Below are 270,022 nucleotides of genomic sequence, written 5' to 3' on the forward strand. Positions count from 1 at the left end.
ACGTATGTCATTCGATGATTGGAGTGTCCAATCGAAATCGATCACCACTTACCATCTTTTTATCGAATTTCCCTATAGGGAAGTAGCTATTACCGTAGGTGGCACGGAAATTCGCTTAGTCTGCAGGTTTGCTGTGGTGGGGGTATTTGTATATTTACCGTCTTGTGAGTAACAGTATAAGCGTCAATATATATTTTAAGTGTTATAAGACGTTTCTTTGATTTACTTTCCGTAAATTTAATAACACGTACAATACTAATCATGAAGTTATCCTCTTAATGCAATTCAGAAATCAATCATGAAGGCAGCTTTTCGGAAATCCCGTACATATCCCTCAAACCTTATTTTTGACGAATTTAAAGTTTTTAAAATCTCACAATTATTTGTTAGATACCTCATTTTATACCTATTCAAAAAGCTGAAATTTTTTCCCAACACCGACTATAACCTTTTCATCCGGTATGCTCTTAATACTGGTATTGCCGTTCCCAGATTGAACAAAACTATAAACTGTACTTTTGCTTTTTATATTGCTAACTACATATTTCCAAAATTACCTGATGTGTACGTGCGAGTATGTGTGTGTGTGCGTGCGTGAACGCCAGTTTTCTGTGCTGATTATTTCAATAGCATATTTAATCTACATACCTTCCCAAGGCTCGATTTTTTTTACGTCCAGTATTGTCCTTTTGATAAAAGTTTGAATATTGTTTCCTATTATTACTATTTAGATTAAAAGTTGTACATAGTTCATCATGATAATTGTATCTCGGATTTACATTACCGCACCATTATATTACAAATATGTAGTAATTAGCTATTAGAATAATTATAATAGGGATTACGCAAAAAATAATACAGGTAATAGTAATATATTTTTGTCACAATTTAATGTAATTGATATTCTATGTATTTGTTATTATATAGTTATTTCACTTGATGTTTGCGACTCGGTCCCTGCACTCTGGCTTTGCTTCGCATGAACCTAATTTCAGATTATTTAATGTTAAAGTGATATGTAATGTTTATTTTTTCTGAATAAATAAATTGAATTGAAAAACATCGATGTTTTTATGCCATCGATTCCTCTTGATCGAAACATCGATGTTTTGAGGAAACTTGACAACTAGATTAATTTAATTCTAATTCTGAGAGTTATAAGCCAATCATCGTAAGATCATTACGACTCTCGGCTTTTTAAAAATTCTGAATAATGAATCCACAGAAGATGATGTAGCAACGTAGTAGTCACTGCGAAGGCGTAGCGAATTGGTTGGAGCAAATTTGGGAAGTCGTCTATCAGCTACCACAAATTCCCGACGAGAGTCTGCAACTAAAATCGCCTATTCAGTATACTAACATAGGTTTAAATTTAAAAATCGTGTTATTTTTAGAATCTATGCTGGGTTTAATTGTCAGGATAACGTTCAGTTTATTATTGCACTTAATAGAATTAAAAATATAGATAAATAAGATAGATAGATAAACGATGGTGGGAATTCCATCGCTAGAGACACCTAGCGGCAATATGACGTACTGTTGCGACGGTGGGAATTTCATCACTAGAGGCATCTAGCGGCAATATGACGTACTGTTGTGACGGTGGGAATCCCATCGCTAGAGGCACCTAGCGGCAATATGACGTACTTTTTTTTTTTTTTTTAGGTTGAGGAGGGAAAATGCTTTTACGCACACAGGTAGCTAGCCTGTAGTGTGAGACTCCTGAGTTTATCACAGACTACTCACTAAAAAACCCCCTCTACTCTGTTGGACACAGACCTGGAATTGTTTGTCACATTACTTCAAGTCAGGCCAACATGTGACCTAAGCCCACAGGGCTCGCACCGTTTCTGGCATTATTTATTTTTTGACCTACACCGCATCCCGGTCGAGGTCAAGCTTCTTGGCGCGGAGAACACCCTGGATGTTAAGTGACACACAGGTCCAATTGTCCTCACCCTCCATCATCATCGGTATGACCGTGTCCACCGACAGCAGTCCTACGAACTGTTGAGCCTCTAGGCGGGGCCTTTCCCAATGCTGGCAGTGGAAGAAAGTGTGTTCCACGTCATCGGGAATGCCTGGGCAGTATATGCAATCGGGTGACACGGCTTTGCCCATCCTGAACAAGTACGACCGGAAAAAGCCGTGACCCGTCAGAAATTGGGTGAGGTAGAAGTTCACCTCTCCGCACCGCCGATTAACCCAAGGTTGGACCTGTTGTATCAGTCGCCTGGTCCAGAGCCCCCTTGTCTCCTGTTCCCAGCTCTCCTGCCACAGCTGGAAGGTCCGGGTGCGTTCCTCAATACTTGCCTGGTCCTCCCCACGGCGCTGATAAATTGCCTTCCTCTCCGCCGCCAAAAGTTTGACGGGGATGACTCCAGCAACCACCAGGACGGCGGGTTCGGACACTGTTCGATAGGCAGATGCTACCCTTAGTGCTGCCTGACGCTGCACTCGGGCGAGCCGCATCCTATATACCTCCTTATTGAGAGCGTCTGCCCAGACCTCCGCACCGTACAGGAGCACTGACTGGACCGCAGACATCAACAGCCTTCTGCGGCTGGACCGTGGACCTCCGACATTGGCCATTTATATGACAATATGACGTACTGTTGCGACCGTCAATGCTAGTGATTCCTAGCGCTCCTAGCCGTGAATAGACGAACTGTTGCGAAAGCCAATGCTAGTTTGTATCTTTTATTACATTCGTATACGGCTACGGCATTATTGTTATTATTATTGCATCAATGTGTTATTACTGTTGTTAGATTAAAGTATTCATTACCTGTATTAATAATATAGCTATGTATTTTAGACGGTTGTTAGTGTATTGTAAAATATCTACAACAAAAATGATGTTGATGTGGTTTAAACGACATCTAGCTGTGAGACGAATTGTTGTGAACGGCAATGATAGTGAAAATAGTGATAGCCTAACTACAAGCAATTTCTTCAATGCATTTTTTGTTAAATTATTTAAATATTTACTTCCCCATTGTGAAGGAACTTCTACTGATTTGGCTCACTCAGTCCTTGATAAATTATAACTTAATAGTTTAATTTGTGTAACAAATTGATAAGAGCCCCCACGCTTCTTGGTTTGGCGATTATATAGAGATTAAAGGGGTAGTAAAAAAACGAAAGCCAATAATTTGTATAACTCAATTCACAAATCCCATTATTGCCATTTCCAACAGTAAACACCTTTTATAAATAAACAAATAATCAGCCACTACCCACTACCCAAAGAGTGATTAACACTTTTTAGCGAATTTCCCTATAAGGAAGTAGCTATTAACCATAGGTGGAACTGTAAGACCTAGACCCGGGACCGATTTACTTTTTCATTTTGATGTCCCCAGAGGCCAAAAACACCGTGAACGCGTTAACTTGAGTAATTTTAAGGCGGGATAAACTTGAAAAGTTCGCGAACCAGCATGATCGGAACTGGGAACGGGGTTTTATGAGGTAAAAAATCGTTTTTCTCATTTTTAACCCTCAAAACACACAATTTCCCAATTTCTCTCTAGACCTTTTTAAAAGAGCTTAAAAAACAAATAATTTAGTAGGCCCTCAGTTTTTGTACGGTTATGGTAAACAGTTGTAAATTTAAAATTCCCATGTTATTCTTATTAAGAATATTGTAAAATGTAGTTTCCTTGTTTATGGACAAATTTTGATCAAACTTGGCAAATTTATTTATTTTATACTAAGCTATTAATATTTTACAAAAAATACACTTTATTAGTTATCTTGTACGTGCGAGTATGTGTATGTGTATGCGTGAGCAGTTTCCTGTGCTGATTATTTCAATAGTATATTTAATCTACATACCTTCCCAAGGCTTGATTTTTTTTTACGTGCAGCTTTTGATAAAAGTTTGAATATTGTTTCCTATTATTACTATTTAGATTCAAAGTTGTATATAGTTCATCATGATAATTGTATCTCGGATTTACATTACCTCACCATTCTATTACATACATATATGTAGTAATTATCTATTAGATTCATAAAAGCGATTACGCAAAAAATAATACATTTTTTTTACGTCCAGTATTGTCCTTTTGATAAAAGTTTGAATATTGTTTCCTATTATTACTATTTAGATTAAAAGTTGTACATAGTTCATCATGATAATTGTATCTCGGATTTACATTACCGCACCATTATATTACAAATATGTAGTAATTAGCTATTAGAATAATTATAATAGGGATTACGCAAAAAATAATACAGGTAATAGTAATATATTTTTGTCACAATTTAATGTAATTGATATTCTATGTATTTGTTATTATATAGTTATTTCACTTGATGTTTGCGACTCGGTCCCTGCACTCTGGCTTTGCTTCGCATGAACCTAATTTCAGATTATTTAATGTTAAAGTGATATGTAATGTTTATTTATTCTGAATAAATTAATTGAATTGAAATCATCGATGTTTTTATGCCATCGATTCCTCTTGATCGAAACATCGATGTTTTGAGAAAACTCGACAACTAGATTAATTTAATTCTAATTCTGAGAGTTATAAGCCAATCATCGTAAGATCATTACGACTCTCGGCTTTTTAAAAATTGTGAATAACGAATTCTCAGAAGATGGTGTAGCAACGTTGTAGTCACTGCGAAGAGTGGTGAACTCGACTCGAAGTCGAACTGGCGCTGGGGCGCTATCTACCAGGTGTCACTAACATTCGCGTTCGTAACAGTTTGTTTAACTGCCGCTAGGTGTCTCCTAAGTTGAATGTCCAGCTCTCGCTGTGATTTTGTACATGCAGTATATGACCACCCCAATTTGCTCTAACATCATTGCGATTGCGAAGAAGATAGATGATGTAACATAATTTTTCTTCACAATCGCTCTCAATTATAGCACCTCCCGTTCCTCATCACTAGTGGCGAGAACCTCTTGTGCGAAGGAGTGGGAGGCGTGACGTCACTCTACTCTTGAGGGAACACCATTACGTTTAGATATAAAGTCAATGCCATTACCGTAACGAGACACATAAATTCCATCAATATTCGTGGCGTTGTTGCTAGCGTCTCAGACTGGTAATCGAAGGGACGAAGGGTCTCCGGTTCGAAACTCTCCGGCATCATCAACTTTCTGTCCAAGATTATGCTAATTTTTTAATTTTAACTTTATTTTTTAAGAACTATTTTTTTATTAATAAACCTTAATTTGGTTTTTATTTTATATTTTTTATTTTTTAAGAACTATTTTTTTATTAATAAACCTTAATTTGGTTTTTATTTTATATTTTTTATATTATCAGCAAGTTTGGTTAGGTTATGACGGTAATTTTTTTTTATAAAAAAAAATTAAAATTTATTTTATACAGTAATTAAAAATTATAAGTAAACCGTCATTTGATTTTTACCTTAACTTATATCTTTTTTTATATTATCAGCAAGTTTGGTTGGTTAGGTTAGGTTATGACAGTTAAATTTTATAATAAAAAAATTTAAGTTAAAATTAATTTTATAGTTAAAAATTTTTTAAATAAAATTATTTTATAATTAAAAAGTTAATTTTTCTAACTACAAAGTTATAAAATAAATTTAAAGATTTTCTTAAATTGGCGTGAGAAGCTCTCCCACAATTACCCACCCCTTCGCACAAGAGGTTCTTGCCACTAGTGATGAGGAACGTGAGATGCTAGTGCACGCAATCTGCAGTTTTATCCATTGTTTGAAAACAATCTGCAGTTTTATCCATTGTTTGAAAAGCCGAGAGTCGTGCCTCTTACCTGAGGCCGATGATTGGCTTATAACTCTCACTAGATGTTCCCTGGAGGACCAAAACTCCAGAGACATGGCCGCACTAGAAATGAAATGAAATGACTTATTTGCCGTTGATCATGTATGAAATGGGCATTATCATATGACTAATACAGTTAATTAAAACAGATTGTCACACATCTATATAACTAAAATCTAATTTCTATACATGTATTAAGATATTCATATGTATCGTAAAAGGGATTGTCTAAGAGGCAAGCAGTTACCTACCTTTTTTTGAAGATTTTGGGTGTGCAGGTCCTTGCCGATTCGATATAGAGACCTTCCCTGGAGAACAAAAACCCCCCACACTGCGCCGTGACGGATAGAGCTGGGTTCACAACGATATGGTAGGCATACGGTTATCGATCGTCGTAGTATGAAAAGAACTACTATCGAATATCGTAAATCGATTGGCTTCCATAGCGCCAACCAACCACCCAAAACGTAAAAAACAAGTTTAGCTGCTTGATGTTTTCCAATTTGTATTTTATTTATATAAATGCCATCATATTTACTTATTGTTTGTAAAACAGATTGTAAATAAAACTTTGTTAAAAAAACCAAACCAACTAACACCGACAGGCAGAAGAAGAGAGAAGACAGAGACAACAGACAACAAAAACTACAGAATAGGAAAACATTTTATTTAATTATGTTATTTAATTTATTCCAACTTTGTTCCTTTTGATCAGTTTCATGGTGCATGGTGCATTATTATGGAGGAAATACTTATGCAAAGGACATCTAAACGCTTTTAAAAGTAAGGGGGGCGGTAATTATTTATCTGGCGTTAATTTCGTAAGTTACTGGAATATTAATTTTAAAATTCCTCCGTAATTTAAGTTCTTAGGCTATATATTCATCATGCTGGTTATCAGCCTTACTGTAATTGGATAGTACACATTTTTATTGGCAAATTTTATGCCAGGTTCAGATATTATGTTGTCATAACAACTCATAACAATCAGTAAAATTTACTGCACTCGCTTCTGGCTTATGATCAAAAACCTTCTAAAAGTACATTCTCACTCACAGCCCCTTATTTTCTGTGTTCAAACTCATCAATCGCCTTTTGCTGTTGTATAAGCTTCAAAAAATCTATACTATCTATCTATATCTCTATCAAAAAGCTCAAATCAGAGATTAAAATGAAAGGACAGAATTTCACACATGGAATAACACATTAGTGTTATATGAAATCTGCAGATTCTACTTTTTATCAGACGTTACACAAAAACTTATTTTAACTTGATTTTACATTAACTACCTAAGACTAACTTCCTAAGATTTGGTTGTTCTATTTTATAGAGATTACATTTCAGGAAGATTTGTCAAGCTGGTACTGAATATTGGACTTTACAATTTATATGCATCAGTTTGTGTTATTATAAAAGACATTAGTGAATGCAAGTTATTGGAACTAGGAAGGAAATAAAGAGTACAGTAATACATGGAAATTTAATCACTTAAAAATCTTAAATTTACAATGACTCAAATCAACATTAACAATAACTATAAATATGATAAAACAACACGATTATAGAAAGACATTGCACTGAAAAAGTATTCAACAGACTTCTTAAAAAACTTTTCAGGAAAAAAGGATCATGTGTTCTTACACACTTCCAATTTTATTCTTGCATAAAAGGTTACAGTACACTCTTGATTACCCGAGCCCTAGTTATCTGAGCTAAGATTATATTCCGATCGGGCATTGCCTGCTTGCATCGCCTATTGCCAGTCTTTGTCATATAACAATGTTTGGATAATGACGATTGTGTCAAGTAATTCAGGCCAAACTCAAAGAAAAAGTAGTTTTATACTTTTATAAACTAGAAAGATTTACCACATTGTGTTTTATTGACAAGTTTTTTATAAACTAGAAAGATCTACTGTACTGTGTTTTTGTTAATACGAGGAGTTTGAATTAGAGTTTTTCAAGACAATTTAAGAAGTGTTGAGCATGTTTGGATTATTGTTTATTTAATAAAACTGCCTTATTAAAAAAAATGTTTCCATGAAAAAATCGATTTATCATCTTTGATTCACTGTGAATTATTAAAACAAACATTTTACAAGTCTATGACTTCTTAATGTGGTACCGTAACCGCTAACCTCAAAATCTAAAAGACCACGTTATCTGAGATTCTCAGTAACCGATGTAGTCTCGGTCCTAACAACCTCGGTTAATCGGGAGTGTACTGTAAAAATATTAAAATTAAATTCAACATTAATTCAAAGAGATACTTCTATGTAAAAATAAATATGGCTATCTTAAATACTTTATACAATATCTTAACTAAATGAGAACATAATAATGCTACTCAAGTTACTACATATATACAGTAAACACTCAATAAATGATTTAATGGTAACGAGTTACATGATAAAAATTTGTTAACGTAGATGATTAGTAACGGATGAGAGAATATTTAATAGCACATAGTAAATTAAAAATGTTGAAGTGCTAAAGGACAACGTTACTATAGAATCTATAAGGGGTGAATATTGCATTATAAGGCTACGAAATATCGCAAAAGAATATGTTCCAAAAAGTACATTGTTAATTTGCATTGTATAAAATCTGGTCCTGGTAAAAATAGTTCACAAAAAGGAAATTGGTTGTATAATTAATTGAGTTGTTCTATTTGGATTTTTCACACTTAACATTTAGACAATGACAAAATGCTAGTCAGTCACGGATGTCATTTGACTAGTGACTTGGTAAAAATTCCATTTAAAAAAAAGTCTTAAAATTTTGGGGGTAAAATATAGTAGAATGGTTTTGAACTGCTTCTTAACAAAATTATACATTGAAACTACCCAAACAATGACCCCCAGTTTGTTCTGAACTCAAAGGCATGAATTGTTATTTTTTGGATGGTACAAATAATTTGACATGATATACAAATTGACCGCTTATCACTTAAAAAATAAACAGTTTTCCTGAAATTCGAAATTTGTTTAAAAGTACATTTAAAATTGAAGCCAAGTGTTCCAAAAATGTAATTTTTTGGGGTTTGGGTTTGGTACTCTTTTGTACAGAGATAATAATTTTCTAAAGTACATTATTTTTTTATAAACAGTAATAATCAATATACTGGCTAAGGATACGTATAAAGTTATGGTCCTCAAGTAATTATTTATTTATAATTTCCACCTCTCTATCAAACCTACTAAACTAAGGCTTCAAAATGAAAATTCACTATTTTATTATATATTATTGGATAAACAGTAGTACTCAATAATATACTTGTTGAACATACATATAATGTTAGGTACTTGAGATATAATTTAATTAACATATTTGAATAACAATTGATTTTTGCGGACCAATACAAAATTCTATATGATTTGTAAACACTACATTGAATTTTCATCAACTAAAATACATCGTATAAATATTTAGATAAGTGGTTATATTAGCTTATTGTAAATTACCACAATATTTCATAAAGAACCATAATCTAAAAGCACTCATACAACTAACTGAATAGACTCGTTTGAAATTTCCATCGCTCTACCAAACCTACTAACAAAATGACTTGAAATCTACGGTAAAATCATATGGCACTAGTATGGCAATAAATAGAATACAATAAGTTAAAGCTTAAAATGGTTATTTTATAAGGGATAGGTAGTAAGTTTTGTATGTAAAAGTCTTTGTAAAAAAACTGATCACATCCGTTTTAGTACCTTTTTGAACTCAGTAGATAAAGAGGAGCTAGCTGGAACATCACATTACAGGTTACACTGAAAAACCCTGTGTTTCCAGTGATCCGCTGTAATCATAAGAAATATATTCATTTAAGAAATTTTGAAAAAGTTTTAAAGTTATCATAGCATAATTTTGGAAAATCACAACTAATAACAATGAAATAATTTCACTATATTGGAAAATGTATAGGTACATTTATGCCACTTTTTAAGCGTTGTGTTAAATCTACTCTAACTTCTACATATTTAATAGTTCTTTTTAAGATATTAGCACTATTAGCAGCATCTAACCTTTCACATGGGCATCTGTCCACATGGGCTTCAAAGACAGTGAATCATATACAAAAGAAGAAACTAAAAACAAACAAAGAAGAAGAAAAGAAGACATGTTCATTCAGAAGAAGAATGAACAGGAATAAATTTTAAGGAATGGTATTCTGACTTTAACCTACATAGCTGCCTTAGTTTCGCAGACTTCTGCGCAAACAAGTGAGCTACTACCTATCAAGGTGTATTTTTGAATAGTTAAACTAATAATTGAGATTTATGGATTAGAAATTGTTAGTAAAATTATTTACAGTAGGTACCATCTATACAGATAGAAAATCAATAGTTTACCAAAAGAGTGCTTTATATCTGTGAAGAAAAAATGTATTATAACGTCAAAGCATTATGGTGTGCAGTGGCCTTTCTTAAAAAGTGGTACAAATATAGAATTTCCAAGTGATATACAAATCTTACGATACGATAAGTAGACCAGTCAGTTAGGTTGAAATTTGTATTGAATATTAAAGCAGAATATAGTTTTCAGTTATGAATGGGTAAAGTTAGTGATAATCGTAATTATTTAAAGCCCCTCTGTTAAATGATTTCTAATTTCAAGTTTGATTGTTAAAAGGGAATTTATACATGCTGTGATCAGCAATATTAGTCTTGCAATATTAGTTGCTGATTTAGAGGTACCTGAAATCAGGGCCGGTTCTAGGAATTTTTCAGAGTTAAGCGAACACCCAAATCAGCACCACCTAGAATTCCCCCCCCCCACCTCAACCCCCATGAACATAAGTTAACCCGATTTGTGAAATTTTTTTGGGAAGAACTTTTTTATAAGTTTAGGTTAGAAGAATACTTGCAATAAAAGACTTTTTTCGGGAAGTTTCTTGTTGTGACAAGTGGCGCTGAGCGCTTATCTTGACCATGAGTCATGAAATGAAACCCACAGGCGCCACGCTGTACGCTGCCGAACATCTGCTTACTACAAATCGAAACTGCAATTTAATGCCTTGAGTTGAAGTGCTGTACAAGTATACACATTTTTCATGTGCTGTTGGTACAAACAGAATAAATGCTTTGGATTGAACTCTGAACAAATAAAAATTAAGTTGTTCACTTGTCAGTAAAGATGTTTCCAATTTTGTCTTCTGGAAAAAAATTGTGTCCTGTTGGCGCCACTTTTTTGTGACGCCATATGCGACCGCGTAGTTCGCGTATGGGTTAAACCGGCCCTGCCTGAAATTTAGAGGATAGTAAATTAATATCTAGTTGAAAGTGTATTAAAATTCAAATGGTTAAAGAGGAGAATATCCTGGTGTATACAGATAGTCTGGAAAGACCAGGGGGCTGCTCATGCTCATGCAATGTATGTTTTGTGGTCATACCTGCCATTGCATACAGTTCACTTGTGTGGTCTGAGATGGCCCAATTCGGGAGCTTTGCTGGACCATCTTCACAGCCTGAGAGTGATTTATCTTTACCAGGTAATTATGAGCAAGGCTGTATACCAATTTCAAGGTGAAAACCTTTGGGTGAACACATATGAACTGTGAGTATTATGCCGCTGGAGGTTTTTAGACAAGCCGATCTGCTTCTGCTTCGGAAACTCATTCAATGTTCTTCCATCTTGGAAAGAGTGGAGAGTGTCTGGAGGAAAGCCTCTTCCACACTTGGACTTGGAATGGTACACCAAAGCCTGCAATTTAATTGGATGGACTTATGTCTCCATATGGAAATACATCCAAAGGTCTTCAAAGCCAAGATCACAACGATCTTAGAATGTACCAAGGAAGAACTTGAAGCAGAGTTTCAAGGAGATGAGCATTTCCATCTTAGCAGATAGCCAGACAGTTTTGAAGGCATTGGAAATTTGCGAGTGCAATTCAAGATGGTCTGGGTCCTCCTCACAACCATATGTGCGCTGTCCAGGTGCAAAAGGTGACGCTCCATTGACACTTAGGGATAGAAGTGCATGAGGATGCTAACAAGCTGGCAAATTCAATTTCAGCTTCATACCTCATAGCCAACAGCATTTCTGTGGAATTTCTCATGGGCATGTAAGTCATATCATGGACTCAGTCCTTTCAACTAATTTTTTACAGTGGCAGTTTAATCTCCTCCATAATTGGGATTAATCTGATGATATTTGCATCTTTTTCAGCTTTTGCAGATCTTTAACAATTGCAAAAACTTGGATTATATTGCTGCAGATGTCACTAAAGGAGCTTAGACTATCAAAGAAGCTTTTGTATTGAGAATTGAATCATCCTGTTCCTTGTTATATGTAAAGATGCAAAAGTCTGTTTGAAGTTTGAATGATAATGGCCTGTCATTAGTCCTGCTTTGATTTATACAAAATCAGCTTTTCAGATATACAACTATTGTGCCTTAATTATATCAATTCAACAATGACTTTAGGATAGCTAAACTGGCTGGAATCATGGAAAAGCACATAGTAAAGTAACAAAGAAAACAACAAAAAGACATAAACTAAAACTAAATCTTGAAAAAAATATTCATGTTAAAATTAAAATAACAGAAGTATACATACAATAGAACAATCATACAAGAGAACAAACATACAAAAGAACAACCATTCAAAATGAGCTTAAAAATGTAATGAGATATGAATGAAAAACATATGGTGAGTTTTACATCTTGATCAATGAAAGAAGTTTTCAGCGGTGAAACATTTTCAATGAATTCCTTTTGAAGACAGACACTAGTCTTGAATTATACGGACCTCCCCTCAGCCGATGCTATGTGGAACCATAGCAGATTTTCTCCACAATGGTGAAGATTCTGTCGAAGTGTGGACGGTTTTCAGGCTGGTACTCCCAACAGCACAGCATGAGCTGGTAAATTTCATCTGGGGTTCCTTCAGGGGCTGGCATTCGATAACCTGGGGAGCAAAAAGGATTCATTATGAGAGGATGTGTCAACAATTATTGCTAGAAAGACATTTATATTTAATTGATAGTTAAGAAATATGGCTTTGAAAATTAGTACAGACTGAACTGTAGTGAAGGCTCATAAGGTTTGATATGCAGAAATTACAATACCAATAATATAAAATTATGGTAAACAACCAAGAAATAGTTACTCATTAATGTCATGACAGGGGTTTGCCCGATACTTAATTTTATGAAATATCCACAAACAAGCATTCATTGGTTTATTCTACATGACGACAAATGTTTTTGTTTAGGACTCTGAATATCATGATAGCTAATAATAATTTACATATTATTCCTTGAAACAAAATATTCCTTTGGCATCAAGAAAATTTACACATGAAGGAGTAAATTCATATTTTTTGCCATATGTCCTTGTTCTGTCTAGAAAAAAAGACAGCTGAAGTCTGATTGTTTGATGATTCCTAGTTTACCTTGATCGATTTTCTCTCTGGCTTTGGAGTTGGAGTATCCTGGATATGGAGTTCCTCCCTTGGCGAAAATCTCCCACATTAAAACTCCATAACTCCATACGTCGCACAAACTGGTGTATTTACCTGAGGAAAATCATTATGAAATAAAAAAATAACTGTGATTATTGCAAGTCACAAGAAATGGAGTAACTATTTTGTTCCTAGACAAATTAGTTAGAGTCATAGCTAACAGTTGGCGTGATAAAATAAAGAATATAGCAAACCCTGATGAGGAAGTTTGTTTTTTGTTGCATTCTCTTTGTAACAATATGTCGGAAATTTGTGTGACTGGGTAATACTAATTGAATTGGTTGAGCATGTCTGTGGAATAAGTTAATGGAAGAGTGGTATGGATGCGTGAGGATTGGGACCTGGAAATATATATTAACAAATTACTATAAAGTTGAGAAATTAGGAAGGGCTGTTAACTGTCTATTTTAAAAGAAAGGTTTTTACCCTGAGGTTGATCGTGCCCATTGCCGTTAACACCTTAAGCCAGCTTTGATGAGCTGTGATTTGAGTAATTTATAACATGAAAATCTTATAACTAACCCACTACCTGAATATGTAAGAATTGCATTTACAAGATTACTGATTGATGAACTAATCGTGTAAAATGGAACCTGATAGAAGTAAGGTAATTTGGCAATTAATTAATCGAATTGACAGCACATAATTATTGAACAATTTAGAAACATGTGAATTTAGACCTTGTTTCGACAAGCTGATGTCGGCTTCTCTTAAGGAGAAGACAATTACTTATGCAATTAATTATTAATTAATTATGCAAATTACTTAGATACTTAATACTTATGTTTATTTTGGAGCTGTCAGCAAAAGATTCCGGCGATGTCCAAGAGCCAAGGCGAACGAGAGAGATTTCTCGTATGGTCGTTGTTTTTAGTTCTATTGCCGTTGACAGCTGATACGCTTAGGCCAGTAAGTTGTTGCTCGCGCGCTGAGAATATATATATAAAAGTGACGTGCACGGCACATCTTTGTACAAAGCTTTGCCAGAACACATCTCTTGTATATGGTTAAAACCACTTGTGTGTCATTTTGTCAGCAGATTTTATATTAAGGAATGACAATGGGGGTATGGGAAACACTATCTAAAGAATAGTAGAAAACAAACTCTATTTCTTTGAACGTTCGTTCCACTTCGCCTTTGTTTTGCAGCATCGCCACCCAAAACTTAACACATGTTCTTATAGAAAAATAACGAATCTTCCACAATTTCCCCCCTGCCTTTAGTAACAGATATGAGTGTGTAGCCTGCCAGAAAACTGAAAAGTACATCGGAGACATTTTGTGAGCAGAAATCGGATAGTCTATGGCTGCATTCTAGAACAACACTTTTCTCAACCTTCCTTTCCATTACCTTTACAAATCTTGATCTTGAGTCTTGACCTAAATGGTTACATGAAAAATTGCTGTTTGATATTTGTATCTACATATTTTTATTGTGTATAATTCCTGCTGGATAAAAAATTTCAAATTGGTTAACATGTTTACCAAACTGAATATATTATGATAATACATTTCAAACAAAATGTTACAGGAAATGTCTCTTTTAAGAGCAGTAACCAAAATGGGTTTGTTTAGTTTTTGGTGCTATTTTTACTGGTCAGATAGGATCTGATAGGTACACAATTTAAAGGCATTTTTTTCCTAGAACCATGATCTTTTTGAAGGGAGTCGGTTTTTATCTAACTTTACTATATACAAGAATTGTGCTATTTCTGAAACCAAGAATTATTCTCAGTTTGTTGGATAAAGATTGTATCAGGTGTTGACATTTAATATCCTAAAATAATCTTTAACAAATCATTGAAGAGACTTTGTCAACTGATAGTTTGTATACCTACCAAAATTCAATGCTTCTGGTGCCGTCCATTTTATAGGTATCTGCTTCATTCCATCAGACACGATATATTCTTCTTCCTCTCTTGACATTCCGAAGTCTGAGATCTTGACGACATTATCAGCTCCTAAAACCAATATCTAAATAACTATTGTGGTGCTGGCATGACAAAAAGCCTCACAACAGTTTTCAAAACTTTGTTAAGAGGTGGTGGGTAAGCAGGTTTAAAATAGTTTCGGTAAAATGAGAAAAATATAACAACAAATTGAATCATATTACATTATTTAAATAAACAAGTTATCCAACTATATACCACAGTAAATTAATTTATTCTTGTATGGCTTAAGGTGACAAAGCTGAAAACTTTATAAAAGAATGTAAGAGCTAAATGAAGAAAAAAACTAAAACCATCCACTATGGTAGAAAAACGCTTACATCAGAGATATAGAAAGTTAACTAGCAAATGCCAATACGAGCTTAAGGGCCTGTACAAAACTTCATTCAAACTTGTATCAAGATGTTCAAAACTAAGATTGTACAAGACCACTATTATACTATAATATAGCTAGTGTTATTGCATGGAAGTGATACATGGGTCCTTTCCAAGAAAAACTTAAGACCGTTTGTAGCTTTTGAAAATAAAATTCCTCAGAAAATATCTCACCCCGTTTTTGGAGGAGTTTGGTGGATATGAAAAAAATAGAGAGTTACGTGACCTATACAAAGAGACTGAGGAGAAATCCGGATGGCGGAGGATAGAGAAGAGCGGAAGGAGACTAATCTACGAGACCAAAAATCAACTGAGATTTGAAAATGTTTTATACTAATGTAAAAATTATAGCTGGCTATCTGAGTGGTTATAGTGCTTGCCTGGTAATCAAAAAGTTGCCAGTTTGATTCTGAGAAAAGTGAGTAGCTTTTTGATGGTTCGAAACTGGGCCCAGCTGTTCCTGATCATTGGTCTTTTAATAAATTATCCTTACTAGTGTAACAGCTGATCTTAGTCAGCAATGAAGCCACACAGATCACCTCACTCCGTTCTACAATCACCTTGCATTCATATTTATCTTAAGTTCATAAATTACACACCCAAGTATGTGCCACTGTCTTAAAGCATTGATACTTTATATTAATTTAAACTTTACCATATAAAAATTTGGTTTTATGGAACCAGAGGTAGTTACTAACCAACTAAACAGTTCCGAGCAGCTAGGTCTCGATGGATGCAGTTCTTGCTCTCCAAGTATCGCATGCCAGCTGCTGTATCCCTGCACATGAAGAGTAACTGCTTCTGCGTAAGACTAGAGGAATTGTTGCGCAGAAAAGTCAGTAGAGATCCACCTAGACAATAGATGAAGGTTAGTGAGCTTCCTCGAAGGGTTTCTAATTTCTTAAGTACATTTGGAACTAAGGATGGACGGGTCACGAAATTTTGAGAAATTTTAAATCTCGTTCTACAAGACAAGATTTTATTTTGATCGAGATTTTTTCGAGAGAAGTTTTTTTAAAAAATAACTGCTAAAAACGCCTGCAGAAAGTCAATGCAGCACCCGCAACACAGGAACGCGTTGTTGTTGCGTTTTCTTAGTGAAGGCGTTCTTATTCAAATAATTCTTTACATGTAAATATTGCTTTGTATTTTATTTTTTTTTTTTACATGACAAATGATGATAAGTTTTGTGAAGTCAATTGTAAGCAGTGTGAGACATGTTTTACTACTGTAAACGTAGCCAAAACAAGTCACTTCCAAATCATTCTAAAAATAACAGAGACTGACAAATTGTTTCTTGATACTTAATTAGTAAGACTGATAAATTTGGTATTTTCAAAGTTGAACTACATCCTAACTATCACCATTCCTATGCGTAAGAGTTATTTTAGATAAGGTAAACCTAATCAATATTTGTTTTTTTCATACTAAAATTTTTATTGATGTTATTCAATAAATGATTTTAAATATTCTTGCCTATTATTATTATTTTTGTATTCAACCAGTCATCTGTCATAAATATTTAAGTATTTTAAAATGTTACAAAATAAGGTTAAAATGTCAAACGTGCATTTCCCGTTATGTATGAGAAGGCGAAATCCTGTCTCGAAATTTTATGAGAAATGAAAAAATCCCGTCTCGTCTCAAACTAAAAATCTAATCTCGTCCATCCCTATTTCGAACTATTCTAAAGATTATATTAGATCAGATTATTATGAGTTCAATACCCCAGACATATTTCTAGGCGATGATAAGTGAACGATGAATCTTGAATGAATTAGAAAACAGCTTTGTTTCTGACTTCCATCAGCTGATTCTTTCATTCACCCAGAATGGTCAAGGGCATCTGGATTTAGTTTAGAACCTTGTTACTCGAAGGAAGGAGGAATGTATACACAATCAATTCACATTGGTAGCAAAGAAAGTTAACACTAATACCTAAACCCTACCCAGGCTGACGCTAACCGAAACCCCCAGTCTGTGAGACCCCATTTGAAAATAATGGAACCCACTTAGAAACACACAAACCGAAACCCTGGGCCTGTGAGACCCCGCTTTAAAACACACTAACGCTGGGCTTCTGAGACGGGCATGTTATGAACAGGCAACCTGTCTAGGTCACGGCACCCACGCAAAATGAACAAATAATATATCACAGGTAGGGGAGGAAAAGGGGGAAGGTATTGGGGGAATGGAATCCCCCTAGTAAACTGTGTTGCCAACATGTGTTTGTGAAAATTCCCGTGGGCCTGTCCGACCGGGGATCCGGTATAAGTGTTAATCTACTATTTCCCTTCCAAAGGGGGCTCCTTCAGAGGGAAGTAGTAGAATAGTACTACACCAAGCTACTATTAATCAAACAACTACTACTAATCACTACTAATAAAACTACTACTAATCAAATTCAAATCACTGTTTTGTGAACCCTCCTGTACCGTTAACTGTATGGAACTCTTTTCTTAGGTGAATTAGTTGTGAAATTCTATCTTTGTAAATGGATTATTATGTACAAGGATAGGGATCAGCTAGCTTACCTGGTAGATAGAGTCCAGATTAGCCTTGATTACACATAAAACACATGACACAACACAGAAAAACTTTTTTTTTTTATTTTAAAGTTTTTCTGTGTTGTGTCATGTGTTTTATGTGTAATCAAGGCTAATCTGGACTCTATCTACCAGGTAAGCTAGCTGATCCCTATCCTTGTACATAATAATCCTAATCAGCCAATTGGCCTTTCCTTAACTCCTATCTTTGTAAATGTACTCCTAAGCAAAACAGGGTGCATCCCTGTCTCTTGTATTTCAAAATCTGTGAGTTTTCAGTGATTTTTGCTATAATATGAGTAGTTTATCTTTTATAAGAAGACACAATTCCAATAAAAAAGATTAATAAATAAATTATGAGAGTATTCAAATGCACTACATATATACTACAGATGATTTCTCTTTTGTTTTGATGAAAACACAACCTATGACAAGAAATATACAAATATTTCATCGTTGCTTCAAATTTTGGTAGATAAAAAATAAAATGAACCGTTTTTACCCCTTTATTTTGGAAAACGGTTGCAATTATGATACTTGAAACTCCATTAGAATAATATCAGTGACTTCTGTATCATTAGACACCCTTTAGGAACAAGTGTTTTCATAATGATCAGTTTGAATAATTTTAGTTAATCTTACCTACAACCAACTCCATGACTATCATTATAGGCTGTTTCTGGACACAGATGCCTATCAGTTTTACGATGTTTGGGTGGTCGTATTGCTTCAGTATTCGACCTTCCTGAAGGAACTTGCGTTTGTGTTCGTCTGGAACCGTGACTCTACACGTTTTGACCGCAACCTCTTGCCCTGTGGTGCGCAGCCTTGCCTTATATACATCACCAAAGTTTCCCTGTAATCATAAATATAGCTCAATCATCAAACAATTTAAACAGAATAAATTCTTTCCACAAACAAAACGATTTAGAGGATTGTCCTATTTATAGGGGCGTATGTTTTTCTTCACATTGCTATCGGCTAAGACTAGAATAATTGTCACATAGGGGTTGGGACTTACTAAATTAGTAGCGGAGAAAGTAAAGAATACAGCGCTTTTGTTAGATTTTAACTAGCTTGCTTAGTTGTGACTAGAGCTCATAGAAGACCTTACTTTATTAAAAACTCTCGTAATAGTCATATTACGATGGTTTACATGAAATATACATAAAAGCTTAATATACACATCCCTTTTCCAAAATCTTTCCAGCACAATTGGGGCATTCACATTAGATGATAATTTTTTGTGCTGCACTCAGACGGAAATGATTATCATGGGTGGAAACAACATTTTAAGAAATCTTTCCTGTTTTACAGTAAAAGCCTGCTAATCCGCCATCTGATGATTCGGCAATTTCAAAAACTCAGCATTGGTCTAATAAAGGAAAAAAAAATCTTTGAACACTGTTCTAAGACATATTAGCACGTTTGGCAGAGCCAAGAGTGATCGACAGTGTTGGTAGTGATCGGAGGAGTCAGCAGCTAGTCTAGTAGAGCTGGGAGTGAACAGCAGACGTTCAATCAATCAATCAATCAATCAATTGTTGAGATGGGGACGCCACCTAGGTGCGTATTTTAACCCAAATATGAGTGAAGGATGAGTGTAGAATGGTGTGTGACGACCTGTGTAGCTTTGTTACTGACTAAGATCAGCGGTTTCATTAGTCAGGATCATTTATTTAAAGCCCAATGATCAGGAACAGCTGGGTCCAGTTTCGAACCATCAAAAAGCTACTAACTTTTCTCAGGATCGAACCGGCGAACTTTTGATTACTAGGCGAGCACTATAACCACTCAGCTACCCAGCCAGTTATTGAGAGTGATCGGCAGAATCAAAGGCTCTAATATAGCGGTACTTTGGTTAGTCTCACAGTATCAGCTGTTTTTAGAAAACATTCAGTAATCCAGCATTTTCAATAACCCCGTACTAGTATTAAGTCCTGAATGTGCCTACTGTATCTGCCTAGAATTTGTATCTATATTCTTATCTCTCATTTGTTTTGCCCAAAGAAATTAGATAAAAAGATCCAACTCCACAGTTGAACAACGAACAAACAAGTTTTTGGAGCAGCGCTGACACCTGGAGGTTTTTTTTACTTATTTTAGCAGTAAAATCTGCTCTAACCTGTCCCCCCCCCTTGAAGCAGCTAATTTTGAGCCCTTAGCAGAACTTACTTTCTTAATATAGTTCTTTTCTTGCCTTTATTGGCCTTATCCTTTACCATGAAATTTGTTTTCCATTCTAACCCTTTTTCTTTGTAATATCTCGACTATTACTACCATTTTTGTATTGAATATATTAATGGAAAATAAAAGCCTTATTTCATTTGTTTAATTCACTATTTTTATTCATTCATTAATAAGATGCGGAAGCAACTTGGGAGTATTTTAACACAAATATAAATGAATGAAGGGTGAGTGTATGATAGTGTGAGATATGTTTGTTAGCTTTGTTACTGACTACAAACAGCTGTTTTTTTTTAGCCAGGACCGTAAAAGCATAATAATAAAGTACATATGGGGCTTTCATGGGGCCATCAAAAAGCTACTACCAGTCAAGTACTATAATTACTAAGCTACAAGCTAACTCTTAATAAAACTTACTTCTTCAACTCTTGTACTTACCCTGCCAATCTTGTCCAGCAAAAGTACATCGTCGTTGTTGAGTTCCCACAACTCTCGAGCTATAGGTTGACGAAGGATAGCCCCAGATCGACTGGTAACCGGCAGACCACTCTGCCACTGGTACATGATAAGCTCTTGGACCGTAGCAAACGCTGGGCCTTCAAACCGATAGTGGCCCTGGAAAAGTGAATTAGTTTTAGATCAGCAAAATAATAATTAAATACAAAGTAACGCCTTGAATACTCAGGAATTTATTTTTGTAAACACACAGTGTTATTAGTGCGACTATCAAATGAAAGTAACTAAATTCCTTTTTTAAGGATTGTTTAATTGTTTGCGTACTTAGGCACAGCGTTGTCAAGTGGTGGGTGCATGAGCCGAGGGATAAACTGATGGATAGAGCAAGGCCAAATTATGAAGAGGATAAAGACCATCATAGGATAAGGATAAAAAAATACTTATGTATACTATAGTTATGGAGCGAGAGTATGGGGTGTACAGGAAAGTAATGGAGCAGAATACAAGAGTAGAAATACGATTTTTAAGGGCTACTAAGAGTAAAACGATGTGGTATAAAGTTACGTTAACATGGAATGACGCGATCAGGAAGTAATGATAGCAGGAAGAAGGCCAAGGAAAAGACCTAAAAGAAGGTGATTAGGTGAGATGAAGGATGTGGAGAAGACAGAAGTGAGATGGAGGATGGTGGAGGAAGAGGAACAGTGGAGGGATAGAAGAAGACGAAGTTAATTTGACACCCTAACAGACCCCGGAGTAGCAAGGAAGAGGATATGTATGTAAATAAGCTGTTAATCAAGTAATTTTGGATCTAATCATCTGTAACACTGTCTCCTCTTGGGGAGCTGCTAGTGGTCTAGGGTCTAGTGTAGAGCAGTCCCTGAGGTTTCAGGTTATAATCCCTATCACCAATAGACTTTATCTGTGATAATACTGTGACCCTCTTTTTTTTCCTAGGATGCTAGGCACGAGCCTGGGATTGTTTTTCACATTACTTCAGGCTAGACCTAGGGGTTGCGGCATTATCACTTAGATAAAATCCATTGGTGACTTGGTGGGGATCGAACCCGAGACGTCAGGGACTGAAGTCTTGCACTCTAACCACGACGCCAGCTCGCTCCCCTTCTAGGCTGTGACCCTCTAGGCCTAGCCAGAAGTAAAGGTAAAATGAAAACTATTCCGGGCTAAAGCATAGCATCCTAGAATGAACACTGTCCTAGAACACTGTCTCACCTCCTGCGTTGTTTGGACGATAAAATGTCGGCTAAACCCTCCCCAGCAAACACTCAACACCATCTCGTGTTCAGCGTTGCGTGTCGTCTCTCGTACAAGGAAATCCCCCTCCCTTGTCAGCAGCCGTACGACTTCCTCTCTCGGCAAAACTCCGTGGAACCATTCCTCTTCAACCAGCGACCGTGTTGAGCCTATCTACACAATACCACACATTGACTGACGTTGTATATGCCTTGCAATCACCATAGACAACCAACAATTGATTCAAATGCAGAACACAATATAAAAAGTAAACAAATCTTGTCCACAGTCACATGAAACAAATATATGAATGAGGACGGACAAGGTACCTTCTAAATATTTCAAACTATCAGTCTTGGTGGCGAAAATGTTTAAAATATAGAGACACATACGCACTACGCTTACACACCCAAACAAGTTCAAATAAACAATATGTGTTCAAGTAATCACATTTTTTCCCTGCATTAGTACTACTTATGTTTCAACTGTAAAAGTAAAATCTAAAAAGATCCTGAAATATAACTGTACTAGTTTTGTCTTATTCTGTGAAGCCATACCATTGACTATTGGATAATGAAGTAGACATCCCATCTTTATGGACTAGCTGTCGCCAATTTTTTTTTTTTATGAACATAGTTGTGTGAGTCAGTGACAGAATGTGCTAGTGACTAAAATTTCATTTCCTACCTTTTATTGTTGCTGACCAGGTTGATGGGTCTTAATAGTTGCTATAGCTCACCATATGTCATACCATTAGTTTGACTGTTAACAAGTCTGAATACAACAGAAATTAGTGATTTGGATCAGGGCAATCTGTCGGTGGCTCACATTAACTACGACGATTTTGAAAAAAAAAAAAACTGGATACAACTTTAATATGTGAATGGAATGTCTAGATGTATTAATAGTTAAAGGCCATAACTAAATGTGTGGTTTAGCTGTTAATTTCCCAAAGAGGGAATGCTAACAATTATCTCAGAAAAAAATAGGTATAAAGAGTTTTCTATAGTTTTTAAAAGAGCAGAGAGGGATACCCGTTCAAGCCCCACTACACCACTTATTTAATCAAATATAAAGTCTTTTTTGTCTTTTTCAGTGGTCCACATGTTATTATTATCATTATTATACAGGGTGAATAAAAAGTCAAGACCCCCCCCCCTCTAATATTTTTCCAAGTAAATATACAGAGATATCCTTTTGGTGGTCGTGCAAGCATAGCAGGAAGTTACATTTTATAATTTTGAAATTTTTGGGTGTCCCCCCTAAAGGGGGGATTTGGGGGGTAACTCAAATATTTTAAACGTAAACCCCCTTCAAGTGACACCTCATTTTGAAGTATTTACAAAAACTTAAGGAATGGTGAAAACTAGAGGTCGCTATCTCTTTTCTATCCAAAATGGTAGCCCGTCAAATGTTGTAGAAAATCAATGGTAAAATTGGTTCGTAATGGTAATATTGGCTACCATTTTGGATAGAGAAGAGATAGCGGACTCTGGTTTTCACCATTATTTAGGTTTTTCTAACCTCTTCAAAATGAGGTGTCACTTGATGGGGGTTTACGATGAAACAATTTAAGTTGCCCCCCAAATCCCCTCTTTTGGGGGGACACTCAAAAATTTTAAACTTAAGCCCCCATTTTATGATACTTTGTTTTGAAGTGTTTACAAAAACTTAAAGAATGGTGAAAACTAGAGGTCGCTATCTCTTTTCTAACCAAAATGGTAGCCAATATTACTATTACGAACCAATTTTACCATTGATTTTCTACAACATTTGACGGGCTACCATTTTGGATAGAAAAGAGATAGCGACCTCTAGTTTTCACCATTCTTTAAGTTTTTGTAAACACTTCAAAATGAGGTGTCACTTGAAGGGGGTTTACATTTAAAATATTTGAGTTACCCCCTAAATCCCCCCTTTTGGGGGGACACTCAAAAATTTCAAAATCATAAAATGAAACTTCCTGCCAAGATTGCACGACCACCAAAAGGATGTCTCTGTATTATTAATGGGAAAAATATTAAAGGGGGGGGTCTTGACTTTTTATTCACCCTGTATATCTTAAAAAGATATTCTGTTTGTTTCTCATGGGCAAAATTATCAAAACCTGAACAATACGGGATGTTTGGCACACAGAGACATCGCTCTTTGAGGGAAAATATTTCAATTTGGAAAACTGTTTTAGTGACTGACAAGATCTGAACTCCTTTCTCTAGTGTGTAAGCCCTACGCCTTAATCACAGACCAACAAAACTTTTTGACAAGTAGATTAATCAGTCACAGAAAAAAAAACATAAAAGAGGAACTTAGTTGAATTTTACAACTGTGATTTCCAAAATTCTCGCACTCCTGACAAAGGTAAACATAGCTCTTACAGCCAGTAACTTAAAATTAAAATAGTTTTTTCTGTTGCTATATTTTAAGTTATAGATATAAGACTGGTTAGTTATTAGAAAACAACAGAAATTAAATCCATAACAAGACAAAACAAATTACATATTCAACGTTTAAAGTTAGACTTAGACTGCACACAAAATATAGCTTACCAAATTTGAAACTCTAATTTTGTTAGATAATCATTCAGTTTTTGAAGCAATTATTTTTAATGAAAAACAACTAGTAACAGCATAACACTATAAACAGGGAATAAGCAGAATGCATAAGGCTATAGATTATGTTTACGTGAACATAGAATTTTACAAAAAAAGGTTTACTCACAATTTTGTAAGTTATTTTAAACTTTGATATTTATTTTTGCTCCAGAGTTATCCTTCAAAGTTTCCTGATAAATAATTTTAAAATAGTACTTCTCGCACACTTTAAAGCATTCACACAGATTTACTCACTTCTGTGTCGATAATAAGGTACTTTACCCACACTTTTATCCCTTTTTCTTCTAGGTAACTCTTGATGTAAAAGGACATCACCTTTATTCTCAAACAAAACCCTCAGCAATTAAGTTATTTATATTCATAACAGAACCTATATTTATCGAATGACCCTCAAAAGGGATTTTTAATTTTGTAGCAGCTGACATATCTGGGAGATCATAAAAGTATTGCTCCAGATTGTTACGTGAAAGATTATTGTATTTTAAGAATCACTTAGTGAACACATGTGCTTAAGGATTTTTTATGTAGTAGCAACATTGTTTAAAAAGTAAAAAATACATTCATATATGAAACTATGAAACTAAGAGCTATATTCTTATAGTCACATCATTCATAACTTATTACCAGCGAATTACATTAAGATGTTTATCATTACTGTTGTAAATTCAGCAAAGAAAACTCAACAACTATATTATTGTTTGTATATGATAAGGCCTGATTTAATTGGGCTAAATTAAAAAGTAACAGCTGTTTGTTATTATTTTAGTCTTTCCATATGATTCATGAAATTACTTTCATTGTTACTTATCCTTGAAATTTGTTTTATTAGGTTCTAAACTTTCCATTGACTAAGGATGATATTAAAACCTTTCAGCAGTGCTAAAGGGCCCTCCCTCATAGAATGTCACGCAAAGAATATTTTTAAATGTAATAATTTCATAAGAATGTACTAGACCCCAGTAATATTTCTAAAACTAAACATCTTAAATCTTTTAATGATACCACACTGAGTACGATCAAAAATCAAGACAAACCAAAGATAAATATTTCAAAATAATAATATAACTGTTTGTGTGAATTTGTTTTAGAATTGCTGTAAAATTTATTCTATTCTTACTTTATTCTTGTATTGTAAAATTTATTATATACTTTTTATAACCTATCAAGTGTTAATGAGGCAGCTTACCATGTTAAGCGAATGCAGGCTAACAGAATGGGTAAGAGACAAATCAGGTACAATTAGTGAGGTAGGTTGAGGTTCAAGGTTACTGATAACGAGATCATTATCACAACCTACACCGGAGATCGGAACGGAAGGACGACGGGCCGTCGGGGAGCTCGGGACGGACTTGCGACGGAACGGCTTACGCAACATGTCCACAAGCGAGTTGGTGGAAGATTGTGTCTGGTGGGGTAAGGAGCTGCGCTTCATTGGACTCACATCATTCAGCTACAACACAACACAACACAGAATATACAGGGTGATCAGTAGTGACGTGTCGGTACCAAGAACATGAAGTCACAGTTCCAAGAACTGACGCTAAAATGTTATTGGTACTTCGGTAACAACAGGGCACAAACCTATTGGCATCCCGATCTGACGAAGACTACTACATGGCAGGCTGGGTGAATGGAAATCAGTTCCTACAGATACTTTTATTGTCAATTTACTTACATTAATGATTGGTCTACACTGAAACTTGAAACCGCAAACAAAATTGGAAAAGCGATCACGGTAACAGCCGTGATGTCATAATCATCTCCTGCCATCTCAAAAACATTCGTAGCATACATTGTAATCACGGTAACGTCGTCATCGTTTACTACCATTGTGACGAAGTGAAAACAGAACCAACGTAACGGTAGTATTGCATAAATATCCGATCATTGGCTATTGGCGGCAACCAATACACTTAATACAGCTTTTAATTTAATTTTGTTAGTCAAGAATGCTAGAAGAAGCTTGGCATGTTATTTATTATTTATTGCATTGTTGACGTAGCCTATTGTCTTGTAAGAACAGAATGGCCTAATAAATCATTTGAATCATTTGAATCATTTGAACCATAAAAAAGTAAAATTTCCCCAGTCCTGAAAAAATTCTTGTACAATTCACTGAATTTTGCCATTCATCAAAATAGTTCATACCAGTTTTTCTCTATTTATCAGGCTGGATATTGACTAGTTTATTTTATTTGCAATCAAACAACATAATACTTGAAGTTCTTCATTTGACATATTGGATTTGCTTTTACAATTTGTGTATCTATCATATCATACACACTCACAGAGCATGAACTTTTGTATGATAAGTACTTAATGAGGTACCGATCGTTCCGAGAATTGATATTGGTTAGGAATTGGCTTTGAAAAAGTGGTAGGTATCGACACATCACTAATGATCAGTAAATTAGTAAAACATTACAGAGGTTTGGGATATGGTTGAATTAATTATATTTTCGTGTGTACAGTAGTTAAAATATGGCTTGGCAACCACAAACTAGAGTGGGACTAATTTCACACCAAATAAACAAATAATACAAAGGACATAAACATGCTTTGTACATAAACTCTCTTTGTGAATTCCTGAATTACTCCAAGTTATCTAGCCACGAACCAGCCTCCTTGACCCCCGCCACAGCTAATAAATGAATACATTTTTTTTGTTACTAACAATAGATAGTTAGATACAGACAAAATATAAATAAACTGATTCAGAAAAAATACAACCCTTCAAATATCTTTAAAAAGAAATAAAATGTGAACATTGAAATGGAAAAGTAAATAGGAATGATTAGACTTTCATACATTAAACTGATCTTTTTTCTGCTCTCAATGAAAATAAATATTAGTGGTAAAAAGCAAACTGTGAGAGTATTAACATAATAATAAGCTGATATGTCCAGAAGTACTGATTTGATAGAGGAAGAAAGAACACTAAGATTATACATAACACGGACCAAAGTTTTAGTTTCAAAGTTGTATTATATGACGTACAGCATGTTGAATAATTTCTTGTGTAACCATACAAAATATCAACAACCTTCACGTAAAAAATTCACAAGTAGTAACAACTGATTTAACCATACAATTACCTCACGTACTACAATTAGCCCAAAATATTGACCAAAGCCAAATCATAAAATACGTAACAGTTTCAAATAGATACAATTTGGAATTGATTATCTTTTGCAGAAATCACTTCAGAAAATCACTGCAGAAATCAGAAGACTTAACATTTTCATATTCAAAGTAGAAGAGGTATGGTACAGGAAATGAAAATGTTATAACGTCAAAGCGGAAATATCAAATCTTGGTCTTCAGGGGATGGCCACAAAAATTAAGCCAAACTGTCAATCAGGGTCGTATTTTCCTAACGGTGTTTGCTGGGAGACTCGGCCTCGGAGGGGGCCTCTAAGGATTTTCTTCTCTCAAAAATGAGTTTCACTAATAATCTGTTAGGGGATTCGATTTGTGAGCTGAGCTTTTATTCTTGCGATTGCCAAAACTGTCAGAGTGATCGAAAACCATAATTTCACTTTGATTGCAGGAGTTACCGCCAACGTGAAATATACTCTCAATTTTCTACTTGACCACAGGAGACATTCATGAATTCACTGTGAATGAGCCATATGTTCACAATTTTGCCTTGAGCGTAGAAGACTTAAACGATTGTGGAAGATGTCACGAGCACAGCGCTAACAGATTTGTCATGACGATTCTGTTAATTTTAAATTTTTTTACTAGTTCACGATTTTGCCCCATTGCAATAGTTGTCAAAATTGATTAAGATAGGTACAACAATTAAGATTTGTTTTTCTAAGTAACCCTTTGCTTTTGACCTGACTCCTAATATATAAAAAACAAATTAAAATTATTAATAAGCTAGTCTTTTGGCCTTCCAGGAGTATTCACCACTCGAATAGTCAAAAATGAGGGTCAAGTTCATCAAGTTTAAGCAATACAACATGTACTTTAAAACCCCTTAAGCTCCAGCAAGAAGAATCAAAATACAGGGGCCTCTCTGGAGTGAGCCGCTGAGGACGTCGAAGGTTTTAAATACGACCCTTCTGTAGATTGCTTGATTGATAGCTCGTTGTAACGCATAGAAACATTAGCCAGTATTCACGCCAAATCAAAGACGTGATCACCTTTCGAAGACCAAGAATCGAGTCTACTTTGACCATAAAAGCCTACCTTCTACTTAAAAACAGTTTTTATCAAAACAAAAACGCTGATTACAAATGACTATTCACTACCAGAACTAACGTAGCCAATTACCTGATTATCCGCGATGTTTCCGTTCTCAAAGCTATGGTCGAGGGGCAAATCACAGCCGACCGGAGGTTCCTCACAGCCTAACTCGTTGAAGGCCTTGTGTATCACGTCCAGTTGTCTACTCAGCAAACATTCCTCACACATAAGACCGTTTATTGTCAACTCACTGCAAACAGCAACAGAATACTAACTAAGATTGTATGCAGCATAAGTCAAAGCTGTTAAATAGTTTATTTACTGTGAAAGGTAAAGCCAAACCAATTTTTGCAAGCAAGGAATAGTCCATGTAAGGAAATAATTGAATAATAGCACTCTTGGTACAAATAATAAATAATACTTTAAGTTTACATGGTGCAAAAAACTAAACTACATTACGTCAGTTTCTGTTTTTATTTACAGTATAATGTGATATTATTATTGTGAAATTATAGAGCTTGGGGATTGATAGTTTTCTTTGGCATAAGCTGTCATTGGAAATGGCTAGTTGAAAAAAGTTCCTCCTTTAGATTTTTATCAATTCAAATTGTTTTTGTGTATCAGTATTTAGTGTTCTTTAGACATTTCTATTGTGCTGATAATCAGCTGGTAAATTTTTTTCAGCAACACCAGAAATTGTTGCAGGTGTATAAGCAAGACTCTTAAACTTATTTATTTATTTAAATTTATTTATTTATTTATTTAAATGCTACAATACAGACGTCCAATTACATTGCAGCATAGTACAAATACTCATAATACAGTACATACTTTGTGTGAACACGTGTCAAAATGTCTTTTTTTCATCATGTAGGCAACAACACAATATTAAATAAATAACACTTTACATAAACAATAGTACAACAACAACAGAAAATGAGAAACTTAAATTCAATTGAAACACAACAAATTGAATTGAGACAATAGCCATGGTACCATGAAATTATTCTTAAAATAAATTATCATTCAACTGATTTCTGTAAGAGGCTAGGGTTGAGTTGAATAAATCAATACCCTGGGGTAATGTATTATAAAGCCTCATTAAAACATTGGCAGGAGACTGGGCACCCAGGCAAGTCTGGGCGAATGTAGGAGCGAACAAAACACGGACTTTGGACGATGGACGAGGCACGAGGAAAGATAACAGCGATAAGATCTCGCTATCATCAACTTTTCCATTGACCAATTTGTGGAGAAATGTCAGCATTAGTACATCCCGTCGACTCTTTAAGCTCTTCATTTCGAACAGATCCAGTAATATAGGATATGATATGTCATATGTGAAATCTTTTGAAAAATAGATACCGTAGGAATTTTATTTGGATTTGTTCTATCATCTCAATGAGATAAGCATGATGTGGATACCACACTATTGAACCAAATTCAAGTCTAGACCTAACCAGGGAGAAATATAGTAGCTTGAGTCCATATATGCCTTTCAGGAAATTCCCAGATCTGAATATGAAACCCAAGTTACGATAAGCCATCTTACAGGATTCAGCAATATGGTCTGCTTACGAAAACTTGTCATCAATTGTAATTCTAAGATCTTTGGTTTCATAAAGAGATTGAAGGACAGTACCATTCATTGAGTAGCGAAAATTAATGATCTTCTGCGTACGTCTTGTGTACCTCACGACAGCACATTTATCTGGATGAAATTTTAAGCCCTCATTACTCCAGCCTTCTAAACGATATAGGTCTTCCTGAAGAAGTATACAGTCATTAAAAGTGTTTATTTCTTTGAAGACTTTTAAATCATCAGCATACAGAAGAACTTTACTATGATGAATACATTCAACAATGTCATTAAATGAACTGGAATAGTGATGAGAAGGGTGGATAAAGCTATCACAAAGTTATAAAAGGGAAAGACATTGCCTTAACAAATAATAGGTGGAAAGATGAAATAGTCAAAGAAATAAGAATTTTACGAGCTAATGAAGTACAATAGGTGAGGCCAAATACCTTCTTAGGTATGAATGGCTACAGAAATAAGAGCAGAGTAAGGTTTTAGATTTCCAACTACGTAAGAATACAATACTGCTAAATTAACGAGGTACATACTATAGTCTCAGAGTATAAATTACGCTGTAAATTTTATGACAAAACCGTAAACCATAACAAGTAAAGCAACGGGACAGCTTTAAGTACCTAGACTCTTGGTTGCATAATGCCTTTCGCTCCTTTACTTCCTTCAACCTGGATTCAAGGTCGGCCATTTTGGCTTGGACGGATTCTATTGTTAGGTTGTCCACTGTCAGTTGGTTCGGCTGCAATTTCCCGCTGGTGTCTTCTACGAGAGTACTGTCAAAAGTGAATCTGACTGCTTCAGTAGGTAGAGATCTGCAAAAGATTTGTCAATCATGATCCCACGTATAAAACTACCGTTTAAGAGAGTAAAGGTTGATTATAAACTTAAAATGAATGTTTTACTGCTGCAACCGCATAATATCTGTTTTATCGCAAGAGCCACAAAAAAACTTTCTGTGAGTTGGTACGATAGTGCAATACCCATGAGTTGTTTGCTCTAAAAGAAATCACATGTGAGTGTTCTTACATCAAAAACCAAAACTGTTAAATGCTGTTACATCTAACTATCTCTAAACCAAAAATATAATTTATTATGATTCTTCTGTTACTACATTAGACAAAGGGGTCGGGCATATATAACTCGATATACGGATTACCGCCCAGATCCAACATTTGCAGACACCCAAAAATAAACATTTGCCCAATACGTAATTGACAGTAGTCATGGTATTAATGACATTAACACCGGTCTACATGTTCTGCATTAATGTTATAAGGGACATAAAATAGACGTTTTAGAGATTTTGAAATATAAAAGTCAATAACAAACATATATGTTTGAACAGTCATCCTTCATAAACTCCAATTGAAGTCCAATATTATTTTTAACACCCTACTGGAATGAGGGAATATATCTGAACCAGCTAATCAACACTAAAAACAAAACCAGAGAGCGCTGACTTGAACCCTCCAACCCTTCCTGCTTGCCTACAGGCAATGTTGTGTTTCTGGGATAGGCCTATCTCTTTACAAACATTATTTATTTTTATGTTGTTTCTATATGTGCCGTGTGTCAAATGTGTGTCCATATTTTAACACCAAGGAAGTTAATCAAGCAGATTCAATGTATTCTCTGGACTGAAGTGTTTGACGATGGTATATTCCTGAAACATGTATAGTCCTCGCCATCCTAAGTTGAGGCAGCCAAAGGCCGCACTAGATATACGCCGTGCGGCCTTGGGCTGCCTCAACTTAGGGTGGCGAGGACTATAACACGATTGTTACTTTTAGAACTGCATGACAGGTAATAAAAACCCATTATTGCAGTTTCAGGGCAATCACAATGAATTATAATAAAAGGATTTTGAGACTACAGGCAAACTTACTTATGCCTCTCAGAAAAGTCTTTGTATTCTTCTGCTGGTTTGATGGACTCGACATGTGCCTCTACTCTGCTGTTGATTTCAGCAAATTCCCGGGACGCAAAGTTCCACAGTCGTGAAATCTCCCTCATTATATTTCTCCTGAAATAACATCAGACTTGTGATAAACATAATGTGTTTCATCATATAATACAACAATTTTTTTTCATACTTTGCAACTTATAGACAAATTCATAGATAGTGAGTGATTTGGAGATCTATGATTTGAACAATTTACGCTCGAGTTCCACAGAGAAGTAAGGATCAGAGGAAACACTCAATGGTTCACTTAAGTGGTGTCTAGCACTATCTAGTGCTGGTGTCGTATCAAGTTCAATTTCACCATGATATTTTTCTAGCGCAAATAGCCGATTTAGCTCCAATGCAATGATACAAATAATGTAAATTTGAAAATCGCGCCAACGTTTGAGTCGGCAGCTTCCATTAGCCAGGCGCTCTGCGCATGCCGGACTGGACTTGGGCATAAGCGCTGTCCCTGACCGTTGTACTATCCGCAGCTCCTCAAGACAGTCGAGTTCACGCCATGACACCGGACAGTCGAGTTCAGGACACGAGACAGTTGAGTATACGACAACCAAAATTCGAGTCAGGGAGTCGGTCGGAAGCGTCGATCAGCTACGAGTGCACGAGACAGAGGACTGTCAACCACGCACAGTTTCACGAGGACTAAGGACCACGTTTCTGTATAAGGTAGTCATCACCTTGCTTTGAATTAGACATTTGTCGTACCATCCATTCTCTTTTCAGAATATTAGTTCGCCCTTTACTGTCGATTTGTTAAACATTTCGACCCCTGGAACCACAACCCAGGGCGTTCGGGCTCTCCGGCAACCGGGTCAACACCGGGCTTGCGTATTTTCCAACACCTTTCGGGAAAATACGTCTTAGTGTCTAGGCCAAAGTCCAACACCGCCCCCCTCGCCCTCATGTACTACAACACTCACGGTGGAGGAAGACCCTGGGCCCTGTGCGGTAGAAATTTCCACATAGTGCTCATTGCTCGGGCTTCTCTTTGCTCATCAGAAGGAAATTTCCAGCAAAACATACAAGAACTGAAAGCGTATTTTCGTCCCAGCGTGTTTTCTCTGTACCTTACTTCTCTGTGTTTGTTCCTAGCTTTTGGGAGATAGGTTTGTGACTTTATTGTGCATAAGTTATGTTTTGTGATGGCGAGATAGCCTCTAAATTACTGAAAAATGTTTTACTGTCCGCGAGAGTAAAGAAGTCCCTTGAGCCAGAGCGATACGCAGCTATGTTTGGAGGGTATCGCGCACTATTTGCAGGCGCTAAGCATCTGGGCGCCTCGCCTTGATGTCTGTCTGTAAACAACTGTTGTAAACATAATTACTCATATCTTTGTTTTGGTAAGTGTTTTATCATCATGTGGTCACGTAATTTGATTCATTGCAGTCTCGTGTGTTCGCGTTTTGTTTTGGACGGTTCTTGTAGCTATTGATTATGTATATAATTGAAATTGAAATGCAGCTATTGAAATTTAGTAGAAATAATAAGTTTTCTATTGCGATGAATGCTATTGAAACTGCTGTACTTGTGTATTACCGGTAATATGCATTCACCATAAGTATATTCATGGATCAACTAATTATTTGGGTTTAATGCTTTCAAACTCGGATTTAAAAAAGATTTTATTGTATTGTATTTTATTGGTATTTACATTTAACTAAACAAAAATCATAAAGTAGAAAGGTTATTAATTTGCCTTAGTAACACTAGAAAGAATTTCCTTCGATTGTATGACTATGCAAAGAAATATTATGACATAGATTTATAAAAATCATACAGATATTAAATACAAAAATTAAGCCTTAAAACTAGCAGAGCAGCGTCAAGACGGCTCTACAGTGATTGTCGCGCGAAACGTTCAAGCGTAACGCCTTTAAACTACGAATAGGCCGGAGCTCAGGGGACTTCTTTACTCTCGCGGACAGTAAATGGTGTAAATAACAACTTAAGGTAACAAACTGCTCTCAGTAGCTACCTTTGACACCAAAGTGGTGACATCAAGCTGTTACTAGGACATATGTTAACTTTCAGAATGTCCCAGTACAACCAGAAGATCTCTTTGGCGTTAAAACCAGTTACCAAGTGCAATCTGCGGACTGTCAAAAACTTGAATTTTATTTCCAACATTTAGACGCAGAGAATTAAAATTCCAATGTTTTAGGAGTAAAGGCATTGCAGATTGTGCATGGAATTCGCTGATGTGAAGACGTTGATCAGCAGCCAGCTCCAATGATCAAATTTTTGCAAGTTGCAAAAACATGAAATTCTATTCCAGTCTGATTGTTCAATTAAAACTAAACATGAAGGTTGTCCATAAAATTAGATCTCAATTAAGCTCTGATTACATCCAAGCAACCTAGTTTGAATCTCAAACCAATGACATGTTCCTTACTTCTTCCAAGCTAATTTCAACCTGTAGACAATCATTCTTATCAGGAAACAGTATGAAAGAAACTTGACTATCCTGGCAAGTATGAATAGCGTTCTGCAATTAGGTTTCTGTAGGAAGGGAATCAATCCCTGTTGGCAGATACGGTTGTGGATGCTAAAAAAGTATTTTGAAATAGAAAATGTGCACAAGTGGCTTAAGGAGATCCCAGAAGGCCATACACGTTTCCATAACGGAGCCTACAACGGTTATTGATCAGTTTCCATACAGTGATTGAATTTGATAAAACACTTGCTGATCAGTGTGCTTAAGACTTCCAGGGCTTGATAGTCTTATGAAGATTTCTTCTATCAGTTTGGCAATATCTGCTGTTCATTCACTCTTAGATTCACATGCTAAATAGGTACTCCTGGCTTTGGTCACTTCCTTGAGACTGATGAACTTCACCAGTCAGCCTACCCCAAGGAAAACATTATGCACAACCTTTGAACTCCCTGAACTCCTTACGCATATTTTTAGTGCAAAAACATTAATAAATTGGCGATGAACTTTAATAGCAGTTTACAAGTGAGACAACAGAAATCTAATCACAGAATATGATTTATACTTGGTTTGAGCTTCAACTTCTTTGACAATGTTTCAAAATAATATGACAAGACTAAGTCCCATAGGGACAGGAACTGTCTGGAATGGTCGTAGACGAAGTAAGGAAAAAGACAGTGTCTCAGATTTGATCAAGGTCTTTTGGCCATAACAAAGAGCTCAAAGGAGACCTTAATTTACATACAATCCTCGTAGCATCCATTTTTTGTAAGTGTAAACGGACGGAAACAAAAATTCAGAATGAAAGGGGCCAAGACCTTACCAAGACTTGACGAAGAGCTCTTGATTGGCTTGATGCTGATGCAGCAACGCAGGCAACAGACTCGTACGGAAGTGTTTCTCATTCTCTTCAGCCTCCACTAGGAGCAGCACGTACTCATTGTGAACTAGATGCAGTTTGCGGCACGCCCTCTGGTACTTGTCTCTCACATCGTCTAGTTTGCGCCCTCCTCTTCCAGCTGGAACCCCACAAGGAGACAAAATTAGTTTAATGTTCTTTGGGCAGTTTTCTATGTTTTCAACAATCTTATTCTTATGGTACGGTATTTAAAAAGTAATTTGTTGTGAAATTTGACACAAATTTTGCCTTGTTTAAAGAGGTTGATTGACTCATTTATCTTTGAATTTGCCTGTCCACAGAGATATAGGGCCTTTGCGTAGAACATATCCAGCAAAACTAGGGGTGAGCCGGTACAGAGCAAGAGTGAACTGTTCTGATGAAATTTAGTGGTAAGGACCAGCACAAGAACATCGCTACCTAGCTTGGATTCGTAGTCCATCGCACTACCGACTGAGCCACTAACTCAATTGGTTTAAAATTTGGCACAAAACAACTGTTGGCGTAAAAGCATGAAATTACATTACATAAGAACATTAATGCACAGAATACTGTTGAATCGAATTATTTGATATAAGTAATTTAGATGTCTTTCAAGTCTCTCAAAATGAACTAAGAGTTATAACGTCACAATTCTGAGTTATGAGGATTGATCATTTGAAAAAACGCATAAACCACATACGCAAAGGGTAGGAATATTTTGTGGTGGTAAATAAACAAATCAAAAATTATGGTTGAGACCTAGATAAATTGAGGAAAAAAATCTGAAGCTTCAAAAAGCTAGTATTACTCACACCATAAAATATTTTCAAAATAGTAATTCTACTCATATGTAGCGTATTACTGACTTCACTGGACATGCAGACGCCAAAAACAGCAATCCTTTGTTTCACTTGAACACTTTTGACTGGTGCTAACATTTAATGCTTACTGACAGGGACAACAATTTGGCAGAACACTACCATAGCCAAAACAACAGAAAAGACAGGTGTTGCTTACTTTGTGTTCAATTCAAAACGCAAAGGAATTTCAAAACACAAAAAATCACGAGCTACTTACAAATACCACAAAATGCTGCTCTGTGGGAAGATATTCTATCTTCATCTTTAGAACTAGCTGTTAAAGTGATGTCATTGAATTAAAGGTGTAAAAGCACATTACTAATAGTAAAAGTATTGAGAGTAAACTAATAGTAATGAATATCTGATTGAATGTATCATAAACAGGATGGAAAATAAGTTAAGTAGGCTTGAATGAGAATGGGTTTTATCTCTGTAATTGGCAAATGTTTGGTTAGGTGAATAGTGAGGGGCTGGCATGCCATGGTTATTGTTATAATATTAGTAAGACTGGATAGAGTAACTTATCTAGTAGTAATTGCCTCGTCTACACAGAAATAAGGTACAGAGGAAACATTCAATGGTACACTTTAGTGGTGTCTAGCATTAGTCTCTGGTGTCTAGGGAAAAGTCCAACACCGCCCCCTCACTATCATGTACTACAACGCTCACCCTGTGTCCTGTCGATAGGAATTCCCCCGTAGGTCTCACTGCTTCTTGTGGCATCCTTGCTCGTCACAAATATATTTCCGGCACAGAATACTATTTTTTTTTTTTTTTTTTTTTTTATAGCTGAAAGCGCATGTACCAAGCAAGTTCCCTCTCTACCTTACTACTCTGTGCCTGTACCGAATGCTCTAATTTAATTTCCTGATTCCTAATTTTGTGAGTGTTGGTTAAAATTTCTCGATCTTTGTTTTTTTCTGGACATTTGTGAAGTTTTAATTTCCACTAAAACAACTTCCACACAAGAAAAACTTAGGCTAAGTATTTTTTATGCAATAACACAATTTTTTAGGGGAGGAAATAGTTTGAAGGGTATACCTCAAGTTAGGTTTCTGTTCTAACATCTAAGATTCTAGGAACAAAAACTGGTTTAACTAAAGTATTGTTACAGTAAGAACGAACGCTTGAATAATCAAATACAGTACTTAAATAGAAAGAAATTAAGTATAATTTTAATTTTAAATACGAAAAATGTAAATGGAGCAGAATTGTATGACTATTTTAACAGTACAGTATAATAATTTGTTACAAAATGAAACAAATGAAAATATAAATACAAACAGTAAAAAAATAAAAACGAAAAAAATACTGTATAAAAATGAAACAAGGATGATGACGGTATTCATATTAAATATTTTGTAGAAGCTATAAATATTTAAATATTTTTAAGAACTTACATTTGACATAGTGTTCCTCAAACCTAGAGCGCATCAGTCTATAATTCTCCAATTGTTTCTGGTACTCAGCCTTCTTTTTGGTTACATCTTCAGCTATCTGGAAAATAAAACAATTTGCCGTTATAACAAATTTTAGAAATGAAACTATAATCTATAAAACTTTATTATTTTCATGATGATTCGAATGTACATCCACTAAAATGCAACACTAAGAAAATGGCCAAATCAAAATCGTAAAAGATGTATAAACAAACTATTAATGGATTTTTGGAAATATTGCTTAAAGTCAATGAATAGTTTTACACACTAGTTAATAAGTTTAATATGCAGCATAATTAATTTTGTTCCAATGCATTTTTTAGGGTGTGTATATTTTATTGCACTAGCCGTTAATATGTTGTCGTTAAGCACTATTTTACACAAAATCAAAAGGGAGGGAGAGGAGATCTTTGACACCTGTTACCATCACAAAATAAATATAATCTATTTCCAATAGAGCGCTATGGAGGTAAAAAACGTAAGTGCTATTAGAATTCTTTGAAGATCGAAATGCTGTCAATGCTTAAATTATATTTTCTTCAACCTTACCCTTCCAAATAATTTTATACAAAATTTTCTTAAGGACAGAATATTAAGGCAGGCAATTGCCATAAAGTCTAAGTTTGCAATAATAGAAGGGGGGGGGGGTGGACAAGAGGAACAGCCTGTAGAATGGCAATTGAACTTTGCCTTCATCAGTTAGTCTAGAGCCTAGATTACATTCAATAAGGTAAAGAGGAATGTACTCTTCAATAGATACTGACCTCCATTTACCAAAAAAATTTACAAAATTCGTGAAATATGTCATTAATATTAATTTGTACATTCTTATCAAATTTCAACCCTCAAATACATATTTGATTCCAAAGAGTTCAAAAGTCTAAAATTGTTTATTAAGTTTTAAAAGATAATGAGTGAAACAAGTAATATTTTTAGTACATTTCAATTAAATTCATGGGCGTCCCTAACTGTTCCATAAGGGGGGCTGGGGGTCTGGAATAACCCCCAGTAAAAAGTTGATGTACAAAGTGGTTGGTTTTACAAACTTTTGTAACTCAATTTGCTTTATGTAAATTTATTATTTTTTGCATACTTTTTTAAATTTGGTCAAAAAAGGGTGTTATACCCCCATGGGCAAGGGTCTTGTCCATGTTGATGGACATCCATGGTTAAATTATATTTGGAAACCCCTTAAAATTTATGGGCAACTATGAAAAATGCATCAGTGTCTAATAAACCAAAAAGCCACATATACTACATAAACCAAAATATCACTGTACTATAAGAAAAATCATCTTTTGCAAATCTCAGCATCTTACCCGCTTTTAAGGGACACTATCCCTCCCCTAAACAAAATTGACTTATTCAGAATCTTTATTATTTCATAGATGTAACATTATATGTAAATAACCAACAGTATGACAGCAATGACACAATTTATTTAAAACTTCCACGTCATTTTTGGCTTTAATTTAACTAATTGATTTCATAAATACCATTTGGATACTATTTCAACAGTTTTTAAAATATATTTGTCCTTTACTATGCCAGTGGCCTTTTGTAATGAAGGAATCACAAACATTTTTGGATAAAGTGGACTAAATTCTTTAAATTTTTGTGGATAATTTAAAGGATCGACCCTTCCTGCTTGCACCAAAGTTCTAGGTGTCCTAGGCTATAACAAACCCTATCCATTTGCCTATTATAGTTATTTACTTATCATTTATTTTCACCAATAATTTAAGACCATTTCATTTAACAAGCAATAGGAAATATTAACAATGCACGTAACCGGAAGTGCAATAAGAGTGAGGGACAGCATGAAACCTTGTGGGACCCCATGGTGCTGGGACTGCCAGCTACGGAATATAACGTGAATTGTTGGCACAAAAGAACATTGCAAATGTTTGTCATTACTTTTCCAAATTCTTCCTTGATCAAATGTTATCAGTCCAGTAGTTTAGATGAAATATTCAAATAATTAGAAATAATATAAAATCACACATAATACACTAAGAACAGGTATAGCAAATAAATATTATTTCATCACTACGAAAAGTAGCTGTTTCGAAAACAGCTGATCGAAGAAAGTAGTTAATTGTTTCCCAAGCTTTGATTTAAAACAAGGGTAACCCGATCAGCTGATTTTCCCTTTCTCTCAATCAGTTCTTCATTTGCCCACCACGCGCTAGTGTTTGTTTACAATTTATTTCTATTATTGAAATCAGCTGTATTTACTGTCTAACACTACGTGAACAGGAATATGCATGAGCTAGTTTTGCTGTGTGTTTAACTTGTAGTGCTGGTTTACTAATTTAGTAAAGTTTTAAGTTATAATTTGTGCATTTTTATGTAGGTTACCTATATCCTTAGCGTTTATTTTTATATTAACATGATGTTAATAAGGAAATACAAAAGTTTTCATCTTACTGAGGGATGTTATGCTGTGAGTACGCCTACTCTTGCGTCGTGATGAAAAGTATCGTTCATAAATTTGACCGAAATTGATAATTGCTTAGAATAATTGTTCCCGTCCTCGACTTCGTCGCGCAAGTGAAATTGGTGGACAGCATTGAGTCAAAGTAACATAAACCAAAAGACACAAATACGGATACCAAAAATAAACATTTACCGATCGGTATTTAGACAAAGATGCATACATGAGAGTTCACCCAACCGGTGATTCTGTCTGCGTTATCATCGTCTCCTATCTATTCATCCAAGAGGCATGCATATTTTAATAGTTGTATTTACAATTTGTTATATATTTTCCATAAATACACATAAGGATACAGGCTCGCCATTATGCAACAACAGCTTATGCAGCCGACGGTTTTGCCTAATACGAAATACCCTCCTACCAGTTCCTTGTATCCATTACAATCCCACTGAGCTCTGAAGATGGGCAAAATGTTTGTCCCTGCGACCCACACGCCATTGTTAACTGTCCAATTCATTTCTTTTGTAGCTCATTTGTGTTTCTATGCAGCACTAACGTAAGCAAAACAATGAAGATGCTTTGGGAAACATTTGTGTACAATTTTAGGTTAGAATTCGACAAGTGAGGTTTATGCAATATAAAAAATATATTAAATGATTATAATACTAAACCATAAATAATGGTCTTCTGGGCAAGCAATTGCGTTTAAATAACCTACATTTCCAGGATTGCTAGATGAGTTTCAATATGACCAATCTCGTAAGTTTGAATAAGTCTAATTTTTGATTTTCAAACATACGGATAAGGCATTCAATCATCAGGGTTGCCCTTTCTTTGTAAGTCAAGCATGTCTATTCGGATAAGCACAGAGAAGTAAGGCAGTTCTTCGTGGGTTGAGTCATACTTTTGATCTTTTGTACTGTGCATAACGGATGAGTTATTCCATTATTTGGATGACTATTGTTGAATAATCAATTTAGTACAATTAAGTACTGTAAAACCCTTGATCTTTTGAATTGCGTATAAGTCATTCCATCGATTAGTGTAACTTATTTTTGATCAACCATGTATGGATATTCAAGCCCTTGATCTACATTTTTGTTGATAAGTCATTCCATTATGTGGACGAATTACTGTTGATCAATCAATGTAGGCTAGTACAAGTTAAAACTTTGATCTTTTGTATTGTTGATAAGTCATTTCATTGATCTGTGTAACTTATTATTGATCAAACATGTATGGATAAGTCAAGCCCTTGATCTTCCCTTTTGTTGATAAGTCATTTAATTATGTGAATTACTTATTTTTGATCAATCTTATTCCATTATTGTTGCTTATTGTTGATAAAACATGTATAGATAAGTCATGCCCTTGATCTTCCTGGGGGAAAAGTCTTGACACCGATCTTCAGGATAACCAGTTGTGAAAAATTCACATTAATCTCCTTAGCAACCGGCTCCAACTTGGAAACAATGTGAAAGCAAACTAGACAAATGAACGATTAAAATGCGAAACGTATAAATGACGATTGTTGGAGAAATTACCAACTATTCCATCGACTCTGCTATCGCCAAAGAAATGCATTGGACCTTACCCTAGTGTGTCAGAGATAAGCAGCACGTCAACTAACATTTCGTTCGTATAAGGCATTCTACAAAGGTTGTATGAATGCCATTTGAATCAATATTATTCTTAATTCTTACGTTTGTATTTTTAACATTGATTTACAACATTGATTTGTAGTTCAATGAAGCATATTTAATTTGATGATTTGTAACCAACAGTTTTGTAAAGTATAAAATTATTTTCATAAAGTTAAATCTCAATCAGGTGTTCCGAGCTAAAAGTAATAATTTATAAAACATTATTTTCTGCTACAGTAAAGTATGAAATGTTATAGTAAACATTCAACAATTCTAACACTTAAAAAAATACATAAATAGGTCACCTAAGTTTGCAATGGTAAGACTCCTCACTGGAAAACTAACGGCCCATATCATTAGTAACCCCTCTGTTCAAAAAAACTGAAACCTATTTCATTGTAAAAAATTATTGAGGAAAATAGTAACTCACTACGACCTTAGCTAATCTACAGGGTGTTACAATGATAACTTATTGCTAATGACAAGATTAATATTGTAACTCCGAACGAAAGTGTTGTTTGTAAACAAGGGATTAGAACGGACGAACAGTGGCCTTTCTCACTGCGTATCTTACCAATCATCAAACTTTTACTTTATTTACTCATTTTAAAGAGTTGAGCCACATTTTCGAGTTTGCAACGGATTTAGATAGAAATAGAGCACGATTTTATGTCCATAAGTAGTATAGGATGTGAACAGATACGTGGAACCTCGATAACAAGTCGCCCTTGATAACAAGTGCCGTTTCCAAATCCCCTAGATTTCATTTTAAACATTATGTTATCGCAAATCTTAATAACAAGTCAACCTTGATAACAAATCTAATTTTATAATATCCAAGGCAGTCTTGTTATCGAGGTTCTCCTGTTCCAATAAAAACTATTTGTAGTCATCTACAAAAATGTCATTCATAAACAAGTACTAGAGTGTGGTTCGTGATGAAAATAATGTAAAATGTCAAAATGCAGAAAAAACTATGAAAATACTTTTTATCTAGTTCAAAGCAGCAACAAATTCGTTTTATGTTGACTTTTTTATCATAATTTACCGTTGATAGTAGGAACTTGTTAGGAGGATTTAGAGGAGTGATGATTTTAGACTGTTAAGAATGATTCCTTATCGAGGTTTGTTCTCAAGTGGAGTGATTGTAAAAGTATTCTAATTTTTATGAAACTTTTCCTAACAAGGGAAATGTTGTAAGATTGCATCGTAGCTACATCACGAACAACATTTTGTAAATACTTTTAAAAATTAAATTTAAAGCTAATTTCATTTTACTCTGTACATGCTGTAGCCTCGAACCCGCCACCTCTGGACGGATAATGATTTGGCCGAATAAACCTACGTGCTATACAAATAATTATGTATACTACAAGAAGTAAAAAATAATTCAATTTGAACATAAAAGTAAAAGGATACCCGTGGGAACGAGCGAGTATGAGTCATACGTGTAGTTCACAGACATATCTTCAGCTTTCATTTCCGGCCGATCACGACCGGTTTAAACAATGACTTATTAACTGACCGGTTAGAAGTGTGTCAATGTTTCGATAACAAGATGTTCGGGTGTTAAAACGATGTTCGGCCGTAAAGAGGAAGACATTGAACTAGTATTTGTGTTTCAATTACTCTGTAATCTTAATTGTAATTAAAATTCCATTATTCATACATAACTGGATTAACCTTTTTATGTGTGTAAAATAGCGTTAGATTAAGTTGGAAATATAGTAAAATGGGTGTTACATAAAACAGAAGACTTATCTGACCTGAGAAGACTGTGTTACCGGTAGACAGCTGTTTGTTTGACAGCTAGGTACGTAAGTAGAAGATACAACCGGTAAGTAGACAGATAGGTACCTAAAAGATGGCACCAGTAAGTAAGCAGAGGTACGAGCAGAGGCGAAGTAGAGGAAGACACCAGTAAGAATACGGCTAGGCACCTTAGAAGATAGTACCGGTATAGGCAGCCACGCACTTGGAAAGCTATGGTACCAGTTAAGCACTAAGCAGCAAGATACTTTTGTTGAAGATGCCACTATATTGTTGGCAGAAGGTGGGCAGATAGGCAGTTAGGCAGGTACGATTCTAAGGCTAAGTAGATGCTAAGTAACACCAATAAGCAACACCAGTAAGTAGACAACTATAGGTACCTGAGCAGAAGACGATAATTGGTTTCAGGGAGTTCAGGCAGGTAGGTGCCTAAGCTAAGTAGAAGATGATACCAGTAAGTAGGCAGCTAGGTAGTCTGAACAGACGACGATAGGGGTTTCAGGTAGTTCAGGCAGGTAGGTGTCTAAGCTAAATAGAAGATTATGCCAGTTAGTAGACAACTATAGGTACCTGAGCAGAAGACGATAAGGGGGTTTCAGGTAGTTTAGGCAGGTAGGTTCCTAAGCTAAATAGAAGATGATGCCAGTAAGTAGACAGCTATAGGTACCTGAGCAGAAGACGATAATTGGTTTCAGGTAGTTCAGGCAGGTAGGCGCCTAAGCTAAATAGAAGACGATGCCAGTAAGTAGACAACGATAGGTACCTGAGCAGAAGACGATAAGGGGGTTCAGGGAGTTCAGGTAGGTAGGTGCCTAAGCTAAATAGAAGATGATACCAGTAAGTAGGCAGCTTGGTAGTCTGAGCAGAAGACGATAGGGGGTTTCAGGTAGTTCAGGCAGGTAGGTGCCTAAGCTAAATAGAAGATGATACCAGTAAGTAGGCAGCTTGGTAGTCTGAACAGACGACGATAGTGGTTTCAGGTAGTTCAGGCAGGTAGGTGTCAAGGCTAAATAGAAGATGATACCAGTAAGTAGGCAGCTAGGTAGTCTGAGCAGAAGACGATAGGGGGTTTCAGGTAGTTCAGGCAGGTAGGTGTCTAAGCTAAATAGAAGATGATGCCAGTAGACAGCTATAGGTACCTAATCAGAAAACGATAAAGGATTTCAGGGAGTTCAGGCAGGTAGGTGCCTAAGCTAAATAGAAGATGATACCAGTAAGTAGGCAGCTAGGTAGTCTGCCTGACCTAGAATGTGCTTCACAGCAGCCTATCATTAGTTACGACGTCTGTGGCATTGGGGAAGACTCTGCCGGCTTTCACCCAAGACGAAGGTCAACCCGGTTTGACAGTTAGACTGACCAGGTTAATGAACGATATACAGTTGTCATGGTTAGGATTAATAATCGCCTGTAAGTTATGCAGTGGTCCGTCCAGTTGCGGAACTTGAACTGCTGTATGATTGACTTTGGGTGCTGAAGTAGTACATCTTTCTTTTTGTTTGCCTTTTAAAATTTGAATGAATTTTAACCTTTGTTGTTTTCAGCTGACATGTTACCCAGCAATGTCCGATGTGTACTAATATTGTTATGTTTTACATTTCTGGCAACCTGAAGACGGAGTTAACTATCCTGATCCCGAAACGTCGTAAAATTTCTGCTTCAATTATGAGTATTTCCGCAATAATCCTTGAATCAACATAAACCCAAAATAGCATAACGCACAATTGACTTAAAACTAAGAATTTACACCAATGATACTACAGCAATTTCTATTCAAAGAAAATTAAGTGGAATGAGAGTTAATAGAGAGAGTGCTACTGAGACAAAACTACTTTAATTGTTACTTACGCCTTAATACCTTATGGCGTTTTCTCTCTCAAGATTAAAAGAAAATACGTTTTCGCTTTTTAATTCAGCATTACGTCAGTTAGTAAAATATTCAAATAGCTAAACACAGAATGTTGTCTTCGACGTCTTCCAAGTTGAGAAAAAATGAATTATTGCAGATTTTTTGTTTTTGGGAATATCTTCTTAACACAGGGCAAACAGGGATTACACAGGGCTGCGTATGGAATGAGCTAAGCGAAGGGTTCGAGCACAGATTAAAGAACAGGTGATCTGTTCTTGGTTTCGAAGGACTATTTATTACAGTAGAGATATTTTTATCCTGAGGTGTTCCATGCTTTCTTACCAGAAAGGGGGTAGAATATTCAATAATGTGTGCATCTTGTGTTCCTTTTTCATGAAGATGGGCGTAAAATAACGAGTTTTCAGTATCGAGTGTTTCCGTTTTGCACAAGGTGTTTGCAGACACCAGCGCAGAATTCTAGTTGTAAACCTTAATCTGAGAGAGTATTCTATACTCAAGATAGAGGACACCTGAATCCCAGTTCAATACATACTTCGCCCAAAAATTTCTATCTTGATCGGCCCAAATCCTTAGATAAGTGTAAAGCCCCAGTGTCATCGTTTAAAAGTTCGCCCCGAATTAATTTGTTAATAATAAAACGAGTTGTGCTTGAATATGAAGGGGCAGGTACTACACTTCGATTGTGAAAGAATTCCTACCTTCTCCCACAAAAATAAGCGAAATAATGAGTTTCTAGTGGTACCAAGTACATATTTTACACAATTGGATATAATGAATTCCCAATGGCAATGACTGTTGTGCACAAGGTGGCAATTCCACTAAACGTAACCTAGACGCGTAAACTACTTCCTGGGGTTGTGGCGAGAGACGAGTATTAAAGCATCAAATTGCAGATTGCCAGGACCTTGCAGAATCCAGGGTCAGGGCAGAGGTCGCGGAGACTCGCCGTTATCCGCAAGTAGCACGCGCTACACAACATATCCCAGGAGCGTATTCACATGGATATCCGCAAGTAGCACGCGCTACACAACATATCCCAGGAGCGTATCCACACAGAAATCCGCAAGTAGCACGCGCTACACAACATATCCCAGGAGCTGCTTATCCACATGAGTATCGGCAAGTAGCACGCGCTACACAACATATCCCAGGAGCTGCTTATCCACATGAGTATCGGCAAGTAGCACGCGCTACACAACATATCCCAGGAGCTGCTTATCCACATGAGTATCGGCAAGTTACACAACATTTATCAGGATAAGCATATCCACAAGTACGGTTACGCTAAATTTTAACCAAGAGTTTTCAACCAAGCCAAATTTTAAGGACATGGTATTTTAAACAATATAGTTTTTATGTCACGTTAAATAACATAGTACCAAAAGGCTTGGAGGTAATCGAATTTTGACAGCAGAACACTTTTAATGGCTTACTCAACTATTTTATATTTGAATACAAATTGGCTATATCTGTTCCATACAGATGGAACGTATTCTTAAGTATCCATAGATCATAGATAAAACCCTGCCAAAATGAACTTGTGTTACAAACGATTACTAAGACCTTCAAGTTTATAATCATAAAACTATCTATGGTAAAGTGGGTTATAGTCAAAACAAGCTTAACCTATCTGGTAACTCCTATAATACTTTACTAAGAGATCAAATTATGTTAACTTTCATGCAGTGTCCATAAAACGTTACGTTATAGAAAATAAATAGTCATGGGTATAAATATACTTGCTTTAACGAGTCTTTGAACGAGTCATCCTTAAAAAAATTTTCTTGAAGAGCCCCCATGCAAAAAATCTTTTTACTTTTGTTCTTAACCACCTAATTGTTTGCAGTCCATACTGATGGGTGTACTGTATTTAAAACGAAACATGGGAGTGAGTTAAAGAGTTTTGTACAGCAATGGTCTGTCTGACTCAAGACGCTAAAACGCTTCTCAATTACTCATTCATAATTATCATCTCCAGGGAGAAAGTAGTTGAAGTCTTTGAAAACCGCAATTGTGAGCGACCTCTCAGTTTAAGGAGACTGAATGTTATCCTCCATGAAATTTGTCCTCCTCCTGGGTGTTTTCAGGGTCGGAACTACTTCCTGAGTCCACACCAGTCATCAAGAACAGAGATGAACCTTCCAAGCATTGAACGCTGCTCAAGACGATTCATCGTGAAGAAGTTGAGGATTTTTAGACTTCGTCAGTTTAAATATGATCATTGGTACGTGTGAATTTGTAGTCTGTATGATGGGACCTGTCTCCAGAACCTTTGTCTACCTAGGACTGTTCTGGGGCTTGCACCATTGTCCAGCTTCAGGTGGAGGACCAGGAGGCAGGTTCCGTCATACAGACTATAAAAATTGAATGAGTGTTTTTTTTTCAACATTTTGGACATTTTTGATGATAAAATATATTTTACCCCCCGATCTTAAAGTTATGTTGACAAAACCAACAAAAATGAACTCAAAATCTAATCTAATGTTTTTTCAAATAGTTTTATTTAGTTCGATAGTGATTGATGATAAAAAAAGGATTAACCCCAATTTAAAAGAGAAACAAATAACAGAATGGACCTTGGGGCTATGCACTAAATGCCACTATTTCTACGAGAAACCGGGGCAAACTACTCTATAACCCCACATTTATGGAGGATAGTTGGATAGGAAGCCTCTTTCCCTGAGGTCTTCATTCGTGAAGAAAGTGACTAATCAATAAATCGATTATAGTTTTAGTTACAAACTGATATAAATGACACTTTATACACGATTGAGTAAAAAGAGAAATTGCCACGTGTACTTTTAAGATTTTATTTAACTACCACTGAGTAGATATAATTTTTAATATTCTTACCCCAGATGAGGATTCATCGATACTTATTTATAATTGACGAAACATATAATATCAAATTAGGCAAATAATGTCTTACAAGTAATGATATATCAAGTATGTACAACTAATAAACAAGTATTCGTGAAAGAATTAGAGTATATTAAAATTATCTACTGACAAATTGTGGGTTCTGACCAGGTGGGACATCTAGAACTGAGGATCGCGAGGATCGTTGTTTTCCTGCTTTAATTTTACTACGCAAAAAAGTTTGTAAAAAGTATTGCTAGCGAAAATAGCCATTTTCATTCTATTATATGATTTACCACTAGCTAGATCTTCATAAAGATTCAGAAAGATCTTCCCTATTTTGGCAAACTCAAATTTTCCTATTAATTGTGAACAACTATTGAAACATTACAAAAAGATACTTAAGAGAATAAACATTTTATAATGTAATATTATTTGTACATACACGAGCTTACCAATGCATTAAAGGTGTAGACCTACGCAAAATATTGTTTCCCACGTTGAAACCTTTGTAGAATAGATTTCCTTTGTACTTAGTAGATAACCTACGCTTGATTTTTATTGACACATCTTTATAACATTTTGCAAACCTATTTTTCCATTGTAGCCTATTAAGAGTGTCATCAAAACATCATTTGATTGTGTTTATCAACGAAGCAAACTTACTAACTTTCCAATACGATACTTTATTACCAATTTGCATTTTTATGGTGCGACATCGGTAGAGCGGAGTTTACAAAGTTAACGTTTAACTTGTTTGTTGAATGTGACGTAAGTGTGTCTATGCGACTGTTTGGCAGTTGGGTAAACAGCCGGAATCACCATTCTGACTCAGCGGTTTAGCGACCCAGTAACGCACTGGATGTTGTGGTTGCGTTGACATTGGCGTTCCTCAAGGTTCTCTACTGGGTCCGTTGCTCTTTCCGCCACCGATGGACCAACTTAACACGTTTCTTGCCAAACGTGCCACTCCATGGCCGTAGCCAAAGAGGGTCAACCTACTCTGAATTCCTAAATTTAGCAACAAAAAAATCTGTTACTTGATCTTTTGTTATCTTAATTTTTGACCAATAGTTTCATCATTGAATCGCAATATTTAAAATTTGACTGATTGAACTGAAACCCTCTCATAATGGGTGCAGTAATTAGTATTGTATGTTAAAACTATCAAACTGGTTGAATGTTTGTAACAAAATACTGTTTTATTTTTCTTGCAACAGCAATCGGTGTTTAATTTAAATCTCCGGTTGATTCAGACGATGACCGGAGCGACTGATTGAAATCTATAGCACTTTAAACAATTTTATTATATTTATTAATTTTTACAGTATTTATTATTGTATATAGATCTAGAAATTTCGATAACGTCTTTTACTGTGTCTGGTCGAGTGTTCGGTCATATTTAGGTACATGCGTCAGCTTGTCCAGGAGAGTAATTCAATCTTTTGCAGCATAGACAAACGTAAATGTATGTTAAATTATGGTATGCGGATGGTACCGTGTTATGCCGAAACTAAGAGGTCAATATAATCTGTAGGCAGGTAAACAGGTAGGATAAACAGGTATTACGCCAATTTAAATAGTTTGACATTCTACAATATGGATTCTGTGATGCAATTTCTTATTGAATCCACCAATATTAATACTAAACAAATAAAAATAATCTTATGATTTTTTATGGATAGAAATCCTTCTAAGACGATCTTAGATTAGGAAACGTATACCTTTTTTCATTATTGTAGCTATTACAAACTAAAAAGGAATGAACAAAATGCACGAACAGGTATTGAAACAATAAGTTATTCAAAAACAGCTGATATATTAATCTTTCAATGACGGTGACAGTGATAATGATGAATAAATGTTTAGACATTAGACAATTGGTTATGTATATGTTACCTTGGGACTTTTACTCAGGATAAGATTAGATTCAGATTGCATTGTACGTAAAACCTGTCCTCGATAGCGATAGGCAAAATGTTTAGCTAAGCAAGTGATAGGCAAAGTGTAAATGTAACAAACAGATACGAGGAATTAGCAAAGAATTACGCTTGAATTAAGGTTGAAGTATTCCAATCGCTATTCGCTAAAGAATAAGAAAAATAGATATTTAGGCCAGAATTTACGAAGAAAAATGTCCGTAGTTTAATCTTTGAAAATCTTTGAATTCAAAAATTTCTGCAATGACTTCTAAACACTCAATATAATTTTAAAAATTAAAATTAAAATGCAATTATTAGTAAAATTGAAGTGGCATAAATACGTATCTATATGTTATTTGGAGACAGATCAAAGAATATTTTTAATTTTAGACATTCATTTGAAAATGTAATTGGTCAATGCTCATCATAATTCACACACAAAATATATACAAATTTAATTTTTCAAAATCTCATTCTTCCAAAAAATAACTTAGGCTATTATAACAAATTTTAAGTAATGCATGTTTATCTCTAAACTCAACCGATCACCCAAAAGTCCATTGTTGAAAACAATTTCCCCATAATTATTATAGCAATAAGAGACTATATCTCCGAAACATTAAGTCAATGATTCAAACTAAAAAAAATAAATATAATAAAAGAACAAACAAACAATATTCTTTGTATAATTTACATTGTAAATATTTGTATCTGATTTCCACCAACCGCTAACTGTTGGGCTATTGTTGGGGAGTAGTCCTTGGGTAAAATTTAATACAGACTGAAACAATTGAAATCATCGTATAGTTTTATATCGAGGAGGGTTTGCAATAAGGAAAAAGTTCTCCTTTTCCGAGTATGCAATGTTATTCAGATAGCAAAATGGTTAATATAGCTGCAACTAGTTGATATCACAAACCTAATATAAACTTAAGACGGGCTCCGAACTACTGGGTCAAATCACTTGGATACTTCAAATTGGCGATTAGACGGATTTGAACAAAAATTTCCTAGACATAAGTCCCCTCCCCATTTTTATGTACAACTCAATGAGTAGTCATAGCCAATAATGAATCAAAATGATACTTACACATGAATACATCAAAGGAAAGAAAAATACATAGTTTCCAAAATAGGCATGAAAGGATCGGCTAAATGTAAATTTTGTCTGTGTTGTCACGCCATAATATATCGCCTCAGGGTTCTTTTCGCCTTGGACGATGAGTCAAAAGGACCCCACCCATAACTACTCTTGTAGACCAACGTAGATTTTGGATCCAATACGCGAAAATTTGGAACGCGTTCCATTTTCCTAACCTAATTTTTATATGTACAAAACAATGATTGTTTGGAGTAGTCTTATTTTGAGCAGATTTTATCTAGTAGAACAATTTTGACTTGGTAAAACTTTTGACTTATCTAGATATTGCCATTGCAAATTCATCTGTAACATCTTAATTTTTTTCCGAAAACATTTTTGGTCAAAATTCATGCAGGCCTTATCCCATTTCCAAATTGTTTATAAATGTATATTAATTTTCCATTAGGTTTACTTACCAGATTAAATAGGTATTGCTTTTAAAGAACTATTACTGTTGAGTTTTGGTATATTTCATACATTTATGTACAAATCAAAATACAATTTTTTGTATACATTCAGATAAAAAATTTAAATACACACTAACAATATTCATTTGCGAATCTACCAAGATAATTAAAAGAACTTCATTACTTTTACATATTTCCACTATTCCACAAGACAAACCAGTATAATATATTTTCATCGAAAACTCAAATTTAGTACAAATGGACCTAAATTTCTCTTAGGAAAACGTTTCCACCGGTTTAAAAGTAAAATGCACTGATGATACAAAAATTTGAAAAAAATTCTAAGAATGTCTAAATAAGTGACCATATTCAGAACAAGAATAATGATTGTTTGCTGCTTTCTGTGGACGAAGTAAACAAAGGAAAATAACCGTTATGCCATCAGCTCCAGCTGATTTTTTTTACCTCATTCAGCCCTTGCAACACGTGTATTTAAAACCACCCGTTTTTGCTGCATGACGAACAATACATTTTGATCAGGTTGTTGCAAGTGCAACGGCGCACCTATCATTGTCCTTGATATAGCAACTTGCAACATTTGAGTCAGTGTTGGTGCAACTTTGTCGTGGCAATCGGTAACGCCTCCGTGCTGTATCAGAGGCTATGGGGAAATATTGACCATGTGTGGTCAAACTAGACATTTCACCATGGGCGGAGAAGAAAAATGTCACAAAAAAAATATGATGTTTATACCTTTATATGATTATAATTTGGTCAGCCTTGTACAAAATATTACCACGAATCACTTTTTAAAACGGATCATTTTGAATAATTATATGTTAGAAGGCATATGTTTTGAGGTTGAGAACTCAAATAAATTACAATGGTTGTCTCTATAAATTACATAGTTGACTAGTTTTGTAGTGTTTAGGTGTCAATAGTGTAAGGTGTGATATAAAATAATCCCTTTTCATCTCTATATAGATGTGGTTGTATAAATGTTTTACATTTGGTAAACGTTTGTTGAAACAAGAATAAGAAAATATGAACTTTATATTCCATATACTTTACAGAATTGCAGAAAATTCACTATAGAAATCTTTAATAAGAAACTGCCTCAAAGTTTTCTAGATCAAACATCGTTGCTCTCTTAAAGATATAGGGATTTATTTGTTATTTTTAACAGTCAATACAATTTTGGACAGTGCGATCTCATAAAAAATAGTTTTAATTAAACGTTTAGAATTAATATTTTCCAAACGAGATCTAATGAAATTAAATGTTTTATATGGTATAAGCCTAAGTTTTACCCAACTGTTTGTACATTGTTTCATTAAAAACTAAGAAATACATATTTCATTGAAACTTCATTGAAGAGCTAAAAACGTCGAGTTTCTTTAAAAAAAAGAAATTATCAACAAGTGTACCTACTAATTTTTCTACTCCATACCACAGTTAAAAAATATGAAAAAAATAAGAAATTAATGTCCTTAACATATTAATTTTCAGCTGTTACACTTCTTTATATATCAGGGTGTAAAACAGCTGTTAGTGAATTTTACAAAACCAAAAAAACTTCATTTAAAAGAAAGTGATAAGTGAACTTATTCGAATTCTACTCCTCAACTAGCAACGGTAATTTACTTTAGGAATGCAAGTAAAACAAAACCCTCCTCAAAACATCCTCTACCAGCTGTTATCCTTTTTCCTATATCAATGTGTACACACCATTGTGTGTGTGTATCATTCCATCGAATGTTGTAAAAAAACCTAAAAACATCCTCATTAAAAGGGTACTAATAAGTGAACTTCTTTTCACTCATTAACCACACACAACTAGTTTCCGTTTATTCTCATTCTGGTCACAATCGTCCAAGGCTTGTTGCAAGTTCAAGTCCAGTTTCTATTAATTTCCGAGGATCGAGGAAAATCGACACGTCCATCCCAAGTTTTTATACCGTACGGAGAAACAATTAATGATGGTTAACGGCTACAGAGGTTAGAACTCTGCGGAATCCAGACGTTGAGGTCGTATTGGGCAAGTGCGCACGTGAATTGCGCGGATCGTGCGCAATTGGTTGAATTGAATTGAAAAATATCTTTTAAGGCGAAGTTAGGATTAGCACGTCCTCTATGCCATTAAACCACTAAGATAGGTAATAAAAAACAATTATCTAAATGAATCCCCAATAGAGGAATGATGATTACTGGTGTGGATTCGACTCGAAATCGTGTCTTGTAAATGTTGAAAGTACAGGTTTATATATATTTAAAATTAGTGTAACTTATTATGTAATATTCGTATGAAAACTAAATAATCCAAATTTAAAGAGTTGGAATCTTTTCTCGAATGCTACTCGTTTAGGAGTTACAGCGTGTTACAAAAATACTTAGGTATACAATTTGCATCCTTGCCTCCTAAACGGGTAAGTTTAGAGAGAAAATGCTATGAATAAATAAGTCTTAAAATTGCATCTACATTCTAAAATGACCATATACCAAAAATTATAATTTTAAAACTTAACTGTCATTTTTAAACAACGAATCAGTGATATCTTAAAATTTTATATGTATATTGTTCAGATATGTTATTAAAATACCAAATGATGAAAAACAAAATAATCCTGCAAACTGAAATGATTCAACATCAACATACAACTAACTTCTAGTGGTTTCATATCAATATATCGATGTATCGAATTGCAAGATGAATTGTTTTCGAATAACAATACCAACACATGAAGTTATGAAAAAGGAATCGCCCACTCAACTCATTATGGGGTGATTAACTATATTGCAATTAATTACTTACAATTTGGTGATCAAAAATAAAACTCGCACTGCATCAAAAGAAACAATGGCAAAATGTGCGCGAACTGAAGATATTTGAGAACGTCTGACCTCGAAGTGAATTCCGAGAATTGAAATCGTGGGTCGGTCGACTGGTTCAGAACTGAGAATAGAGAACTCAATTTTAAATCTCAACAAAAACAGAAGAAAAATTGTAAACTTAAAATTTAATATTTTAAATTGTGCTTGCCTGTTTAATAATTTATCTTAACAAATTCCACGAAATTTATTTTACAGGTGTTATAGGTCCAAAAACGGAGTTTTTAGTTTTTAAGGGTTATAAAATGTTTATGTTTATTGTCATTATTTATTCTTAATTTGTTTTTAAGCTTTGTAGTGAGTAAGGAAAAAAATACAAACCCATGTAAACAGTGCTAACGGACTCTTCCTTATACACGCGTACATTTATTTGTTAAGTGAGGAATACATTCCATTTTTTAAATTGATAAGAACGTACGGTAAGCCACTACGTTTTGCCATCTTAAAAAAAAAATAAACACCTTATACATTGTAGTTTAAAATAAAATTTAATGAGTGTTGTTTCTTTTCGCACAGAAAAATAAAATATAAAAAAGAAACTCATTTGTAAATATTTGTTTATTTACTCGTACGGTAAACACAATTATTACAATACATGAGTGGCAAGTTATAATGTATCATTATGTAGTATAAATGATGAATATTTGAATTTTAAGATGAACGGACAAAACCACTTTTCAGCTATTATATGGTAATTTGTCATTCAAAACCAAATGAGGAAGTGTTAGATGTTTGTTGTTTAAATAGATGTCAGTTAATAAATAGAGCCAGCAGATACTACGCATTCAAAACAAACATAAGATGTTACAAAACAAAAGAACGATTAGTTTTGTTTGTCGATATGATTAACAAACTTATTATTGTAGATACCAAACCTACACTATGTGCTTTGTGTTAAATTTTGGTAATTAAAATAATTGCCCACTCAAATCTGTTTTATAGCGGCTATATTGCACTTTTTTATCTTCAAACAATTATGCCCCATTCTAAGTAAATTAAATTAAATATGGGCCTCGGCTGCATAGAGGTTAGAAATTATAGGAAAAGTCGGTATTACCGTTTAACCAAGACTTTTACCTTGTTAAATTAGTGTTCATACTGTTCTACTTTACCTGCCTCTAATGGACAAATGAAAATATTAATTTTTACTTTTCAGTTGGTTATATTAGGCGAATCTAATATTTAGTCATATCTTGAAGCCTATTAGGCCTGTAATAACCATTTTGGTCTTAAATGATAGGTAATTTAATCTACTTTAAAAATGTTTGTGGTTGTTCTTTATGAAAAAGTGATGCTTCAGGGTCAAAATCGTACAAACGTAAACATAGTGCGAAATTCCGCCGATTTTTAAGCTTTTTGGAGGTGATCCGGAAGGTCGCCGAGGTGGGAAATTTGGATTTAGCAACTCGGTACTATTACAAACAACATCAAAAAAAGAAACCTGCTACCCCATTTCATGCAAGGTAAAATGCGTTAGGTTACTGGGTTAAAAAAACTGCAAAGCAAAATCCTTTGAATACCCGAAAAATCTAAAAAATATTCTAAAATTATTTCGAATAGTAAGTTTCTTATGGTTTGTTAAATACAGATGGTCCACGATAGAGTCCAGAGATGGTCAACTTATACCCAGAAACCCTAGTTCAAGACCAGGCGTTTACCGCAGGGTATTCCCACACTCAAATTCGTTTTTCGCGGGAACAATCATACTCGTGCGGTAAACACATATTTTTCGCACTAGGGACTAGTAGGCTAACATAATACTGTACAGCCTGTTCTAACAGAATCATAACCATTTTTAACACACGAACCAGACACGGCACGGCACGGTGACAAAGCGACGAAGCCTCAATCCCAGACAATGGAAAGGTCCAAGGCCATGTGGTCAAGCACCCCCCCCCCTCCCCTCACTTCACCAACCTATGGGATTTATGGTTTCGGGGACGCTTCTGTCTGGGACAAGTGGCGTTACTGATTATGTTTGTGTTGGAATGGAATTGGGAATTAGTCACCTTTGGTCTGCGAATTCCCCATAAACCCCAGACAAAACAAAACAAGATTCGCAGGGCTTCCGAAGGTTGTTGGGAAGAAGTTCAAGGAGTGCTCTTGGGGAGCAACATCGGACTGTTTTGAACACAAAAGAGTGTTTGAAAAGGGTTGGTTATACTTATTGAGATTATTATTTTTTACAAAATCTTCGTAACCAGAACGTCATATAAAAGATCGTAACAAAGTTCTTCCCGATACTAGTGGTGCACGGGGGATGTTGCATTATTATTGGGACAGTACCCGTTTATACCAAAATCGTTTATGCTTTTCTTGTTTGGGACAAATTCTCCTATACGGAATTTTGAAGATACAAACAAGGACTGTATGCACTATTGATAAGACCACGAAAAGAAAACATTGAAGAAAATTTTTTATTGAACAAGATCCTAAACTGTGTATCTGTATATACTTTAAAATATCTTATGTACATAAAAATCCATAGAGTTATACGCTAATTTGGTTTAGGAATATTAGGAATGCACCTTGACATTCCTAATATTGTTGATCCAACGATATTTACACCCGAAGGTTTATCTTGAATCGTGATATAGGTTGACCAAATTTCAAAATTTGTATCATTGAATATGGCTGTATTCACCTGACGGGTTTAATAGAAGATAAATTAAAACTGAATACTTAACAATGAACACGAATTTGTCATATGAATTAGGGACCAAAACCATGGTTATAAATTTTGGGTTAACCTCATTTTTACTCTGTAACACTTTCGTGTTCTACAAAACCTTTCGGGTTTCAAATGCATTTAGTTGGATCGACAATATCAGGATTGCTAAGGTAAGACTTCATAATGTTTTAATTTTATATAAGCAATCCAAAGGCTAAAATGGTTGGCAATGAGTGGGTTCCCCTATCACTTCAAATTACTACAATGTCAATAAATTACTCTCACAACATATAATAATTTTCCACTCGCTTTCAGTAACGGATGAAAACTGTCCACATTGCGCATGTGGAGATTGAAGATAAACTGCGCAATGTATGCGCTCGTAACAATGTGGCAACTGTGCGTTTGCACTAGAAACAATAACCTCATACAGGGATTCCCAAGGCGCAGACGTTGTGTGGGTAATAATGGATATGGAACAAGTCCGTGAAGAAGGCTTGCTTCACGTAAGTTTTTCATTCAAAACAACATTGACACATATACTTCCTCCCATTAGCTTGTCAACCACCATTACCATGGGTAAGCGATTAGAGCAACTAATAGGTAAAATTGCAAAAGTTGCATAACTTTTGAACCGTAATTTTTACAGGAATGGGTTGCAGTATTTTGTTTAGAATTATAAGGACCTTAAAAGACGAATTTCAATCAGAACCGGTTTTCTTTTTAATTTCATTTTCCGTTTTTTCGTGGGTTTATGGGAAAATAACACAAGTTACAAAAACTTTTGAACCGTAATTTTTACAGGAATGGGAGTTCTACAACTGTGTTCAGAATTTAAAGGGCCAAAACATACAAAAATTTTATCAAAATTGTATCGTCAATTAAAAAAAAAACTAATTTTCCGTTATTTTAATGTTTATTTTGGTACTTACGTATTAAACGGAGGCCACATTTTGTCAGCGCGCTGCGGCGGTTATGTTAGGTTGGGTTATCATAATAGAAAGTATAACTCGTCTGGTATCGATTCATAACGAAGCGAGGAAAGTCCTACACACATAATATTTACGATAACCCAACCCATAACCGCCGCAGCGCGCTGACAAAATGTGGCCTCCGTTTAATACGTAAGTACCTTTATTTTATGGGAAAATCGCCATTAAAAATGAATAAAAAAAATAAAAATTTGATATACCATGGATTAGTACCTACAAACAAAAATCATCAAAATCGGACTACATGTGTGGTCTGTAGCTATGTACACATCCACTCATACAGACACACAGACAAACATATGGAAGGATGTCACTTCGAAGTTCGAAAACCTTTTTTTTGGGATTTAGGGGGACCCAAAACGGATATATCCACTCAAAACTCAAACTCAAAAATGTTGACGAAAACAACACTTTCTTCATGTACGACGTACGTATTACAAGAAACGCACATTATTTATTAGTCATGTCGAATACTGTATTTAGATTACTGTTAATTATGTTAAGGCTACCTTAGGCCTTTTCATTAAGATAAGATTAGATTTAGATTGCATTGTAACTAAAACTCGCCCTTCATATCTGTGATAGGGAAAATGCTGCTAAACAGCTGATATGAAATTGCATGTATAAACAGCTGATAAGTAGAATCAGCAAATGAGTAACCCTCGAATTTAAGATAGACGGTATTTCAAATTTAAAACACTAATGAATATAAGAAGACATGATCTTGAATAGTGCATTTTACAAAGAAAATGTTTCATAATTCAAACTTAAATAATGTTTGCATTTTAAAATTTGAACAGGATTATTATAAATAGGCTTGCTTATATGAAGACTCTTGAACATTTTTCAATGTGGTTTTCATTTAATACAAATTTAAATGCAACTATTAGTTAAATTAAAGTGGCTACAATAAGTTCCTGTCGGTTGCTTAGAAGCATTGCCAAGAATAGGCTACATATGCATTTGAGCACTCATTAAAAATAGAAATGATCGTTAAGTATATTAAGACTAAGTGATTCTATAATTAAATATTTCATTAGCTTCTCCAGCCACTAGAATATTAGACTTCATATTCGAAGTATACAATCGTTGATTCATGCAATGATAAATTCCTACTATTATAATGACGAGAAATAACTGGAGTAGATATGTTAGTTTTCTGGCAAACATACTTACAGTCAATTGTATTATATTTTTTCATCATTAGATACAGAACAGAAATTCATAATGTGTTGTAAAACTGCACAGTATTCTGCTGCATTACATAATTCCATAGAGTAAAAATGTTACACATCTGGCAATCATCGAGCAATTAATTTGGTATTCCATGAACAACTTGTATGTTTACAAGTACATGCACAGTCTGAGTTTAAAGACTTATAACCCCAAATATATAACCATAGAAAAGAATGAGAAAAATTAATTCTTTGTGAAAAATCAGATTTTTTAAAATTAAAATTTAAATATTGGACAAACACCATTGGCTTGCTTTGTTCAAGACAAACTTATTTTTGTAAAATCTGAATAGCTTTTCGCATAACCATGTCATTGGAAAGGGGGGTCGTTTTAAAAGAATGCATTCATTTTTACTTTTTATACAATAAGTTCTATGAAGTGTAATACCATAAAAAAGATATACCTGTAAAAGCCAACACGAATTGACAATTTTTTTTCTAAGTGATGCCTAATTATGTCTAACGACTTATTGACTGGAATATCTAATAAAGTTAAGTAATATGTTTTATATTTATTGATACCTAAAATGATGTTTCATGATAGCAGTTTTCAAATCTGGTAATGCAACAGATATCTAGTAAGTTATCTATACTTATTTAATACGCAAGCACGATTTTTGTGACAATTACTCCTCCGAAACTACTGAACCGATTGACATCTTTTTGGTGTCATTGGAAAGAGCGTAACGTGAAGTTGTGCAGGAAACTTTCTTTTTAGGTAAATAATTAGATAGTGAGGCCCTGGGGCCCTTTAAAGTTTCGTATTTCTCCATAGGATTAACATGGGAAACAAACATTGTTTTGAAACTCCAGCTGTTGTCAGAAATTAAATATTAAATAATTGGTCTCCATGGAAGCATGAGAAAATTCACAATGTTTACATTTGCTTTGACATTTTATTGTAAACAACCAGAACTGTCAAATGTCTATTTCACAAATTCCGACAGCTGATCCAAAAAAATGTATTTTCCTTCCACCATGTAAAACAACTATGAGGTAGGTTTATTTAATCTTAAACTTTATGATAGATTATTTATTTCAATGATTATGAAACAGATTTTTCCGGTTGCGAAGCAAAAATTAATAATGAGAAGAAGAACATATGTAAAACAGTCAATGTGTAACTATGTTGTATTAAAAATGTGTTTAGTTTTGGATGTTGGTTTGTGTTAAGTAGCCTACACCTTATTGTCTACATATTGGCTAAACAACTTAGGTACGGTACTTTATAAAAGCTGACAGCCTTTTTACGTTGACTTAAATTGTAAGCTTACCTTTTCCCGTATATGGGCAGATTGATTGTTAAAAATTAACCCTTTAAACTGGAATAGGACTGTCATGTAAATTGTGAGTATTTCCTTTAGTTAATAATCTTTTAGTTGACACTTTTAAAATCTACAGAAATTATGACTGTTATTAGTTTTTAAGCAAGTTATTTGTTTATAAATAACTCCTGTACTTCTTTATAATTGCTCGAATTCGAGCAACATGTACACTAGTTATGTTTTAAAGCATAATCATATGATGTTATGTCAATTTATACGAAATTGTGTCTAGTGATACCACGATACGTTTTTATAACTGGAAAAAATTTCTTGTGATTTCCACTGATGAGATTTGTTGTACTGGATACGAACTTCCTGAAAAACTCTGCGACATCACTACGCCATTATCAAATAGTTTTTTGTGTAAGTAGTGTTAAAAAGAGACACTTTGCGCACGCGAAACATGTTATATTTTCCTACAGTTACTATAAAGCATATCAATAATTAGGCTTTCGAACACTATACAACACGTTTTATAATAGGTTAAATCCAAGTGTTGAACGAAATGGGAAACGCTGCACCAGCTGATCGTAGTCGTAGTCTGTTATTGCCAACTTATTTTAAACGTACACGCATTACATGCATAATAAAAGCACACTGTTTTGTTGTTTGGTTGGAATACTGAAATGAGGTAAAAAAAATTAGTGCGGCAAAAGTAAGTAAATGCAGCAATCAGTTACTTTGCGTGCTATAATGAGTGCAAGGAAGCACACTTTGTCAGGTAGTATGTACGAAAATTTATTTGATATCTATAGACTAGTAGGTTATGTTAGAAGGTAATGTTTGTTGATGTATAAAATTACGTTTAATTTCATTCCATTTCACTTTTAACCCATGAGTAACTACAATTTCTACTCGTTAAACAGCAATCCAACCAAAATCTTTTAACCTAGTAGACTTGAGGATTGAAGCCCTGTCTTTTCCCATGTTTATTGAGTATGTAGGTTTGCTGCGGTCTAAGTGTTGTTTGAGTCTCGCTTCTGGTCTTTGTTGAAGCGTGGATATTTTTGTAGAACTTTATTTGCACACGTTTCATCACGAGGGTCTGTTTCTGTTTGCCTTAGGCTGACGTCTATACTTAGCTCTGGGTACGGAAATGTCTTAAGTGAATGGACAGTTTTATTTATTTATTTAAAATGATAAACAAAAATTATAGTAGGACAACACATATAATTATATTCCTTATTCCTGACAGTAAAAATTCGCAAAGGTAATTTGGAGTGCAATTCGGAAAGTTTTAAATACGTTAAACCATAGTAGATATGCTCTTTCTCATTTAATAGGGGTATACTTGTTTTTCATTTATCAAATTATGTGGTGCTATTCACAAATCGATTGTAAATTTGCACAGGTAATTTTTAAATGAATCTCAAAACTTAGGAACCTCTCAAATCAGTGTAGTAGATGTTTTCCCATCTACTTACTAGGACTATACTTGATATTAAGCTAGCTAATAATATTAATTTATTAAACATATATTTGCTATTATTTCTCCAGTAATCCTTAAAAGACTTTCTTATATAAGTTGTAACAGCTGTTTGAAACTGATATTTTGCTTAAGAATTGGACTACACTGAAATTCTCATAGTACCATTTTCATGGAAATTCCTACTATTGACTGTATATCTGTAGTCAATGTTTCTAGTAAAATAATCAATGGGCGAGTACTCATTGTTGACCAGCTGATGCTTTCCATTTCATTCAACGCTCAGCTGACGAGAACAAGAGCCCATAAAACTACAGTAGGTCATTTCACCTATACTACAGTGTGACCTAGTAAAATTCGTCTAAATGTTGATGTTTACTTATTAAAATTTCAAACATGAAAATCAATTTATTTATAAATTAAGTGTGTTTGACTAATTCTGGTGTTTGTTTGGAAGTATGGTTTAAAATGGGGTGACATATACGATAATCGGGAGGCAAAATTATGTACTTACGTATGTAAGAACTAACATTTAATTTTAATGGATACGGTACATTAATATAATTTAATTTGTCACATATTAAACGTATATTATATCGTTGTAGAAATGGGTAGATTTTTCGTGAAATGCTACCCAGTTTTCGACCTCCTTCGGTTTTATTATGTTTGTAGGATTTATTTAGTGTGATGTGGCGTTAAGAATGAATTAAACTGATATTTCTGTACCTCGTTACAGTGACTATGGAAGTTCAACACTATTCCCGTTACAGTTTTATACTTAAAACGCACGGGTTCATAAAAGTCTAGGGAAAATACCGTTCAAAATATCACTGTCGTTCTACATTAACACAATCTTAGAATGGAAAATTCATCCAACTTTTATTTACAATGCCGAATATTTCCAATGAGGGGGGCTAGCTGGTCTATTGCTAGGGCACAGGACTTCGGTCCTGAGGACCAAAGGTTCAAATCCTGCCAATCACCAATGGATGTTATCCATGTTTGACGACCCTCTAGGTCTAGTCTGGATTAATATTAAAAACGTCCCAGGCTAGTGCTTAGTGTCCTTGAAACAATGGGATATCTAGTTTTAAACTGCATACCCACCTACAAAATATAAAATTGTTTTCAGTAAGGAGACTTCTTTGAACTAGATACAAAACTTGAAACTTCCAAGAAAAGTCATACGATTTTTCAACTCACAAAGAGCAATCGATTCAAAGATTTTCAAATTAAATTGTAAATAATGTGCAAATCTAAATGCAAATGTGGGAGCCTAGGGCGAGAAAGAGTGAGGGACCGAGAGACCACTCCTGTAGCCGCCCATATACTGTAAACACAGGTTGGTTCAGAGGGCAATGACCTTGAGGTAGCGTCTGCGACATTGTGTATTGATATCACTTTGGTCCTTCTGTGCCGGATATTGGATCTGTGCTGGATGTACGATGAATTTGGACATTCTTAATCGAGTAAAAGGATAACAAAATTTCGATGTAAGGGAGGTTGAAATAGCAACAAACAAAATGTAAACACAAACATGATTCTATCGGCACCGGACGGAACTAAGATTAAAATTGTCTTCAGTTTATCTATAAGGATGACAAATCTACTAAGGGAGTATGATTGTATCCAATTGTACACTGTACATTCAAAGGGTATTACCACGTCGAAAACCCTAGCTGCTAAATGTAATAAACAGGTGTTCACATTATTTCCAATTATCTTGGAATATATATTTGGATATTTTGAAAGTAGTGGCGACTCGGGAAGAAATACTGGCCGAAAATGTGTATTTTTTCAATCCAAAAGTGTTGAACATTGGAATATTGACATTTAAATGAGTTAGGCAAGGGATACTGAAAAAAAGTATGTCTTTAGTTTAACCTTTGATTCTATATTCTGAGTAGAGAATAAATGAGGGTCATGAAGAGTAAGAATGCGTGTGTGAAGTGTAAGAATGTGAATGTGTGTGAATGGATTTTTAGATTGCAGTTTTAGTACATTTAGTGCTTTTAGACGATACATTTGGATATTTTAGTGTGGAGTACGGAAATACAGGGTTATTACAAATGATGTTCATGATTTCATACATACATAAAATATAGTTTTATTTGTTATACAAAGAAATAAAATGGTTACAACTTTTGAAAGACTCAAAAAGTTTCAACACAGATACACAGAACTGTAAATGCTCGATACGGGAACACCTTGTGGTACGACAGATGTTAACAATGTAGTCAAGCTCTTGCTAGACTTTGAAAAGTGTGTCCAGGTCTATTGTTTCGATAGCTTTGGTAATCCGTTGCTGGATCTCAAGTATGCTATCTGATAATGGTGGTGTGTACGCCTAAGATGTATCCCCACAAGAAAAAAATCAGGGGGTGATGTCCGGAGATCTTGTAGGCCAGTTCAGGGGTGTGTCATTATTCGGACCACCGAGCTCGTTCCATATCTCAGGCAGCACATTGTTAAGTTCAATCCTACTACAAGTAACATTCAAATGCAGCCAGTTCTCTAAAATTTCAAGTGTCACTTGCCAATATAGTGGTTACTAGGAGGATAATCGTTAAACCTGGTTCTAAAGTGTCGTTGCAGACTAATAACAGATTGGTTAATGTAATATTCCAACTGGCAAAAAGCTTTCCTGCCTTCAAATTCAGCCATTACACAACACTTACAACAATTGACTTGACAAACAGCTGATATGCACCCAAACCAATTTAAATGAAACTTTGTGAGTTTTTCTTTCCAATGGTACCAACTAAAATAGTCTTGAAACAAATTAACCCAGTAATATTTATAATCAAAATCAGGAACATCATTTGTAATAACCCTGTAGTACTGGTAAAAACTGAAAAATCGAATAAAAACTTTTTCCAAATTTGAGAAAAATAAGGGGTTTTAGCAATGGAGTATGGTGTTTTGTTGAATGGATTAGGGAAGGGATGTGTCTACTAATAAATAAATAAACCCTAGTCAAAAAAATAATTTTTAAAATTAATTGTTTGGAAAATGAGACTTCTTGATTGACATTTTTGGAATAGAGTGGAAAAAGGATATGGGTAGAAAATACAATCGATATGATTTTACTCCATATCTATGAAAACCATGAGGTCTGGACTCAGGTTTGATGTTTTTATTGGAGTAGGGAAGGGGTAATGGTAAGAAATGATAAACAAAACTTCAAAGGCATGCGGATCGCAAATTTGAGAGGTCCGTGAGTTATTTTGAGTTCAGTTCACAGAACGTCGTGGAAGTCAAAACGTCTCACGCGACGAAAGAGAATATAAAAATATCTTGCAATTCGGGGTTACGTCTTACGATCAATTGTTGACTGTTTTGTAATCTTGGACAGTTAATGTATGTTGAGAATTTTATATACTATGAGAAATTATAATAATTATTGATGACAAGAAAAGTCAAATAATCTTGAAGAAATTGTGATTACAAAATAATACATTGGCGTTTCTTTTCAAATTGGTGTTTCAGTGATACTTTCCTAACAAATTCAATTTTAGACATCTAGTTGAATAAATGTGATTTAGTTCAATAGGTAGGTTTGTTAATTTTAAATCTCGATTCATAATTTTTAAACGATTTATAAACCGTTGACGAATCGTAAACAAACCATTTTTTACATGAAGTAGCAAACTATAAAACAGTTTTCTTTTAGTAAAACACTTTGAATTGTTTTTCTACGTACTATTGGATACCCTTTGTATACCTAAAGATTGAACATTAAATGCAGTCTACTATGGATTTATCATACTTACAAATCAGCGTAATTTCTCATGGGATGGATATACAAAGTCAACAGGCAATAAGTGTTATCTAATATTACAAAATAGTCAACAATTAATCTTAGCCCCGAATTGCTAATAATGTTTTATTATATTTTGCACCGTAGCTTGCGATCAAATATAAATTAATTTATACTGTATTTAGGTTTTTAGATTTCCACGATGTTCTGTGAACTGAACTCAAAATAACTCATATCAGCTGATCGTCAATGAAGTAAAGAAAACTGGGATACTATAATAAATACCCCACCGCAGCAAACCTGCAGACTAAGCGAATTTCCATTTACCTAGGGGATTTCTACAAAAATATTCCATTAAAATTGTGTCTGATTTATTTCCTATTTAAATAATATTAATTTTAATGAGAACTTAGGTTTGCTCCTACAGGAAAGGTAATAATGAGATTTTTTTATTGCAATGTTGATAGTATGAAATAAACACAATTGCCAAATTTGGTTGAAATATATACAGTATCCATAAACAAGCAGACTACAACAGTTTATTTATTCTCCATAAGAATAACATGGGAATTCTAGATTTACAGTTGTTTTTTTAAAGGCATACAACACTTCACTATTTTTTCCAAGCGAAGCTCTACCAAGCTGAAATTTTAATTTTTGATCCCTAACAGTATTCTTTGTAAGTAGTCTTAAGTTTAATATTGTGTTTTTTATAACTGACTCCATTCTGTACAAAATGTGCAATATGAATAAAGTTATTTTGATTGAAGCTACCTTTCCAAGAAAGTATTTTGGGGGTCAAATAGGAAAGCCCATTCTTTACCCCAAACCCCCCCCCCCCCCATGAACTCCTGTACTCATTTTTCGACCATGCTGGTTCGCGAACTAGTTTCAATAAATACATGTTTACACGTTCGTACCAAATTTCATCGAAATCGGATTCTTTTCGCTCGAGATATCGTGGGGACACAAATTTATGTATGAATTTGAACTGATGGTGTTTTTGGCCTATGGGGGCCTCAAAGGGAAGAAAATTGGGTCCAGGTCTTACCATGAAACCTACGGTAAACGCTTATTCCCAAAGGGAAATTCACTAATAAATCAAAACACTCCGTACATTTTTTGTACCACATTTTAACAAAGTAATTGAAGGAATTGACACGGGACACAAGTCTCCAAGTACCCATTCAAGATGTATACACCATTATTGAGTCCGGTACAAACTATGGTGTCGAGTGCCAGCCCGTCAGATAGTGGGATGTTTTGTCGGAGTGTGGGGGTCTTCCGTTAAATTTAGCCTTCGGTGGAGGCCGCTAGAAATAGCGCCCGTCGACCACCGTCACTGGGAGCCATCTTCTCAATCGAGCGATAGAAATTTTTAATTCGAGTAATTAACAATATAAAAATACCCCCGCCGCAGCAAACCTGCATGCGAATTACCATGTGCCTGATTAGAGTTTTACCATTGACTATACACAGAATAGACTTCCCATGTAATGTAAAAATGTTAAGCCAAAAACACGTGGTGCAATCTGTTGAGATGGTCATCAACTAATGACAATATTCTGTGTTAAGTGATAAATCAATCAGCTGTTCGCTATGATACTGTATTGGTTTTAATTAATATTGAACCCAATACACTAGAAAACTCTGGTGAGATGGTCCTTAACTTTATCTATTTTCTTGGCTTCAAACTTTCATAAAACATGGGAAGTCTATTCTGTGTATAGTCAATGGTTATACTAAGATATATCTTGTTAAAAATGTAATTAGGCCTACCATAGTTAAATCAAATAAGTTTAACAAGTACGTACGTTTGCTGCAACAAGGACGGTAATATTTTTTTTCTAAATTCGATAAAAATGTGTTCACAAACAATTAAACTACAACAATTAACTTTATCCATAAGAACATAGGAATTTTAAATTGATTTTTTTTTTAATATTCCCCTTAATCTATTAAGCGTACATCGGTTCAATAAACAAAATGATTTGTTTATTAAGCTCTACAAAATGGGTTAGTAAGAAATTGAAAATTTGATGTTTTAGGGTAAACCCAATTTTTACCCTAAAACCCCCGTTCTCAAAGTCCGATCATGCTGTTTCGCGAAATAGTTCGAATGCATAAATATCAGTGTTTGTTTGTTTGTTTTATGTCCGTCGGTGAAAAAACAAGATGGTAATTTACACTACATAGGCCTACTCCGTAAAAAAACTAGACCGTCGAAAATTATTAATATATTTTTTTTATCTATTCACTACATTTTTGACAAGTATTTATTCAATTAAACCTAACCTAGCTGATTTGTAAACAAGCAAATTAACATTCAAAAGCGTGCTCATTATTGTATATACATTCCCCTTAGTTAAATTATTAAATACGTAATTTATAAAATACTGATCAGCTGATTAAGAGAAAGATCCTTTCAGCGAACTGTATTATTATTTTTTATTATTATTTCTTATAAATTATCAATTAAGGAGGATTTAAGTTGAATGATTCGTTTCTATAAGCAATTTTTGAGAGTTTCTAGAGTAGCTTTTAACTTTGTTGTTTTCTCTTCTAGGCTATGTGTAGCTTATATCCATATGGGATATTTGCGTCATAATATAATCTAGAGTTACAAAACGAACATATAAACATGTTTGTCACAATCGAATAGGAAATTACTGAGTTATGAACTATTATTTAAAGAAATACTGTCGAGCATTTTTAACTACAGTACCATCTTAGGAAACCGTTTCTCTTTCTACAACTTACATTTTTATAGCTATAGAATCAATAACAGCTAACACACTCAAATCAAATCAAGATCAAGTAAACCACCAGAAATAAATCTATATGTTGTCTATAGGGTAAAAACAAGAAAGAAATTGTTTTGCAAACAGGATATAACTGATGAAGAATGTATAATCGTAATTATTGACAAACTAGCAATATATTATGAAGCAATATAATCCATAGAGGGTTATATGAAAAAATCTTTGTTAGTATAGGAGACACCAACTTCAACACAATTAGAGATGTGATTTCTTATTGAAGAGGTCTTAATCAAAAAGGTTCAGGGGTCATCTTGTACAGCCGATGTTTTGAACAAAAACATTTCAGGTATTTTAACACAGACGTCGGCTTTGATGCTCTCCTACGCCTCTCTCTCTCCCCCACCTTCTCATCGGCGTCTTTATGTGATGAGTCATACAGGAAGAGCAGAAGACGAGAGGTAGTCTAACCCAAATAGCACGATGGAGCGAAGCACAAGACAACCCAAATATCACGTAGCAAAAAGAGAGGTAGTGTAAACGAAATATCACGACATAGCAAAATACAGTAGGTAGTATAACCCAAATATCATGATAGAGTAATAGAGGTATTGTAGCCCAAATATCACGAAATAGCAAAATACAGTAGGTAGTGTAACCCAAATATCATGATAGAGCAAAATACAGAGGTATTGTAACCCAAATATCATATGATATAGCTAAATGCAGTATGTAGTGTAACCCAAATATCACGATAGAGTAATAGAGGTATTGTAGCCCAAATATCACGAAATAGCAAAATACAGTAGGTAGTGTAACCCAAATATCATGATATAGCAAAATACAGTAGATAGTGTAACCCAAATATCACGATATAGCAAAATACAGTAGGTAGTGTAACCCAAATATCACGATAGAGCAAAATACAGTAGGTAGTATAACCCAAATATCATGATAGAGCAAAATACAAGAGTTAGTGTCACCCAAATATCATGATATTATTCTGGCTATTCTTTAGTTTCAAACAAAAATTAAGTGGCCATAATTAAAAAAAAAATCATATTCCTTCAAACATTGTCGTAGATTGAGCAAATCATGGCTAGGTTATACCAACGAATACAAAAATCACGAAAAGTTATCGTAAGATTCTTTGAAACAATAACGCTTTTCGGATGACCCACTGGGTTTTAATGCACTATACAACATTGGTGTATTTAGACAGCAAATAGAGTTATTTATTTGTCGCGGTTTTTTCTGTGGTTAAATAATAGGACAATCGAGTTAACAAAAAGCCTGATCCCAACTCCGCCTAAAAAGTAAATAACTATTGTACTACAGTATTAAAAGAGTATAAACAGATACGATCTGTTCTTTTGACCCATTCGTCCATTTCTCCACCCTTTCTTGAAAAATCGTCAGTCAGAGGTCCCGAAAACCACAATTGAAATCGTCCTCCCGACTTAAGGAAACTAAATTTTCTTTTCAAGGTGATTGGTATTCCTCTTAGGAGTATTTTCAGGGTCAAAACTGCTTCCTGATACCACACCTGTTTTCGGCAGTAGGTGTCATCGTGGAAGCTGCTTAATCAGTTTTGGACTGAAAAAGGTAGATGCAACTATTGGAAATGGGGAACGACAGTAGACACGTCATGTATCTGAGATTTGGAGTGCCAGACAATGAAGCACACAGTCAATGATTGCAATCTGATGGCTTTACCTGACGGTTATACTGGCTGCACTTTACTTTAGGTCCTACACTCATTCGAATGAAAATATCGATCGATATATCGATTAATCGATTGTTTCATTCGATATATCATTTGGTTAGTTAGGCAAGGTTAACCTAACCTAACTAACCAAACGATATATTGAATGAAACAATCGAATAATCGATATTTTCATTCGAATGAGTGTAGGACCTAAAGTAAAGTGCAGCCGTTATACTCTGACCTCTCTTCTTCATAAGAGAGCGGAGAAGGTCTCTTTTCTTTTGTGAGTTACCCTACAGAAATGAAAATGTACTGGAGAATATTTGCTTCGCAAACCAGTCCGATCAGACCATAGATGAGTTTAGATGAGGTTTTGATCCACAAGATTAAAAAAGATCAGCATTTTCTTTAATTTATTACTATTGTTCACCGATAGGGTTTTAAAGTGCTAAGCTCAGTACTGCTTTGTCTCTCATTGTAAGCATACAAGAAAAAACAAGTTGCTGCAGATTTCGTTTAAAAGTAAATCTGATTCAATGATCGCACGTTCAAAACTAATTTAACAAGTTCAAAACAAAGGTATTTCGTTAGTTTTCGTAGCAGCAAACGATAGAACTTTTAAAGCTAATGTTATTGATATTAGGCTTGGGTCCAAGGGTGAATGTCCTTATATTATATATATTATATATATAATTATATTATATATATTATATATATATATATTACCGATTTGAATAAAAAATAAAAAAAGCCACAAAGGCCGACTGTATAAATTTCTCAAGCTGCGACGGGGGTATTTGTTTTGTTTCACTATTTTAAGACAATACAAGCAGTATATTAACCGTATTTAAAGAATTTATTAACTTGCGAATTATCTTTGGCAACTTAATGAAAATGCAATTCTCTCTTCTCTTTCCAAAACTTACTAATGGCAAACTAAATATTATTTTCAAATCAGTTTGAAAATCGGTTTTTTGGAAACCGTGTCGAAAACAGTTTCTTGCTATTTTTATCCAGAACCAGTTCTATTCCAAGATTTGCTGTATGTTTTCGCTACAATAGCCAATGTAAAATCTGCTTTGCTTGTTTATAAACAACGTTCTAAAGAATTTATAAACCATTTCGCATTCTTGTCTTTCAGCCACGATTCGCTTAATGCGTGGGCGATGTTCAGTAGTGTTTGCATTTGTATGCAGTCTTTGCTGTTACTATGGCAACAACAGTAAAAATTTTGAAAATGACATCAAAATTGTGTCAAGAATAAGTGATATATTGTATTGAGCATCATAAAATACTTTTTGTAAGATGCAACTTAAAAACAAACATAAACAAACTTTCTGTCAGTAAGTTTGCAGTTACCCGGAACCCAATTCGTAAACGATATGACGAACTTGTGGCATTTTCTACCAGTGGATAGGCCTATGCGAAATAATGATCAGCATTAATTATAAACATAAATTCTAATTGTTATGAACGAAACCCTTAATTCCTCTTGTCTGTAATGAAAGATGAGCACGATTGTGGAAGTGGCAACTTATTTTTCTCTCCAATTCACAAAAAGTATGACAAACTGTGGGTGTTTCTAGGAATGAGAAATGCGAAATCTCTATTCAGCGTTGATTATAAATAATATTGCAACAGTAATCAACGAGCTTATCTCTTCTATTATCGCAGCCAAAGGCGGATTCAGCTTACCGTTGATAGGTGATTCATCAACGATAAGATAAGTGCAAGGGTTGATTTGAGAAACTGGAATGCAGATATCGCCGTTGATTGAAAGATAATGTAATCAATGAAACTATTTTGAACTAAAGACGATTTTATGTTGATTCAATCCCAAACAGTTATCAAATTAAATACCTACATAATCCAGATAATAATACCTATCCATAGTAAGATTCATAGACGAAAGGTTGTTAAAATCATCGTGAGCAACAACAATAAAGTGAATGAAAAAGGAGTATTTCTTTGACCCCCCACCCCTCCCAACCTCAAAAATAACAATGGTTTTCTCTGTAAACTAAGTTATAAACACAAATTAAAGAATGTCCAATCCAATCATCCATGGGGTGTTATACATTCAGGCGTCTCAAAAACTCATAAAGCAATCTGAGTAACTTATCTCAAATCTTTGAATTTCCATAATGTTTTGGAAGTTTTTCAATTTACAAATTACAACTCATCTTAGCTGATCCAGGTGTAGAAGGTTCTTCTGTAGACGATCTGAAAATAATAGAAAGAGAAGTCTACGGTTTCACCTTACTCTAGACTTCTAACAAATAATTCAGTTTGAGTCCTATTAGTTATTACTATCTCTATGGCTACTAAGATCTAAAGACAAGAGTACAAACAATCGTGCCTGTGCAAAGACATGTTTACAGGCCGAACTCAAAACAAAAACAAACAAAAGCCTCACAACTCACAACTTACATTGGACATCTGTAGTGAGATCCTGATGTGATCATCCTGATAGCTCTTCCTCGCCTTGCGTTTCTCGATGTACAGGGTGTTCAGCTTCTCCAGCGTCTCCTTCTCGACGACATCGGCGTTGGTCTTGACCAGTTTGGCAGCGTTTTCCACCTCCTCGAGAATTCCTTTCCAGGCTTGAGCTACAAGACTTCCCGTCAGGTACCCTTCATCTCCTCTCTCCACCTTCTGCCCCTGGGTCGTGATCGCGGAGAGGGCTGTGCAGTAATCTCTGTCGCACTTTACCTTGCTGGAGAGGCATCTCCTCATAGTCTCCAAGAGTCGAAGCTCCGCATCCTGTCTGCACAGAAGGGCTTCATGGCCTGCTCGGCTCTGGAGATTGGGGGAAAATCCCATCTTGGAAGTTAACGGGTCGAAAAGCGAACACTCACACTTTCACTTCCTAACGGCACAAAACACATAGTAAGTTAGCTTCTGATAGACACACACGCACGGGTAACTTTGTCTGTACAGCGCGACGTCAGAAGAAGTGAACCGGACAAAGTGACGCGACCAACTGTGACTTGGCGGCAGTCTGCAACAGGCTCCCAGCTGATTCCTGCCGCAGTGATGCCAACGGTGAACACTAAATAGTCGTACGTTACCAGGAAATATCGTACCGTCTGAAACATGGTATAGGTCACTAAACCAAACACTTTCTATTCCTAGGGAGAAGGCATTCAAATGAATTCCTTGTTCAAGTATATTTTGTTACATTCAAAATATACTTGAACAAATGTATTACTAATAATTTCAACACTGTACAGAAATTACTTTCATAGAATATTGTAATTTTAATTACAGTACACTTTAATAAAAAAAATTCCTATATGTTTTTAAATCAACAGTTTGTTGTTTAAATATGTGTTAGACTTAATTCAGTTGTAGTAGTTATATTTGAGACAATTTAATTAAATAGCATGTATAGCGTGTATAGCATGTATAGTATGTATTTAATTAAATAGCAATTTATGTAAGTAGCATGTAGTAGTATAGAACTATTCTAACTAACTAATTAGGCTATTCATAAAAAAAAATAAAACTCTAATCGTCGTATTTTCCTAAACTATGTATTTATCAATTTTAATACTATGCTCTGAGTAACTTTTCAAAACTAACAATTGATTCATCTCCCGTGTTGAATTATTAAATTTTTAAAATAAGGGAGACATTAAATAATCCGTTTAAAATAACATATTAATTTGTTATAGATTCTACAGTAATTTGTTTATACAGTTTTAATTTAATCTAAATAAATCGTTGGTTTAAGTTGGTACACAAGTGTACAATTAAAGGTCAGCTAAATTATGGTACCAAAGTATGCAGTAGACACAGAATTATCGTACGGTACCATAATTACCGTGTCCCCGGCAACAATGGATCCACAGCCACCGTAACACTCAGCTATCCGTTACCGTTAGACCACTGCCAGACGAATCAGTTTTACCAACCTAAAGGTTAAGTGAATTAACCTCTCGCCTGCTTGGTCCAATTTGCTCTTTGCCTTTATTTACAAGACGCGGTTGTTAGACCTGAACAGTACCGTAGTACCTTACTATAACGCATTGTGAACGTAAACTGTAAACAGCTGATCTAACCTTGAAATTAACAGCTGTTATTAGCTAACGGTTGTGTTATTGGAGTTGCTCTGTCCGTGACCTTTTTAACTGTTTTGATGGTTATTATGAAATCATCTGGTGTTTATTATTTTGAATGAATTAAAATTATTTTAAGACAATATTGGGCGTGTATTACCAATCGTTGAATATGTATTGTAGAAGTATAGTACTTTGTATCCTTCTTACATAATTATTGATGGTTTTTGTATATTAAAATAATTTGACTAAATCTTACCCTAGGTATTTTGAAAGCCGTTGATTATTTTTATAATTTTAATTATTTGCCTTGTGAATTGGTTCAATTCAGAAGGTTATTGATGAAATAAAATTATTACCTTATCCAACCACAGTTGATGGTATGACTAGTTTCGTCCCTTAGAACTTTGTCAGGTCATTTTGTATGCAACCACATCATCAATGTTATACATTGTCATTGTGGTATGCCAATAGTTTCTTTATAAGTCTGTCACAATCACAATAATTTTAAATAAAATAATTAAAATGGAATACAAATTGATAAGACAGTGCTGTCCAGTCTACAGTTGTAATCAGTGTTATACATTTTTACCAGTTTTATTTACAATGAACAATACATCTGAAGGCTGCTTAATATTAATAATTAATTAATTTTTACATAACTACATGTAAGTAAATATAAATATGTGCCCTATTATTTTTTTAATTTTTCACTAATTAAAATTCACGTCTGTGTTGACGTTTTCATTGTAGAATATTATTTTCCACCTGATTGAATTGTAAATACAGATTTATATTTTAAACAGATGCATATATTACATTTTACGTTAACTATGTTTTTAACGAGTTTCTTGCAAAATAAACTATTAAAATTTCAAACAAATCATGTACATGAGATAAAATATTTCTAAAATATATTTAGTTATTTGTAAGCTCCTTAATACAAATTTTAGCTAAATTTGACTACAGTACTCCAAAACTGTTATCCTTCGAATGTTGTCCAGAATTGATTTAAAACCAAAATCCATAAAAACTATGGATGTTTAGGTAGAACAGCTCCAGATTCGGATAGAATTTAGAACACGATAAATCTAGTGAATTTTGCACACTGGAAAGTACTGTAATTGGTTTGTATACAGGGTGGCTAAAAAGTAACTTACACCCCCCCCCTTAATTTTTCAACCATTTGAGAAATTTGAAATCTGTTCGTGGCAACCTTCTTAGGTATGAGGGGCTACAATAATTATGGTCAATTTTGAAATTTTTGCCCTTAGGGGTAGTGGGGGTAAGAGGTAGCTCAAAATTTTCAAATAGTAAGTATAGTCAAGTTTGGTATCATTTTACAGGTCTTGACGAAAAATAAAAATTTACATAAAGGTAATCAAAATCGGCCCAATAATAACAAAATGGCACCCTAAAACGTTTCAAATAAAAATAACCATGAGGGTGGCTGAAAATTAACTTGCACCCCCTTTAACTTTTTAACTATTTGAGATATTTGAATTCGGTTTGCGGCAACTTGTTTGTATATGAAGGGCTACAATAATTATGGTCAGTTTTGAAAATTTTGCCCTTATTTATGTATTTATTTAGGGGGTAAGGGGTAGCTAAATATTTTCAAAAGCAAGTATAGTCGAGTTTGGCATGGTTTTGCAGGTCTTGACGAAACATAACAATTAATTAACATAAACAAAATAGAAATCGGACCATCAATAACAAAATGGCAGTTCAAAATTACTTTTAATAACCATTGTCTTAATCAATTTCAGCTGCCATTTTGTTATTAATGGTCCGATTTCTATTTTCTTTATGTTAATTGTTATGTTTCGTCAAGACCTGCAAAATTATACCAAACTCGACTATACTTGCTATTTGATAATTTTGAGCTACCCGCTAGACCCCTAAGGGCGAAATTTTCAAAACCGACCATAATTATTGTACCCATTCATATCCAAACAAGTTGCTGTAAACCGAATTCAAATATCTCAAATAGTTAAAAAGTTAAAGGGGGAGCAAGTTATTTTTTTGCCACCCTCATGGTTATTTGGATTTGAAACGTTTTAAGGCGCCATTTTGTTATTAGTGGGCCATTATTTGTTTTCTTTATGTCAATTTGTATGTTTCGTCAGGACCTTTAAAATGATACCAAGCTCTACTATACTTGTCCCTTGAACATTTTGAGCTACCCCCTACCCCCACTACCCCTAAGGGGAAAATTTTCAAAATTGACCATAATTATTGTAGCCCCTCATATCTAAGAAGGTTGCCGCAAACAAATTTCAAATATCTCAATTGGTTGAAAAGTTAAGGGGGGGTTTAAGGGGGGCGTAAGTTACTTTCCAGCCACTGAAAATTTCAATAGCAGCTGTATATGCTTAGTACTTGGAAGTCAAAACGTAAATATTGTTTCAAACTTGTCTTTTATATACTGTATTTATCATTCTTATGACTCAACTGAATGTCAGAAATGTTTCCAAACTGTTTATGTATTAAGGGTTTTGTTTGGATTAGTTTTTTTAACCAATTAAAAACTATTTTAATCTAATACCACTTTATAAACTAATAAACTATTGCCCATCCTCTGGAATTTTTACTTAAATGTTAAGCGCTGGGTAAATGTAAAATATATAAAATTCCCCGCCACGGCAAACCTGCTGACTGAATTTCCGTGTGCCTTGTGGTATTTCCACTCAAATATTCCTTTAAACATTTGGATTTTCCCCCATTTATATATTCGTAATTCGTAACCATTAGAAATAAAAAAAACGCTTCAGTATACTCAATTATTTGTTTTTTAACTCTACAAAATTGTTTGGTAGAAACTGCAAATTTGATTTTTTTTTGGTCGAAATGTGGAAAACCCCAATCCTTGCGAAATAAATTAAATTAGCTTTAATTGCATTTTGTAAATAGAAATGAAAAGGTTGAATCTACATTGAACTAGATGATTGTCAGTAGTTCAAGATTGAAGTTGTCTTCTAATTCTACAATCACATGTAAATCTTGTTTAGTGTGTGTTTGATGTTTGTACGCTCATTCTGCTGATTTCGACTACATTTTACTCTCTTGGTGTAGGGAAATTTATACAGTGTATACTTTTATTTTTGATTATAACAGGCAGTACAGTAGTCTACAAACAGATAGTTATGGGCGCAATTGTAATAAATAATAATAATATTCAGTATAATTTATTTGTTATGATTTTTTCGTAGATAAAGAATTGTTTGGTTTACATATGTTTCAGCCCTTAATCCTAAAGTTCTGGATATGAAGACGGGATATGTGTACCTTTTTAATGTCTCAACTTACTCAACATCCTAGGACGCTAGTTCTGTCCCGGGCGTTATAGTTCTGTATAAACTGTTTTACAAATTTCTTCAGGCGGCATTATCACATATATAATACCGGGTATATCGGGTTTTGATCGGGTCTTAACAGTTTCAACAAGATTACAGATTGTTTTTTTTACTTCTAGTAGAACATACAAAACATATAAACTAAGGACAGTTAACAGTTTCCATGGATACCAATAGGCCTACAGTGCTCTGAGTAGTCAGCTAGTATTCTGACGGATTTTTTCTGGGCCAATAAGACATCTTCTACTCCAGCTGAATTTCTCCATAAACATTATACAGTAAACTATTTTGAAAGAAACTAGTGTAAGCAAGCTTGAGATATGACTTGGGGACATTTTTATCTAAAGATCTTAGTAAATATACAACTCTTGAAACTAATGACAATATTCTGTGCTAAGTAATAAATCAATCAGCTGTTCGCTATGATACTGTATTGATTTGAATTCATATTTAACCCAATACACTAGATTGGGTCCCCAATACACTCTGGTGAGATGGTCCTGAACTTCATCTATTTTCTTGGCTTCAAATCTTTACACATGGGAAGTCCATTCTGTGTATAGTCAATGTAAATACTCGTTTTTTTTGCAGTATGCTTTATTAAGTATGTTGTATTAAGTATGTTTTATTATTAATCAAAGATGTATGTATGTGGTTTTATCTACATCTATGGGATAATTTCTTATATATAATCCAAACAGACTAATATATTTAATTTAAGTTACAACAATTATAGCAGAGTATTTATATTAAATTCAAGGGATTATATATTTAGATTATCATTCTACCAACGATTTTCCCAAATTAGCTTAAATCAAAAGCAATCTAAGTAAAAGGAAACTTCTCAAAAAGATGGAATAAAATTATAAACGAATTTTAAGAATTTATCACGTCCAAGTGAGTTGGAAACACCTGAATACAATTGAGGGTGTGGAATGAGTGGTTATTTATCAGTAGGAATGACAGCCTGCTTTTGAGAACAGCTGGGGCTCGATTCAGCTGAAATAATGAACAAGGTGTCTGTTTTTGTATACTTATTGTATACTGTATAGTGTATAGTGTATACGGTGCTGGAGAATATGTTAGGCTCTTTAGAATTGTCCATTTTCTCAGAGAACACTTTAGACTAATTCTAACTTTGAATGAACAAGGTATCAGCATGTTTCTTTTGTATGCTACAACTAAATAGTTTATAGTACTTAGTGTATAATGTATACTGTATACTGTGGTGCTGGAGAATATGTTAGGCTCTTTAGAATTGTCCGTTTTTTCAGAAACACATTAGACTAATTCTATCTTTGAATAAACAAAGTTTTGGAATGTTGTCTTTGTATACTACAACTTAATAGTGTATAGTGCATAGTGTATAATGTATACTGTATACTGTGGTGCTGGAGACTATGTTAGGCTCTTTAGAATTGTCCGTTTTTTCAGAAACACATTAGACTAATTCTAAATTTGAATGAAGAAGGTTTTGGAATGTTATCTTTGTATACTACAACTTAATAGTGTATAGTGCATAGTGTATAATGTATAATGTATACTGTGGTGCTGGAGAATATGTTAGGCTCTTTAGAATTGTCCGTTTTCTCAGAAACACGTTAGACTAATTCTATCTTTGAATTAACAAAGTTTTGGAATGTTGCCTTTGTATACTACAACTTAATAGTGTATAGTGCAAAGTGTATAATGTATACTGTATACTGTGGTGCTGGAGAGTATGTTAGGTTCTTTAGAATTCTCCGTTTTCTCAGAGAACACTTTAGACTAATTCTATCTTTGAATGAACAAGGTTTTGGAATGTTGTCTTTGTATAATACAACTTAATAGTGTATAGTGCATAGTGTATAATGTATACTGTATACTGTGGTGGTGGAGAGTATGTTAGGCTCTTTAGCATTGTCCGTTTTCTCAGAGAACACTTTAGACTAATTCTAACTTTGAATGAAGAAGGTTTTGGAATGTTGTCTTTGTATACTACAACTTAATAGTGTATTGTGCATAGTGTATAATGTATACTGTATACTGTGGTGCTGGAGAATATGTTAGGTTCTTTAGAATTGTCCGTTTTCTCAGAGAACACTTTAGACTAATTCTAACTTTGAATGAAGAAGGTTTTGGAATGTTATCTTTGTATACTACAACTTAATAGTGCATAGTACATAGTGTATAATGTATAATGTATACTGTGGTGCTGGAGACTATGTTAGGTTCTTTAGAATTCTCCGTTTTCTCAGAGAACACTTTAGACTTAGTCTAACTTTGAATGAAGAAGGTATATGTTTGTAAACATATTGTATACTGTTTAGTGTATAGTGTATACTGTGGTGCTGGAGAGTCAATATTTGTCAGCTTATTTATTTTTAGTTTTCTCTGAGAACACATTAGACTAAGTCTAACTTTGAATGAACATGGTTTCGAAATTTTGTCTTTGTATAATACAACTAAATAGTGTATAGTGCATAGTGTATAATATACTGTATACTGTGGTGCAAGAGAGCCGATCTATGTAAGCTTTTTTAGGATTCCCCGTTGTCTTAGAGAACACTTTAGACTTAGTCTAACTGTGAATGATTAAGGTATATTTTTGTATACATATTGTATACTGTTTAGTGTATAGTGTATACTGTGGTGCTGGAGAGTCAATATTCGTCAGCTTATTTATTTTTAGTTTTCTCTGAGAACACATTAGACCAAGTCTAACTTTGAATGAACATGGTTTCTAATTGTTGTCTTTGTTTGCTACAACTGCATAGTGTATAGTGTATATTGTGTATTGTATACTATAGTATTGGTGTGTTCAAGTGTCAAGCTAGTTGTCACTTGTCCTTCTTCAGCATCCTAAGTTTTATCCAAGAGCAACTTAAATAAGTATAGTCAACAATAAACAATGTGTATCTATGTCCGTGTTTGTATACTGTATAGCGTATAGCGTATACAGTATTCTTATAAATCAACGTGTGGAATCCTAAGTTTTATCCAAGAGCAACTTAAAAATGTCTAGTGAACAATTAACAATGTGTCTATATGAATTTGTATACTGTATAATGTACACTCTTTTAGTCTATAGGGTATTACTGCAGTGGAGAGCAAAACTGAGGTCAATCTATATCTACTTCTTAAGGATCTTAGATTTTATCTGAAAACACCTTAAATAAAATATCGCTAATAATTGACAAATATCTAAACTACTGTATACTGTAGTTTATAGAATACATCGTAATGATTATTAGGATACTCCTAAGGATTATTATCCTAGGATTATCAGGATACTCCCTAATATTTTGTAGGATATGCTGTACTGCTGGAGCTTCAATCCACTCAACTTCTTCGGAAACATCATCTTAGACAGATTTAGTTGGTGCCTGGATTTCTGTGTGTTGTATACTGAGTGGCATCAATGCTAGTCAGCTTCTTCAAACTCATCATCTTGCTCAGAGTAAAACTTAGGAATGGTCTAGCTAAAAAGGAACAGGTATATGGATGTCTATGTGTAGACTGTATACTACATAGTGTATACTGTATACTACATAGTGTATACAGTATACTACATTTTAGTGTGTACTGTCTCAAAAAAGTACTGAGATAACATTTTACGTTACATTCCTCAGATTACTCAGGAGGAGTACCTTAGCATATTTTTTGTCCTAAGACGCTATAGACTCTAGCGTCGTTTTCACATTACTCAGGCTGGACCTAGGGGTTGCAGCATTATCACTTGGATAAAATCCATTGGTGATTTGACGGGATTTGAACCCGAGACTTCAGCGACCGAAGTCCATCGCTCTACCACTAGACCAGCTCACTCCCCAGAAAGAACACAACAGCTTTCTTAGAATTCTTTGGATGCATTGCACGACGTCCAATGATATAAGCCGTAGCACGACCAATCCCATGACTTCCAAAGCTTGTAGAAAGACGAAGATTCTTGCATTTACTCTAATTTGGACATGGTGAGATTTGGACGTCATGCAACAGTCGAAGGGTTTATATTGGACGTCTTGAGACGGCTCAAAAAGTAATTACATTTTGGACGTCGTGACACTGACTTGTATCATTGGACGTCGTGCAACACTCCCAAAAATTTACCTTCCTTTGAGAAAAGCTAAGACTAAGAAGGACAGATAGGGTTTGTATACTGTATATAACATTAGAGTGCTGTTGTATCGTCTGGTTCTTCAGTATCCTCAGCTTTTTCAGAGTAGCAGTTCATCCTAAAATAATCAAAACTCATACTATTCACAAACCTGAATCCAACGGTCCATTGAAGACCAAATTCGCTATACTATGATGACTGGATAGGGGTAATACGTCAGGTAGAGCCTTAAACCATCAATCATTTACTATGTGATTCCTAGGCACTTCACACCACAGCTATATGTCAAAAAGTCACTCATTTCCCATTTCAACAAACATTAGTTATACAGGGTGTTTCAAAAAGGACTTTCACTTTAGGGCTATCACGAACATGTTTCAATGTTTCACGTGGATTTTCACTACCACTTAAGTAAAACGTCACTAGTCAGAAAAAAATTACGTTGTCGAAGAAATGTTCATCATCACCACTTGATTTAACATCCACACAGAAGTTCTTACTGTCCCTCGTCATTGTCTTTAATTGCTTGTAAACGCGAATATCGTTACGGTTTCGCAAACACACGCCAAACCGTCGTATGCAGCTCACGAGATGCACGTCTGGTCGACTTTGTAGGCTGATGACAAACGTTTGTGTCACTTGTAATAGCTTTGTAAGATGTGCGTGGACGACTTTGGGGATGTCTTATGCTTTACCATAGACAAAAAGAATTAATTATAAACCGTCAGCTAAGCTGCCGTTACCATAGGTTCTAGCGCACACCGCTGGGAGCACCATGTAGTTACGGCATACGCGCTACGTAACTATATGGCACTCCCAGCGGTGTGCGCCAGAACCTATGGTAACCATGGTAACCACAGCATGGCTTACAGTCTTTATTTAATTATTTTTGTCTATGGTTATACTGAGCAGCACACATCTATGCACACATATATTTCGGAATCCTAGGAGGATTTTTAGAGTACTTGGTACGAAAATTACAACTGTTATCGCCGACTTTGATTCTTCAAACCAAAACCCACAACTAGCACGCCCAGATCCAGTGAACGCATTCTTGGTCATATTTAAATGTAACCACATTTAACATAAGCCGCTAGCACTTGTGTGGTGCGATTAGGCTCATGGACTACACGAGTCAAAACTTGATGTGTTTCCCTTTGAAAAAAAAAAAAACACTAAATCGAGCTTTTTAACTTTTTGGAATAATTTTATATGAATTTTTAAAGTTTTAAAGTGACATTGACTTCGGATATGGACATAATAACATGAATATATGACTAATGGGCCTACACTTAAAACCTAACTAGACATAATGTTTAGTAAATAACAAACACTAAAATAAATTCAACACCTGATACTAACATAAACATAAATATTAGATAAATTAAAACATTTTGTATTTAATATTTATGTGTATTTGGTAAATATCGATATGAAACTGTGAAGTATATTCCATACTGTATAATATTCCAGTATTAGTATTTATGAACCTACTACAGTTCAGAATTTAATTTACTTGTTTCATAGTGTTATTGGTGATCTGTTTATTCATTGCTGCCAGCTTGAGTGTAAACGGTGTTATAAAAACATAATGGTACAAACAAATTTCAGCAGTCCACAATCAAAACTGCCAAAATATTCAATTTCCAAACTTGATTCTTGAAACTCACCGATTCAGTCTCGAAACCGAAACTTTTCCAAAGTTTTCATGGTTTTGAGACTCAAGATTCGGTTTTGACACATCACCACTAACTAATATTTTCTAACTGTTTATTTTGCGTTTTTATTCATCGAGGTGTTAGGGAAGAAAATCATACATGAAACAATATCTCTTTATTGACAGTTGTTACATAGGTTTGCCTACTGTATACATCTTATTGTAGCTAAGTTTTGTAAAACAACCACTATGAAAGATATCAATGAAACTAATCCCCTAGTTACACACAGGAAAATATGACTTTGACCTACAAAGGTTTTCCATTTTTAACAAGTTAAAAAAAGTTTGGAAACGAAATCAAACTCAGACATAGTTTTGAAAGAAATTTCTTTATGGTTTGGAAAACGGGGATTACAGCTGAATTATTAATTTAGAGAATTCTGCCTACTTTTTATATAGACAAAATTACTCCAAAGACGTTTGAGGACGTCTTGCGACACTCCATGAATTGACTGAGTTTAAACAAATTCATAACAAAAATACTTTGGAGAAAATCCAAAAATCCATTCACATTGAGAAGGTAAATTACACATTTATTATAGCTGTAGAATATTAAGACAGTGTTACAAATTGTTTTTTTTTTTTTTATTATAGATTTACACGACCTCCAGTTCTAACAAAATTCTGTTTTTAACCAAAATTCAATGTACTTTCAATCAGACAAGATCATTTACAGCCATATTTATTTGTAAATAAGACCAATATTCAAACAGTTTAAACTAAACCCAAGAAAAAGGTAATACAAATCATTTCAGCAACCGTGAAAAAAAAAAACAGATGAAATAAACTATAATCAACTATTAAATCAAAAAAATTATGTCACACCCCTTAATTTCCCAGGCCCGAAATTAACGTCCAGTAAAATAGAGGCAAAGTAACTTTGGCTGAAGGATTTTCATCCGAGGCTTTCAACCATAACGGAAAATAATCTATATTACAAAATTCAACAATAATGTTTTATTTAGAATATAACATTGCTTAGAAACTAAGTGAAACAATCAGAGGGTTGAAAGAATAAAATTCTAGTTAGGGTTGCTTTCTGCCATCCTTCTATAAGACCGTAGCTGTAGCTGAAACAAATAAAATATTGAATTAATTATTTTTTTACAAGTTGTGTTTCCTACAACAAAAAAGTGAGATCCCTAACTTTCTCATGTTCTAAATACAAATAATGGGGGTTTCAAACGAAACGAATTACAACTGTGTTTTTAAAGTTCAAAATTGCAGGGATAACTATTTTTAATTTTTATAGGCCTTTTCCTACTCTAATTGTGTTGACTACACTACGTTCGAGGAAGGAAGAAAACTCCTCCCGTTTTCAATGGTTATGTCCTATTCCGCCCGAGTTTCATTTCGTCCGTAACCTAATTAGTCTCAGTTCGCCCACGGTCCCAGATTAACCCTTATAATCCTCAGCTCTACCTGCGTCAGGAGCCTCATTCCATCCACGGAGGCGAAGCCCCGCCTCCTAGGTACCCACCCTCTCCCAACTATGACCCCATCACCTTCCATCTCCGACTACACGGTTATTGAAACTTAAAATATATGTTTGACAAACCAGACAAACCAAACGAATTTCCTTTATAGTATTAATGTAAAGTTGGAACACAAAGGTCTCAGCATTAAAATATAAAGTGGCATGTGTCTTTATAGATTGGTTAAGTTAAGCTGAAATAAAAAAAAAACAGAATACAGTAATACCTTTTTGTCTATGGTAATACATGGTAATACCATGTAATACCAGCAAATAATCACACCTGAGGTGATAAATTGAAAGAATAACAAACAAATAAGTACAGCTGAGGTATCATCGCATAGTATGAAACATAACGTCGAAGAAAACGTTATGCTTAAATTTGAATAATTCTAGTTACATCTTAGAGTTGTTTGAAAACTTGTTAGAAACTAATTTTAAATATCTCTATTTGTGTCGTCAAGGATCACCTACATTATTTCTGCTCTAATTTTTAACTGATAACTTCCAGTGAATGCTAAACACCCTGCTTCAATTCGAGTTAACATGTTGCAACAAATTTTTACCATCATTGAGACTTGAAGAAAACTGTTGCTTTACTGAGACCTGTGTTAAGTATTTCAAGTTGGGTAATTTCTTTATTTATTTCTTTGATTTGAGACATCACCTAAACCAACGAATTTTCTCCGTAGGGAATCCTGTAAATTGGGGTGATGTCAACCATTTCATGTGGTCCATGTTTGACCCACAAACTCTGGGTTAAACACAGTCATAATCCGATTGTAATATGCTAAAGCAACTAGCAGCAACACCACTGAAAGTTGGTTAACGTATTTTCACGTGTTGTCTGTCAGTCACAGTATATGCCCCGCATCGGATCATTCTCACGTTGTTCAGTGAAGTTTCTCTTAATAATAATAATAATGTCTTTATTTAGCAAGCGTTTTTCAGATACAATATTTCTGCTTTTCAAAACAACTCTTGTCCTTAATACTAATAAACAATTCATAAAAACTAACTATAAAACAATATATAAAAAATCTATCTCTTAATACCTGTCCCAAAGTTTTGAAAGTATGGATTCATTTGTCAAAATAGGTTGGATAACTCTTGTAGCTGTAAGATTTGGATAAAAATTTTCATTTTCTCTTTTTGAACAGCGTATATTATTTGAGTCTCCTAAATCATAAAAATAAACTTGACCGTAACAACTCGATCGTTGAATACGTCGTTGAATGGATTGCAGTGTTATCGTATGTTTCTGTATGACGTTAAACACTATAATCCAAATAATTTAACTTGCTTACTAACACATTTTAGATGGGGAGACAATCATACAGTGACTAACAGCACATGGGCAGTAAATTTTATTAATCTGTTATGTCGTAAACATTTATAAATACAGATTACTGTTGAAGCTTTTTCAACCCAAAGGAATGATCCAGATTATAAAGATTTAACATTTCCTTATAACGGCTTCGTCAATAAAGAGACATACCACTTTATATTTTCATGCTGCTTTATATTTTAGATCTTTGCGTTTCAACTTTACATTAATACTATAAAGGAATTCGCTTGGGGAGGGTCTTTCCATATTTGGGGAGGGTGAGGTCCTAGGAGGCTGGGCTCCGCCTCCGTGTATGGAATGGGACTCCTGACCCAGGTAGAGCTAAAGATTATAAGGGTTAATCTGGGACCGTGGGCGAATTGAGACTAATTAGGTTACGGGCGAAACGAAACTCGGGTGGAATAGGACTACACGGTTTTCGAGTGACCTTATCTACATTTACCTATTATAAGTGCCCTATCTAACCTAACCAACTAATGTATATTTCCTCCTTTCTCAGGAACAAAAGATTAGGTAGAAAATAGAACTTTAGATACTAGAGCAATCTATGACTGGCTAACACAACTAAGTTCTTTTTTAATAAAAAATTGCAGCAGTTGGTCGATTTAGCTGGGATTTCTACTAGTCAATGGTTATACAGGGTGTTCAAAAAAGGTTGGGACATAATTTACGTAGTGATTTCTTGGGTCAAAATAAAGAGAAAATCAAGAATAAATGTTTTCCAAAATCGCTTCTTTAACCAGATATCCACCATTTTGTATTTTTTACATAAACATTTTTATTTTTTTATTTTTTTCAACCGATATTTATGAATCTTGGTATGTATGTTAAAGTAGAAGAAACCCATGTTATATAACAATTTAATCTGATACAATTTACTTTGATCTCAACAAACTTAGCTTTACTTAACTTACTTTAATCTCAAACAATTTAATTTGATAGGGATTTTGCCATCTTTCAATATTGTATACATTCTTGTAAACTGGTGTAAACCGTTGGGAAATAAATAAATAAATCTCGATTCAACTTAAAGTTTCAAAATGGCGGCCATTATAACTTCTTAAACTTAAATTACTCGAAAACGGCTAACCTTATGAAAAGATGTCAAGAACACTTTTATTTAGCATTTTTCTCCCTATCAAACGATACCAAGTTCAAAAAGATCGAATAATAAATAGCTCAAATATTGTGATTTTCGATGTAAAATGTGGTAGAATAAGGCAGAGGCAGTAATGTTTGTCCAATTTTACAACTAAAAAATCGTAATCTTATATGCAAAACTGTCAAAATACAAAGACATTATGTAACCTCTTTTAAGTCGCAAAATGGTATTCAATTGTTGGGAATTCTTAGTTTCCGTGGTGATGCTATTTAAAATAAGCTAAATAATAACATTTTGGTTTAAGTACAAAGCGTTGTAATTTCAAGGTCCTAAAGAACAATGTCAGTTCTTTAGGTTAGGTTAAGTTAGGTTAGGTTAGGTTAGGCTCGTCACACACTGCGTCCGGTCCGTTAAAATCGGATCCGGTGTTTTTCACCGGATCCGGCAAATCTCCACACACTGCATCAGGCGTTCCAGTTCCGGCGACCAGTCTGAGTCCATCCGAGGACAGCGGTATTGTGAGTTTAAGAAGTGTTTAACCAACAACATACAGTAGTTTGTTGTTTTAACCAAATTTCCCTAAAGCAATGACAGTGGCAGTGAAGAGATCTTCGTAGTTGCAGCAGCTCTTGCTTAAACGTCCTTGTGGCCTAGGTCGTATAGCACAGGGTACGCCTGTACTAGCACAATCAGTTTCTCTTCCAATGACATTTTGTAACAAGTTGTACAGCGTAAATTAATGGTTTTCGAATTCACCTGACCCGGCGTGCCGGATCCGATTTTACCGGGCAGGACGCAGTGTGTGACGAGCCTTAGATTAACCAAAGCTTTTCAAAACCTACCCACTGCCGCAGAAGAGGTACAATGTCAGCTTGTTTAATGTTGTCAAGGGGAACTCGGTTTTCAGGTTCTTGTTCTACGGGAGGGAGAAACTCTGGGGGTGGAAATTCTTCATCTGATCTCTTGCCGTGCCCTCCAAAACACGAGTGACCGAAAGAAGAACAGCCTCCTGCAACAAAGAATTGTGAACTTTGAATCTCATGTTACCAATAAATTTCTCCAGTTGTATATGCTTTGCTTTTAGTACAGTGAGTGTGGTATAGATTAGGTTAGAATCCAATATCGTGATTTTGAACCTCCTGAAGTTCGTTATTCTGAAAAAAAAACACTTAAACACGATTTTATATTAATTAATATTTTCCACGACAATGCCATTTACAAAAATAACACTCAGTTGTGATAAATAAATAATTGTAAGATTATGTAGTACCTCGAGACGATAAGATGGATGATTTAGAAACAACACAACAAATTAACACTTCATCAACAATACACCAATGCAAGTGATTAACAACAATATAACATTTCAATACCAATGATCGATGCAAAGTGATTAACAAAAAATAACAATAACAATAATAATAACATGAATAAAATCCTATAATGCATAATTGTATAATGTAGAGTAGAATGTATGAATGTATAAATTGTATAGAATGTATTTGAGTGTAGAATTGAATCTGTGGGATTTTGTGTTTAAGAGAAACCAAAGTGTCACTATAGAGGTCAACATAGGTTGGGAATTCAATCCCTAACCGTTGGAGTCGAATCATCGGACTATTACCCAGATAGTTAGTCCTGTACTGCGTCCTGAAGAACATCTGCAGACCTGGTACTGCCTGGAACTCGAAACAACAGCTGTTCCCATAGCCAAGGAGAGTCGATCCTACCATTGATCAATTTAAACAGAAAGCCGGATATGCAACTTCTCTTCTTTTGGCCAGAGCATGAAGATACAGTGAGTAAGGACTCAAGTTCTTCAACTGGGACTATTCGCCAATTTTTCAATCAACTCTGAGACCTCCAACAAACAAATTTTGGAATATCCATAAATTAATCTGTCACATCCAAAAACTTCACAATGGCTATTGTAGATCCTCCATTTAAACTCATCTGGAACATGCCTAAATTATAAAGCGGTTTTGGAATACATACGAGTTCGTTAAGGAATTTTCAAAAGATCTCCGATTTTTCCAGGATCTTTATAAATTCCTTGATTACTCTGGTACCTCCACCAATTCTTCGATGGCTTTGGAACCTTCATCAATTTAAAACCTATTTTACAAACTCCTCTAATTCAGAAATGATTCTGGAATCTCCTCAATGCTGAACGACTCTGGATCCACGAACACTCCTTAAATTACCCTCAAACTCCCACTGACTTTAAACATGTGTATGACAGTAAAATTTGAAAACAATGAACCACTTTTTATGGGGAACAGTTTAAAATCCTCAAATATTTGTGGATGTAACTGGTATTGAACCCGTCCCTCTTGCAATTGAAGTCCGAGAAATTAACCATTTGGATTTAGCAACAACAAGCACACCAAACTTAAGACTTTAGAAACTCCACGAATTTTGAATGACTCCACAAATTCTTATTTCCGTAAAACCTCACTTATTAAATACGAAAATATTGTTAGGTTTCAAGAGATATAGTTTGGGTTCCAATGTGGAATTTATTTTCCATTCTTAAAATGTTTTACAAAATACACAGGTGTCCACACTTTTAGAAGAGAATTTAAATTTGGCAGTATTGCAGTGAGTATTTTACAGTAATCATAATCATCAATTAATACGACTTCCATCGGGTGTACATTGTTTCCTTTTGTAATGTATCCATTTTTTATATTGTAAGAGAAGTTAGGGGGGAAATTTCTGCAGCTACAGTGGTGTATTTTAAGTTTCAGTTTTTAGCAAGAATCCTTATTAACTTGCACTGAGCAACCCTCCCATAAAACTTTTTGTGCCCTTTGAGAAACTAATTTTGTGTGATACTCAGCCAAATGTTGTTAAAACGCTTAATAAGTTGTTTTCACTTTTCTTAGTTAATAATGACAAGTGGTTTGATCAAATACTATTTTATAATTAAAGTACGGTAACTATATTAATTAAATAATTTGATCAGCATCGTACATGTTATTAAATTGCCTGAAAGGACAAAAAATACGTCAAATAACAATTGTAATAATATATTTACACTTACACTGTTTACTCACAAGACGGTAAATACATATAAAAGATGGTAAGTGGTGATCGATTTCGATTGGACACCTCAATTATCATAGAGCCCAATAGGCGAGTAGCCAATTGTATACAAGGAACGCCATTGAGTTTCTTGTCATTAACTTATTGGGTCTGATGATGATTGGAGTGTCCAATCGAAATCGATCACCACTTATGTATTTACCGTCTTGTGAGTAAACAGTATAAGTGTAGATATATTATTACAAGTGTCATTTGACGTATTTTCGTACTTTCAGCTATATTATTACTACTTTTTAGAACTGTTCTACATAGAATTATAGTTTTTTGAGGTGTATTCAGGCCCGGGACCACCTTTATTTAACATTTTATGGTCTAACAGTGATTGAAATTATTGTAACTATTTATTATATAATTATTTCAATATTTGTACTCAATTGAATAAATATTATTTAGGACTAGGAGGTCATCAAAGTGTAGAGCGAATTATTTCAAATAAGAATTTACAATGAAAACTGAAATTTTCTTTTCACGCAGATTTTCTATAACAAGGTTAATTTATTGTTTGGCAAACAAAAAAAAAAACTAACCAATTGGCAACACATGAACCAAACCCATGCCACATGAAAGCTATATCCACACACATTACTATTGTCATATTTTCCTATTTTTACGCTCAAGATATTAATGAAGCTGGAAAATAATAAGGGGGGTTCTTTCCCCCCAGTCTTTGTACGCCTTCCTTCCTCACAGTTAAATGTTTCAGAACAAAGGCCCAACTGAGTTCGGTCTTTCTATGCGAGAAAGTTGCTACATTGACGAAAAATATTTGAAGTCATCGATGGGAAAACAAATTTTAAGATGGTGATATAAAGTAAAAAAAATTGATAAATTATTTAAAATTCTTTGTGACATTTTGTATTTTGTGTATACCATTTGATATTTGTGTATTTTGATTATACTAGTAAACAAGTAAAAATAATTAATTATTTAAAATTCTTGGTGATATTTTGTATTTTGTGTATACCATTTGATATTTGTGTATTTTGATTATACTAGTAAACAAGTAAAAATGATCAACTATTTAAAATTCTTGGTGATATTCTTAGTTAAATATTGTTTCTATTGCTGATTACCTTTTGCCTCTTAAAGAGATCTAACTATTTTTAAAAGTTTATTTTTGGCAATTTGGAGAGGTTGGGAAAAACCATTCAGTTTATGGTTTAGCAATACAAAAATACCAAATACCAAAAGCTCATAAAGCATTGCCAAGAAAACTATCAAAATATAAATATTTAAACAATTAAATCACAACTAAACAACACTGATATTCTTTAAGACCATAAAAAGGATTAGTTGCCAGTAAAACATAAATGTTTTTTTTTACTAACAAACTGTAGTTGAAGTTGTTTTGGGAATTATCCATAACTGCTAACTATTAGGGATTCGTATGGATGAATATTCAAGTTTGTTGTTTAACATTTATTGTTGGTGATGGTGAGCTTATTATGGTCAATTCCCATAAATGATTAGTTACTCATAGGATTTGCCATGTAGTAATATTAATATTATAATTCCAACTGTCTCCTTTAAGATTATTCTCATGAAAAAACTAAGATATGTACATATTTTTCACTGTGTAGACTACAAAAATCTATTTATTCAGATCTAAATAGGTTCAAAGCTTGTTATAGAGTTTTAGCTTAAACTTAATAGGTATATTCTTCTTCAAAATTGAATACTTTGGTTAATTAAATGTTTAAGCTAATGGATTCCACCATTTAACCTCAGAGTAATAATACATAATTATTAATCTGAGGTTTAACTAAATACTAGCCACTAGTTGAAACAATCGTAAATGCAACAACGAAAAAACTTTCCTACAACTTGAAATTTCATACCGATGACTATATAAGTGAATATATTAAGTTGTATAACTAAACACCACATATTTTTATAGAATGTTTTGTTAATTGAGAAGTTTTCCCTGACGTAATCCCAATACTGCATGCATATGCATATCAAAGTTTCTTACCTATTTCGATCAGACTGAAATTCACTGAGCGTAGATTTTGAAATGCATTCGTTATTGAAAAGTATATTTGCATATTACTTATTGCATTTTTATTGTGTTTAAACTAAAACTTGCTTAAGATATAGACAACCAAAGTTCCTAACACGAAATCGTTGTTTTTCAGAATGGTGCGACTGAATGTGAATTTTATTTGGGTTTACAAAACTCCAGTCTGATCTTACAGACATTGCCATGACGTAAATAATAGGTTTAACGAGTACTTAGGTTTGCTGCTATAGTGCAGGTAATGAGGTATGTCTTTAGTAAAATCTTATTAGCTTAGAATGAAATATACTAATTTGCCAAATTAGGTCGAATTAGTCAAAAATACTTAACATAGACATTTTAAATTACAACTTTTTTAAAGTTTCTCCGTAACTATTAACCGTACAAAACATTCAGTATACTAAATTATTTATTTTGAGCTACAAAGCTGATTAAAGAGAAACTGGAAAATGCTATGTTTTGAGGACCAAAATGAAAAAAAACCCTAATTTTACCCCATAAACCCCTGTTCCCATAGTCCGATCATACTGGTTCACAAACTCCTTTGAATAAACGTAGGTTTACAATGAATTTAAATATAAGTGACTATTAGATATTTGTTATTCAAATACTTCAATGGATAATCTTGCTATAAAAATATCAAGATTTTGACCAAACCTCAAAACTGTTATTCATTTATTTTACATTAAATTTAGACACATTCCGTTCAACTCAATGCTCTAGATAGTTTTTAGTGATGTTCTTGATTTTAAAGGTAAAAAAAAGTGATAAAGAAAATCAAGAACACGGAATTACAACGATTCCCTGATTTATGACGGATGGAAGAAATATTTATGCAAATGTGATTTGTTCTGTTGGGTTGAAGTAGAGATGATCATTCAATGAGCAAAGCTATCTTTCTCTTCTTCATTGTTACTACTGTATTATTTCTTAAAACATTTTCGCTATCCCTATACGGGTGAAATGTATTGTTAAACTAAGAAATTTAAATGTTTAACAATTATTGTGTTAATGCTCTACTTAATTCTTCTTTAAAGCGTTGAGATGGAATTTATCACAAAAAATGAATTAAATGGGATTGAATAATGAAAATAGTGATTGTCCGAATCCTACTGAACTGAGATAAACGATTCTAATTTTACAAATTAGATCTACTAAAATCGTTATTTTTTTTTCTTTAATTTTAACTAGTTTCAACTTAACTGTCACAATTTTAAACTTTTTTCAGATTGGGTTGATTTGAATTACAGTACAAGGTTTTGGAATTAATCGGTTGGATTTAATTGGTGGTTTTGGTTTGTACTAGACTAAACTAGTTACACAATTGATTAAGAGCTGATTATTCTATGAACAAATGATGACTATACATTTTAGAACTATCATCGTGATCATGTTTTTACTGTTTGTGATCCCAATGATTTCCTAAATGCTCTTTCAAAAGCCCTGAATAAAAGAAACTAAAAATATAACACTATAAATCTGCAAACAAACATCAACATTATTTTAAAGGCCAATTTATCAAGGCTATAACAATAGTTCTAACACAACCAATCATTTTATAATTAATTACAGGAATTGCAACAAAACCCATAAGCCAGGTACAATTAACGGGTTGCATTAATCGATTTCAAGGGGCATAGTAATGATTTCAAAAGTAGATCCAGGTTCCAAAGATACATAAACCAATTATTTATAAATCTAGCAAATAAACAAATAACGTTGGACAATTTTATAGGGATGTAGCTATTATCATAGGTAGTACCCGTCACCTATTAACTTTTTCATTTTGATGTCCCAAAAACCAACAACTCTATTCTTTGAAATTTTTATATATGGGAGTGAGAAAACTAACTTAAATAATTTTGGTCCAATTTTGATGACATTTGGCATGAATGTGTAAGGCTGGATGTGAATATACTTAAATGAGTTTGCAAACCACCAAGATTGGATCATAAATACTCATGGAAAATTCCGGTTTTCTAATTGTTACAAAAAAAAATAAAAATAAAAATGTTTGATTATCATTGAAACAATCGTGTAAACCTTAAAACTAATGATTTTGAATATTGAAGCTTTGTTATAGAATTAAAATCTATGGAGAAAATTCCAAAAGTTGTACATTTCAAACCCACATTTCACTATTATAGGGGAAAAGAAAACTGTTGTAGTTTGCTTGCTTATATATTTTGATCAAATTTGGCAATTTCTTTTATTTCATCCTATGCTGTTACCATAAAACACCACTTTTTCCTACCAAAAGCAATACAACCTAAGTACTAGTTGAAAATAATCTTGATTAAATGTTTACCTCACATAAAAAATAAGTGAAATTCCACCGAGGATTATTTGATTTGTCTGCAGGTCTGCTGCAGCGGTATAATTCATTTTCGAACTGTAAACATGTCTATAAATACACTGAAAACGTGATTTGTCGGTTGGAGTTAGTTTACAATTCGACGATTAGCTTAAGGCATATGAGTATTGATGAAGATTGGATAGGAAAACTTTGCTTATATCCTTGAGTAAATTATACTCAATGTCAATCGAACGTCAAATGTAATTGGATGGTGGGGATATAAAACTACCAGGATTAAAGTATTAGTCATCTTGGGTTTAAAATGTTTAAGTATGTGTGCGTAGTTGAAGACTTTAGGTCAAAATCGGTTGTAGATTTTATGCAGGTTGAGACGGGTTAGCAAGATTTATTTATTTCCTGATAAAAGTAATTAATGTATACAATAATATAAGTAGCCTTGTTTAATAGAAATACCTTCATTTTGTAATACGTAATACTGAACCTTCGTTTTTTGTGAATATCCCATCATGGTAAGACCTGGGACCGGGACCGATTTACTTTTTCGTTTTGAGGTACCCAGAGGCCAAAAACACCACATATATATGTTTGTTAGCGTGATAACTCGAGCAAAAATATCCGACTTTTATGGAATTTGGTACGTGTAAACCTACGTTTATTCGAAAGAGTTCGTGAACAAGCATGATCGGACTATGGATCGGAGGATTTTGGTGGATTTTAAAGGGGGGAGGGTAGGGGGGTTTGGGGATTTTATAGGGGGGGGGGAGTTTGGGGATTTTATAGGGGGGTGGGTTTTGTAGGGGGGTGAACTTTTTGGGGGGATTTTAGGAGGGGGGTTTGGGGGATTTTTTTTTAGGAGGGGTGTTATATTAATTGCTTTCCCATTTTTTTAAAATCATTTTGTAGAGCTTAAAAACAAATAATTAGTATCTTAAAGCATTGTTGTATGCCCGACAATTATGTAGAAAGTTCAAAAAAGTGTAAATTAAAATCCCCATGCCATTCTTTTAGAGAAGAGTTCGCTTAGTCCGTAGGTTTGCTACGGTGGGGGTATTTTATTTGTGATAGTTTCTTTAAAACCCTATATCATTAAAATGTATTATGTGCAAAAGACAATTTGCTAATTTATTTAGTATAAATCGACCTGATTAATTCAAATGTTTTTCATTTATTTGAGTAGATGGATATTAAGATATAATATATCTATTTACACCCAAAAACATTCCTTGACAATTCAGTACAGCCAACACACAGCAAAGTTATGTTTTATTTATTTTACGAAACGTTAATATTTTTCTAAGATAGTAAACGAACATCTAGACTGGTAGATGAAGGAAATGCATTTGTCTGAAAGCTTGGTGTATCCAATTCCATGATCGGACTCTTTGAAGATCTCTTTTTTGTTTCACTGCTCTACAAAAGTAATTCATGTAGGTACGATTATTATCCTTGTTGGTGAAACAATTCAGTTTTCATCAACAAATAAATTATAAATGACGCACCAGCTTACTATAATTGATCAAATGCTATAATTTAACGTTAACATTATGATTAGTAGTGACGATAAAGAATATAGATATCGGAATTTTCAAAAACACAATAAAAATATTTTTTTTAATATTGGAAATATTTTTTGTATAGTTACAAAAGTAAAAATAAAATAATATTCTCTAAACTACGTATTGTATTTATTTTCTTTATATGACTTTCAATTTGTGTTTAAAGTTGTCTTGCGAATTAGTTAAGTAAATAACCAAATTAACAATAATATTGTTCATACCTCATTCAACAACCATACCATAGAACTGCCAAATAAGTTTTAAGTACATAAAAGTTTACCTATTGAGTCTAACACCATTGGAAGCTTTATCGCAAAAGTTTGTAAAACATTAAAATGAAATTAATACCTTCCGACATCACCTTTGTTTCGGTAATTTTTTGTTAACTTCTCCCCACGATTCATTTTTACTTTGCAGCAGTTGGAGCAAAACCAATTAATTTCAACTTAATTCTCACAATTCGCTGTGATACGTGCAGAATAGTTTTGGAAAATAAACTAAAAATGGGCCTTGTTTGTAAACTTAAAAAGGAGGCTTATACAATAACATGAATCTTATACTTGGTTCACAATATTTGGGTGGTTTTAGGGGAAGATATCTATCCCCTCCACTTGACACTTACCTTTAAAATAAAGCTCAACAGCTGAAACATTAAATGCAAAAAAGTGGTCGGCGAACTTTCCCTCAAATCGTCTAAATATTGTAAACGAAGTATAGAAAAAGTTATTTTAGATAGTGTAATCACAATTGATTTTAAGTTGTGAATCAGGATACAATGGTTTTTTTGTCCTAGGACGCTAGGCACGAGTCCGGAATTGTTTTTCACATTACTTCCTGAAGGTCTAGCCTGCTAGATCTAGGGGTTGTGGCGTTATCACATGGATAAAATCCATTGATGATTTGGAAGGATTTGAACCCGGGACCTCTGGGCCCGAAGTCCAGCGCTCTAACCACTAGACCAGCTCGCTCCCAGGATACAATGGTATACCTAAATCATGACAAGTAGGAAATGTTGTTTTGGGGAATAATGTAATTATTATGAGTATAGTTTTGTAAACTTTGAAAGCTGCCTAGAAAGGGAAATTACGAGTAGTTATTTATCATACTATTCCAATTTTATATTTAGATTTGATGTGTTGAATTTGGGGTGGGGTTGGGTTTAGTTCAAATTTATGATCAAGTATCGTAATGAAATGTATAATTAAATTTACAAGTTCAACAAGGCCAATATATAATAATTTTATTTTATTCACTAGCGCTTTCAGAAACTAGGTTTCCATCTTCAGGCACTAGTACATGTGCTGAAGATGGAAACCTAGTTTCTGAAAGCGCTAGTGAATAAAATAAAATTATTATATATTGACCTTGTTGAACTTGTAAATTTAATTATACATTTCATTATTAATTGCCAATATCTCCAATATATGTAAGTTATCAAGTATCGTATTGAACGTTTTAACAAAGGCAATTAAGCATATGCCAAGTAAAAATATCTTACCATTAGAAAATCACAATGGTCCTAGATAAGCTTATATATATAAATTAACAACAGGGCTGTAAACAATTTTAACAGTAAAAATTTAAATTTTCCTCCAAGTAAATTGCTTGTATGTAACTAGAGTATGTCCTCTCATTCTTTAAGTTAGAACATTTTTATAAAGCTATCCTTTAAGCGTCTTCTCTTCAGTATCCAATTATTTGCTAATTACAAAAGTTGATTTCACAACAATCAGTAACTTTATCAGATTACTAATATTAATTATACCCAGTTACTAACACAGTATGTGGAAATATGTTTGCCTCAACATATGGTACCCTAGGGTCAAAGACAATTGGAAACTATGCTAAGTTGTATAAGTAATAACAAGTTTGTTTGACTAACAGCAAGAAATAATGTCAGTGTACATGTAATGTTTGAAATTTATTAAAGTTTGTTACACTAAGCACTTGATAAGATTCACACTTAGTTCATAAACGTACAACTTACGTTGGATATAGATTTTTCTTATTAAATTAGCGAAATGATATACCTTTGGAGAGTGGTATACTAGTGGTAGAGTGAGAATGTGGTAAATTGATTTAATTGTGGAGTGGTGAGGTGGTAGAGTTGGAGAAATGTGGAGTGATATAGTAGTTAAGTGGTAACATAGTGAAGTGATATAGTTGTGGATTGACGAATGTGTGGAGTGATATGGTAGCTAAGTGGTAAGATAGTGAAGTGATATTGTTATGGAGTTGAGTGAACTATATTAAGTGGTAACATAGTGAAGTGATATGGTTGTGGAGTTACGAATGTGTGGAGTGATATTGTAGTTAAGTGGTAACATAGTGAAGTGATATAATTGTGGAGTGACAAATGTGTGGAGTGATGTGGTAGTTAAGTGGTAACATAGTGAAGTGATATAATTGTGGAGTGACGAATGTGTCAAGTGATATTGTAGTTAAGTGGTAACATAGTGAAGTCATATTGTTATGGAGTGACGAATGTGTGGAGTGATATGGTAGTTAAGTCGTAACATAGTGAAGTGATATAGTTGTGGAGTTGAGTTAACTATATTAAGTGGTAACATAGTGAAGTGATATGGTTGTGGAGTTACGAATGTGTGGAGTGATATTGTAGTTAAGTGGTAACATAGTGAAGTGATATAATTGTGGAGTGACAAATGTGTGGAGTGATGTGGTAGTTAAGTGGTAACATAGTGAAGTCATATTGTTATGGAGTGACGAATGTGTGGAGTGATATGGTAGTTAAATGGTAACATAGTGAAGTAGTGATGTGGGTCGGGTAAATACCCAGTGGGTAGGTAAATATAAATTGGGTATTTACCCGGGTTTTTACCCCAGGCCCGGGTAAATACCCTAAAACTGGGTATATATAATTTTTATTAAAGTTAGAGAAGATTGAGATGTTTTTTTTGCAATTATTACCCTGTAAGGATAGTAAAATGGTGATAAAATGTGTTAAACAAAATTTCATATGGTCACTACTAGCATTTTACTTCTGGGTATAATCGCCATAAATACCCAGGTCTGAGCATAAAGCATTATCGGCATAATACCCTGGTCGCATGGTTGCACTGGTCCTGACTACTTATGATTTTGTAATTTCTATGATAGATAAATGAATTTATTTTATTGGAAGTGAAGAAAAATAATTTGTAAAGTAATAACTATTATTTAGAAAGAATGACAGGAAGATTTAACCTAGTAGTGGCCTATATGTAAACAACTTAAGAAAATAATTAAAATTCAATCTGTAGGATATGGCAGGATTTAATAATATTTTTGTTCTAGATCTTTTGTTGGTATCAATGGTATCAAAATAAAAAAAAAAAAAACTAATTTCATAAACTTGTGATATAAAACATTTAAATCTACAGTATATAGCACAATAAATCTTTCAAAATTATATTAAGTTAGACGAAAAAACAGGAGTTACATTTTTTTAGTAGGTTTATCCAAATATATTATTGTTTCCAACTAAGCGGTAACACAGAAAAGTTTAATTAGGCCTACTTTTAATATTCTGCCATTCTGCCGATGTCAATCAGGCTTAGGTCTGCCTAGCCTTCCAAACCAATAGAAATTTATATACATATTCATATACAATAGAAATTTTAACTATCATAATTAAATAACAGTAAAAGTAGGTTTAGGTTCACTATTTCTCTGATGAGGTGTTGTCTTGATTTCATTTCATAGGGAGTGTTTAGTTTCTAGCATTCTTAATCCCAGGTAGCATCACAGGCTTGTTTTAATCCTGCACACCTGCACACCCGGCCTGTTTATGTTATGGTTATAAATTTATAAAATGATAAAAATTGAAATAGCCACAGCCTTTTTTAATATACAATTTTTTAGTATGTTAAATTTAACCGATGTTACTCGATTTAAGACACGAAACCCCATGCTTATTTAGAAACTTTATGTATTATTTACAAAAAAGTGCTAAATCATTAAATAAAAGGTACTAGCAAAGCTTCAAGTTACTGTAAAAGTTGTTATAGACTACCCTAATTTATCATGTAGTGATAACAATAACATATTTAGGGGTAAATATAAATGAATTTCAATTGATTTCATAAATACCCAAAATACCCGGGTATTTTTGGATTTTGGGTATTTATCCGGGTAAATACCCAGGGTATTTACCCCGAGTTTTAAATACCCAGGTATTTTACATCACTAAGTGAAGTGATACCGTTGTGGAGTGACGAATGTGTGGAGTGATATTGTAGTTAAGTGGTAAGATAGTGAAGTTATATTGTTGTGGAGTGATAAAGAGAGAAATGTGGAATGAATCTCACACAGATTTGGATTAAGGAAATTTGCATTACGATCAAGCTTGGCTAATTTACCTTATTGCTACTCGTTTACATTTTCTTTGAATGATTTCGTCCAAATCTGAACGACTATTGATCGGTTATTTTACCATAAAATTAAGTCCCATCCGTTGGGCCTTTCGTGTTTTCATTTTAGTGTCTGGCTAAAAGTAAGTCTTTGTTTTATAAATGTAGATAGTTTATAATTAATGACTGGAGACTAGAATATGGTAAAATATTTTAATAGGTACCATTCACTTGACTTGGTCAATAATAAGTTAATCTATTCCTATAATTCAACATTTTTGTTTGTAATTTCAAACATAGCTTATTGAAAAGCTTTCTGTAACTTTAATCACTTCTAATATAAGTACACCTGCATTGTAGTTTTCCAAATTAGGATACAAAAATCGAAAATTATATAATATATACATTAGGAAAATACGGTCGTTTTGCTTATAAAATATCAACTACGTATAAGTAGTCCGTTTGATTTAACATTCATATTTATGTTATATTACTTCAAGGCAATGTCACGAATAATATAGCTTTTATGGCAATTAATTATTCCTTTCCCTGAACGAACATTTTGAAGGCAATCAAGATAATTAGGAAATACAAGATGATCGTCGGCTAAAGTTTAGTTTAGATTAACACTTGATTACCCATTGTAATTACTTTAAGATCGATGATCGAATCTTGAAGGGATTTGATTGTGATACCTTAAATTCAAACAATGTTTGGTCCACCCAAGGAAAGGAAACGTCTATGCGTTTGGCAATCCATATTTTTACCCCTGTTGCAGACTAATCGAGTAACAATAGATACCTAAATGACATGCATATTTATAAACATGTATACCATATTTAATTAAATGAGGTTTAATGGGTACTTACGATAACTGCTTCAAGAAATATAATAAAGTATGTTTTAGAGAGATTAATAGCTTGGTATGGAAAAAATACATTTACTAAATTTGATAAAACCATGTAAATAAACTAGCAAACCACAACCGTATTTAGCGGATGTCCCATATGGGAAATATTAGCGAATTTCCCATATAGGGAATAAGCTATTACCGTAGGTCTCATGGTAAGACCTAGACCCGGGATCGATTTACTTTTTCGTTTTGAAGTCCCCAGAGGCCAAAAACACCATCCGATTAAATTCATATATATACTGATTATCTCGTGGAGGAGTGGAATAATTGAACGTGTGTGACCTTCCGAATATCAGACAAGTGTTTCCACCCCTCACAAATTCAGAGCGGAGCGAACCGGACCTAATCGGAAAAGTTTAGTCCAAACTAGATGGATGGTCATGACACAGGTTCCATCATAAAGACTATAGATCTAGGGGTTGCAGAATTATCACTTTGAAAAAATGCATAGATGATTTGGTGAAACTAGAATCCAAGATCTCAGGGAGCAAAGTCCCACGATCTACCACTAGATCAGCTCGATCCCTTCAAATATAGAAACCTAGTCAGATTCAAACAGTCAAACAATACCCTCTTCTGGCTGAAAAAATACGGTAAACGTTTACCATAGAAAAGTCTACCTGCAAAAGAAACAACGATGCTAGTAAGAACAATTAAAAATAGTCAATTGTTTAACTCCCTAGAGACATGCTAAGCCAAAGAACCTGAACAAAACACTAATATTATCACTAGCGGGAGACATTTCAATTGAGGTTTAAAACTTGTTGAACTTGAATTACTAAATTTGCATCCGACCTTCCTATTCAAAATCCAATTTTGAGCTCGGTTGAACACCAATGTTGTTCCTTACATTTGGAAACCAAACGTTAAGGATTCACTTAGTAATTTTGGAAAATTTATTTTTGATTGTTTAAATGTTTGGTTTTTACTTCGGGGTACTACTCGCCTCTCCGAGTTTAAATAATGTACACGTTTCAACGTTTTAAAAAGTTTCCAGAAGAATAAATTTCTTTAAATAAATATCTTTTAATACTTTTGTAATGGTTTTGTATATATCTTTGAGTTTCAATAATTCCCAAAGCGTTAAAAAAACTAATACTTATTAATGTATAAATTAGGATCTTGACAAACTTGTTGCTTTTATTCAGCATTCGATTTATTGCTATTAATATTTTTTTGGTTATTGTTATTAATTGTAAGGATCTTCTATTTTAGCGAATTTCCCTATAGGGAAGTAGCTATTACCGTAGGTGGCACGGTAAGACCTAGACCCGGGACCGATTTACTTTTTCATTTAGATGTCCCCAGAGGCCAAAAACACCATTCGTTCAAATTTTTATATATGTATATATATATATAGACTTATATATATATATATATATATATATATACGTCCGTGAACGCGATAACTTGAGTAATTTTTGTCCGATTTTGATGAAATTTGGTTTAAAGGTGTAAAGTGAGATAAACTTGAATGAGTTCGCGAACCAGCACGATCGGACCATGGGAACGGGGCTTTACGGGGGGTTTTATGGGGTAAAAATTGGTTTTTCTCACTTTTGACCCTCAAAACACAAAATTTCCCGATTTCTCTTTAGACCTTTTTAAAGAGCTTAAAAAAACAAATAATTTAGTATATAAAAGTATTTTTGTTCGATTATTAGTAACGGAGAAAATTAAAAAAATTGTAAATTTAAAATTCACATGTTATTCTTATGGAGAATATTGTCAAATGTTGTAGTTTGCTTGTTTATGGATATATTTTGATCAAACTTGGCAAATTTATTTATTTTGTACTAAGCTATCAATATTTTACTCAAAAACACACTTTATTAGTTTCCTTGTAGCAGCAAACCTAGGTACTCGTTAAACCTAATGTTATTAAAATATATTTAACTGAAAATCAATTCAGACAAATGGAAATTCGCTTAGTCGGCAGGTTTGCTGCGGCAGGGGTATTTATCAATTATACAGAGTATAAAACCTAAACTAGCTCTGATAACTTAACTGCTTAATCTACTATAACCAATTTTATTTTTTATGGCTTCTACATTTAACTCACTTATTGCTTTGCTTTGTATCTACTTTCTATATAAAAATAGCTTTTATATAATTGATCCGTTAATTTATAACTAATAAATATAGTTTGACCCTTTTGTAGTTCACCTAAGTTTACATAGCTATGAAGGTAAGTCAGTAGCATAACAAAGTATTGTGGCCAATTTGTTTAAATTATTGTTATGTCCAAGCATGAGTTTTCTGAGTCGTTAGCCGTGTCCGTTTCTCTGCTTAATGTAGATTTAGGATACAATTTTCCCTGAAAAAGTATCCTGAAAAATTGGCAAAATTTAATTGCTCACTGTAAGAAATTAAGTGTACTATTGAGTTGGTGGTCTATTATCTGTGGTATTACAAACCTTTATGTGTGATTTTACCACCGAAAATACAAATACATGCATTAAACAGTGTTAAACTCTCGAATAGTCCTTAAAATTAAAGTTTTCTTACATAAACATAATATTGTATTTCACTAGTAAAAATTGATAAGTAGTCGTATATTTCGCAAACTTTGCATAAATTGTAACGTTATAATCGTGTTTTATGTATAGCCAATTCACAACACTACTCTCTAATATAAATATGTAAAATATTAAACAATAATAAAATAAGTAAACATGTTTTTTGAGAACCTAATTTAAGATAAATTCCTATCTAAATACATAAAAAGTCACATCAATGCCAATATATTTAAATATCTTATCATATTTATAAGGTTGCTAAATATAAAGTGAATCACAAAAATATATTATGTACCACTTCCATCTTGTGTTACTGTACTGATGAACTGTAAAATAACTTCACTGAAGGAGAACAAATATACATTACATTAGGTGCAGTAACGTATTTAAAATGATTTAATTATATATATAAACAGTCTAAACTTAGTAATACAGTGACTGTTTGGATCAAGAATCAACATCTGTTAAACAGTTTTATTATTTTGATATGAATAAGGTGTTGCTGTTTTAATGGATTTAAAATCTTCGTTTAAAGATGTGTCATGTTTATTGATGAGCTGGAAAAATTACAAGCATTTTTATGTACAGGGTGTCCAGCTACAACTAGGACAAATTCCAGGAAACGGTTCCATCGTCAAAATGAAGAAAAAACCAAGTACGAAAATTTTACCAAAATCGCTTTGTTAACCAGGTATCCGCCATTTTGTATTTTTACATTATCATTTGTATCTATTGATTGTTCCGACCGATCATTATGAAACTTTAGAAGGTAAAAGGTATGTTAAGGTAAAAAAGACCCACGCTAGGTAGAAAATTATCTTGATCCAATTCCAATTCCAAATTGTTTCTTTGTTCTTGTTGTTCTTTTACCTTAACATGCATATCTAGTTTCATAAAGATCGGTTTAGAACAATCTAAAGATACACACGTTTATGTAAGAAACACAAAATGGCGGATATCTGGTTAACAAAGTGATTTTGGAAAAAGTTCCATTCTTGATTTCCTCTTCATTTCGACCTGTAGAACAATTTTCCGGAGTTTGTTCTAGTTGAAAGTGGAGATCCTGTATATTGACATACGAGTAAAAGGGTTAATAAAATGCTTTAAGGCAAATTTTTAAGATTACATTAATTTACTGTCATTGTATCAATATTAGGACATCAAAATATAACGAAATTGTCCGCTTTTGCTTGTCGTCTGGTGTTATAACCAAAGATTAAGTGTATACTGTCAAATCTACCCTAATTAGGACCCAAACATTCAGTCAACATCAAAGTAGGCCTACTTAAGCCTACCGGACACAAAACGGACCATACAAGCTTCAATTTCTACAGCATGCCTTAGATTATAAATCTACTTGGACTATCTAAAGTCAATGTTAGGTTTTAAGTGCATAGTAAATCTTATCACACCTTTTCTGAACTGGTGGTTGTTAATCGCTTGAAATTGTTTTGATTGACTAGAACGGTCGATGAGGTTTAGTTTTTAATTTTATTAAAATTCTTTAACAAATAAAAACCACATAAATTTTTGAAATTTGCACTCCCTTCTTACATCTATTGTGCAAACACCGCTAAAGTTGTACTACGATTCTACTCAATTTGGGTGTCATTTTTACTAGTTTCTGTTTTGTTGTGTGTATTTGTTATAAAACATATAGTATGTAATATATATGTAACATAATATTCAATGAGGTGTTTAATAGCTCATTAACACTAAAAATTGGTCCCTATTGCAATAAATTGAAATCTTTAATGCGTCAAGTAAATGGTTTTATCACAAAAATGTAATTTTACTTAATGGTTAGATGGAGAGAGAATTTAAAGAGCTCTAGCTGGTTTTTGACTCGTCATCCGTTGAAATGTTTGCTTAGCGCGAATGTTGCGTAGATAGCGCAGGGAAACGTAAAAATATTGGGATTTGTTCATATTTAAACTTGTAGATTGAAAAACACTGTAAATGTAAAATCCTGTTAGACATATTTCTGAAAATATACTGCAGTGTATTCTAACAGAGCGTATGAAAATTGTTCAGTAAAATTTCAGAAAAGTTATTTTAAATGTCTATTAAATCGATAACTTTGAATTTTTGAACCATCTTTGACTCTCTGGAAAATAGATGGTTTATGCTTAAATCCAATCGAAGGGGTACGTTTTATTATTTCCATTATTGTTGAGAAGTTGTGTTCAAATATTGATTCCATAATATACCTAGAAAAGTTTTAAAAATAATTAAGCTATTATTGAAAACTTGGGGTTTTGTAATTTTACTTTTAGAGAATTAAAAATGAGATAGTCTGTAAAAAGTTTGTATTTGTAAATTATTAGGGACAATTTTCTTTGTAAAACTCACACCTTCTGTAATAGGGATTTTCAGTAAAAAAGTTGGATTTTTCATACAGCTGAGCAGTTTTAAACATAATTTATTGTTATAACATTTGTTCTAATTTATAAAAAATACGATTAGTTACGCTATCAATATGAGTTTGATGAGACCCTTCCCAACCCTCATTAACTGCAATTCTTTATTGGAAACAAATATTAACATTTTGAAGTTATTATATTTTTTATATAGGTTTTGGTTTAGGTGTTGTGCGTTAAAATTTTATTTGAATGTAAACCTTTGTTAACTAGTAGAGTAGAGCAAATATTTAAAAAAAAATCTTTTATACTCTCAAATATTGTTACCCTATTTTATTTCAACTTATAAAACATAAAAATTATGACCTAATCTAAAAGTTTTTTTTATGATAGTAAATAAGATATAGTAAATAAATCAAAATGTCAGTTTTAACTATTTAAAGAAACAATGTATTTGTAAAAAGATAAATATTTTTTGGAATTAATCTATTAAATGAAACACTTTACAGTTTTAATGAAATGTATCTTACTTTTTTGTACTCAGATAAAAGAGCCATAGAACTACAAAAGAGAGTTAAAATATCGAGAATATTGTGAATGATTTAAATCTGTCAAACAAATCATCGGATTTCATCACAAATGCAACAAATGGTGTTACAGCTTAATGATTTAGTATTTATTTGTTAGCTGGATTACTCTATTTTTACAATGCTGCTTACATTGAAGGTTAATTTATTTTTCGTACCACCGTGTGGAAATAAACACATTGCCACACCTAAAACAGTTAGCAAAATAGCTCATTTTCGCTCTAGAGTGGGAATGGTCTGGTTTTACTGTTGGCATTTCCACACCGCAGATCAAGTTCGTAAACAATACCGGTAAGCAAATAACATAAAATAAAACATGAAACATAACATGAATGACATTTTATATACAACTAAAAAATTAATCTGTGTGTTACGGTATAAGTTAATTATAGCGGTAGGAAAATACTTGTGTGTAGGCCTATTAAGAGCACAAACAGTCATTGCCGGTCTCGAAATGTATGGCTGCACTCAGCTAAAGTTTTCTGTGGCCATCTACAGTTCTCGAGCACCAATGACGTACTTTGCGCTCTTAAACACAAATAGCTATTGTTCAAACATAATAAGACACATTGATGTTGGAAACATGTGTAGTCGTAACTTTTAGTAAGCTATATTAATTAAGTCAGGTAAGTCAGGGTACATAATAAGATCGGAATCCCTGTGTAATTCAACTAAAACCTGAAAGATTTTGCGTTCAAAAATAATTAAAATACATCCATTTCTTGACAGATGTTGATCGATTTTTTGGTGAGTGGATTTTCACATCAATTTCCCAGCTATGCCAGCTGTCAAAAAATAGTAAAGGATCTAGATACATTTTGCTTCCATTGTTCATCATTTTGTCATCACTTGCCTGGATCTGGCTCAGTTGTACAATCCATGTAACAAGCATATATTTTAGCGAATTTCCCATATAGGGAATAAGCTATTACCGTAGGTCTCATGGAAAGACCTAGACCCGGGACCGATTTACTTTTTTGTTTTGAGATCCCCAGAGGCCAAAAACACCATCCGTTCAAATTCATATATATATATATATATATATATATATATATATATATATATATATATATTAATTTAGGTGTTCACTTAATAGGGCTGCTGATATATTAAATATTTAAGTAAATAAGTACAACTGAGCACCCTGAATATTATATTTTATAAAAAGAATCTGGCTCAGTTGTACAATCCATGTAACATGCTTTCAATATGATAGCAAATAACATTAATACAAATAAAGAACATCAAGACATCTATGACAAATCTGGCATTTACAAAATTAACTGCACTGATTGTGAACACTTCTACATTGGTCAGACAGGACGCTCTTTTAAATCTAGATTCAAAGAACACATTCAAGCTCTTAAGAGTAACAACAGAACATCCATGAAATCAAACTTTGCTGAACACCTTTTATCGACCAACCACAACTACACAAATTTAAAAAACAACATGAAAATTCTAAAAGTTTTAAACAAAGGAAATCGAATGGATTCAACTGAAGAATATTTCATATACGAAGAAAATCTAAAAAATCCAAATCATATTTTAAATAGCCAAATTCCTTCAAGAAACCCAATCTTTGACCAAATTTTAAAATTAAATAATCAGTAACAAAAAAGTTTTTCCAAATCCTGTCTAGTTCTATAAACCATCTGTATATATAAATCATATTTATTTACAAACAAACAATATAAACAATGGTTAAGTGTTTAATGTATTTTGAAGTTTGAAAATGGACTAATGTCCGAAACATGTCACTTCTTTTTATAAAATATAATATTCAGGGTGCTCAGTTGTACTTATTTACTTAAATATTTAATATATATATATATATATATATATTTATATATGTGTCCGTTAGCGCGATAACTTGAGCAAAATTGATCCGATTTTGATGAAATTTGGTACAAACGTGTAAACCTACATTTATTCGAACGAGTTCGCGAACCAGCATAATCGGACCATGGGATCAGGGGTTTATGGGGGGTTTTATGGGGTAAAAATGGGTTTTTCTCATTTTTGACCCTAAAAACTTTAAATTTCTAAATTTATCTCTAGACCATTTTGAAGAGCTTAAAATAACAAATAATTTAGTATATTGAAGTTTTTTTGAATGTTCATTGACTACGGAGAAAATTTAAAAAATTGTAAATTGAAAATTCCCATGTTATTCTTATGGAGAATAAATAAACTGTTCTAGTTTGCTTGTTTATGGATATATTTTAATCAAATTTGGCAATTTGGCTTATTTCATACTAAGCTATCAATATTTCAATTGAAAAAAAACACCTCAACATCTTCCCCATAGCAGCAAATCTAACTACTCATTAAAATTAATGTTATTTAAATAGGAAATAAATCTGAAAATTTATAGGGAATATTTTAGTAGAAATCAAGCCGGGTAAATGGAAATTCGCTTAGTATGCAGGTTTGCTGCGACGGGGGTATTTACATTTTGTTGGAGACTTAGCTTAGTAAATAATGTTAGGATATTTTCATTAGTTATGCATAGTTAGATGATAAACTATTTTGCATGTTTATTTATTGTTGCAACTATCTATAGAATATATTTTTGCACGTTGTATTTATTGTTACAAGCTAAACATAGTTTATTGTTTTTGATTAATATTTTCATTATCATGATATGGAAATGAATAAGTGGAAAGTGTAAGAGAAAAAATATGTTATAAATAATAAATAAAGGAATAATTAATAACTGTTGACACTTTTAGCGTGCAATTCCAACAGTGAAGAGTTTTAACTAAAAAAAAACGACAGAAAAAAAACTAAAGATAGTAAGATAGTTCTTCAATTATCCCATAGGCTATGTGAACTAAGAAATTGGAAAAGATCTAAATCAACTCAGTTGAAACAGAATAGAAATAAATGATAAATTAAGTGAAATGGAAAAATGGAATATAAAAAAGAAAAAGGGCGAACTCTGAGATCAAGAGCGGTCAAAAAGATATTATCGTCGCCAAACAAAAACTGTATCAGTGGCAAGGATGGTAATAGAGTGTTTATTTTTATATTTTATTCATTTAGTACTCACCATTATCTGAGAAATTGATATTAAATTATGCAGACATGTTTTCAGTTAAATCAAGCTTAAAAAATACAATAATAAAGGATATCCTAGACTTGTTTTATGAAATGTTTAGCCAATGGCAGTTTTAAAAATTGTGTTAGTTATATTATAACGGTAGATAAATGTCAAAATTGAAGTCAACTATAGTTATTGTCCAAACACATATTTTTAGTAAGATTAAAGATGAATTGGTACAGTGTGTGAGTCAAAGTGCATTTCTTTGAGTTTTTATTACATGTCAACAAATACAAAATACAAATTTAGTGTAGGGTAGGGGAGTTAGGTATAAGATTTTTAATAAGGGATAATTTTCCAATAATAATAAGCAATAGCCTAGTATTTTGTATAAAAATGCACAAGCATTGCTTGGAAATTTTAAACTCCAGCAAGCATTTTCAGTTAAGATAAGTTATATTATTTCAGTTAAAAGCAAAAACTAAAAAAAAACCTAAACATCACAGCATTACTTAAACGCCATCAGATAATAGGAGCATAACAATTCCTTTGCGTTGATCATTAAATAGATAAAAGCAACAAAGAAGTTTACTTGTTATTAATAAAATATAATAATTCGAATCGAAGATGACTGATTCACTTCCGGCGTACAAAGGGCAAGGCTTGAGGGCAGAAGAGTCAATTATGCTTTTGAGTCTTGGACTGTAATAATTAACGACTTGAGTTGCTTCTGAACAAACCATTATAGTCTAGAGAGGGAGCAAGTTTATTTTATTGTTCCAAAATCCATCGTTGAAAGGGACAGGGGTATATAACGTAGCTGCTTAAGTAATAAGATATATTGAAAATTGAAAAATATATTACAGTAGGCCTATATTAATAAAGTAAAGTAATAAGTAAGGTAATAAGTCTAATGTGTGGTGATGATGCGGGGAGCGAGCTGGTCTACGATAATACTCTACAATAATAGCTGGTAATCACATTTAATACTCTTTTTTTATTTTTCACATCTTCTTCCTCCTCATTAATAATTAATTCTTAAGCTGAATAAAACATTGGCTATAAAATGTCCATAAAACGTCTTTGAATACATACATTTGTAATACATGTTTCTGAAGTTCTTCTCCCAAAACAATTAAAGTTGTTGCACATGTCACTTATTCTGCACAATGATACAAAGCAGTAGTTAGGGGTGAAACTTGAGGGGTTGGGAACTCATTATCATATCATCCACTAATTTCACACCCAACTGCTTCACACGGTTGGTTAACGATCGGAGCATCTTTGATTATCCACGCACGATTAAGGCTTTCGAGGATTAAGGCTTTTAAGGCGATTAAGGCTTTCGAGGATAATAGTTAAGGAAAATAATTACATTAGGTTTAAAAATTTGACAAAATTATATTAGGAACTACGATGTTATAAAATACCTATTAAACAGGTTTTCGTTCTTGACGAATCTAACATAATATGCTATAATTATATTTTACATCTTTATTGGAGACTAGGTTCATATTCAACCAATTTCATTTTCACGAATGCATATAGAGTCCATGGTTTAGAGTTTTGATGAAAATTGCAAACTATAGGTTTAATTATTTCGGAGAAAAGATGAACAAGAGCCTTATATGAGGGTAGCTGTCTTCATGTGAAATATTCTTCTAACTTTGTAAGTATTAATTATTTGAGCGATTTCCCTACAAGGAAGCAGTCAAAAAACTGTAGTTTGAGTGTATTACCATTGGTGTGTAGACCGGGACCGATTCAAATTCTCATTTAGATGTACCCAGTAGCCAAAAAAACTTAAAGTAGCCAAAGTTAAACTTGTTATACACCTATATAGGTATAAAAATACAAATGAACCAGCGAGATTGGGTATAAGAATGGGGTATTTTAGGATTATAAAGTATAAAAAACTCTATTTAAGATATTTACTCTTATAAAATAAAATAATTAGGATTAAAACCATCGTAGATATCTTAAAAAAACAATTAATTTTACACATTTGGGACGTTGTTGAAATTGTACATTTAAAATTCCCATTTTGTTCTTATGAAGAAAAAGTAAACTTTTGTAGTTGGCTTGTTTATGGATATATTTTAATCGAATTTGACTAATTTATTTATTTTATGCCATCCTATTAACATTTTTGAATTACTAAACAACTCCTCCCCATGTAGCTGCAAACCTACTCGTTAAATCCAATGTTATTCAAATGGGGAATAAATATGACTTTTCAAAAATTCTTTAGTTTATATCCAATCAGTGAAATTAATTCAAATTCGCTTAGTCTGCAGGTTTGTTGCTGCGGGGGTAGCTGTATATCAATCTATGTAGTCTAAATAAATTTAATTTGATTTAAAAGTATTTACGAAACTGAACCACGATTTCACCAAAGTAAATGAATGTTTAAATGCACCGGTTTTTACACAGCAAATTACATATGCTGTTCGTGATGGGATGGTTGAATAATTAAGGGATTTTAAGCTCACATTGCGGCACTCAATAAGAGATTCGTGTGTGTTTTTATTCAATCGGTCTTCAAAAGACGGTTCTCCGAAATGAACACAAAACGCATAGTTTAGTAGTTTGTAGACGAAATTGGAAAGACGAGTTGGTGTATAGCAAAATAAAATGCACTTGCTTTCTGTAAAAAGGTTTGAATAGTTTTCATAATTATTTAATTATAATTTAAGTATTTTAAAAATAAACAAACCATAATATATTGTTCCTGTGTGAAAAGTCTATGAGGACAAGCCTAAGTTTAAGTTCAAGAGAAAAAAATTGTGTAAAAACAATTTAAACAAATAAATACAAACTAGGATATTTATAGAAAATCATTAAAGGGATAAATTATTCATATTTTTGTCTTCTATATTTCAATGACAGATAATTAAAAATTATCTGACTACTTATACGAATGGAAATCTGTTTATGCATGCTCATCTTGGATTTGGTAAAGTTAGCTTTCGAAGTGCGGTTTGTGGCATTCAAGTCTGCCAAACTAGCCCTTTAGATTATGTAAATCTTCCTTCTGACCCCTTATAGACTATACATCTTAGTTCGGTGTCAAAAATGCAGGTATAGAATATTAAATAAATGGTATCAGCAATCTGACACATACTTTCTCCCATTGCCAACAACAGCTTGTCAACAACCTTTATCATGGGTAAAGTGGTGGAAGTAACTATCATATATTTAAAGGAAAATCACAACAGTTGCAATAACTTTTGAAATGTAATTTTTACAGCAATAGGGGGTATTTTGTTTAGAATAATAAGGACTATAACATACAAATTTTAATCAAAACCAACTTTTCCTCTAAAATCCAATTTATTTAATATTATGGTTTTTAAATTGGAAAATAACATAAGTTACAATAACTTTTGAACCGTAATTTGTACGGAAAAGGGAAAAGGGATTTGTACCATTTTGTTCAGAATATAATAGACTAAAACATACTACCATTTTATCATAATCGTTTGTACTGTTTTTTGCGGAAAATTTAAATTTCTAAAAAAATGAAAAAACCTGGAGATACCGTGGATTAGTACCTACATACCAAATTTCATCAAAATCGGACGACAGGTGTGGTGTGTAGTTCTGTACACATCCACACATACAGACACACACACACACAGATCACTTCAAAACCCCCCTTTTTGGGATAAATCCACTCAAAACTGAAACACGAAATCTTTCACGAAAACAATACTTTCTCCATATACTATGTATAGGGTGAGAAAATAAAAAATATCATTTAAAGCATGACAAAATTAGGATACGTTGATTTTCTGGTCAGAAGTTGATTTAGAAATCAATAAATCGTTTTACACTTTTTTCACAGTAAATACTGTTCTCTAAATACACTTAACGTATCAGTTTCAATACTTCTTTCTTGTATGTGGGTCAAGCTATTGCAAAGGTAACTTTATATCAAGTGTAACAGAATACAGCTCTGATAAAAGATTTGTTATATTTCTTCCATCCAGTCAATTCCAGTTCCAACAGCAGTTCCATTTCTGGTACGTTTCTACAGGCTACTAAAGTTCAATAGCTCATATAGGACGAAAGTATTGGGGACTTGTACAAATAACCTTTATATTTCATGTATTTGACGAATATAATAGTTGTGACTCTTTTTGGTCCGTATTTTAGATGTAAGTTATTGTATGTTAGGTTTTGTAGTTTTGCACCGTGTTACGGTTTATTGCAGTTTTTAAAAGTGTTTTTAAATGGCAGGAAGAATTTTAAACGATTAATTTGTAGAGTTATTCATACTAGTGTCCCTGTTGCTCGAATTCGAGCAATTGCTAAGTATCACAGGCGTTATTTTAAAACAAATAACAGTCATAATTTCTGATGACTTTAAAAGATTCGACTCAAAGATCATGGAAATACTCAAGATGTACATAACAGATCGGTATAATCAACATTTATTGTAAATATCTTATCATTTTTCAAAAGCTGATCTTGTTTTTAGTGTTTTCTACAAATAGCCTTACTCGTAGCCGCATTAGGTTGTCCTTAATAACGATTATAATAATTAAAAAAACACATTATTTGTATTTCTTCTCCTTGGTGGTATTCTATGACTTTCCTATGTTTCCATAGTTTGCAAATCGGCTCTTTCAATGATTAGCACAGTATTAATTCAGTTTTCTTTTAGTATATAAACTTATCCAGAGTCTCTCGCTTTTTCCATTGTAATATTTACGCTACCCCAAATTCAAATTGTAAATATTTCATTTAAACCAAGTCATCAAATGTTTGTGGCAAACTGTTAAATTAGCAAACTTATTGACTGTTAAAATCAATGCTCTTCCTCACACTTTTAATTTCTGACAACAGCTGGAGTTTCATAACAATTTTTGTTTCCCATGTTAATCTTATAGAGAAATACGAAACTTTAAAGGGCCCCAGGGCCTCACTCACTAATTATTTCCCTAAAAAGAAAGTTTCCTGCACAAATTCACGTTACGCTCTTTCAATGACACCAAAAACATGTCAATCGGTACAGTAGTTTCGGAGGAGTAATTGTCACGAAAAAACCTGCTTGCGTGTTAAATAAGTATAGATGAGCACAAAACATATGTTTTGACAGCTGTTTATTACTTAAAAGTGTTTCGATAAAATCTAGCATCACTATCATAGCCTATGGACATGTTTTAGTATTTTGTTTATATTTTCCACTATGCTTAAAGTTGTTGAGGTTATTTTTTTCACTATTAGAGCCACTTTGAGTAGAGGAAAATTCTCTAGCACAGTCAAATTAACACAAGCTACACGATTAAAACACTCAAAAATATAGATTTTTATATTTTTCTTTCTAAAATTAGTTTTAATACCAGTCACAAGTTTGTTTAAAATAATGTTGTTGAAGTACTACTTGTTTGTAGTTTCAAACACTAAAGTGTTTCTAAATGCATTGTTTTCTAGTTGACAACTACTTAGATTATCTGAGTAAAGCCTTGGAATACGAATTAGGCAAAACCAAATAAGTGTTCTGAGTGAATAGTAAGTTTCTGTTCAATGGCCTACTACTAGGTCTACTAACTATTTCTCTCAGAACCATCAGCATGTCTATTTAGGTTAAAATCAAATTAAATAAAGGTGTTTCATAAACATTATACGGGATTTGCACTAGGAAAACCATTATAAAACACACTTAATGGAAATGTTCTCCACCTTCACATCCTAGAACGCTGGGCTCTAGTGTGAAACAATTTTACACATTACTTCAGGCCCAGGAAGTCAATGAATCATCAATCATAGGAATTAGTAATTGGCAGGATTTGAACCCAAGACCTCATGGAGGCAACCCCTGTGCTCTACCTCGATCCAACAACGTAGCACTGTGTAATTAAACAATTAGTATTTGGAATATTAAGAATAATTACATAGTCACCTTTAAACTATTGTTAACAAATCTTTGCCACTGTAACACGTGTGGGTACTTACGTATTAAACGGAGGCCACATTTTGTCAGCGCGCTGCGGCGGTTATGTTAGGTTGGGTTATCGTAAATATTATGTGTGTAGGACTTTCCTCGCTTCGTTATGAATCGATACCAGACGAGTTATACTTTCTATTATGATAACCCAACCTAACATAACCGCCGCAGCGCGCTGACAAAATGTGGCCTCCGTTTAATACGTAAGTACCCAGGTGTGTATTAACTTAACTATAAGTCATTGGATTTTGTATTATTAAATGAATTTAAATGAAACAGGATATTAAACTAAATTGAAACATGGTTTCTTGTGAGTCCTCTTTCAAATATAAACTTAATTTAGATAAGACGGTTGAAAGGATCGGTAGAGTTTTTTTTTGAATACTTGTAAATAAAGGAAATTATTTAAGATGTTTCGCTATTGCGGTTACATATTTGTTTTATCTCAGAGAACTTAATAGTTTAGAATTAAAATTAACTTTACTCTATTGTACATATTTACAAAAATTTTAAAAAGAAAGAAACCAAGACCATTTGGGAGCATCATTCCTTTATACATTTTCTAGAATAACACATTCTCATCCTTGATATTTGAACTTGTTAAGTCGAATTGCCAAATTTGCATCAGGTTTTGTGAATTCAGAATCTAATTTCATGCCTGGTTGATACAAAATTTTGTCTCGCGGATTTGGGGTTAAGTGGGTTTCTTGGGGATTTTGGGAAAGAAGTTTAGTTTGAAAGTTAAACGTATTAGACGATAATTATGATACTTTGAAGCTTAGACTTTCGAAATAGTCCAGCCATAAAAGGAAACGCCTTTTGGAACAAGTATTAATAAATAAATAAAGGCAATCAATTGGAAACAGTATCGGTGTGGACCTTGGAACCAGAATTCAAAATCTTATGTTTTGCATAATTATTTTGCCATGTATCGACAAACTAGATATATTTGTTGTTTGAGCAAAGTAAAACTTGTATTTTACTCATCGTCCAATCACAAAGTTAATACATAAAACAAACTACAAACTTATTAAGACTTCATAGTTAAGATTCTGAAGGGAACTTGTGTTAAAGCTTAAGGCACTGAAGAACATAGTTTAAGAATTTATGAGCAATTTTATTTTTTTGCTCATTTGCATCGGTTTAGTCAACAATTTAAAAATAAAAGAAATTGCAAAAATCTTCCTTCTTTCTACATTGAAATGGGTTAAGAGTAATAGACACAGGCAAAACTTGGATTCAAAGAATTATTTTACAAAATTGCATAAAATTATTCAATTTATTTCCTGTTAATGCAACGTAATTCATTCAATTTTTATTGACAAGGATTGTGATCAACACGGCCAACTAAATGATAGTTCAAGTATTAAATTAATCATGAATTTATGCTTTCGATATTCATTCCATCATAATGAAATAATAGTTTAATTATTTTCGAATATTCGCGGCGTAATATTTGAAAAAGACCGGTAAGAGCTCTCACTTATGCCGTGCTCTTGATAAGTGCCAAGTCATCAACTTGCCAATCCAGAATGGATTAAAAATAATTTCCGGACCTTTACAGATACTTGGATGATGTCACTCCGGATTATCTTACTCCTGGCCATCTAGCACAAAATTTGTGTCCTAAAAATCGACAGGGTGTAGCTAGGGATGTATTTTCTATCTTTAAGGCCCTTGAAAACTCCCCCTTTTGATGAATATGAAGAATTTTGGGTGTGCGGTTTTTATTAGTAGTGAAATTTCAACTATGAACAATTTAATCTTTAAAAATACCATGTCATTTTAAATCTAAATAAACTTAAATCTAGCTTAGTTTTCAAACAAAAATATGAAAAGTAGTTCAATGTAGGCTAAAGATTTATTAAGTAACAAATCTTCATCCCGAAGTAGGGGCTAAGGGAGAAAAAGAAAAAATATAGGCTAAAGATTTATTAAGTAACAAATCTTCATCCCGAAGTAGGGGCTAAGGGAGAAAAAGAAAAAATATTATCCAACCTTTGTAATCCCCATTTTGATGACATTTAATATCACATCATCATGCGCCCACAAGACCTAAATTATTTTAAATTGCTAAAGAGTATTGATTAATAGACAAATAGTTAGGAGTGGTATTTGAGAAATTATCTAGTTACTGTCAAAACGATCCTTGGTAATTAAAACAATTACTGTTTCGTGCTGTCAAAACTAAAGCACATCTTTAGACTTAAATTAGTGTGAAATTATTATTATGTAAAATATATAGTAAAATAAATTAGTATCTAAAATTAGTGTTAAATATCCCTCGTGATGTCAAGCTGTTTAAGACAATAGAGAAAATAAATGTTAATACAATCTGATGAACTTCACCTTAGGAATATTTAATTAAACACATACTTACACTAAGACCTGAAGATTTGCTTTATTTTTGACAGTACGAAACAGCTGTAGTTGTTTTAATTACCATGTATCGTCTTGACAGTTACAATGTAAATTAAACCTATATTATTTCATCCTGACGATCTAGAGGCCACTCTACCATCAATTGGAAAAAATATTGTTTATCGAATCAATATTGTCAGGCATTGATTCACGTTGAAACAACTAAAGAAAAGCAACATTTGCTTACTTAATCCTTTCTCTATGTAACAGGTGAACTATAGATATTAAGTTAACGATGTATTTGGCAAATTATGAATCATGCGTGTAGCTGAAATAACGTATAGTGGTGGTCTCGTAGATTGCTAAATAAATGTTGTGATTTGTTTACATAAGAAAATAAATATACGTATATAACATCGATATATTTATATTCACTTCCATGCATTATCAAAAAACATAAATAGCTTCTGGGAAATCCAGAAAGAAACATCAGAATAAGCGCTAACATGTTTCTTCATGGTGTTTCAGTAAAAGAACTATTAAAATACTTGGTACATGTTTTGGGGATGTTACTTATCTCTAGTTATGAACTAAATGCAAAATTTACTCCAGAACTAAGGAAAAAGAGGTTCGGAGTTCAAATTCTGAACTAAAGATCATCCAAAAATTAAATAGTGAGTGATAATCCTTGATTTCATTTTTTGGGTTTTAGAGTAGGAAGTGTTTTTGGTTCTGAAATAAAAGTATTTTGGGTTTCAGGGCAAATATGTAATTCTAGACGAAATGTAGATACTTCAGAAGTGACTAAAAAATAGTGAACCAGAACGACTCAAAATATTTATCCCTTCTTGGCTAAAAATAATTCAAAGACGTGAAAACATATTTTAAGCTGAATAAGAAGTTTTACTTGTAAGAAAAATGTGAGTTTGCTCAATTTAAAGTTGACGTTCGCTTGAAATGCAAAATAATAAGCAGGCCTTATTAGAACCTATTAGATTTGACAGTATTACAAGACATTTCAAGTTGTCGGACGTTCTGTTAAGTCAGTAACAAAAGTAACTAGATTGATGTCAGTTTTTGTGAGGAACATTCTAATTGCATGACGTAAGAGACAAAAATAAAGAGATTATTGTCTGTATATTTGTTCAGGCTATAAATACTTAACCTATTTGGATTTACACTAAAACATGTATGAAAGTTTGGTACGTAAACAATTTAAATGTTAAATTTCCTCCAACTGAAACATCTATCAAAAATGATTATCCATTTATGTAGGTTAGGTAATATAAATTAATTTAGAATTAATTATTTAAATTAAAATTTAATATAATTAATAAGTTTAGTCATGGTATTAAAATTCTAAATTCTAATTGAATACCGATTAAAATGGTTTAAAGTATCCATGTAAAACCCCATTTTTTGAAAATAATAAATTACAAAGAAGGTCCACAGCATAGAAAATTGGAAATAAGATTTTTCAATCTATTAGGTAAAAATGTATATAATTTTAAAGATAATATTGTAGAAAAACAACATTATAAAAGAAAAATGTTAAAAACCCGTTACTGTTCTATCAACGAAATGTAAGAATAATATGCAATTATTACTAGAAATCAATCAGCATTTTCTTTTACGGTAAAAATTTAATTAAAACCTATTTATCTACTTACACATACTTCTAACGTTAAAAAATGCCATAAAAAGCTTGGTTTGTAGAGAGAGAGAGAGGGAGAGAGAGAGAGAGAGAGAGAGAGAGAGAGAGAGGGAGAGAGGGGGAGAGAGAGAGGGAGAGAGAGAGAGGGAGAGAGAGAGAGAGAGAGAGAGAGAGAGAGAGGAGAGAGAGAGAGAGAGAGAGAGAGAGAGAGAGAGAGAGAGAGAGAGAGAGAGAGAGAGAGGGAGAGAGAGAGAGATAGAGAGAGAACAACTTTTAATCAAAATCGTTAAGATTTGACAGGCGTCAGGGTAATGTTATTGTTATAATAGGTGAGATTGTGTTTATGTGTTGTGGTTGTAGATATTGTGCATTGTGCAGCCCCCACAATCTACACTTACCCCACTAACTTGCAAATACAATAGTTCTAAACTCGATGGACGCTACACTTTGCGTATTGGTCAATTTGAATATCATTCCTATCCTCCCAATCCCATCCTTCTTCGGATTAACTGTTTTCCATTTAAATTCCCCGAAAGCGTGGGATATTTACTCATTCCTGTGCATTCAAATTATTCATGATGATTCATATATGTCTTTTACATTTAATCTGTATGAAGGATTATTGACAATTTCCGGATTATTAAACGGAAACGACTTTAAAACTGTGTTGTCCTAGTTTACCTTCGTATAAGTTTTAGGGAAACAAGTGATTACAAATTATATTCTAATAGTTTGACTAAGTAAGATTTACACTACAAATTCTAAAAAATATGAAGTATGAACGAATAACTGACTATTTGTTGATTTTTACCGCCGTCGATTTTGTCAAATTTACTATAATATAAAATTCCACCATTCTAAAAATTAATTCAAAATATTTGTTTTCGATCACCGTTTATAAAACCACCACTGTTAAGTAAACCCATATTAAGTAAAAATACCCCCGCTACAGCAAACCTCGAGACCAAGCGAATTTCAACTTGTTTGATTGCATTTTTACTAAAATATTTCCATAAATAAGACATATTTATTCCCAATTAAAATAACATAAGTTTTAACGAGTGCTTAGGTTTGCTGCTACGGGGAAGGTAAAACGTGTTTTTGACCATAGGTGAAAAGTATAGGATGAAATAAATAAATTTGCCAAATTTTATCAACATATATCCGTAAACAAGTACACTACAACAAATTTAATTTTCTCCATAAGAATATCATGGGCATTTTAAATTACACTTTTTTTTCTCTGTGACTATTAAGGGCACAACAGTGCTACATTATACTAAATTATTTCTTTTTTTAAGCTCTACAAAATGTTTAGAAATAAATTGCAAAATATTTTGTTTTTAGGGTCAAAAATGGGAAACCCCATATTTACCCCATAATACCTCCCCCACTAAACCCCTGTTCCCATCGTCCAAAAGCTGGTTCGCGAACTCGTTCTAATAAACGTAGGTTTACACGTTTGTACCAAATTTAATCAAAATCTGATCATTTTTGCTCGAGTTATCGCACTAACGGATATATATATATATATGAATTTGAACGGATGGTGTTTCTGGCCTCTGGTGACCTCAAAACGAAAAAAAAACCTCCCGGGTCTAGGTGTTCCCATGACACCTACGGTAATAGCTCATTCCCTATATAGGAAATCAGCTAAAAATATAAAAAAAACTTAGGAGTGATGCCATTAGACTAGTGGTTTTGATAATGTACTATTTGTGGGCGATTTAAAATTAAAAATTCCTTAATGCCAGGTTTAAGCATTACATGAAAAAATAAATAGAACATACAAACTAATCGCAACGATTTTAATGCTTATGCTTCTATCTTGAGATCAAAATACGAAAATATTTTTGCTCGTGTGTGCTGGTTTACACCGTTTGAAGATATATTGTTGTAGGAATTCGTTTTTTAAAAAGTAGCCAGAACATTTTCTAGATGTATAAAATGTTAGTTAAAGTAACACAAATAGTTAATTAAAGTATAAAATTCAGTAGCAATTCATAAAAACCAGTTCATAAGTAGCAATTCATACATCTTAGTATTCTTCACAATAGTTCTTTTAATGGAGATTATAACACCATAAGTTATGCCGAGGAACCAGATAGTATTTATATTTATAGAGCTTTGAAAAGGTTTAAAGGAAACATTATAAATATTTGTATAAAACCCCACATATTTGAAAATCGTTCGTAATATTAGATAAGAGTTTGAAATGTTTGAGGACAGTTTGCATGCATCAGCAATTTTGACCAAGTTAGCTTGTACTCGCCGGATTGTGCAAACGAAGTGAATAAAATATTTTAAATCAAAACACCATTTTGGTTTGTACAGTTTAAATTAAAGTAGCCCAAAAAAACCAACATTAATATGTTTTTTAAACAGATAGGCTTAAAAATTACAATAGGATTGCATCGCAGCTGGAACAACAGCTTTGCACAATATTAATATGTAAACGTTTGTATTGAAATTATGATTGATAAGTTCGATAGTGTACTTCTAGATTAAGAACGACCTTCAAGGCTTGAGTAAAGAAAAGATAAGGTTCTCCATACAAATGTAATCAAAGAAGAACACAGTGAGGGCTTAATTAATTTTGCAACTACTTCACTAATTTACCACACCGGCTATTATAAAAGCCTAAAATAGTAATAGGAAAGTAATAGGAGTCAAATTTCTTCAACGAATGGCTATTAAGCACGGTGAGAGTTTTGGGAACTTGAGATAAGCTATATAATATCTCGAATAGTTATTTTAAAATCAGTTTAAAGAGCCAAAACGTAAAAAAAAAAAACACTCAAGTAATGTAATACTATGTTGCAACAACAGGAATATTAAATAAACACTTAATGTAATATAATAAAAGTGGGTAGGTGCAAGTTAAAAATCATGTTGTACCTTCAACAAAACCACTGGTGCTATGAAATAGTTTTGCAGTGATTTCTTGAGAGTTCTTTGATTGTTGAGTGGTCGTCGATTGTTAAGTTTTTTTTATGGTTGCGGTGCAACGATTGCTGATTGTCCAATGAAGACTGATTGTTGTCCTTAGGGCTACGTTGAGTTTGTGGAAAGCAATTGCTGTTCAAGATTCCCAATTGGACTAAGGCAAAGACGTTCTATTAAGAACGTCTTTGCCTTAGGAACTGGGAATCTTTTAAAGATTCCCAGCTTGACCTAATACAAAAATCTTTCCATACAACAGCTTGTTCTTGATCGAGGCCTCTAAACTTTTTGGTACATTATTTCCAATCACAAAATCCCTAGTAAAACATAAAGGATGAGCTAATCCTCTTCTAATAACGTAAAACTCTTCATAAAATGTATTGTCGACTCTTAAGAACGTCTTTAAAGGTTGTCTGTACAACTGATTTTTAAAAGAACGTCGTTAAAGTTGATAAAAACTTAGTTGGTGGTTTAACTGATCTTGGAAACAACTTGAAAATTGGGGGCTTATTCATTGTCAGTTTCCTTAAAACTGGTTGAGTCATTTAATACTAATAATTGGGATGCTTTACTGTTGTGTTGTGTTGTGTGCTGTTGTGTGTGTGTGGGTTGTTTACTGTTGGGATGCTGTGCTGTGTACTGTGTGGGATAAATGAAATCCCTAATGTGTCATGCCATACAAGAACTTGTAAATACAAAAAAAATGTAATAAATTCACAAACCTAAGTTCAGGGGATACTGTATCTATTGTTTTTCCATGCTACGGATTCCTAGTTTTATAAATATCTTGATTAAGTATGTAAATTCAATGATATGATGTAATTGATGGGTGTCAATTTTTGTCCGGTTTTAGTTCCCTAAAACTGTATCAGAATTAAAAGGGGATTTATTTTAAATTTTAGAATTTATGACAACCATCCTCATTACTTGACAGAAGTAAATAGGAAGAATGCAGATTGTGCAATCTTAATGGTTCAATATCCTAGTACAGTATCACAATCTAGAATCTACAAAATGAAAAAGAGTGTGTTTTTTTTTAGGAAAACGCAAATTATATTTGCGAATTTATTATTTTTGTTCAACTACTGGTTGAACAATGTTCTCTTACATTTACATAATTTAGGGATTGACTAAGTACGACTAGATTTTATAGATTTTTCTGGGAATTTCACAATACGATAGGTAAGTCTAATGAACTAGGTCTACAGAAGATTGTTTTCTTCGACATCTGATTTCTCAAGAATATAACACTCTAAATTATGGTATATACTATATTATAATTATGTATAAACATAAAATTATGGTGGAAAGGTAATTTTTCAGCAACGATAGAGATTTCTGGGTCCCAGGATAGCATTTTTCCATCAAAGTACGATACTCACAAGCTTAACAATCAGTAAAGCTATTAGGTATTGATTCCAACTTGTCTTGGCATGCTCACATAAACAACCTTTGTAAAAAGATTTCACGGGTCAGCTATCTTTTTTGGAAGCTGAGGGATTCTGTGTCAGATGAATACCTCAGAATGACTTACTTTGGTTTATTTCAATCTCGTTATATCGTATGTACTGGTTCTTTGGAGTCATGCAACGGCCGTATCAGATGTTCTTCTGATTCAGAAAAAGGTTCTTAGAATTATGTGCAGAGCTAACAGATTGGAAAACTGTCAACCTTTATTAGAACAAATGAAAATTTTAACAGTAACTAACTTATACATACTACATATTCTAATTTACACTAAAACTAATCTTCACCTTTTCCTCACCAGGCAAGATATACACCTACACGAAACCCGAAACAGGACAAAAATCAATATTCCACAGCACAGATTGGCAAAATTCGGCACATCACACAAGGTAAATTGCATAACATTTTTCAACAAACTACATGAATTGGCAAGGCCACCACACTATAAAACTTCAAAAATAAAGTAACTGCTTGGCTTTTAGACAATCCATTATATAATATTTATGTAAGACTAGATTACTTGCGTCAATAGCTCATTGAATCGTGAATTTCACTTCATGTTTCAGTACATGTTTCGACACATTGTTAACAATGTTACATGTTCGACAATGAAATTAAATAATATTTATGAATATTTAAATACATGTGCAGAAATTAGGTTCTAGCTGTAACTTATAGATTTATGACAACCTGTTTTAATTTAATTTAATTCTATGACAATGCCTATCACATGTAAATAATCAACGGAAAATAAACCATTTAATTTCATTTCCGATCGCTCTATTAAATATTTGGGTGTATGTTACATCCACAGACTTTATCACCCTTTTAAGATTAGTTATTCGTTCACCTCCCCAGTCGTAGCCTATCGCTGATAGGCTTCATAACCTTTATCTACTGCAAATTGTGTATACATGTTTTTTGTATATTTTATGTACACCCAAGTGACGAGAATGTAAAGATGGTGTTTCGTGTTTTTGAAGACCTGATGATTATAATCCCGAAATGTATACATAGTCATTGAACTACAAACAGGAATTGCTTACACTCAATGTATAACCTAACCTAACCTAACCTCAATTACTTTATAACTCAGCAATCCTGGAGTTCAAAAATTAATTTAAAAAACTAACGTACAGCTTTAAGATTTCATGTACTTTTATCTCATATAGTGAAATTACTCCAAAATTATTATGAACCTTAATTAATAATCGATATGTCAGTTCGTTGTAGTTCTACAGGGTCCTCTAAAAGTCAGAGAACGGAATTTAGTTTTTGGAACCATTGTGGATAATGAACAAAGTTTTGCATCTAAGTACTATGCCTAAAAAACAACTTTTTGAAGCAAATATCAATTTTGCCATTATGCTGGGAAAAAATGCAAGGAGTCAGAAGGAAATCTTTCATGAGAGAACCTCCTTTAAATATTTAAAAAATATTAGTTAGTGTTGTCTTAATTATATACTTACATTTTAGAACATTATATTAACATAAAGGTCAAAATACATAAGCTTTTGATATCCAAAGGAAATGTGTGTCAGAGAAAATTAAAATGTTTAATTAGCAAATGTCAAAGTAGCTTCCTGATTCTTTTTACTGATTAATTTCAAATTGATCAGAACCAATAGGAAATTGGTAGTGCTTATAAGCGAGTATTCTTGGGAAAGCTTAATTAACTTCTCAGTAATTCTTACGGCTTAGATAAATCGGAAGGTTTTTGTAAGTCAATGGTATCCAAATATTAAACAAATTATGTACGTACACAACTAAAAGAATTTTTACATATACCAATACTAAACATTACAGGAAATATAGAAGAAAACAAAAATGCATTACACATTACTTTACATATGGGGTAAAATAGTAAAACTATAATTTAATGTAATTAATTATACTCTAAAATAATAATATCAGTGACGCATTTAAAATATATTTTCAGTATTAGGTTGCCCTATACATTTCCCTTCATTGAAACTGTTAATACATCTTTCTTTTACTAATTTTGTAATGTAAAACCAAACATACAAACGTATTAAAAGTAGTTTATAAATACTTTTTAAGTTAATAAAATGAATCAAGCATTTTATCTAAGTTTGTACAGTCTTTCCTTATACTACACTCACAATTGCAAGAATTAAATTTGTATGTATACTGACAAATAAACAATAACAATTTAAAATTTTACAGATATTTCGTAAATATACAAAATATTACTTATATTTGTAGTAAAAATATGTCAAGAAAATAGTAAAGTGTCTGCAATTTGGGTAGAAGGATGAAGTCTTAAAGAATATGGTGGTTCCTAAACAAAAGAAGCAAGACATGATTAAATTGATTATTCTTCGTTACAGTCATATTCATACATAGTCTCAATATTGTTTGATTTTAAACCCTTTATTTCACAAACAAAAACAGTTTTAGACCTCTTCTAATATTATGTAATCACCTGTTTTCAATTTCATAATATCTTTGTTCGACCCATTCAGTTTACTCTAACAACAATAGGCAAATATACGTTGCATAATACAGAAAACAATAATAGCCAAGTACAAATTGTGAATGGTTAGTTACTTCATTTTTTCGTGTTGAGTAACCATTAAAATCTACAAGACGAACTGGAGAACAAAAGCAGTAATAGATATGCTATGTATAAAAAGTGAAAAACAAAATAACATATTTGTAAAAATTATTTAAAAAACTGTTTTTGTACAAACGTAAATAAAGTATAGCAGTAGTAGTATTAAAGTGATATATAGCAATAATAAACTACAGTACAGAAAAATAACGAAAAAGATACTTCCCTTCGGAAGAACTAGGACAAAAACGTTTCAATTTCAGGAAAAATAATCAGGCACTTAACTTATTTACAAATATTTAGAATTCGTATTTGCACAAATATCCTTTGAAAGAGGGTTAAATAACTTTGGAGCTAGAAAACTAAAAATCTGTTTAATAAAATCATCTAAAGGATGAGGGGTAATGTCACTGATATATTTTTGAGATAGAAACAAAGTTGACACAATAAAATAGGCGGGGGTTTACAATCAGAGGCAAATGTCTACAAGCTATGAAGTTGTGAAGTTAGTCGCTTCAAGCTACAGCTGGTGTAATTTCCTAGCAATTAGGAATACTGACAAGTGCCTGGTCCAGACTTCGATGTAGATAGAGATTTTCCTGGTGATCATTTTATGATCATTCATCGATCATTTGCCGATTATTTTCCGATCATTTGTAAAATACGTTTTCAATGATCATTTGACCTTCATAGAGTGATAGTTGGGAAATTATTCAATGGTTAGTTTACAATAATTTACTGATCATTTGACATTTAGACCTTTTTGGTGGTTAGTATCATTCGTCTAGAGGCCATTTAAATATGATTATTACTACAGTTAGGAACACCTTTTTTGCATCATTTATTGTGTTGAAACTGCATTCATTAAATTAATACGCCCTAAGATAAAATATTTTCCACGCTAATATTCTTTTAGATCTTTTTATAATCATTTTATTTAATTATAGTAACTTCTTTGAGCCTAAAATAACTAATTTTGTTCAGCTTAAAGTCTGAACTCAACCGTAACCTTAAAAGTATTAGATTTTATCGATGGGTTTTGGTTTATTGGTTAAGTATCTATGGTGAACAAAACAGATTTTTATCAGAAGGGTTATTTTATCAATTTCTTTTGTATTATATTATTTTATAGTCCAGTGGGAAATTTCGTTTGTACAACGAACAAAAGCTTTTCTTACCTCTCATTCGTTTTGAACTCTCAACTACATCTCAAATTCAAAGATGGTGTCGAGCAGTTTTGCAAGTACATAGGTTTGCTGCCACGGAGAAGGTAATTAAGTGTGTTTTCATCGAAATGATCATAGCTTAGAATGAATAAAATGAATATGTCAAATTAGATCAAAATTTATCCATAGACAAGCAAAACCACAGTTTATTTCTTCTTTATAAAAATATCCTGGGAATATGTTTATCTTGAATTTTCTAATTAGCCATATAACGTACAATAACACTTTAATGTACTAAATTAATTGATTTAAAGCCATACTAAAGGGTATAGAAACAAAAAATTATGTTTTGGGGGTGAAACTAAGGAAACCCAAAATTCCCCCCATAGAGAACCCCTATAACACCCCGTTCCCGTAGACCGATCATGCGCGTTCGTAAACTGGTTCAAAGAAACCTAGGTTTACACGTTTGTAACGGTTTTCATCGAAATCGGATTTTTACTCGAGTTATCGTGCTAACGGACATTATTTAAACGGATTGTGTTCACAGTCTCTAGGGAAATCAAAACGAAAAAGGTAAATCGGTCCTGGGTTCAGGTCTAACCATGAGACTACGTCCTTGGCCGTCAACGGTAATAGTTTATTCTATAAATGGAACATTCGCTAAAATATACTGAAAAACCACTCGAGAATCCTTGTTTTTTACTTCATTCTAGGTTAATTCTTATCCTCAGTGGGGTTTTGTTCTTTGGATCGTGAACAGAGCTAAAGTGGTTTTACGAAATTAATTGAGTTTTTACATTCTTGTAAGGTCATGTAATATACCTATCCATATTCAATAATTAACTGCATGCTCTAAATTCTAATAAATTTATTTGATAATGTGAAATTTGAAAGACAATACGTTTTTTAAGGATGTTCAACAACGCACTTTTTACATATTACGGAAATGTTTTGTTAGATTTACTTTGAAGGCAGCGACCTTTCTTTATGATAACACACGAGGTTCATAACGAACCACAAGACCCCCTCCCCCCCTCATTAACCCCCACAAGTTACCTTTTCAAAATTTTCTTTGTTAAGATTTGCTTCTGCTCGTCTGCAGGTGGTGAACTCGTTTTTTGTAAACATAATAGCGAAATAAGTTAAAGTTATGTTTCTCAAATTTTAAACTTAACAAACTGTATTTATATTTTTATAGTTTTTTAATGAAATGTTTTAATACAATATACAGTAAACGTTATATGTTGTGAAAATCGCCTTTAAACGTCCATACTCGTTGCTAAACCCCTTTTACCTACGACTGATTTTTAAAGTAGCCGTTTCAGTTCAGTTCTTAGAATTGAAAAGTTTCCCATAACAGCATTGTTTACATTCATAACAGCAGAGTTTCACTCATAACAACGCGGGTAACGGACCAATGAGGTTCAAGGATTGAGAGAGAAAAAGTAAAATTGTAATGATTCGAAAAATATATGAGTAGTTATGAGTAACTTATACTCATGAGATAACTTATGAGTAGTGATTATTATTAATTAAAACGTTGTCGTAGGTGTAGTCATCATCGTAGGCCTACTCGCGTGAATAGTGTTTACCTACGACCGTTTTTTAAAGTAGACATTTAAGTTCAGTTCTTAGAATTGAAAAGTTTCACTTAACAGCTGTTTACTTTCATAACAGCATAGTTTCATTTCATAACAGCATAGTTTTTCTCATAACAACACGGGTAACGGGCCAATGAGGTTCAAGGATTGAGAGAAAAAAAAGTAAAATTGTAATGCTTCGAACGTCAACTAATCAGCTGATCAGCTGATCAGTTGACAATTTCAGTTGTTAATCCGACTTGTTCCTGTTGCTACTCGCGTATTCTTAACCTAAGTTGGTGGATCTAACTGTAAATTAACTGATTACACTATATTACTATATTATTCAGTTGTCCAAAAAAAATATGCAATATTTGCCTAATTGTACCTGATACAGTATTTATTGCAAGAATGCTGCTAGCAGAACCTATTCACTGAATAAAGTCACATATTATTTAACTAATTTTTATAAACACGTAATTACATGAAATCAGCTGATTATACAATCGTTGCATCACTTTCAGTGGCAATGAAAATAAACGAAAAGATAACCTCTCTTCTAAGAAGTGATGAGTAGTGATTGTAAGTAATTAAAAACCAGATTGTTAGTAATTAAAAAACGGTCGTAGGTAAAGTAGTGTACGCAACTCGCGTTTATAGTCTTTACGACACTCGTAGAAGTTTTTAAGGCACTCGCCAAGGCTCGTGCCTTAAATTTTCTACTCGTGTCGTAAAGACTAACTTAACGCAATCGTTCTAAGGGTACAAATTTCAATCTCAAAATAAACGTTTAAATTCTACCACAAACAAAAATTTCCTAAAAAAATATCCCACAGATATCAGAAAGATCTAGATTTTACTAGCTTCAAAGCGATGTATCCATTTAGATCAAGTATCGTCGCAAATAAAATTAAACCGAATTGCGAGTAAAGTAATCGGTAAACTAATCGAGGTTTTCAGGTAAACAGATGACAAGTTGTTACTGTTACCCAAGCGCTCTTAGCAAACACACCGCCAAACGCTGCGCCTGAAAATTCCATTAATTTTAGTCCACATTGCTGACTCAAACACCGTGCACTTTAAAATGAAAGTTGAGTGGAAATATATTTATTACGTTCTATGTGACATACTTATGTGATGTAATAATCAAAACTTTGTAATTATTAAATTATGTGTATAATTTTTTAGAGACTCTTTTAGCGAATTTCCCATAGGAAGAAAGCTGGCTTACTCATGATAGGACCTTTACCGGTTTACTTGTTCTTTTTTATGTTCCCAGATGAAATTCGTTTTAAAATTTAAACTTGCGTTTATTCTATCGAGTTTGCGGACCAGCATGATCGAACAATGGAAACGGGAATGGGGTAAAACTTGGTTTTCTGACTTTTTAGTGAAAGTCTAATGAGGTAAAAGGAAATTTGCTTAGTATGTAGGTTTACTGCGATGTGGGCATTTAACTTTAAATTTGCCTAAGATCCATGAGTATTCTGAACCATATGAAAAAAAAATTTGAATCGTGGCAACTGGACATGAACCTGTGACATTGCTTCCATGTTTTCATAGACTACATTACTACTGATTTAAGTCCCCGACTATTAAAGAAATTTAAGGATTTTTTCCATAGTTTATACTTTAAAAGACAAAACATCAAACGATTGAAACTTTTGTTTACGTAATCATTACATTAATTAGTGGTTTATGAGCGGAGCGAGTGAAGCTCTTTTACGGAGGCTCTTATGCAACGCAAATTCCTCCTAGACGGCTGAAGCAAATTTTTCAAATTTAGCATGGTGATAAAGACCATATCGGTGAGTCCCAACCTATGGCGTTAAAAAATCGCTCAGGAATCCGCCCCACGGGGTCTCAAAGTTTCAATGTAATCCTTATGGAAGCAGTGTTTGACACATAAACAAAGACATAAGATTAGCTGTTGACTTTTAATCATAATAGATCATGAAATAGCTGACGGCATTATTCCACATATATTAGAACAGAAATGGTATGGATCATAAATATAACCAAAAAAATTACAACACTAGCTTGAATCTTATACTGATAGCCTTAACATCTTGTTCGGACGTTTTTGACAGGTTTGCTGCGACGGGGGTATTTTTATTAATAGTAGTACCTACCTACATCAATTTTTTTCTGCTAATAGTAAAACCTATCACATTTATTATCTTTTAACACCCTTTAAATATCATTTTAAGATTATTTCAGGTTCATTACAAATTCTATGTAACGTTATTGAGTCCATTTTATAGTACTAAGAAATTCCCGAGTAGCTTACGATTGCATGGGACATCGTGTACGGCTGTGTGAATTAATGTAGGCTAGGCTTATATGTGTATGTATGGATGTAATGATAAAGTGTAATCGTAAAGAATATAGTCTTTATTCTATGGTAGCCGACAATGGTGAGCTCGGTAGTTAGTTAGAACCTGATTAAACACTACAATTTATCTGTGAGAATCTAATTTGCACTCACAAAACTGTACAAACCATCGTAATGTTATGTGATTGTCGTCATCAGTGGCGTGGCGGGCTGTTGATGTGCTGTGCGTGTGTGTGTGAGTAGGTCACGAATTCTATCGGCCGCAAAAGGAACAAGATTGTAGGTAATGCAGATCGTCATACGAATAAACCATTCGATATTGACGTATTTTATAAAATATTTTAATGTCAAGTCGTTTAAAAAAGTGTAAATATTACAGGGATCATATTTTGCATAGTCCCTATGAGACGGTTGACGAATAAAACTATGATAGAAATGTTGATTCTCACAGGGAAAACGGCAACTCAGTACGGATATACACAAAACAGAGTAGTTCATCTAATGAGTGTACTGACGCTTATAGGCGTGAAAAAGTGAAACCGAAAAGTTCTTATTTGCAATGCTGAGATGACTTGAGGGTTGTCAGGGTCTATTTGAGGACGTTCACTTTTACTCTCTCCCCCTATACCATAGTAGCCTATATGGAGAAAGTATTGTTTTCGTCAAAATTTTCGAGTTTGATTTTTGAGTGGATATATTCGTTTTAGGTCCCCCTGGACCCATAAAAGTGGTTTTCGAAGTTATGTCTGTGTGTGTGTGTGTGTGTGTGTGTGTGTGTGTGTGGGTGTGTGTGTGTGTGTCTGGATGTGTACAGAGCTAGAGACTACACCTGTGGTCCGATTTCGATGAAATTTGGTATGTAGATTCTAATCCATGTTATCTCCAGGCTTTTTTTCATTTTTTTTATTTTGATTTTTAATGGGGATTTTTCCATGAAAACTCATAAAAACCCGGAAAAATCTAATTTTCTCAAAAATGGACCGAACGATTTTGATAAAAATTTAGTATGTTGTAGCCCATTAAATTCTGAACAAAATGGTACAAATCCCATTTCTGTAAAAATTACGGTTCAAAAGTTATGGTAAATCATGTTATTTTCCCATAAAAAAACCCATAAAATAACGGAAAATCGTATTTTTTCAAAAATGGCATGAACAATTTTGATAAACATGTAGTATGTTATAGTCCTTAAATTCTGAACAAAATTGTACAAATCCCATTTCTGGATATGAGGTTGTTGACAAACTTATGGGAGAAAGTATGTGTCAGAATGCTGATAAGGTTTATTTGGAACAGTTATGCAAAGACCTTCGTTTCACCATAGCCGAATCATCTTTTTGAATTTTGTTCTTATCAGTGGCGGATTATGACCTCAGCGGCCCCTATGGGATCGTAATTACCGTAACTTGCCCCCCCCCCCCGGGCGACATCTCAGACTTTTAACTGGGTTGGCAAGATCCCCCGGGGGGTTCGTCCCGGGGGTCGTTCCCCGGGAAATTTTGAGAAACCGGCTTTAAAATTGTTGGTTTCTTAAGCTTTTCAAACTATTTTTACAACAATTTTATTTTAAATTTTCTGTTTGTACCAATGTGTTTCAACCACTATCAGATAGCCTTCGCACTTATTTTTTCATACTACGAATAAAAGTTGGTGTATACATGTGATATTAAGTAGTGATAGTAGTAGTATATGATCTGGAAACTCACGATTTGAAATTAATTTAATCGTTATCTAAGGTTCAGTAGAATTAAGATTTAATTCAATAAGATTTAAGATTGACTATCCTAGTACAGCTAGGACTCAACTTAAATTTAATTTATTCCTTGTAACAATAATTTTATACTTTTTTCCCTAAGACACTAGGCACGAGCCCGAGATTGTTTTTCACATTACTTTAGGCTAGACCTAGGGGTTACGGCAATATCAATTAGATAAAATCCATTGGTTATTTGGTGGGATTTGAACCCAGAACCTCAGGGACCGAGGCCCCGCGCTCCAACCACTAGACCAACTCGCTCCCAGAGTCATTGTATCCTACAGCGAACTAATTAATCACCAACGAATTAATTAATTACCAACGAATTAGTGTTTTAATCAATCCAAGAATAGTCACTAAAACCTTTTCCAAGCTTTGAACCTTTTACGAATTTGTAATATCCAAGAAAATCGAGAGAGAAACAAAGAATCATTGCCATCACAACTGCAGAACTGGGAAGAAGTGACAAATGACCTTTGACAGTGATTGTCGGAAGTTTGATGTGACAGATGTTTGGGGTAATTAACACTGTTAACCACCACAAAACACACCGACCCATTCGTCTTGTCCAACTGTCCCTGGAACTCAACTGTGATTACGGAAAACTTTATACGAATTTCGTGTATCTAATAAAAACATCAAATCGGAGTGTTTGTTATTTTAAAATCTATCGCACCATAAAAACAACTGTAAATAAAAGGTTTCAAAACATAATTATTTGAATACAAATCGTTAGTTTTATAAATAAAAAATTGGCATTTTTTTATTGGGAGATTGTTTCCTAAAATTGTATTTTTGTGGAGAGTGGTCTCAATTTCAGAAACAGATCATCTAAGAGACCCATCAATGTTGTTTCTTTCTCCCCTAAATATAGCATACTTTTTGAGAAAATATTTTTTTCGTGAAATTTTTGAGTTTGAGTTTTGGGTAGAAATGTTGGTTTTTGGTCCCCTGGACGCAAAAGTGTTTTTCGAAGTGATGTTCTGTGTGTGTATGTATGCCGAGTTCAATTTCAATTCAAAAATCGTTATTGATAAAAAAAGCATTGTACAATTACATGTTTAACCATGTGTTGGTACCCTCGCGGTATGTGTATGTGTGTGTGTGTGTGAGAGAGGATAAGTAAAGGGCTACATACTAAACTTCTGGCCCAATTAGATTATCTTTGGTATGCGGGTGCGTACCCATGGTATATTCACGAATTTTTTATTTACATTTTTAATGGGGATATTCCTGTAAGACCCATTAAAATAGAAAAATCAGATATTCACAAAAACGGTTCGAACGATTTTGATTGACATTTAGTATGTTAGCCCTTTCTACTCTTAACAAAACGCTACAACCTTCATTGCTGAAAATGTTACGGACTTAAAAACACTCGGACGATTTCAGATAAAATTTAGTATGTTATCGTAATTTTTACTGTAATTGATGTAAAAATTACGATTCGAAAGTTATCGTAATTATTCGTTATGACTTTTCCTCATAAAACATCATAGTTCTTCCCACCGCTTATCCACGAAAATCGGTGTTGACAAGGTAATAGGAGAAAAAAATGCGTCACACATTTCCCTGACTCCCTTGCAATATTTATCTGAGCTTAAGATTCCTGAAAATATGTTATTTGATGTATTTCTTTTACATAATACGCTAATACAATATTTTAAATATGTAATATGGTGATAAATATAATTTAACAACAATGAAATGTTTAGTAAAATAGGAATATAGGTACTACATTTCATATACAAACAGTAAATGTAATATTATATATTATTAACACTGTTACAATTGCACTGCATTAGAAGTATATGTTTTGTTGTAAATAATTTCTTGTATATAAATAATTGACTCGATATAAAACACTTATTACCATCGTATACATTACATTTAAATGTTGGCTGGTGTTCTTAACCAAAGGCCAATTTGTGCTTAGCGTGGATAACAGCTGATGTGTTCTTTACTCGCATGATGTTGATGTATTAGTTTCTTATTGGTTCATTGTGACCAATGAGTCTTTGGTGGTCTTTGGAATGAGCCACTTGTTCTCAGTGCTAGTAGCTTACAAATTTTACCTTTTAAATAAGTATTTCTGTCTACATTGTTCTAAAACCAGTTGAAAGTGATAATTAATAGTGTTTTAAAGGAACCTATCTATAAACCTTAACTGCTAAACATCTATTTAAAACCTAAAACGATCTTCAAGCATACCGGTAAGATCCATCCATTATTTCTACCATAGTGCCGATCCAAGACTTTCATAGCTAATTTACAGTTATTTCTTTTTGCAATAATTAAAGTTTTTTCATCTCAATGACTTTATAATAAACAGACTCTAATTTAATAAGTGAATCTTTACGAACAATTGACTTCTCTGCTTTTAACTATAGTTCAAACTCTAAATACGTAGCAAACGGCCATCTTGTTTTCTGCATGTTCATTTTCGCTAGTGCAAGTGAGAAGAACCAACCAATTACAGAGAAGCTTTTGACCTATTTCAGCATTACAGACTTCACTTGTCAACTCAATATACACAAACCACAACAAATTGTTAAACATAATTTTAAACACTTGTCATTTTCACGTAAACAACACAGCCTAGCCTATTTTCAGTACCTACCTTTTTCATCTAGGACACATAAACAACACAGCCTAGCCTACTCTCAGTACCTACCTTTTTCATCTAGGACACAACACCCTCATCCCGAAGACAGCCTATTCTGAGCCCTCCCTACATCCCTGGGCCTAAATCACCTGACCAAAGACTCCTCCCTCATCTGTATCCTCAACTCACCCGTACAACATGCCCTACCATACCAGGAGGAAAGCAAAGAATCTAAGAAACGACTCACAGGACGACTCAGCCTCGGAGGAACTCCTGCCTACTATGTACCCTTGTGCAATATGTAAGATTAATATTAATAATGACGACAAGGCAGTTGCTTGTAACTGCCAAGAAGATAATTGGTACCACATAGGCTGTGTAAACATAACTGACGACCAATATAATTTATTGCAAACTAAAGACGATTTTAAAATGACATGGGTGTGTTGTAAATGCAAGGCCATTGCAGCGGCCCCCACAAATGAAACCACACAGTCCAAGCAGTGGAATGAAATAACTAGCATATTGATGGGTGATATCACTGATTTAAAAGAGGAAATAGACAGACTAAAATGTGAAAACAACAGGTTATCAGAAAAAATTGTAATAAAGACTGAAATAATATATAGGTTAGAGACGGTTATTGGTAACTTTGCATCTGAGTCATCTCAAGCACACCCACCCGAGAAAAAATCACTAGAAGAAATCACAGTTAGTAGGCCTAGTATAAGTGACACAAATGCCCACCCGGAACAGAAGGGAAATAAATTACTACCACCACCACCATTAGCACTCAGCACAGTTAAGACCCCGACAGCATTACCACTACCAAAACAAAACCAGAATAGACCGATCGACAGTTTAGATACAAAATGTCCCCTTATCATTGGAGACTCTCAACTAAGGAAAGTAGCTAAGATATTTGATAGCACGGTGGAAAATAGAGTTAGGCCTAATGTCAAAGTTTTGCCAGGTGCTAAGATCCAGGATATCAGCAGATTCCTCTCCAACCAATACAGAATGCCAGGAAAAGTCATTATCACTGCTGGAACAAACAACTTGCCTTCTTCAAAAACGCCAAATCATGTGATGCGACCAATGTGGTTAATGCTGGAGGCGAACATGAAGCGATTCCCCAACACTGAATGGTGGGTGACATCCCTACCCCACAGAGACGACTGTAGCCCTAGGTTTGTGGATGAGACAAATAAAGCGCTGCGCTTCATGTGCGATGAACTTAAGCTAAACTTCATTGACAACACTAGCTTGCTAAATAGCAACCATCTAAATTGGGATGGTGTACATCTGAACCAGGAGGGGGCAAAAATATTAACTAACCGTCTGATTGAAGCCATTGAATCCTCGTCAAAGAGGCAGGAGCACTGTAGCGAAGACCTTGGCCCAAACTGCAGCATCTCGAATTCCAAACTACCGACTTAACCATCCAACAAATACACCATAGTTTAAGTAGGCCTATGGACTCCGATTCTCCACCGATTCATTATAATATAAACATAAACAACATAGACCTAGTTAGAAATAGCAGTGAACGCAACAAACTCTTAACTAATAAATTCTTAACCATCTTCCACATAAACATACAGAGAGGTTTCCAGGGAAAGATAGACAGACTGCACATAGAGCTGGACCATCACAAACCTGACATAATAATAGTATCAGAGCACGGACTCCGAGAAGAAGAATTAGCCCTCACAAACCTGGATGGATATAAATTAGGCCCTAATTTTTGTCGAACACAGCGCATGTGGGGCGGTATCGCCTTGTATCTAAGGACAGATTTCTCTACTACTGCAGAGGTACAACATCTCGACAACTCCTGTAAACCTGATGAACAAATCTTTGAGACAGTTGCCTTAAAACTTAAATATAAATTTCACAACCTTGTCTTAATTGGATGTTACCGGTCTCCAAACATTGGAACTGAAATGGTTTTCCTGGAAAAACTTAACAACCTACTCAGACTGCACTCGACAAGAGCTGACCAAATCGTAATTTTGGGTGATGCCAACTTTAATATCTTGAAGCCGGAAGAACCAGGAGTAAAACATCTTAAAAACATTCTAGCTGAACATGGCTGCTACATTTACCACATTCCAGTGACAAGGAGAACACCGACCTCAACCTCAAGTATAGATGGATGCTACTCCAATATCCAAAAGCATGAAATCGAGACTAAAGCGTATAACACGACAATATCTGATCACCACTATCTGGTCTGCAAAGTAAAAAACAAAAATAAACCACACCAAGCAACATATAAATACACCAGGAATTTGTCTAGGGTGAAATTGGCTGAACTAAGGGATCAACTGAAACAAGTTGATTGGGAACCAGTCTTCCAACCAACAACAGTGGAGGCTAAATACAACAACTTTATAGAAATCATTCGACTTAACATGGATCACGTAATGCCAAAAGAGCCTAAAAAAATCAACAATTCAAATAAACATGTCTTCTGGGACAGTGAGCTAATCAACCAAAAAAACACTTTATGTGCAGCGCAGGATCAATATCATCAAACAGGATCACTAGAGGACAAGTGCAAATTCCAAGAACTGAAGAAGAGGTATGATTTTGAGGTAAAAAGTAGAAGACAAAAGCACACCATAGATAAAATCACACAAGCCGAAAACAAAACAAGAGAATTGTGGAGGACAGTAAACAAGGAAAGAAGCAAATCATGTAACCAAACAAACCAGATTAGCCTAGTCAACAATAGTAAAACTATCACAGATCCATACCATGTCAGTAACATTTTTAACAAATTATTTGCTCAACAAAGTAACCAACAGCATACAGACACAGGTGCACCACAAAAGGAAAGCAATACAGGCCTACCCCCGCTTTCAATGTTCAAAACCATCTCAGAACTCGAACTCGACAAACTCTGGAACAAAATAAAGTCCAACAACTCAGCTGGTTATGACGATCTGTCTGGGAAAATCCTCAAATTTTGCAAAACCGAACTTCTAAAACCAGTCCATCACATAATAAATTCGTCCATACAGCAAGCCGTTGTCCCCAGTAAAATGAAAATTGCCAAAATTTACCCAGTATTTAAAAAGGGCGAAAGGTTGGACCCCAATAATTATAGGCCTATCTCAAACCTACCCACCATCTCCAAACTGCTTGAAAGGACAATCCATAATCAGCTAATAGCCTATTTGGAAGACAACAACCTACTTTCCCCTTGCCAACATGGGTTTAGGAAGGGATTTAGCACAAACACAGCAATAGCTAAGCTATGCAAGGACATAAATAGCATCTGGGAAGGCAAAAAAAGTGCAACAGGAATTTTTCTAGACCTGCAAAAGGCATTCGATAACTTAGACTGGAATATTTTTATGAGCAAACTGCAAAAATTAAACATTACAGACAAAGCCCAGCGTTGGATTGTAGACTACCTTACAGACAGACTCCAGTTTGTAGAAATTCAGCACCAGCAGAAAAACACTGTTTCAAGCATTAAGTCAAGTTTGAGGAAGACTACCAGAGGCGTTCCACAGGGCTCGATAGTCGGTCCACTGTTTTTCCTGATTTATATCAACAGCCTACCAGAATCATTCAACGGCAACATAAATTGTATATTGTTTGCAGATGACACAACCATAGTAGTACCCACCAACCATCATATTGACAATAGTAACCTAGTAAACTCAACAATTGACAGCGCAACCACTACGTGCAATTCTATGAAACTTAACATCAACAAATCTAAGACTGTCCTCGTAAACTTTACTCCTAACAACAAAAACGAATCTGGTGGCAATTGGCATGACCTCAGCATACCCCTATCGCGCTCAACAAAGTTCCTTGGAATATATGTCGATCAACATCTCAGCTGGCAGGACCACGTTGACTACCTCTGTGGAAAACTATCTTCTGCACACCACGTTGTTCGAAGAATTAGAGCCATCGCCAATGAAACTAAAGCATTAATAGCCTACCACTCCCTCTTTTGTTCACATTTGCGTTATGGGATTGCTGCATGGGGATCCACAGCGGACAGGAACATGGAACGCATCCTCACCATCCAAAAGAAGACCATAAGGACAATCTTTCAACTGCCAAATCATGAACACTGCAAGCCGATCTTCAGGGACCACAAAATCCTTACAGTTATATCCCTGTACCTGTTGGAATCCATCACACTTGCAAAACAATCGACACCTACCCTGAGATCAGAACAACATTCATACAACCTCCGCAACACACATAACATAGACCTGCCACAACATCGATTGCAGAAATTCAACAATAGTCCTCACTACTCTGGCTCTTACTTCTTCAATTTATTACCACCACAACTCAAAACCATCAAAAAACCTGTCACCTTCAATAGTAAACTAAAACAATACTTAACAGATAGGCCATACTACACAGTCTTCGAATTTATTGTGGAGCACACTTTCCAACACCTGAGACGTGAATAGGCCTACAAACCCATCATTCCCCTGAAGTTTGATCAGGAAGAAGTTTGACGATTCCCCGATCCCTGGATTGTGGAGAAGACACCGGATGGTAAATGGTAAATGGTAAATGTTGTCGATGAACGGTTGGACATACTTTCGTGTTACTACTTGTAACGTATGGAATCGTCTTTACCGTGTAGTGTTCGTTGTAGTGTTTGTGATCAGTGAATGTGTGTGTGTCATGTGATATAAAGTTAAGATTAATGGTTCAATATTAAGAAAAGGTAAATAGTTTTGTTTCAGTAATATTATAAGGTCTAGTATTTTAATTTACTATAGTGAGCTGTTTTACGATTAGAATACTATTAATATTGTGTTGATGTAAACCCAATGACTCCAGTTAATTGAAGCGTTTTTGCAGCATATTGTAATATGCTGTAATATTGAAAATTATTTATATGCAAGAATTTAAGAAATAATTTATTTGTAATAATGTGATTTCCTTATGATTAATCAAACATAGTTTTGTTTGACGATTGGCTACTAATGTCATAAATTCCCTTGGAAATCATTATCTACACAGGACCAACTAGTTTCATTCGGTAGGATTGAAGTTTGACTTCTAACCTTGGATTGCATGAAATAGAAGTTTTTGGAATTTCAAAAACTATCATTACATTAGCTTATATTTAAATATTTGGGAATTGTTAAGAAGTGAACAAGAATTTCTTTTATAGGCTATTTTATTTTTTCTTCCAAAGGCCAAATGCCATACAAAAATACAGGATATGGTGTTAACATTGCTACTACTAATTGAACAGGCATACAAACTAATTTAAGTATTTTTTAGCTATGATTACTTTTAGATCATTTTTAAACGTATCAATTTTGTTTCGCTCTCTCTTAAAGAACCTTTGATTTCCTTATCCAAGCTCCAAATATATCCACAGCTTCGAAGGTAAAAATACAGTCCTGGTCTAATTTGGTAATACGGCTTTGTTTTTTGAAGTAATCATGGAATCACTTTTATTGAAAACAAATTGATTGGTGCTTAATCTGATACAAATTGGAAAGCAGTTAACAACCTACGGTGGCACACGTCAATAAAAATTACGCAGGAATCGTTTTAGCGTAGATTGGCTGTTAGTCGACACTGGCTGTGAATTTAGAATTGATTAATGCTAGACGGGACCTTTCCGAGGCGAAAACTGATTTAAATCAGCCAATATACAAGCAAATGTAAAAAAAAATTAACATACGCCCACCTTCACATCCTAGGACGCTAGTTATAGCCCGGAACTGTTTTATAATTACTTCAGGCTAGTCCTAGAGGGTCGCGGCATTATCATATAAATAAAATCCATCGGTAATTGGCGGGATTTGAACCCAGGACCTCAGGCTCCGAAGCCTCACGATCTACCAATAGACCAGCGCTCCCCAATAATCATACTAAGTAACGTAAAATGTTTAACTTAACTATTGACTTTGAACAGCGATTAATATTTTAACATTGTAAAAGTAAGAAAATTTGTGAATGCGTTGAGTTTAAGAACGTCTGCGAAAATAGATTCGAGAATACATTTTCGAGTAATTAACGTTTTTATCACACGTTAAACAACATAGGAGTACACTGGTAAGATCTTTTGGACCCTCTGGCAAATTACTATACTGGTAAAGTTTTTTTTTAATTGTTTCTTTTTGTATGATTTAAAAACTCCAAAGAATGTTCAACCATAGATCAAACATACTCAAACATAGTAGATTTCTCATCCTTATGAACAGCTGATGCCAATTTTAAGGTTATTTCTGTCCGGTGCACTGTAGAGGTCGTGTTTTGTTTACAATTTGTTTCTTGTTTTAACACCTCGTTTGACAAAATAAAACGATCTAATCATAAACAATAACTCGTCACCTAGTTATACGCGTATAACCAAAAATTAAAGCACATTAAATTAACCCGAAAATAACAGAAACAAAATTTTGTTGACACCAGCGATCAGTGTCACCGGACATGAACTAGACACGAAGAAAGAGCTTCAAAATTTACAATGGGATGGGAAGTTTACTTGTGTTGGTTAGTCTATGGTTAAACTGCCAGCCCTTCTATTAAGCTTACTTGAAATTTTTTCCTATAAATATCACAGTGTACCACACGAAAAAATACCTACATTTGTAATGCAACTAATAAGAAAATCGTGTTTTCCTGTCATAAATTAAGGAATTGAAACATTACAACAAAATGTATTCAAGCTCTCTGAAATATCAAAACAACAAAAAACATAAACGGATGTTTTTGTATGTTTTATATTGTTGATACAATATATTTTGTTACGAAAATTGTAATATTTGAACAGTATTATAAAAGTATTTTCATCACCCAAAGCCAACATGAGTTTTAATGCTTAGTCGTATGTTCAACTTAGCCTCGTTTTCCAAACACGATTCAACGTTGTGTACCCAAATTTGTGTTAAATCAAATTTTGCTTGGGCTTTTCCCAAAATACCACGGCCGATTTCAACAGATTTAACACTCCAGTTTGAGTCCGAATAATTGGTTTTGAAAGCTGGAAATCGGATTTAATCATACAGGGTGTAATAATGTAAATTGGCGTTTAACTTGGTACAATTGATTGTGTCAAAACATGTGTTGGTTTATTGTTTATTTTTGATAGCTTTGAAACAGAAGAGAATTTTGTTTCGTCTAATCTTTGGTATGAAGAAGTATGAAGAAAGTATTGTTTTTTTTTTCAACTTTTGTTTGTTTGAGTGGAAATATCCGTTTTGGTACCCCCCTGAACCCAAAAAAGTGGTATTCTTCAATTTGACTTCACAATATATGTTTCAAAATGTATATAAAGTAAATTGAAAGCCTTACACATGCATTCAACATTAAGGTGGATGTAATATTTGCATAAACTTCTAAACTGCTCATTGAAACGTAAATAAATGCTCCGTAGTACTTCTTAGATTTTACTTTACAATAGTTATTTGTCTAACAGTTAGTATTCTCGTTCATACTTCTTTCTTGTTTTTCAGGTAACAGGTTTAATGAAACATGTTTTCAGTTTCTACTATTTCTAATCTACCATTATATTCAAAATCACTTTCACTGAGTTCATTATTTTCAAACATGTTAGGCCCACTTATTATTCATCTTTCAAATACTACACTTCAGGTTATGTTCAAACCAAGCGTTGAACGAAAATATAATACAAACTACAAACACGAAATTCCAGGTTAAATCGTAGTTATAATAGTCAATCAGCTGATCATAGTATTATTATCTTTGTTGCCAACCTATTCCCAAGCGGACACGGATTACGTGCATAATAAAACCACGCTGTTTTGTGTTGTTTGGTTGGAATCCTGATGTGTGCCAAAGTATAAACCGTACGACAAAGTAAGTAAATGCAGCAATTAGCAGCTCTTTGTACTACAGTATAAACAGTACAAGGAAGCCTACTTTTTCGGGTGACTGTAGGAAAAAAATATTTACCAAAGTTTACGTTTAAATCTGAAAGAAGATGAGATTTGTTTGATCAGAATAAAGGCGCAGCGAAAATTAGCAGTACAAAGATTCCGCGGAGTATGTGGTGGTGTTGTGAAATGTAATTTCCTTCACTTCTTGACGACAATACTCTTGTGAGATCTCACAATAAACACGTTGAAATCGAAATCTAACTTTTCTAACTTCACACCTTGAGCCAATTTAACTTTTCCCTGGGACAATAAAACTTGTTTTGTTATCAAAATATCCGAAAAAGATGTGGACCTCAGTTGGGTTCTTTAATTGTTTATTTATAGTTTTGGGGTTTGTTTTTAAATGTAGAGTCGATGTACGTGACCTTTAAATCATAACAATGAATTTTTCTGTTATTTTACAGGTGTACAGGGAAAGTTTACAGTAAAAAGCAGGAATAACTCAGACAATAGAAATGGTTATTTTTCAACGGGCTTTTAGAGGGGAAAATAGGAAAACTTATGAGAGTTATGCGGTTATGCTTACTTTAATGGTATTCACTAGTCCTCCTTAAAATTTTATTAATTACCTCACAAAGGAAAATACGTCCATACAAAGGATGTAAACATTATCCACGTAGACAACATTTTTGGCAAAAAAAATACCATGATCGACAAAAAACCTAAAAATGTTGATAATTCCTATACATTTTTTTTTAAACGTCTCATCCTTTAAATACGTATATTTTTTTGTAAATTTCAAATTAAGTTTTAGAACTGAGTCATATTTTAAAAGTTACTTTAATCATCGTTTTCTAAAATTGAAATTGTAGTTTAATTTTATAAATACAAAATTATATAGGAAAAGTAAGTTTAATTACTTATCCTCTGCTGATTAAGAAGTCATTTAGTGATAGAAGTAAACGTGTTTTTAACTACTGGAAAACCCCACGCTGAAATATATCCGGTATATAACAGCTGCAAAAAATTTCGTTAATCTTAAAGTTAAAAGTGAGTTTTCTTAATAAAATATCTGTACAAAACATAATTTAAGGGCTTAGGTTCCTGTGAGTTTTAGGCATGCTACTTCTCATGCATGAATTTAAACCAAATTATGCTTTATATTGGACACATATTTATATGTAAAAAAACGTCCATTTTATTAACTTCGATTAATCGAAAAACAAATACAGGCCGTCCATAAAAAACATTTCAGGACTTTGGGAAATGAATCCTCATACTAAAAGGAAGAAAAAAGCTTATTGAAGGTGTGTCCGCAAATGCATATTTACCCAGATATCCGCCATTTTGTTTTTTATACAAAAATATTTTTATCTATGAAGTTTTTGATTTGATGATTATGAAATTTGGCAAGCATGTTAACATACACAATACCTATTATAGAAAAATAATAATGGCGGCCATTTGAATTTTTATTTCTTAAATAACTCAAAAATGGCTAAATCTATGAAAGAATGTCAAGGTTACTGGTTTTAGCATTTGTAATTCTCTATCAAACAATACCAATATCAAAAAGATCGGACAAAAGATAACTGAAATATAACGTTTTTGGTGTAAAAATAAGGTAAAGTTAGTCGGGGAACACTTATTTTTGCCAGATCTCATAATTAAAAAACTTTCTATTTCAGTTATCTGCTATCTGATTTTTTTTATCTTGGTATTGTTTGATATGGAATTACAAATGCTAAAAAAGGTATTCTTGATATTTTTTTATAGAATCAGCCGTTTTTGAGTTATTTAAGAAATAAAAATTCAAACAGTCTCCATTTTGAAATTTACCATCGGACCAACTGAATTATTTTTTTATAATAGGTCTTGTGTATGTTAACATGCTTACCAAATTTCATAATTAATTATCGAATGAAAAACTTCACAGATAAAAATATTTTAGTATAAAAAAACAAAATGGTGGATATCTGGGTAAATGTGTATTTTCGGACATACCTTCACATAAACTTTTTTCTTAATTTTAGTATGAGGATTCATTTCCCAAAGTCCTGAAACGTTTTTTATGGACACCCTGTATAGCTCGAAGCCTAACACCATCACATGGTGTAGTAATGTATTTTAAACACTCTTTCCTCCAGCTGCTCAAACTTGTCAAATACGGAGATTTAAAATCCTGCAATAAGAACTTTATTTTACAACATGTAGCAAACCAGTACAACAACCAAACAAACTGACAATGGGTGAAAGAAAGTTAACATTTTGGGTGTTTTCTGCTGTACAACACATTAACTGTTCAAATAATGAAATATTGCTTCATTTAACTTTTACCCAGTTGAATATGTAAAATAGTTTACATTGGCTTCTAATTAAACACTTGTTACATTCTTAATGTGATTTGTGTGTGTGTGTGTTTTTTTTTTTGTTGCTTTTGACGCAAATAATCGTTTTAGTTTCTTTAAATCGCACCAAATACTTTAAATTTAATTTAACTTCATGTACATCAGCCTACAAGGTAGTTAGTACCTACCAGAATTAGAATTCACTAAGTTTACTTTGATGTGGTTAGGGTTCTGTAAGTTAGGTTAGGTCAGTTTCACCAGTATCGAAATATGGTGATTATTTTATGAATAACTGTAAAATTATTTGTTTTTGATATTTTGAATATGTATGATTAATCAATATTAAACAGGACAAATTCAATCAAGTTGTTTAATAAGCTTAACTAACAACAATACAGTATGACAAAACAATCAAAGCCATAAAATTAATTAACACTTCTTTCGGTTCGGTTCATTAACTGAATATCATTGTATGACTGATAATAAAATAAGAATATTATATTTTTATTAATTGAATTATTTAAATTAATTTACTACCTCTGTAAATTATGATAAACGAAATTTAATTTTAAAATATGTCTTTAAACAGCTGATTTCTGGCTGACATTTAGAAAGATTAACCTAATCGCTGTCATAATGTAATTCTTACAACAGCCTTTTATTTATTAATTTTTTTTTTCGTAAAATTGCATTTTTATATTTTTTTATGCTTTGGTTGGTATAAGAAATATGTCTGACGAGTTATAATTATGAATGTTTATTGTGCGGTTTCACGTTCAAATTAGTTTGTATCTATCGTCGACAGTTAATCTGCAATCTAGTAAAATATTTGAATATTTGGGCCTTAAATAATAAATTTATTGATCTATACACTTTTATTGATTGATACAAATATGTTTCAAAGCTTAATCTTTGGTTAATGAATTTACTCATTGATTTTACTTCACTTATTCATGTTTATTGAGACTAGCAGTGGAATGTATTTTTTATTATGTTTTTGTTGATTAATAGTGTTTGGCTTTTCGCCATAATTTTATTTGTTTTTGATCATCACTATTGAATATAATTAACATTAAGTTGTTTATGTAACTTTTACTCCTAGTAACTCTCCGAAAAAATCCAGTACCCTATGTAGGACTACATGAATAGCACGGTAGTAATGTATACTAACCACTTTTAACATCCTTTAACTAAGTGACTCTGTACATACAGAAAACTCCCAAAATTTGAGAAAGGGATTTTTGGGTAAACTTACGGGCCGTGAAACGTCTTCGGAGGGGGTAAGCTCCTCGGACAGCTGATCTCACTCCGACCACTCTCTGCTCGGCCCCCGCTGTAAGGCCCCCAGTCTATCACTCATACAGCATAAATGAAAATCCAAAATCTAGATTATTTCAGCTGAAAACGGTACCTTGGAGCCGCCTTGGATATGCATGGTTAAATTATGATGCAAATGTCCTTACACTAATGTGATCAAAAAGTATCCCAACACCTTTTCTGAAGTATCTGCCGTATCTGCCTTTATATTGGAGAGTTTCAGCTACAGCTTACATTTTGCCCAGGGTTTCAGTTCTACAATTGACTATTGGATCCTGAAGTAGACTTCCCATCTATGGACCAGCTGTTGCCATTTTGTTTTATTAAAAAATAACGTAGTTGTTTGAGCCAGTCACAGAATGCACTAGTCTCTAAAATTCAATGCCTTACTTTTTGTTGCTGACCAGGTTGTTGGGTCATAACAGTTGCTATAACTCATCATAAGTCATTCCTTAAGTTTGAGTTGGTAAAAATTGTTGTGTATTCGACAGAATTTAGTAATTTAGATCAGCACAATGTGTAGGTGGCTCACATCAACTACGACGATATTGATAAAAGATCTGGCTACAAATTTAACATGGGGATGGAATATCTAGTTGTATTGATAGTCAAAGGTTCTAATTAGAATAAATTATACTAACACAAACATTGTACCAGGGTTTTCTAACGTTACTATAACAATATGACTATGACAAAATTAGCACAAAGCAACGACCATATGAGTGTAAACGACAACACAATCTTGCATACCAAGATTATAGGTACACTTAAAGCTCATGCTTAACCTAATGTGTTTTGGCAACTATAATCTTTGTTTTACAAACTTTCTCAAAGAAGTTTTCAACCTGTTATAGCGTAGGTTAAAAGACCACTTCCTTGAGAATTAGAAAAGTTTGAGAGTTTTTATTTCATAAGATGATTGTGTTAACGTCGTTATTTCGTATTAAGTTCATTGAACTGTAGAGTCATGCGGTATAATACCATTGTATATTTACCTTAGGTATATGTAATATTAGTATTAATATCCAGCATTAAAGAGAATACAAAATATCATAAAGGCTAGTTAGTCGTCCCCAATAAGGGTATCAAAGCATAGCTGCAATTGAAAACCGTTAAAATAAACGATAATCCATCACGATTATATTAAAACTATTTGTTTATTACTTAAAAGAAGAAAGTACATCGGTTTCGTTCACGTAGGACAAGAAAATACATTTAGCTATGATAATAAAGCGGAAAATGCAACATAGCGTTATTTTTAATCTTTATACTATTTTCTTACTACTTCCTGTTGAATTAATATTCTTAAAATAGACTGTGATATGGAAACATTAACTTTCCACTATATATTTCCCCTTAAACTCTAAACAAGGATTTACAAAAAAATAAAAATTACATATCGTATGGCTTTTGGAGTAAGTATTTTTCCAATATAGAGATAGTTTATTAACCTACCAAGGTCATCCTTGCAAAGGTGTCTTACCTATCAGTTTTTGTTTTATACAAAATTGGACTTGTAGCTTAAGATGGGATCCAAATTACTGAGTTATAGCTTTATAACAAGGCTAAATACCCCACCACACCAAACCTGCTCACTTAGCAAATTTCTATCGGTCTGATTAGGCTTTTTAAAACATATGTCCCTAAACAAGTCATATTAATTCCCATTTAAAGAACATGATATTTGACGGCTACTTAGGATTGCTGATATGGGAAGGTAAAACGTGTTTTTTATGTAGTTAATAGAGGATGAAAAAAATAAATTTGTCAAATTGTCATTCCTCAATGGTTATTCAGAAGATTTTGGGGATTTCGTAAACATCGTCCGATATCTATTGTTTTTAGCGAGGATCGAGCCTGAACCATAAGGACTGAAGTTTTGCCCTTTAAAAAATTTCGTCAGAAGCACATTACCATATAGCGTAAAAAAATAGAAACATTCAGTAGCCTACTAAAATAAACTAAAAATAAACTATCACACTGGATCGTAGCATTTTTAAATTGACAATTTCTGGCCGACAAAATGCACCAAGTCTTAATTCTTTGTTTTTATACTTCCCATGTTCTACCTCCTATCCCTTCACATCACACCAAATTATTTCTCTTACATTTAGTAAAAGTCTTAATATCGCTAATAGTGTATAACAGGATGAAGAAAAAGGCATAATGTGACATAAAAGCATTAATCCTCTAACGCCAAGCAGATGGCAAATACTGACTACTCAATGTACGTGAAAACCACGAAAACACGTTGAAATGATTTGCTATATTCGTATGAAGAATATAGAAGTAACTTTCGTCTATTGATTTGTATTTGCATAAAGTGTTTACCATTCGTGTCAGAATAGAATGCTGCAAAATAGTTTGGGAGATAAAATCACACTCTAAGAAGACAAATAAAATATTCCACAATTAGTAAACAAATTTAAAATATAAACTATTTAGGCCAGATTAAATTAAATAAGTGCAGCAAAGTGCACTTCTAATATCTCTTATGTAACAAAATAAAACTTTCAAATAATGTATAAAAAATAGCCTCTAGACGATATTACACAATATGTTTCATATACTCAATTCCCTCCACCACCTTTGGAAAAAAATCTGAACCCTTTTATACCCTTAACCCCTTTACTATGGAGGTTGTGCATTATAGTATTTTGTAAATTACTATTTATAAGGTATTTTATAAGATTAATTTTAAACAATTTCTTTATTGGTATTTTACGAATTGGTGTTATTATACAATACTACAGTATAATTAAATCCCCCCACTGCACTTTTTTAATTTCACTTTAGGCACTTTTCAATGTTGGGATCGTTGAAAGTTAAAATATATGTCGGAAAAGTAGGTTTAAAAATTAAAAACACGTCAAAAATCCAAGTCATTTTACAGATTTAAGAAGTAGGGCGTTTTTTGAAGGTGAAGGTGTGTGATTTTTGAATAACGCCTGAGAGTGTCTTGTAGAAAATTTAATACCTGAACATGAAAATTCTTTCAAATATTTGCTAGCTCTTACCGTTTTCGAGCTATAGGCTTAAAAAAAAACGTATTTTCTAAAAAAAGGGAGATTTAAGGGAATTTTTTGGTGGGGTTGTTATTTGAAAATGTAACTTTTTGGACTTTCTGTGTGGTTTGGGACCGAAACGGACCTCCACAAAAAAAAATCAGATCCCTAGCTATTCAAGAAGGGGGTAAACATTTGTATACCTGATCAGTGAGTCAGTGAGTTACTCAAGCAGGTGTATATCACGTTTAAATATGTGCACGGGTGGTCTGATTTACCCGGTATAAAATATTTTATAATAAAGATCATTTGGGCTTGATTATCACTGGTTTGACTGGTCAAATCCGATCACTGCCATCATTCCTATAAATTCACCATTTTGTGGTGCAATCTAAATCAATCGAACTGTGATGGAGGGTGTATTATATTTTATTTGTATTAAAATGCAATTAATCTTATAACATTTTGACGTTTCCATCCCTTCTCGATCCTATTGCAAGTAATTCTTTTAGAAGCGTCAAATAGATCACGTGGATATCCGCCGCCAACGCAGTGTCCAGCTTAAACACTTTATCTCTACACAAACAGTGGGCCATTACCTCCGTATCTCCTTAGGCCCCAGATTGAGCCAAGTGTTAAATCTGTTTGTTTTTCCTTGAGCCGTGTTTGGCCTGCCACGATCATGTTCGGTGCCTTTTTTAAGCCCCACCCTTTATATTCTAGGACTAGGCTGTTTGCCGGAACCGTTTTACATATTACAAGCTAGGACTTGAAGTTTGCGGTTTTTTTAATATGTATAAATGCATCGGCGAATTATAGGATTTGAACCAAGAACTTATGGGACGAAAGCCCCACGGTCTATCACTAGACCAGCTTGTCCCCCATTGTCATACGATCATGATATGATCTTGCCTTTTTGTGAGCCCAATCCTTTATATCCTATGACTAGGTTCTTTCCCGGGACGGTTTTGATTACTACAGGCAAGGGTTTGAGAGTTAGGCATTATCTAATAAATATAAATTTATTGGTGAATTGTAGGATTTGAACCAAGGACCTCTGGGACGAAAGCTCTACGCTTTACCACAAGACCAGCTCTCCCCCCGATTCTCATTATGATCATGATCAATTCTTCCCTACGTGTCTGTTACGTAGATTTAGTGATACTTAAAAGTTACAGGATAACATGTTTTGAATATTGTATATATTGAGATTGGGTATGTCTGTAAATCTTCCAATGCTTCCAAGATATAAAATTCACTAGACTTTTCCGAATTAAATTTTAATCTGGGGTTCTTTCCCGGGACTTTTCAAATTTTTAAGATATAATTTTGGGATAAATCTTTATTCTCAGAGAAAAAGAAAAAAACTACAATGTTTAAATTAGTATTTTGTACGTTTCCCAAAGGACATCATTTTTATACTCTAAACAGCTGAAAAATTTATAAATTTGATATTCTATGAAAATAAGTACAATGAATTATACTTTATAGATTCCTTGGCTATAAAACTATGTTTGGAACATATCAGTAGTGGTGCTCTGTCACATCTATTAACATTCATATTACGTTGCAAAACACAGGTAAAGCTCCTACAGAACTATAGTAGTATTTGGTTTAGTATTGTACATGAGCGAATTGAACGATTTTAACACATTTTTTATAAACTGAATATATTGAGTTTGAAATGTTAAATTCTTGCTGCTCTCAACGAGTAGAATATTGTTTGAGATATTAATCCAGTCCTTTGGCCCATGAGATTTAAAGTTTCAATACTATATTGATGTTATACAATCAGCTATAAGTAGTGAATTTCAGAATCCTCTATCAATATTTTTGACTGATTCTTCTCGTTCATAACCAGCACAAGCAATATAGTAACATTATCCAAGAAAATGTTATCAAGAAAACTCCCCAAATAATGTTTTTTTAGTAATTCTTAAATTTTGTCGATACGTAGAAAAAATTTAAAAAAAAGTTCAATTTTGGGAAAGATCTAGTACATATTGTTAATATCTCTACTTCAATTTATTATCATGGAATGTTTACTTACGACCCAAAACATATTTGAAGTAATTTAAGGTAAAATCATTAATTTTTTCTTCTACAATATTTTTTCCTTAAAAAAATGAAACAGATTCTTCTTATTAGGGTCTGAACAAAATCTCACGAAAACTTTAAAGATATCTATTACAATATCAGATTAAGGTTTGTTATCTTAAAAGAGATTAAGGTCTTACATATCACGTATACATTCACAGAACACAAAAATGAATTTAAACTAACTTTAAAATGATTATATTTTAAGGTTTGTATTTCCAAATGAAAGCGATGTGTGATGGTAGTGTACTGAAAATAATAATATAAGACCGATTTCACTAACACAAAATCATTTATCTGACTAAGATATTTTCATCACAGTGGATACCTAATAATTCATAGATAATTATTTAAGCCTATTATCCACAACAATACCCGAATATTCTCGAAATAGTCCGAAAGCCCATATTTTGGACCGAGTCCGAGCCATAAGACAGAATTGTCGTTATAAAGGTAAACTCCTGCAGATGACTGCGTTATGAATGACTTAGTCAATAAGCGGTCATTTACCTCTCTATTGGTCTTTGGATCTTCCCTGGAAATACCCAACTGTGAATTTGCTCAAGAAGTTTTATCACTTTGATATAGAATTAAATATTATTATCAGCGATTAACCCTTAAAAAGCTTTTCACAAGATATGTGCTTTATTAAACTGTTTTGTAAGTATTTTGTATTTCCTTTTTGTAAGCTAAATATTAAGTCTTATTAAATAAAGAGTTATATAAATATTTACGACTTTTTGGTATAAACAAATTGCAATATATCGTAATGGGTGCATTTCAGTAAGTTTCACTAAAACCAAGAAAAATGTTGAATTTAATCTAAATTAAACATGCATTAGGTTTTTATTTTGAAAGATATTAAAAAAAACTATGCTATTGTTTTATTTAAGCAACTATTTTAGGTGTCAGAAAATAAACAATTAAAACTTATAACTGCTATAACATTATTTACTTTTTTTGTTCAATGAGGAGAAATAATAGACGAAGATTAAAACTTTGAATTTCACCTTGCAAAAGTTATTGGAAGGAATGTACAGTTGTAAGGTACACACACCCAATGAAATACAGTTAAAAATACAATTGAATATTACTTTAATGGAATTTGGATAACTATCAACCATATTTTGTACATTGAATATTGTAAGTCCTTTCAATTTTCTTTTTAGTTCACATGTCCCTACATTAATTTATTCCCATATTTAGAACTGTAATATATTAGTTTTATTTTCAAAATTACTTGATCAGCATTGTATGTGTTATTAAATTTATGGAAAGTAAATAAAAGAAACGTCTTTACACTTAAAACATATATTTACGCTTATACTGTTACTCACAAGACGGTAAATATACAAAAAAGATGGTAAGTGGTGATCGATTTCGATTGGACACTCCAATCATCAGACCCAACAGGCGAATGAGTGCTTACATTTTATTTTCGTGCGAGAGGAAAACACGATTAAGCTAAGTTTTTATTTAACAAGCTATAAAATGGCGGAATTTTATTGACATTATACATATTTAGTTAACAATTACACTTCTTGTAAATTTACTATAAAACCTGTTTCTTAAGGAAAGACCTTTAACTACAGATTAACTCTGAAATGAGTTATTTTCAAACCACATTTTTTTTCAATCCTCTTTAAAAACATGTTTATCTCAACTATTTACTTCACATACATGATTAACGGGAAAGTAAGGTTGGGTTTTAAAGGTATCAATGAAGAGGTTAGAAGTTTGAGCTAAGTGCTGAGGGCTAAGAGACCCTCCTCTTTTAAGAGGCGGACTAGATGGATGAGCTCCGGCAGGTATATCTTATACGTTTTAACACCTTTTGTAACTGTAAAAATAATCTCACTCTGTTTATTTTATTTTTTATTTTTTAAGGAACCTCTTGTGTTGTTAAAATCACGTAACATCAGTAACATTCTGCTTGGCTACTGGCTTTTCAAATTTAATTTGGATGAATAGAATTAGGACATTTAAAATTAAAAAAGGTAATATTCCCAGAGAAGTCAATTAGAACCGTAGAAAATGTCATTATAACCATAAGATAAACAAAGGAACACTGTAAGCCCTTCTCTGCCTCAATACAAATCAAAACAGATCCGTTACTCTACATTCTTGAAAGATTCAAAATTATTAAACCGAAACCCCACAAAAACCAGAGGTGGATGCCATAATCAATACAAGCAAAATACTTCCGCCGCAACAAACCTGCAGACTAAGTGAATTTCCATTGCCATCACTAAAATGTCACCTTAAAAATGTCATATTTGAAATGACTATATATAATAAGTTTAAGTATATTACCTAAGTTTTTTTTAAAAAAAAGGTTGGCAGCCTCTTTAATTTTTTTTTGTTTGCTGCTACAGGGAAGGTAATAAAGTGTGATATAGTTAAATGTTAAAAGTATTGTATGAAATAGATACATTTTCCAAATTCGGTCAAAATATGTTCATAAACTTCAAAAGTTTGCTTATTCTCCATAAGGATAACATATAAATATTGTATTTACAGTTTTTTTTTCGAATTTCTCGCGCGTTATTGAGCGCATGACAACGATTTAATACTAAATGATTTGTTTTTAAACTCTACAAAATGGTTCAAAAAGAAATTGCAAAATGTGTTGTCTTTAGCGTCAAAAATATAGCGTCAAAAGGTATACAAATCATGCATTTATTTACCTGAACAATTGATAAAAGTCATTAAGTAACTTGAGTAAGCTACTGGTGACCACAGTGATAAATTAGTGTAGTAGCTAGTCTCGAACCTACAACGTCTAGCTACCTCCAAGTTACAATAGCTTCTGAGCTGTTGTGTTCGGAAAAACTACACTATAGTTGTTTTTAAAATCTTTGTTTTGCCATAGCCACGTTTTTAGTTTAAAACTCCTGATCGGAAGTGTAGCTTGATTTCAACAGTTGAATTTTAGTGCAGGGACTGAACTTACTATAAACAAAAGGATCTACTTCAGGATGTGGACACCAACAAAAGCTTTCATTTACTGACAACAGACCCAAACGTCTAAACATTTTGGGTAAATAGAATATAAACGCTAAAGGTGTGACCAGCAAGCAAAATCTGTCAGCTGCAAACCTAACCCGTATATTAATCAGGAGAAAATATCCTTCCAGGTCATAGGACGCAAAGGACCTATCGACCGTTCCGCACACAACTCATAAAATGCTGAATTGTTCCTCAATTGTTCATTAGTTTTTATTTGTGGTGGCTACATATTTTTACTGATTCATTTCATACCAGATGTTTAGTTTTTCAACTAAGCATTTTCTATAGCATTCCTACAGAATAACAACATTTAGTGAGCTGCAATCATGTTCCACAAGAAATACCCCCGCCTCATCAAACCTGCAGATTAAGCCAATTTACCTACCTGGGGTTGGGTTTCCACTCAAATAATCCCTAGAATTGTCGGATTTATTTTCCATAGGTTTGCTACTACAGTGACATTAATGGAGTGTGTTTTTTTATTGAAATGTTAAGAGTTTAGTATGAAACAAACCGATTTACCGAATTAGGCAAAAGCATACCCATTAACAAGAGAACTGAACTACAACAGATTATTTTATACTCCATCAATAACATGGGAGCTCAAAATTGACAGTTTTTTTAGAATTTTATTAATAACCACTAAGCGTTCGAGAATGCTTTATCATACTAAATTATTTTGTTGTTTTAAAGCTCTACAAATTCGTTCAAAAAGAAATTGTCAAATGATATGATTTGGGGGTTAAAATGGGGACACCCCTAATTTTTCCGGCTTCAAAACTTCCCATAATACCCCGTTTCCAAACAGATCGTGCTGGTCCGAATAAATGTAGGTTTACATGTTTGTGCCGAATTTAATCGAAACTAGATTATTCCTCTAGATGCTATGGTTATAGCTTTTCCCTGTATGGGAAATTCGCGAATAGCTGTAAATAAGCCACCCAAATGTAATAACAAAACATATTTATTACGTCGGGTCCAATAATAATCCATAAGTATGGATATATTCTCAATAATATTGAGAACTGCAGAAATTTATAGTTACAAGCAGTTATATTATTTTTTCATATGTTAAACAACCTGATTTGGGGGAAAATCTACCCCCACTAAGCACTCCTTCAAATGGCTCAATCAGGAGGATTTGCGATAGTATAGGTAAACAGTTTTTCCTCCATCCCTTTCTTGATATTGAACCTTCCAATGTTCTCACTCTTCAGTATATTAACATGTCGTAGAGTCCAAACTATATTACGATAAACCCCAAATACCTTTTATGAAGCTGCTAGTACTTTATAACATGATGTTAATATCTCGCATGGTCCAATCATATCCGACGAGCAGCTAAGAACTATGGAACTATTCAAACATTTCTTCCATTGTTGGAAACATTTGTTTATATTTTGCCCGATAATATCCTACATCAAGTAAGACCAAGAACTATAGAAGATACAGCTTGAAGCGGTTCCTCCCATTGTCACAACATTCATTATGAGTCCACCATTCCAATACCTCATTACGCACCACTACAATAACGTTGTTTTGTGCTTTTGTGGCTTTCATTACTTGGTCTTAAATTATAATTTGCATTTGCCCGCAGTAACTCAACAACACTAAGTTTCTTTGTGAAGTTAATTTCATGGACTGTTTAGAATTGCTAGGGGTAATGTAAAGTCTTTGCACTATGTAATCTTTTGTTAAATGAGTTATCATCAACCGATTGTGTAGGAATAATAGGGAAATGTTTGGTCATTTCACCAAGGAAATTTATAAAAATATTAAGTTTTAGGTAAATAATGTCTTGTAATTAGACTGTATTTCTTTTTTTGTATATAAAATATCTTACCGTGTTATTTTGGTACATGAAAACATATAAATAATGATATTTTACATAACGTATACTATATTTAATGACACAATATATATATTCAATAATATATATGTTCAATATATATATACAATATATAGGGGATTAACCCCGTACCCACGGTGCTCATCTATGCAGACACTCTGTTCACATTACACTTAGTCGACCAGTTGGTGTGAACAGAGTTGAACAGTAGCATGAGCATCGATTTACAAATTCCTTTCCCAGCTGATGTGAGCTAGGCGATGACCGGTAGGGCTGATTTCCAAGAAACACCGTTAACCTATAAGCCACACACCCTATCGGTAATCAGCCAATGAGAAGGGCTAATGAAGAAGATGGAGGGGTTAAGACTCTTGGAGCTCGGAGGATCGGAAGGACAATGGAGGAGATCACCACGGGCGACCGGAGAAAGAAGATCGGGAGTTTGGGAGTGCGTGTATTGGTGTGTGTGCTTCTGGGACAATAGACAGTATGTAGAAAGAATAAAATATATAACTAAAATTTTGTCAAACATACAAGTCATATAATTTGGCAGTAACTGATTCTTTTATATTTTTTTTAATTGATTTTCTTTTCTTGTAACTTTAACGTTGTAAATTAATTTATCTTTTTATTGTTGATTTTTGCCTTTTCTAAGTTTTCTTTTGCTGTTGTAACACTTTGTTACTTTTGTTGTTTTTCTAAATTTAAATTTTTGTTCATTACACGTTGAGTAACACCCTTAAGCAGTCTTATGTCTCATTAACCTAACACCTCTTGACTAAGCTAAGCGAGTGAATCATTTTAGGAATCTTAAACTTAAAGTGAGGCATGGGACTCGCAATATATATTGCGTGCTAAAACATTTATTCAGTGAACTCAAGATAAAATCTAGATCTGTAAAAGAAGATTTTAGGTTGGTTAGAATCGTCGGTCTTGGAGTCCTAGCATTATTATAATCGTTTGCTGAGTACTCCGGTTACCCCTACGTTAACCTAACTCAAGGTTGAATTTTTATCTGTATTTATAAGTAATGCAAAAAATAGGTGGAGATTTTAAGCTGTGAATGAATGCCGGGTGAGGTCGAATTGAGTGAGATGATCTGTGTAAATTTTTTAGTCAGCTGTTTTTATCCAGGATCATTTATTAAAAGCCTACTCATCAGGAACAGCTGGTCCCAGTTTCGAACCATCAAAAAGCTAATGACTTAGGATCGGACAGCAACCTTTTGATTCTCAGGAAAGCCCTATTCCTTATTTCTTTGATCAAATCAATATCTAACAAAAATTTGTAATTATTAAGTATAATTAAGCCTATTTTAGTTACTTTAAGACGGGAGTTGTTAAGCTTAAGGAGGTTTACCAGTGAGTATTGGTAAAAAAAATGAAAATAAAATCTTCTCATTCGCTTTTTCAGATTTGGTATAATTTAATACAAAAGATATTTAACTCATGACTAAACATTATTTTCTGTATTACTGTAATCAAATGATATTATAAGTAATGAAAGAAGAGTACCCACTCACTTCCAAACCTGTTTGTAGGAAAATTTTAATTCGATGTTTTTTGTAGACAAAATATTAATACGTTTAGAAGTATTTGAGTTACATAACATTTCCTCTTTATTGTAAACAGCATTAGGTAACTATTTAGGAAGATTTAGGTATCTAAACTTTTTTTAATTATTCATACAAAAACTTATTATTACATGTCACTGCAAAAATTTTGTTGGAAACATTATCATGAATCTACCTAAATATAATGTTTAGGCGATTGTCTTAAAAAATTACCAAAACTTATAACATCCATCAAGTACTTTTTAAGAATGTAAATTTTGTACACCCTACCTATATATTTGGAAGTAAAATGCTATTATATATAGTTTTATTTCATACACTAGCAGAACAAATGTTTTGCTATTTTCCTTATAAATTTGCACTTTTTCAATAGCGAGTCCCCTTGAAGAAATAGGGGGTGGAACGGAGGGGGGGAGAGAGAGAGAGAGAGAGAGAGAGAGAGGGACAGAGATTGAGGGTGGTGACTAGGGGAAGGAATACGATTAATGTGGCTCCTCTAATCAGCTAATCGCAACGACATGCGGTTAAGTCGTCTTCCCATTGTGATCTCAATCAAACGATCTGTTATGGGATTATCATTTACTGTTAGTGGACTTTTAATTGTCATTTTAATTACCAAATAGATTATGATAGTGGCCTAATGACTTTAAGTAATTTAAAGTCACAACAAGCAATACGTGAAATGAAATGAAATAATATTTTATTTCCCGACTGCTTAGTACAATTAATGGTATTTACATAATTATTATACAATCCTTAACTTTAAAAAAATAATTACAAAAGTATACTATATCTAAATGGCACAAAGAGAAAAATAATACCTTATCAAATTATAAGGAAAAGGCCTACATAGGCAGGGGTCTGTGTGTGGACATGAGTTGCGGGTAATTTGTATAATGGGAAATTTAATCTTGAGTGTAGTTGTTAGCACGTCTTGCTGGATAAAAATTTTTGTCTTGCTTGGAACTGGACTACGATATCTTTCTGAACTAGAAGAATCATGATTTCTCTGAAAAATCAAGTGATAGGTGGAGTGGAGGGGAGTGGTGAGTGGTGTATTAGTTAGTCATTGAAGGTTGTGTATCAGTGATTGTGTGTTGTAGTGTAGGGTCAACGGTCAGGTCAGCCCAGCGCGATAACAGCCTCGGTTTCCTCTGAACTCTATCCTACAAGCTACTACCTGTTTATGTATGATAGTTCAACAATTTTAATGTTTGTACTATGGATAAAGAAATTTAACATAATTAGTCTTACAAAACTGTTCCATAGAATTAAACTTGTACAAGAGTTCATAGTGTAATCAGGGGTTTCTGTTTTGGTGATGATCGGTAAATACACAAATTTTTTTAAAGCTTAAATACTCTTTGCTTTCTTACCTAATAGTATATTTCATCACTAGGGGCTAAAGTGACTCTTTTTGACCCGAGGTCAAGTTTTACGATCGAGGCGAAGCCGAGGTCGAAAAATGAGCGAGGCAGAACTATATGTTTCGTCATATTGCATCATTTAACAAACAAAGCTAGAAATCGAAATAATTGTTATGTTAAGATAACCTCTCAAAACGACTTCCAGCTTGTTTTCAATTCTGCTAATGCAAATAAGCAGCTGTTTAGTAAGTGATTCAATAATTTCGTCTATTACGATTGTGTTACAGTACATTATACCACCGATATGTCGAGCAATCTACAATAAGCTAAAACCTTACCTATTAAATCAATCGATTAAAAATGGCTGTTTTTACTGCAGTATGACGAAAAAGAGATTTTTTGTTTTATTTATTCCTTGTTTTTTCTGTAAAAACTATTCTAGTTTGTAGTATTGTTATAATATCAACGCGATAATTTACTATGTTCTATGTTTAAAAGTTCATATTGTTTTACTTTAGAGCGCTTTTATTTTATTGCTGTTTGACTACTGTACTGTTCTGTAAGTAGTTTTTGATTGTGTTTTAACCTTCGGTTGGGTTAGTATATTATTCTATGTTTTTAATACTTCCCACCTAAAGAACGACGATGCCAGATTTCAAATCTCGTCATGAAACCTCTGTTTTGTACTACTTGTGATGGAAAAAGGCCACAATAATCTCTAAATTTTCAAAACTGTTGATCAAATGGGTAACTTGATAGCGTTGTACGAAATTATAATCATTGCATCTGCTTGTATAAAAATACCCTATATTGAGTAAGAGAATTTATTTTTACCGTTTTGTATGACAACACGTGGAAAGAAAGGACGGAAAACCCCTTTTGAACAAATTTATTCACTAAGCGGTATTTATTTTCAAACACACTTTAACAGCGACTTTTACTCTTAGACTATTTTCGACTGTCAACAGATATGTTAACAACAAATTTTACAAGATATTTGCTTTAGAGTTTAATTGCGATTTTTGTTTTTACTCAGGTATATTTTTGGAATATTTACCACTGCGTTATAAATTTGTCCTAGCAGTTTACTCATAACTCAAAGAAATATTAAATAATCCACGTTTGTAGTATATGTTTCGAATGTTAGCCTGATAATTCGAACGTTTGCCTCCTGTCCTGGGGGCACAAGTTAATATCATACAAATCACTAACTAAGTGAAGTTGTGGTTTGAAACTAGCCTTATGCTGTAGGCTCCCATGAGAAGTAAAAACTATAATTATTTCTAACAGCTTTAAATCAATTTTGATTATTTTTATTTACTGGAAATTAAAGAGCACATATAAAGGTGACGAATACACACTTGTGAAAGCTATCATCACAATTATGAACCCTCGAACGATATGTTTTAGGAACTTGTTTTCCAGTGGAAAGAACAATGAATTTTGTTGACAACAAGCTAACTTAAAAGAATAAAAATCTTTACAGCAAATGGGTTGATACATATTCTGAATCCTTATCATACCACACAAAATGTCTAACCATCCGATCCCCAAATTTAAAAAAGAAGAAAAGAAGAAGAAAAGAAGAAAAGAAGCCATAATATGACGGTTAATATAAGATATCTGGAGGATTTTGCACTGTAGCATTAAAGAAAAGGCAGTTGTTCACAATTTTTTTAATTTCAAATGTTTTGATGGATAAATCACTATATTCCTTGGAATATATTTTTATTATTCGTCATGGGTCAATTGTTTTATATGTTTTTAAAACCTGTTGGAATCCATCATGGCCAATGAACATGCTTTAAATTATAGTATGAAACTATTCAATCATATACATGAAGTTAACTCATTGAAGATTCTAAATATTGAAGTAGAGTTTTAAATATATTTCTATAAAATTAATGGCGTATACTCATTTGTTATTTCATGAAAGTATTTACCTTTTCAGCCTAATTACTCGTTTGGACAGCCATGTGGAAAGACGGTCTTTTCATACTTTAGCTCTATCTTGTATAGCGCCCTCTTCAAAGAAATTAAAAACCAACATTTTCAAAAGATTTGAAACATTACTAAAAGTGTTTTCAAGAGACATTGATCAATAAGGCTTTTACAATCATTGTACAATATCGTAAAAAATTATCACTTTGTGTTTGTTTGGTAGAAAATATTAAGATAACTTCGGTTTGTAATTAATTTTTATGTTCATCATTGGATTATGCAGCATGATTTATGATTTATTTACTTAAACCCGTTAGATATTTATTTTAGTTTGTAGACTTTTTCTTTACTAAGTATTTTGACAGCACTATGTTTTTGTAGTCTTTTCAGACCAGCTTGACGTTTTTGGACTGATGAGTATTGTTTTGTTTAGTTTTTTTCATTAACATAGTTTCATTTTTAATATATAAAATTTAATAAATGTGTGATAAAAATAAAACAAACTTTGGGTAGTCCCTTTAAAACTGGAGGAGTTTCTTTACACCCCGATACGTAGATTAGTCCATGAACTAAAATTAAAATCTTCATACTTCGAAATCATTAGCTAACCCTTAATTCGGCAAACTAATTTATTTTTGAAAACTACTGTTTGCTTGCAATATTTTAAGCTAAAGGGTCCTAAGTAACTAAAAAAAAAAAAATAGGTTAGGTTACGTTAGGTTAGGATAGGTTAGGTTACGTTAGGTTAGGATAGGTTAGGTTAGGTTAGGTTAGGTTAGGTTAGGTTAGGTTAGGATTAGGTTAGGATTACACAGAGGTAGATCTTGTTGTGAAATACTTACAATGGAGACAGTTAATTAATGGTATGCAGAACTATTAATTACAAATAATTTTTGTAAGGAGAGAGAGCTGACCTAGTAGTAGAGCTCGGGACTTCGGTCCCTGAGGTCCCGGGTTCAAATCCCGCCAAATCACAATGGATTTTATCTAAGTGATAATGTGATAACCCCTAGGTCTAGCCTAAAGTAATGTGAAAAAAAATCCAGGCAAAAAACCTACATAAACCTAATATTACTTTTATTCATGAGTCGATTGAAGTTTGATACATTTACACAGAATAATTTTTAAAAACTTCTGAGGAACTAAACCCTCAATTTTTGTGGATATTTCAAGGATCAAACCCGTCCCTCCTGAATCGAAGAACGTGACGTTAACCATTAGTTTAGCGACACACGAAAGTATTATTCCCTCACTTAATCAAATGAGCACTCCCATCAGCTGATGAACAAGTGGATATGACATGTGTAAGTGAAGATGTAGTTTGACTTGAATTTTCCCGTCCACATAATCCTCTAGCCTGTGAGTTGAACGTATTCAGCAAAGCTAGGGGTGAGCCGGTACAACAGTACAAGGATGAAATGCACTGATAAAATGTAGTGGCTGGTACCAGGATTCGAACGCAAGACATCGTAACCTGGGCCGCAAGTCCGTGGTACTACCTGGGAGGATTAAACATTAATCATTAAACATTAAGCCACTGTTAAGCCAGTTGTACGACGTCCAATAAATAGCTCAGCACTGTTGCACAACGTCCAGAACTCCTACATACGGAGCAAGGTTAGATTAGGTTAGGTTAGATTAGGTTAAGTTAGGTTAGGTTAGGTTAGGTTAGGTTAGGTTAGATTAAGTTGGACGTCGTGCAACAGCGCTGAGCTATTTATTGGACGTTGTGCTACTGACTTAACAGCGGCTGTGGTGCAACTGCTTCCTTATTAAGAGTTTAAAGTGCGCTGTTGCTCGAAGACCAATCGCATAACGTCCAAAGCTTGTAGAAAGACTATGTTTATTGCAGTTACTGTTCAATTTTTGACTTGGTGACATTTTTACCTCGTCCAACAGTCAAGTATTTTTATATTAGACGTGAAACAGCTCAAAAATTATATTTCGGATGTCGTGAGACTGACTTATATCATTGGACGTCGTGCAATACATCCGGAAAATGTACACTCTGTTGGAATAATACTTACATTGGCTGTTTTATATCAGTATGACATTTTATCAGAGGCATGGATAGGTCATCAGATTGAATCAATGGTTGATTGTTGACACGCAAAACGTGTATTTACTTGTCTAATTTCCTGTTAATAACAACCTACGTGTTTAGCATTGCCACATGTGTAATTCAATGATGACGAGATATGGGAGTGATAGATTTTGACCCTTGACATTATAATAAGGCCCCTGAATGGTAGGGAACGGACTAAAAAAAACAATGGCTCCATCAGAAGACTTCCTAAACCTTCATGTATCCTACATATTTCTTTTTTGTCCAATTGATTTTTTAAGTCCAAGTTGTCTTTCATTCATTCTAACAATTTTTTCTATGCATTCAAGAAATTCCTTTTTTTAATGAATCCCGTAAACCCTTTTTTATTTCTAACCATCTAATTAATCCATTTAATATTCTTTGTAAATACAAAAAATATGGCTCCTTCTATCTTTTATGCATTCCATCAATTCATGTTGTCACCCATGGAGCTAATCAACCATTTTTTTTAGACTACTAAACACCGTCATTTGAGAAATTTACAACACAACTTTTGTGTTCACTTAGACACAAACGGTAATAGTCAAGATGTCTTGGGAGTAAATTGTTTTAGACACTGAACAACATGAGCACCACACACCGAAAATGTATCAAAAGACTTTTATAAATTTTAAAGTTAGTTTAACAGATTATGATGATTTACATTATGAAAACTATTTGTTTTGAGAAACATTTACAGAACTAAGTATCGTCCAGCAAGGAAAATATACTGAAATGATAAAATGTCACCAAAAAGCTATTGGGAATTGACAATTTCGGTAAAAAAAAAAAAACAGTTTACTATTTACTTTTAGGTATTTCGTTTAGGTATGAGATAATCCTATGATCCATCGGTTTGGAGGGTACTTAAGACTGTATGTCTTCCAAATTGGGAAAAAATAAATACATGTCTCTCTGATTTGTAAAATCATCTCTGCATTGGAGGATACTTTCCTGAAAAAGTCATACACCAATGGAAAATAATTTTAACTTTCTTCCCCAATACATATTATGGAGAAAGTATTGTTTTCCTACAGTTACCTAACAATGTACATGTTCTCTCACTGATTTGAGAAAGCAAAGTGGCCAATTCGCTCATCAGTGAGACAATGTTAACATTGTCACTGGCTGTAAATCAGCTGGTCAGCTGTTGTACTGTTGTATTTGTCACTTCACATTAAATGTTATATTAAAAGTTCACTTCTATGTAAAAATAGGTTATGTTTCTTCACAAATTTATTTGTTTTATGGTAACTGTAGGAAAAGTATCATGTGCAACTCGAGTGCAAAGTACAATTGCCTCACTCGAGAAACCATTCCTCACTCGCCTACGGCTCGTGAGTAAGGATTTCTCTCGAGTGAGTCAATTGCTCACTTTTCTCACTAGTCGCACAAATAACTATTTCTGGTGCAAATATCCGTTTTTGGTCCCCCTGTTTTCAAAACCCCCAAAAATATCTATATGTCTCTATGTGTGTGTGGAAGGGGGGCACAGAGCTACAGTCTAAATCTCTAGCACGCTTTGATGAAATTTAATATGTGGATTTATGCTATCTCTAGGCTTTTTTCTCATTTTTAGGAAATTTTTGTTTTTTAATAATTGTGATTTTCCCATAAACCTCCATTAAATAACGGAAAATCGGAGTTTCACCAAATTGGCTCGAACGGTTTTGGTTAAAATTTAGTATGTTTGGTCGTTTTAACTAAACAAAAGCTGTAAAAATTACAGTACAAAACTATTGCAGCTTTTGTGATTTCCTTTACAACTCCCACCTATTAGGGTTGTTGACCAGCTTTTTTTATACCTTTTATTTAAATTTCGTTTGTGTTGTATTCTGAAATGTATAAATGCGTCAGTTACTAAGAATGTGTATACTAAATCACTACAAATATATATCAATCACTTGTTTGGCATTATCAAATTTTTTTTAAATCGAAAAGTGATTCCAATCCAAAACTCAATTCAGTGTTCTCATCTTAATCAAGGAAGAAGGTAAAATTATTGCTTTTAATTAAAAGTGAGTCAAAGAAGGTCGAGTGCAGTGACGACTCTTGTCAAAGAATCTTCAAGGCTTTCACTATCCTACACGTGCTAATATGTCATTCAATACTAAACTTTCTAATATTGTAGAAATATTATTTTCTAAAGGTCACATGTAATATTTTATGTTTGGTGCACCTTGATTAAATGGAAGTATGACTTTAGTTAAATACTATTTTGTAATTAAGGTTACATTATTTTGATGCAATATTTTAAAATCCGTATGCACTTCATATTTATGTATTATGTTTATTCCTCATCTTTATTTAACGATGTATACTTTAAAAAACCACAAAAGTTTGGATAACGTATGGTTTTCATAAGATTCTAACAAACTAAAGAAAAAATAAGATGTATATAAATAACAAAAATGTATGTAAAATAACAATGATCGCCTGGAGTCATTAATTTACATCCCTAGTTTGAATGTTTAAGAATGAAGTTGTTTAAGGCGAGTGGCTTAAAAACTTCTACGAGTGTCGTTAACACTATTTACGCGAGTTGCGTACACTACTTTACCTACGACAGTGTTTTTATTACTAAAGATCCACTACTCATAACTTATAACATAGGTAATCATTTATAACCTCTCATTGCCGCTGACAGTAATGCAATGAAACATTGTACCAACCACTAATTGCACCACTCAACAATTAAATTTGCCTTAACAGCTGATTAGTTGAAGTTCAAATAATTACAATTTTACTTCTTATCTCTCAATCCTTTAACCTCATTGGTCCGTTACCCGTGGTGTTATGAGTAAAACTATGCTGTTATGAAAGTAAACAATGCTGTTATGTGGAACTGAATTGAAACGGCTACTTTAAAAAACGGTCGTAGGTAAAAGTTATTAATGTTTTCATAACGGCTGTGTTAAGCAAAATAATTTACGCTTTCTTTTAAACAAAGATGGACACGATTTATAAACACATTATTTTCCCTTTAAAGAACAGATCTTAATTGATATTATTGTAGCTTCAAGTTTTATACAGCACGTTAGTTTTGTTCAATTTTATTAGTACAACTAAACTAATATGTGTTAACAAAAGAAAAATATCAAACAAACATTCACAAGCAAAGACTTTAAATCCAGTAAATAAAATGTTATCGATACCGTTTCACTGATATTCCTTTTTTAATTGTTCAATGTTTTCATATTATTTACACAGAGGAGAAATATTGGAATTTATGATCGATTTATGATACCTAGGTAACTATCGCTTGGATTTTCTTTTATGTAATGCAATTTAAGCGTTTAAGATATTTCCATTTTTGGGCCTAATAAACTTTACGAATTCTCGGTCTGGAAGAAATTGTCAGTGTTAATTTTCAGCATTTTAAGTATAAAGCTCAAGGAGTTTAGTCTATACGAAAATGCCTCGTTATTTGAAACATGTTTTGACAACTTTGATAGTGAAACGCAATGAGTAAAATAATATACAATTTATATTAAGAGTCTAGTGAGGAATGATTGCATTTTAAAAGCATCAACAGGTGTTTTAGATTTACTTCACAACCCAAATGAGGTAAACATTTTTTTTTTACTTTTCCAAGAACAAAATTGTGGGAACTGGTACCATATACTGAGTAATAATACAAATATTGTGGCGTTGTTCAACGTCATTTGGAATTTGAAGACCCTAAATTACATTTCATCAGATCTTGAACGAAAACAGATAAGTTGTTAGTACAGAGTACTACCAACTAAAAAAACTATTTGTTTTAAATTTTTAAGGATGGGAAATGTGTATAAATAGTGAATCTGTTTAGGGGAGGGGGAGTACCACAATGCAGAAGACAAAATTCCTTTACCATAGAACCTTAAAGCGTTGAATATAATACCAACTATTAAATATAAAGTCCTCAGGCGAGAAAATACCTGATAAGTAATGATAAGAGTAATACCAGAGGATGGGGTCACACTCCAGATCTCCCGAAACGTCGTTGAATTTTGTTTTTTACCAATCGCGATGGAAAATTCCCGCGATAATCCTTTTAAAACTATTCATACTTCATGCTTCGTTTCATTTAGTTGGTTTGAAGGATGCGGAATAGTGTAAATTACAGGTCGTTGCGGTTAAAAGTGGTTTATATCCTCGCTAATATGTATTTGTCAAACTTTGGCTGGAAACGAATAGTCACTTTAGTCATTAGTGATGAAATATATTATCATAGAAAAAAGAGGTTAGACCGTCAGCTGTGCTGTCGCTATCATAGGTCTTGCACACACCGCTGGGAGCGTCTTGTAGTTACGGCGTACGCGCTACGTAACTACACGGCGCTCCCAGCGGTGTATGCCAGAACCTATGGTAGCCATGGTAACCGCAGCACGGCTGACAGTCTATATTTAATTCTTTTTGTTTATGATAATATACACTTTATACACGATATTCACGGTAAGATTTTGCATATGATTAACTTTAATAGTCTTGTGATTCGAGTTTTAGTTATATTTGATCACCACATCATTGAGCTTTCATTAATGTATAAGCCTTTTGTAGAAGTACGTGTCAACTGGACCCTCTTCATCTGCCAAAACTGGCTATGTTACTTCCCACTCCAGACTTAACTTTGTATAGGCATTACAAATTTATTTTGTGCTGTGTAATTTATGTGCGGGTACAAGTCAAGCCCGTTTTCTTGTCAATGAAAAAATATAATGTTTAAAATTTTATTCGTGTATTTGTGGAAAAAATAATACATTCGTTTTACCTGTATGTGTACTGCTGAAGCTCTAAGTACAAAATATTATATTAAATGTGAACTTAATCTCTGTAAGGGTCGATTGTGTTTTCATCTTGTGTATTTTCATGTTTTTAAAGGGTGATCTCTAGAACAAATACCCTCGCCGCAGCAAACCTGCAGACTAAGCGAATTTCCATTTACCTGGCTGGATTTCTACTAAACTATTCCCTAAGAATTGTCAGATCTATTTCCTATTGAATTAACATTAATTTTAGTGAGTACCTAGGTTTGCTGCCACAGGGATGATATTGAGATGTTTTTTTTATTGCAATGTCGATAGCTTAGTATTAAAAAACCAAATTTCCAAATTTGGTTCAAATATATCCCTAAACAAGCAAACTACAACAGTTTATTTATTCTCTATAAGAATAACATGGGAATTTTAAATTCAATTTTTTTTAATGATCTTCATTACCATTGGGCATACAACAACGCTTCAATATACAAAATTATTTATTTTAAAAACTCTACAAAATGGTTTGGAGATAAATTATAAAATTTTTAGTTTTTAGGATCAAGAATGGGAAAAATCTATTTTTTCCCCATAAAACTCCCATACACCCCGTTCCCTTAGTCCGACCATGCTGGTTCGCGAACTCGTTCGAATAAACGTAGGTTTACACGTTTGAACAAAATTTAATCAAAATCGGATCATATATAAATATGAACGGATAGTGTTTATAGCCTCTGGGGACCTCAAAACGAAAAAGTAAATCGTTCCCGGGTCTAGGTCTTACCATGAGACCTGCGGTAATAGCTTATTCCCTATATGGGAAATTCGCTAAAAGAAGAAGACACGATATTTCTGTGAAAGGAGCCTTTTCTTTGAGTAAGGACTTCAAGTACTTTCCAGAAATAACTATTCTACAAACAATAATTCGTAATTATGATGGGCAAATTTAAATTGTTTTTTTATCCGGAGAATTACTTGGTCTGTACAACCTGAATATATTACCACCGTATTGAACAGTTAACAGTGTATATTTTATTTAAATAATTTTATTCAATTATATATTGTGTAAGTAAGTAAGTTGTATTCATACAGCGTTGAAATATGTTTCACGTAGATAATTAAAAACTATCGTCTTTGGAATTAATAAATGGGAAAGTATTGATCCTTAGCTATTACATCAACTATTTATAGATAAGGGAAAGCTGCTTTCAAATTTGGATGCTTATCTCTTACCCATTTTCCACTGTTACAATCTGTAAAAGAACTTGTGAAATGAGTTAATCAATTATGGAATCAAATATTGCGAATTGGAACTCACCATCCAATCCTTTGCGAATTGTAAAATACATATTTTATTTTCAACTGGAGCAGGAACGATCGGCTTGAAGGATCTGGTATTCTGTTTAAACGCCTTTATCAAATTTGCCATCAGTTGCCGTCAACGCGATTGCATAGTCTGTAAGCTCATAAACAAATCTTCCATTCGTTCACACCCAATATTTTGTTACTTTCAGTTTCGATCCAAGTATAGAGAAAAATTTTAGTCAGTGTAAAAGTTTGCAACTGAAACTTCTTAAAATATTTATATCGATTATTGGTGTATAATATTTGTATGTGTTTGTAACATGTGTATTTTTGTATGTGTAGCCTATAATCCCATATTTCGTAGATATGGCTACATGAAAAGGTATAAGGTTTCAATTAGACCTAGGGGTTGCGGTATTATCACTTAGATACCATTGGTGATTTTGAGAAATTTGAACCCTTGACCTCTTTGACCACTAGACCAGCTCGCTCCCCCGGTAACATTAAAAATATCACAAACTATAACTTGTTTAGTAAACAGCTTGAAAAGCACGGATAAAAAGTCACATTACTGAATTTAAAATTTTTAAATATTATCGAACAGTAAGTATTTTATAATCTTCCTGGATAGTCCAAGTCCAAGTCCAAGTCTCTTTGACTGTGGCGACTAGCACCGTTTCCACGGTCACCTATTGTAGAATCATTATCTTCTGGAGACGACTGTCATAATCGAAGTATCAATAACACCGATATTTCGGTCTCGATTTAGAGTGCCATTCGTGTGGAGTCAAGTCGCCCTGAGGATGGCATTCTACATCAAGGCCGAAACGTTAGTAAGTTATAGTGATTCATCGATTTAGTCTTCCTACAAATACATACTAAAGCAGAAGAAATCGGAATACCTCGGAATATTGTAGTAAAAATTCGGATTTTTCGAAAAATCTGGACCTTTTAAAGCATGATAAGTACTAAGCTAAATACAACGAATGTTTGACCAAAATATATAAGGTAACACTAATGTGAGTGTGTAGCAGTACTTAATGTGGAAAATCAGAATATATCGGAAAAGTTTTGTAAAAAATGCAGTTTATTTTTTAAATATCTGGGTCTATCTAAGGATGGGTAGCACAAGTACTGAAGAAGTAACTACGATAGTTTTATAAAAATATTTAAGGTAACACTAATGTGGGTATATATCAGTACTTTATATGACATCCTAAAGCAGAAAAGATCGGAACTCCTCAGAATATTGTAGTCAAATACAGATTTAAAAAAATCTGGAACTTTTGACGTAGATAAACTCTAAACTAGACCTAAAACAAATAGTTTATCAAAAGATGTAAGGTAACCTTAATGTGAGTATGTATCAGTACTATCTGGCATAAAAAATACATCCATAAGAAAAGAAAAATCGGAATATTGTAGTAAAAATGCAGAAGTCCACGATTCTATTGTAGGTATTCTATTATATCTAAATTGAAAAGAATTTGTGTTATTTTTTTTTAAATAAACATTTAAAACACATCAAATGTTCTATTGAAGATATTAAATTCACGTACGAATAATGAGTATAAATGGGTGGTCTAGTAAATTGAGCTCGTGACATTTTCCCTGATGTTCTGGGTTCAAATTCCGCCTTTTCCGACGGTCTTTGGCTTTGATATTGCCAAAACCTTGAGGCTCAGCGTGCATCACAATTGCCAATGAAAAATACAAATTATAATTGTATAGAACATTGAAAAATCAAATACTTTGCCTGAAATTGCAATAGCTTTTTACCATGTAGTTGCTTCACCTTGTAAGTTTACTTTGTTCCAAAATTCTTTATTTTACAAAAATAGACTCTGTTAAAGTGTTCTATCCTCATCATAAACTAACATGAATGGAATTGGTTCGTTTTACGTTCAAATGGCAATCTGTAGCCAATATGTTTCTGGGCAGCAAAAGAAGTTAATCAGTTAATTTTGCCAGTAACGCAGTTTCATTACAGGAAGCAAAGTAGATTTTCCCCTCTTTCCGATTGATTCTTTTCAGGGACTCTTTCATCGAGTTCTTTAAATTTCCACACTTTGCGTCACATTTTCGGGGTTGGATCGTTTGCCATAAATAATATATTCTTTAACTTAAATTCTATAAAATATGGACGATTATTTATTTAGTATGAAAGTTCGTATTGTATTAAAGATATTATATATGAATATAAATCAAAATATTACTCTATGTGCAGTGTGCTTTAATTACTATTGTTGTATGGTTTTAGCTAAGAAAATCCTCCTCTACTACATTTAATACGTTGTTATATAATTTGGCGATTGGTGGGATTCGAACACACGTCCCCACGACAGAAGGCCCACTCTTACAGTTAAACCAGTCCCTCACCATTGACTAAGTGCATACTACAAACCACTAATTAATGAAGTTTTCTACCAAACTATAAAACCATTGTAAATTATCTATGAATTGTAACCACAAGTAAAGCTATCGCATTGGAATACCTTGGTTGAACATTTTGAATTTAAATTAAGAGATGTGACAATTAGCTAACTTCTTCTCACTGGAAAACCTCTTTTCGCTGCACTACCTGCCAATGAGATTGTTTAACTCTTTGAAATCGTTTCTCTTATTTAATAGAGAAAAGAAAATGTTGAAAAGATTCCAAAACGTATTCCGCTGTTTCTTTACCTTGCAGCTCAAGATTCTGCTTGCATAATTACCATGAGTTTTACATGTACGGCAACATGTATTTAACGTTTCATTTAATATAACATAAACTCATTTTTGGTATTATTTGATCTAATATCTGAATAATTGAGATAACATGGCAGTTAGTTGGATATCATGCTATTTTAGCGGATTTCTCATATAAGGAATAAGCTATTACCGTAGTACTCATGGTAAGTCCTGGACCCGGGGGCCGATTTACTTTTTTGTTTTGAGGTCCCTACAGGCCAAAAACACCATCCGTTCAAATTCATATATATGTGTCCGTTAGCACGATAACTCGAGCAAAAATGATCCGATTTTTATACAATTTGTTATAAACGTGTAAACCTACATTTATTCGAACGAGTTCGCGAACCAGCATAATCGGACTATGGAAACATGGGTTTATTGGGGGTTTTATGGGGTAAAAATGGGGTTTTCCCATTTTTGGCCCTATAAACATACAAATTTGTAATATCTTTCCCAACCATTTGTAGAACTTAAAAAAAAATAATTTAATATGTTGAAGTTTTATCATGTGCCAAATGGTTACAAAGAAAATTACAAAATACATTCAAATTACGAATATGCACTGATGTTGTTATCGTGTTTGGAATAGCACAGTTAATATTGGTGTAAATTGTATGATACATCAATCCATGAGGCTTTAAATGTTTGAATTTATACTTGGACCCCCAAACTACTTAACGGTTTCGCCGTACTCCATCAGATCCCCCAAGTTTAAGCTCCGAAATTGTGGGAGTTTACATTCATTACTATGTATTTGTGAGTTATGAATAGATTTTATTTACAAGTGAAATTAAAGAAATAAATGTTTTGATGTCAAAATTGTAATACTTAGGAAAATGCGACGTAGATTGCGTAATCTCTCATTAATGAGAACCGGAAAGACGAAATCTAATAGTGTTCTTCACCTAAAAAACGTATGTATTTCTGTTTTGCTTCCAAATATCGTTTATACAAAACCCGTATATACACAAAATCCTATGTATTTGTAGACACAAGTATTTAATTGTGTAATCGAACATAACATAATGCAAAAGTTCTACGTTCTTTTTATCAGTATCCGCAATTTTCATCTAATTGGTTAGTGTAGAAATAGATTTAAAACTATACGAAGGGCGATAAAATAGAACCATGCACTGATTGTAAGTGGCATACTTAGTGGAATGTCATGTTTATATTTTAAATGTAATGTATAAAATGAAGCTGAGGACTACAGTGTTATGATTGTGTAAACATTTTTAATAATTTTAAATTATGTTTTATTTATTGAAAATTGTTAGTAATGAGTGTTATTGAAGTAAGGTACATATAATCAGTTCTTTAAATATTTTTCCCAACGAACCACTCGTATGTATAAAATGGAATCAAAGACAAAAATTTAAAAAAATTGCGTATATTTTAAATAACTTTGGTGTAAACAAGGTATAAACCTAAATTTTAAATTATCACTTAACGGTGGAAAAATTAGATTTTTTCATACAATTATATTTACGTCAGTGCTATTTGTTTTGTTATTTTCGATAAATCATTACCGTTAATAGTGGTTGGAAAAGTAAAATATAAAAATATGAAGTATAACAAAAATAAAAAGTAAAATGATAAATACGACCAAATAATCTCTAAAATTTATTTTAGATAACAAATATCGAAATTTCGTTTAAATATTGTAATATATATCTACATTCTCCTATTATAAACATAAAACCCCTACCCCCCCCTCCCTTGAAGTCTTAGTTATGGCTTTAGTCAAATCCGTTGAAATTTAGCAACGGATAATACACCCTGCATTATGAACATCTTAAACATCGAGAACAAATAACATATTATAATTTTACTATTCATGGAATAAATATAGTAAATAAAAATTGAAGCAATATACTGTTTATGCACAAGAGGGAAATATAGTATTAATTTCTAGCTTAGTTTATTAGTGCAGTGTTTACTGAGGAATAGCAGAGTATTTTGCCTTATAATGTGGAACCACTGATAGTTTAAAAATTAGCCGTTAGATAGGTCAGTGGAAGGTCAACATTGGGCTAAGTTTGTTGATAACTCGTCGACAAGGTACGAAATTATTTTAATTAATTTTAGATTTAAGTATTACTGAAAATTATGTTTTGTGATTATGTTTTACAGCTCCCCTATGTTCTGTCAAAGAATGATTTTAGTTTTAGTTATCAATGAACGGCTTATAACGTAATAACCAGTTGAGTCCTCATGTGGTTTTACTCTAAATTTTGCTTATTTTATCTTTTTGAGAAATATTCAAATAAATGGCTTTATTAATAGCCAAATCACTGTAATTACTTGATGACTGAATGTAATAAAAACGAAAAATGTTTAACATCTTTAAAGAGTCAATATTTAAATAGTCATGAACTATTTTCAGGTTAGACCTTGTATAGAATGCATTTTATTTGTATACTGGGTAATGTTTCAGACGAGATTCAAGGTAAATTTATTACCTTATATACTGCCATGGTGAATGTCAATAGCCATGAGTAGCAGTAAGAACAGCCCAGGGGAGCCCAACCACTGTTTATGTCACAGTTTAAAGTAAGATCCACACCTTATTTTGTTTTGGGGTCTAATATAGCCAACTGTTTATTTAATGTAGTCTTATTTTTAAAGAAAGAATTTATTTTGGTTGTAACATGTTTTTTTAATTTGAGTTCAAGTGAATAAACATCAATATCATTGAAGTGATTGGGATTTATCCATGCTATCTGTCTACCACTAGAGGATAGTAAATTTAAAGTTACAGCAAGATATACTATGGTTTCTATTAACACTAATTACACATCTGAAGTGTCATAAAAAAAAAACATTTTTTTCTTAAATTGGTTTTGAGTGCATGTAGGCTACATAAATGACCTCAGCATAAGGTTGTCTCCTACCTAATTAATAAAATTCCAAAATGTGTCAATTAAAACCCACAGACTATTAGCAGAATGTCTTAGGGAGTACATAATAAAATGTTAATGCATACAAACAACGACATGATGTTCCATGCTTCGCCTAATTGAAATAAAATCAAGTTATTTATTTTCACGTAACAAGTGGAATGTTCATAGAATGTTCCAATCAAAATGTTCATGTCATTCAGTTTCCAGAATAATGTGATTTGTAGGTTTTTACCAAACAAATAAAATCTAGGTTATCTCAGCAATTTACAATCAATGAAGGATAAAGCTAACGATATTAAACTATTGTGAAGGAATCACGGGGAAATCATTCGGTCAGTAGGTATGTAGGGTGAATATCTATACAGTAAAGGTTAAACGATATACCAGGCATGTTGAGACAATGTATACACAAGACAAAAATAAACACCAGTACGGTATTTGTTCGGAGGTGCCTCTGGCTACGAACATTTGCAATTTGGTAAGATCTCAATAGTCGCTATACGACACAACTAGTGACACTTAAGATCAGACTAGTTGGGTAGATTAAAGAATAAATACCCCACAGCAAACCTGCAGACTAAGCGAATTTCCATTTACTTGGCTGGATATCTACTGAAATATTCCCTTTTGTCAGATTTATTTCCTATTTAAATTGCATTAATTTTAATGGGTACTTAGGTTTGCTGCTATAGGGCATTGAGGTGTGTTTTTTATTGAAATGTTGATAGCTTAAGAAATAAACAAAATTGATAAATTTGATTAAAATATATCTATAAACAAGCAAACCTACAACAGTTGATTTATTCTCCGTAATAATAACATGGGATTTTAATTTTTTTATTATCTCCGTAACCGTTAGGCGTAAAACAACGCTTCAATATACAAAACTATTTTTTAAGCTCTAAAAAATGGTTTGGATGGAAATTGGAAATTTTAAATTTGCGTAAAAAATGGGACAACCCATTTTTACCCCATGAAGCCCCCCCATAAACTCCGTTCTCATAGTCCTATCATGCTGGTTTTCGAACCCGTTCAAATAAACGTAGGTTTACAATATACCAGCTAGTAGGTAAAATAGAATGTTTTTAATAATTATAAAATACAGTAATGGCAGTTGATTAGCTGTTTGCATTTTATTCGAGGTATATAAATTGCAATAAAGCCACTGATTATAAGTGATATTTTACAAAGGATTTAAAATATATCATGTCTATAATTTATTACTGAAACGAATATTAGTTCTAAACTTAACATTTTTCCTCTATAAACAAAGCATCTAAAATATGTTTATCTTAAACTGTGTTTTTTTTTTAATTTTGACAATGGCTGCAAATACGAGAAATACAGGGTTCAAGCATAAAATATACAAATTCTTAAATTGAACTTTGAATTTGGATTTATTGAGAAACTAATTAACTTATTAAAGTTTCAAATGGTTTTTACAAACATACAGCTCAGCAAAGCACAATTAAGTTTTATTAGTTACAATAATGACTGTACAGACTATTTGCTTACCTTCGTGAATGGCACTAAGCTTCTTAGAAGATAAATAAACTGGCTAAGCCTTTAGGTTTTGTACGTAAACCATTTTAGTCTCAGTGGCAAAGTCTTAACTAGCAGCCAAGAGTCATAATATAATGTAATTTAGGTTTTAATTTGATTTATGTTCTCATGTTTTTGAATTCTATAACATTTCAGTAGTCAACATCCATCTATATCCCCATATCGGAAATAATGCGAAAGATAAGAATTAAATGAAAAAATACACCTCATTGTATCAAAAATACTCTCCAAAGAAGACTTAACTACAATTGTTTAAAGTTATATCAGTAGGGTTTTATTTATCTCCCTAAACCGAACTTAGTTCTCAGACAAAACATATGGTATGAAGGAGGTTTCAAAATTCAAAATAGGACAAACTTCCAAAGGGTGTAAAGAAATGCACTATAAGCTGTTTAAGCTGAGTGCAATCCCATGGCCTACTTAAGCCTGGCCCTCTTAAAAAAAAGGTGTGAAGGTCATGCGCACATAAAACTCATATTTTGGCATTAATAAAAGTTTACATAAAATGTAGATTGGTTACAAACATTAAGATTTTGAAACCAAATATGTAAATGACCTTAAGTAAACGAACTAATACGCCATACTATTAGTACACATAATAAAGGGTGAATAAAAAGTCAAGACCCCCCCTCTAATATTTTTCCAAGTAAATATACAGAGATATCCTTTTGGTGGTCGAGTAATCTTAGCAGGAAGTTTCATTTTATCATTTTGAAATTTTTGAGTGTCCCCCCAAAAGGGGGGATTTGGGGGGCAACTCAAATATTTTAAATGTAAACCCCCTTCAAGTGACACATCATTTCAAAGTGTTAACAAAAACTTAAAGAATGGTGAAAATTAGAGGTCGCTATCTCTTCTCTATCCAAAATGGTAGCCCGTCAAATGATATGGAAAATCAAAGGTAAAATTGTTAATATTGGCTGCCATTTTGGATAGAGAAGAGATAGCGAGCTCTGGTTTTCACCATTCTTTAAGTTTTTGTAAACACTTCAAAATGAGGTGTCACTTGATAGGGGTTTCTACTGAAAAATCTTTAGTTGTCCCCCGAATGCCCCCTTTTGGGGGACACTCGAAAATTTTAAATGTAAACCCCCTTCAAGTGACACCTCATTTTGAAGTGTTTACAAAAACTTAAAGAATAGTGAAAACCAGAGCTCGCTATCTCTTCTCTATCCAAAATGGCAGCCAATATTAACAATTTTACCGTTGATTTTCCATATCATTTGAAGGGCTACCATTTTGGATAGAGAAGAGATAGCGAGCTCTGGTTTTCACCATTCTTTAAGTTTTTGTTAACACTTTGAAATGATGTGTCACTTGAAGGGGGTTTACATTTAAAATATTTGAGTTGCCCCCCAAATCCCCCCTTTTGGGGGGACACTCAAAAATTTCAAAACCATAAAATGAAACTTCCTGCTAAGATTGCTCGACCACCAAAAGGATATCTCTGTATATTTACTTGGAAAAATATTAGAGGGGGGGGTCTTGACTTTTTATTCACCCTGTATACAGTAGTTCCATTTGGTTGATTACGATGACAGGTTTAGTGAAAGTGAATCATCTTTATATTTTAACATTATGTTACATGTTAATCAAATAAATCCAGGGGTAGACTACCGGTTGGTTGGCACAAGCAGCCGAGTGAAAATATCGATTGTTTCATTCAATATATCGTTTGGTTAGTTAGGTAAGGTTGACCTTGCCTAACTAAACAAATTATATATCAAATAATCGATATATTGATCGATATTTTCATTCGGTTGTTTGTGGCAACAGATACGGAAGTCTACCCAAATCCAGTTGGTGGTTGAGTAAGAAATTTAATCAGAACACCACACATATAAAATCATAATTCTAAAATTGGTGTTTTACAATATATAAAACAAAATTTAACAAAACCTGAGCAGCAAGGCAAAGTTGTTTCAAGGCATACAATCTGTAAAAAAATGTAATTTTTCATTGTGAAGTAATTTGAAATTAATTCAATTTCACCATTAAGATAATCAGGCTTGTTAACAACGCGTTAAATCAAATTAGCTTTGTGGTTATTAAAAAAGTTACCTTCAAAGCGATTTAGTTGATTACAAATCTATTTTCGTCGCGAGTCCAAGTCACCGTTAAGCCCGGGAACCAGTGGTTGTATTACCTTTGAAATGTGTGGAAGGATCAATTTCGTCTGTGGAAATTCTTCGAACGCTTGGTTTTTGACTGATTCATTGTAAGTTCCACACCTACATAAGTGGCTTACACATTGTTTTATAGAAATGCCGATAGCAAAATTTACCCCTCCTTACCACCGAGCTCACTGATACATGTTAGCCTTTTAGGGACGCTTACAAACTTCAGGACGTACAGGATTTTAGTAAAAAACACTTTAAAAATTTATTATTCCCCCATCATCTTTCCATGAAACATATATTTTTCTAAAACACAGCATGAAAGAATTGCTGAAACAGTTTTCATCAGTAGTAGTTTTATCAGCTGATTAGTTTATATTGTTGCTAGGTAAACAATAACAAATAAAATTTATGAGTTTCATTTGAATCGCAATGGAAGCTTGTATTAAAGGGCAGTTTGTGGAGTAGTTCATTGAAACCAAGTCTAATGCTGTTCAACGGAGTTTTCGGACAAGATACAGTAGGAAATCTCCTTCAAGTTATACCATTAGGGTTTGGTACTAAGTTTAATGAACATTGGCAGTTTGCATCACAATAAAGGGGACGGTAGACCCCTTAGTTATTTCCTGTCATCGATGAAGATGTAAAGCGTGTTCAACAAACAATTAATAGTCCAAAACACAACAAAGCTTGGTAAATTCCTTATTATGCACTTAAAACTTGAAATTATTTGCTAGACTTTGATTATTATTTCATAGCTAAGTGCAGAAATAAAGGTTGCATGGTTGTTCGAAGTTGTAAAGTTTGTTTATAATCACCCCGTTTTACCATGTGATACCATTGATGTGTTACCTGTGATATGCCTATATAGTTAATTGTTTTAGTAGTGTAACTAAAAGTCTTAGTTAATTGACTAAATCAACACATACGATGGTATCTCCGGTTGCACATTATCTTTTAGCGTAAGGTTGTTTTAGTAAGTCGTTAATATACACATAGAAGACACGGAAATAAACTTATTGAAGAATATTTCAAAAGGTGGGGGAGCATTGAACATGCAGCAACAAACTAAATCGTGTTTTTGTGACGTGGTACTAACTCAACCCTTCCCCTAAGTTGAACTTATTTAACTTGATATTTAACCGTTTTATTGTAACACCATAAGCTATCTAATACCTCCCTCAACTTCTAACTTTGATTGATATTTTATTCAAATCATTATGTCAACTATAAAATGCTATATTTTTGTTTTAATTTCTCAACTATGAAGTACGCAAGTAAAATGTAGTGGACTGACATTTGCTGGGTGATAGCTTACTGGGATAATTTAAATTAAATTCGCCATTGATTTTTGCCAAACAAATTATGTGCACATGACATAAGACTTAAAAATGGCACTAAAACATTGGCCAAGTGTTTTACTCGTGTGTGTAATCGTGTTTCTGGCAAGACACAATGGATATAAAAGTTGTTGAATTAGAACACTAAAAAAATTAAGTAAGTCAGAGTCTCCAATAGGCCTGATGATGACCGGTGTGACTGGCCGAAATTTATCACAATTATAACATACATTTTGTAAATGTTTACAGTATGGTTGCAAAGATTGATGTTGGAAAACTTATTGCATTATATTCCTATAACCGCATTAACACGTGTTGGACAATTAAAAAGTTATTTTTTGTCTTAATTTTTTTCATCTATTGGTCACTTCAGTCATTAATTTGACAACATTTTGTTGAATGTTTTCTTGCTGTATCTGTAAGGTTATGGTGTTTCATAACAATCCCAGTGATACGTGGATTTGCTTGAAACCCTTTGTTTTCCTAACAAATCTTACTTTTCAAGTGTAACCAAAGCTTCCCACCTAATACGTCGGTTATTTTAACATTTAGCTACTTTTTAAATGCTGGAGAAGCATTTTCACTGCAAACTGTGGATAATAAATAAAATATTTTTTTGAAATGGAAACACCAACATATGGTTCTAGACAGTGATGTTTTGTTTTTTGAAAACCTATCCTAACGAATGCTTTTCCAGCTTGTGGTGTTCGTACAACTAACGCATGTAGCCCACATGAATGCCTCAACGCGGTTCGTTAAATTGGCAAACCCCCCCCCCCCCTTGTGTACAATTCACCCCCTCACCCTCTAGGCTGTGGTGGTTAGGAATTGGAGGTGTGAGGAAGGGATTTTGAGGTCCCAATGCCTCAATATACTATCTTAAGGGATGGTGAGTGTGAAAAATATTCGATATAAGGTTTTTGAAATGTTTTAACTACTTTTATTTAATTTATTTAAAGTATATTGTATATTTTTAACATAAATTGGTGCTAGGAAGTAAAACAACTTGTGTTTGAAGTTTTCGTGAAGATAGTGAAAAGGCAACATTTTTATCTAGGGACGTAAGGAAAGTGTACGTTTGATCTGGCTTTTGTAACTGTAAAAGTTTGTGATTTAATTAATCTATTAGACTACTCAGGTCACCAAATCACATATTAAAATTTCAAATAGTGTTCACCACCCTCCGAAGATTGTATACTGTAATCAACCCCCCCCCCCTTCCACAACCTGTAAAACATATTTTACAAAATTATATATTTAACTTTCTGTATCAGAACTCTAAGTATTTTAATTTCAAGAAAATGCTTTAACAGAAGTTTTTCCAACGACATCATGGGAATAAAAAGGCGTTATCTAAAAATTATAAAAAATGTATTCACACAAAATTTATAATTTATTAGTTGCTATTTTTGAAAACTCCTCTAAGTTCCTCTAAGCCCAAATCACCAAATTATTCAAGTTGAAATTTTATGTTGAATTTTTGTCAAGTCACGCTGTAGTATTGTCGTTTGCAATACTGCACGATAACCTTATAGTTCACTTTCGAAGAAAGTTACTAGGATTGTATTTTGTAAGGATCTAAACTTTGTGAAAAATAAAGCAAGGATGTACTGGCTACATAAGAACCGAAACAACAGTTAGTGAATGTAAAATCACCTGAAATATATTCAGTTTTGTCTACACATGAGATTATTAATGAATTTTAAGGTACAAAATCCGAAGAACATTTCAAACTGTATCAATAAGCAGAGATAGGGAATGATTGGAGAGTCTTATGCGATCTATTGTTTGATTTTATCAATAAAATAATCATAAAAAGAAAATTTTATAAGAAGTCATCAATGGAAATATCTTATACGCTTTAGGAAATATTTGATTCTATTACTTAAAATAAGTCCGCTATAATTAACTATTGCTAAACAAATTAAATGTTGTGACAGTGATTCTTTTGTTAGATTGGCAACGAATAAAGTTGATTAACATGATTTTAATGAAGTGGTAGATCATAAAATTATGTTTTCACATTTGAAATGTAAACACAAACATGCGATTGAAACCAATTATATAATTTCAATAATAGAAGTAAATCGGATCATTCAGGACCAATTCTCATTAAAATAAACGACGCATGCAAAATTTAATGCAATAATTAATTCAAAAATCTAACCACAAATGCTATTAAACGTGTTTGATCCATTTACATTGTGCTACTGTCATACGACCATTTTTCCTTTATGGAAAAAGGTTCTTGGATGATTTTGTAATTTGAATTTGAAAGTAAGTATAGGGTTTTCTCGTTGTGATAATGTTTTTGTGGTATGTTTTTCTGTTTCAAAACACTACACCGGGTAAAGTTTAGGTAAGAATATACAGCTTATTTTGAAAAGTTGTTTAAAAAAGTGGAAAATTTGTCGAAATCAGATTTAAGAGCAAATATTGTATAAAGTTTCACAATGTTGGTAAAGTTTTATACTATTCGTACCTCAAAACGGCGGTTTAAATGTGCAAATTAATAAAATAAGATATCTGCATAAAAACTTTAACAGTTTTAATTGATTATATCGATTCACTTACGTTGAGACTTTTTACTAATAGACCCAGGTAAATTTTTTATCAATTTGCACACCGTAACAACTGAAATACCACTAGCAACTGCAAGGAAAACATAAATTTTCCGTCCCCGTTTCTACAAATACATACAAATCTTGCAACTACATCAAAACAATAAGTTATTAAAAGAAACTAGTTGTTACCCAAGGGCTTCGCCCCGTTTGACTTCATAAGTATTAATAAAACTATTGATTGGTTAGGTTAAGCTGAAATAAACAAAACAGAATACAGTAATACAAACAAATAATCTCGCCCGATTTTAAAAGGTAGTAAATTGAAAGAATAACATACAAATGAATACAGCTGAGGTATTTTTAACATTAGGTATATGGAAAGTTCCCTTTGGAACGCAATTACGACCTTATAGGGCAATTTAAGAAATAATGGATAGTTTTGCGCAAGGTTTCTCGTCATGACGAGCATTTTAAGTATATGGCTTATGAGGGTGTGACTTTTAGTTTTCTCAAAAGTTCATGGGTACTTTTGGCTTTATATATAGATTATTACTTTGAAACTAACCGAGACTAATGTTTATTTTGGTTAAGTATGGGGAAAATATAATAGAGAAAGGTTTTGTTAATTCCATACACTATCACTCCTACTTCTGATTTGTTGAATTTACTATTTCCTTATTTACCACTCTAACATAAAATTTTATTTTTATGAAATATTAATTGTTGTGCTTTATATAGTTTTATACAACCTTTACACGTTCATACAACTTATTTCCACTTAACAATTCTGTATGTACAGTTTCCAAAAGCAATTCGATTTGCTTATGATTTTAAATAAGCCTACCTCAGTAAATACCAAAAATATAGTGTATAATTTCAGCATTAAAATATGATTTAGGGGTTTTAAAACACCCCTTCTTAGATAAACGTGGATTACGTATATAATTGGACCCTAATTAACTGTAGGGTGTTTTAGTGTAGGTGTGAATAGATTGAATGGCGCGACGCAAGGGAGGGGGTGGGGGATCGAAAGCTAATCGGGGAAGTGTTTACATTTCATTTTATACTTGCTGCAGAGGGGGGTGTACAAGTAGATGACTCATGATAAATTAATGGGAAATAATGAACAGGTGTCTTCGTATGAGTTTATGGTTATGTGGAATTTTTCTAAAGGCATGTTGCACTAGATTTGCCCCTAGAAACCATGAAAAATATATTATTACTAAGCATATGGTATTAATTCTTTCATATGTAGTTTAAAATATTTGGCCTAGAGGTTTGAGTTTTTAGAATATTACTGTAGAATTCTTAAAATCGTTGTAAGTTTTTATTCGGTTCTAATACTTGACACAGATAGCGATATTTTAGAATCTAATAATACAAGGTTTTTTGTCAATAATTCTCTAATCCTAGTAAGTTACTTTATTTATATGGTGGAAATTAGCTTGCACAAAACATGCAGATTTTTGTTTGAATGCACGGAAGGTGTAGTGGTTTACAATAAGAATCACTCTCATAACAATAACCTTCCGAATATAAAATAGAATACTGTATTTGGTTTTATCTTTGTTAATAGACAATTTTCAAAATCGTTGAATTTTATGAATTGCAGATTGATATTTTACAGTATGGATGTCAACTAAATTATACTATCTTTTTCGTGGTTTGATATCTTGTAGGTGTGATTCTTTAATACATAAACGCACCATTTAACCACTATATGCATTACACTTTTGAGTATAAACTTGTATGGATGCATTATTTTAGTTATTTAATATTTTATAGGCACAATTGAACACAGTTAGTTATCCAAAGTTAATAGTAGTAGTATTAACTGTCTAGAGCTACGTTGTTGTCAAGTTCATGCTTAAATTTTTGGGTTTTCTGAAAAATGATATAGTAATGCAAAATAAGGGCTAAGTATTTAAAAAAAACCTATTGGAAATTTACGAAAATTAGTTTTTAAAGGTGTATGCTGAGAAATAAACAGCAATTTCATATTTTCATTAATAGATGTGCTGTGCAAGTCACCCCCCCCCCCCACTAGTTAGTTTTTAAACGGCTGTATATATTCAAACGAGCTTCGACACTTGATAGGGGTTGCTATGAAACAATTTTAAGTTACCCCCCACAACTTCTATTTTGGGGTGGGGGGTGAATTTAAAAATACCCCCAAAAAGTACTTTACCCTAGTAACGTGTATCGAAGCTCGTTTGAATATATGCAGCCGTTAAAAAATTAACTAGGGGGGGCTGACTATTATGGGACACCCGGTATATATTGTATTAGAATTTGAAACTTCGGTTTTAAATTTTATATCCATGTACAATTCACTGTTTTAGCACATGAACCAGCAGCCTGCTTATCTTTCTCTGTAATTGTTAGAGTTTAATCCATTTGTTTATTTATAGGGGTTTAATGAAAGAGGTACAGGATTTGGAATGTAAGAGAGAATCGCCCCACGATTGTTATGTTCATTTTGGCTGACCAATAAATTATCTAATTTATGTCATCTAATAGTTCGATTATGAAGAAAATTTTATTAACTAAAACAATACTAAACACAAAAATACCCCCGCCGCAGCAAACCTGCATACTAAGAGAATTTCCATTTGTCTGAGTTGATTTTTAATTAAATCTATTTAAATAACATAAGATTGAGTACCTAGGTTTGCTGCTACAAAGAAACTAATAAAATGTATTTTTTAGTAAAATATTCATAGCTTAGTATAAAATAAATAAATTTGCCAAGTTTGATCAAAATATATCCATAAACAAGCAAACAACAACATTTTACAATATTCTCCTTAAGAATAACATGGGAATTTTAAATTTACAATTTTTTGAATTTTCTCCGTTACCAATAACCGTACAAAAACACTTTAATATACTAAATTATTTGTTTTTTTAAGCTCTTTAAAAAGGTCTAGAGAGAAATTGGGAAATTTTGTATTTTGAGGATCAAAAGTGAGAAAAACCAATTTTTACCCCATAAAACCCCCCGTAAAGCCCCGTTCCCATGGTCCGATCGTGCTGGTTCGCGAACTCATTCAAGTTTATCCCGCTTTACACCTTTAAACCAAATTTCATCAAAATCGGACAAAAATTACTCAAGTTATCGCGTTCACGGACGTATATATATATATATATATATATATATATATATAAGTCTATATATATATACATATATAAAAATTTGAACGAATGGTGTTTTTGGCCTCTGGGGACATCAAAATAAAAAAGTAAATCGGTCCCGGGTCTAGGTCTTACCGTGCCACCTACGGTAATAGCTACTTTCCTATAGGGAAATTCGCTAATACAGTAACTAAAACACAAAAAAAAAAATTCAAATAAACATCAAACAATAGCCATTTAACAAGATAATCCGTAAAACTTCTGTTCAACACAAATTAAAACACTAACGCCGTTTTTAATCGTGGCCGATCTATCCTTAAGGTGAAAAAGGAAGAAAATCTGTCGCCGATAAAAGGAGAATCCCGTGACTGCAACAACACGTGATAAAACGTTGGAACAGCTGATCCTTTAAAGTGTTTGCGTTTCATTCTTATAACGGCTCAGCACGTTGGAACATGTAGACGTTCTATATCACGTTGGTACTTAGGGACATAACCTGACTAAATTTGAATCACGTAGTAACAATTAATAAATATTTTTCATATCTATAAAATATCTTAACCTCAATAGTGTAGCATATGGTTGGAAAGCTTAAAAAATGGCACAGTTTTTAACATATTTGGCCACCTTCTTGTATACAGGGTGTAGAAAAATGCAATAGACTAATGTTTTTTTTTTATTTTTTACAAAAACCTTAATTTTTATTTTTGGATCTATTTACAATGGAGTTTTTACTTTTTATCCTCCATCGTTTTCTATTATTATTATCATTCAAAATTTAATGTAGAACACGAAAATGACATTATCTACTCAAATCCTTTTACAGGTAATTGAGAAATTGCTATATTGAGTTTAAAAAACATGGTTATTTTTTAAAAACATAAAATAATACTTTGGGAAGCCAATTTTTAGACTTGGAACCTCTTATATGCATCATCACACTTCATTTACTTTGTGCTTAAACCAAAATATCTTTGTCACATTGAGTATATTTACTCCTGTATATTTCCATGTCAAAAACCCTCGCCTATCCCTACCACTCTTCCATTATTCTACAGACACAACTCACCAGTTTTCAATCAGTAACAACCAGTCACAAATTATCACCTATAGCTACAAATTGGTAACGGAGCGTGGTTTCGATCCCCGGACCTCTGGGTGATGGGCCCAGCATGCTTCCAACAGTAACAACCATTCACAAATTAGCACATATCTCTTCAACGGAACTAGACATTCCATCCCCATATTAAACGTTTCTTAGTTTTTTGGTAAACAAAAGTTTAGATCAACTGCTGCAGATCAATAGAGTGTGCTCATGTTAATTACCCTACTGATTTCTGACGAATACGCCAACTTGTTAACCAAGTCAAATTGGACCAATTTATGTAATCCATAGAATATTACATGTTACATAAAATATTTCAGTAAAAGCACTAAAGCAGAAAATATATTTTTGTGCTTAAGTGCATTCTTTTAGTGGCACATTGGACTATGATCGTTTTTTTTTAATAGTTGGCTACAGTTGTGCCGTATAGATGGGACGTCTCCTTCATTACCCAAAAGTCAACAATTATGTTTAAAAATCTCCATAATACACCATAATAACTTGTTATATATCGAGAAGAATCGATTCTGACTCAGATGCTATTTTCATTGGGTTTACAGTAAATGGAGTTATCTTATAAAAACCACAGTTAAATACGAGACCAGAATTAGGATAAAATGGTTTATATTACCTGTCCGTCAGTGATCCTATTGTTGTCGTGTTATGCGACCGGTTTCAGGATTAAAATCCCATCATCAGGCTGTTAAAAATGTCATGTCACTCAAATTGAGGTCGTCGGTAAACACAAAAACACACACATACAACACGAAACACGAAAATACGGAATAACATTGCTACTGGCCAGTACAGTGATCCTGGGCTACTAAGCATAACAGAATTAGGACCATGAAATGCCTATTGCTTAGGAAAACACAAAATAATCAAGTTGACGACTAACTTCATCAAAAGTGCAAAACTGTTAAACAATTAGCTAAATATATCAATGAATTGTTGCACTATACCTTACTACTACTTTTACTAGCACTGCTGTATCCAAATAGTTTACTAGATTATATCCGTATGGACAGGATTGCAGTTCCGTGCGAAATCGTAAGCTTAAGTCAAGAATTCACCTAATAGGATGAGAAAGTACTAACTTTTGTTTCAGCTCTTGATCAAATAATAATTAATGTTCCATTTTTATGAATTGTGAGAACTATTGTGAGAACTATAATATTCCAAAGGATATAAACATGATTGAAATACTAGTACAAAACAGTCAAAACACAATCAATATGTATATTGAAAGAAGGGATAAACTTAATGGGGTTTGGATGGACAAAGTGTCTAAATAGATAATTGATTTTGATTAGTACTTTTGGTGAACAAATGAAACACCTGTGTCAATCAAAGACCTCTAAATTGACGAGTTTTTCATCCTACGTAATGGTTTGTGAATTTTACTTAACACTGAATTGTGTAAAGGTAGGGCTTTTGTTAACTACGTCCCCAGTTTTTTCTTTTTATTTGTGAATTTGAGAACGCTAGAGTGAATGTTACATTATATTTGACAAAGGATGGTAAACATTATCATTTACGTTTATTGGTTAGCTTCATAAACAAAGTGTGAATTCCTGCTAAACTAGATTCAACGTTTTGTTTCATCGAAATATAATCAACTTATCAAACGTATTAGTTTCAGAAATATTCTAGGAAGTTTCAACGTTTACAGTTTTGTATTTTACTCTGAATATATTAATTGCCCATATTTGCTGGCTAAAATAGATGGAAGTTAGTTTGAAATTCATCTAAATAGTGACGATGATTATTAAACTTGCTAAGTGCAAATTCTAAAAAAAAATAAGAAAAGGATAAAGGAGCATTGTTAAAAATGCTTACAGAAAAGATAACATTCACGGGGAAGACTTGTTTAAATATTGAAAATATTTTGAGAATACATTCAATAGCTCGTATGTTACACAAAATATATTATATAAAAGGATTATTTTGCTATAGAAAATGTTAGAAACCTACTACATGAAAAATGTAGAAGATTATTAGGGGAGGGGGCATTTAACATTTTACTTTCAAGTACATTATATAGTTGACTTTACGTTCCTTTGTATGTTGGCTTAGTCATGTTTGGTGGGGAAATCTTAATTTGGGATGGGTTTAAGCAGTTAAATTTCATTAAGTGAATTGGAATATCGTCTGTATTTTTCAAATGACAATTACTTAAATAAATTTTATATCATAAATGGAGTTTGGCCTCATTCAAGTCACTAATTGAACACCCACAAAGAAACGGATTAGCTTGAAGTGTTTAAGGTGAAGTGTTTTGAAGTATGTCATAATTTTGTAGACGCACAGTTGAAATCGATTTGCGTCGACGAAAAAGTACTCGAACCTTTACATTTGATTTTATTGAGATGGCGATTCAACGTTAAAATTAATCACTTTCACTGTGTTTCAAACATACAAATGTCTCGAAAAATTATTTTTGAACATCGTTGTGGTTAGGTTGATCATAAATAGCTAAATTAGAACTTATGTTACGTTTAACATAAATAGAACTTACATAAATATGTATATTCAGTCTAAACAAATGTCGATACATTTTTGTGGGAAATCTGTGAACTTCCCCACGCTAAGACACATATTTCCGATTTAAATGCTTTAATACTTGGGTTTTAGAGATTATGCAATTCGCTGCACTCTTTTATTTATTGTTGCTCAACCCTTTGGTTACTAAATTAAGTAATTTGATAAATATATCCATAAATCGAGAAATATAAGTTTTATGCTGGTAGGAAGAGCTATTGTCCTAGGTTTGACGTTCGGTCTTTAGATAAGGATTTGGAGGGATTTCGCTTTGCATTAATTCCGTTACAAGGATTATTATCTCCTTGTTCTATACACCTTAAGTCATTTAGACAACTTCATCTTCAATCTGGAGTGCAAAACATTTTTAATGGCCTGAGGACTACATCTTATAGTTTTAAATTTCGTTTATGTTTTGAATTCAAGTTTCGAACGAAGATGTTGATTTAAAGGTGTTTTAGGTCTATTGATAGTTGAAATACAGTACTGTACGAAAAGGCAAAAGACCATTCTAAATTACGTAATACAGAAGAAAGCAGTAAGTGATATAAATTATCCTTCATTATATGTTCTTATTGTTATTGCTAGAACAGCGTATTTTGCACTTTTTTAGTCTATCATAAATTATTGCTTAATTTTTGGAGGGAATATTACCTATATGGAGTAAAGAAAGATTTTTCGTAAATTTAAAAAAAAACTTAAGATTTTGAACAAGGTTTTTCTTAAAAAAATGAAAGGTTTAGGCATAAACTTTGGTTTAAGAAAAATTATATTCTAAGTGTAATAACCCTGTATATATTTGTTTATTCGGTACAGGTGAAAAGATTTTTAATTTAGGTCCATTAGTTGTAAGATCAGATATCCATAGCCATAATACAATAAACCAATCTATGTTAGACCTACCATATATTGGGTTAAGAAAATGTCAAAATAGTTTTAATATAGTTTGTTTATAGTTATTTAATAAAAAACAACACTAATGATAGCGTAAGTTTCTGGAGCTTAAAGTGTTGTAATGAAAGGTTGTGTGACTGGCTGAGCTAAACCACCTTTTTACAGCCTACAAGAATTTTATGAAGAGTAATTCGTTAGGTTGGTAGTTATAACCACCATATATTATTGATCATATATTTGAATCTAAATTATTTCGCATGATAACAAAATACCGTTTATTGTTTGTATGTAATTCTGAAGGATAATAAATGATTCTGGTTCTTATATCAAGGATATGATGTCTCGTTCTTAATACTTATTCCCATGTAAAAACCCCTGTCGTATTTTGCACTACTGTTATTTCTATTTGATGTTTGTAAATCATGACTGAATCAAAATTTATGAGAACGGAATAACAACTGAGTCCACTTTTCTTCGTGTAGATTTACTTAACTCGGATTTGTACTGTTAATGTATGTGATTTATTGATGTTAGTAACCCTAAGTACTTTTAAAATGTCTGTCTAAAATGTCAATTAGCAAATCAACAATACGATTGATTTTTTTACTAAGAGAGGTTATTTTGTCTTTATGCATACTTTTAGAATATTTTAAACTGAAAACAAAGTTTAACTATAAGCAATGATCCATAAAAAACAAACGTTTGATTAAACTCAAAATCAATATTACTGTTATTTTCTTTGTATGGTGACGGTAAAAAATACTATGCAAGTATTTTTAACTAAAGATTTATTGGGTAATCAATCATGGAAGCCACCGAGGTACATGTAAATATTCATAAAGTTTTAAACGTGGTTTTATTTGTTTGTTAACATTAAATAGGGGATCTGTTGTAGTAAGAGTTCTGTTTTTTCAGGTTTACGTTTATACGGTACGGAAATATAGAAAATAGTGTATATTACTTTCAAAAAGTAGTCAAAACGATTTGCGGAACGCAGTCTAAAACAAATATCTGCATTCACATGATGTTTGGGGTACAAATCATACAATTGGAATGTTTAAGGGAGTTTCAAAATAAGGGAACGGTTTCTGCATTGAATTGATTTTGGAAAGTGGTAGTTGGGATGGTCATTGAAATATTATAATGAGAAATCGTACTTCTTTAATGATTTTTTTTTTTTTGTAGTTTTTGTCTCCTGGTTCCCAAAATACGCTCATCAATGTACCTACGATATAAAATAAACGTATCTACAAGACAATTTATAATTATTAAAAATGGTTAAAACTTGATACAATAAATTTGGTAAACTTCGAAAAGTAGGGCTGTGTCCATTACCAAGCAGAGCGGGTTTGTTTAATTTACGTGGTGATAAATAATGTTCTTTGTTTAGAGAAACTAAGGGTGAAGAAACCACAATGAAGAATTCAACAATAGAGTGAGTTGGTGTATCGAATGAGTTGCTACTTCTGTAAATCACTCCAAGTTCAAAACAGTTTTGGTATAATTTAGGGTAAAAGTCAGCTGTATGCATTTAATTCGGTAGGGAACCTTACGAGTATTTTACACGAATAAATTCAAGTTTAGGTTACTGAATGTATTTTGAACATGTGTTTGAAATGCGTATTTAAAATCGGATTTAGGTGAAGTGTAATTGTATTGTATTCCATTTTTTAAACTATGGAACATCGAAACTTTAGTTCTAAGGTTATCACTTTTAAAAGTGTGTCACATTTTAAAGGAAATTCTTTGTCTTCACTTTAATAGTTATATTTATTGTAACTAGTTGACACTGCTATGCATTGTAAAATGTTCTGGCAATAAAGATTTGATTTGGTTTGATTTGAATCTTCTAGTTTTCACCTCATGTGACTAAAAAAATACATATACCGAAAACTACTCATATAATTAAAAAAAAATTTTTGATAGTGGCAGAAGTATCACGAAAACATCTTGACAGTATAGTTTCATGAAGTACGATTTCATGAAGTACGGTTTCATAAAGCACGGTTTCATGAAGTACGATTTCATGAAGTACGGTTTCATAAAGCACGGTTTCATGAAGTACGGTTTCATGAAGTACGGTTTCATGAAGTACGGTTTCATGAAGTACGATATCATGAAGCACGGTTTCATGAAGTACGGTTTCATGAAGTACGGTTTCATGAAGTACGATTTCATGAAGCACGGTTTCATGAAGTACGGTTTCATGAAGTACGATTTCATGAAGCACGGTTTCATGAAGTACGATTTAATGAAGCACGGTTTCATGAAGTACGGTTTCATGAAGTACGATTTCATGAAGTTCGGTTTCATGAAGTACGATTTCATGAAGCACGGTTTCATGAAGTACGGTTTCATAAAGTACGGTTTCATGAAGTGCGATTTCATGAAGTACGGTTTCATAAAGTGGCGGATTGGGGTTAATTAATTTTAATTTTAAGCATTATTGAATAATGAAGGAGTGCCTTCTTAACACACAACATGTAACCGAATAAAATAACCACATGGCTCGTTGGCTGTCCAAAATACCGAAATTTTAAGTACAATGAGTGTCGTTTTCTTAAAAATGCGAAATAAAAGGATAAATCAAGAACGAAGCTATTTAAACTTAGAAGAGTTCACGTTCAAATAATCTTTTGGTAGAGAAATATTTAAGCTCATAAAAAAAGATTTTGCCAGCTAAAGTTCTATTACCCAAGTCTTTTGAACTTCAACTTAAGATGTTTATAATTTTTATGAGTAGCTCATAACATAAGTGATTAAATGTAGCCCAGAAGTAGACTACCAACAGACTGATAATTATTTAAATTAGAGTAGTAACAAGAGCATGTTGGTTACTTGTCAAGTGTCAGGGGACGTTAAGTTCTAAGTTTTTAAGATACCCAAAGGACTTGACATAGTGTTCATGATGTCTACTCTGTTCAAGTATTGAGGTACAACATAGTCATTTCGGGTAATTATGCAAATTATTTATCAAATAATAATAGTATTATAAGAGAAAAAGTGGTGGTATTTGTTTTTAATTGGGTAGCTTTGTAATTACCCAATAGAAAATTTTGTCGTCGTAATATTTGAAGCTGAGGTAATTTTATCAACACCTGACAACCTGATTTTTTAAGTTATAAATTTATTATAATGTGGGTTTATGGTTGCCTTATGTTTACAAGGGTTTCAATGCAAATCTTAAAGAAATAAGCTGAACTTGAATAAATTGGTCTTCAATATTTATTTATAAATTTGGAACACAATTACAATTTTTGAGAAGATTTTACTAGTGAATTGTCTTCGTAAGCATTTTTGCACAAAATTTTAAAATATCGTGACAGTTTTAAAAGAAAAAATTCAATTTTTAACTTAATTTTTTTACATTTATTTGTATACGTTGCCAATGCAAAAAATTTAATTAGTTTCGATAGAATCTAAACCAGCCAAGGGTGGTATAGTTAGTTTTAAAATCTAAATGAGTTGGTGTTATTTAAATGTCATATCATAAAGCGTAAAATCTTCCATATATTTCCAAAAGTCAAAACTGTTTTTTAGTTATTTTAATTGTAAAATGTGTTCAAATTTCAAAAGAATGTGTAAATAAAAATAACTTACTCTATTGGATATTTTATTATTTTAAGTGCATTGTTTAATGAATCTTGGTAACCATAAATATATTATTGTTTAAAATAGTTATATATAATTTATATACCCGGAAAATATATACTTTTGCGTACTTTCATGGTATAGTTCGATTAGTGTCATAAAGCTTAATCATCAAATAATAACAATTGTTATTATTTTTAATTTAAGTTTTTGTGCAAACTATTTTGCTGTAATCAAAATTGATAAAAATAGTTAGCAAGTCTAATCCACTTGGGTTACTTATCTGTCAATTAGGGGGGGGGGTATCATTTTGGTTGAATTAACACCTATACAAAATAAGTCTATCTATTCTCCCTAGTATTCTAAGTCAAATATTTTTACTATTAAATTAGAACTAAAGTTTTCGTAAATTATGGCAAAATATCAAACTATTTTTTGTTAAAAACAAAATTATGGTATTTTTTTTAATAATTCGCAAACTATCCTATCCAATAATGTATTTTTCTTTACAATTTAATGGCAAAAACACAGGCCAGAAAATGTTATACTGTATGTTGACAAATATTTTTTAAGTTAAATTCATACTAAAGCGTAGGAACAATCTAAATCTGCTTAGAAAAAACCTCATATTTACTTACGTAACTGAATTCCTCAAATCTTGTAGACTTACCTGTTAACAAAAACACTTTTTGTAAAACAATGCATTATAAGTACAAATAAGGGATACTATCGATAAATATACTACCTATGTATGAGCTACATATAGTACAGGGCGTTTAAAAATGATGGAGGGTTCGGCGTCACACTTAGAAAGGGTGAACAATAAATAACTAGTAGAAAGGACCCTTACTGCCATTTTGGATTTACGGTTTTAAAACGAAGACATACAACCCTTTCTGAACTTAATTCAAAAGCGAGGTATGTCGCTTTACTTAATCTAGTGGCATTATAAAATACAAAGAGGTGTAAATATAATTCAAACCCTAAAGGGTTTTCAAACACATTTGGGTTGGGATTGGTCTTAGGTGGTGGAAAAGGCAATAAAAGATTGGTTCAATTTCAAGAAATTTAAGAAACGAGAGCTAGTAGCATATTTGATAACGTACGAAACTTATTTTAAGAAGTTTTATTTGAAGTATTGTCTGTAGTTATCGTCTTTGAGTAGTGCCTATAAATATTGTACATGTGCGATTTAAACATTGGCTATACACTTGTCCATTCAAAAGGTAAATGGGTAAACAAGTCATTGACAAGTGCAATGCGTCATTTTAAGCAAGCGTAGATTTTCAGTTAAAAGTTTTCTATTACTTGTTGAAAAATCGCCGATGAATTCTTTAAACCTATGAACTTGAATTTTTAGAATATAAGTACTGGTACCTTAAGTATTTGTAATACCATAACTACGCTAAGCAGATATACAGGGTGGCTGAAAAGTAACTTGCACCCCCACTTAACTTTTCAACCATTTGAGATATTTGAAATCGGTTTGCGGCAACCTTCTTAGATACAAGGGGCTACAATAATTATGGTCGATTTTGAAAATTTTGCCCTTAGGGGTAGCGGGGGTAGGGGGTAGCTCAAAATTTTCAAATGAAAAGTATAGTCAAGTTTGGTATCATTTTACAGGTCTTGACGAAACATGAACATTGACATAACGAAAACTAAAATCGGCTCACTAATAACAAAATGGCGCCCTAAAACGTTTCAAACCCAAATAACCATGAGGGTGGCAAACAAATTAACTTGCACCCTCTTTAACTTTTTAACTATTTGAGATATTTGAAATCAGTTTGCGGCAACTTGTTTGGAAATGAAGGGATACAATAATCATGGTCAGTTTTGAAAATTTTGCCCTTAGGGGTAGCGGGGGTAGGGGGTAGCTCAAAATTTTCAAATAGCAAGTTTAGTCGAGTTTGGTATCATATTGTAGGTCTTGATGAAACATAACAATTAACATAAAAAAATAGAAATCGGACCACTAATAACAAAATGGCAGCTAAAAATGATTGAGACAATGGTTATTCAAAGTTATTTTGCGCTGCCATTTTGTTATTAATAATCCGATTTCTATTTTCTTTATGTTAATTGTTATGTTTCATCAAGACCTACAGAATGATACCAAACTCGACTATACTTGCTATTTGAAAATTTTGAGCTACCCCCTACCCCCGCTACCCCTAAGGGCAAAATTTTCAAAACTGACCATGATTATTGTATCCCTTCATTTCCAAACAAGTTGCCGCAAACTGATTTCAAATATCTCAAATAGTTAAAAAGTTAAAGAGGGTGCAAGTTAATTTGTTTGCCACCCTCATGGTTATTTGGGTTTGAAACGTTTTAGGGCGCCATTTTGTTATTAGTGAGCCGATTTTGGTTTTCTTTATGTCAATGTTCATGTTTCGTCAAGACCTGTAAAATGATACCAAACTTGACTATACTGGTCATTTGAAAATTTTAAGCTACCCCCTACCCCCGGTACCCCTAAGGGCAAAATTTTCAAAATCGACCATAATTATTGTAGCCCCTCGTATCTAAGAAGGTTGCCGCAAACCGATTTCAAATATCTCAAATGGTTGAAAAGTTGAGGGGGGGTGCAAGTTTCTTTTCAGCCACCTTTATATCAATTTCGACGGATGCTTGAGACCAGTTATATTTGAGTGTTTATGTTGCTATAACGTAAATATTTTCTATAGGTCTAGTTAAAAAATATAAATGACACAAGTTGATCCCTATTATACCCTTATATTTTTTCATTACAATTTTATTTAGGGTATCGGGTATATTTTAGAAATTAATCACGTTGACGAAAAAACCTACAATATTTTAATCACAATAAAATTCAACAAGTATGTGGGTTTAAAGTTTAAGTGGCACGAAAAACTACAAACTATCTAGTAATAAAATACGTAAAAATTGTATTTAAAAATTTTAACTGAACAGTAAATGTTGTAAGAATCTTTGGTTTGATTATCAGGTTAATTTTTTTCAAAATATTACAGCTTATAAAATAAGTTTTAAAATATTTATCTTGATAAATAAAAATAACTCTAGACAAAAAAATATGCTAAGTCCTCCTGCAATACCTTTAGTAAAATTACACCACAATCTACCATTACGTCATTGTAATGCCGTGCGTGACAGTTGTGACGTCATATGCCAATCGGTAAATATCGATTACGTCACTAGATCATTTAATATTGTCCCTCAAACTTGGCTATCAGACCATGTAGACTTAACGTATTGACAAGACCTTTAATGAACCGGCACCAGTCAAACTTGATAAGCAGATCATCTTCGTGGCTAATAATTAGCAAACAATGAAACTTGGTAGTTTGCTAATTGAGTTATGGTACGTTTCTTGGTGTTTAGAAGGTAGTAAAATTGTATATCCGTTAATAAAGTTAGCATTGGACGTTGATGTTTTCTAAATTACAGTTTTACTTTCTCCCAAAATTTTAACTCTAAACAAAATGGTACAACTCACAATGCTCTAAAAGTACAGTAGGCTAATATGGTTATTTTATTTTTTTGTGATTCCTCCATAAAATATTATATTTAATTCCACCGCTTACCCATGTTAAGGGGTTCGACCAACTGATTAGAGAAATTATGTGTTGGTATGATGATACCATTTATTTTATTAGTGTCTATGGATTAAATTAAATTTATTCATAAATATATTCTTGACATCTTGATTTATACAATAGAATATATCCAACAACGCTTAAATCCTTTTAAAATATTTAACGATTTTATCGCAATTATAGTAGCAGTAATGATATACGGTTATAAATATCGTACCATTGTAAATGAAATTTGTGTAGGGTAAAATAAATCTAAGAGGCAGAATTAATTATATCAAATATTTTAATAAAAGAAAATCTGTACGAAATTCAACAGTTTCTAGTAACAAAACCAACTTAGCTTATTTTGAAAGTATATTTATTACTAAGTAACTAATTTGATGTATCCACATGCAACTAAAATCAGACGAGGATCCTTTTACCCATCTTTTACCTATCCCCCCTCCAAAAAAAAGTTTTTTAAAGAGCGTCTAAAACTGATATTATACAATCTCCAAATTATAACAAAGTCTTAAGCAAAGTCTTAGGTAATGGATTGAGCTTAAAATTAAATTCCCATGTAAGCGTAGTAGCCACTTATATAGCCAAATATTTTTGTACAGAGATCATAACATGATGGAATATGTCTGTTTTTGCGAAATAAATGACACTTTGACTTGACTTCTGAAATCAAACAAGACAGACGTGGAAGATCAATATATCTATCGAATGTGACGATATCGATTACTGATTATTCCTATTGTGAACTCCAACATTGTTTAACAACTGAAGCCAAACAAGTTTATAAGGCAACGAACAACAATAAACGACATAACTTGTAAATGTTTAATTAGAATGAAAGAGAATAGCTACAGTTGGTTTATATGAATTTTGTGCTGATTCTGATATCTAATAGTCTACTAAAGTTTAAGTATGGAGATGGTCAAATGGATCTATAAACTAAAATTTCCCGTGAATATAGTTACATTACACTCATAATATTGATGAAGTTTGTAATTAGATATTTTTCTATATATTTTCCTAGAATGTCAATCCCTTCTGACACAAGTCCAATCCCGTCTGATAAACTCTGTGCGTCCAAAATTTTGCATTGTCTGAAAATGTGTTTTTAAACATGTTAAAGGAGTCCTAGATTTTCTCTTCCATTTTAATTGATGGAACAATCATTATTTGGTCACAGTAAAAGCTATATAGTAGGTATATTTATAGTAAAACAAAGAATCGCTTTTTAACGATGTACTGTGCAAATATAAAATATGTATTGGATATTATGAATATATCTGTTAGGTCCATAATTTGTTCGTTACTAAGAATGCAGGCTAAATATGATATCTGCATTCGTGAAAACTACATCTTCAAATTTCTAATAGCACAATGTCTAAATAAATGTATGTAGTCGTTCATATCAGTTTCGATGTTAAAACGATCTAAACTAACTATTAGGATTTTACAGTATAGAGGCTGAGAGTTTCTCAATATCTCGAATTAATATGGTTGTAGAATAACATGTTTTTAAAAAATTAATTTACAACGACACAAAATGGACCTTCCTTTGACAAATTGTACTAAAATAAAAGTTATATTATTATATTCACTGCTTTGGTTAACAAGTTGAAAATGTTAACAATGTATAAAACCAAGTCAAAATGTAATAACTGTCCTTATCTTTCAATACCAAGCTCAATATTTAACTCTAATTTTCTACTTCTTCACCAAGCAAATGAACGTAATTTAATTTTACATCGGAATAGCAAGAGACAATTGTCGCTTAGGTGGAGAGGGAACAAAGTAAAATAACCGGTTATTAATGATAAGTTATAATGGTTATTGAATTATAGATTCTTAAACCTTTTCTTGAATAGTTGTCACATTATTAAGGCTTAAGAAGTTACTTTTCTAAAAATGCAGATTTTAAACAGTAAAATTTATTTTAAATTGGGTCTTTTAATATTAAAAACAAAAAAATTGGTTGAAGATTATTAAAATCCTACATTTTTCGTCCAGGCCAGGAATAAACCAATTAGAAAAAAAACTCAAAAAGAAATATTGGGAATATTGTTTTAACATATATTATGGATAAATTAACTATATATCCCGAAATCTTAACTGTAATTTATTTAGACGTTATAACGTAAATTCCCTATTTTCAAAGGTCGATCTTTACCATAACACTGACTTGCGAAATTTTAAGCTGGATTTTAGATTCATTGTGAAATTTAAAAATCCATCTACGTAACCTTTTTTTTTTGATTTCGCTTAAGTTAACAATTTATTTCATTATTGTATGAAACTTATAATACATGTGCTTGCTACGGACTAGCTAATAATACAATTGGTAAACAAAATTTTAAAATATATAAAATTATTTAAAATTGTACCTATGTTTGCTTACGTTTCTGTTTCCCCATCATCATTGCATTAAGAAAATACAATACCATACAGCTAGAAGTTTTAGAGTTGATGTAAGTTTATTATACAGAGTTTGTTTGAATACAAATATTTAAAGGATAGCTGCGGTTAATCCTGGCAATTGTTTTAGAGTGAAATCAAAGTAAATTTATGAACATGTCATTGCTCAAACAATACGAAACAAAAGCAATATGCATTGTATTATTAAAATTATCAACACATTCGCTTTTAAAAATGGATACATATCAATTTGCATAATTTACCCTTCGCTTTGAACTAATACATTATACACTGTAATGCTAAAACCTTACTAAAAAATGTTGCTATTACATTATATCCAAACCGTACAATATACATATTACATATATATTAGTTTATTTTTATTAATTTAGAATTTGTCCTAATTGTTTGTATTTTGTCATCAGCTGTTTAGGAATAGATGTTTGTACACATACACTCTGATTTTTAACCAGTTTATTTCTTTTTAACTGTCGGGAGTTTCTTTTCTGTGCGAAGAAGTAGGAATCTTTTCACCTAGAGTACTCATCGAAGCCCTATCAATAGAGATTCAAGAGAGATTCAAGAGATTTATTATACCATTAAGTAAACAAATACAATAGGTAACGTCAAACTATTCTAAATTTACTATACCCACCCCGTCATCTCTAAGGCACTAGTCTAGTCGTGAAATAATTTTTAAAAAAATTCTTCGGGCTAAACTTTTTAATCGTGCCATCAGGGCTTCATGGGCTATCTAGTGATTTAGGAACGATCAAGAACTTTTTCGCGATAAGTATGAACAGAATTGTAACTTTTGTAGCAGTTCCTGGTGAATAGCTCCAACGATGTTCAAAGCGACGCGATTTACTCATGACCCCGGTCTCCTTAGAAGTGGAGATTCGATGGGTTTTCCTCCTTTGTGATTTTCCGTGTCTGTTATGCAAGGACAGTACAGACAATCCGAGCTAACAACAGTTCCCATTTTTTACAAGTAGGCTCGGAAGTCTCCATGAACCATTGAATAGAAACTGTTTGACGGAAGGTGGGTCGACTTCACCATGCTGCCTTTCCATTGGATGTCGGGAATGTGGCCCAAAGTCAACTCAACTCGGCTTCACTCGCTAGTTTTTAAATATTTTTTTGGGAGGTGTAAAATGTAGTTACGAACACCCTCGGTCCATGAGGGTAGTGTGTGACTCGCCACACACAACCAGTAACCACGTATACCCTCTAAAAGCACCCCCCTCCAACAAAGCTGCGGTCGCCCTTATTTTGGCAGCTCTGTAGGCCAGCCAACCTTAGTCCATAATTTGCCTGTCTCTCATATGCCCTACCATAAATGGAAATATCCCTTTGGAATCATAATTAAAGGTTCTGATTCCGCGCAGTAGGCCATAGACTTTTATTGCTTAAAATTTAAATATCAATTCGTTCTTTTAGGACTTTATGAGCTACTCTGACAACTAAATTGATCTTTCCTTTTTCCTCCTCTCGTTTGATCGACATTGATTATTCTTCCTCGTGACGTTTGACCATACCTCTGAAATCTTGAAGAAGAACAAACAAGGAGTGAAAAATATTCTGAGAAGGAAGATTGGACAGGTGAGGTCCCTCAAAGCTGGGCTCAGGAGATCTGGGCTTGGTAGGCGTGCTTCTTCAAACGTCATCGTCGCACAAACCTCAGCACTAAAAGATTGTATGGACAACATCAGCTAGTGGTCTTGCATAAAGCGTACCACCAATTTTAGGCTTTAGCAGGTCAGCAGGACCAGGGTTGCCCACCAATGTTAGGCTTTAGCAGGTCAGCAGGACTAGGGTTGCCCACCAATGTTAGGCTGTAGCAGGTCAGCAGGACTAGGGTTGCCCACCAATGTTAGGCTGTAGCAGGTCAGCAGGACCAGGGTTGCTACAGCCCTCGAAGCTTTTTCGATGCTAAGCTTGATCAGTTTGCTTAAAAAAGCTTATTGTGATCATGACCTCAAGGTACTTGACAACTTGTTTAGTTCTAATATGTACACAATCCATTTACACTGAAACCTCGGTGGGGATTCTCCTCTTCGTGATGAACTGGTCCTACTGATCGCTAGAGACGAACGTGGGTTATCTACATTGACTCTGGCTATTACTAGATCAAGTTTGAATTTGTGTACTCGTCATATCTTGATGCAATTAATTGTCCTGGTCCATATAATCTTAATAAAGCATTGGTATTGAACCATTGAACAGGCATATCAAAATATTCCATGTAACTTAGACAGAAGCAGAAATAGATTTGGAGCAATATAATTTTCATAGTTATAATTATTCGTATTTAATTTTGATTAATTTAAATTCAACTAATATATGGGGATATAAATTGGTAAATTCTATAAATGTTTTAATAGACAATATAAAACGTAGGTTAGTAGATTGGGCACAAAATATTAATCGCATAACTCTTATTTTTCCCTACCATAATAGTTATAAACTAATAAAATTATAAATTTATAAACTAATAAAATTATAAATTTATAAACAATTTTAATGGATATTAAATTTTCTTTGAGATCGAATGGTAAAGCAAGGAATACATTATACGAACTTTGGATTTATTCAGATTGAAACTGATATTTTCTCTTCTTGTTAAATAATATCAAAAACTATAAAATTTTTAATATTGTAGTACAAAAATACTTAAACTAGGTATTTTGTAAAATATAATCTGTTTATAATCCACCATCTACAACAATATATTATTACAAATGAGTAAAAAAGGTAGAAAAAGTAACATTAATGTTTTACCAATCCATCTAAAACTTATTTGTCGTCAAACGATTATTTGTTAATAGCTATTGTTTTAGATATTAGGTGGTATTTGTTTAGTTTTACTGGAATGAATATTTGATGAATTTTTATTATTCGATATATTGATTGTGTCGTCAAGTACTGAGAATATATTAACGCTTGGTAAAATAATTTGACATATACTACTTAAATAACTGTACGTAGAATTAATTTAAATGCCATAATTTCGATTTCGTGGTTGTATACTTTGTTAGAAAAAGCACGTGGCTAACAATTTAAAAATTTGTAATACTTATTTTAGTTCGAAAAAGTCTTTAAATGGTCTAATCTATATATATAAAAGGCAAAGCCCTCACTGACTCACTGACTGACTGACTCACTCACTCACTCATCACTAATTCTCTTACTTCCCATTTACCTAGGTGGCTGAAATTTGGTACACTGATTCTTTAGGCATTAAATAGGAAAACTAAGCTGTTTTTATTCTGATCGGACTCTCGGTCTCCACCCCAGTGGCTCTGGAGTTTCCCATGTTAACCTTATGAGTACTCATATTTAAATGGAATTAATGAATCTTAACAGCTGTTTCAATTAAACAAGTTGGTTCTGTTCTATGATGTTCAATAGCATTAAAGTTACAAGGATTACCAACAGGGTGCAGCACTATTATTTCTTTTACATTTATAACAACAGATAATTTGCAATCAAAAGGTGAGTGAGGCGAACGAACATCAACCTGGAGGCGAGTTAGCGTAGCGAACGAGCTAACCTGAAGGCAAGTGAGCGCAGCGAACGAGCTCCAACCTAAAAGTGATTGAGCGTAGCGAACGAACTTCAAACCAGGACGTGATTGAGCCATGCGAACGAGCTCAATTATGAAGATAAACGGGGCAAAGCCCGCGGGTACAGCTAGTCATATTATAAAAGAGTAATAACACTCCTTAATTTTTAATGTATCTAACTATTCATTTACGTTCAGTGTAGGCAATTTCCCTATAGTAGTATAAAAATTATTTATACGGTATGGGAACTTCAAAACTGTTTTTGGTGGTTTCTTTTTTTATCATGCATTTCTCAAGTTAATGCATAATTCTTATCCTTTGGATTTATTAGTAAAACACGTACCTAACCTTTTTTACTAATGTAAAATGTTTTGTAGCTGAAAACCAATATCTTAAAGTTCTCAGTTAAAAAATAATTTCAAAATTAGTATAATGTGAACTAAACAAAAGAATATGATCACCAGATGAGGTATAAGGATTAAATCAGCTTGTTCTGTTAAAAAATTGGTTTTCCCTTAATTTGGATTATAATATTGTTTATCGGTAAATTTAGGAATGAAATTCTAAGTACAGTTCCAATAAAATAATCAAAGATATTAATAAATTTACTACTTTATCCTAATTATTTGGCTATATAGGTTTTGTTTTAATTCGTGTGCAGCAATAAAAAACATTTAATTTGTATTCTATTGTAACTATTCCATTTAATTAGAAATTTTACGTACGTTTTCAATCACAAACTGTAGTCTCGATTATGGTGTTGTTTTTTTTTTTTTTAATTGAACATTTATTTTGTAAACTAGTAATACATACAAAGTTTGAACATTGAATGCAAAAGTCAAACAATCTAAAATTATTCAACTGTTTAACATATATTACATTTATTTAATAGCTTTGTTTGTTTTTAATTTCCAACTGAGATCAATATGTTTAATTGTATATCCTTAGAAAACCTTAATGTGTAGATTGATTGAATCCACTTTATTATACAAACTATGTACTTCTTATTACTTTTGTTTAATTTTCTTTGTTAAAAGTATAACTCTTTTAAACTCTTGCTTCCAAAATCTGTTTTGCCATACGCCTAATTCATATTGTATTTCTTTGATTACAATTTACCACGAAATTCCAGGGACATTTTTTTGTACATTTTAATGAGGAACCACCTAAACCCCGTTTGGATATTAATTTTTGATATCTAAGTCGACTTTTTTTAAAGCATTGTTAATTTGTAGTTTAAAAGCAAGTTACAGCTATTAGGCCCTCGTGACAGCAGATTCGTACCAGCGACTTCAGTTTTGAAGGCAAACATTTCAATCATCATTAATTGTGCAAGTTTTCAATTCTACCTCTTGGTAATCAATATTGATTATATTCATGTTTCCGATTATAATGAAACGTGCGTAAAAGCCCAAAATCAATATCATTGACTAAAATATTTTTTTATAAAATCGTTTTCAACCTTTGTAAATCCAATAGCTTCTGAGGCAAAATTATGCTACATTAGGTTTCTTCCTGTATACAATAATGTAAGATATAGCTTTTTAGTTTTAAAATTAAATTTTTATTTCTTAATAATATACCGTAACGTTGGAATCATGTTGATGTTGCTCGGATGATTCCTTTCCGTCACTTACTGAACAAAAACTTGCATTCACTTAATTAACTTTACAAGAAAATGGTTATGAAACCATTGTCCGTATGGTTCTGTAGCCACAACGAACCAAAAGTGAAGAACTGCCTAAAATATAATTTATGGTCCTAGGAAAAACTTTTAATATAATTTTATATAACCTATGATGAGTTAATAATATCAGTATTTAAATTTATGTAAAAGAAGGAAGATAATTAATTTGTTTTACTGTAACTACACCATGATCCTTAAGTCTTCCTATATCAGATTGTTTTCGATAGCTGTTAAAGCAGTATTATTCGTTTTTCTGAAAGTAAAATTATTATTAACATTTCCAAAATTACTGGTATTCTGAATTATTTTAATCATAAACTTTAAAAATTAAAATTTTGACACCCGATCGAGAAGATATTTTATATGCTTGATGGATATACCAATATAAGCTATTAAAATTTTATCATTGTCAAATGATGCAGTGTCCACAAAAACTGCTTTGACAATCTTTCCTCACTTTTGATTATAGTTTTAAGGATAAAAACCTTCTCTTAAAACTCTATTGTAAGACTTTCAATTACATTTAGGAAGTAATATCCATAGAAATACATACAGTAGTAAAAGATAAGAAATATAAAAGAAATATGTGTGACTGTCTATTTTAACGTTAAGCTCCAAAATATTTGTAAATATTAATATGTGTATAGGTGTTTAAAGAAAAAATAGATTATTTTCTTTCTGAGTAAAAATAAAATACTCTGGCTAAGCTCATTTGCTTGTCAACTATTCTTTTTAAACTGAGTAGTAACTTATTTTCATGTTAATCGGAAATAAAGTTGTTGATTATATTTTAACTATAACTTATTAGATAATGAATAATCTAATTTTCTTCCAAATTTCACATAATTCATGTAGAGATATTAACAAGATTAGTTCAATTGTTGTCAAATAATGCAATTAACCGAAACGAGGGGATGCTTTAACAATGAATCAATTTAGTACAGCTGTTTTGAATAGGTTTTAAATTTCCTAAAGGAGCTTGATCACTTGTAAACTTTTAAGGTTGTCTTAGATTATTATAGAAAACGTATTTTTATGTTAATAGGGTTTTTAATTTTGTTCCAACCCTTACATAATTTAAAAAAAGCTTTAGATTTAAAAAGTATCAGATATTCATATACTGTAATACTATTGTAAATAAATGCAGTATAGTTACACTAGGGAATGTTTGAGCAGTACTTATTTCATTTGTTTATATATGCTTTGCAAGAAATATAAAGTACTTTACCTTCCCAGTGAAAATAAAACATTTAACCTTATATGACTGTTTTCAATTCTTATAAAAATTTAAATTGGCGAAAATGTATTTCCATGATAAAAGGGGTTTGAATGATTTGTTCCATCAGAAATAATATAACTTGTTAATAAATCATTAACTCTTTTTAAACTGTACATAATTAAAGGAAGTTTATAAAAAAAAAAAAACTAAAACAAAATATTCAATTTTTGTTGAATAATGAATTTACATTAGGGGTGTTCTACAAATACAAAAATCATTTAATCTTATTCGCGTGCCGACTATTATTTTTAAGTTGTTTTGCGTGAAAACCTTTTTTTAAATAATTTAATGATATTAAATTGATGTTACTTAATAAGTCATCAAACTTCCTTCCAAAAGACTCTCCTTAAAACTATTTCATCCACGTAAATTACAAAACTTCCAACTTTATTCAAACTTTGAAATCGTCCGTAAAATAAATTTGAGTTAAAAAACTGTGAATGATTATCGACCCATTTCAGTTTTGTCTGCAATTTGAAAACGTACGTTTGGCAGAGGCGATGTCGAGGCTGAGAGCCACTGCGACGGCGACTGCTAGCAGAACTATGCAGGAGTGTAGGCACGCCATGACGCCGGACGCTACTGAGACGGGCGTCGCGATGCTTGAGGGTTATATAGGTTCGGTCCACCCCCTCTCCTCCCACCCTACCCGCCTACTGAACCCGCCGCAGCACCCCTAGGTAATATAGTGTTGGAAAATTTGTTTTTTTGGCTAAGTAAATGGTCAATAGAATGAGAAACGACGAAAATCTGCCTAGTACACCCCACCCCCGTCACAGCACCTAGTGTTGGAAATTTAATTTATTGGCTATGTACAATGGTCAAAACAATTTGAAAATGTCAAAAATCTGACTAATAAACTCCGCTGCTGCGCCCCTAGGTTATCGCCTATAGTGTTGAAAATCTATTTATTGGCTAAGTACAATGGTCAATATAGTGGGAAACTACGAAAATCAGAATACTACACCCCCGTCGCAGCACCTCTAGGTGAAATAGTGTTAAAAACTTGATTATTGTCTAATTGCAATGGCCATTACAAAGGGAAGCGACAAAAATCTATCTCCTACGACAAATATTCAAGTTTATTTTTACATTATTATCCTAAATATCCTAATATATCACAAATAGCCTAACCACTTTCTTGAGACGATCACAGCAATATTACAATATTACAATACAAATATTATCTTACCCTGCCGCAGCACCCCTAGGTGATTATAGTGTTGGATCGTTTAATTATAAAGTACAATAGCTAATGTGGTTGGAAATAATGAATTTCGAAAAATTAATTTAAGACTAAATGTGATATTTAAGACTAAATAGATTAATGAAATATTTTTCCAAACATTAAAAATAACATACAAATTCACAAATGAGTATTTTTCTGTACAGGTGAAACCTGTAGTAGGAGTACACACCAATACCTGACTTTATTTATTCAACGTAAGTATGAATAAATTAAATAAATATATACTTAGAACATTGAGTAAAAATTCCCATTTGGATAGGAATTACTTCATATGAATTATTAACTTACATTGTCAATTTTTGTTGTGAAAGAACCAACTATACGAGTAAATTAAAGTAATATTTTCTGCAAAAATCTATTTTTATTATAGTGTACTTGTTGCATTCCCCAATTCAAATAAGTGATATGCTCTCAAATCTCGTAAATCAACATCTAAAATACATACATTGCAAAGCATGTGCGTGAGTCCACCCTCCTACAAAAGACTTCCAAAATACTGGACTATATTGACTGTATTTACTCAAAAAGCTCAGTTAAGTTTTCCCCCTTACCGGCCGTACAATAGTAATAGGGTACGCAACAAGTCCAAACATAAAATTTAACGCAACATGTCCAAACATAAAATTTTGCAATTTCTTTATTTTAAATTTTTGTACATAACAGCTTAGTTTGGTATATTGGACCAATAATGTACGTTTGATGGTCATATATACAATTGAAATATAGATTTTTTTAATTCGCATTTTAATCATATGGAGGTTAAGTATATCGTTGTAATTTTCTTGACTATGGATTTAGTTTGATCAAATATATTTATTTCATACTAAGCTATCAACATTTCACTAAAACATACTTTATTACCTTCCCTGTAGTAGAAAACCTATGTACTCATTAAACTTATTGTTATTTAAATAAGCTATAATTAACACAATTAAGGACATATTTTCGTGAAAATTCAATCAGACAAGTATATTTGCTTAGTCTGTAAGGAACAATTATACATTTTTTACGTAAATTAAAATTGGATTTTTTTACTTGATTTATCAGGGAAATTCGTTCAATAAACATTAAAACCCAGGTGAGCTGTACATTTCAACATAGCCTTTCAAATAAATACAATTTTTAAATATCATACATGTACATTAGTTTTTAATTCAACACAGTGTTTGAATTAAAAATTGTGTAGTGTTTCCGGGATAATTCAATGAAGCGGCATAAAACTCTGTATGAGCCAGATTTAAGTGGTTTGAACGAGACAGCGTATTTTGCTGATAAAGTAATAACATTATAAGGGTTAGATTGCAGTTAAAATTCAATATTATTATGTAGATTAAAAAGCGCGCATGTTAGGCTAACAAAAGCACAACTAGGCTAACTATTTTGTTTAAGCAACAGGGGTGGAATCAGTAAAAAAAATATGAATGATTTAGGTAAGTCGGTGGCTCAGTTGGTAGGACTTCGGGCAAAAAGTGGTATCATGGACATGGTTTAACTTAATGGTTGAAATAAATTAAAATTAATACTTAAACCAAGTTTTGTACACTAAACCTCTTACTAAATGTCACTTAGTAGCTAAATTCATTATGAACTTAGCTACTAATGATTAGCGCTACTGACCTATACTAGTAGTGCGCTAGTGCCGAGATCAAGACAAGAAGAAAGCATTGTATTTCTTCTTTTTACTCTCTGGTCCGATGAATCTCAAATTTACTGAGTCAGGCAGGCTGAGAGGTTATGTTTATTGTTCTATAATAATTAATTCTAAGTTTTCTGAATCTATTCTTTGACGTAAATATCAAATGTATTTTTATTTGCAACTATTTTTCAAATAATTGATAACCTAAGAACGCACGCATATGTTAGATCTAGATTTGAAAAGATTGTTGTAAAATATCGACATATAACATTAGATCAAAGACTAATAAATTATTTGGTATGGTTTTCTTTCAGGGTCAAACATGTTCGCGATTGACCTAAACCACTATGTTCAGGGATGTAGTTTAGTTATGTTTATAAACAATCGTTGATTTTTTTTATACTAAATTACTTCAAATAATTAATCAAATTACTACATTCAACATAGAATATGTTTTCTGAAATTATCTCTAGGATGGAAGATGCACAAACTAGACTCTGCGTCTTTACAAATAGGTTTTTGGTTAAATTATTAATCAATATAACACATTTGTTTAGTTATTTTGTTAAAACTTTGGGTGCCATCACGGATATAAGAACAGAAACGGTATGGCTCGTAAACATAAACAAATTACGTCACTAGACCGAAAGTAAACATGTACACGTATTTAATACTATTTAAATGGAACTGTCAAAAAACTTTCAAAACCAGATGTTTATGTTTTAAGTATAGAAGCCCAGTTACATCAATTCTCATGTTTAAAATCAAGAAGATTTTTATTCCCAAAATATGTTTTACAATACTGTACAATGTTACAATTACAATTTGTTATTCAGTATTTCTATAATAGCATATGAGAGAAACCCTCTTTTAAAACTAACAAGTAAAATATTTTTTTTTAATAACAAGAGAGAATACAATAGAACAAATAAAAAATGTGGTTAGGTATCTCATAAAAAAAACAGTGCTGAGAAACCATCACGCTCAAAGACAGTAGTGCTGCGACTAACTAATTAAGATAGGCCTAGTTAAGTTAATATAAAACACTGTATAATCCATATCGGTTCTCTTCAAATAACCATAAGTTCTCAATTTAGGAAAATATTTTTAATAGCCCCACATACATGTACATTGGGCGCGATTTCCATTGTTTTAGCGAATTTCCCTATAGGGAAGTAGCTATTACCGTAGGTCTCATGGTAAGACCTAGGCCCGGGACCGATTTACTTTTTCATTTTGATGTCCCCAGAGGCCAAAAACACCATTCGTTCAAATTTTTATATATCTATATATAAATATATGTGTGTGTGTGTGTGTCCATCCGCACGATAACTTGAGTAATTTTTGTCCGATTTTGATCAAATTTGGTTTGAAGGTGTAAGGCGGGATAAACTTGAATGAGTTCGCGAACCAGCATAATCGGACTATGGGAACGGGGGTTTATGGGGGGTTTTATGGGGTAAAAATAGGTTTTTCCCATTTTTGACCCTAAAAACACAAAATTTCACAATTTAATTTTAAACCATTTTGTAGAACTTAAAAAAACAAATAATTTAGTATATTGAAGCGTTATTATGCGCCTAATTGTTACGGAGAAAATTCAAAAAAATTGTGATTTTAAAATTCCCATGTTATTCTTATGGAGGATAAGTCAACTGTTGTAGTTTGCTTGTTTATGAACATATTTTGATAAAATTTGGAAAATACATTAATTTCTTACTAAACCACAGTACCTTTTAACATTTTACATAAAAAAAACTTTTTACCCTCCCTGTTGCAGCAAACCTAAGTACTCATTAAACTAATTCTGTTTAAATAGGGAATAAATGTGATATTTTTAAGGAGACATTTTAGTTTAAATCCAATCAGGCAAATGGAAATTCGCTAAGTCTGCAGGTTTGCTGCGGCGGGGGTATTTTTTTTTAGAAGAAAATCAATTAGTTTCAATCAAGGGATGTTTTCTTTTGGTTTAAAGGGATCTTGAGGAGTGTGACATGTCCAGCTGATAAAGTGGGTTTTACCGCTACTCACAGAGCTGTAAACAGCTGAGGTATAAACAACCATGAGCATCGTCCAACGTCCTTCGAGATAACACTTCACCACTTCATAGTTCATAGTTCACCACTTCCTCCTCATTCCACTTCGTCGTCATGTTGTTTTGCCATCATATTAGATTTGCGTCATGTTATTTTGTCATATTACATCGTAGCATAGACAACAATAATTAAATATGGACCGTCAGCTGTAGTTACCATAGGTTCTGGCGCACACCGCTAGGAGCACCATGTAGTTATGACACTCTACGTAACTACACGGCGCTCCCAGCGGTGTGCCAGAACATATGGTAACCATGGCAACCACTGCACGGCTGACAGTCTATATTCAATTATTTTGTCTATGGTCGTAGTTGAAAATGTCGGAAGGTAAGCCACTTCGTCAAGTAATATCACAATACAGTAATGCGATTTCTCCGTCTTTTCACTTAATCGTTAGGTTATTTGATCGCCACAACGTTTCCTTACACTTAAAATCGTCCGATTTATCGTCATGTTATTTTGAAATGACGCTATTTCTGAATTAAAATAATAATAACATTAAAATTATTATATGATTTGATTTAGTCATCATAATACTTTGCTAATATGATACTTATTTCATGGTCCCAACTTTGGTTTTATAAATAAAGATTTTTCATCACTCCGTACGGAAAGTTGCAATTTTCCCTAACAGGTGATATCAAAGAAAGTGAACTTTTTCCTAAGCTGTAATTGAAAGCAAGGGAAATTATCAGCTGATTTACCTTGCTCTCAATCGGTTATCCACTACGCACACTAAATAGTGATTGTTAACAATTTATTCCGATTATTAAAATCAGCTGTTTTTACTGTTCAACAATATAAATAAGAACGAGAATGGGCATAAGTTAGTTTTGCTGTTTAGCTTGTAGTGCGTGTTTACTGAACAATAATTATATACTTGATCCTACATTTGTAATGTTTACGTTGATCCTGCAACCCCGTTGCTTTTATATTAAAATAATGTTAATTAGAAATAATAATACCTTATATTTCACTTAGGTTTGTTATTTTGTATGTGAGTACCTTTTCGTCGTGATTAAAAGTATTGCCCATAACTTGTATAGGAAATAATGTTTCAGCCCTTGCTCATGTGATTCCCGTCCTTGAAGACATTTCACCAATATTTTGTATTTATCCGCCTTCATAAAACTTTATTATTAATCGTTATATTGATTTACTTATTACCTTTTATTGATGAAATGGTAAAATGTTGCAGGATTCAGTTACTATCATCTTACAAATAGAAATTCACAAATCAAATGGCGTCCCTCTGAAGATAAACAATAGAACATATAATAATGTATCTAGAGCATATAGTAATGTTGAACATTGTAGGCCTACCGAGTTTCCCATTATAGTCCCCCCTCTTTTTAACTTTTCAACGGCTGCATATATTCAAACGAGCTTCAATTTGAGTAATGTAAAGTACTTTTTGGGGGTATTTTAAAATCCCCCACACACCCCTAAATAGGAGTGACTGGGTGTAACTTACATTCTTTAAATGGCAACCCCTATCAAGTACCACATCATTTTAAAGAGCTTTAAAAAAGAAAATTAATGTGAAAAATCCGACTTTTATACGACGAATCTAAAAAAGTTATGGCAAGTCATTGTATACGTAATTTAACTGGAACTTAACATTTCATCCAATTATTTTTTTTATGGTTGTAAATTTTCAAATAACCCTCAGTACACGTGACCAGGGTGATGTCACGCCTTTTTTAACATGATTTTGAATTTCATCACCCACCCCCAAACAGTGGTTTCTGGTGGGGTTTTGATTTTGTTAATACCAACTCCTATTTTTTAGTGCTCTTTAAAATTATGTGCTACTTGATAAGGGTTGCTATTTAAAATTTTAAGCTTACCCCCAGTAACCCCTATTTTGAGAAAAGTACTTTATATTACCCTAGTAACGTGTATCGATGCTCATATGGATATATGCAGCCGTTCAAAAGTTAACCAGAGGGGGGACCATTATGGGACACCCGGTATTTTAACATTAACGAAAACATAAAAAGACTTCGCAAAAAATATTCGTATATAAAAGGATGCAATTGCCAATACCCCTCCCCACGCAAATCAATATAATTCTCAAGATATTTTTTTTATTGTTAAGTCCACATAATTATATCAATATACATAATCCACATTCATTTCCACAGAAATAAATTCACGTAACAGTTGTTTAGTTGTTATATATTTAACTTGACAACTCAGTATGCAACAGTGGCTGCCGCTTTACGAAAAGTGGTTACCCAACATGTGCACATTCTTATTTGACGTTTTTTGCAATATGACTACTGAGAAATTTAAAGTGATGGATTTAGATTGGACAAGATGGGATCAGAGAGAAAGAGTTAAGTGTAAGTGATTTATATTTTGTGATTTCTTAGTGAGTAGAATCTGGTAATGTAATTCGTATTTAGGAAGGTTTTTAACAATTTCAACTCAAATAAAATTTAGAATCTAAAGTGCAGCAAAGGAACTTTTCACTCGTGTTACACATTATATACAGGATGATCGATATAAGTGTGCCAGCTGTTTTATTCGAAAACTATAAGAGATATCAAAAAAAGCTAAATGGTAAGTGCCTTGGATTTTTTATTTAAAAAATTGTAGTCAAGTCGAAAAAAATATTTTAGTCGCCATTTTTCCAATATGGCCGCCAGCTTTGATTTTTCTTATGGAACATCCTGTATTTTATTATGTATTCCGTTACAAAATGTAATTTTAGGACAATTTTATTCTTGTGTTTTTTTTTTCATAAGCCTAACCGTTCCAAAGATAATAATGGTTAAAGTTTTGAAATTTCGCCATGAAAAAGAGTTTCGATAAAGGTCTAAGCAAGCTTGCCAGCTGTTTTATTCAAAAACCATTCGAAATTTCGTAACATTAACCATTATTATCTTTGAAACGGTTAGGTTTATGAAAAAAAAACACAAGAATAAAATTGTCTTAAAATTACATTTTCTACCGGAATACAGGGTGTTCCATAAGAAAAATCAAAGCTGGCGGCCATATTGGAAAAATGGCGGCTAAAATATTTTTGTTCGACTTGACTACAGTTTTTTTTAATAAAAAATCCAAGGCACTTACCATTTAACTTTTTTTATACCTTTTATAGTTTTCGAATAAAACAGCTGGCACACTTATATAAATCACCCTGTATGTCCTACAGTTACTATAAAGCGTATAAAAAATGTCTTTAAAACACTATACAACACGTTTTTTTGGTTAGGTTAAATCCAAGCATGAAATTGGAAACGCTGCACCAGCTGATCGTAGTCGTATTGCCAACTTTTTTCAAGCGTACACGTATTACGTGCCTAATAAAAGCTCACAGTTTTGTGTTGTTTGGTTGGAATACTGGTGTGCGCCAAAGTAAGTAAATACAGCAATTAGCTACATTGTGTCAGTGCAATCTACATCAGTGCAATAATGTAGTTAATAATAATGTAGTGTAATAATGTAGAAACTTGTTACATCAGTGCAAGGAAGCCCAGTATGTCAAGTAACTGTAGGAATAATATTTTTACCTCAAAATAGCTCTTTGCATTGTAATCTATTCATAAAATTCAAATTCATTTCATAAAGATGTAATCTAATAAAAACTAGTTTTTTTAAGAACAATTTACGAGTTACTTTTGAGTTTTGGAAATCTGTAACGTGATATTTCAGTCTTTGGACCAGTAATACCTTAGAGAGTTCAGGGAACTGTATACCTGCAATTTCCCCTATACAGGGTGTGAACGAATTTAGCGATATTGCGTAACACGGACGTCGGCCGCGTGGCGTGTCAAGTAGTCAATTGCCCAACGTGATCCATCTGATAACATGTAATAACCTGTGCACGAGTGGTTATATTGATAGATAAGAGCCAATCACAGCCATGGTGATTTGAGTGATGATCGATTACCGCTTACTGTACAAAACACCACGGCAGATGAGTCTTTGGCTAGAACTGAAAATACCCCCGTCGCAACAAACCTGCACATCAAAGCTATTTATTCGACAGAAAGCAAAGTGTGGTGATTAACGGAATTTCCAGTGACGTAAAACCCATAAACTATGGTGTTGGATATAGTATAGAAACATTTGATTTAAATAATCTATGGTTTATATTTTGTATTGTCTTTTCCAGCTGCTATGAAAATATGAACTTTTATAATTTTGACACATATGATTTTTAATGAATTGTTATGTTGTAATTACAGAAATAATAGTTTGGTAGCATTTTACTATGATTGAGTAACTTTTCTTTTGTAAATAATTAAATTATTTTCTGCTCATTATCTAGTCTATTTCTCTTTCCATTTTTGACTTTTAACATTTGGCGACCGTGACAGGACTGTATGAGTTCTTAAACAGATAGTCACTATTGAGATAATGGAAAGAAATAGGAAACTAAGAAAAACCTTCAGAACAGCATTTACCAGAATTTATAATGGAATAAATGAGGAGCTATGCAAAGATGAGCAAGACCTACACAATATACAGGGTAAATTGAGCTCTCTGGAAGGTAAGATAGAAGAACTAAAAACTTTGGACAGGGAAATTTTAGATTTCTTACTTGATTCTGGAGCAGATGAAGAAGAGTTAGATGAAGAAGTTAGGCTAGCAGATGAATATGTAGAGAAGTTTAGTCGAATTAGTTTAGCTGTACAGAGTAGATTGATTAGGTCTAGGGCTACTTCACCTGTGTTCAATGGGTCTGTAATGAGTAAATCTACTGCTGTTAGGACTAAGCTGAGGCTACCTACTATTGAATTCACAAAGTTTAGCGGGGATTTGAAGGATTGGCTACCTTTTTGGGCACAATTCAAAAGAATAGATGATGACGAGAATATTGACGATATTGATAAATATCATTATCTTGTGCAGGCTACTTTAGCTAATTCTAGGGCTCGTCAGCTGGTCGAAAGCTATCCTGCTACCGCTGAGAACTATTCAAAAGCTTTGCAAAGTCTTAAAAGTCGTTTTGGTAGAGATGACCTTCTCATAGAAGTGTATGTTAGAGAGCTTTTGAAGTTAGTTCTGAGTAATTTAAACAGTAAGGTAGAAGTTTCTTGCATTTACGATAAACAGGAAACCCAGCTAAGAGCATTGGAGACATTAGGAGTAACAACTGACAAATGTTCTGCTATGTTATATCCTCTTATAGAGTCTTGTTTGCCCGAGGAACTGTTGAGAGCTTGGCAGCGTCACTCCGGCTATGAAGTTGATGCTGAACTTAAGGATAGACTTGATGGTTTGATGAAGTTTCTGCAAAAGGAGGTTGCTAACGAGGAAAGGATTACTCTAGCCGCATCTGGTTTTGAAAATAGTAAGCAACCTAACCTACAGCCTAAAGTAAGTAAATCTACTGTATTTCGACCTAAGCCTAGTTACACCAGACATACTGAAATGATGCCGACAGCTGCTGGTTTAGTTAACACAACAAAGTCTGATAAGTTAAATACTAAAGACGTTAAATGTATGTTTTGTGGTTCTAATCACTTAGCTGAAAACTGTAAAGACAGTAAACTGACAGTAGATGAGAAGGTGAAAATCGTTGGGAAAAATGGTTGTTGCTTTACTTGCTTGAAGTATGGTCATAGGAGTGCGCAATGTAAAGTTAGAGTAAAATGTCCCAACTGTGGAAGGAGGCACACTGCTGTTATGTGTAGGGCATCTGCTGCAGAAGGAAGTTCATTGAGTGAACAACCAGTCAAAGAAAGTTCTTTAGCAAACAATGTTCACACAGAAGTGTTTTTACAAACTTTTTTAGTACAAATTAGAAACCAAAATCGAGAGCGAACAGCACGTGCTTTAATAGATACGGGATCACAACGATCTTATATTTTGAAAACTACAGCAAAGGAATTTGGCTACGACATAGTCAGAAAGGAGAAGCTAGCTCATGCTTTATTTGGTGGCACTAGTACTGAAACAATTGAACATGCGTGTTATAAGGTTAGACTAAGTGACTTAAATAACAGTTATGCCTGCAATTTTGACGTTCTTGATCAAGATATAATTTGTAACGATGTTACAGCAGTTAAGCCTGGTCCTTGGTCCATTGAGCTTGGAACACTGGGAATTAATGTAACAGATGGAGACGGGCCTATTGAAGTTTTGATAGGTGCAGACGTTGCCGGGAAACTTTACACTGAGAAACGATATCTGCTTTCCAACGGGTTAGTTGCGATGCACACTTTGTTGGGCTGGACTTTAATGGGAAGAACTAAAGTTGAAGGGAATGACAGGTCCAGTTCTATGGCAGTAACTTCTTTACTTTCCCCTATTGATAATAAATCCATTTCAGATTTGTGGAGTTTGGATATTTTAGGAATCAAGGATCCAGTGGAGGTAAAGAGTGAATCTTCAGTTAAAAGTAGAACAATGGAACATTTTGTAGAATCTGTTTCAGTGGAAAATGATGGCAGATATCAGGTCAAATTGCCATGGGTTGAAGATCACCCTCCGTTACCTACTAATTTGAAAGTAGCACAGAAGAGACTCAGTAATCTTACAAATAAACTTAATTCTAGTGGATATCTTAGTTCATATCAACAGGTGTTGTCTGACTGGGAGGAATTAGGTATCATAGAGAAGGTTAACGATGCCGATTTGGAAATTGGTCACTACCTACCGCATCGACATGTGATAAAAGAAAACAGTCTTACCACAAAATTGAGACCTGTATTTGAAGCATCTGCTAAAGAAAAGAATCAGCCCTCGTTAAACGATTGTCTAGAAAAAGGTGACAATCTAATTAAATTGATTCCGTCCATATTAAATCGTTTTAGACTACACAGATATGGAGTTGTTGCCGACATCGAGAAGGCTTTTCTGCAGATTGGTGTACATAAGGACGATAGAGATTTTCTTTGTTTTTTGTGGATTAATAAAGATGGTCAATTGGTTGTTTACAGACACGCTAGAGTGGTTTTTGGAGTTACCTGTAGCCCATTTATGCTAAGTGCAGTAATCAAACTTCATTTAGAAAAAACATTAGACTTGATAGATTCGGGATCGTTAAACTACTCAAGAAAAGTAGTAGAGACACTGTCGAGAAGTTTCTATGTAGATAATTGTATGGCAAGTTTTGATGACTTTTCAGATTTGAATCAATTTGTAGATCAAGCGACTTCTGTAATGAAAGATGCTAGATTCTGTCTTCGGAGTTGGGAGTACACAGAAATTCAGAGTTTCAAAAATGATTCTACTTTGACACCTATCTTAGGTTTAAATTGGAACAAAAATACTGACATGATTGAGTTGAATTTTGAAAACTTTGAGTTTAAAGAGCCTGAAATAGTCACAAAGAGATCTATTTTGTCTTTTGCACACAATTTGTTTGACCCCATAGGTATAACTTGTCCTGCTACTCTCTTGCCTAAGATATTGCTGCAGAAAACGTGGGAAAGTAAAATTGGATGGGATGACAAGGTTTCAGAAGAGATAAAACTTTTGTTTTTAGATTGGGCAAAGCAACTTGAGATTTTTTCAAATTTGAAAATTCCAAGATATTTTGGAAATGAAATCGGAGGGAATATTTCTTGGACAGTTCACTGTTTTTGTGATGCAAGCCAGGACGCTTATGCGGCCGCGGTTTTCCTGAGGGGTGAATCTAATGGACTTGTCACAGTTCAATTAGTTCAAGCGAAGAGTAGAGTTACACCTGTCAAGAAGATGACTATTCCTCGTTTGGAGTTACTGGCGGCTACCATTGGCGCTTGTCTAACTGACAACATCTTAAAGAGTTTGGGATTTGAAAATGTCAAAACATTTTATTGGACCGACTCAACCACCGTTTTTTCATGGATTCGTCGAGAAGATTACTGGGGAGTGTTTGTTTGGAACCGAGTAAAGGAAATAAGATCCCTTAGTAACATTGAATCTTGGAATCATGTTCCAGGCCATATGAATCCGGCTGATTTGCTGTCACGTGGATGTTCTCCTAAGCAGCTAGTGGAGTCGAAATGGTGGGAAAGACCCATAAGACTATTGAAACAGCTTCTTCGCAGAGTCTTAGGAAGAGCTAGTTTGACTTATGAAGAATTTTTGACCGTTTTGTGCAGTTGTGAATCTGTCATAAATAGTAGACCCTTGACTTACATTTCAGAAGACAGCCATGATATGGAAGTTTTGACGCCAGCTATGTTTTTGAATGGTACGAAGGAGTATGGAGCTATTGATTTGGACCAGATCAACTACACAAATTTGTCTCGACGTTGGAACTTTAAATTAAAATTAAAAGAAGATCTTGAAAAAAGATTTAGAAGTGAATATTTAAGTCAATTGGTGTTACATTCAAAGAAGAAGAAATCTCGTCAAGTACAAGTTGGAGAAATTGTTTTACTTGGAAGCGACAATACCAAACGGATGGACTGGCCTTTGGCAAAGATTGAGAAGATACTTCCTGGAAAAGATGGCAACATACGTCTTGTGGGATTGAAAACATCAAAAGGAACAGTGCTGAGACCCATACAACATGTGTTTCCACTTGAATTGGTCCAGCAGAAAGACAGTCAAGATGGTAATGAAACATTCGAAATGGAAGATGAATAAGTAGCTGAAGGTGTTGGTCGTGAACATGATCAACCTGTTTACACACAAAGAGGAAGAAAAATTATACCCCCACGAAGATACCTGAAGTGATAATTAATATTTTGACTTTACAAGTCAAAAGGTGGGAGAATGTTGGATATAGTATAGAAACATTTGATTTAAATAATCTATGGTTTATATTTTGTATTGTCTTTTCCAGCTGCTATGAAAATATGAACTTTTATAATTTTGACACATATGATTTTTAATGAATTGTTATGTTGTAATTACAGAAATAATAGTTTGGTAGCATTTTACTATGATTGAGTAACTTTTCTTTTGTAAATAATTAAATTATTTTCTGCTCATTATCTAGTCTATTTCTCTTTCCATTTTTGACTTTTAACATATGGGGTAATTCAAGGAAGCACTCTTGGGCCTGTCCTGTTCTTAATTTATATAAATAATATCACAAAACTTTCAATTAAAGGCAAACTGTTTTTATTTGCCGATGATACCGTCATTCTTGAAAACGGGACAAGTTGGGAAAACGTCCGTGATGATGCTAATCATGATCTTCTTTTAATACAAAAATGGTTTGACCAAAATGTTCTATCCTTAAATGTTTCAAAAACCAAATTCTTACCAATTTCACTAAGAGATACTACTGATTATAACTTGGAAAATATTTCAATTCACTCTTGTGGCAACTTTTTAAATAGATTTTGCTCTTGTGAGCAAATTGAGAAAGTAAGTTCCTATAAATATTTAGGTGTGATTTTTGACAATCGTATGAAGTGGTCTGACCACATAAATTTTTTAACCTCTAAATTACGTAAATATATCTTTGCATTTAGGAAACTGCGTGACATATTAACAACACAGGAAATGAAGCTAGCATATTACGCCTATGTCCAGTCGTTACTTTCATTTGGCATTATCGTATGGGGCGGAGCTTTTCCCACTGTTTTAGAACCTCTCTTTGTCCTTCAGAAGTTGTTACTCAAAGTTTGTTTCAATAAGCCGATTCGATACCCCACTAACACATTATTTCGTGAATTATCCTTACTCAGTGTAAGACAGTTATTTATTAAATTTCTTTCAATTAATGTTTTCAAGAACTTCGATTCTCTTTTTAACCAAACATCACATTCTTATAATACCCGATATGCACAGAATGTCAGAATATCTACCTCCCAATTAGCCAAGTCTTACTCATTAACAAATTCCTCTTACATTTCTGAAGTTTTATATCGTAATGTTATCTCCCGTTGTAATTCTTATCATTTGCTTCATTCTCCATCGATTACTATTTTCAAAACTGCATCACTGGCTGTCTGATAGAGTGGGGTGTAGATGAATCAGAACTCCTAATCAAAGCAGAGTACAGGCAGACTTGACCCTACTTTATTCTCTCGTAATCTTTACTGAATAACTGAATTACTAACATCGAACATTCTTAACTATATTTATGTCTGAGCCCTCCGCCTTGCCTCATTCCTCAAATTGCTCATTTCACTAATTTAGCCTCAAAATAGTTTTACAATTATATTAAATTATTTGTTTTTAAGATTCCCTGAATGCTTATGAATATTATTGTTTTCCAACAAATACGAAAGTCACTGATAGCGACTGAGCCTACGCACAGGCTTCCAGCCCATGTAGGCTTATTTCCTTAATGTATTTATGTTTAACATAGCTTCTCTGAGACCTTACATCCTTTGTTGTTATTATTAAGTTTACATGTATTTTTATATTAATTATTTTTATCTATGCAATAGCAAGTAAGGTAATAATTTATATTTTGCAATATTTTTGGAAATAAAGTATGTTTTGATTTGATTTGATTTGACATTGAGACTGAATGAATTTCCATTTACTTGGTTGGATTTGTTCAAAAGTATTCCTTTAAAATTATTTATTTTATTTTAATAACATTGATTTTAATGGTTACTCAGGTGTATTGATACAGGGAAGATAGTCAATTGGGGTTTTGTGAAATGTTTAATAAGATAGTATAAAATAAATATTATAAAACAAACGAGCAAACTACAACTGTTGACTTAGGTTTTCTGTAGCTAGTTTAACTTGGTTAGGACAAAATTTTAGCTATAAATTATTTGATATCAACTGGATAGTTGTAAATAAAAGTCGTTAAATATCAGAAATTCATCAACATAGTTTATACTATTTTCACCAGGTAATAAAGAAATACCCCCCACCGCAGCAAACCTGCAGACTAAGCGAATTTAAACTTGTCTGGTTACATTTTTACTAAAATCTTTCCGTGTATAATACATATTTATTCCCAATTAAAAACATTTGATTTAACGACTGCTTAGGTTTGCTGCTACGGGGAAGGTAAAAAGTGTTTTTGACCAAACGTCAATAGAATAGGGTGAAATAAATAAATTTGTCAAATTTAATCAACATACATCCATAAACAACGGTTTTAAATTTCTCCATAAGAATAACATGGGAATTTTAAATATACTTTTTTTTTAATTCCGTAACCATTAGGCATACACCAATGTTTCAATATACTAAATTATTTCTTTTTTAAGCTCTACAAAATGGTTGGGAAAGAAATTCCAAAATTTTATGTTCTGGGGATCAAAAATGGGGAAACCCCCCCATAAAACCCGTTTGAACGGATGGTGTTTTTGGCCTCTGAGGACCTCAAAACGAAAAAGTAAATCGGTCCCGAGTCCAGGTCTTATCATGAGACATACGGTAATAGCTTAATATCTATATGGGAAATTCGCTAAAAAGACTATTGGTTGTCTTTTAAAATAATTCGGAATTCCAATTTTCTCTAAATATTGAGGTAGGTTATTGTACGATTTCAAACAAAAGTTTTGAGGTAGAGAAACCTTTGAATCTAATTTATGTTGTGATTTCCTACGTTGCTCCCTACTCCTCGTATCAAAATTATGAACATCTGTACGAGTAACAAATTCATAAAATAATATCATCTGATAAATATATGTTTCGTCGTTTGGTAAACGATATGATTCAATACATGATATACAATAGTATGATGTAGTGTACAATATGATGCGTACTAGGGCGGTGCCGTAGATAGTATGATGCAACGTATTAACGGATATGCGTTGCTGTGCGCATTCTACTGTTAGAAGGGGCTCTGCAGCTATTTATTTCGGCACACTTATAACTCAGACAATAGAGTAACCTATGGTAACTAAATTATCTGTGCTTTTATATCGAAATTCAGACTCAAAGTTGCAATGGTACTAAGCTAATGTAGTATATTGTTAGGTTAATGCAAGTAAATTTTATAGAAACATAATTTTTAATACGTTTCTTTATTATTTTTTATTGATTTATTCTGTAGCCCAGGCAAATTAGACTTGTAGCTCCTAAAAATTGGGGGAAAGCTGGAAATCGTTTTAATCTGCTCTGGAGATCCTAAATAAGTTAAAAATGAGTTTGCGACGGATTCCAAAGTGAACTAAGTGTATAGGAGGCAAAAAACTAGGCCGTTTTTGTTCATTTTTTAACCGAAAACTATAGCATACACTGCCATCTAGCGGAACACGCTGTAATCATCAAAAATAGGATTACAAGGAGAATATTATAATTACTTAACTTTGACGACCAATTTTTCACTATTCTAATATGAAGGGCATATTGTTTTCATTGAGAGTTAGTTTTTTCAACAATGCCTCATACCTTCATAAGACATGAGGATTAAGGAAGTTATATATTTTATCATGTGAAGAAGACGGGTATGTGTTATTTATAAAATATATAACTGTGGCACTCTCTAACCTAGCAGATTTCACACAGGTTTATAACCTTAGGGCTTTATTACTCTATGTTTTTTATGCTATTTTGATGTTTTGTAAACAGTTTAAGTTTAAAAAAAATGTGTTAGGTATATAGCCATTTATTTGTAGAAATACTATATTCAGAATTGTGTTTCAACTACTGTACTATTGTATGTGATTGTATTGTTACAATAACTATAACTATCTATATCGAGCAATAAATAACATTTCAATTAAAAAACATACTATTTTTAAGAAGAAAACTCCAAACTAAAAACTCTGAGACTATGGACTCTGACATAACCTCAGTAAACAAAACATCCTGTTACAACACGATGGCAGTGGCACAGTAGTCAGTCCATGGTCCATGGAGTTCCGCCGAGCGCCGACACCGACCGGAAGTGGAGTCTCGCACCGAGTAAACAGTTCCGGTAGAGCGGCACAGAAAAGTGGCAATGATCACGACTCAGTCAAAACTGACGCTTGATGTGACAATAGGTGCAGTTTGAATACCAGTTATGCAACTGCATTTATACAGGGTGTTTTTTAACGCAACCCAAATATTAAAAGTACTGTAAACCAGCTGATATGGTGGTATACCTGTTTTCTTTACTTCATTGCCGATCAGCTGATCTGCATTGTTGCATAGTCTGTGAGATCTTTTGTTTTGACGAATTTATTGTAAATAAGACTCAACATGTTAACAGCATTGTTAATCATTTCATTATCTATTATTTGTTATTGTTGCTCATTTCATTATTGTTGTCGAACTCGACAACAACCTACAACAAAATACAGGTTTTTTTCTGTTGTTAGCTGTCAAGCTGTTAGCTAGTTGTTAGCTATGTAAACTGGTGTATTGCCTTGTGGTAAATAATTAACAAAATATGGCCATTTAACAAGCTCAAATAGAGCTTATATTATAGGTACGTTTTTTCCTATAGGCAACATTCCCATATAGGGAATAAGGTATTGCCGTAGGTCTCATGGTAAGACCTAGACCCGGGACCAATTTACTTTTTCGTTTTGATGTTCCAAGGCCTAAAACACCATTCGTTCACAATGATATTCGTTAGCACGATAACTCAAACCGGAGCATACAATTTTGGTGAAATTTTGTACAAACGTGTAAACCTGCGTTTATTTGTACGAGTTCAAGAACCAGCATGATCGAACTATGGAAACGAGGGTTTATGGGGGTGTTTATGGGGTAAAGATTGGCTTCTCTCATTTTTCATCCCAAAAACATAAAATTTAATGTCATGATTTGTAGATTTTAAAATTTCCATGTTATTCTTATGGAGAATAGGTAAACTCCTATAGATTCCTTGTTTATGGATATATTTTGATCAAAGTTGGCAAATTTATTTATTTTTAACCAAGCATTTAACATTACACTAAAAACACACTTTAATACCCTGTAGCAGCAAACCTAATGTATTCGTTAAACTTAATGTTATTTAAGATAAAATCGAATCAGCCAAATTTAAAATCGCCGAGTCTGCATGTTTGCTTTTGGCGGGGGTATTTATGTTTGCTACGAATCCGGTTTGCTTAAATTTGTACATGTTAGTAATAGCATTGACTATTATAGTCAATGGCAATAGTTCATTTATTAGGTACCGTACTAGATTCACACCTGAAAAACTATTTTCAAACCTTTGTTGGTAAAAAAACAATGTTATAATTTTAACTTATTCTTTATACAATTTGAGCTTGTGGAAACACCATGTTGAGTCTTATTTACAATATATTCCCAATACATAACACTATTAACCTCATAGGTAGCTATGCAAAATGCATATCAGCTGATCGGCAACTAAGCAAAGAAAACAGGGTTACCAACTTATAAGCTTATTTTGTCGTTAAACAGTATCTTGTAATTTGGGTTGTGTTTAAAAAAAACACCCTGTAGTTTGAGCTATATATGACAAGTTACAGATAATAATAAAAAACTGTGCTCAAATGTAGTAGAAATAGCGTGGTTATCGTATCAACCGTGTCTGTACCCAAATCATAAATTTCTTCTCAAATAATAGACAACCATTTCTGTTCAATATGGTTTTTATTTAGCCTATTATTTACAAAACTTTAATTCAGTTTCTTCCAGCTTAAAAGCTATAGCAGTTAAAATTCTCAATTCACTCCATTTTATATATCGTATGACTATAAACTATAAACTATATAATTTGTAGAGTTTAACTGGGTTTTAAAACAGATATCAAGACATTTTGAGCTGGGCAGCTCAAACATTTTAAATATAAAGCCCCATCAAAAAACTTAAAACTGCCACCATTTTGTATCTGAGTTGAATTCACTATATGAATTTCACTTTGTCTGATTGGAATTTTACTAAAATATTTCCTTGACTATGCCAGATTTATTCCTTAATCAGCAGTATTTTATTCATCTGGAGTCATCAAAATGAAAAGTAACTCGGTTGTCGTCTTACCACCTACAGTAAAGGTTCCGTACTTTTCTGTCATAACGACCACACCAAGTTAGGTTAGGCTACGTTACCAAAATGAACGTCAATGTATTTTTCAATGTAAAAATTACCTAACTTAACCTAACCTAGGATGATAAATAATACAGAAAACCCCTGGTGTGATAGGTATAACAGAAAATCACCAAAGGATCTTCCCTATTAGGGAAATTCATTAAAAATATATTTAATCTTTCGTAGTTTATACCTTATTAGTCCAGTCAATGAATGCTCAAAAGGGGGGCGTAGAGGACATGGAGAGGGGGAAATTTTTTTTCTGCGGGAATGTGTTCGGGGTAGTTAGAAGATAAAAATACCAAAAGTCCCCGCCCCTGGCCCTGCTGCTTTAGCGGGGGGAGGGGGGGAAAGACCCCATTTTTTAGGTTTTTATTTCTACACTGAAAACCGTGCATCGTACGGAAAAAATGTAAATCATAAAAAGAAAGATGATAAAATTCTCTACAAGAATGGTCATTATCATTTCTTCCGTATATGCATTAGTTTAAAAGATATTCTCAAAATAATATAAAAATTCTTAAATAAATTGATTTTTCACGCGTTTTTTGTCAAATAAGTTTATATAATCCATTAGCCTGTTGTTGTTTCACATCATTCAGGATAGAAAACAGGTTTTTGAACTCTAACCTATATAATATAATATATCAATCGTATGTATTGTGTTAAAATAGTTTATATACATTTAAATAAGTTATATATATTTGTCATGGAAACAAGTAATTTTGGCATAATTATTACATTAAAAATTAAAAAGATTATGTTTGTAGCTATATTTGTCCAGGTTTATTTATAACAATTGCCGAAACCAAAATAATATTATTGTTCATGGTCTGGCTCACTTGGGACGAGAGGGTCCGACTTCTGCCCCAAAAACTGGTGCCATCTGGAACTGAAAACCACCATCTAGGACATCTCCATCATTCAATTCTTGTTGATTAGACTCAATATTGGCTATCAAAGTGAGAATTCGGTGTAGGCCTGTATATTCTTCATCTTCCTCATTCATCAGAATGGGCATTTCATGTAAAAAGATCCCTTGCAGTTCTGGCATAACGGAGAACACTTATTGGACATTTTCTTGCATGCACAAATTGCACATCTGGCATTGTTATAATCTTGAGTACATTTGCCAAAAACTTGATTAAGGGATTAACTGTTCCTGGTTACTATAATTTTGGTGTCTCTGTTCAAATGAATATCTACTGACTAGTGGCGGTCCTTTGGGGGGGGGGGGTTCTGATTAGAAACTATCTTTGTATATGATATTGTATAGTTTAAATTTATTAGTCCAGTGCGGACAAAATTGATAACAGGCTGAAAATTGGTGGAAATGTTCAAAACAATGTTCTGAGTGGCCCACACAAAGTCCCAAGAAATCGCAGTTGGAGAACGGCCACCATTTTGAAAAAAACTGCCGCCATCTTGGAAATTTAGATTTCTTGCTGTATCTTTTGAAGTAATTGTCCGAAAGACCTTATTTATGTCTCAAATTAAACGTTTTGGGCTCATGTATGAGGGTAATATATAATTAAAGAGTTTATCATGTTCTAAGCATAAATATTATTTATATTAACCTCAAAAATATCTATAATAATGATATAGATACGATTATGTCACCCCTCTTATACTAATTGTGGATATTTATATGCATGCAAGGTGGATGCGATACTCCCTGGTGTGGATTAACGTCCGCACGGGTGAGTACTACGACTATCCGCAATACTATCCTGATAATTAGACCAATTCGTAATTACCAAGGAAAAAATGTGGTTCGGATTCCACTATAAACTGTAGGTCCCTTAGTTGCCATTAGCTGTATGGGCTATTAATTAACAGCTGTGTCTAAGGAATAAGTCGGTCTTGGTCACTAACAAGACTACAAGATCGCACCACTCATCCTACACTCATCTCCATTCACACTTGGCTTAAAATACCTACTTTGTATGGTTGCCATTTCATAGAACAGTATTAACAGTATAGATATTGAGTCTAATGAACAAGAATTGGATTATGGAGAGACCATGAACAATAGTATTAAGTCTTGGTTTCGGTAATTGATATAAATAAACCTGGACAAATATATCTACAAACATAATCTTTTTAATTTTTAGTGTAATAATTATGCCAAAATTACTTGTTTCCATGACAAATATACATAATTTATTTAAATTTATATAAACTATTTTTAACACAAAATATACGATTGATATATTATATTATATAGGTTAGTGTTCAAAAACCTGTTTTCTATCCTAATTAATGTGAAACAACAACAGGCTAATGGATTATATAAACTTATTTGACAAAAAACGCGTGAAAAATCAATTTATTTAAGAATTTTTATATTATTTTGAGAATATCTTTTAAACTAATGCATATACGGAAGAAATGAATATGACCATTCTTGTAGAGAATTTCATCATCTTTCTTTTTATAATTTACATTTTTTCCGTACGATGCACGGTTTTCAGTGTAGAAGTAAAAAACTAAAAAATGGGGTCTTTCCCCCCCTCCCCCCGCTAAAGCAGCAGGGCCAGGGGCGGGGACTTTTGGTATTTTTATCTTCTAACTACCCCGAACACATTCCCGCAGAAAAAAAATTTCCCCCTCTCCATGTCCTCTACAATCCCTTTATTGACTGGACTATATTGCTTTAATACAAATTAATAAGTAAAAGTTATACAGTACACAGATATAGGGAGATGGTAAGCTAATAGTAGAATTGTAAAAAGGCCTTCTTGCAAGTTAAGTATAGCAACGTCGGTCGCATCGATCTTTCTGTAGTAATGATGGTAACTCCTCATCTCAAATGATCTTCAAACAGACACCCTCGCCTAACGTTGATTATTACTCTCTATCTTTATTTCCAGGAAAAGTCTGTGGTAAAATACAACAACACAACCTATCCTAAACTAGTGTTGTTGAATTATTAACAGAGCTGTTAGTTTTATAAGGTCCCTTTCCCAATTCAAGAAGGCTTCTTGAATATTTAAATGGCCTAGAGGTTTTGCTCATTCAATTGTTTTGTGTTGATTTAATAATTGTATGAAATGCTTTAAATTTCAATACATTTTTGTATTTGCATTTTTAAATGAAATGTCAATTGAAGTTCCCAAAGTTATCAGATAGCGTAAACCTTCTTTATTGATAAAAATGTGAAAAGGAAATGATAAAAGGAAAAAGAAAAATCAAAGGATTGGTTGTCAATGCCATAAAAATGAAAAATGTGAATCATAAGTATACATTGTAATTAATCCAATGTTTTACATCTGCTTTTTCACGTTGAATTATGAAGGATACTTTGAATTGGCGAGGATCTAACTATAGAAAACGGAAATTTTTCTCTAATTATTTATTTTTATTTTGAGTTTGAAATTCTCTTAAAATTTCTTTTGCATTCATAATGCTCAAATGCAGTTGGAAATGTTGTTTTTTTTAGACTTAAAAATGTGATGAAATAAATAAATATACTTAACGAAATATATATTGCTAAGGGTAAGAATTGAAAGCTATTCTTGATAGAAGGATTCACATTTTCGTGATATTTGATACAGTATTTAGGCTGTTCAATTCCGAGGAGGTCCTCTCGAAAGTATTTTTGTTTTGTTCAAGTTGGAAGATCCGATGTATTTGTATGACAGCACTCAGTTCTTCAAGATAAATATCTTAGAATAAAACACTCTTAAGTACTTTGGTATCTTCTAATAAATGTATGCCCGGATAAAGCATAGTTTTGTAATATACGCTTGACCAAATATGAAAATTACTATATTTATGATATGAATGATCCTATATTGATGTATTTTTAGTCACCGTATTTCCTTTCTTTGATGCTAAAGTTCTACGCTTTTACTGTATCTACGCCTTTTTACTATGATAATATACATAAACTTGGTTCAACTGATGTAGATTCAAGGAACATGGGTTGTACCCCGGAAAATCTAGATAACATACTTTATAAGCTTAGATAACCATGACTATATTTTGATTACGAAAATACATATCAAACCAGCATATTGTGTTACAATGTCAACAAATACAGGGTTAGTAAAAAGTGTGGAGACCCCCTGTTATTTTTAAACGGCCCATACTAGAATAATTAAACTCAGCACACCTTTAGGGCATGTTATGACGTACTTTTTGGGCATAGCTGCCACTTGGTGTACATCCCCAAAATGGGGGATTTTAGGATAAAATTAAACATTTCAAATGCAAAGACCCATCGAGTGACCCCTTATTTTGAAGGTCTTGGTAAAAGAGAACCAACAATGCAAACCAAAGGTCTCTATCTCAATTCAGTAAAAAATGGCAGCCAATTGAAATTCGCAGAAGTTAAATTTAACTTACAGCTTTCCAAGTCTGGAGACCCCATGTAAATTTTAACTTTTAAAATTTATGAGTTTCCCCCAAAATCCCCCATTTTGGGTTTGGGAACCAAGTGGCTATTAGGCTTAAAAAGTACTTTATAACATGCCAAAAAGTTGTGTAGAGTTTAGTTTTCCTAGTGTGAGCCGATAGAAAATTTACAGGGGGTCTCCAGACTTGGAAAGCTGTAAGATAAATTTAACTTCTGCGAATTTCAATTGGCTGCCATTTTTTACTGGATTGAGATAGAGAGACCTCTAGTTTGCGTTGTTGGTTCTCTTTTACCAAGACCTTCAAAATAAGGGGTCACTCGATGGGTCTTTGCATTTGAAATCTTTTAGTTTACCCCAAAATCCCCGATTTTGGGGATGTACACCAAGTGGTGGCTATGCCCAAAAAGTACGTCATAACATGCCCTAAAGGTGTGCCGAGTTTAGATATTCTAGTATGGGCCGTTAAAAAAAATAACAGGGGGTCTCCACACTTTTTACTAATCCTGTATACTATTTGTTATACATATCATTTTAAAGATTTAAATAATAAATATAATATTTTAAATGGAAACCCGTTATACAATGATAAGCCAATTTCACTTAGCCTTAGTTCATTTTAAATAAGGAATATTCATAACTACTACAAGTAAATTTCATCGGCAAGTATACAATTTGTTAGAATGGCCGTAATATTGAGAAAGCACAAAGAAGAGAAATCGTGTTATTTTTATTTGCTAAGTGTGTTATCAATAAATGTAATGGCTGTTTAACATGCGTACTAATGCATTCAGAATTTGCTTCAGAAGTTTACAATGTGTCATATAGCCCATTCTCTACGTATATGATCTGTATTGTACGAAGGTCCATACACCATATTAATAACATATTTGTTAATCTATTGGGCCAATTTTATGGTGATATAAATAACAGGATGAACTGTGTTTTAATTCGAGGATCGGATTAGAGAAAATTGAATATGTTCAATGGTGTAAGTGTTGTTTTGCCAAAAGCGTATTTCCCAAATGTTTAGCTGTTTTTCTTATACTGGATCAGAACCTAGCCTAACCTAACCTAACTTAAACTAACCTAACCTATCCTAACCCGACCTATCCTAACCTAAACTAACCTAAACTAACCTAAACAAAACAAATAACTTGAAAAAAAACTCACAATAAATCCATATAACTAGTGTTTAAAGTTTTTTATGAACATAGATGGTAGTTATATTTAACCGTAGCCTACAAAAATACCTGGTTGCTTACACCGTGGGGGTAACACGTTTTTAGATATTTTAAGACAAGTTCGATTGTGATAAATTTGTTAATTATACCATTAGCAATGTGGGAGCCCCTGAACATGTATTTTAACTGTCGTTTAGGGAAACTCCCATATTGCTAATTTTGTAGTACCGAAACGCGTTGATTTTGCTTCCAATAGTGTACTTTATGTATATTGTCATATTCACTACTAGTTAGAAATGTTTGTCCATATAATTCATTAAAATGACGCCTAGTTGATTTCCCAACTTAAAAATAACAATATGTAATTCTTTTATATGAAACTTCATGTTTTCTTCTTTCATTTATACCGTTTTCAACACCGTTTTAACTTTGAAAATAGGAAATGTATTGGTTCACAACTTATACAAAAATAAACATACCTTTACTCATTAGTTTATCTCGAATAGGAAGTTACATTACTAAAATATATCAAGTACATTATTTCATTTTTTAAATTACGTAATTTGAGTTTAAAAATTAAGTTCAATCGGGAGAATATCTTGCCTATGAGCTACATAACTAACTTAAATTATAAGGTTTCTAATATACCATTTTTTGCTGAGAAAAAAAATGAAATTTGGATTTTCATACTGCATTTTATATATATATATTGTAACATTTTCAATTAACTAACTTACTGCCAAGCTTCTTATTAAGGACGAGAATAATACCGAGTGGTACTAACATAACTTATGGATGAAAAACAAACCTGATATCTTGAAAAGTAGTATTTATTTATGGATTTTGGCCAAGCAGAATTAACTTAGAACCTGGAGTGATTTCACATGTTTTAAAATATAATCCTCCAGCAACCACGAAAGGCTTGTAAACTCAAGCTGACTTCTAGACTTCACTCTATTAATATTTTTAACGATGCATACTGATTATTTGTATAAAATATTTAGTTCAATAAACTAATATTACCTAACCGAAACCCTTATAACATACATTGAATGTTTGGGGTATTTTATCAAAAATTTCCTATTGGATAAGCTAAAAACAAACTCATCGCGAAAAATTGACTTCAAAAATAATACTGAATGGTATTTGTTTTACTGGATTAAAAAACCTTTAAAAGACGAACAGGAAACTTTAGTTTAATACTATTACAATGGCTGAGGTTTTTAAATCAATACGTTGTGGTGTAACGGTTAAATCGTTATATTGAGTAAATTGATGTGTCTAGTTCAGGCGTGAATTTCTGATTACTTCACCTAACCCTGAGTGTGGCGTCAATTAATAATCATACGACACGTTAGACACCATTCGCTCATTACGAAACACGCAACAAGAAAACTTTCAAAGGTTGACATCAGGAAATGGTTAACAATATTTAATTGGTACTTACGTATTATACCAACCACACCGATAAATCTATTAGTTTAAATGACCAGATCTTCCTAACCTAACCTAAGCTAAATATCTCATATAGTTAAAAAGTTAAAGGGGGTGCAAGTTAATTTTCAGCCACCCTCATGGTTATTTTTGGGGCACCATTTTGTTATTAGTGGGCCGATTTTGGTTTTCTTTATGCCAATTTGTATGTTTTGTTAAGACCTGTAAAATGATACCAAACTCGACTATACTTGTCATTTGAAAATTTTGAGCTACCCCTTACCCCCACTACCCCTAAGGGCAAAATTTTCTAAATTGACCATAATAACTGTAGCCTCTCATAGCTAAGAAGGTTGCCACAAACAGATTTCAAATATCTCTAATGGTTGAAAAGTTAAGGGGGGTGCAAGTTACTTTTCAGCCATCCTGTATAACTAAGTTAAACAAGTAGAAATCACGAATACTTGAACATAACCGGTATGGATCATAAACATAAACAAATGACGTTGCTGTCCTAAAGTTAACATTATTTACTGTTTGGATGGAAATTTCAAAAATCAACCGTAGGTAATCTGTTTTCGTGATTATAAGTAAATTATTTGACCAATTAATTTATAAAAATTCAAATTAAATTTAGGCATTACGTTTATAAAAATATATTACACCTGGACTCAACGATCAAGGCCTTTAGTCCCTCAATTATCACCACAATCACACATACCACATCACTACCACTGATTGTAGGGGGGATTTAACAGCCCATCCTACTTTAAAGTAAATCCTTTGTGCACTTCAGCATATCAAGTTATTGTTTAAAGATTCTTCCAACATATATTTAAAAAATATCCCCGTCGCATCAAACCTAACTAATCGAATTTCCATTTGCGTGATTATATTTTGACAAAAATATTTCCTTTAAATTGTCATATTTGTTTCCTATTCAAAATAACATTAGATTTGACGAATACTTTATGATTTCAAAAAACTCCATAAGTAACACCCCGTTCTCATGACCCAATCTTGATGGTTCGCGATCTCTTTAAGTGTGTACAGGCTAACATCTTAATGCCAAATTGCAGTAAATCGGCGAATTACTCACCTTTCCGGACTCAAAATATGGTACTTCATTCCTTAAAACAGGTCTTTGCATTAATTATCTACGTATCGAATTTCAATTGCTACAAAATTCCATTTACCAATGGAAATAGGTTTGTGAAAAAGACGTAATGGCTGCTGTATTGGTAACTTTTGAGTTTATAGTTTGTCTCTAGTTCAGAAATGATACTTTAAAAGTTCGGTAGAGAGTTCGGGGACACACTATATACTAAGTCAAGAATGTTAATTAAATAATTTTCTACAACTCTTCGTATAAATAAATTGGGCTATATTCATTGTGGGCGTAAGGAATAAATTGATGTTAATCCTCTTTTAATTACAAAACATCAGTTTTTATTATTGCAGGCTTTTTATAACCTCAAAACTAGATGCTAATAACTATACATTGAAATACAGAGTGCAACCCCCACTGGTTCTTGGGAACGAATGTATTTTTTAGTAAACACAACCCAAACAATACAACTAAAGTGAGATACTTTTTAACGACAAAATCAGTTCATATACTACGGTATATCCGTTTTCTTTACTTCATTGCCGATCAGCTGATATGCATAGTTGCATAAACATCCATGAGATTCAGTGTTATTAATAATTTATTTTTATTGTAAATAAAACTCAACATAGTTTTTTTAAAGGTCTAATAAGTATGTTATATTTTAATTGGTTATTAAGTTTACATGTCTGTATTTTTTTTCTACAGATCGGGTTGCCTTAACTTGTTACAATCCAAAAAATATTGATTTTTAGGTACTGAAATCACTCCTAGAAACCCAATTTTAAACCTGAACTGACATAAAACCAATGATTTACTTTTTATATACAGTACATACTGTTTAAGCCAGCGAAAACACTTAAGACTTATTCATAATAAACTTCTAATCACACTAAAGCTCATAGATAAGCAAAAATGCAAATCAGCTGATTGACAATAAGGTATAGAAAACAGGGATACCAACATGTGAGCTTGTTTTGTCGTTAAGAGTCCTTGAAGCCTAGACTTTCTAACCATAAAACAATTAAACACTAAAATGAATATTTATAATCTCACAGTGCACTAGATATTCAAATTACTATCCCTTTGGTATTTGAAAAAAATATTTTGAGATGGTAAATCTTCTCTTCAGTGGCTGTTTGAAATTAACGAAATCGACATTGCCCCTATGGTGGGGAAATCCAAGGGCCGTTGGCTTCCTTGGACTCCCTTGGAAAACAATTCAAAACTACAAAGAAAATTTCTAATCCCAAAGTGACCAAGATATTTAAATTATAATCACTTTGGAGTTTGGAAAAAAATTCTAGGATAATTTACTCTTCAGCAGCGGTTAGAAATTATCCAAGATGGCCGCTAGCCCAAGGACTCTACTTCTCACTAAAAAGTGGCTTACACTACTTTTAATTTGGGTTACGATAAAAACACACCCTTTAGTCTACTTTTAGCGTATTTCCCATATAGGGAATAAGCTATTACCGTAGTACTCATGGTAGACCTGGACTCGGGACCCATTTACTTTTTCGCTTTGAGGTCGTCCCTAGAGGCCAAAAATACCTTCCGAGTTTATGGGGGGTTCATGGGGTAAAAATTGGGTTTTCCCATTTTTGACATTAAAAATACATAATTTTGTAATTATCTTTCTATCCATTTTGTAGAACTCAAAAAACAAACAATTTAGTATATTGAAGCGTTGTTATGCGCCTAATAGTTACGGAGAAAATTCAAAGAATTCAAAATTTAAAATCTCCATGTTATTTTCATGGAGGATAAATAGGCCTAAACTGTTGTAGTTTTTTTATGAAGATATTTTGGTCAAATTTGGAAAATACGTTTATTTTATACTAAACTAATAACATTTCACAAAAAACACTTTTTTACCCTCCCTGTTGCTGCAAACCTAAGTACTCGTTAAACTAATGCTATTTAAATAGATAATAAATGTTGTATTTTTAAGGAGATATTTTAGTGTAAATCCAATCAGGCAAATGGAATTTCGCTTAGTCTGCAGGTTTGCTGCGGCGGGTGTATATTAATTTAACAACATATAATAGCCATTTTATTCTGTGTGAAAGTTGTGACACATGATTTGAAATAACGTGCGGGATCGTATGAGTGGTATGGTACGATACAGGACAGTGGCAATGTGTGTTGTGGTTACATTCTACTTTCACTACAACGGTCAATGCCAAGGCAACGCCGGCTCACCGTGATTATCAACTTCTCCACTGACACTTATATTTTTATGGCGCAGAAAGCCAAAACAGTATTATAAGTCATATCACTGAACACATGTCGAGCTGGTGTTCGGTAGGATATTTTTACTTTCATTCATTTATTTATTCCTCCAGGATTGATACAATGTGTGGTAGGTTGTTGAAAGAAGCATCGGGCAGTGTAGACATAATTTATTTGAAGTAAAGTAATACGTAACAATAACAGCTGTAGTAGAACTAGTCTAGCTTAGTAAAAGATGAAGCTATTAAATTATTAGGTAAGAAATTACACTGCTTGAATATTAATCTTTGTTACAATTTTAGGATTATTAAAATTGTTCAAAACATAAAATTATTTTATATGCAAAGTAATTGAGTTAATGAAATAGATTCATAGGTAATCACAATTTTGTGAAAATGTGACTTTAACCCAAAATACAGAGTTACAACGTTTCTTACCTCATAAGGTATTTGCTTGATTGAGTAACATTTAGAAAGAACATGAGAACTAGTATACAAAGCTTGTAATAACTTAAGAACAATATTGAGGTTATAATATAAAATTAATGGTTGTACTCAATTAGATTTTGCTAAATTGCCTTGATTGGAACAAAGAATAAGAACTAAACAAAATAAGAAGAGATACAAAACTGTCTAGTAGTGATTCAAAGCCAGACCTCAGAATATAAACTGTAATACAATGATTTTTGTTTTAACATCATAAATATACGAGTAGCCTACAATATAAAATATAGTTATTACTTTTCCTCCAATAAAAATAACAGTAATGATATTCTTCTGGTCCACAACACAATGCCTGTAATATATATTAAGTACGTTTGTCGTCGTCAATCCATCCTATTGAATTTTTGGAGCGTTTTAATTCCGTTTTGAAATATCAGAATAACGTTGAAATTGTTGTAAACCCGTATCCTTTGGATAATCATTTATACATCCAAACGAGTATTTAAACATCAAAAAATTGTAACATCTTTTCAGCCAACCATTTAAGATATCATTCCCGAACCAAAGAGTTACCGTACCCCTACGTCATTTTGTTTGTTTAAAGACAGGTAACTTTACAGTTTGAGAAATATTTTTTTTATCTTTTTTTTACTATACAAACATGTTCTAACATTTTTTTACTTAAAGGTTACCCGTTGGTTAGTCTTTGGTCAAGTAATGATACCATAGATAGGTAGAGTTTCATATAGACATCGAGTGTACGGAAAATTATAACCCGACATGTTATAAACCAAACTTTGTTTTAAAGGGTAGATTTCCGTACCTGTTGGCACAAACAACCGAATGAAAATATCGATTATTCGATCCTTTCATTCGATATATTAATCGATATTTTCATTCGGTTGTTTGTGCCAACAGATACGGAAGTCTACCCGTTTTAACTATTGATTGAATTCGAAGCAATATGTTTTTTAACAGTTAGGACGATCTTTAGAGGTTTTAAAATTAAATGCATCGATACTTGTAATTTAGTGTTAGTGAATTGACGCCAAATAAGTACTAGGATATATAAATACTTTTAACGCAACAGTATTGTTAAAAGTATTAAAGTGTATGTGATACTTTGTTTCTACACACAAATTGATTCTATTTTAGCAGAATTGAGTTTGAACAGTCTTAAAGAGTGACGCCTTTAATAAAATAAATAGGGATCTCTACTTAAGTATTTTAAATTATAAAATTCATTTTTAAACATTAAAAGTTAGTTAATAAAACACGTTTAATAAAATCTTTATTATTATTTGAGCTTAAGAGTTTTAGCACGAGCTATATCAGAGTCAATAGTTTTAGTATCTACGAAATAAAAAAAATTATTTTAACTAAATCTTTTTTGTGACCCTAAAATGATAACATATTACCCTTAAGATTACCACAGCAGCTATTACCATAGGGAAGTTTGCAACAATGCAGTAGGCCATATCACTTTATTCAGCTCACTATTTAAGGATTTCAATCGGAAGTCTTAAGTTTAAGTAATAACAATCCAACATAATTCGCACCAGAAATAAAACCACAATAATACAGCAAAAAGATAAAAAGTTTACACCTCAAACCAAATCTTTATCACTCCTTAAAAGGTTCTATATGTACTATGTGTTTTCCTTATCCAAGCAGGAAAATCAAATTTTATTCACATCAGTATTTAGATTAAACAAGATATCTATTATGACAATACGCATGCTCACACGCTTCTATATAATTACCTCATGCATTTCTTCGCCTCTGAGGTAATTCAGAGCTAATTATCATGCGTAAGCCTGTGAAGACTCTCTCATGCTTTCGCTATGGAGATGCTAATGTTTTTATACGCCAGGCGAAATGCTGCGAACGTGCGTATGTATGTGTGTGTCTTTGTACGTGTGTTTGTGTTGGTGAACTCGCGCAACTGATATGCAGATGCCACTTCACGCTGGAAATCATTTCCTTTCCTATCTAAGGAAAATCTGAAACCAGTTTTTTCTCGGTTCAAGCGCAATGATTATTATGAGAGGTCAGTTCCTCATGAAGAACGTTTTCCAAGGCTGTGACCACGGTGCTACTTCCATTGCTTTCTATTCTAATTATGAGTTTTGAAAAAATCCTTGTCAAGGGTTTGAGAGGTGATTATGGAAATTAGTCCTCCAAACAGTTTAAAAGAAGTTGAAGTAATTTGTTGAGTTTGAAGTCAAGATTTTGTAGTTTGTAATTACAGCATTCAAGTGCAATGAAAATAATATTAGATTGAATGAAAATTTATCAATGATAAGCCAATAGTTATTTGTGTAACTAGTGAGCAAAGGGTCACTTTGATGCACACGAGAGCAATGTTTACGGGAATGTTTCTCGAGTGCAGCAAAGGCCTTTTACGCTCGTGTTACACATTATATTTTTCCCTACAGTTTCCTAATAAATGAATGCTAATAATAAGCATATAATTAATTAGTCTTTAAAACACTGTACAACACGTTTTTAGGTTAGGTTAAACCCAAGCGTTGAACAGAATGGGAGACGCTGCACCAGCTGATTGTAGTCGTGGTATCTTTATAAAAGTTACTGTACGTTACTTATTTTTATGAGTACACGTATAAACAGTAAAAGTCAGTATAAACAGAATAAATAATAAATTTTGTAACTTTCTTACTTACGCACCAAGAAGAAAGCAGTTCATATGCTCGTTCATACTTCTTTCTTGATTTTTTAGGAAACAGGTTAATGAAACGTGTTTTGTACTTTTTGCTGCGTATTTCTTCTGGTGAACACATATATTCACGAGTTTATTACTCTCGAAAATTTTAAGCCCACTTATAATTATTCATTCAAATACTACACTTTAGGTTATGTCCAAACCAAGAAACGAAAATAGAATATAAACACGAAATGACAGGTTAAATCGTAGGATCAATAGTCAATCAGCTGATCATAGTAGTAGTATCTTAAAGTGTCACCAACCTATTTTCAAGCGTACACGGATTACGTGCATAATAAAATCACGCTGTTTTGTGTTGTTTGGTTTGAATTCTGGTGTGCACCAAAGTATAAACGTATAAATGCAGCAATTAGCAACTTTCTGTACTTTATAATCAGTACAAGGAAGCCAACTTTGTTGGGTGACTGTAGGAAAACGTAATTTGATATGCATGATATTTATGAATACACTCATTCACAACATATTCACACAGAGTGTTAATCTTGACTCTGAATATCAAAGATCTGATTACGTGATCTAAAAATCGTTAATTAAAAAAATAATTATCATCCTATGGATTCTAGTGGAGGGGACCTTCTTAAAAAAATTAAAAATGTGTTCATCTCCTGAAAGATCTAAGATTTATTGTATTATAGATATGTGTACCCACCAGCTTAAAGTGGTATAACTAAACTCCATCGGAACTTCAGGACAAAAACTCTATTCTCTACTCACTAAGAAGACCACTTTTCTACTTGAAAAATTAATTAACACACATTCCTAATATTTCAAACAGTAGCTTCATATCCACAATGAAAGTCACAAAAATATGTTGTTTTGAAGCACTTCTCAATTGCCAGTGACAATAATTTAAATTATTTTGAAGACTGTTTTTCCATTCTGAAATGCCAAAAGAGTATTCGATAACGTCTGTCACCTCGTGAACCTTACATTGATATATCTACTTGAAGAGTGATTTTTCTGAAATATGACTCATTTAAACGTAAAAACATTTCTAAAAGTGTCTGAGGATCTAGCCAGGAAGATTAGAAGACACTTCGCTGATGCGAATAAGGAACTCTAAGATAGAACTACCAGAGTGAAGGTGGTAATGTTGATGAGAGAGAAAGGATTACGCACATTACTTGAAGGCAAAAAGCTTTTACAGCCAGAAAGTCTGTCAATGCAGGTGTTCTGTCTATGAATATGACCAAAGTCTCAACAACTTCCAACAACCTAGCTCCAAAAAAGCCAAAACGAAAAGAGGTAGTTTTTCCCCTACATAACCTTAGATGAAGACGAAGCTAAATTGTCAAGATAGGTCCCCATAAATGAGTAGCTTTAATTTTTATCGAGTCGAGGAAATCAACAAAATTATTGTCCAGAAAGTAAATATAAATACGTCTAATAACACTCTAGAAACATATATTTACTCTTATACTGTTGACTTACAAGACGTAGTATGACTCGCATACAAAAGATCTCGGTACTTTGGTATTATACGGAGGCCACTTATTTTTGCAGCACGCTGCTGCGGTTATGTTAGGTTGGGTTATCATGAATATGTTTGTAGGAATTTCCTCTTTTCGTTATGAATCGATCGATACCAGATGAGTCATATTTTCTATTTATGATAACCTAACCTAACATAACCACCTCAGCGCGCTGTAGGGTGGCCTTCGTATAATACCAAAATACCAAGATCTCTTTCGTTGCCAGTGGTGATTGATTTCGATTGGACACTCCAATCATCATTACACCCAAAAGAATAATTAATAACACGTACAGTGCTGATCAAGAATTGATTTAAAATCGTTGTGGGTAGACATTATTTTCCCCAAGACCAAATTTGCTAATATCGGTTTACCATTCATAGTTTTTTCTAGTACTTTTTAATGTTTGACATCACTTTTAACTTTTAGCTACCCTTCTGGAATTTAAGAGTAGTCGTTGTCCAGAACACCTGTGTATACTACATTCTCACATGATTGGGTGGTTTTTGACAATAAATTAGAGAGGAAATATGTGTTTTGTAGTGCATACTTTGATTTTGGCGGATTTGGGCATTTCTTCGTACAATGTTTCATAGCTTGGACTCATGGAAACAACAAAAGCAAAGTTATACTAGAAGTGGTTTGAACTGAATTTAATCACATTGTATTGTATTCCATATTATAGACATTCCTGACATTTGTGGATGATACTAGAGTTTTAGTTTTATGTCAATAATGCTTAAACTACAGTAAACAGGTCGTTGGTGCGAAATTAGTTTATTTTGCGCATCCCATTCAAAGCACAAGGTCTGGTCTCAATTCTAATTTTTGGACATGATTAGCAACCTTGCTGCTAAACTCCTCTAATTGCAGATGACACGAAGATTTTTTAAATACTAATAGCCTACCTAAACAGGCACTGATAATTGCTCCAGCCATTACTACAACACCATAAGATGGTTCATTGGTAAAAATCATCAACAGAAATAATGCTCATGATACTAGTTGCAACCTTGCCTTATTAATGCACTAAAAGGTGTTGCTGATATTTTTTCTCCAAATATTCAGTGACGTAATGTATGAATGCAAGATTTTGCAGAAAATTAAAAGATGCCGAACCGTTACTCACATTGAAAAAGAGTTTAACCATACCATTGCCATAGCAATCAATTAAACTAGTGTAACCAGGGTTATGCCCAAGAAATGGTTGTAGAATTTACACCAGCATGGTCAACAACTTTTCAAATGTTCTTGTTGCCTAGACCAATTAAAAATTACTATCCGCGATTACGATTTTCAACTTAAATTGGATCAAATTAACACTTGTAATGCTTTATAGAGGGGGTCGTCTCTTTTATCAAAACATTACTAAGAGTACACCCTTAAAGATTTTTCTCACTACACCTAAAAAACGTAAAAAGTATTAATTTTCTAAGAGACATTTTCGTCAAAGACTCAAGCATATGCTGAGCATAGATTTAAGAGCAAGTCCTAAGCATTTCCCACACACTTGAGGACCATTTCATGTGGTCTAATTGTAGATACGGAAAATTAGGTGAAACCTTAAGGCTCCTGTACATCGCCTATCAAATCCAAGATCCACAGAAAACCGATTTGTCCAGATTTGTTGATTTTTTGTCTCAAAATTTGGTATTGAGCTAAAATGTGAGGATCCATGTAAATTAATTCGTACACTAATTCTTTCTCTTATATTCTGTTTCCCAAGTAACCTTTTACTTAAGTGCTTTTTATTGTCATTTTTATTCCCATTCAATTTAATTTACTGCTATAAGTAGTGTGGTTTGAAAATAAGCAAACACGTTGTAATTTGTGTGTTTATTATTAATAGGAAGTTGAATTAAATTAAATTTATTTTTAATTGTTCTTTATTAATTCACTCATATTTTGCATCTTCCGGTCTATCATTCATTTGTTCTACATATTTTTCATATTCTTGTTTAGCATATATTTGTAATTTCCACTTAAGCTATATTCCTCTAATACCATTATCTTTAACATTTTCACATAGTTACCAATATTTTTGTTCCTAATTCATTTATCGACAGTTTTTTTATATTTATTGTATTTATTTTCCCTTACATTGGTTGGCCTATTGTAAATATATGTTGTCTTATTTCCATTGCACCACAAAGAGTAAGTGGTAAACATACAAAGTGTAATATAAGTCCACGCTTCCTTTGCTTTTGCACATATATACAGTTTAATTTGCAGTATGTATACAAACAAAATTGTCAGTAAATTGTACTTGTCAATCCATTAGAATATTCGTTTAAGCTCGATTTTAAAAATGGTGAATGTTTTACTTTTACTCGAAAGCAACCACCGTAAAGTAAAATTATATTCAATTAAGGGACGATGATTTCAAAATACGTCATATATCTCGTATTTTAACCATTGAATCTAAAAGGGAAACTTTCTTATTATACCAACTACACTTGAAATGGTAAAATAAAACCCTTGGTAAGGTTAGGAAGATTTTGTTATTCAAACAAATTATTAAAATCTTATTTGGAAGTAGATTTATTGGTGTGGTCGGTATAATGCGAAAGTATCGAAATAGGAATAGAATGGAATACAAAATTAAAGTAAATAATTAAAATTTCATTAATTTACAGATACTATTAAGCAAAAAACTTTACGCCACACTACATTATTTTGACGAACTTTCCAAGCAAGGATTTAGTCCAGAAAACAGCTGTTTGCCGCCAGCCTATTCAAATGGCGTTTCATTGCGTACTACTGTACTGTAATGAGTTTTACCTCACACCAATCAGCTGATTATACTGTATTTGGGTGGCAATGAGTGGTTATAAACAAAAACATATCCTCTCTTAGAGGTTATGACTAGTGATTCTTAGTCCTTTAGTTGGTGGTAATATATAAGGATTTGTACAAATTTAGTAGTATGGCGTAAACTATCGTACGGTACGTAACTCGTCCAAATTGTGTGTACCAGACTGGTATGGCAATCCCGTACTCGACTTCGTCTCGCACGGGAACTACCACACTCGTCCGGTGGTTGTTCTTCTAAAACACTTTTTCAGGACTAGTAACGTAATATACTATTACATGCTTATGAAAATACATAACCTTACAATTTTACAACTTCAAACTTCTATTGACCAAAAACCCTCCATTTCATATCTATTGTAGCCTAAATGAAGCCATAATCAGCAAACAATACAGTTGCTGGCCAAAGCCCAGTTAAGCAGCTGTTCATTTCCATTTCCACGACGTGAACTGCGTTTAAGAAGCGGTTTACAATAGGTTAACTTTTTACCCAAGACCAATGCTCTTTTGCCTTGTGAGAAGAATTCCGAATCAAAGTAAAATAAGATATTTATTTTATAATTAAATTGAGGTAATTCTGGTGTAAACACCTCTTTGAGATTCATATAAATTGTTTTAGTGAACATAATTTATTAAAAGTATTTTGTAAAACCTGATAGAGGTGAATTTGAATTCAAAGTGGTTGGCCTCTTTTGACCTTGACTTTGACCTCCACAAGTCTTGGGAGTTTGCATGGAACGTACCAAACAAATCAAGGGATGAGTTTATTTGGTACAAGAATTAACTGTACAGTGTTGATAAATTTTAGTGGCGGCACCGGACTTGAACCTACGACATCGCTCCCTGTTTCATAATCCGTCTCGCGACAGTTTTAGCCACCTACTCATCAAAAATTATACCAATAAACGCGATTTAGGGTCAGTAACACTCTTTTTTAATACCATGAAGTCAGTAAATTATAACACATTGGTTTTCAAAAATAATCATATTTTCGGGTGTCGATTCTTATGGCTTCTATTAAAAACTTATTATGTAAATTTTGCGTGTAACTAAAAAAAAATTAGGTTACGTTAAGATTCTTCTTAAGGTTCTTTTTGCAAGGTTTTTAACATTATAGAGTGACAAAAGGCAATAGTCATAAAGATATTTCAAAATTCAATCTGGCATTTCACATTATTACAATATCCTTATTCTGTTGAGAAAATCACCTTATTCCCCGTTGGTGTCTGTTAAAAAAACATTTAACTTTATTTTGTTGCTTTAGTTCTTGTGGTAGAGGTTTACCCTGTATATTTCGTCAGTTTTTCTTTTTTAATGTCCGCCTTCACATTCTAGGTCGCTAATTCTAGCCCGATTTTACACATTACTTCAAGCTAGTCATAGTGGGTTGCGGCATTAGGCTATCGCATGGATGAAATCTATTGGTGATATGCGGGATTCGATCCTGGGACCTCGGGCACCGAAGCCCCGCTCTAGCCACTAGACGAGCTCGCTCCTAATCTTCTGAAACACTAACACTACAAATTGTATATTTTCAGTTTACACAACACAACTACATTTGTCTCTCGTATTTTGTATAAATAGACAATAGACAATTTATGATTTCTAGTGTTGTAAAAGATATGAAGATAGAAGACCCTTTAAAGTGGCCAAAAATTACATGGTTTGAATACAAACATTCGCCCAAAGAACAAAGCCAACAAAAAAGATAAATAATATAATTAAAGTTCTTGGAACTGGGATAACAAATAGTTATTTGTGTTACTAGTGTGCAAAGGAGTCTTGCATTCGTAAACAACACGTTTAGGTTAGGTTGAATCCAAGCGTTGATCGAAATGGGAAATAACTGCACCAACTGATCGTAGTCGAAGTATCTTTAAGTGTTGCCAACCTATTTCCAAGCGTACACAGATTACGTGCATTAAAGCACAATGTTTTGGGTTGTTTGGTTGGAATACTGGAGTGCGGCCAAAAAATGAGTGCGGCAAAAAAATGAGTGCGGTAAAAGTAAGTAAATGTAACAATTAATTATTTTGCGTACTACAATCAGTACAAGCCCGCTTTGTCAGGCAACTGTAGGAAAAATAGTATTCAACCCGTTACTGAGTTAAACACTAGAGGGTGTTTATGAATGACGTTTTAATGAAAGGGAAAGCAGTTAGGGCACGACAATTAGAATTGCTTTGGGTCAGAGGAGGCCATTGTGGGCAAAAATTGACTCCCGAGAAAGTGCTGTGTTGATTGAAAAGGTTAACAATGCCGTGTCCAGTAGGATGACTTGGGATTACCTGTCTCTTGTTTGAGAACTTCAATGAACTTATTCCTAAGCGAATTGAAAACTAGTGACTGAGCTTCGAAATTGCTAAAAAATAATATGCAAAGAATAGCTTTTTCAACAATTTTAAACCACGTGTTTTGAAACACTATTATGTAGTTCAAGTCTACGAAAGATAATTTATGTGTATTTTCAGTTTTGGTACATTTTGAAAAGAAGTATTGGATTTAATTATATTTTCAGTGTTTATGTGTAATTTAAACCTCGAAATAAAAGGGGGAGGGGTTAAAGAACAGCTGATGGTACAAGTCCTGTAATAGCTATTTACCTTACAAGTGTAGTAAGAGCGTTTTTACATCATGCAGGTGAAAGTTGTGCAACGAGCGAAGCGAGTTGCATAATTTACCTAAGTGATGTAAACACGCTCTTGCGTAACGTGTAACGTACAAGATTTTACCTGACCCGACAATATACAGGAGGTTACGAACAATATTTTTCATTATCTATTTCATTTCACTCATCTTCTAACAGTAACGTTCATTTACAAACAAAAGCTAGGTTAGGAAAATTCTTCAAAACATAACAATAATATTTAAGCACACAGCTGATTTCTAGCGTTGAACGTCGTTGGCTCCATAGAGGTATAATTTTTACGTTATCCACTCAATGTTATTTAAATGGGTTTCATTACATCACCGAGTGAGTTTTTTGATACTTTACATCACTCGAGAAGTAAGGAAGTTGTATACATCACGCTTAGAATAGGGAAGTTTAACATGGCGGGTTAGGTAAAATAAATTAATCAACTCGAATTGATTTTTTTTGCCCTAGGACGCTAGGCACGAGCCTGGAATTGTTTTTCACATTACTTCAGGCTAGACCTAGGGGTTGCGGCATTATCACTGAGATAAAATACATTGGTGACTTGGCAGGATGTGAACCCGGGACCTCAGGGATTGAAGTTCCACTCTCTAACCACTACACCAGCTCGCTCCCCCAAGGTGGTAATTAACTAGTAAATACTTAAGTGTTTGAACTAGATTCATCTTTTAGGAAGCTCATTAGCTTATTAGACGTACTTACTTAAAACTGAACAGCCATGTTTAATCCATTCATAAGTCAAATAATTTGTTTTTACAAAAAATATTTATGGTAATTATATGTAAACGATATATTTATCCCTTGCATCCCAGGTAAAGAAATTATCGTATTTTGCACCTATAACATTTTATTTTGCCTTATGCAAGGAAGGTTTTGCTAAAAATTTATAAATGATTTATTTTAAAATGTAAATTATGTACAAGATGTGTACGAAGAACATGTGAACAAGACCCAACAAACTTCAACAACAATGAACAATGAGTCTCTTAGATTAACATTTCTTTTGAATTAGGATGTGAACTCCCAGAAAATCGTCTGAAAGAAACGCGATGGATGACTATCCAATGGTGTTATGTAAATAATATAATATCCAAATTAGTATTGGACTTAGATTAGGTTGTAATCTCTGCCGAGAATTTCAGTGTGTCTGTGGTGAAATCGTAGACAAGAGAGGTTTACACCCGTTATCCTGTATCAACAGTTCTGGAAGATTTTTCCGACACGCTGAAGTTAACAATCTGATAAAAAAAACTTTGGTGTGTGCTGACATCCCAGCCCAACTGGAACCCACAGGTCTTGACCGAAATGATGGGAAGCGGCCAGATGGAGCCACAATCATCCCCTGGAGCAAGGGCCAATGTCTAATCTGGGATTTCACTTGCTCTGATACTTACGCAGTGAGTGATATAGATCAAACAAAAAAGCAATCCGGAGCAGCAGCTGAAATGGCCACCCAGAGAAAACATACAAAATACTCTAATATTACGTCAAAAGGATACCAATTAATCGTCCTGGGTGTGGAAACTGCTGGGCCATGGTGCAAGGAAGGCAAGAACTGGATAAATCAAATAGGCCGCAAGCTAATAGAAATACCCCCGCCGCAGCAAACCTGCAGACTAAGCGAATTTCCATTTCCCTGAATGGATTTACACTAAAATGTCTCCTTAAAAATATCACATTTATTCCCTATTTAAAAAGAATCAGTTTAAAACATACTTAGGTTTGCTGCAACAGGGAGGGTAGAAGTGTTTTCTATGTAAAACGTTAATAGTTGGTAAGAAATAAAAACATTTTCCAAATTTGGGCAAAATATGTTAATAAACAAGCAAACTACAACAGTTTACTTATTCTCCATAAGAATAACATGGAAATTTTAAATTTTCAATTTTTTGGAATTTTCTCCGTAACTATTAGGCGCATTATAACGCTTCAATATACTAAATTATTTGTTTTTTTAAGCTCTACAAAATAGTATAGAAAGAAATTGCAAAATTTTATGTTTTTTGGGTCAAAAATGGGAAAAACCCATTTTTACCCCATAAAAGCCCCCATAAACCCCCGTTCCCATGGTCCGATCATGCTGGTTCGCGAACTCGTTCGAATAAACGTAGGTTTACACGTTTGTACCAAATTTCATCAAAATCGGATCATTTTTGCTCGAGTTATCGCGCTAACGGACACATATATATATGAATTTGAACGGATGGTGTTTTTGGCCTCTAGGGACCTCAAAACGAAAAAAAAAAATCGGTCCCGGGTCCAGGTCTTGCCATGAGTACTACGGTAATAGCTTATTCCCTATATGGGAAATTCGCTAAAAACAGGTGACCATAAAGCAAGGAGCCACCTAGTTCAACGAATTGCCATGGCCATACAGAAAGGAAATGTCGCCAGCATCATTGGTTCCACACCCACAGACGACGACCTTTCATCAATATTTTATTTGTAAAATTAAAATAATAGTATTGTACATTAAATATATATATATATATATATATATATATATATATATATATATATAATATCCTTGATTTTTAAGGTAAAAATTGGTAAGATGTTCTGAAACTTAACTCGTATTTTATTAATAATACACTTTTTAAGTGGTAATATTATATTGCCTGGCTGAAGTACTCCATTGAGAAATATAAGACATAAAAATGTTAATTTTGACAGTAACAACTTTTTAATTGGTGTACCTACATCTAAATTGGTGTGTCATGTATTAACATGTAACATGTAATAAACTTAAACGTAGGGTTTTCGAGAAATTGATAAGGAGAATCTTTGGGATTCATTGTTATGAACCCTGGATCATTGAAGCAGACACTGTTGTCCCAGCATAGTGTATTCTACTTGGGAGTTCAATATTCTTATTATTACATCCATCATCAAATATTTGTTTATTAAATAACCAGTTATTTGAGGCCTATGTAGCTTTTTAGGATGTGGTCGCATTTCATTGGTAAATATTAATGGTATTGAAAATTTAGCTGAACCAATTGATATTAAAATATATGAAGTATATATATGACTTGGTATTTAGGAAATCACGGTCTCTTTGGAATGAATGATAAATTAATCTCAAGACACTTCTAAACCTATTATCGTTCCATCAGTTATTGGCTGTATTACTAGAATTTAATGCGTACTATAAAATCAACAAGCCTAGAAAGTTTTTCCTTCGTAATGGGCACCAACACCGCAGAAAATCAGAGAAGCAGTAAAAATCAAACTAATTCCAACGACAAGGTGACAGGTATTATCTCATTCCCAGTTCCAGGCGGTCGTTGGAAGAGACAGTTATTGTGAAACTAACTACAGAGATGGAAAGTGTCAAACAAATCTCATCATCAGACAAGAGGTAGAGGCCGTTACGATCAGCTGATAGACCGGAAGTGGCAGCCAATCATCGGACGATTGGCTGGCCAAGGATATTGTCGGCTGCAGAACAGCTGATTTCAGCTTCACGAGGTGTAAAGAACTAGGAACATGATGAAGTTAAATCTGTGAGCGAATTCTTTGAGATTTTTTGGGTGATTTGTTGTACAAAAGTAAAAACAGTTTGAATGTATTTGGAGACTCGGAAAAGATGTTATGAACATGGATAACATTGTGAGTTAGGAACATGATAAAGTTTGCTCTGGAAGTTTTTTAGTGTTTTTAGTACCTGTAAAAAGTAAGATATCAGATTTCATAACGTTTAGTGAACCAGAATCGATGTCAATCTCACCTGAAGTAGGTTGGTTCACATAAATATCCTGTATGATTCTTATCTAAGAGTTTCCCTACAACTACCAAAATTACTTGAGATGAGGATGCAAATTTTTATTTATTTATTTATATTTTTTGTAAAAAAATCATTACTTAATTTACAGTGCACCAAGATTATGTTTTGGTGATTTCCCACTTTTAAGCATCAAATTCAAGATCACCAAACGCCATGACATGTTACGTAATAGTACTTTTGGCGTAGTGGATAGCACAATCGAATTGTTATCAATGATGCAACACAGTATGAGAATGCGACCTGTGATTAAATAGCTCCATACAATGTGAGATTTTTCAACAAAACAAAATCAGTTCGAGAAACATGTCAAAAAATAGAACCATTTCGTCATACTACCGTAAACACGGACGTGAAAACATATATGTCTGGTTTTCGCCTCTGTCGTTAAACCTGAGCTCGCATCGAACTGAGTTACTTCAAGCTCTAGTGGTGAAATATACGATTGTAGCGTATGTCTTCTGAAAGCTTGTGGGCTTACCAATGATGTCTGCCAATTGTACAACTGATAACGATTACTCCATTGAAATGCAAGAGCATTTTGATCTGTGATATATATTTTGATCCAACCAGTAATGTTCATGCTGCCCTGCTAAGCACAAAGAGGGTAAGTGACAACTGTTGTGAAATTGAGATTTTTATGTCTATAAATTCAGCACACTTATGATTCTAAATTGCAGTTTGACCTTAAATGCTGTTAAAACATGATTTAAAATCAATTTAGGTGGTAACTACATTCTTAACTCAACATGAGGTAGATAGGGGAGCGAGATGGTCTAGTGGTTATGGGACTCCGGTTCCTGGGGTCCCGGGTTCAAATCCCGCCAAATCACCAATAGATTTTATGTAATTGATTACGCAACCCCTAGGTCTAGCCTGAAGTAATGTGAAAAACAATCTCGGGATCCTGTCAAGCGTCCTAGGATAAAAAAAAAACAAGAGAAAAAAAACCTGAGGTAGAGGTCATGGTCATGATCTATACTAGTATGTAACTTGCTACTCTATCCCTAACTGTATGTCAGCAGTTAGTCAGCTCCATGTTTATTACAGAGTAGTTTGATTTGTAGGTTAGTTTGTTGGATCGATTACCTCAGAATGTGGTGGGTGAAATTTTCACAAGATTTAAGCTTTTAAAGTAAAATAGTGTGGATTATAATATTAACAAACTTAATATTATAATCCAGTTGTTTGTTATCATAACCTATACAGTATAGCATTTCAAATTCAAATTCGTTTATTCAGACAAATTTTCAGTATGTATTTACGAGGGCAAAAGATTTTAAATGTATTAAGAGGAAGAGATTATGGCACTTCTAGGCCTACTAGTCCAACATGTATGGTAGAAGACATTGAAAACCCAAAGATGTTGATGGACTCAACTAATGATCAATTGTTCTATGATGACAATCGTTCGGATAGGCCTATTCAAATTTGTGATGCATGTATGAACACCGATGGTTCTGTTACAGATAGTAGTCCGTGGCCCAAACTAGGGTATCGAGTGGTAAAATGTTGTTGAAGTTAGCTGTAGTCTATTGAATTAATTGTCAATATTATATTAATTTTAACATAGCATGATTGACATGAAGTTTTGTTTTAAATTTGTGAGGAAGTTTCCTCTAGAACACTATGCCTTATCAAGGTCATTCTTGTGTCTTCGAGTATTTTTGTACCTTTAACCTCAAAATTATCTGGGGGTCAAAAACATTTCTTTACAAATTATTGTAATCTTTTTCCTTTAGTATAAAACACTTCTTGAAATTCTAGCTAATTAAAGGGATTGTGCAACGCATAAAGTTAATCACCAGCCTTGAATGTTTATTTTGATTGCATCGTTCTTATGATATAAGTCAAACAATATTTTAGATCCTTGTCTGTCAAAATATACATCTAATATCTACACTCGGTAGGGCGAATGTTAGTAGGGAATTGTCTACCTCTACTTTTTATATTATAGGCGAATCAGTAATCAGTTAATGTGTCTAAAACTGTCAACCCCAATTTTTTAGTGCACCTCTAGTGTCTAGGGTTTGATCCATAGCAGTGCCAACTCAACAACCATTTAGGAGGTTCAATACCATAAATCTAAAAGAAGACTCCGGAAGACATGTGAGGGTCTTCTACAACATCCCTCTTAATAGGTGGATCAGCACTCATTCAGCTCTAAGTTTTGGTGTAAAAATTAACAATTTACATCTGGTGATGCTGCCATGGAGTCTTTGATTTGATCCGTCCGAGCCAACTCAAACATTTGGAAGATTTCAAACTGTAGATCAAGTTAACTCTCTCAATCATAGTCTTTATGATGGAACATGTCTCCTGAAAAGGGTACGCCAGTTGTGATTGAATGTCGCCACGTTCTTCATAACTGGTGAATATTGTCTTGGTTCTATTGTGTCAAGTTACCAATTACCTACTACCTGGTACATCCCCATATTCTTGGATTGTATTTCTTTATACCGCACCATACTCAACCAATATTTTAGAAGTTCCTGAATCTGCTCTCTCAACTCGGAGAAACTTACTCCGGTTGTTTTCCGGAACTTTCATTATATTTATTACTTTCTTAGTCTTGGTTCTAGCTTAGAATTTCAGGCTAGGTCTAGGGGGCAGGGTCGTGGCATTATCACATGGATAAAATCCATTAGTGATTGGCGGGATTTGAGCCCGGGACCTCGGGACAGAAGACCCTCGAAATACCAATAGACCAGCTCACTCCCCGCGTTTTTTACAATTAATAGTTCAATATTCAGTTATAATTTGTACAAATTGCCAATGTTAGCCTTGTACGTGTCTTTGATTCGCCTCCTATCTTACCAAATTTAATTAACATTTGAGAGGCTCAAAAATATTTATGTACTATACCAACTCACAACTATTATTTTGGTTGTATACCGTCACATTCTTTTATAACTGGTTTTAAGTCGGTTCTTAGTTCTTATTAAGCCAAATTGTTAATTTCTACCTGGTGCATCGGTACTATCGTTGAACTGAGGAAAGTATGGGGGAGCGAGCTTAACTAGTGGTAGAGCGTGGGGCAGTCCGTGAGGTCCCGGGTTCAAATCTTGCCAAATCACCGATTGATTTTATCTAAGTGATAATGCCGCAACACCCCAAGTCAAGCCTGAAGTAATATGTTACCAACTATCCTGGGGCTAGAACCAAGCGTCCTAGAAAAAATAAAACTGTCGTTACACTACAAGTGTAGCCGATATTTGATTGGCAGATTACACAATTCAACTCGGAAGAGCTTACGACAGTTTTGTCTTCCATCTCGTTTATATTCGGTCCATCAGTTGTCGGGAAGACTCACAGATCTCACGGTCCGCTCAGGAAGTGAGTGCGGAATGTGCCATACCATCTCACCATCTCACACTTTCACTGTCTTGACTCCAGTCCGTCTGTTTACAGAGTGTTGCTAATCTCTGTGACGATGGAATACCGTCAGTCATTCCACTTCCATGGGACTTTTGTCCTCAGACTATTCTGATTTCACCAGTCTCCTATCTGGAGGAATATCTGAGCAGATGCGGAATTGCGAAGCGTGATTTGATGATGGAGGTTTGTGGACTTTTACCTCATGAAGATTGGTTGTCTTTGAGAAACTCGTGTGAAAAAGTGAGGCTGGTAAAAGTCTTAAGAGCAAACACACTTTACTGGTGGAGTAAAAATAATACATAAAAACAATAAATACTTAAAAATATATCCTTTACGGGACGAACCTGATCTTTAGGACAAACTAGTTTGGAATATGATGATCTAGATTTTCATGATCACTCCAGTATAAAACTAGTTCGGCATTGTAGATTACAGGCTGAACTGGTTTGGTCAGGTGGCGTTAGGATAAGCCAGACCAGGCCAAACTATTGTGTTTAAACATTTCCTAGAGTATAGAAAAAGGTTTAAGGATGATTAATAATTAACTTCTCAATATTCTGAGGGACAAAACTGAACGCAGGCATATTTATTGTTTACTTATTGTTACATTATAAACTCGGATGAAAATTAGGATTTGTTTTTGTTTTGCAGCCTAGTTTTTGCCCTAACTTAACTTAACCTAACCTAACAAATCTAAATTGAACCAGACTAAACTAGTTTATCTTAATGCTATTTCTGAAACCCATCGAAAATTGTTAAACCATTATTAACGATTAGGGTCTCGTTCTATACGGTTGGTTCACGTTGTCTTTTTACAAAATGAATTAAAGCAGATCTTATCTAAATGAAAAAATAACTACATACCTCCAAATTTACACATCTCCATAACAATAGCATTTGAATATTAGAATTAATTTATTAAAATTACATACAGTAGTATAATTACTGTATTTTGATGAAAAACCGGTCTTATCAACCGGAGGACCTTAAAACGCTAACTACATTGATTTTGGATTTATGTTTTATATTAACGTTTGCGATTTAAATATATATTGTTGAATTAAGGCTCCCATGGTCACTCTTAACTACAAAATCATGGTCACTCTTAACAACAATATCATGGTTGCTCTTAACTACAATATCATGGTTACTCTTAACTACAATATCGTGATCGCTCTTAACTACAATGTCATGGATACTCTTAACTAAAATATCATGACACTCTAAACAGCAATATCACGGTCACTCTTAACTACAATATCATGGTTACTCTTAACTACAATATCGTGATCGCTCTTAACTACAATGTCATGGACACTCTAAACTACAATATCGTGGTTGACGTGGTCTTCATTCTACAAATACTTCGATATTTTTGACCAATCATTTCAACTCGCCAAAGTTAAAATAATTGCTTATTTTATAGAAATGAGTTTCAAAACTTAAATTGCAAGACTATTGTTTTTAATTAAAAATTGATTAATTAGTTAAATCTTTAACCAAACTATATTTTAATGTCACATTGGTTAGAAGTACAATCAAATCGTTCCAAAATACTTTTATGTATTAACTCGATTACAAATACTTGTTCGTGTATTTTGGGATCAATACTCAAAATTCTACTGCCAGTGCTATTCGGTCCTCTTACGTTTCCGGTGGTCCCAAAATGTATGCGTTGCGTGGACACTTAGAAACGTGCTTGGGTTAGTAATTCACAGTGGAAGTTGAGTTATTAAAGACAGTAGGATAGTTGGTGCCTCCTCACCGAACTGGTCCAATAATTGACTAGCAACCTTAGAGAAACATAAGTTTAATTCGTTTCCAAACTAGTAAATACTGTGGTTTCTGATGATAGCAGATTGTGAAGTATATATTTAAATACTTAGAACTTAAGTACTTTTGTTGCGCATGTATATGAATTGCTCAAGATGGAAAAAATTTCGATAATTTCTTCAAGTTTGTTGAATTGTTTTATAAGCTAATTTAAGTTCTAGTTAAATCAGATAAACAGTGAAATATCCATCGTAAATATATGTACACAACAGCACACGCCATAATCATAGAACAATATCATAAACTAATTTTACAACAGTTTTGAGAATGAAGAAGTGTGTGTGTGGTAAACGAGACTGGGGTGATGAAAAAGTTTTAATATTCACCTTCATTTTCTTATTATTTTTGTGTCTTATTTATTTTATGTACATCTGCTTTTTGATAATGCTGACGGAATCTAATTACGTACAAGTTTTCGATCAAATGCAAAAACAAGCTCCGTGGTATTATCATTTCGTGGCTAACCTTTGGACAGTTTGACGATTCAAACAGTCGCAATCAGTTTGACTATGGTTTGACATAATTGGTATTCTAACTTGTTGCAAAAACTAGTGCCAACTGCAGTGCTTGGTTGTGAAGTCTACTAATACTTCTTCCAAGGTCAAGGCACTATTATTCAGGGTGACTGCTGCATCCATTGTTAAGGTCCATGCAAAAACTCTTAGGATAAGGCTGTTACTCCAGAATGAGGGATGGAATATCGAATTAATGTCATCAGGTATATTTATTATCATACCTAACAAGACCAATTCCCGAATTCCTTCGAGTATATGCAATACCTAAAGTAGGAGCCTAAAACCATTCAGTTGTCCTTCAATCAGTTATCAGATCGATTAAAAGATTCCTCAAACGATTCAATCGTCACCATCGAAGAAAATCTAAGCACAAAATGTTCTCACTAATAGAATTGTTACTAAAATTGAACCCCAAATCCCTTAGTTTAAATACTTGGCAAGATCTAGTACCGATATAAAGATGCCAAATCAAAGCTGACATTATTTTAGATATATGTCTACTACCTATATGTCTGAGATTATGGTCTTAGTTTGTACATGCACAATGTTAAAATGGGGTAAAAATACAGTTTTAAAAAGCCCCCATAACTTTGGAATGAATAAAGATTTTTTTTAAACGGTTTGTGGCATTGTAATCAGGGTAAAAATCTAGTTCGAAATAATGGGTCACAACCCCACCTTTACATTTGAAAAAAATATTTTGGATCCAATATGGCGGATCCAAGATGGCGGCCGGAAATGACCACCCTGTCAAAATGAAGTACTTACTACCCAACAATGTTTGGAAGTGGTCTGGGATTGATATTCGAAAAAATGTAGAAAAAAGTTGGGGGGGGGGACAATTAAAACTCACCCTGTATGTGTGTGCTATATGTTTTCTAACACTAGTTTAAAGAAAAATTAATTTAGTTATATTTCATCCACTATTACATTAAATCACTAATTCCTCCAGCTATATGCCTACCACCAAGTTCATCACCAAAGATATCATCAAGACCGAATCAAAATTCACTCCAGTTATATTAAAATCGCTATTAAGGTATGATCCCGGATTATTTAAACAAAACTATAATCTATATTAAGATTGAAGTTTTTCAAGCTATAATACCTACCCTAGCAAGTAAGGGCACAAATTATACTAGTTTTATGTATTCAAATTACTGGTGGAATCGAATAAACAACTATTATATTTATCTTACAACCCGAGCGAAATCAGGGCACTTCTTTCTCTACACGGTAGATGTAATATGTTCTATGACAACTGCTGCTATTTTTTAAGATCCTCCTAAACAAGAAAGATGAACTCAATAATTCATTAATAAAACATCTCTACTTATTTTATGGTAATTTGTTCTCTGTGAAGATCGAAACAGAACGCCTCGTGGTTGGTTGGTAAGGAACACATGCCTGTCATTGTCAAGTTGACTTGTCGTAAGGTTGAATGTTACAGCATTGCCATGAATGAGCAATAGTGAACAAGTCTTCTTTGGCAACCTCTGTCGCTTCCTGAATACACAGCTGATAAGATTTGGTTACCGAGGTTTCGCATTAGTTGACCCTTGAGATAAGAATAAGAGTGGCAAGACACAGAACTTGTGATTGATGTCTAGAACCAATGCTTTCTATGGTCTACATTATAGTTCTCAAAGAAATTAACTTTAGAAATAATTTAACTCTTTCAAAGAAATTCTATTGTAAAATTAAACAAAATAACATATTGCTATTGGGTTCCCTAGTCTCCTTTCGTAAGAGATGTGACGAGTGGCAGTAAGGGACCAGCCGCTAAACCTGTGAACCTAACCTAACCCCTCTAGGGGCAAGGGCACAATCTATACCACGTTAGCTTGTCCAAAACTGTAGGTACTTTCATTGAAGAGGTTGGTGGCTTCTTTTAACCTTAACCCATATGGGTCTCTATGGGTCATTGAAGCTATAATCTAAAACACTGGGGAGTGATCTAGTCTAGTAGAGCCTAGGAATTCGGTCTTCAAGGCCCCGAGTTCAAATCCCACCAATCACAAATGGATTTTATATAAGTGATAATGCCGCAATCATCTAGGCCCAGCTTGGAGTAATGTATGGCGTAATTGTATGGTAGGGTAGGAATTATATAAATAAATAAAAATGTATATAGATATCAATCAAAGAAATGGTTAGCCGATTAAGGTCAAGAATAGTCTGCTTTAGTTTCACTGTTGCGCTACCAACTCTCCAAAATCGAAAAATCTTACAATAATGCACAACAATGAAGAAACTTTTTCTTACTTCTTTGTAAAATATTCTTATGATTCGTGCTACAGTTTTTAAACTATGACGAACGTTGAAACATTAACGTAGGCTACTACTTGTACTTTCACAAATTTTAAAATTTCTAAAATGAAATCGAAAACATAATATATTTCCAGTCGTTCATTATTTTCTTTACTTGGGTATATATTTAGGTTTTGACTGGTACAAAAACATTTTATGGCTGTACAATCTTAGCAACACAAAGAGGATATGGAATACATGTTTAGATAGAATGTTCAAATCATTGAAACAAGTTATATATTCACAATCTTATCTTTAGTTTGATTCAGAGAGGTATAATACCTCTTGACTTAGCTCTGTCGATTCATTTTTCTCGTTGTCTCCACTTCAATGTTACTGATATCTCTTCAAGTAGAAAAGGTAGGATTAAATATCGCCAATATTCTTTTAAAGCTCTGAAGAAAATTTAAACTAGAATTTTACCAATTCCCCACGGAAGGGCATCGTAAATAGGTTATTTGTGTAGCTAGTGCGCAAAGCGGCACTTTGCGCTCGTGTTATACATTTTGTTTTTCCTACAGTTACTATCAGGAATGGGTAACGGGTAATTGTATGTATATACAGGTTAACCTTTACTATGCAGTTTCACAAATTAACAAATTCATCCGTAAATGAAATTGTCTCACAAAAAAAGAAACCCTAAATAATGAAACTGTTTCACAAATTATCAAATAAAAATCTGAATGCAATTTCACAAAATGCATAAATTTATCCATTTCTTATGTGCCTAATACAAGTACACTATTTTGTGTTGTTTGATGGAAATACTGGAGTGCGGGAAAATAAATATAGTGCGGGAAAGTAACACTAGTGCGGGAAAGTCAAATGAGTGCGGGAAAGTTGGAAAAATCAGGAATCTCACACTTTGTGTGCTATAATCTGTGCAAAAGTCCGCATTATTTCAATTCAATTTGCACTTGTCAAAAGTCTGAAATTCAGTTATATTTCAAGATAAAACTTGAGCACGATTTACATGTGTGGGCGAACGTCCTACCCGTGTGTTATGCACATGCACGATCCGAATCATATTGAAATTCCTGTTGTGAAAACATATCTGACCGCTGCAAATTTTATTAGTTTGCATAGCTTTTCAAATGAAACTGGTAAAAATAACGGCGACATGTGCTTTCGTAACAGCAAAGCGTTCTTCCAAGCTGTTCCTTTAAATAGCTATCGTTTGAAATGTCTAAGTGTCTAAGTGAACATGCATGTCTTCATAGTTAAATAATGTGAGCCAGTAAAATTAATTTACTGATTTTGTGGGTGGCATTTTTGTTATTCAAACCACAATAGCATACATGTACTGTATTTTGTACAAAATGACAACTTTTAATCTCTATATATAACGTTTGAGGTTTAAACAATATCTAAGTTACCTTTGACTTCATAATATCCTGTATTATTTTTAAAAACTTTAATCAGTCATCTTACTGCTAACATATTGAATCTACCAAATAAACAATCATAGTACAATTTATTTTATAGGTTTTATACATATTTAAGAGATTATTACGGGCATTTTCCACCATGATAAGAAAAAGCAATTTTTTTTACATTTATCTGGAATCTGATCCATTACCAGGTCCAAAGAAAATGTTTAAAAGCTAATGTATTATGCTTGATTTTGAGTATCAGGTTAATTCATGAAATAGGGTTGGAAGGTATATTAAATTCTTTGAACCCCTACTGTTTTGATATTTCCGGAGGTATTCTCATGATTTAAACAAATGACACAAATGTTGATTTATATATGTTTAAATATTCCCACCGCTCTCCCTTTAACAGCCTAACTTCCATTGCTATAATACCTACTAAATCAAGTACTGGTAACTCTGTTCATATTAAAATGTATTTTGTAAGCTAACGAAATCCTTTTCCAAACGACGATGAACTCCTATAATATAACACATGTTTTCATCCCATATAGAATACAGTCTTAGGGTTGGTATTGCCAGGCTTTTGTTTCGGTAATAAAATATCGTTTTGGAGTTTCGATAGTTTGCGAAACAATGGCTGCGTTTGTTATCGGTGTGTGAGAGGTTTCGCAATCTTGGGAAAGCAGTGGAAATCAATTGAAAATCGGCGTGGAAATCGTGGCCACCTGTTTCCTTCATTGGTGGACGGTGGGATATCGATGGGAGAGACAGATCATGATATATGTTAACAAAATTAATTTGAAACTGTAATCGGAAGATTAATCTATGTCATACAAAGTGGATTATTACAGAAGTTTTACATAAAATCTCCATTGTATTGCGTCATTTTTGGAAGAACAGTAATGTGTGATTTCAACTGCAGAAATAACACTACTCCGATTTCGAATACAGCTGCTCAAAAAATAACTGATTTTAAAGATATTCAGTTGGATTACATTGTTTCATCAGCGCTTATTAATTATCCATTCCAGTAAACCTGCATGGTAATGTAATTAAGTTTTTTTTTTATTTATTTATAAAAGCTTCACTTGGAACCACACCTATGCTATGATTATCATCTAAGGTTATTGCTAAAATAAGCACACAAATGCCTTTTTTCCAAATCCCTACCACAAAACAATGAACAGCTGACTTTTATATAAATTTTTCAACTGAACAGCATCTGCATTGATCGATTTATTCTCCATAAGGAGCCGATAAGAAACAACTGCGTTTAGTGCTTTGAATATCTCAGTGTCCCATAGACTAAGAGGAATAATAATATAAGTTACTAAACTGTCTTCTCGCATCATTCGATTGGTAAATGTATATGTGTGCTAAACGTCAAAATTATATTTAGTAATGTTACCAACTAATTTTACTTTTTTTTCGTTAAATATTGCATCTTTTGATTAAACAAAAACTCGTTAATTGGACAAAAACTATGAGGAGCTTCAGTTGAAAACGAGTTATCCAAAGGAATATTCAAGAAAAAACTAAATACAGAGCAGTGGGCTATGCTTTCGAACAAAATTTACTTTAATTATCTTATTTTAACGTTTTCATTCAAAGATATAAAGATGTAAGCGAAGAATTAATAGCTGGTAATTCATTAGAGTTTGCATTCTTTGGACGACAGGAACACAAGTTTTCTGCCACCTCTTTTCAAATCTGACTCCACACCTCTCATGTCCATAAAATTAGTAAAATTGCTCATTATTGTTAACATTCTTGTGAGCTATATACACAAACCCCTAGTTGAGTCCCTGTATAAAAGTAAAATGGGGTACCATTAAATCAAATCAAATAATTTATTTAGCCAGAATATTAACAAAACAAGTTGGAATGATGATTTTTTAAACATGCCCTACAGAGGTCTACAAATATATACAAGGATTTACAAAATGTCTAACATCATACTTATAAATAATATCAAAGACTTATAAATCAATATTTACAATCGCATTCCTAGAGCTGATATGAGTTAGGAATTCTTGGACGCTGTAAGAGGTAACATTTATCAAAAGAGATTTTAATAGTTTTTTTTATTTAAAGGGTTTGGATCTTGTTTTCTTAAGAGAAAGCTACCATTACTTTAACCCCTTTCTAACATAATTTTATTTCATTCGAATCCCGAAAAAAGTCATCGCACCAATAAAAAAAAATTGAAAAGTCTGACTACTTGGGAAACCGCCTTGAAATTTCCATTTAGCACGAATCCTTGACCTACCTTGCTATCTGCTACAGGACAATCAAACTACAAAGCTATGTCTACTCATGTAATTGACTGTGACCTTCATTCATTTACGTCTGCTCACCTAACCGTTAAATTGCTTGATGACTAACACTAAATATTTGCTGTTGTAAAATACTATTGTTGTATGGTATTGTTACTAGCATTTAGTGTAGTTTAAAAATATTTAATCAATATAACGTATGTTTTTGTTCATCCCTTTTAATTTGGTATATCTATTTAATATTATTTATGTTTTAGCGGATTTCCCTATAGGGAAGTAGCTATTACCGTAGGTGTGGCACGGTAAGACCTGGAGCTGGGACCGATATACTTTTTTCATTTTAACGTCCCTGGAGGCCATAAACACTATTCGTTCAAATTTTTATATATGTATATATACGTCCATGAACGCGATAGCTTGAGTAATTTTTTCCCTATATTGATGAAATTTGGTTTGAAGGTGTAAGGCGGGATAAACTTGAAGGAGTTCGTGAACTAGCATGATCGGACCATGGTAACAGGGTTTTACGGGAGGTTTTATGGGGTAAAAATTGGGTTTTCTTATTTTTGACCCACAAAACACAACTTCTCTCTAGACCATTCTAATGAGCTTAAAAAACAAATAATTTAGTATCTTGATGGGTACGGTTATTGGTTACGGAGAAAGTTTTAAATATTGTAAATTTAAAATTCCCATTTCATTCTTATAGAGAATATTGTAAATGTTGTAGTTGTTTGCTTCTAGAAATATTTTGTTCAAACTTGGCAAATTTATTTATTTTATACTAAGCAATAATATTTTACTACAAATACGCAGTTTATTATCCTCTCTGCAGCAGCAAACTTTGGCAATCATTAAACCTAATTTTATTTAAATTGATTTCATTTCAAATCAACTCAGGCAAATTGAAATTCACTTAGTCTGCAGGTCTGTGGCAGGAGTATTTTCTTATCGAATGATTAGTCCTTCATTATATGAAGGATGAGTTCAATTTATGGGATTCCCACAGCAAGGAGGTCGAAAAAAGGAAGCATGGTGTCTAACTTAACCCGTAAATTAGTGATCAGCACCCAGTAGACCTACTTCGTCCCTTCCAGATTGAATACCTTATGAACAAGCAAATACCCCCCTCCCCCAATACATACCCCCCTCGTCATAATAAGCTGAAGAAGTCCTAGAACAGCCCCAATACGTCGATCGGTCACTGAATAACCACGATCACGTCACGCCTACCCCATAGGATCAGTTTGATAGCGATAGGACACACACGATCAAACGCTTAAGAGGGAGAAAGGAGTGAATCGGCGGATTATACACGGATAGGAAACATTCTTCTCCCAGTTTCAAAACTGTTTGAAGTGGAGAAAGAGGTGCAACTATTCACGATTGCATTTCAGCTATTCTTGAAATTCGGTTATGTTCTGTACTGTGGTACAGCACTTTTTTCGCTAAGCCATTAACATTTATTGAAGTTACAAGTAAATTTTAAGTAAATAGAGCCCCCGCCGCAGCAAACCTACAGACTAAGCTGATTTCCATTTGCCTGATTAGGTATTTACTAAAAATATTTTCTAAAAAATATCAGGTTTATTCCCTATCTAAAGCCAAAAGTACTTATGAAATTTTGAGAAAACTACAAGTCACACCCCCATAAACCATATACTTAAAATGTTCGTCATGACGAGAAACCTTGTGCAAAACTATCCATTATTTCATAAATTTCCCTTTAAGGTCGTAATTCCTTTCTAAAGGGAACTTTCCATATACCTAATTAAAAATACCTCAGCTGGACTTATTTGTTTGTTATTCTTTCAATTTAAGTTATTACCTTATTAAAATCAGGTGTGATTATTTGTTTGTTTTTCTGTATTTTGTTTATTTCAGGTTAACTTAACCAATCAATAGTTTTATTAATACTAATGAAGTCAAACGGGGTGAAGCCCGTGGGTAACAGCTAGTTGAAATAAAGATAATTCATTTTGTGTCATATAAATAACAGAATACGTCTAGTGTACAAATTATAAAAATATTGGTAAATAAATAACAAACAAAAAATAACTAAGTTTACTGTGAAATACATACAAATAAAACACAAACTTCTCATACACGTGGTTTTATATAAAATACTGTGACTAATATTCAGGAAAATGGACCTGACTTCCATTACAAACTATGATTTCCTCTTTAGGAGCTTCGTGTGTAGCAGTGAAGCTCACAGCAACGCCAATCTCACTAATAGTAGACAATTTGGTGACCTTGAGGGCCCAAAATTGAACCAACACTTTCTACAACAAAATCACTGTCGAATTTCGAAGTTAAATCTTGAATTTGAGGAGTTACCTAAAAGGAAAGATCATTTTATGATGGTATGGAATTATCTGTGACCGTGGAGCATTGTGGTGTCATAATTGCACGAAACCATTGGTTAGTCTTGAGTTGGATTTGAGCAGTAAGCGCGAATGTTTGGTTGACTTATCAAAGAACTTAAGCACGAGATGTGTTGAGTGATGTAGAGTATTAACTGTATTTGGAGAAACTGGTATACAAACTGCACAAATGTATATAGAAATGGTTTTAATGTAGTACAAAAGTAAGGTTGACATTCATACAAATAAACATTTGTTGTCCACGTTATCCTAGCAAATCTTAATATATAAAAGAAAGTTGTGTTAGTTACAGCGTTTATAACTAGAAAACTACTGAACCGATTGGCATGAAAATTTACAGGGATATTCCTTAGGTACTAGAATAACATAATAGCCTGTTTACGTTTCAAAATCCCTTAAGGGAAGCGTCCTATGGTCCTTTACAGTTTACATGTTAATCTTATGGAAGAATGTTTTATTTTGTTTACCATGCCATGTTTGTCATTTCTTGATTAAATTAAACTAAGGAAACAGCTGTTGTAATGATAACCTAATGTTTAAAAACAAATCTATGCATAACAAATGAGAGCTATCAAATAGGTTTCTATTCCATTTGTTTTTTACGAATATTTGTTGTCAAATGTAACTGAAGGCAAGGGAGCGCAGCGAACGAACTCCAACCTAAAGGTGAGTGAGCGTAGCGAACGAACTTCAACCAGGACGTGATTGAGCCATGCGAACGAGCTCGTCTTGAAAATGAACGAGCATTTGACATAAAACCACATTAGGACAGGACGACGTCTGTCGGGTCAGCTAGTAATTCTTAAAGAGTGTTTGCAATGATAATTTTGGACCGGTGGCTTTACGTAGAGATTATTATTATATTTATTTATATACAACTGTTTTTTCATCATTTCAACTACAATACTAAATTTCAATTATTTGTTAACATACTTTCCTCATTCCTCTTCAACATGATTTTGGAGGTGCAAAAGTTGGTCAGAATTTGTTACTTACGTTCGCCCTTTTAAGTGCAACCTAGTTCAGCATAGGTTAATTTATGGCAGTCATCTCATTTTCCTCTCTTTCCTAAAATCATATTTTCAATTCAAATTTGATATTTTAAATTGAATACTTATCCTAATCGAACCAAACCTTAACCCTCCTCTTATATGAAGCACCTAACAGATTTTGACAAACTTTTGCGTTTCCAAATTCGTGAGAAAATAAGAATTGATTTACCATTCACAAGCTCACTAAATATGTTTAAACGTTCTTTACACTCCTTTACATGCAACAATCATGTCACGTATTTGGAATGCTCGTTTTGCAATCCTCAGTAAAGCAAAGGTAACGTCTCTAAGTGACTTGTTCTAGATGGGTTTGCGGGACATCCTGTATTTCAACCACGTATTCGCAAATCAGAGCTCCGATTTGCAAAGTTTTGTGTGTCAAAGCCACAGGGAGTGACGCGGATTGAATCATCTCTACAATCTCCAATCTCTATACATAGATTACGCAGATTTAAATGTCTTTGGAGTGTTCGTGGAGTTATTTGTAAATGAGTTCAAGGTTTGTGTTATTTCGCAAACTTATAAGTGAAACACCTATGTTGTAAATAAGATCATGGAAAATCATTGCAAGATAAAGACTACAATTTAGTTTATGAATTACACTTGTTACAAAAGTACATACGACTATACAATATAATTTTTTACATGTTATGAGAAATAAAACTGTAATTGAATAAGGATTTTTGTTTGTACAATTCAACAATTGTACTTTCAAAGTTTAACATTTACTAAAAAACAGATCTTGCAATGAAAAATTTCTAATATAAGTATTACTACAGATTAAAGAGTATATAGTAAATGGAGTAGAGAGTAGAGTATATGTCTAAATCCGAGGTAATATATACTGACCTAAAAGTGGATTAAGCATTATTTTGGTTGTTTTACATCAATGATAATTAAAACACAAACTTCTAATCGTTTCAGGATCTGAAATCTCACCATGTCTTCGGGTCGGATGGAATCTGAAACAAGACACAAGATTAGTACACAAACTGTCTGGTGCAGGTCAAGGAAAATATAGACAACCTCAGCCGCAGAAACCAACTGCATAGTTATAATTCGAGAAAAGGAGAAAATCTAAACGTTCCTTTCTGCAAGCTGAGCAAAAAAGTACTGCTGTCGTGTCCTTGGCATCAGACTCTATAACCACCTGCACCAGGACATAAAGTCACTCCCTCTTAAGGATTTTAAAAAGAGAGTAGAGGAGCTACTCAAGGCGCGGCCCCTGTACTCCATGAAGGAATATTTCACAGAGGAAAACGATGAATGGACCTCGTAACTACAGCCATGTTAACCGCTATAAATATCCAAAGTATTGAAGCTTAAACTTTTCTTTTTACTAAATCCCTCCAGTAATTACTGGTCAACGATGGATACATGAAAAAAATCATAGACAGAGATATTTATTAACCGTCCATTTAAACCCAGGTTCAAAAATAATTTTATACCCTCTTGGTGTAAAATTTGAAATGAAATAATTAGCTTCAGTTAGTTTTAAGCCTTCTTATTCCACATGTTCATCAAGGAAAGCCACAGTGGCATTTGCCTCACAAATTACTGTTCATAAAGGCAAACCTCATAACAGCCTAATGCCACGTCACGTTTTTATTCATTATTTTGTCAGCGGGTTAACAAATCCACGTTTTCTGTTATTGGATTTTTTACCTCTGAAGAAAATATATTTTAATTTTTACTTTTAAAATTTTGTTTTGGGTTTAGCGCTAATACTTTTTTGGGCTAAGATTGTGATTTAATTTTTCAATAGGAAAACTAATTTGTAATCAATTAAATGTTTGCTATACAATTAAGTTGGCTTAGTTAAAGTAGCTTAAGTTGATAACAGTTTAAGTCAAATGAAATAATTAATGTTAGAGGTACTAGTAATATAAAGTAATTATAAAGTACTTACTTGAAATAAATTGATCAAATCGTCGTTTATCTTAATTAATTACGAATTAAGCAGTTGTATTTACTATTAGGTAATCGTAGAACTTTTTCTATGGTTTAACCTAAAACTAAACAAATTTATTTTGACTAAATGTTCAAGAAAATATTTCAAATTTTATAAGTAATAGTCACGAACTATTGTTTCAAATATTTAAATAACACATACATTTAGTATATTCATTTATTTATTTTTCAATATGTGAGCCTTACTTTTATAACATAGGTTAAGGTTAGTAAACAATAATTTTTACACTATAATTGCTTACAAATCGATATTATATGAGTACAAAATGTCGATAAAAGGGAT

At 33.2% G+C, this 270,022-nt stretch overlaps 2 protein-coding genes across 6 annotated transcripts; both read right to left on the reverse strand.

Annotated features, from left to right (window-relative positions):
* Nucleotides 1-7,232: 7,232 nt before the first annotated feature.
* Nucleotides 7,233-73,772, reverse strand: LOC128998064 (tyrosine-protein kinase Fer). Of its 5 annotated transcripts, XM_054424036.1 has the most exons (16): nucleotides 73,228-73,772; nucleotides 37,945-38,041; nucleotides 36,762-36,818; nucleotides 35,628-35,823; nucleotides 32,293-32,430; nucleotides 31,028-31,219; nucleotides 28,901-29,063; nucleotides 25,806-26,069; nucleotides 21,987-22,181; nucleotides 20,736-20,912; nucleotides 18,753-18,966; nucleotides 16,263-16,415; nucleotides 15,079-15,201; nucleotides 13,172-13,294; nucleotides 12,527-12,685; nucleotides 7,233-9,575 (listed from the first exon to the last, which is right to left on the reverse strand). In XM_054424036.1, exons 1-15 carry the CDS (start codon nucleotides 73,618-73,620, stop codon nucleotides 12,543-12,545), a joined length of 2,628 nt encoding a protein of 875 aa, XP_054280011.1. In that variant the 5' UTR covers nucleotides 73,621-73,772; the 3' UTR covers nucleotides 7,233-9,575; nucleotides 12,527-12,542. The 5 variants fall into 5 exon arrangements, with proteins under 5 accessions (XP_054280011.1, XP_054280013.1, XP_054280010.1 ...); XM_054424038.1 differs by lacking the exon at nucleotides 7,233-9,575 and having other exon boundaries at nucleotides 10,591-12,685; nucleotides 25,917-26,069; XM_054424035.1 differs by lacking the exon at nucleotides 7,233-9,575 and having other exon boundaries at nucleotides 10,591-12,685; nucleotides 36,762-36,814; nucleotides 37,941-38,041.
* A 10,356-nt stretch (nucleotides 73,773-84,128) lies between these two features.
* Nucleotides 84,129-209,202, reverse strand: LOC128998252 (uncharacterized). Its single transcript, XM_054424306.1, has 4 exons — nucleotides 209,108-209,202; nucleotides 148,578-148,655; nucleotides 88,794-88,960; nucleotides 84,129-85,097 (listed from the first exon to the last, which is right to left on the reverse strand). Exons 1-4 carry the CDS (start codon nucleotides 209,187-209,189, stop codon nucleotides 85,050-85,052), a joined length of 375 nt encoding a protein of 124 aa, XP_054280281.1. The 5' UTR covers nucleotides 209,190-209,202; the 3' UTR covers nucleotides 84,129-85,049.
* Between the last annotated feature and the right edge of the window lie 60,820 nt (nucleotides 209,203-270,022).

The sequence above is a fragment of the Macrosteles quadrilineatus genome, unplaced genomic scaffold, assembly GCF_028750875.1.
Source record: "Macrosteles quadrilineatus isolate MER2022 unplaced genomic scaffold, UCM_ALF_1.0 Scaffold_7__1_contigs__length_78375512, whole genome shotgun sequence".
Lineage (NCBI taxonomy): Eukaryota > Metazoa > Arthropoda > Insecta > Hemiptera > Cicadellidae > Macrosteles > Macrosteles quadrilineatus.

Coding starts and splice junctions, on each gene's coding strand:
- LOC128998064 (XM_054424036.1), bottom strand. CDS start 73,620: ATGGGATTTTCCCCCAATCTCCAGAGCCGAGCAGGCCATGAAGCCCTT. Junction 36,819..37,944: donor TGAGGAACACTATGTCAAAT/GTAAGTTCTTAA, acceptor TCACTTTAACAG/CTAGTTCTAAAGATGAAGAT. Junction 16,416..18,752: donor AGTCATGGAGTTGGTTGTAG/GTAAGATTAACT, acceptor TCTATTGTCTAG/GTGGATCTCTACTGACTTTT.
- LOC128998252 (XM_054424306.1), bottom strand. CDS start 209,189: ATGGCGTGCCTACACTCCTGCATAGTTCTGCTAGCAGTCGCCGTCGCA. Junction 148,656..209,107: donor CGACATCGCCTCTGCCAAAC/GTACGTTTTCAA, acceptor GGGGCCTTACAG/CGGGGGCCGAGCAGAGAGTG. Junction 85,098..88,793: donor TACCTCTTCTGCGGCAGTGG/GTAGGTTTTGAA, acceptor TATTTGTTTCAG/CTACAGCTACGGTCTTATAG.